Raw genomic sequence first — 288,358 nt, forward strand, 5'->3', positions numbered from 1 at the left:
ACATAATCGACACTTGATCTTGAATTCCTCCCACTGGTCCCACCAATGCTCTTGACCTCCTTGAACTTCTTGCAATCCAATATTATATAGTAATCCTTGGTATACCAAGACGAATTTACAAGAACTTAAATAAATGAAATTACAACTCAAAAATTATTACAAACTTAATAATACATGCCCAAAATAAATTAAAATAAATTAATTAATTTACAATCCCAAAGAAACATAAAAGAAATAAATCCAATCACATTGGTCTTTTATAGTCCATGATCATCCATCATGCATATCACTATTTAACAATTAAATAAAACATACATACTTAAATTAAATTGAATATCTCATATTCAACTTAAAAATCCAGATTTGAATATGATTCAAATAAATTTAAAAATTCAGATTTGAATCTCATTAAAACAAATTTAAAAATTCAGATTTGAATCACATACAAACAACTTTAAAAATTCAGATTTGAATCTCTTTCAAACATTTTTTAAAAAATCAGATTTGAATCACATTCAAACATTTTTTTAAAAAATCAGATCTGAATTTTATTCAATCAATTTTAAAAAATTAGATTTAAATATGATTCAAACAACTTTAAAAATTCAGATTTGAATCACATTCAAACAAATTTTAAAATTCAGATTTGAATCACATTCAAATAATTTTTAAAATTCTAATTTGAATCATAATTTAATTGTGTGACTAAAATTCTAATTAAACAATTTAATTAGACATAGGATGAGATTTTAGATCATACAACAATTGTAAATTAAAAAGCAAACCTTGCGCCACCTTGAAGAAGCTTTGTTGCTGCCACCAATGGTGGCTTCACCATGTGTGCCGCCACACATCCATTGCAACCAGCAATGGATCAATCATCTCATGATACAATTAAATCATATAATCAACAATCTAAATGGCAAATATAGTGGCTCTGATACCAATTGAAGGAACGGAAGCGTGGAAAACACAAGTTTATACCATTGAATTCAAAAATTTTCACCTAGGGTCACATGCATCATGCAAGATTTATTTTTATCTATTTGATTTCAATGATAAACAACATATTAAAACTCTTTTAATATGTTTTTGGATCTATATTTGCCATTTAAGATTTTAAAATTAATCAGATTAATTTTAGAACCCTAGATTAAATCAAGAACGATTACACTAACCTCTTGATGCACTGCAGCGTGTCTGCGCCTTTGAGATTTGTCTTCAGGATACCAGATGTTGTCCCTCTAGCTTGTCCACACCAAGAACACCTATGGCAGCCCTTGAACAGCTTCTAAAGCCTTTTCTGTTAATTAGAAATTCAAGTTCTGCCTTTTAAGAGATTAAAGATGTAAACAGGACACTAGAAACAATTTCTAGTGTTCTTAATTCAAGAGATTGATGGCTAATCTCTTTGAATTGATGAGAGATGAAGAAGAATAGATGAAAAGCCTCAAAGTGGCGTGACAAAGGAGAGGAGTGGCTGCTGGTTTCTTTTTCTTTTCATAACAACACTTAAATAGCTAGGTTAACACATTAAACCCTTGCCACATGTCACCCTTTGGTTAGCTCTAGGTTTAAGTGACCCAATCACATTGTGCCAAGTGTCAAACCTATATTTAATCTTGATTTTAATCATCTTACATGATTAAAAAACATTTGGCAAGATTATATGTAATCCCATATGTCACCATCTCATGATGCCACGTGTCACACTGTGAAATGACCAAAATGCCCCTATGTCTTAATTTTGAGTTCTCAATCCAAAATAATTATTTCTCTTATTCTAATTAATTTATATCAAATATAAATTAATTAATTAATCTCTATTAATTAATTTCTCATTAATTAAATTCATATTTAAACACTTTAAATATAAATTTAATCTATACTACACATCCAATAATCTAGATTTGGTTTCAAGTCATGCTAGGGACTTTGCAATTTAATTGCAAACCAAACCTATTTAATTAATCAATTAAACTCTTTAATTAATTAATTAATTAAATCATATTTAAATAGGTGATAACTTGTGTATGTGTATGACTTACTAGGCTCATCACTAATTGGCAATGAGACATGATATCAACTCTTAATATCATCAGAACTCTTTCTTACCATAAATGATTTCTCTAAATCATTTTATGCACCTCATAGACCATGGTTAACACCTAGCATAGCATGCCATGGTCACCCAATTAGTAATAAGGTTTACCTTAAATGAACCTATAATCATATGTTACCATGCACTAGAATCTTCTCTACAAAATCCCAACTCAAAGTTGAGTCATGGTTTATGTCAAACTCCATTTGCTATGAATATTATGTTCTCTTTTAATTCCAGTTCTTGATTAAAAGATTTTCTCATCGAAACTCTTTCAATAAATCTATCTGTCTCTGCCAGAACATGAAACATCAAGAACAATTAAATGAACATAGATTTTATCTCTATTTACTTAGAGGAACAGATTCATCTTGATCAACACCTACCTCCATATATAACTAGTAGGAGCCAGATGCCCATATACCCATACAGTACAAGTATGAAAGCGATCAAACTCAAACTACCTATATACAAGATAATCATGTTATCTCAGTCTAAAGATTATATGCATCGATATGATTTATGACAAAACATTGACAAGAGTAAACTCCATGTGCTTGTCATAAGTGTCAACAGGTTCGACCTACTTATCATTTATAAGTGCCTATCATGTTTGTTATATGGCATGAGACTCACCATTCCATCTTATTTATATCTCATATAAATAACTTGGGAACAAACATGAATACAATCTTTCTGGATAAGTCATGTACTTATTATGAAATATCCTCGATTGTGAACCTATTTATGATACTTTGTGCTAGAAATATTGTCACTCATATTCTTAACAACTTAAGAATAATATTTCTAACAAAATATCAATGGACCTTTTCTATTACACATAAATATATTATGTAAATGGAAAAGTGAAAATGCCTTTTATTAATAAAAATATGTACAAGATACATACTAAATGATATGCTCTAGGGCATACTACTAACACCATACTGCATCATGACTATTCTATGTCTTCGGAAGTCTCATCACAAAATCTATAGTTATCCGTTCCCTTACAATGTCTCATAGGGTGCCATTTATATGCTAGCTTGACACTTATTATTGTATACAAATTCTGTTAGTGGAAGGTGTTAGTAGTATGTCCTAGAGCATATCATTTAGTATGTATCTTGTACATATTTTTATTAATAAAAGGCTTTTCCACTTTTCTGTTTACATAATATATTTATGTGTAATAGAAAAGGTTCATTGATATTTTGTTAGAAATATTATTCTTAAGTTGTTAAGAATATGCGTGACATTATTTCTAGCACAAAGTATCATAAATAGGTTCACAATCGAGGATACTTCATAATAAGGGCATGACTTATCCAGAAAGATTGTATTCATATTTGTTCCCAAGTTATTTATATGAGATATAAATAAGATGGAATGGTGAGTCTCATACCATATGACAAACATGATAGGTACTTATAAATGATAAGTAGGCCGAACCAGTGACACTTATGACAAGCACATGGAGTTTACTCTTGTCAATGTTTTGTCATAAATCATATCAGTGTATATAATCTTTAGACCTGAGATAGCAAAGTTATCTTGTATATAGGTAGTTTGAGTTTGATACTGCTTTCATACTTATATTGTGTATGGGTATATGGGCATGTGTTGGCTCCTACTAGTTATATATGTAGGTAGGTGTTGATCAAGATCGAATATGTTCCTCTAAGTAAATAGAGATAAAATACTATGTTCATTTAATTGTTCTTGATGTTTCAAGTTCCTGGCCAGGATAGATAGATTTAATTAGAAAAGAGTTTCTGATGAGAAAATCTTTTTAATCAAGAACTGGAATTAAAAGAGAACATAATATTCATAGCAAATGGAGTTTGACATAAACCATGACTCTAGCTTGAGTTGGGATTTTGTAACAGAGAGATTCTAGTGCATGGTAACATATGATTATAGGTTCATTTAAGGTAAACCTTATTACTAATTGGGTGGCCACGGCATGCTATGCTAGGTGTTAACCATGGTCTATGAGGTGCATAAAATGATTTAGAGAAATCGTTTATGGTAAGAAAGAGTTCTGATGATATTAAGAGTTGATATCATGTCTCATTACCAATTAGTGATGAACCTAGTAAGTCACACACATACACAAGTTATCACCTATTTAAATATGATTTAATTAATTAATTAAAGAGTTTAATTGATTAATTAAATAGGTTTGGTTTGCAATTAAATTGCAAAGTCCCTAGCATGACTTGAAACCAAATCTAGATTATTGGATGTATAATATAAGTTAAATTTATATTTAAAGCGTTTAAATATGAATTTAATTAATGAGAGATTAATTAATAGAGATTAATTAATTAATTTATATTTGATATAAATTAATTAGAAGAAGAGAAATAATTATTTTGGGTTGAGAACTCAAAATTAAGACACAGGGGCATTTTGGTCATTTCGCAGTGTGACACATGGCACTATGAGATGGTGACACATCACATAAACTTGCCAAATGTCTTTTAATCATGTAAGATGATTAAAATTAAGATTAAATATAGGTTTGACAATTGGCATAATGTGATTACGTCACTTAAACCTAGAGCTAATCAAAGGGTGACATGTGACAAGAGTTTAATGTGTTAACCTAGCTATATAAGTGTTATTATGAGAAAATAAAACACAACCAGTAGCTGCACTCCTTTGTCACGCCATTTTGAAGCTCTCCCTCTCTTCCTCTTCATCTCTCATCAATTTAAAGAGATTAGCCATCAATCTCTTGAATTAAAAATACTAGAAATTATTTCTAGTGTCCTGTTTATATCTCTAATCTCTTAAAAGGCAGAACTTGAATTTCTAATTAATAGAAAAAGCTTTAGAAGCTATTCAAGGGCTACCATAGGTGTTCTTGGCGTGGACAAGCTAGAGGGACAATATTTGGTGTCCTGGAGATGAATCTCAATTTCGCAAATACGCTGCAGTGCATCAAGAGGTTAGTGTAATCATTCTTGATTTAATCTAGGGTTCTAAAATTAATCTGATTAATTTTTAAATCTTAAATGACAAATACAGATCCAAAAACATATTAAAAGAGTTTTAATATGTTGTTTATCATTGAAATCAAATAGTTAAAAATAAATCTTGCATGATGCATATGACCCTAGGTGAAAATTTTTGAATTCAATGGTATAAACTTGTGTTTTTCACACTTCCGTTCCTTCAATTGGTATCAGAGCCATTATATTTGCCATTTAGATTGTTTATTATATGATTTAATTGTGTGATTTGATCATCAGATGATTGATCCATTGCTGGTTGCAATGGATGTGTGGCGACACACATGTTGAAGCCACCATAGGTGGCGGCAACAAAGCTTCTTCAAGGTGGCGCAAGATTTGCTTTTTAATTTATAATTGTTGTCTGATTTAAAAGCTCATCCTATGTCTAATTAAATTGTTTAATTAGAATTTTAATTACACAATTAAATTATGATTCAAATCAGAATTTTAAAAATTGTTTGAATGTGATTCAAATTTGAATTTTAAAAGTTGTTTGAATGTGATTCAAATATGAATTTTTAAAGTTGTTTGAATCATGTTTAAATCTGATTTTTTAAAGTTGTTTGAATAATATGCAGATCTGAATTTTTAAAAATTGTTTGAATGTGATTCAAATCTGATTTTTTAAAAATTGTTTGAATGTGATTCAAATCTAAATTTTTAAGGTTGCTTGAATGTGATTCAAATCTGAATTTTTAAATTTGTTTGAATGAGATTCAAATCTGAATTTTTAAATTTATTTGAATCATATTCAAATCTGGATTTTTTAAGTTAAATATGAGATATTCAATTTATTTTAAGTATATATGTTTTATTTAATTGTTAAAAAGTGATATGCATGATGGATGATCATAGACTATAAAAGACCAATGTGATTGGATTTATTTCTTTTATGTTTCTTTGGGATTGTAAATTAATTAATTTATTTTAATTTATTTTAGCATGTATTATTAAGTTTGTAATAATTTTTAGGTTGTAATTTCATTTATTTATGTTCTTGTAAATTCGCCTTGGTATGCCAAGGATTACTATGTAATTGGATTGCAAGAAGTTAAAGGAGGTCAAGAGCATTGGTGGGACCAGAGGGAGGAATTCAAGATCAAGTGTTTATTATGTACTCCTTCAGCAACTATTGTAAAATGAATGAATGAATCCCTTATAAAGTCCATGATCATACCATATTTACTACTTATCCATGAATGCATGAGATGTATGGGAATGTATGCAATTATATGATATATGCATGCTAAATGAATAATGTGCAAAGTGAGACCTAAATAGTAATTAGGATGATCATAAAATCTTCCAAACAAATGATTAAGTTGGAAATGCTATAATTAAAGTAATTATAACATAGGCCCTCTATTGGGACAATTATTTTAAGAAATTTTAAATAGTTGCATAAGATGCAATTAATTTAAGAGATTTTCTTGAGAATAATTATTAAGCATGAGATGTTGTAAATACGTAAATGGTTTGGTGGCCAATATTGGATGTACCTGAGGACATTAAAATTATTTGCATAATTACTTGCTCAATGGGATCAACTTAACTAATGCAAGATAAGTCAATAATGGATGTACCTGAGATTTTGAGCATTAGGGGCTAGGTAAAGGATTGAACCTCACATGAGATGTGATGGGCAAAGAGTTGCACAATTATAGTTTATTGTAATTCCAATAATGGATGTACCTGAGGATGATCAATAGAATTATAAGAATTCAATCACCCACTAGAAATCCATCCAACTAGGATTTTCGTTTTCTACTTTGGAAGTGTAGGATTCGCTAAGTTAGTGGGAGGACCAATTTGATTAAAAGACCATAATCATTTTGATTAATTACTTGATAGATTTACTGATTAATCTGGTTATTTTCTGCAGTTAATTTTCTAATTGTAATGAGCACAGAACAACCACCACCATCCAATATCCATGCAAGCATACTTGATCGCAATAGGTTGACAGGACCTAATCTCTCTGATTGGCTAAGAAATTTGAAACTTGTCCTGAACCTTGAACATATAGGATATGTTATAGATTCAAATGTTCCTGGTCCCTTACCTCCAGAGGCCACTCAAGAGAAACATGAAACTTTGGACAAGCGGAAGGAGCATGCTATGAGAGCTAAGTGTTAGATGCTTGCTTCCATGAGTAATGAGTTACAGAAGTAGCATGAGAACATGCAGAGTGCGAGTAAGATCCTCCTTCACCTACAAGAGTTATATAGTGAGCACAGTAGGAATGCTAGGCATGAGATATCTAGGCAGCTGTTCCGCATGAGGATGCCTAAGGGACAGAATGTTGGGGGATCATGTTCACAAGATGATTCGGCTGATTGAGCAGTTGGAACATCTTGACTTCAACATGGATTTCCAATAACATATGGATTTGATCCTTTAGTCCCTTCCTGAGTCTTTTGGGAATTTTGTGACAAATTTCCATATGACTCAATAGGAATGCACCTTAGCTGGTTTACTCAACATGCTGGTTATTGCCCAAAAGAATATGCCGGGCAATAAAGGAAAAGAGGTAGCTTTGATTGTATCTTCTTCTACTGGAAAGTCCAACAAGAAGAAGGGCAATAAGAAAAAGAAACCTCAGATTCCTGGTCCTTCTAAGAAAATAGCTAAACAGAAAGGGAAGACTAAAGCTGATGGAGGCAAAGGAAAGTGTTTCCACTGCCAGAAGGATGGGCACTGGAAAAGGAAAAGGAACTGCCCAGAGTATCTTGCTTCTCTAAATGACAACAAGGATAGACCTTTGGAAGGTATGTCCATATCTTATTATTTAGATTCTGATGATACTCATAGTTCATCTACAGCTTGGGTTTTAGATACTGGTGCCAATTCTCACATTTCTAATGATATGCAGGAACTAGCAAATAGTAGCAGCTTGCGTTCTCAAAATGTTAGAGTCCGGATTAGCAATGGCTCAACTATTGAAGCTTTAGCTATAGGATCTAAATATTTTTACATATTTGGACATGTTTTGTGTTTGGATAAAATTTTATATGTACCTGATGCTTTTAAGAACATCATTTTTATATCTAGTTTGACTAGAAATGGTTATGAATTTCAGTTCACAGATGATGTTTGCAATATTTATTTTGGAAATAAATATGTTGGTTCGGGTTATATGAATGATGGTCTTTATTATTTGGATAATAATGACAAACACAAAATGAATGCAAGTAATCTAAATGAATACAATGCCATAGTGAAAATCAACTCAGGTTCAAAATATATTTGGCACTTAAGGTTATGTCATGTTGCAGAAGATAGGATTGCAAAACTGGAGAAAATGGGGATTCTATCCTCATTGGGCTCTGAGCCTACTCCAACTTGTGAATCTTGCCTTCAGGGAAAAATGACTAGATCACCCTTTGTTGGACAAGGGCTAAGAGCTGAAAATATTTTGGAGCTAATACATAGTGATGTATGTAGTCCATTTGAAAAAATGGCTAGAGGGGGCTTTCATTATTTTATTACCTTTACTGATGATAAATCAAGGTTTAGGTATTTACATTTGATGAAATACAAACATGAATCCTTTGAAAAGTTCAAAGAATTTAAATCTGAAGTAGAAAATCAAACAGGAAAGAGTATTAAAGCTCTTCGATCAGATCGTGGAGGTGAATATTTGAGTACTGAATTTGATGAATACTTGAGAGAGCACGGCATTGTTTCTAGCTGACTCCTCCAGGAACGCCACAACTAAATGGTATATCTGAAAGGAGAAATCGTACCTTATTGGATATGGTATGTAGTATGATGAGCTATACTGATATGCCAATCTCCTTTTGGGGATTTGCATTAGAATCAGCTTTGTATATTCTGAATAGGATTCCATCAAAATCAGTTTCTTCCACACCTTATAAGATATGGCATGGAAGAAAGCCAAGTCTTAAGCATGTTAAGATTTGGGGTTGTCCAGCTTATGTCAAAAAGCTAAACATTGATAAATTGGAAACCAGATCAGAAAAAGGTCGATTTGTTGGATATCCAAAAGATAGTTTTGGATATTATTTTTATTTGCCTACTTCACAAAAGGTTGTGATAAGTAGAGATGCCACATTTCTTGGACAATAGTTTGTTCAAGAAGGTGGCAAAGGAAGGCAAATAAAGTTGGAATTGGAGAATTCTGACCAACCAACAGATCATATGGATATAGATCCATCTAGTCAACCTACACCCATTGATGAAACATCTACAGCTGTTCCTCATACTATGATTATGAGATTTGGCAAATGAATGTCAAAATAGCTTTTCTCAAAGGATACATTGAAGAAAACATTTCATGGAACAACCTAGGGGTTTTGAATCCCAAGATGGTTCTAAGGTATGCAAGCTAAAGCAATCCATTTATGGGTTGAAACAAGCTTCGAGGAGTTGGAACATCCGTTTTGATGAAGCCATTAAATCCTTTGGTTTTATCAAAAATGAGGATGAGCCATGTGTATATAAGAAGGTTAGTGACAGTGATATCACTTTCCTCGTCTTATATGTGGCTGACATACTGTTGATGGGTAATAACACAGGTATGTTGACAACTGCAAAGATATGGTTGTCAAATACATTCTCCATGAAAGACTTAGGGGAGGCAACCTATATTCTTGGGATTCGCATCTATAGAGATAGAGCGAAAAGAATAATTGGTTTATCCCAAAGTCTATACTTGGAAAAGGTGTTAAAGAGGTTTAAGATGCTTGATTCCAAGAGGATTGTTACTAGTGAGACATGGTATCCATTTTTCTAAAGAGATGTTTCCAAAGACACCTGAAGAAAGAGATAAAATAGCCAGGATTCCATATGCTTCAGCTATTGGAAGTTTAATGTATGCAATGTGGTGCATTAGGCCGGATATTGCATATGCTATTAGTTTAACTAGTAGGTATCAATCCAATCCAGGTTTGGAACACTGGATAGCTGTCAAGAATATCCTTAAGTACTTGAGAAGAACTAAGGATTTATTCTTGATCTATGGAGGTGGAGACTTTGTCACACCCTACCCCTCTGTAAGGCATAACATGATCCCGTAGTATACCTAATGAATTACCAACTCTGTCTACTGATAACCCATTAAATACACTACAAGGGATTTTAAAAACTTTTCTTACTTATTTTACAGTGGTGAGCACTATTTACAGGTGTTAAAAACTTTGGTGAACTGAAGTGAAACAACTAACTCATTTGATTTATTTGGAATTTCTGTAAAAATTTTGGCAGAGTGCCATCTGTATTTTGGACAAAACAGCTTCTTGAAAAACTGTAAAAGCACTTCAATAATGTTCCAAATCTCAACTCCAATATATTTCTCAACACAACAATTTATCAACTCAATTCCATAGAAATTTTTCAAAGTCCGAGATAAGGAAATATAATACGACTTTTACAAGTCAAAATTTCATAATTATTTTACAACTTCAAGGTACAATTTGAATTTACAACTGCTCAAAACCAAAAACAAAATGTACATACAAAGGTCATACATTACAAGATAAAATGCAAAATACCGTATACTCATTATACCTGTAATCCTCATTGGATGTATATGCAGCCTAGTCTGCCGCTCTGCCTCTCTACCGCGATAACAATAAAGCTATCACGAGACAATGTCTCGAGTGCACAACATTAACTAAATACAATTTAAATCACAATTCATAAATCATGTAAATAGTGGATACTTAAAACCATAGTCAAATTTAAGACAATAAAGGTCAATAAGAATTTAAACTCCATTTCTCAATATCACAATAGATTTTCATAAGTCGTCATGTTTGAATTCAAAAGACAAGATATGTCAATGAGAGTTTAAATCCATTTCACAATCTCACAATAAACATCAATAAATCACACAGCCTTAATCATGGTCCAAATTTCAATTCGTACCAAAAGCCGATGGCTAATGATGTATTCAATTCGTCCAAAAAGTATATGAATAATGAGAAATAACATGGCTAGATAGCAAAAATATGAGTACTAATACAATTAGTCCTCAACAGTGCACACACCTCAACACTTCAGCCAGAGAGGGAATTCAATTCGTCCCACTAGACAAGCTAATGAGGAATACAATCAATATACATGATAGCTGTGGTTTCAAACCATTTCCAATGCTTTTAAATCAATAAGTATCCATCAATGTCATTCAAACAATTTTTCACGGTTTCAAACCATTCACAATATTTTTCAATCAATAAGTGTCCATCAAACACATTTCCACAATTTAAAACAATAATTACAAATAGTCAATATTTATTTCAATTGAAAATAATTCAAAAGAAACAGTTGTTGTGCACAAACCTCTGATGACTGTCTCCCTGGTCTGGACTCAGTGTTTCTTTCCCTTTTGCTGAGTCCTTATTAACTGAGAAACACAATTTGAAGTGTTTCAGTACCAAATTAAATTGTCTCTGTCGATGGTGTTTGGTAAATAATGCATCAACTCAATTATTCACTTAATCACCTAATATACCGACCCTCGTTGCGTTTTAGGTAATTTAGGTTTTAGTGTCGTTAATATGTCACATTCGATAGGTTTTAGGTTTGGTATGTTTTACCAAAGTCATTTCCTTGTTTAGGGCATTTTAATGTAAATTCTTTGGATTCCGACACTGGTTTGACCTAGCCGACGATCTAGTTCCCTCGGTTTTCGGGTCTCGGTGAAACAACAAACTTGTAGATCTAGGTCTTATGGACCATGTGCAAAATTTTAGGTCAATCCGAGTTAAGTAGACCAAGTTATGGTCATTACACTATTGCTGGTCAAATGGCATCAATTAGGTCATTTTTTGGTCAATTTGGTCAACTTTGGTTCGGCCAGTTTTTGGACCCGAACTTGTGCAAGCTTTTTGACTTTCTTATGGCCATTTCTGGGATTTGGTGTCTTCATAAGACTTGTAGGTATGGGTCTTAACTATTCTTGGTTAAAAGTTCAGGTCAATTGGACCTGTTTTGAGTGAGTTATGGCCTAAACACTCACTGCTGCCCAATTGGTCATTTTTCAGGTCCTAATTGCACCTAATCCGAATTGGTCATTTTCTTAGGTCACCTTGCAAGCAGAATTTTGGTATGGTTTCTCAATGAAAGTTGGCACATTTTGTGCCTAGTTTCACCTCAAATTGGTCTCATACCAATTGAGGTTACACATTTAAGGTTATAGGCTAAAATGTACACTGCCCTCAATATGCCTTTCACACCCCACTTCAAACACACATTTACCTTTGCAATTTGTTTACTTACCTACCAATCTGTTTTGGTACATTACCAAAAGCATTTTCTACATTACATCAACATTACTTTGGGCAGATTACCATTACCCTCAACACACCAATTATAATTCACATTTACAATTTCTAAGTACCATTACATACACACCTAACCATTACAAATTTTACATACACTTTACAATATCAATCTACATACATATCATCAATCCTTCTAGGTCAATATTCTGCCTACACTTCCTTCAATATATACATTTACTCAAGTGTTCCCAAGCTGCCGCAAACCTTCTTCAACATCAAAGTGCCGTCCAACTTACCAATTCCCATCCAAGTGCATAAATCACCATATAAACATGAAGTAATTCACTAGGTTACTAACTCACCATGATCAACATTATTTCTCATCAATTATATGCATAATAAATCACTAAATGCGTGACCCCATGGCTGTCCAAAAATGGCTATCTCAATAACTACTTAAACTTTAAAATTTCCTTCACAAAATTAACACCCATAACATGAACATAAAGTTTAACAAAGGAATTCTCAAAAGTGTAAACTTACCTTTGATTGTAACTTGCTAAACCTTCACCAAACTTCTCAAATTTGGTATCAATATCTTCCTTGTGATGTGTAGACAAAGTTTAATGAAGAACCCTAGGTGATTTGGGGTTGAAATGAGGGGATGGATCAAGCTTTACCCAAAACGGCCATGGAGGTTTTGTGTTCTTCAATTCGGCAATATTGAGAGGACATGAGGAAGATGAGATTTCAGCTGGTTAGTGGACTTACTTCAGCCATATTTATGTTTAATTAAATCCCTAGTGGTCCACTAACTAAATTTAAATCATATTTTAAGCTAACTTTCACTTAATCCCACATTTAACCTTGATTTTAGCTATTTACTTTAGGTACCACCAAATTAATTTTTCATTTCATTTTCTAAGTGTAATATTATTTATTTTTAATGGACATTTATGTCAAAAGACAATTCGGGATGTCAAATGACCATAATGCCCCTGTTCCGATTACATTCCCGATTTTTAGGTAACAATCGTATTTTATGCTTTTTGATTTCTCACTTTTCTTTGTACTAATTATTTAATTTTTCTTTGATCTTTCTAATGATATTTGTTCTTCAATAAGGTTATATTTAAGTCCTAAAAATTTTTTCAAGGGTTCCCCATGATCCGAGAGCTAGTCAACGGTCCACGCCGTGACTTCCCAGTGCGGTCACCCATCGTTAGGTTTCCCGGCTCGTTTAACTTGATTACCTTTCTTTGCTATTATTTTTCTTTTGTTTTTCTTGCATTTTCTTTTCTTGTATTTCATTATTTTATGTCTCCTCCCTCATGTCAAAGTGTAGTTCTAGGCATCCTAGCTTTCCAGACAACACTGGTCACCGGAGTAGTTGAACGCACTACCGAACTTTGGGGTGTTACAATTCTCTCCCCCTTAAAATAAATTTCGTCTCGATATTTTACCTGGCATTAGTCTCTGAACAGCTGTGGGTGCTGTCTCCTCATATCCTCTTCACGTTCCCAAGTAGCTTCCTGGCCTGAATGATGGTTCCACAGCACTTTAACCAGGTGTATCTGTTTGTTCCTCAGCTGCTTCACCTCATATGCCAGAATTTTTATGGGTTCTTCCTCATATGAAAGGTCTGGATTTACTTCAATCTCTTCAACTGATAGTACATGAGATGGGTCAGATCTGTACCTCCTTAACATGGACACATGGAAGACATTGTGTATCCTTGCTAGCTCTGGAGGTAATGCCAACCGATATGCCAAAGGACCCACTCTTTCCAGAACTTCATATGGTTCGATGAAACGAGGACTCAGTTTCCCCTTTCTGCCAAATCTCATAATCCTCTTCCAAGGAGAAACTTTGAGGAATACCTTATCACCCACTGCGTACTCAATATCTCTTCTTTTCATATCAACATAGGACTTCTGACAGTCTGATGCAGCCTTGAGTCTATCTCTAATTAATCTGATCTTTTCCTCTGTCTGCTGAATAATTTATGGCCCAATCATCTTCCTTTCACCTACCTCATCCCAACATAGGGGAGTTCTGCACTTTCTACCATACAAAGCTTCATATGGAGGCATCCCAATGCTTGATTGGTAGCTATTGTTATAAGCAAACTCAATCAAAGGCAAGTGTGTATCCCAACTACCTTCAAATTCAATCACACAAGCCCGTAGCATACCCTCCAATATCTGAATAACCCTCTCAGACTGGCCATGCATGCATGGGTGGAATCTTTGTCTTTGAAGTTCAATCTAGTTCCTAGGGCTCTCTGAAGACTACCCCGAGAATCTAGAAGTGAACCTAGGATCTCTGTCGACACAATTGATACGGCACTCCATGCGGTTTACAATCTCATATATGTACAATCCGCCAATCTTTCCGTGCTATAGTCCATCCGAATCGGTAAAAAGTGAGCGGACTTGGTCAATCATCAACTATAACCCATCTTGCATCATGACTACTCGTGTCCTTGGAAGTCTGTAACAAAATCCATAGTTATTCGTTCCCATTTCCACTGCATCGACAAAGGTCAGAACAAACCGGTTGGAACTTGATGTTCGCCTTTACTTGTCGACAAGTTAGGCATTTGGAAAGCAATTCAGCTATATCTCTCTTCATACCCATCCACCGAATGTTCTTTCAGCCCTCTGTACATTTTAGTTCCACCAGGGTGCATAGCAAATGGAGACTCATGTGCTTCCTTTAAAATGGTTTGTCTTAATTCCACATCACTAGGAACGCACACTCTGCCCTGATGTAGCAATAAACTATCATCTCTCACGGAGAATTCGGGTTTCTTGCCTGTGGACTTCTTTCGGTAGCTTCGATACTTTTCATCACTCTGAGCGACCATTACGATCGATCAATCAACACCGTTGTACATGCCAAGCAACTCTGTCTGTCCCTCATCATCAATCTCTAAAGCGGCATCTTTGTGCTTTCAATTCACATACCATGGACAAAGAAGAAACTCTGAGACTTGCCATAGTCTTGCGACTTAAGGCGTCAGCCACCACATTTGTTTTCCCTGGCTGATAGTCTATTAAGCAATCATAGTCTTTAATGAGTTCTAACCATCTCCTCTGCCTCAAATTCAATTCCTTCAGGTACCTAAGTACTTCAAGCTCTTGTGATCTGTGAAAATGTAGCATTTCTCCCCATACAAATAGTGTCTCGGATCTTGAGCAAAAACAATAGCCGCTAACTCGGATCATGTGTTGGGTAATTCCTCTCATGCGGTTTAATTTGGCGTGATGCATAAGCAATGACATTCCGATCTTGCATCGATGCAGCCTAACCCATTGTGAGAAGCATCACTATAAAGCGTGTATTCTTTACGGAGTAGGTAAAGTGAGAACTGAGCTTGATTAAGCACCTCTTCAACTCATCAAAACTCTGTGACATTTATCACCCACCGAAATTTCACATCTTTCCGGCGGCTTGGTCGGTGGAGAAGATAACATAGAAAACCCCTTCACAAACCGATGGTAATATCCGGCTAAACCCGAGCGTGAATTTACGTGATGTTCTGGCGGCTTCCAATTAAGGATAGCTTCTACCTTCTTTGAGTCTACCTTGATCCCTTCAGGTGACACAACATGTCCCAAAAGGAGATTTCTTTCACCAAAATTCACACTTCGACAATTTGGCGTATAGTTGTTTCTCCCTTAAGGTCTGCAGTACAATCCATGGATATGTCATGCTCCTCTGCATTCCTCGAGTATATCAAAATGTCATCAATAAACACCACCACAAATTGATCAAGATATGGTGCGAAGATAGTGTTCATCGGATCCATAAAAGCGGTGGAGCATTTGTTAACCGAATGGCATTACTAGAAACTCATAGTGGCCATATCGAGTTCAAAGCGCTTTTGGAATACTCTGCTCTTGCACCTTCAATCGATAATAACCAGATCGCAAATCAATTTTGGAGAATACAATTGCACCCTTCAATTGATCAAGCGGATCATCAATGCGAGGCAATGGATATCATTCTTTATTGTCACCTTATTCAACCGCCAGGTAGTCAATGCATAAGCGGAGAGTACCATCCTTCTGATTAACAAACAACACCGTGCTCCCCAAGGTGACACACTAGGGCGGATGAAGCCCTTTTCAAGTAGTTTTTGCAATTGTATCTTCACTCCTTCAACTCTGCTGGTGCCATTACGTATGGCGTTATGGAGATTGGATCCACACGAGCATAACATTAATTTCAAGCGCACTTCTCTTTCCGAGGTAATCACGGCAATTCATCGAAACACATCCGAAAGTCATGTCGTAGGGATGTCCTTCAACGCTGGACTCCCAACTTGGGTGTCTATCACATGTGCCAAGTAGGCTTCACACCCTTTACGATCATTTTTACGGCTAGTGCAATTAAATGATGTTTGATGGCAATAATCGCCTCTCCTTGTATCACCACATCATCATCGAGGAAGGCCAAAAGTGATTGTCTTGACTTCTGATCAATCATGGCATGATGCCTAGCTAACCAATCCATGCCCAAGATGATATCATAATCTCTGAAGGGCATTTCAATGAGATCGGACAGAAAAGTGTGTCCTTGGATCACCAAAGGACAATCTCTATACATTCTATTAACTCTGACTTCCTGTCCTAGTGGACTTATTACTAGCACCTCAAAGTCCATTTTTGTACATGGAACAGCAATGCAATCAATGATGCTAGCACTCACATAAGAATGGGTAGAACCCGGATCAAATAACACAAACACATGCTGGTTAAAAGTTGAGAAGGTACCAGCCACAACATCGATGTCTCGCCTTCCCTCTGTCTCATAGCATAGACTCGATCGAGCACTATCTTGCTCGATTGTTTTATCGTGCCTTGGCCGCCATCGGGTTACCTCTACCCCCGCCTCTACCTCTGCTAGGTGGTTGTGAGCTTCGTGACAGTGGCTCGAATCGACCTTCGCAGAGTAGGAGGTGGTCCAACTCTGCGACTACTGGTGCAGTCCTTGGCAAAGTGTCCTGTGCCTCCACAGTTATAACAGGCTCCAATAGCCTTATAGCATATCCCACCATGATTTTTTCCACAAGTTTCACATTGGCGGGGAGGGTAGGAACCTCTGGTACTCTGCTGACCAGATAGGGGAGGTCTCTGTCCTGAATATCTTCCCCTACCAGATTTCTTGCCACCTCTGCCATGTCCCCCATAGTTTTTCCTCTTCCCAGTATGACCACTGGAACTCTGTTCTACTGACTTTCCCTCGTTCTCTATCTTCTCTAATCTCTTTTTCTCTGGAGCAGTCTCAAACTCAACTCTTTCCAACTCTAGGGCTTAAGAAACAAGTTCAGAGAAGTTAGTGTGTTTGAAGCCGATCACTTGTACTGACATCGGCCTTCAAGCCGCTTCAAACCTCTTGCATCTCTCTCGCTGGTAGCAAGCAAACTTATCGCATAATGGCTCAAAGTGGAAAATTCACTTTCATACTCAGCCACTGATCTGTTCCCCTATTTCAAACTTAGGAACTCTTGCAGCTTCTGGTCTACATAAGCATCAGGGACATATTTCTGCCTGAATTCCCTGAGGAAGTCATTCCATGTTAGCACTGCAGGCTCTACTGCATCGTGGGGAACAGTTTTCCACCAGTCATAAGCATCCCCCTGTAGTAAGGACACTGAGTATTCAAATCTATGCTCTTCTGTACAATGTAGCTTCTTGAACACCCTATCCATCCTCTCTAACCATTGTTCAGCTTCTAGAGAATCTATCGTCCTTAAACTCAGAGCCCCATACTTCATCAATTTATCATATCGCCTTGTAGGAGACGTGGTTGTACCATCGTGTCCAGTATTGGGACTTGAGTAGGTACATTGCCACCATTTGTTGGAACATTGCACCATCTCACGAGCGAATCGAGCAGAAATCTGCAGATCGCAGGCGGTGCAAACAACCACTAACATTATGTAGGCTGGGCATCCTTGCACCTCAGCCTCAATAGATTGATTGACTGAACGATCACCCTCTTCCATATTCAATGCGAGGATTTAAGATCTCCTGAACAAATAACACAAGGAGATTTCCTCCTGTTAGTGCATTTTTATAATGTAATGTACTGCATGTATCAAACAATGATATTGAGCAGTTGTACTATGAAGACAGAACATTCAAGTAACAGGTGAAAACAGAGTTTAAAAACTTTACTCTGATACCACTAAAACATATCACACCCTACCCCTCTGAAAGGCATAACATGATCCCGTAGTATACCTAATGAATTACCAACTCTGTCTACTGATAACCCATTAAATACACTACAAGGGATTTTAAAAACTTTTCTTACTTATTTTACAGTGGTGAGCACTATTTACAGGTGTTAAAAACTTTGGTGAACTGAAGTGAAACAACTAACTCATTTGATTTATTTGGAATTTCTGTAAAAATTTTGGCAGAGTGCCATCTGTATTTTGGACAAAACAGTTCTTCAGAAAACCTGTAAAAAGCACTTCAATAATGTTCCAAATCTCAACTCCAATATATTTCTCAACACAACAATTTATCAACTCAATTCCATAGAAATTTTTCAAAGTCTGAGATAAGGAAATATAATACAGCTTTTACAAGTCAAAACAGCTCATAATTATTTTACAACTTCAAGGTACAATTTGAATTTACAACTGCTCAAAACTAAAACAAAATGTACATACAAAGGTCATACATTACAAGATAAAATGCAAAATATGGTATACTCATTATACTGTAATCCTCATTGGATGTATATGCAAACTAGTCTCACGCCTGCTCTGTCTCTCTACCGCGATAAAGAATAAAGCTATCGCTGAGACAATGTCTCAGTGGTGCACAACATTAACTAAATACAATTTAAATCACAATTCATAAATCATGTAAATAGTGGATACTTAAAACCATAGTCAAATTTAAGACAATAAAGGTCAATAAGAATTTAAACTCCATTTCTCAATATCACAATAGATTTTCATAAGTCAGGTCATGTTTGAATTCAAAAGATGATATGTCAATGAGAGTTTAAATCCATTTCACAATCTCACAATAAACATCAATAAATCACACACAGCTTAATCATGGTCCATAGTTCAATTCGTCCCAAAAGCCGATGGCTAATGAGGTATTCAATTCGTCCCAAAAGTCGATGACTAATGAGGAATAACATGGCTAGCTAGCAAAAATATGAGTACTCATCCAATTCGTCCTCAACAGGCACACACCTCAACACTTCAGCCAGAGAGGGAATTCAATTCGTCCCACTAGACAAGCTAATGAGGAATACAATCAATATACATGATAGCTGTGGTTTCAAACCATTTCCAATGCTTTTAAATCAATAAGTATCCATCAATGTCATTCAAACAATTTTTCACAGTTTCAAACCATTCACAATATTTTTCAATCAATAAGTGTCCATCAAACACATTTCCACAATTTAAAACAATAATATACAAATAGTCAATATTTATTTCAATTGAAAATAATTCAAAAGAAACAGTTGTTGTGCACAAACCTCTGATGACTGTCTCCCTGGTCTGGACTCAGTGTTTCTTTCCCTTTTGCTGAGTCCTTGTTAACTGAGAAACACAATTTGAAGTGTTTCAGTACCAAATTAAATTGTCTCTGTCGATGGTGTTTGGTAAATAATGCACTGAACTCAATTATTCACTTAATCACCTAATATACCGACCCTCGTTGCGTTTTAGGTAATTTAGGTTTTAGTGTCGTTAATATGTCACATTCGATAGGTTTTAGGTTTGGTATGTTTTACCAAAGTCATTTCCTTGTTTAGGGCATTTTAATGTAAATTGCTGGATTCCGGGACACTGGTTTGACCTAGCCGGACGATCTAGTTCCCTCGGTTTTCGGGTCTCGGTCGAAACGACAAACTTGTAGATCTAGGTCTTATGGACCGCGGTGCAAAATTTTAGGTCAATCCGAGTTAAGTAGACCAAGTTATGGTCATTACACTATTGCTGGTCAAATGGCATCAATTAGGTCATTTTTTTGGTCAATTTGGTCAACTTTGGTTCGGCCAGTTTTTGGACCCGAACTTGTGCAAGCTTTTTGACTTTCTTATGGCCATTTCTGGGATTTGGTGTCTTCATAAGACTTGTAGGTATGGGTCTTAACTATTCTTGGTTAAAAGTTCAGGTCAATTGGACCTGTTTTGAGTGAGTTATGGCCTAAACACTCACTGCTGCCCAATTGGTCATTTTTCAGGTCCTAATTGCACCTAATCCGAATTGGTCATTTTCTTAGGTCACCTTGCAAGCAGAATTTTGGTATGGTTTCTCAATGAAAGTTGGCACATTTTGTGCCTAGTTTCACCTCAAATTGGTCTCATACCAATTGAGGTTACACATTTAAGGTTATAGGCTAAAATGTACACTGCCCTCAATATGCCTTTCACACCCCACTTCAAACACACATTTACCTTTGCAATTTGTTTACTTACCTACCAATCTGTTTTGGTACATTACCAAAAGCATTTTCTACATTACATCAACATTACTTTGGGCAGATTACCATTACCCTCAACACACCAATTATAATTCACATTTACAATTTCTAAGTACCATTACATACACACCTAACCATTACAAATTTTACATACACTTTACAATATCAATCTACATACATATCATCAATCCTTCTAGGTCAATATTCTGCCTACACTTCCTTCAATATATACATTTACTCAAGTGTTCCCAAGCTGCCGCAAACCTTCTTCAACATCAAAGTGCCGTCCAACTTACCAATTCCCATCCAAGTGCATAAATCACCATATAAACATGAAGTAATTCACTAGGTTACTAACTCACCATGATCAACATTATTTCTCATCAATTATATGCATAATAAATCACTAAATGCGTGACCCCATGGCTGTCCAAAAATGGCTATCTCAATAACTACTTAAACTTTAAAATTTCCTTCACAAAATTAACACCCATAACATGAACATAAAGTTTAACAAAGGAATTCTCAAAATTGTAAACTTACCTTTGATTGTAACTTGCTAAACCTTCACCAAACTTCTCAAATTTGGTATCAATATCTTCCTTGTGATGTGTAGACAAAGTTTAATGAAGAACCCTAGGTGATTTGGGGTTGAAATGAGGGGATGGATCAAGCTTTACCCAAAACGGCCATGGAGGTTTTTGTGTTCTTCAATTCGGCAATATTGAGAGGACATGAGGAAGATGAGATTTCAGCTGGTTAGTGGACTTACTTCAGCCATATTTATGTTTAATTAAATCCCTAGTGGTCCACTAACTAAATTTAAATCATATTTTAAGCTAACTTTCACTTAATCCCACATTTAACCTTGATTTTAGCTATTTACTTTAGGTACCACCAAATTAATTTTTCATTTCATTTTCTAAGTGTAATATTATTTATTTTTAATGGACATTTATGTCAAAAGACAATTCGGGATGTCAAATGACCATAATGCCCCTGTTCCGATTACATTCCCGATTTTTCGGTAACACCGTATTTTGTCTGTTTTTTGATTTCTCACTTTTCTTTGTACTAATTATTTAATTTTTCTTTGATCTTTCTAATGATATTTGTTCTTCAATAAGGTTCTATTTAAGTCCTAAAAATGTTTTCCAGGGTTCCCCGCAGTCCAGGGCTAGTCAACGGTCCACGCCGTGACTTCCCAGTGCGGTCACCCATCGTTAGGTTTCCCGGCTCGTTTAACTTGATTACCTTTCTTTGCTATTATTTTTCTTTTGTTTTTCTTGCATTTTCTTTTCTTGTATTTCATTATTTTATGTCTCCTCCCTCATGTCAAAGTGTAGTTCTAGGCATCCTAGCTTTCCAGACAACACTGGTCACCGGAGTAGTTGAACGCACTACCGAACTTTGGGGTGTTACAATTCTCTCCCCCTTAAAATAAATTTCGTCTCGATATTTTACCTGGCATTAGTCTCTGAACAGCTGTGGGTGCTGTCTCCTCATATCCTCTTCACGTTCCCAAGTAGCTTCCTGGCCTGAATGATGGTTCCACAAAGACTTTAACCAGTGTATCTGCTTGTTCTCACCGCTTCACCTCATATGCCGTAATTTTTATGGGTTCTTCCTCATATGAAAGGTCCGATTTACTTCAATCTCTTCAACCGATAGTACATGAGATGGGTCGATCTGTACCTCCTTAACATGGACACATGGAAGACATTGTGTATCCTTGCTAGCTCGAGGTAATGCCAACCGATATGCCAAAGGACCCACTCTTTCCAGAACTTCATATGGTTCGATGAAACGAGGACTCAGTTTCCCCTTTCTGCAAAATCTCATAATCCTCTTCCAAGGAGAAACTGTGAGGAATACCTTATCACCCACACAGACTCAATATCTCTTCTTTTCATATCAACATAGGACTTCTCGACACCGATGCAGCCTTGAGTCTATCTCTAATTAACTGATCTTTCCTCTGTCTGCTGAATAATTTATGGCCCAATCATCTTCCTTTCACCTACCTCATCCCAACATAGGGGAGTTCTGCACTTTCTAACATACAAAGCTTCATATGGAGGCATCCCAATGCTTGATTGGTAGCTATTGTTATAAGCAAACTCAATCAAAGGCAAGTGTGTATCCCAACTACCTTCAAATTCAATCACACAAGCCCGTAGCATACCCTCCAATATCCGAATAACCCTCTCGCATCGCCATCTGCTTGTGGGTGGAATCTGTCTTTGAAGTTCAATCTAGTTCCTAGGGCTCTCTGAAGACTGCCCTAGAATCTAGTAGTGAACCTAGGATCTTTGTCTGACACAATTGATACTGCACTCCATGCGCTTTACAATCTCATATATGTACAATCCGCCAATCTTTCCGTGCTATAGTCCATCCGAATCGTAAAAAGTGAGCAGACTTGGTCAATCATCAACTATAACCCATACTGCATCATAACTACTCGTGTCCTTGGAAGTCCTCGTAACAAAATCCATAGTTATTCGCTCCCATTTCCACTCTTGTCTCGACAAAGGTCAGAACAAACCAGTGGAACTTGATGTTCTCGCTTTACTTGTCGACAAGTTAGGCATTTGGAAACGAATTCACTATATCTCTCTTCATACCCATCCACCAAGAATGTTCTTTCAAATTTCTCTGTACATTTTAGTTCCACCAGGGTGCATAGCAAATGGAGACTCATGTGCTTCCTTTAAAATGGTTTGTCTTAATTCCACATCACTAGGAACGCACACTCTGCCCTGATGTAGCAATAAACTATCATCTCTCACAGAGAATTCAGGTTTCTTGCCCGCCGACTTCTTTCAAGAGCTTCGATACTTTTCATCACTCGAGCAGCCATTCGACCGATCAATCAACACCGGCCGTACATGCCAAGCAACTACCGTCTGCCCTCATCATCAATCTCTAAACCGCATGTCAGGCTTTCAATTCACATACCATGGACAAAGAAGAAACTCTGAGACTTGCCATAGTCTTGCGACTTAAGGCGTCAGCCACCACATTTGTTTTCCCTGGCTGATAGTCTATTAAGCAATCATAGTCTTTAATGAGTTCTAACCATCTCCTCTGCCTCAAATTCAATTCCTTCTGGGTACCTAAGTACTTCAAGCTCTTGTGATATGTGAAAATGTAGCATTTCTCCCCATACAAATAGTGTCTCCAGATCTTCAGAGCAAAAACAATAGCTGCTAACTCCAGATCATGTGTTGGGTAATTCCTCTCATGCGGTTTCAAATGGCGTGATGCATAAGCAATGACATTCGATCTTGCATCGACACACCAAACCCATTGTGAGAAGCATCACTATAAATCGTGTATTCTTTACCCCGAGTAGGTAAAGTGAGAACTGAGCTTCGATTAAGCACCTCTTCAACTCATCAAAACTCACGACATTTATCACCCACCAAATTTCACATCTTTCCAAGCGGCTTGGTCAAGGAGAAGATAACATAGAAAACCCTTCACAAACCGATGGTAATATCCAATAAACCTAAAACCGTGAATTTCTCGTGATGTTCCTGGTGGCTTCCAATTAAGGATAGCTTCTACCTTGCCGAGTCTACCTTGATCCCTTCAAATGACACAACATGTCCCAAAAAGGAGATTTCTTTCACCAAAATTCACACTTCGACAATTTGGCGTATAGTGCTTTCTCCCTTAAGGTCTGCAGCATAATCCGCAGATGTCCGTCATGCTCCTCTGCATTCCTCGAGTATATCAAAATGTCATCAATAAACACCACCACAAATTGATCAAGATATGGTCTCAAGATAGTGTTCATCGATCCATAAAAGCGGTGGAGCATTTGTTAACCCGAATGGCATTACTAGAAACTCATAGTGGCCATATCGAGTTCTCAAAGCGCTTTTGGAATACTCGCTCTTGCACCTTCAACTGATAATAACCAGATCGCAAATCAATTTTGGAGAATACAGCTGCACCCTTCAATTGATCAAACAGATCATCAATGCGAGGCAATGGATATCTGTTCTTTATTGTCACCTTATTCAACTGCCGGTAGTCAATGCATAAGCGGAGAGTACCATCCTTCTTCTTAACAAACAACACTGGTGCTCCCCAAGGTGACACACTAGGGCGGATGAAGCCCTTTTCAAGTAGTTTTTGCAATTGTATCTTCAGCTCCTTCAACTCTGCTGGTGCCATTCTGTATGGCGTTATGGAGATTGGATCCACACCAGGCATAACATTAATTTCAAACTGCACTTCTCTTTCCGGAGGTAATCCTGGAAATTCATCAAGAAACACATCTGGAAAGTCATGTACTGTAGGGATGTCCTTCAACGCTGGACTCCCCACTTGGGTGTCTATCACATGTGCCAAGTAGGCTTCACACCCCTTTCTGATCATTTTTCTGGCTAGTGCAGCCGAAATGATGTTTGATGGCAATAATCGCCTCTCCTTGTATCACCACATCATCAGATCGAGGAAGGCCAAAAGTGATTGTCTTCAGCTTACAGTCAATCATGGCATGATGCCTAGCTAACCAATCCATGCCCAAGATGATATCATAATCTCTGAAGGGCATTTCAATGAGATTGGACAGAAAAATGTGTCCTTGGATCACCAAAGGACAATCTCTATACATTCTATTAACTCTGACTTCCTGTCCTAGTGGACTTATTACTAGCACCTCAAAGTCCATTTTTGTACATGGAACAGCAATGCAATCAATGATGCTAGCACTCACATAAGAATGGGTAGAACCCGGATCAAATAACACAAACACATTCTGGTTAAAAGTTGAGAAGGTACCAGCCACAACATCAGATGTCTCTGCCTCTTCCCTCTGTCTCATAGCATAGACTCGATCGAGCACTATCTTGCTCGATTGTTTTATCGTGCCTTGGCCGTCACTGGGTTACCTCTACCCCGCCTACCTCTGCTAGGTGGTTGTGAGCTTCGGTGATAGGGCTCAATCGACCCTTCTGCAGAGTAGGAGGTGGTCCAACTCTGCGACTATCGGTGCAGCCTTGGCAAAGTGTCCTGTGCCTCCACAGCTATAACAGCTCCAATAGCCTTATAGCATATCCCACCATGATTTTTTCCACAAGTTTCACATTGGCGGGAGGGTAGGAACCTCTGTACTCACGACTGGATAGGGAGGTCTCTGTCCGAATATCTTCCCTACCGCATTTCTTGCCACCTCCGCCATGTCCCCATAGTTTTTCCTCTTCCCAAGATGACCACCGGAACTCGTTTCTACCGACTTTCCTCTTTCTCTGCTCTTCTCTTCTCTTTTTCTCCAGAGCAGCCTCAAACTCAACTCTTTCCAACTCTAGGGCTTGAGAAACAAGTTCAGAGAAGTTAGTGTGTTTGAAGCCGATCACTTGTACTCTGATACTGGCCTTCAAGCCAGTTTCAAACCTCTTGCATCTCTCCCTACTGGTAGCAAGCAAACTTACTGCATAATGGCTCAGGCGGGAAAATTCACTTTCATACTCAGCCACTGATCTGTTCCCCTGTTTCAAACTTAGGAACTCTTGCAGCTTCTAGTCTACATAAGCATCAGGGACATATTTCTGCCTGAATTCCCTGAGGAAGTCATTCCATGTTAGCACTGCAGCTCTACTGCATCATGGGGAACAGCTTTTCCACCACCATAAGCATCCTCTGTAGTAAGGACACTGAGTATTCAAATCTATGCTATTCTGTACAATGTAGCTTCTTGAACACCCTATCCATCCTCTCTAACCATTGTTCAGCTTCTAGAGGATCTATCGTCCCTTAAACTCAGAGCCCCATACTTCATCAATTTATCATATCGCCTTGTAGGAGACCGTGGTTGTACCACCGTGTCTCAGATTGGGACTTGAGTAGGTACATTGCCACCATTTGTTGGAACATTGCACCATCTCACGAGCGAATCGAGCAGAAATCGCTGCAGATCGCAGGGCGGTGCAACAACCACTAACATTATGTAGGCCTGGGCATCCCCTTGCACCTCACCTCAATAGATTGATCGATCAACGATCACCCTCTTCCATATTCAATGCGAGGATTTAAGATCTCTGAACAAATAACACAAGGAGATTTCCTCCGTTAGTGCATTTTATAATGTAATGTACGCATGTATCAAACAATGATATTGAGCAGCTTGTACTATGAAGACAGAACATTCAAGTAATGTGAAAACAGAGTTTAAAAACTTTACTCGATACCACTAAAACATATCACACCCTACCCTCCAAAGGCATAACATGATCCCGTAGTATACCTAATGAATTACCAACTCGTCTCATCGATAACCCATTAAATACACTACAAGGGATTTTAAAACTTTTCTTACTTATTTTACATGGTGAGCACTATTTACAGTGTTAAAAACTTTGGTGAATCAAGTGAAACAACTAACTCATTTGATTTATTTGGAATTTCAGAAAATTTTGGCAGAGTGCCATCTGTATTTTGGACAAAATAGTTCTTGAAAACCTCAGAAAGCACTTCAATAATGTTCCAAATCTCAACTCCAATATATTTCTCAACACAACAATTTATCAACTCAATTCCATAGAAATTTTTCAAAGTCCGAGATAAGGAAATATAATACGACTTTTACAAGTCAAAACAAATTTCATAATTATTTTACAACTTCAAGGTACAATTTGAATTTACAACTGCTCAAAACCAAAAACAAAATGTACATACAAAGGTCATACATTACAAGATAAAATGCAAAATACTGGTATACTCATTATACTGTGTAATCCTCATTGGATGTATATGCACTTAGTCCATCGCCTGCTCTGTCTCTCTACTGCGATAAAGAATAAAGCTATCACGAGACAATGTCTCAGTGGTGCACAACATTAACTAAATACAATTTAAATCACAATTCATAAATCATGTAAATAGTGGATACTTAAAACCATAGTCAAATTTAAGACAATAAAGGTCAATAAGAATTTAAACTCCATTTCTCAATATCACAATAGATTTTCATAAGTCAGGTCATGTTTGAATTCAAAAGACAGTATATGTCAATGAGAGTTTAAATCCATTTCACAATCTCACAATAAACATCAATAAATCACACATAGCTTAATCATGGTCCATAGTTCAATTCGTCCCAAAAGCCGATGGCTAATGAGGTATTCAATTCGTCCCAAAAGTAGATGACTAATGAGGAATAACATGGCTAGCTAGCAAAAATATGAGTACTCATCCAATTCGTCCTCAACAGTCACACACCTCAACACTTCAGCCAGAGAGGGAATTCAATTCGTCCCACTAGACAAGCTAATGAGGAATACAATCAATATACATGATAGCTGTGGTTTCAAACCATTTCCAATGCTTTTAAATCAATAAGTATCCATCAATGTCATTCAAACAATTTTTCACAGTTTCAAACCATTCACAATATTTTTCAATCAATAAGTGTCCATCAAACACATTTCCACAATTTAAAACAATAATATACAAATAGTTAATATTTATTTCAATTGAAAATAATTCAAAAGAAACAGTTGTTGTGCACAAACCTCTGATGACTGTCTCCCTGGTCTGGACTCAGTGTTTCTTTCCCTTTTGCTGAGTCCTTATTAACTGAGAAACACAATTTGAAGTGTTTCAGTACCAAATTAAATTGTCTCTGTCGATGGTGTTTGGTAAATAATGCACTGAACTCAATTATTCACTTAATCACCTAATATACCGACCCTCGTTGCGTTTTAGGTAATTTAGGTTTTAGTGTCGTTAATATGTCACATTCGATAGGTTTTAGATTTGGTATGTTTTACCAAAGTCATTTCCTTGTTTAGGGCATTTTAATGTAAATTGCTGGATTCCGGGACACTGGTTTGACCTAGCCGGACGATCTAGTTCCCTCGGTTTTCGGGTCTCGGTCGAAACGACAAACTTGTAGATCTAGGTCTTATGGACCGCGGTGCAAAATTTTAGGTCAATCCGAGTTAAGTAGACCATGTTATGGTCATTACACTATTGCTGGTCAAATGGCATCAATTAGGTCATTTTTTTGGTCAATTTGGTCAACTTTGGTTCGGCCAGTTTTTGGACCCGAACTTGTGCAAGCTTTTTGACTTGCTTATGGTCATTTCTGGGATTTGGTGTCTTCATAAGACTTGTAGGTATGGGTCTTAACTATTCTTGGTTAAAAGTTCAGGTCAATTGGACCTGTTTTGAGTGAGTTATGGCCTAAACACTCACTGCTGCCCAATTGGTCATTTTTCAGGTCCTAATTGCACCTAATCCGAATTGGTCATTTTCTTAGGTCACCTTGCAAGCAGAATTTTGGTATGGTTTCTCAATGAAAGTTGGCACATTTTGTGCCTAGTTTCACCTCAAATTGGTCTCATACCAATTGAGGTTACACATTTAAGGTTATAGGCTAAAATGTACACTGCCCTCAATATGCCTTTCACACCCCACTTCAAACACACATTTACCTTTGCAATTTGTTTACTTACCTACCAATCTGTTTTGGTACATTACCAAAAGCATTTTCTACATTACATCAACATTACTTTGGGCAGATTACCATTACCCTCAACACACCAATTATAATTCACATTTATAATTTCTAAGTACCATTACATACACACCTAACCATTACAAATTTTACATACACTTTACAATATCAATCTACATACATATCATCAATCCTTCTAGGTCAATATTCTGCCTACACTTCCTTCAATATATACATTTACTCAAGTGTTCCCAAGCTGCCGCAAACCTTCTTCAACATCAAAGTGCCGTCCAACTTACCAATTCCCATCCAAGTGCATAAATCACCATATAAACATGAAGTAATTCACTAGGTTACTAACTCACCATGATCAACATTATTTCTCATCAATTATATGCATAATAAATCACTAAATGCGTGACCCCATGGCTGTCCAAAAATGGTTATCTCAATAACTACTTAAACTTTAAAATTTCCTTCACAAAATTAACACCCATAACATGAACATAAAGTTTAACAAAGGAATTCTCAAAAGTGTAAACTTACCTTTGATTGTAACTTGCTAAACCTTCACCAAACTTCTCAAATTTGGTATCAATATCTTCCTTGTGATGTGTAGACAAAGTTTAATGAAGAACCCTAGGTGATTTGGGGTTGAAATGAGGGGATGGATCAAGCTTTACCCAAAACGGCCATGGAGGTTTTTGTGTTCTTCAATTCGGCAATATTAAGAGGACATGAAGAAGATGAGATTTCAGCTGGTTAGTGGACTTACTTCAGCCATATTTATGTTTAATTAAATCCCTAGTGGTCCACTAACTAAATTTAAATCATATTTTAAGCTAACTTTCACTTAATCCCACATTTAACCTTGATTTTAGCTATTTACTTTAGGTACCACCAAATTAATTTTTCATTTCATTTTCTAAGTGTAATATTATTTATTTTTAATGGACATTTATGTCAAAAGACAATTCGGGATGTCAAATGACCATAATGCCCCTGTTCCGGTTACATTCCCGATTTTTCGGTAACACCGTATTTTGTCTGTTTTTCGATTTCTCACTTTTCTTTGTACTAATTATTTAATTTTTCTTTGATCTTTCTAATGATATTTGTTCTTCAATAAGGTTCTATTTAAGTCCTAAAAATTTTTTCCAGGGTTCCCTGCAGTCCAGGGCTAGTCAACGGTCCACGCCGTGACTTCCCAGTGTGGTCACCCATCGTTAGGTTTCCCGGCTCGTTTAACTTGATTACCTTTCTTTGCTATTATTTTTCCTTTGTTTTTCTTGTATTTTCTTTTCTTGTATTTCATTATTTTATGTCTCCTCCCTCATGTCAAAGTGTAGTTCTAGGCATCCTAGCTTTCCGGACAACACTGGTCACCGGAGTAGTTGAACGCACTACCGAACTTTGGGGTGTTACAGACTTGCAATTGGATCGTTATACTGATTCTGATTTCCAATCAGATATCGATGATAGAAAGTCTACATCTGGATATGTGTTCATTTGTAATGGAGGTGCAGTCAGTTGGAAGAATTCCAAATAGAGCACAACTGCAGATTCCACTACAGAGGCTAAGTATATTGCTGCATCAGATGCTGCAAAGGAAGCTGTTTAGATAAAGAAGTTCATGACAGAACTTGCGGTAGTTCCTTCCATTGAGTCAACAGTTCCACTACACTGTGACAACAATGGAGCAGTCATACAAGCTAAGGAACCAAGGTCTCACCAAAAATCCAAACACATAGAAAGGCGCTACCACATTATCAGAGAAATAGTTGGGCGAGGCGATGTAGCCATGCAGAAAATAGCATCAGCTGAAAATCCAGTTGATCCATTCACTAAGCCTATGTCACAGACTTAGCTACACCGACATCTTGAGAAGATAGGTTTAAGATATTGTAATGAATGGCTCTAGTGCTAGTGGGAGATTGTTAGTAGTATGCCCTAGAGCATATCATTTAGTATGTATCTTGTACATATTTTTATTAATAAAAGGCTTTTCCACTTTTCTGTTTACATAATATATTTATGTGTAATAGAAAAGGTACATTGATATTTTGTTAGAAATATTATTCTTAAGTTGTTAAGAATATGAGTGACATTATTTCTAGCACAAAGTATCATAAATAGGTTCATAATCGAGGATACTTCATAATAAGGACATGACTTATCCAGAAAGATTATATTCATGTTTGCTCCCAAGTTATTTATATGAGATATAAATAAGATGGAATGGTGAGTCTCATGCCATATGAGAAATATGATAGGTACTTATAAATGATAAGTAGGTTGAACCAGTGACACTTATGACAAGCACATGGAGTTTACTCTTATCAATGTTTTGTCATAAATCATATCAGTGCATATAATCTTTAGACCTGAGATAGCACAGTTATCTTGTATATAGGTAGTTTGAGTTTGATACTGCTTTTATACTTGTACTATGTATGGGTATATGGGCATGTGTTGGCTCCTACTAGTTATATATGGAGGTAAGTGTTGATCAAGATGGAATCTGTTCCTCTAAGTAAATAGAGATAAAATCCTATGTTCATTTAATTGTTCTTGATGTTTCAAGTTTCTGGCCAGGACAAATAGATTTAATCAGAAAAGAGTTTCTGATGAGAAAATCTTTTTAATCAAGAACTGGAATTAAAAGAGAACATAATATTCATAGCAAATGGAGTTTGACATAAACCATGACTCCAGCTTGAGTTGGGATTTTGTAACAGAGAGATTCTAGTGCATGGTAACATATAATTATAGGTTCATTTAAGGCAAACCTTATTACTAATTGAGTGTCCATGGCATGCTATGCTAGGTGTTAGCCATAGTCTATGAGGTACATAAAATGATTTAGAGAAATTATTTATGGTAAGAAAGAGTTCTGATGATATTAAGAGTTGATATCATGTCTCATTGCCAATTAGTGATGAGCCTAGTAAGTTACACACATACACAAGTAATCGCCTAATTAAATATGATTTAATTAATTAAATAAAGAGTTTAATTGATTAATTAAATAGGTTTGGTTTGCAATTGGATTGCAAAGTCCCTAGCATGACTTGAAACCAAATCTAGATTCTTGGATGTATAATATAAGTTAAATTTATATTTAAAGTGCTTAAATATGAATTTAATTAATGAGAAATTAATTAATAGAGATTAATTAATTAATTTATATTTGATATAAATTAATTAAAAGAAGAGAAATAATTATTTTGGGTTAAGAACTCAAAATTAAGACACAGGGGCATTTTATTCATTTCGTAGTGTGACATGTGGTACTATGAGATAGTGACATGTGGCATTATACATAAGCTTTCCAAATGTCTTTTAATCACGTAAGATGATTAAAATTAAGATTAAATATAGGTTTGACACTTGGCACAATGTGATTGGGTCACTTAAAGCTAGAGCTAATCAAAGGGTGACATGTGGTAAGGGTTTAATGTCTTAACCTAGCTATATAAGTGTTGTTATGAGAAAATAAAATACAACCAGCAGCTACACTCCTTTGTCATGCCATTTTGAAGCTCTCCCTCTCTTCCTCTTCATCTCTCATCAATTCAAAGAGATTAGCCATCAATCTCTTGAATTAAAAATACTAGAAATTGTTTCTAGTGTCCTGTTTACATCTCTAATTCTTAAAAGGCAGATCTTGAATTTCTAATTAATAGAAAAAGCTTTAGAAGCTATTCAAGGGCTGCCATAGGTGTTCTTGGTGTGGACAAGCTAGAGGAACAATATTTGGTATCCTGAAGATGAATCTCAAAGGCGCAAATACGCTGCAGTGCATCAAGAGGTTAGTGTAATCATTCTTGATTTAATCTAGGGTTCTAAAATTAATCTGATTAATTTTAAAATCTTAAATGGCAAATACAGATCCAAAAACATATTAAAAGAGTTTTAATATGTTGTTTATCATTGAAATCAAATAGTTAAAAATAAATCTTGCATGATGCATGTGACCCTAGGTGAAAATTTTTGAATTCAATGGTATAAACTTGTGTTTTTCACGCTTTCGTTCCTTCAGAAGGTATCTGTCCCATCTTCCCTCGGATTCAAGGACACAAGTTCTCAGTATATTTTCGAGGGCTTATTACATTTTATAGGTTATTATTATCATTTCATTTCATTATTTATAAAAACTCAATGAGTTTTAAAATTTACCTGAATCACTTGTTTCGACTGTCCATCCGTCTGAGGATGATAAGTCATACTGATATCTCTAAGCTTATAGCAATTACTGTAGTACAGGTAGTTCACATTAATGTAACCGAGTCACTGACTCTAGCTACATTACAAGTGTAGTCGTTTGATAGGCTAGTTCTGAAGTTTTAAATTTCTTACTAGAATTTTCACATTTATTCTCGTAATAATACTCTATTCGAGCGCAACTGTATCAATTTATAGATTACTTACAAATATTCTTAGTTTATTGTACCACGAGGAAGCACGTAGCTCTACACAATAATCCTATGTCGGTACTATAATCTGCAACTTACAATACAAACATCGAGAACATTACATATTCACTACGTTATAACCTCATGGACTAGGTTTTCTAACATCTTATCTTTCTCGAATCCACTAATATCCTAAATCAATTCTAATTACAATATCCCTTGACAATTATTAACAGTAACATCTTTGCCCTCATCTAGAGCAATTCTATTACTGTAACTTACTTTTAGGTCCTCTTGCCTTACCTTAAGTAGGCTTGCCGTTTAACTTTATAATTTATGGTGTGTTAGAAAATACTTTTCACTCATAAACTCTTCCAGAACTAGTTTCACTTCTTATCACATTCCTTATCTTAAAGGACTAATCACTACTGCATCAAAATTTATCCCCATGTAAAGGAATAATAACAGAACATATAGTTCTAACACTAACATACAACTAAGTAGTGCTGGGATCAAATAATAACTAATTGTTTCTTTCAAAAATTAAGAACTTACCAGCAGCTACATCCGAAGGTTCTGTTCTTTCTCCTTAGCGCATAGTGGACGCTCTGACTGATGCGCTACTATGTTCAGGTTGATTCATTGTGTTATGGTTGTGAGGAGTACCAACTCTATTTTTATCTCGACCTTTACTGACTGTCTGTGAACTTTGGAGAGTAGATCGAGGTGCTCTAGCACAATCTTTAACAAAGTGTCCAAGTTTTCCATAATTGTAGCAGGCTCCAGAGGCCTTACGACAAATACCTCCATGTAGCTTACCACAAACATGGCAGAAACGGGCAGAATAGGAACTTCTAGTTGTTCGACTACTAGATCTTGGTGTTCCCTGCCCTGATGATCTGCCTCTGTCATATCTCTGAGCTTGGGGTTCCTCAAATTCTTTTCTCTTCCCCAAATTACTGTTCGAGCTCTGACCCATATGTTTATCCCTCTTTTCCTTTTCATGTTGCCCTTGTGGGGGTTGGGTTTGTTCTTGAGCTTGAGCTGACAGAGTATCAGCCATTTGTTGAAAGAAAGTGGCCATTTGTTGAAAGAAAGTGGCCATTTGCTAGGTCATTTGTGCAGTAATTTGTACCGGTAAAACTGGTACAGTCAGGCCTTCGACACTTTGTGGGGCTGGGGCTTCAACTTGTAATTCTGCCATCACAGACTATTCTATTATCTCATTCTTCTCTTCCATATCTTTTCACAGGATTTTCTATTCTTGTACAACCAACACAAGGAGATTCCTCTCCATTAGTTCATATTTATGATGTAAATGTAATATATGTATCAAACATTTGAGCAGTTGTAGTTACTGACAAAAAGATTTCAAATTCACAGTTTGAAATTTACTTTAAAACCATTGCTCTGATACCATAAAACATGTCACACCCTACTCCCCTGTAAGATGTAACATGATCCCGTAGTACACCGAATGAATTACCGTACTTCGCCTATCGATAACCCATTAGATATACTACAAGGGATTTTAAAACAATTCTCGTGAAATTTAAATCATCGATTAAAATCAGGTGTTATAAAATTTTTTCAAAATTTCGGCAAAGTGCCGGCTGTATTTTGAGAAAACAGTTCTTCAATCCTGCAAAAGAAAATGCTCCCAACATGTTTTCTCAAATACAACTCCAATAACTTCATTTCAATTCACAATTCAAATCTCAATGAATAATCCATTCATTTTCAAACTAATCTCATCATAAAGAAATATTTCATTGATTATAAGACTCAAAGTTTATATTACAAAACTATTCAAGTAAATGAAATCTCAAATTTACATTTAATTACATACCAAAATGTTTTACAAGAGTTTTTATACAACTGCTCAAATAATTTACATGCATATTATTAGATGCATATATCAAAACTTGTGTACTTGGTTATACCTGGAGCTGATCTAAATGTCTCTTCAAAGAAGTTTACTTAATTGCTCTATGCTCTTTTCACCTGCGACAGCATATAAAGCTATCGCTGAGTGATGAAATCAGTGGTGCACAACTATAATTTAAAATATAGTACAATATACCTTAACAAAAATTACAGCAAATAATTTAGAAATCTGGATATTCATCAAATTCCAAAACTTAAAGTATTCATTGCCAATAATATGAATCTTTTGTATAAAATGACTTTGATCATGAAGTTCAATTTATCAAATCATAACTAACCATTTAGGTAATTTCAACAAAATCAATTATACAAAAATCATAATTGAAATCACAATTCTTTACTATTCAAAAACATTTTGTATCTCAAAAATCATTCTGTATCTCAAAAACCATTATGTATCTCAAAAACCATTCTGTATCTCAAAAATCATTCTATATCTCACTAACTATGCAAGACTAATCCAAAAGGGCCATTTTCGGGGTGATTCTAACTCCCTATGGTCAGGGAGGTCGAATCGAATTCTAACTCCCTATGGTCGGGGAGGTCGAATCATCGTGCACAGTACACATCACAATAATGAAACTTCCGAAAGGGCCATAACAAATAAGAACTTAGATCTAACCTCTAATAAGAGGAGAATCTAAGCCTGTGCATGTACCATGGTAATCAAAACACAACTAACTCCATTGTCTTCTCAACAAATGAGAGAGACGGGTAATAACCTAGTCAAGCATCTATAGTGAGATATGAAACAATATCACAATCCTTTTAGTGAGCGTAAATCACAATACAATTCGATTCAAAGTCCATTCCAATATCCAATAATTTTTATGCTCATCACAATTTAAATCATAAATTTGCATTTTTCCATGCAAATTGCCCATCACAATTCAAAACATATTCTATCACAATTTTCTAAAACATAATTTATTCAATTCACAACAATGCTTGTGACACCCCTTACCCATCTACAGTATATCAGAGCAAAATATGTCACACAGTGTACCGAAATACTCTATTTTATCTCAACCATTTTTATTCTTCCTTAATTTATTTTTATCATAGTTTTGAATATAATTTGTGAAATATAATTCATTTAAGTCATTTATTGAAATTATAATTTATTTGAGGTTCAGTATGCATCTAAGTTAAGAGTTGCAGAGATGAGAATGTTAAGGTGGATGAGTGGCCATACTAGACTAGATAAATTCCGTAATGAAAGTATTAGAGAAAAGGTAGGAGTGGTGCAAATTGAAGATAAGTTGAGAGAAGGGAGATTAAGGTGGTTTGGTCATGTGAAGCATAGACATACGGAGGCTCCAGTTAGACAAGTAGAGCACATTAGGTTAGAGGATAGAAAGAAAAAAAGAGGTAGACCTAAATTGACTTGGAGGAGAGTAGTACAACATGACTTAGAAGTATTACACATTTCTGAGGATTTAACCCAAAATCGTTCAGAGTGGAAAAAGCGAATCCATATAGCCGACCCCAAATTTTTGGGATAAAGGCTTAGTTGAGTTGAGTTGAGATAATTTATTTGAGGTTCCGAAAATTTTATAGAAAATCCGGCAGAGTACCGGCTAAAAATGAAGAAAACAGTTCTTAAGAACCTGTGAAAAACAGTTCCACTAATCATTTCCAATCATTCTCAAACTCTAATAATCATCAAAATCTCAATATTTTTCAACAACATTTCCATTTCTCAATCATTTATTTCCCATGGTATTCATACATAAGCAATTAATAAATGCTCAATATTCCATTCATAAACACAATTTCCATTTATTTACATTAACATCAAAATACATTACATAAGTCTCAATTATACAAGAGAAAATAAAAGTTAGTTACAAAATACCAAAATGAAACCTAGTGTCCTACCAATACACTGAAGATGGTGAGGTGACACGGACACTATGCAGAGCTGTAGGAGGTCTCACCCAGTCTGTGGTCTACTGGGCTCTCGGTCAGTATCTCTAGAACCTACGCGTGGCAAAAGCAACGCGCTAAGCAATAATGCTTAGTGGTGCCAATAATAAAATAAAAAGAAATAACAGAAAGTAAATATGCAGTGAATGTATTGATGTCTCATTGCAAATAAATTTTCGTTGAGTATTTGTAGACTTACTTATTTTGTACTTGTTATATTCATTATTTCATTAAATTTATCCACTTTCATTTTTTATTGCCTAAGTAGCCTATACTGGACGACTGGACTGGATAAATGGGTAAACTGGCACTGGGTATCAAGTACCTCAGGCCGTCACACCATCGGTCACATATGTATCTCCCGATGTGCAACAGAACAGCTAATAAGCTGTAATAACATTAGGCACAAGGCTAAGTCTCAACACAATGTCTGAATGGCTAAATGTAACACCCCAAAGTTCGGTAGTGCGTTCTGCTGTTCCGGTGACCAGTGCTGTCCGGACAGCTAGGATGCCTAGAACTACACTTTGACACGAGGGAGGAGACATAAAATAATGAAATACAAGAAAAGAAAATACAAGAAAAACAAAGGAAAAATAATAGCAAAGAAATGTGATCAAGTTAAGCGAGCCGGGAAACCTAGCGATGGGTGACCGCATCGGGAAGTCACGGCGTGGACCGTTGACTAACCCTGGACTGCGGGGAACCCTGGAAAATATTTTTTGGACATAAATAGACCCTTATTGAAGTATAAATCTCATTAGAAAGATTAAAGAAAAATTAAATAATTAGTACAAAGAAAAGTGAGAAATCGAAAAACAGACAAAATACGATTGTTAGAAAAATCGGAAAGCCACCCGAACAGGGGCATGATGGTCATTTGACATCCCGAATTGTCTTTTGACCTAAATGTCCACTAAAAATAAATAGTATTACACTTAGAAAATGAAATGAAAAATTAATTTGGTGGTACCTAAAATAAATAGTGGAAATCATGGGTTAAATGTGGATTATGGGAAAGTTAACTTAATATATGATTTAATTCTTCTTAGTGGACCACTATAGGATTAATTTAACATGAAATATGGCTGATGTAGGTCCACTAACCATCTGAAATCCCATCTTCCTCAAATCCTCTCAAATGGCCGAATTGAAGAACCCTTGAAAACCTCCATTGACGTTTTCTTTGAGCTTGATTTCCTCTCTCCATTTCAACTCCATTCACTTAGGTTCTTTCATGAAAAATGGTCTACACACCACAAGGAAGATATTAATACCAATTTTGGGAAGTTTGGTGAAGGTTTAGCAAGTTACAAATAAAGGTAAGTTTGCATTTTTGAGAAATCCTTTGTTAAAGTTTTTGTGCATGTTATGGGTATTAGTTTGGTGAAGGAAAATTTTGAGTTTGAAAGGTTATTGTTATTTTCATTTTGGACAGCCATGGGTCACGTTTATGATGAGGTATTTGTGCATATAATTGATGGGAAAGAATGTTAATAATGGTGATTTAGTAACTTAGTGAGTTATTGCATGTTTATATGGTGAATTATGCACTTTGATGGGAATTGGCATATGGTACGGCAATGTGATGTTGATGAATGATTTGTGGCAGCTTGTGGACACTTGAGAAATGGTGTATATTGAAGGAAGAGTGGGCAGAATATTGACCTAGAAGGATTGATGATATGTATGTGAATGAATGTTGTAAAGTGTATGTAAAGTTTGTAATGTTTAGGTGTGGTTGTAATGGTATTTAGAAATTGTAATTGTGAATGATATTTGGTGTGTTGAGGGTGATTGGAATCTGCCCAAAATAATGCTAATGTAATGTAGAAAATGTTTTAGGTAATGTGCCAAAACAGTTTGGTAGGTAAGTAAACAAATGGCAAAGGTAAGTGTGTGTTTGAAGTTGGGGTGTGAAATGCATATTGAGGGCAGTGTATATTTTAGCCTATAACCTTGAATGTGTAACCTCAATTGGTATGAGACCAATTTGAGGTGAAACTAGGCACAAAATGTGCCAACTTTCATTGAGAAACCATGCCAAAATTCTGCTTGCAAGGTGACCTAAAAAAATGACCAATTCGGATTAGGTGCAATTAGGACCTGAAAAATGACCAATTGGGCAGCAGTGAGTGTTTAGGCCATAACTCACTCAAACCAGGTCCAATTGACCTGAAATTTTAACCAAGAATAGTTAAGACCCATACCTACAAGTCTTATGAAGACACCAAAGCCCAGAAATGACCATAAGCAAGTCAAACAACTTGCACAAGTTCGAGTCCAAAAACTGGCCGAACCAAAATTGACCAATTTGACCTAAAATTGACCTAAAATGGTACCACTTGACCAGCAATAGTGTAATGACCATAACTTGGTCTACTCAACTCGGATTGACCTGAAATTTTGCACCGCGTGCAATAAGACCTAGATCTACAAGTTTGTAGTTTCGACCGAGACCCAAAAACCGAGGTAACTAGATCGTCCGGTTAGGTCAAACCAGTGTTCCTGAATCCAGCAATTTGCATTAAAATGCACTAAACAAGGAAATGACTTTGGTAAAACGTACCAAACCTAAAACCCTATCGAATGTGACATATTAACGACACTAAAACCTAATTTACCTAAAACGCAATGAGGGTCAGTATATTAGGTGATTAAGTGAATAATTGAGTTCAGTGCATTATTTACCAAACACCATCGATAGAGACAGTTTAATTTAGTACTGAAACACTTTAAATTGTGTTTCTCAGTTAACAAGGACTCAGGAAAAGGGAAGGAAACACTGAGTCCAGATCAGGGAGACAGTCATCAGAGGTTTGTGCACAACTAGTTTTTAACTGGTTTTGTTTGAATATTTCATATGATTAAATGACATATTTTTCTTATGAATTATGTTTACCAAGCATTGGATTTAATTCAATGATTATCGAGATTGTTATAGTATGTATGAATTTGGCTTTATGAAATGGTATTTCCACAATTATTAAGCATTGTTATGGATTAAATAAATTATGTTTTGGAAAATTTTGATAGAACATGTTTTGAATTGTGCTGGTAATTTTCATGGAAAAATGCAAATTTATGATTTGAATTGTGATGAGCATAAAAATTATTGGATATTGGAATTGAATTTGAATCGAATTATATTGTGATTTATGCTCACTAAAAGGATTGTGATATTGTTTTATATCTCACTATAGATGCTTGACTAGGTTATTACCCGTCTCTCTCATTTGTTGAGAAGACAATGGAGTGAGTTGTGTTTTGATTACCATGGTACGTGCACAGGCTTAGATTTTCCTCTGATTTGAGGTTAGATCTAAGTTTATTTTATCGTTATGGCCCTTGCGGAAGATTCATTATTGTGATGGTACTGTGCACGATGATTCGACCTCCCCGACCATAGGGAGTTAGAATCAGATTCGACCTCCCCGACCATAGGGAGTTAGAATCACATCGAATATGGCCCTTTCGGATTAGTCTTGCATATTAGTGAGATAAAGATTGATTTTTGAGATACAGTATGATTTTTGAGATACAGTATGATTTTTGAGATACAGTATGATTTTTGAGATACAGAATGGCTTTTGAATGGTAAGGAATTGTGATTTCAATTATGGTTTATGTATAATTGATTTTGTTGGAATTACTTAAATGGATAGTCATGATTTGATAAATTGAATTTTGTGCTCCAAGTCATTTATACAAATGATTTACATTATTGGCAATGAATATTTTGAGTTTTGGAATTTGATCGATTCGATTCTCAAATTATTTACTGTAAAATTTGTCAATGTATATTGTACTATGTTTTAAATTATAGTTGTGCACCACTGAGTTCACCACTCAGCGATAGCTTTGTATGCTGTCGCAGGTAAGAAGAGCATAGAGCAGTGATTAAGTTGCTTTGAGGATACATTCAGATCAGCTCCAGGTATATCATAGATATACCCATGTACATAGGTTTTGATGTATGCATGTAATAATATGTATGTAAATTATTTGAGCAGTTGTATAGAAACTCTTGTAAAATATTTTGGTATGTAATTAAATGTAAATTATTGTAAATGTAAATTTGAGATTTCATTTACTTGAATAGTTTTGTATTATATTTCTTGTATCTCAGTCTTTGAAAAATCACTGCGGATTTGAGTTGAGAAATATGTTGGAGTTGAGATTTGCAAATACATATTGAAGTGCTTTTTACAGGTTTTCTGAAGAACTGTTTTATCCAAAATACAGATGGCACTCTGCCAAAATTTTTACAGAAACTCCAATTAAGTCAAATGTGTCAGTTTTATCACTTCAGTTCAAAAAGGTTTTTAACACCTGTAAATAGTGCTCACCACTGTAAAAGAAGTAAGAAAAGTTTTGAAAATCCCTTGTAGTGTATTTAATGGGTTATCAGTAGACGGAGTTGGTAATTCATTAGGTATACTACGGGATCATGTTATGCCTTACAGAGGGGTAGGGTGTGACATGTTTTAGTGGTATCAGAGCAATGGTTTTAAAGTAAATTTTGAACTGTGAATTTGAAATCTTTTTGTCGGTAACTACAACTGCTCAAATGTTTGCTTCATATAGTACATTTACATCATAAATATGAACTAATGGAGAGGAATCTCCTTATGTTGGTTGTACAGGAATAGAGAATCTTGTGGAAAGATATGGAAGAGAAGAATGAGATAGTAGAACAGTCCATGATGGCAGAAGTACAAGTTGAGGCCCCAGCTCCACAAAGTGTCGAAGGCCCGACTGTACCAGTTTTACCGGTACAAATTACTGCACAAATGGCCCAGCAAATGGCCACTTTCTTCCAACAAATGGCTGATAATCACCAAGCCCAAGTACCTACCCAACCCCACAAGGGCAGTGTGAAATGGAAAAGAGGGAGAAACCTATGGGTCAGAGCTCAAGCAGTAATTTGAGAAAGAGAAAAGAATTTGAGGAGCCCCGAGCTCAGGGATATGATAGAGGTGGATCAGTAAGACAGAGACCATCAAGGTCCAGTCGTCGAACAACTAGAAGTTCCTACCCTTCCCGCCAATGTGAAACTTGTAGAAGATATCATGGTGGGATATGCTATAAGACCTCTGGAGCCTGCTACAATTGTGGAAAACTTGGACACTTTGCTAAAAATTGTACTAAACCACCTCGATCTGCTCTCTGGATTTCACAGACTGTCAGTCAGAGTCAAGATAGAAATAGAGTTGGTACTCCTCACCACTATAACACAGTGAATCAACCCGAATATAGTAGCGCACCAGTCCAAGTGTCCACTATGCGCCAAGGAGAAAGAGCAGAAACTTCAGATGTAGCTGCTGGTAAGTTCTTAATTTTTTTTTTAAAGAAACAATTAGATGTTATTGATCCCAGCACTACTTAGTTGTGTGTTAGTGTCAGAACTATATGTTCTGTTGTTATTCCTTTACATGGAAATGAATTTTGATGTATTAGTGACTAGTCCTTTAGGATAATAACTACAATAACAAGTATGGTTGACATTAATTTGGAAGAATTGTTAGCTAAAAGTATTTTCTAACATACCATAAATTATAAAGCTAATTGGCAAGCCTACTTAATGTAAGGCATGAGGACCGAAAAGTAAGTTACAATAATATAATTGCTCTAGATGAGGGAAAAGATGTTACTGTTAGTAATTGTCAAAGGAAATTGTAATCAGAATCGGTTTGGGATATTAGGGGATTCGAGAAAGATAAGATGTTAGAAAACCTAGTTCATGAGGTTATAACGTAGTGACTATATAATGTTCTCGATGTTTGTATTGTAAGCTACAGATTACAGTACCGATACGGGATTATTGTGTAGAGCTACGTACTTCCTCGTGATACAGTAAATTAAGAATAATTGTAAGTAATCTATAAATTGATACAGTTGCACCCGAATAGAGTACTATTACTGGAGATAAATGTGGAAATTTTAGTCATAAATTTAAAACTTCAGAACTAGCCTATCAAACCACTACACTTGTAAGGTAGCTAGAGTCAGTGACTCGGTTACATTAATGTGAATTACCTGTACCACAGTAATTGCTATAAGCTTAGAGATATCAGTACAACGTATCATCCTCAGACATATGGACAATTGAAACAAGTGATTCAGGTAAATTTTAAAACTCATTGAGTTTCTATAAATAATGAAATGAAATGATAATAATAACCTGTAATACGTGATAAGCCCTCGAGAATATACTGAGAACTTGTGTCGTTAAATCCGAGGGGAGATGGGACAGATAAATCCCACTAATAGAATTTGTATACATTAATAAGTGTCAAGCTAGCATACAAGTGGCACCCTATGAAAACATTATAAGGGAATAGATAACTATGGATTTTGTGATGAGACTTCCGAGGACACAGAATAGTCATGATGCAGTATGGGTTATAATTGATAGACTAACCAAGTCTACTCACTTTTTGCCATTCTAAATGGACTATAGTTGGAGAGATTGGCAAGATTTTTACATATATGAAATTGTAAAATTGCATGGAGTGCCAGTATCGATTATATCTTATAGAGATCCTTTGTTCACTTCTAGATTAGGGTAGTCTTCTGAGAGCCCTAGGAACTAGATTGAACTTCAAAGACAAGATTCCACCCACGCATGGATGGCCAACCTGAAAGAGTTATTCAGATATTGGAGGATATGCTACGGGCTTGTGTGATTGAATTTGAAGGTAGTTGGGATACACACTTGCCTTTGATTGAGTTTGCTTATAACAACAGCTACCAATCAAGCATTGGGATGCCTCCATATGAAGCTTTGTATGGCAGAAAGTGCAGAACTCCCTTATGTTGGGATGAAGTAGAGGAAAGAAAGGTGATTGGGCCAGAAATTGTTCAGCAGACATAGGAAAAGATCAAATTGATCAGAGATAGACTCAAGGCTGCGTCAGACCGTCAGAAGTCTTATGTTGATCTGAAGAGAAGAGATATTGGATATGCAGTGGGTGATAAAGTATTCCTCAAAGTTTTTCCTTGGAAGAGGAATGTGAGATTTGGCAAAAAGGGGAAACTGAGTCCTCGTTTCATCGGATCATATGAGGTTTTGGAAAGAGTGGGTCCTTTGGCATACCGGTTGGCATTACCTCCAGAGCTAGCAAGGATACACAGTGTCTTCCATGTGTCCATGTTAAGGAGGTACAGATCAGACCCATCTCATGTACTGTTAGTTGAAGAGATTGAAGTAAATCCAAACCTCTCATATGAGGAAGAACCCATAAGAATTCTGGCTTATGAGGTGAAGCAGCTGAGGAACAAACAGATACCCCTGGTTAAAGTGCTGTGGAACCATCATTCAGGCCAGGAAGCTACTTGGGAACGTGAAGAGGATATGAGGAGACAGCACCCACAGCTGTTCAGAGACTAATGCCAGGTAAAATTTCGAGACGAAATTTATTTAAGGGGGGGAGAATTGTAACACCCCAAAGTTCGGTAGTGCGTTCTGCTGTTCCGGTGACCAGTGCTGTCCGGACAGCTAGGATGCCTAGAACTACACTTTGACACGAGGGAGGAGACATAAAATAATGAAATACAAGAAAAGAAAATACAAGAAAAACAAAGGAAAAATAATAGCAAAGAAATGTGATCAAGTTAAGCGAGCCGGGAAACCTAGCGATGGGTGATCAGACGGAAGTCACGGCGTGGACCGTTGACTAACTCGGATCATGGGAACCCCGAAAACATTTTTTGGACATAAATAGACCCTTATTGAAGTATAAATCTCATTAGAAAGATTAAAGAAAAATTAAATAATTAGTACAAAGAAAAGTGAGAAATCGAAAAACAGACAAAATACGGTGTTACCGAAAAATCGGGAAAGCCACCCGAACAGGGGCATGATGGTCATTTGACATCCCGAATTGTCTTTTGACCTAAATGTCCACTAAAAATAAATAGTATTACACTTAGAAAATGAAATGAAAAATTAATTTGGTGGTACCTAAAATAAATAGTGGAAATCATGGGTTAAATGTGGATTATGGGAAAGTTAACTTAATATATGATTTAATTCTTCTTAGTGGACCACTATAGGATTAATTTAACATGAAATATGGCTGATGTAGGTCCACTAACCATCTGAAATCCCATCTTCCTCAAATCCTCTCAAATGGCCGAATTGAAGAACCCTTGAAAACCTCCATTGACGTTTTCTTTGAGCTTGATTTCCTCTCTCCATTTCAACTCCATTCACTTAGGTTCTTTCATGAAAAATGGTCTACACACCACAAGGAAGATATTAATACCAATTTTGGGAAGTTTGGTGAAGGTTTAGCAAGTTACAAATAAAGGTAAGTTTGCATTTTTGAGAAATCCTTTGTTAAAGTTTTTGTGCATGTTATGGGTATTAGTTTGGTGAAGGAAAATTTTGAGTTTGAAAGGTTATTGTTATTTTCATTTTGGACAGCCATGGGTCACGTTTATGATGAGGTATTTGTGCATATAATTGATGGGAAAGAATGTTAATAATGGTGATTTAGTAACTTAGTGAGTTATTGCATGTTTATATGGTGAATTATGCACTTTGATGGGAATTGGCATATGGTACGGCAATGTGATGTTGATGAATGATTTGTGGCAGCTTGTGGACACTTGAGAAATGGTGTATATTGAAGGAAGAGTGGGCAGAATATTGACCTAGAAGGATTGATGATATGTATGTGAATGAATGTTGTAAAGTGTATGTAAAGTTTGTAATGTTTAGGTGTGGTTGTAATGGTATTTAGAAATTGTAATTGTGAATGATATTTGGTGTGTTGAGGGTGATTGGAATCTGCCCAAAATAATGCTAATGTAATGTAGAAAATGTTTTAGGTAATGTGCCAAAACAGTTTGGTAGGTAAGTAAACAAATGGCAAAGGTAAGTGTGTGTTTGAAGTTGGGGTGTGAAATGCATATTGAGGGCAGTGTATATTTTAGCCTATAACCTTGAATGTGTAACCTCAATTGGTATGAGACCAATTTGAGGTGAAACTAGGCACAAAATGTGCCAACTTTCATTGAGAAACCATGCCAAAATTCTGCTTGCAAGGTGACCTAAAAAAATGACCAATTCGGATTAGGTGCAATTAGGACCTGAAAAATGACCAATTGGGCAGCAGTGAGTGTTTAGGCCATAACTCACTCAAACCAGGTCCAATTGACCTGAAATTTTAACCAAGAATAGTTAAGACCCATACCTACAAGTCTTATGAAGACACCAAAGCCCAGAAATGACCATAAGCAAGTCAAACAACTTGCACAATTTCGGGTCCAAAAACTGGCCGAACCAAAATTGACCAATTTGACCTAAAATTGACCTAAAATGGTACCACTTGACCAGCAATAGTGTAATGACCATAACTTGGTCTACTCAACTCGGATTGACCTGAAATTTTGCACCGCGTGCAATAAGACCTAGATCTACAAGTTTGTAGTTTTGACCGAGACCCGAAAACCGAGGGAACTAGATCGTCCGGTTAGGTCAAACCAGTGTTCCGGAATCCAGCAATTTGCATTAAAATGCACTAAACAAGGAAATGACTTTGGTAAAACGTACCAAACCTAAAACCCTATCGAATGTGACATATTAACGACAATAAAACCTAATTTACCTAAAACGCAATGAGGGTTAGTATATTAGGTGATTAAGTGAATAATTGAGTTCAGTGCATTATTTACCAAACACCATCGATAGAGACAGTTTAATTTAGTACTGAAACACTTCAAATTGTGTTTCTCAGTTAACAAGGACTCAGGAAAAGGGAAGGAAACACTGAGTCCAGATCAGGGAGACAGTCATCAGAGGTTTGTGCACAACTAGTTTTTAACTGGTTTTGTTTGAATATTTCATATGATTAAATGACATATTTTTCTTATGAATTATGTTTACCAAGCATTGGATTTAATTCAATGATTATCGAGATTGTTATAGTATGTATGAATTTGGCTTTATGAAATGGTATTTCCATAATTATTAAGCATTGTTATGGATTAAATAAATTATGTTTTGGAAAATTTTGATAGAACATGTTTTGAATTGTGCTGGTAATTTTCATGGAAAAATGCAAATTTATGATTTGAATTGTGATGAGCATAAATATTATTGGATATTGGAATTGAATTTGAATCGAATTATATTGTGATTTATGCTCACTAAAAGGATTGTGATATTGTTTTATATCTCACTATAGATGCTTGACTAGGTTATTACCCGTCTCTCTCATTTGTTGAGAAGACAATGGAGTGAGTTGTGTTTTGATTACCATGGTACGTGCACAGGCTTAGATTTTCCTCTGATTTGAGGTTAGATCTAAGTTTATTTTATCGTTATGGCCCTTGCGGAAGATTCATTATTGTGATGGTATCAGGCACGATGATTCGACCTCCCCGACCATAGGGAGTTAGAATCTGATTCGACCTCCCCGACCATAGGGAGTTAGAATCACATCGAATATGGCCCTTTCGGATTAGTCTTGCATATTAGTGAGATAAAGATTGATTTTTGAGATACAGTATGATTTTTGAGATACAGTATGATTTTTTAGATACAGAATGGCTTTTGAATGGTAAGGAATTGTGATTTCAATTATGGTTTATGTATAATTGATTTTGTTGGAATTACTTAAATGGATAGTCATGATTTGATAAATTGAATTTTATGCTCCAAGTCATTTATACAAATGATTTACATTATTGGCAATGAATATTTTGAGTTTTGGAATTTGATCAGTATTCAGATTCTCAAATTATTTACTGTAAAATTTGTCAATGTATATTGTACTATGTTTTAAATTATAGTTGTGCACCACTGAGTTCACCACTCAGCGATAGCTTTGTATGCTGTCGCAGGTAAGAAGAGCATAGAGCAGTGATTAAGTTGCTTTGAGGATACATTCAGATCAGCTCCAGGTATATCATAGATATACCCATGTACATAGGTTTTGATGTATGCATGTAATAATATGTATGTAAATTATTTGAGCAGTTGTATAGAAACTCTTGTAAAATATTTTGGTATGTAATTAAATGTAAATTATTGTAAATGTAAATTTGAGATTTCATTTACTTGAATAGTTTTGTATTATATTTCTTGTATCTCAGTCTTTGAAAAATCACTGCGGATTTGAGTTGAGAAATATGTTGGAGTTGAGATTTGCAAATACATATTGAAGTGCTTTTTACAGGTTTTCTGAAGAACTGTTTTATCCAAAATACAGATGGCACTCTGTCAAAATTTTTACAGAAACTCCAATTAAGTCAAATGTGTCAGTTTTATCACTTCAGTTCAAAAAGGTTTTTAACACCTGTAAATAGTGCTCACCACTGTAAAAGAAGTAAGAAAAGTTTTGAAAATCCCTTGTAGTGTATTTAATGGGTTATCAGTAGACGGAGTTGGTAATTCATTAGGTATACTACGGGATCATGTTATGCCTTACAGAGGGGTAGGGTGTGACACTAAAAGCCATGAAATCACAGAATGGCATAATGTCATGTGCAGCACTGCTAACTGAACCCTATTGGCATGCCAAGCTATCCAAACCAATCTTGTTAGGTATACTAGGGCATTTCACACTTTTAAATTTCACAATTTTTGAAATTTAAGTTTTAGTGTTACTATTCCATTCATTGGTCAACAAAAATGTTGACTTTTGCATAGGCAATAGGTACATTGGTTTTAATATCATCAACATACCACATTTTGCATTCAAAATTTGTTGGTATTGGTTGCCAATACTATTTCTAAGCTTAATGTAGTTGGGCAGAATTTTCAGTTTTTACTCATTGTATTTACTGTTCCATTGGTCAATTTTGCAGTGGGAATTTGGCAAAATGATCAACATAAAAGTTATTCCTTATTTTATCTAGTTGAATTTCCTTTTTTGAATCACTCCATTTGGAGTTTTGTAACTCAAGTTATGGTCAAAAAACCACAACTGGCCGGATTGAAATTTTTCTGGACTGACCATATCTACAGTGCAGTGAACAGTTATTTTAACTCACTTGTTGGATAGGTTCTGGTCATAATTTGGGTTAGGTTTCTTCATGAAAGTTGTTGGTCTATATCTCAGCTTGTTTTGGGTAAAATTTCAGGTCAATTGGACCATTCTACACTGATTTATGGCCAAATGACCAAATACTATTCATTTAGTCATTCTGCAGAAACAGACTGCAGGTCACCCAGATTGGGGCAAGCTTTTGGTCCACTTGGTTTGGTCTTATGGGCATGGTTTCTTCACCAAAATTGTGCCACTATGTGTCTAGTTTCATGTCCAATTGGCCAAATATCAATTGAACCTCTACAATTCAAGTTATGGTGCCCAAACCTGCTGGACTCATGTCCAATTCTGCCGGTCACCTAGGGCAGCCACACTAAACCCAAATCCCATCACTAAACACACTTTATTTCTTGTTTACCCATAACCAAATGATCACTAATTGACCATTAAAACTTCCATTTACCATCAATATGGCCAAACCCTAATATAGCTCAAAACCCTAATTTTCAAATATCCATTAATGCACATACATCAATTCAACATATTTAATGATATTTATATCTCATACTCATGTTCAAGACCACCCATATACAACTTAAATTCATTCAAAACTCATCAACACTTCCATCACTAAGGCTGCCAACAAATTTTAAGTGGTCCATACATGGATATGTTCTTTTAATTTCATGAATTTCTAACTAAATCCTTAAACCTAACTTCAAATTTAAAGGAAAAAAATGGAGAGATATAGCACTAACCTTAGTGGCAGAATTTTCTCTTGACCCAACTTAGATTTTTCCCTCACTTTCTTTAGTTTTCTTGGCTGCCAAACACCTTCCCAAGAGATAAGGATAATTTTTAATGAAGAGAACTTAAGGTTTAGTGGTGAGAATTCAAGGTTTGGAAGAGAGAAAATGAAAGGAATTTTAATGGAAGAAGAAAAGGTTCACGGTTGGAAATGGGAAGAAGAAGAAGAAAGCTGGATTTTTCTTTCATTTTTTGCCTATTTTATTGATTTTAAATGGGTTAAGGACATGTGTCACAATATGATTGGTCATTGGGGTTTTAATGACATCATAATGATGTCAAAATTCTCATTTATTCCATTTTCTTTTCTTTTTTTCTTTTCTACTCATTTTCAATTCAATTTTTAGCAATATTTATTCATATTTTATGTATTATAATTATTTACTTAACTGGACAAGTCGGCCAAAAATCATCTCTGAAGACGAAATGACCAAAATGCCCTCCGTTTGGCTTATTGAGCCAAAATTGTCTGTACCGATTGAAAAAAATTTTTAAATATTTTCTTGGGATTCTAATGCCATAGAAACCTCAATGACCCTTCTCTGGAGTCCCAAAAATTATTTTAGGAATTTTTTCCCAGGTCTAGGGCTCCTAGTTGCGAGAACCGCAACTTCCCACTAGGTTACCCATCGCTAGGGCACCGGCTCATTTAACTTGGTTGTATTTTATTTCTAAAATTTTTTTCCTAAATTTTTCTTATTAATATTTGAGTTAATTATGGTTCTTCACTTTAGTTTAAATATTTTCTCGGATGTTCTAGCTGTCCGGACGGACACTGGTCACCGGAACAGTAGAATGTACGGAGTTGCTACAGAGAGGGTGTTATAACTCTTCCCCTCTAATTTAAATTTCGTCCTTGAAATTTACCTGATGCAAATAGTTGAGGAAACTGTTGCCTCATCGTCTCTTCATTTTCCCATGTTGCCTCTTTGGTATTGTGGTGCCTCCAAAGCACTTTCACCAGTGGAATCTGCATATTCCTCAACTCTTTCACTTCCCGAGCCAGGATCCTTATGGGTTCTTCTTCATATGTCAAATCCGGTTGTACTTCAATTTCTTCCATGGAGATGACATGTGAAGGATCTGAGCGGTATCTTATTAGCATAGACACGTGAAACACATTGTGGATCTTGTCCAGCTCTGGTGGAAAAGCTAGCCTGTAGGCTACTGGTCCCATACGTTCAATGACTTCATATGGGCCAATGAACCTAAGGCTCAACTTACCTTTTCTTCCAAACCTCAGTACCTTCTTCCACGGTGACACCTTGAGGAACACTTTGTCGCTAACCGCATATTCTATTTCTTTTCTCTTCAAGTCGGCATAGGATTTCTGTCTATCTGAGGCAACCTTCAGATTGGCTTTGATTAGTTTTACCTTCTTTTCAGTCTGTTTCACCAAGTCTGGGCCTACCAGTTTGTTTTCACCCAATTCAGTCCAGCACACTGGAGTTCTACATTTTCTCCCATACAGTGCTTCATACAGGGCCATTTGGATGCTAGCTTGGTAGCTATTGTTGTATGCAAATTCTGCCAGTGGGAGGTATCTATCCCAACTTCCCTCAAACTCAATGACACAACTTCTCAGCATGTCCTCAAGGACCTGACATATATTTCATGTTATTATTATCATTTTAATTCAATATTTGTATTAATTCAATTGGTTTCAATTGTTTACCTAGATTACTCTTTCTGATTGCCCATCTGTTTAAGGATGGAAAGCTATGCTAAAGTGGAGTTGTGTACCCAAGGATTCATGCAACTTCTTCCAAAATCTCGATGTAAACCTTGGGTCTCGATCAGATATGATGGAAAGTGGAATTCCATGCAATCTAACTATTTCACTGATATACAATTCTGCTAATTTCTCTAGTGAGTAGTCAGTCCTAACTGGCAGAAAGTGTGCTGACTTCGTCAATCTATTTACTATCACCCATACTGCATCATGCTTCTTTTGGGTGAGAGGTAGACCACTTACAAAATCCATGGTGACCCGATCCCATTTCCATTTAGGTATGCATATAGGCTGTAGCAAACTCGATGGAACTTAATGTTCTGCCTTAACTTGCTGACATGTCAAGCATTTAGTCACATAGTCAGCTATGTCCTTCTTCATACCAGGCCACCAATACTGAAGCTTCAGATCATGATACATTTTTGTACTTCCTGGGTGCATAGTATAAACACTAGCATGTGCCTCTTTCAGAATACTGGCTTTCAATTCCCCATTAACTGGTACACATACTCTTCCTTTGTAGTACAGACACCCATCTACTTTCACCTCATAGTTAGTTGCTTTTCCCTCTGACATTTTGCTCATAATAGCCATTAACTTTTCATCTGCCTTTTGCCCATCTAAAATCTGCTGTAGCAGGTTTGGCCTCACTTGCAACTCAGCCAAAATAGCTCCATCTCGAACCAAAGATAGACGGGCATTCAATGATCTCAAAGCTATGACGGATTTTCTGCTCAAAGCATCAGCAACTACATTTGCCTTCCCAGGATGGTAGTCAATTACACAATCATAGTCCTTCAGGAACTCAATCCATCGCCTCTGTCTAAGGTTGAGCTCCTTCTGAGTTGGCAAATATTTTAAACTTTTGTGGTCTGTGTAAATGTAGCACTTTTCACCATATAAATAGTGCCTCCATATCTTCAGTGCGAAGATAACTGCTGCAAGCTCTAGATCATGGGTAGGGTAATTTTGTTCATGTGGCCTTAGCTGTCTGGAAGCATAAGCGACCACCTTCCCCTCTTGCATCAATACATACCCTAACCCATTATGAGAGGCATCACTATAGACCACAAAGTCCTTTCCTGACACTGGCTATGTTAACACTGGTGCCTCTGTCAACATAGCCTTTAACTTCTCAAAACTAGTCTGACACTTGTCATTCCAGTCAAATCTGACATTCTTGTGTAACAACTTGGTCATTGGAGCAGCTATTAAGGAAAATCCCTTCACAAATCTTCTGTAATACCCAACTAGCCCCAAGAAACTTCTGACCTCAGTTGTATTTCTAGGAGGCTTCCATTCCATCACTGCTTCTATTTTCTTGGGATCCACTCTAATCCCATTAGCTGACACTATGTGTCCAAGGAATGCAATCTCATTCAACTAGATGTCACACTTGGACAACTTAGCATACAGTTTTTTTCTCTCAAGGTTTGCAAAAAAATTCTCAAATGCTCATCATGTTCTTCCCTAGTCTTGGAATACACCAAAATATCATCAATAAAGACCACTACGAACTGATCTAGGTATGGATGGAAGATACGGTTCATAAGGTCCATGAATGCTGCTGGTGCATTTGTTAGGCCAAAGGGCATCACCAGAAACTCATAATGCCCATACCGAGTCCTGAATGCAGTCTTTGGCACATCTACATCCTTCACCCTCAACTGATGATACCCTGATCTAAGATCAATTTTAGAAAATACTCCTGCTCCTTACAACTGATCAAACAGATTATCAATTCTAGGCAACGAATATTTGTTCTTCACAGTCACTTTATTCAACTGTCGGTAATCGATGCATAGCCTCAAAGTCCCATCCTTCTTTATCACAAACAGCACTGGAGTTCCCCATGGTGACACACTGGGGCGTATGAACCGCTTATCCAGCAACTCCTATAACTGGATTTTCAGTTCCTTCAATTTTGTGGGTGCCATCCTATAAGGAGCAATAGAGATTGGTGCTGTACCCGACAGTATCTCAATAGAAAATTCAACTTCCCTTTCTGGTGGCAAACCAGGCAATTCTTCAGGGAACACATCTGGGAAGTCTTTTACTGTGGGTATGTCACACGGATCTGGCTTAGCCTGTCACACCCTACCCCTCTGTAAGGCATAACATGATCCTGTAGTATACCTAATGAATTACCAACTTCGCCTACTGATAATTAAATACACTACAAGGGATTTTCAAAAACTTTTCTTACTTCTTTTACAGTGGTGAGCACTATTTATAGGTGTTAAAAACCTTTTTGAACTGAGGTGAATTAACTAACACATTTAGACTATTAGTAATTTCTGAAAAAAAATTTTGGCAGAGTGCCCTCCGTAATTTGGATAAAACAGTTCTTCAAAAACCTGTAAAAAACACTTCAATATTTTTCTCAATCTCAAACTCTAGCATAATTCAACACAACATATTTCTCAACTCAAATCCATAGTAATTTTTTAAAAATTGAGATACAAAAAATATAATACAATTTTTACAAGTCAAAATAACTCATAATTTATTTTACAACTTTAATGTACAATTTTATTTTACAACTGCTCAAAACCAAGAACAATATATACATACAGTGAACATACATTACAGTACAAAATGCAAAATGTGGTATACTCAATATACCCGATGATCTCTCAATGTAGTACTAGCAGCCTAGTCTGCTGCCCTATCAGTCTGTCTACCTGCGACAAAGAATGAAAGCTATCATTGAGTAAAATTTACTCGATGGTGCACAATAACAATTTGAAATGCGATATATAAATCTTTTATTGATTTCACAAATCAAATGATTCACAATTCCATCTCACAATTTACAAAATTCACCTAACACAAATTTGATCAAGTAATTGAATAATACCGTTTTGCAAATCAATAACACAGTTCGATCAAATAACTGAATAATACAATGTTGCCAATCGATAACATAATTTAGGCCATGACACAATTTTTCCACACATGCCGTGTTGTACACCACGACAAGACACACTCACCCCAATAATTGAAATCAATGAGGGAGGAAGCTAGCTGAATAATGAGTACTCATCCACACTCACCTCGGTGGGAAGTCAAAGAGGAGGAACATAATCACACTCACCCTGCATCGATAAGTCAAAGAGGGAGGAATATCACACTCACCCCATAAATGGAGGAGGAACATAATGTAATGTCATGCCAAGTGTGAATCAAAACAATTTCAAATCACAATATTTCATACAAACCATAAATCACATTTTATCTCAAAATTTCCATTTGCAAAGTTGGCAACACAATAAGTTCCAAATAATATTCCCAAAAACAAAGTAATAAAAAATTATTCATAACTCATTTCTCCAAATAAATTTGCTAGTAAAAGCAGTGAATATAAAAGTATTGTGCACGGACACAATTTAAAACAATAACATACAAATAATTATAATTTACTTCAATTGAAAATTTCAAAAGAAATACTTATTGTGCACAAACATAATTTAAAACAATAATGTACAATAGTCATAATTCATTTCAATAGAAAAATTCAAAAGAAATAGCCATTGTGCACAAACACAATTTAAAATAATAACATAGAAATAATCATAATTTATTTCAATTGAAAAATTCAAAAGAAATACTTATTATGCACAAATACAATTTAAAACAATAACATACAATTAATCATAATTTATTTCAATTGAAAAATTCAAAAGAAATAATTATTGTGCACAAACCTCTGATAACTGTCTCTTGGCTCTGACTCAGTGTTTCCTTCCCCTCCCTGAGTCTTTGCAAACTGAGAAACACAATTTGAAGTGTTTCAGTACTCATTTAAACTGTCTCTAACGATAATGCTTGATAATTAATTCACTGAATTCATTTATTCGCTTAGTCAACCTACTATGTCGACCCTTGGTACATTCTAGGTAATTTAGGTTTTAATGTCATTAATATGTCACATTCGATAGTCTTTTAGGGTTGGTATATGTTACCAAATTCATTTCCGTGCATACTGCATTTTCTTGCGATTTGCTGGATTCCGGGATACTAGTTTGACCTAGCCGGACGACCTAGTTCCCTCGGTTTTCGGGTTTTGGTCAAAACTACAAACTTGTAGATCTATGTCTTATTGCATGCAGGGCAAAGTTTCAGATTATTCTGAGTTATGTAGACCAAGTTATGGTCATTTTACTATTGCTGGTCAAATTGCACTAAAATTGGTCATTTTAGGTCACTTTAGGTCATTTTAGGTTCGGCCAGTTTTTGAACCCGAATTTGTGCAAGCTGTTTGACTTGCTTATGGTCATTTCTGGGCTTTGGTGTCTTCATAAGACTTGTAGATATGGGTCTTAACTATTCATGGTTAAAATTTCAGGTCAATTGGACCTGTTTTGAGTGAGTTATAGCCTAAACACTAACTGCTGCCCAAATGGTCAGTTTTCAGGCCTCAATTGCTCTTAATCCGGATTCGGTCATTTTTCAAGCCACCTTGCAAGCAGAATTTTGGCAAGCTTCCTTCATGAAAGTTGACACATTTTGTGCCTAGTTTCACCTTTAATTGGTCTCATACTAATTGGAGCCACACACTTAAAGTTATAGGCCTAAAACACAAACTGCCTTATTACAATTCTTGCATACATATCAAACATCACTTTTAACACTCACCAAACTTAACATTCAAACTAATTCTGGTTGTACCATGACCTAAACATAATTCACAACACATTATAGGTCATTTTGGCAGCTTACAATTATATTCAATGTGCACCAACAAGTGCAGAATTTGCCCAACTCAATTTACAACAATTTAACTCCATAACCAAGCTCATTCACATGTCCAACCTTCACACCACTATACATATATTCAAACTGCCATAACAACCAACACATTTTAACATCATTATTCCATATACCAAGCATGAATTCCAGTATTCTTCAAGGGTTAGCAAACTGCCACAATGGTACACTTACATTCCATTACTTTCCAAGCTTTAAATTTCATTTTACATTTACATATACTAAGTATACAACACCTAAACAATTTCCTACACAATATACATTTAATCAATCATTTAATTCACCATTTACAAGCACAAATAACCTACCTTCAAGGTATTTCCATGGCTGCCAAAATTACACATTCCCATTCAACATCAAACCTCAAAAATTTCTTCATAATTCAAACACCCATAGCATGCTTACAAACTTTAACAAAGCAATATTCAAAAATACAAACTTACCACTTTGGAAATTCTTCAAAACTCCTCCAAAACTTGGTCTTCTTGCTGCCTATCTACTGCCCATTATGTAAGGATCACTTTTAATGGAGAGACTTACAAGAAATTATGGCTTTAAAGTGAAGATTGGAGTTCATGCATGGAGCTTGGAAGCTTTGGCCATGGAGTTCTTCTTGGGAGCAAATCGGCTGCTGTTTGGGAAGGTTGAAGAAGATGACAATCTGTCCAAAAATGAGGATGTAGTGGTCCACTTAGGTGAGTTAGTGGAGCACCATGGGTGATTAAATATTTATTTAATCTTAAATTCCCAATTTCTCACATTAAGCTCCCAATTTTTGCTATTTACTTTAGGTACCACCAATTTAATTTTTCATGACATTTTCCAAGTGTAATATCATGTATTTTTAATGGAAATTTAAGTCAAAAGACAACTCGGGGTGTCAAATGACCACAATGCCCCTGTTCGGGTTGCATTCCCGATTTTTTGGTAATACCGGGTTTTGTCCGTTTTTCGATTTCTCACTTTTCTTTGTACTAATGATTTAATTTTTCTTTAATATTTCTTATGATATTTATACTTCAATAGGTGACTCTTTAAGTCTTAAAAATATTTTTCAGGGTTCCCCGCGGTCCAGGGCTAGTCAACGGTCCACGCCGTGACTTCCCCGTGCGGTCACCCATTGGTAGGATTCTCGGCTCGCTTAACTTGGTTGCATTTCTTTACTATTATTTTTCCTTTTTTTTTGTATTTTCTTTTCTTGTATTTCATTATTTAAAGTCTCCTCACTCATATCGAAGTGTAGTTCTAGGCATTCTAGCTGTCCGGACAACACTGGTCACTGGAGCAGTAGAACGCACTACCGAACTTAGGGGTGTTACATAGCCTGCCTAGTATCCACCACATGTGCTAGGTAGGCTTCACAGCCTTTTCTCATCAGTTTTCTTGCAACTATGGCTGAGATGACATTGGACAAGAAATCTGTCCTTCCCCCCATAACTGAAATCTCATTACCTTCAGGAGTTTTCAAAGAAATCCTCTTCAGTTTACAATCAACCATTGCCTGATGACGTGACAACCAGTCCATTCCCAAAATCACGTCAAACTCATGGAAAGGCAACTCAATCAAGTCTGCCAAAAATTCATACCCCTGAATCCTTAATGGGCAACCCTTGTACACTTTGTTCACTACTACACTGTGGCCTAATGGATTAGTGATCAGAATGTCTTGGTCACTCTCCCTTACTAGTATCCCCCTTTCTACGGGTAGGTTGATGCAGATGTATGAATGAGTGGATCCTGGATCCACCAATGCATGCACAGATGTATCGTAGAGGGAGAACATACCCCTGATGACGTTCGAGGCATCTTGCTCCTCCTGAGCTCTCATGGCATAGGCTCTGGCAGGTGGTCTGCCCTAAGGCCTCTCTGCTGGCTCAGATGCAGGCCTCTGTGATGGTCCCACTGCCTCAGATTTGCCAGATTTCCTACCTCTTTGTGGTATAGGAGCAGGTCTATTTGCTTGTATTGGAGCAGCTGTAGTAGTTCTGCGTGGACAGTTCCTCAACTGATGCTCTGTTGACCCACACCTTAAGCAGGCACCCGTCACTCTCTAACACTCTCCCTTATGCCACTTCAGGCAATGTGGACATGCAGAAGATGCTGGGGCTGGTCCCCTGAACCCCGTCCCTAGAGAGCTACCCACTGATGGTGTGGACTGACCTCTCCTAGGGGTGAACTGTGGCCTGGGCCCCTGAGACTGACCCTGACCTTGTGGTTGACCTGAACTCTGTGTAGGTGGACCTTTGAACTTCTTCCCAGGTGCAGGAGATGAACTAGACTGACCCGGACCCCTCTTCTGCTGTCTCTCCCTTTTAGTGTGCTCACTTATTCTTACTTTTTCAACTTTTATTGCAGCTTCCACTAACTTAGTGAAGTTTGTGATTCCCAAGGCAGTGATCATGATCTTTATATTGTCATTTAATCCCTCTTCAAATCTCTTACACCTTTTAGCTTCATTAGGGACTATCTCCCTCCTGTAGCGGCTCAATCTGACAAATTCCTTTTCATACTCGGCCACTGTCAACTGTCTCTGTCTCAGGTTAATGAATTCCCTTCTTCTCTCTTCTAGGTATACACTACCCACATATTTCTTCTTGAATTCGGAGAGGAAGAAGTCTCAAGTTATTACTTCTGGCTGTACTTCACTGGACACAGTATCCCACCATTCATATGCATCATCTTGCAACAGAGATACAGTAGCTTCTAGATTTTGTTCAGGAGTGTAGTGGAGTTATTTTAAAACTCTGCCTGTTCTGTTCAACCAATTTTCGGCTGCAACAGAATCATCTTCTCTCTTGCCAAAGAAGTCCACTGCTCCAAATTTTCTCAATCTTTCCAAGTGTGATTTCGGTTGTGGAGGTGGTGGTGGTGGTGGCATTACCCCAGCCATTTGCTTGAAGAATTTGGCCATTTGCTGGAACACAGCCTGTGGAGGTGGAGCAGGCTCTGATGGAGCTGGTGGAGCAGGTTCTCCCCTACCCCCAGTCTCAGCTACTGCAGGTGGAGCATGACTCTCCACTTCCTCCTCAACTGCCCTCTGAGATGTGGGGTCCATATCCTAATCAAAATAACAAAGACAAACAGATCTGCATTAGTGTCATCTCGACTCTTACAAATGCAATGCATGGTATGACTCAATCTAGGCCCAGAAACACCTAAACCGTGCTCTGATACCACTAAATGTGACACCCCTTACTCGTCTATAGTATATCCGAGTAAAATATGTCACACAGTGTATCAGAACACTCTATTTTATCTCAACCATTTTTATTCTTCCTTAATTTATTTTTATCATAGTTTTGAATATAATTTGTGAAATATAATTCATTTAAGTCATTTATTAAAATTATAATTTATTTGAGGTTCCGAAAATTTTATAGAAAATCCGGCAGAGTACCGGCTAAAAATGAAGAAAACAGTTCTTCGGAACCTATGAAAAACAATTCCACTAATCATTTCCAATCATTCTCAAACTCCAATAATCATCAAAATCTCAATATTTTTCAACAACATTTCCATTTCTCAATCATTCATTTCCCATGGTATTCATACATAAGTGAAGGAACGGAAGCGTGAAAAACACAAGATTATACCATTGAATTCAAAAATTTTCACCTAGGGTCACATGCACCATGCAAGATTTATTTTTATCTATTTGATTTCAATGATAAACAACATATTAAAACTCTTTTAATATGTTTTTGGATCTGTATTTGCCATTTAAGATTTTAAAATTAATCAGATTAATTTTAGAACCCTAGATTAAATCAAGAACGATTACACTAACCTCTTGATGTGCTGCAGCGTGTCTGCGCCTTTGAGATTCGTCTTCAGGACACCAGATGTTGTCCCTCTAGCTTGTCCACACCAAGAACACCTATGGCAGCCCTTGAACAGCTTCTAAAGCCTTTTCTATTAATTAGAAATTCAAGTTCTGCCTTTTAAGAGATTAGAGATGCAAACAGGACACTAGAAACAATTTCTAGTGTTCTTAATTCAAGAGATTGATGGCTAATCTCTTTGAATTGATGAGAGATGAAGAGAAATAGCTGGAGAGGCTCAAAGTGGCGTGACATATGAGAGGAGAGGCTGCTGGTTGTGTTTTCTTTTCATAACCCCACTTAAATAGCTAGGTTAACACATTAAACCCTAGCCACATGTCACCTTTTGATTAGCTCTAGGTTTAAGTGACCCAATCACATTGTGCCAAGTGTCAAACCTATATTTAATCTTGATTTTAATCATCTTACATGATTAAAAATATTTGGCAAGCTTATGTGTTATGTCATGTGTCACCATCTCATGGTGCCACGTGTCACACTGTGAAATGACCAAAATGCCCCTGTGTCTTAATTTTGAGTTCTTAACCCAAAATAATTATTTTCTTCTTCTAATTAATTTATATCAAATATAAATTAATTAATTAATCTCTATTAATTAATTTCTCATCAATTAAATTCATATTTAAACACTTTAAATATAAATTTAATTTATACTACACATCCAATAATCTAGATTTGGTTTCAAGTCATGCTAGGGACTTTGCAATTTAATTGCAAACCAAATCTATTTAATTAATCAATTAAACTCTTTAATTAATTAATTAAATCATATTTAAATAGGTGATAACTTGTGTATGTGTGTGACTTACTAGGCTCATCACTAATTGGCAATGAGAAATGATATCAACTCTTAATATCATCGAACTCTTTCTTACCATAAATGATTTCTCTAAATCATTTTATGAACCTCATAGACCATGGTTAACACCTAGCATAGCATGCCATGGCCACCCAATTAGTAATAAGGTTTACCTTAAATGAACCTATAATCATATGTTACCATGCACTAGAATCTCTCATTACAAAATCCCAACTCAAGCCGAGTCATGGTTTATGTCAAACTCCATTTGCTATGAATATTATGTTCTCTTTTAATTCCAGTTCTTGATTAAAAGATTTTTCTCATCGTAAACTCTTTCTGAATAAATCTATCTGTCTGGCCAGAACTTGAAACATCAAGAACAATTAAATGAACATAGGATTTTATCTCTATTTACTTAGAGGAACAGATTCCATCTTGATCAACACCTACCTCCATATATAACTAGCAGAGCCAATACATGCCCATATACCCATACATAGTACAAGTATGAAAGATCAAACTCAAACTACCTATATATAAGATAACTGTGCTATCTCGTGTCTAAAGATTATATGCATCGATATGATTTATGACAAAACATTGACAAGAGTAAACTCCATGTGCTTGTCATAAGTGTCACCGGTTCGCCTACTTATCATGTATAAGTGCCTATCATGTTTGTTATATGGCATGAGACTCACCATTCCATCTTATTTATATCTCATATAAATAACTTGGGAACAAACATGAATACAATCTTTCCGGATAAGTCATGTCCTTATTATGAAGTATCCTCGATCGTGAACATATTTATTATACTTTGTGCTAGAAATATTGTCACTCATATTCTTAACAACTTAAGAATAATATTTCTAACAAAATATCAATGGACCTTTTCTATTACACATAAATATATTATGTAAACGGAAAAGTGGAAATGCCTTTTATTAATAAAATTATGTACAAGATACATACTAAATGATATGCTCTAGGGCATACTACTAACAATCTCCCACTAGCACTAGAGCCATTCATTACAATACCTTAGACCCATCTTCTCAAGATGTCACTAACTGAGCTTGTGACAAAGGCTTAGTGAATGGATCACTGAATTTTTCACCGATGTTATTTTTCTGCATGGCTATATCGCCTTTGCCCAACTATATGTCCGATAATGTGGTAGTGCCTTTCTATGTGTTTGGATTTTGGTGAGACCTTAGTTCCTTAGCTCAGATGATCGCTCCATTATTGTCACGCAGTAGTGGAACCGCTGACTCAATGGAAAGAACTACTGTAAGTTCTGGCACGAACTTCTTTATCCAAACGACTTCCTTTGCGATCTCGATGCAAGAATATACTCACCTCAGTGGAATCTGCAATGCGTGCTCGCTTGGAACTCTTCCAACCGATCGCACCTCCATTACAAATGAACACATATCCAGAGGTAGACTTTCTATCATCGATATTTGATTGGAAATCGTAATCGTGATAACCATCCAATTGCAAGTCTCCACCTCCATAAATCAAGAATAAATCCTTAGTTCTTCTCAAGTACTTAAGGATATTCTTGACAACTATCGATGTTCCAAACTGGATTGGATTGATACCGCTAGTCAAACTAATAAAGATATGCGATATCCGCCTAGTACACAACATTGCATACATTAAACTTCCAATAGCCAAGCATATGGAATCCTGGCCATCTTATCTCTTTCTTCGTGTCTTTGGAGACATCTCTTTAGAAAGGTGGATACCATGTCTCACTGGTAACAATCCTCTCTTGGAATCAAGCATGTTAAACCTCTTTAACACCTTTTCCAAGTATAGACTTTGGGATAAACCAATTATTCTTTCGCTCTATCTCTATAGATGCGAATCCCAAGAATATAGGTTGCCTCCCTAAGTCTTTCATGGAGAATGTATTTGACAACCATACCTTTATAGTCGTCAACATACCCGTATCATTACCCATCAACGATGTCATCCACATATAAGACAAGGAAAGTGATAGCACTGTCACTAACCTTCTTATATACACATGGCTCATCCTCATTTTTGATAAAACCAAAAGATTTAATGGCTTCATCAAAACGGATGTTCCAACTCCTCAAGCTTGTTTCAACCCATAAATGGATCGCTTTAGCTTGCATACCTTGGAACCATCTTGGGATTCAAATCCCTTAGGTTGTTCCATGAAAATGTTTTCTTCAATGTATCCATTAAGAAAAGTCGTTTTGACATCCATCCGCCAAATCTCATAATCATAGTATGCACTATTGCTAATAAAATCCTAATTGATTTAAGCATGGCAACAAAGCAGAAAGTCTCCTCATAGTCTATTCCTTGCCTTTGGCGAAACCCTTCGCTACTAGCCTTGCCTTATAGGTCTCTACCTTTCCATCGTAACCAATTTTCTTCTTGAAAACCCATTTGTTTCCTATAGGTACAATACCTTTAGGTGGGTCAACAAGATCCCAAACTTGATTCTTATACATGGAATCAATCGGATTTCATAGCATTAATCCATTTTGAAGAGTCTATATCGGATATAGCTTCTTTATAGGTAAGTGGATCATCTCCATGATCTACTTCTTCATGAGTAGACAACTCTTGTTCTTCATCATGAAGAAAACCATATCTCACCGGTGGGTGAGATACCACAGTTGTTCTACGAGGAACAGTGTAGATGTTTCATCAATGGGTATAGGTTGACTAGATGGATCTATATCCATCCTGATGCTGGTTGGTCGAATTCTCCAATTCTAACTCTATTTGCCTTCCTTTGCCTCCTTCTTGAACAAACATTTGTTCAAGAAATGTGGCATCTCTACTTATCACAACCTTTTGTGAAGTAGGCAAATAAAAATAATATCCAAAACTATCTTTTGGATATCCAACAAATCGACCTTTTACGATCTGGTCTCCAATTTATCGGTGTTGACTTTTTGATATAAAGGGACAACCCCAAATCTTAACATGCTTAAGACTTGGTTTTCTTCCATGCCATATCTCATAAGGTGTGGAAGAAAGCGATTTTGATGGAATCCTATTCGGAATATACAAAGTGATTCTAATGCAAATCCCCAAAGGAGATTGGCATATCGGTATAGCTCATCATACTACGTACCATATCCAATAAGTACGATTTCTCCTTTAGATACACCATTCGGTTGTGGCGTTCTGGAGGAGTCGGTGAGAAACAATGCCATGCTCTCTCAAGTATTCATCAAATTCAGTACTCAAATATTCACCTCCACGATCTGATCGAAGAGCTTTAATATTTTTTCCTGTTTGATTTACTACTTCAGATTTAAATTCCTTAAACTTTTCAAAGGATTCATGTTTGTATTTCGTCATATACAATTACCCAAACCTTGATTTATCATCGATAAAGGTAATAAAATAATGAAAGCCCCCTCTAGCCATTTCTTTAAATGGACCACATACATCACTATGTATTAGCTCCAAAATATTTTCAGCTCTTAGCCCTTGTCCAACAAAGGGTGATCTAGTCATTTTGCCATGAAGGCAAGATTCACAAGTTGGAGTAGGCTCGAGCCCAATGAGGATAGAATCCCCATTTTCTCCAATTTTGCAATCCTATCTTACGCAACATGACCTAACCTTAAGTGCCAAGTATATTTTTGAACTTGAGTTGGTTTTCACCATGGCATTGCTTTCATTTAGATTGCTACACTCTGGCCAGTGGAAACACTTTCTTACTGGCAATGGAAACACTTTCCTGTTGGCAGTGGAAACACTTTCCTTTGCCTCCATCAGCTTTAGTCTTACTTTTCTGTTTAGCTATTTTCTTGGAAGGACCAGGAATCTGAGGTTTCTTTTTCTTATTGCCTTTCTTCTTGTTGGACTTTCCAGAAGAAGAAGATGCAACAAAGCTACCTCTTTTTCTTTATTGCGCATATTCTTTTTGTCAATAACCAGCATGTTGAGTAATTCAGCTAAGGTGCATTCCTGTTTAGTCATATGGAAATTTGTCACAAAATTCCCAAAAGACTCAGGAAGGGACTGAAGGATCAAATCCGTTTGTAGTTGGAAATCCATGTTGAAGTCAAGATGTTCCAACTGCTCAATCAGCCGAATCATCTTGTGGACATGATCCCCAACATTCTGTCCCTCAGACATCCTCATACGGAATAACTGTTTAGATATCTCATACCTATCATTACTGCTGTGCTCACCATACAACTCTTGTAGGTGAAGGAGGATCTCACTAGCACTCTGCATGTTCTCATGTTGCTTCTGTAACTCATTACTCATGGAAGCAAGCATGTAACACTTAGCTCTCATATCATGCTCCTTCCACTTGTCCAAAGTATCATGTTCCTCTTGTGTGGCCTCTGGAGGTAAGGGACCAGGAACATTTGAATATAGAACATATCCTATATGTTCAAGGCTCAGACAAGTTTCAAATTTCTTAGCCAATCGAGATTAGGTCCTGTCAACTGTTGTGATCAAGTATGCTTGCAAGGATATTGGATGGTGGTGGTTGTTTTGTGCTCATTTTTATCGAAAATTAATGCAGAAAATAACCAGATTAATTAGTAAATGTATCATGTAATTAACCAAAATGATTATGGTCTTTTAATCAAATTGGTCCTCCCACTAACTTAGCGAATCCTACACTTCCAAAGTAGAAAACAATCCTAGTTGGATGGATTTCTAGTGGGTGATTGAATTCTTATAATTCTATTGATCATCCTCAGTACATCCATTATTGGAATTACAATAAACTATAAGTGAGCAACTCCTTGCCCATCACATCTCATGTGAGGTTCAATCTTTTACTAGCCCCTAATGCTCAAAATCTCGTGTACATCCAATATTGACTTATCTTGCATTAGTTAAGTTGATCCCATTGAGCCGAGAATTATGCAAATAATTTTAATGTCCTCAGGTACATCCAATATTGGCCACCAAACCATTTACATATTTACAACATCTCATGCTTAACAATTATTCTTAAGAAAATCTCTTAAATTAATTGCATCTCATGCAACTATTTAAAATTTCTTAAAATAATTGCCCCAATGGAGGGCTTATGTTATAATTACTTTAATTATAGCATTTCCAACTTAATCATTTGTTTAGAAGATTTTATAGCCATCCTAATTACTATTAAGGTCTCACTTTGCACATTATCCATTTAGCATGCATATATCATATAATTGCATACATTCCCATACATCTCATGCATTCATGGATAAGCAGTAAATATGGTATGATCATGGACTTTCTAAGGGATTCAATTCGAGCCACCAAGAATTGAATCGTGGCATTCCTAGGTGCATTTCATTTATTCATTTTACAAGAGTTGCTGAAGGAGTACATAATCAACACTTGATATTGAATTCCTCCCACCAATGCTCTTGACCTCCTTGAACTTCTTGCAATCCAATATTACATAGTAATCCTTGGCATACCAAGCGAATTTACAAGAACTTAAATAAATGAAATTACAACCCAAAAATATTACAATACTTAATAATACATGCCCAAAATAAATTAAAATAAATTAATTAATTTACAATCCCAAAGAAACATAAAAGAAATAAATCCAATCACATTGGTCTTTTATAGTCCATGATCATCCATCATGCATATCACTATTTAACAATTAAATAAAACATACATTCTTAAATTAAATTGAATATCTCATATTCAACTTAAAATCCAGATTTGAATATGATTCAAATAAATTTAAAAATTCAGATTTGAATCTCATTCAAACAAATTTAAAAATTCAGATTTAAATCACATTCAAACAACTTCAAAAATTCAGATTTGAATCACATTCAAACATTTTTTAAAAAATCAGATTTGAATCACATTCAAATATTTTTTTAAAAATCAGATCTGAATTTTATTGAATCAATTTTAAAAAATCAGATTTAAATATGATTCAAACAACTTTAAAAATTCAGATTTGAATCTCATTCAAACAACTTTTAAAATTCAGATTTGAATCACATTCAAACATTTTTTAAAATTCTGATTTGAATCATAATTTAATTGTGTGATTAAAACAACTAATTAAACACTTTAATTAGTCAAAGAATAGGCCTTAGATCATACAACAATTGCAGAATTAAAAGCCAAACCTTGAATCACCCATGGAACCATTGTTGCCGCCACCAATGGTGGCTTCTCCATGTGTGACGCCACACCTCTTAATCCAACCAGCAATGAATCAATCATCTTATGATCAAATCACACAATTAAATCATATAATCAACAATCTAAATGGCAAATATAGTGGCTCTGATACCAATTGAAGGAACGGAAGCGTGAAAAACACAAGATTATACCATTGAATTCAAAAATTTTCACCTAGGGTCACATGCACCATGCAAGATTTATTTTTATCTATTTGATTTCAATGATAAACAACATATTAAAACTCTTTTAATATGTTTTTTTTTTTGATCTGTATTTGCCATTTAAGATTTTAAAATTAATCAGATTAATTTTAGAACCCTAGATTAAATCAAGAACGATTACACTAACCTCTTGATGTCTTTGAGTGTCAGCCTTTGAGATCGTCTTGAGACACCAGATGTTGTCCTCTAGCTTGTCCACACCAAGAACACCTATGGCAGCCCTTGAACAGCTTCTAAAGCCTTTTCTATTAATTAGAAATTCAAGTTCTGCCTTTTAAGAGATTAGAGATGCAAACAGGACACTAGAAACAATTTCTAGTGTTCTTAATTCAAGAGATTGATGGCTAATCTCTTTGAATTGATGAGAGATGAAGAGAAATAGCTGGAGAGGCTCAAAGTGGCGTGACATATGAGAGGAGAGGCTGCTGGTTGTGTTTTCTTTCCATAACCCCACTTAAATAGCTAGGTTAACACATTAAACCCTAGCCACATGTCACCTTTTGATTAGCTCTAGGTTTAAGTGACCCAATCACATTGTGCCAAGTGTCAAACCTATATTTAATCTTGATTTTAATCATCTTACATGATTAAAAATATTTGGCAAGCTTATGTGTTATGTCATGTGTCACCATCTCATGGTGCCACGTGTCACACTGTGAAATGACCAAAATGCCCCTGTGTCTTAATTTTGAGTTCTTAACCCAAAATAATTATTTTCTTCTTCTAATTAATTTATATCAAATATAAATTAATTAATTAATCTCTATTAATTAATTTCTCATCAATTAAATTCATATTTAAACACTTTAAATATAAATTTAATTTATACTACACATCCAATAATCTAGATTTGGTTTCAAGTCATGCTAGGGACTTTGCAATTTAATTGCAAACCAAATCTATTTAATTAATCAATTAAACTCTTTAATTAATTAATTAAATCATATTTAAATAGGTGATAACTTGTGTATGTGTGTGACTTACTAGGCTCATCACTAATTGGCAATGAGAAATGATATCAACTTAATATCATCGTAACTCTTTCTTACCATAAATGATTTCTCTAAATCATTTTATGAACCTCATAGACCATGGTTAACACCTAGCATAGCATGCCATGGCCACCAATTAGTAATAAGGTTTACCTTAAATGAACCTATAATCATATGTTACCATGCACTAGAATCTCTGTTACAAAATCCCAACTCAAGTCGAGTCATGGTTTATGTCAAACTCCATTTGCTATGAATATTATGTTCTCTTTTAATTCAGTTCTTGATTAAAAGATTTTTCTCATCGAAACTCTTTTCAATAAATCTATCTGTCTGGCAGAACTTGAAACATCAAGAACAATTAAATGAACATAGATTTTATCTCTATTTACTTAGAGGAACAGATTCCATCTTGATCAACACCTACCTCCATATATAACTAGCAGAGCCAACACATGCCCATATACCCATACATAGTACAAGTATGAAAGCGATCAAACTCAAACTACCTATATACAAGATAATGTGCTATCTCAGTCTAAAGATTATATGCACGATATGATTTATGACAAAACATTGACAAGAGTAAACTCCATGTGCTTGTCATAAGTGTCATCAGTTCGCCTACTTATCATGTATAAGTGCCTATCATGTTTGTTATATGGCATGAGACTCACCATTCCATCTTATTTATATCTCATATAAATAACTTGGGAACAAACATGAATACAATCTTTCTGGATAAGTCATGTCCTTATTATGAAGTATCCTCGATTGTGAACCTATTTATGATACTTTGTGCTAGAAATATTGTCACTCATATTCTTAACAACTTAAGAATAATAGTTCTAACAAAATATCAATGGACCTTTTCTATTACACATAAATATATTATGTAAACGGAAAAGTGGAAATGCCTTTTATTAATAAAATTATGTACAAGATACATACTAAATGATATGCTCTAGGGCATACTACTAACAATAAGCAATTAATAAATACTCAATTTTCCATTCATAAACACAATTTCCATTTATTTACATTAACTACAAAATGTTAGTAGTATGCCCTAGAGCATATCATTTAGTATGTATCTTGTACATATTTTTATTAATAAAAAGGCATTTCTACTTTTTTGTTTACATAATATATTTATGTGTAATAGAAAAGGTCCATTGATATTTTGTTAGAAATATTATTCTTAAGTTGTTAAGAATATGAGTGACAATATTTCTAGCACAAAGTATCATAAATAGGTTCACAATCGAAGATACTTCATAATAAGGACATGACTTATCCAGAAAGATTGTATTCATGTTTGTTCCCAAGTTATTTATATGAGATATAAATAAGATGGAATGGTGAGTCTCATGCCATATAACAAATATGATAGGCACTGATAAATGATAAGTAGGTCGAACCAGTGACACTTATGACAAGCACATGGAGTTTACTCTTGTCAATGTTTTGTCATAAATCATATCAGTGCATATAATCTTTAGACCTGAGATAGCACAGTTATCTTGTATATAGGTAGTTTGAGTTTGATACTTCTTTCATACTTGTACTGTGTATGGGTATATGGGCATGTGTTGGCTCCTACTAGTTATATATGGAGGTAGGTGTTGATCAAGATGGAATCTGTTCCTCTAAGTAAATAGAGTTAAAATCCTATGTTCATTTAATTGTTCTTGATGTTTCAAGTTCCTGGCCAGGACAGATAGATTTATTCAGAAAAGAGTTTCTGATGAGAAAATCTTTTTAATCAAGAACTGGAATTAAAAGAGAACATAATATTCATAGCAAATGGAGTTTGACATAAATCATGACTCCAGCTTGAGTTGGGATTTTGTAACAGAAAGATTCTAGTGCATGGTAACATATGATTATAGGTTCATTTAAGGTAAACCTTATTACTAATTGGGTGGCCATGGCATGCTATGCTAGGTGTTAACCATGGTCTATGAGGTGCATAAAATGATTTAGAGAAATCATTTATGGTAAGAAAGAGTTCTGATGATATTAAGAGTTGATATCATGTCTCATTGCCAATTAGTGATGAGCCTAGTAAGTCACACATATACAAAACTTATCACCTATTTAAATATGATTTAATTAATTAATTAAAGAGTTTAATTGATTAATTAAATAGGTTTGGTTTGCAATTAAATTGCAAAGTCCCTAGCATGACTTGAAACCAAATCTAGATTATTGAATGTATAATATAAGTTAAATTTATATTTAAAGTGTTTAAATATGAATTTAATTAATGAGAGAATAATTAATAGAGATTAATTAATTAATTTATATTTGATATGAATTAATTAGAAGAAGAGAAATAATTATTTTGGGTTGAGAACTCAAAATTAAGACACAGGAGCATTTTGGTCATTTCACAGTGTGACACGTGGCATCATGAGATGGTGACACATGGGATTACACATAAGCTTGCCAAATATTTTTTAATCATGTAAGATGATTAAAATCAAGATTAAATATAGGTTTGACACTCGGCACAATATGATTGGGTCACTTAAACCTAGAGCTAATCAAAGGGTGATATGTGGCAAGGGTTTAATGTGTTAACCTAGCTATTTAAGTGTTGTTATGAAAAAAAAAATAACCGGCAGCCACTCCTCTCCTTTGTCACACCATTTTGAGGCTTTTCATCTATTCTTCTTCATCTCTCATCAATTCAAAGAGATTAGCCATCAATCTCTTGAATTAAGAACACTAGAAATTATTTCTAGTGTGCTGTTTACATCTCTAATATCTAAAAAAGGCAGAACTTGAATTTCTAATTAATAGAAAAAGCTTTAGAAGCTGTTCAAGGGCTGCCATAGGTGTTCTTAGTGTGGACAAGCTAGAGGGACAACATCTGGTGTCCTGAAGATGAATCTCAAAGGCGCAGACACGCTACAGTGCATCAAGAGGTTAGTGTAATCGTTCTTGATTTAATCTAGGGTTCTAAAATTAATCTAATTAATTTTAAAATCTTAAATGGCAAATACAGATCCAAAAACATATTAAAAGAGTTTTAATATGTTGTTTATCATTGAAATCATATAGATAAAAATAAATCTTGCATGATGCATGTGACCCTAGGTGAAAATTTTTGAATTCAATGGTATAAACATGTGTTTTTCACGCTTTCGTTCCTTCAATTGGTATCAGAGCCACTATATTTGCCATTTAGATTGATGTTTATATGATTTAATTGTGTGTTTGATCATGAGATCAAAAGTTCATTGCTGGTTGCAAAGCCAAGGTGGCGGCACAAATGATGAACACCATGGTGCGCATGGTTGATGCACCACAATGGTGTGCAAAGGTAAATGGATGGTGAATGTGCAATTGTTGTATGATCTATGATCCATTTTATGTCTAATTAAATTGTTTAATTATAATTTTTATCAGACAATTAAATTATGATTCAAATCAGAATTTTAAAAATTGTTTGAATGTGATTCAAATATGAATTTTAAAAGTTGTTTGAATGTGATTGAAATCTGAATTTTTAAAGTTGTTTGAATCATATTTAAATCTGATTTTTTAAAATTGATTGAATAAAATTCAGATCTGATTTTTTAAAAAATGTTTGAATGTGATTCAAATCTGATTTTTTAAAAAATGTTTGAATGTGATTCAAATATGAATTTTTAAAGTTGTTTGAATGTGATTCAAATCTGAATTTTTAAATTTGTTTGAATGAGATTCAAATATGAATTTTTAAATTTATTTGAATCATATTCAAATCTAAATTATTAAGTTGAATATGAGATATTCAATTTAATTTAAGTATTTATGTTTTATTTAATTATTAAATAGTAATATGCATGATGGATGATCATGGACTATAAAAGAGCAATGTGATTGGATTTATTTCTTTTATATTTCTTTGGGATTGTAAATTAATTAATTTATTTTAATTTATTTTGGGCATGTATTATTAAGTTTGTAATAATTTTTGGGTTGTAATTTCATTTATTTAAGTTCTTGTAAATTCGCCTTGGTATGCCAAGGATTACTATGTAATATTGGATTACAAAAAGTTCAACGAGGTCAAGAGCATTGGTGGGACCAGTGGGAGGAATTCAAGATCAAGTGTTGATTATATACTCCTTTAGCAACTCTTGTAAAATGAATGAATGAAATGCACCTAGGAATGTCCTGATTCAATTCTTGGTGGCTCAGAAATGAATCCCGTAGAAAGTCCATGATCATACCATATTTACTGCTTATCCATGAATGCATGAGATGTATGGGAATGTATGCAATTATATGATATATGCATGCTAAATGGATAATGTGCAAAGTGAGACCTTAATAGTAATTAGAATGACCATAAAATCTTCCAAACATATGATTAAGTTGGAAATGTTATAATTAAAGTAATTATAACATAAGCCCTCCATTGGGGCAATTATTTTAAGAAATTTTAAATAGTTGCATAAGATGCAATTAATTTAAGAGATTTTCTTAAGAATAATTATTAAGCATGAGATGTTGTAAATATGTAAATGGTTTAGTGGCCAATATTGGATGTACCTGAGGACATTAAAATTATTTACATAATTACTAGCTCAATGGGAACAACTTAACTAATGCAAGATAAATCAATAATGGATGTACCTGAGATTTTGAGCATTAGGGGCTAGATAAAGGATTGAACCTCACATGAGATGTGATGGGCAAAGAGTTGCTCACTTATAGTTTATTGTAATTCCAATAATGGATATACCTGAGGATGATCAATAGAATTATAAGAATTCAATCACCCACTAGAAATCTATCCAACTAGGATTTCTGTTTTCTACTTTGGAAGTGTAGGATTCGCTAAGTTAGTGGGAGGACCAATTTGATTAAAAGACCATAATCATTTTGGTTAATTACATGATACATTTACTAATTAATCTAGTTATTTTCTACAGTTAATTTTTTAATAAAAATGAGCACAAAACAACCACCACCATCCAATATCCTTGTAAGCATACTTGATCGCAATAGGTTGACAGGACCTAATCTGTTTGATTGGCTAAGAAATTTGAAACTTGTGCTGAACCTTGAACATATAAGATATGTTCTAGATTCAAATGTTCCTGGCCCCTTACCTCCAGAGGCCACTCAAGAGGAACATGAAACTTTGGACAAGTGGAAGGAGCATGATATGAGAGCTAAGTGTTACATGCTTGCTTCCATGAGTAATGAGTTACAAAAGCAGCATGATAACATGTTGAGTGCGAGTGAGATCCTCCTTCACCTTCAAGAGTTGTATGGTGAGCACAGCAGGAATGCTAGGTATGTGATATCTAAACAGCTATTCCGTATGAGGATGTTTGAGGGACAGAATGTTAGGGATCATGTCCACAAGATGATTCGGCTGATTGAGCAGTTGGAACATCTTGACTTCAACATGGATTTCCAACTACAAACGGATTTGATCCTTTTGTCCCTTCCTGAGTCTTTTGGGAATTTTGTGATAAATTTCCATATGACTAAATAGGAATGCACCTTAGATGGTTTACTCAACATGCTGGTTATTGCCCAAAAGAATATGTTGGGCAATAAAGGAAAAGAGGTAGCTTTGATTGCATCTTCTTCTGCTGGAAAGTCCAACAAGAAGAAGGGCAATAAGAAAAAGAAACCTCAGATTCCTGGTCCTTCCAAGAAAATAGCTAAACAGAAAAGGAAGACTAAAGCTGATGAAAGCAAAGGAAAGTGTTTCCACTGCCAAAAGGATGGGCACTAGAAAAGGAACTACCCAGAGTATCTTACTTCTCTGAAGGACAAGAAGGATACACCTTTGGAAGGTATGTCCATATCTTGTTATTTAGATTTTGATGATACTCATAGTTCATCTACAGCTTGGGTTTTAGATACTGGTGCCAGTTCTCACATTTCTAATGATATGCAGGAACTAGCAAATAGTAGCAGCTTGCGTTCTCAAGATATTAGAGTCCGGATTGGCAATGGCTCAACTGTTGAAGCTTTAGCTATAGGATCTAAATCTTTTTACATATTTGGACATGTTTTGTGTTTGGATAATATTTTATATGTACTTGATGCTTTTAAGTGTTAGTAGTATACCATAGAGCATATCATTTAGTATGTATCTTGTACATATTTTTATTAATAAAAGGCATTTCCACTTTTCTGTTTACATAATATACTTATATGTAATAGAAAAGGTCCATTGATATTTTGTTAGAAATATTATTCTTAAGTTGTTAAGAATATGAGTGACAATATTTCTAGCACGAAGTATCATAAATAGGTTCACAATCGAGGATACTTCATAATAAGGACATGACTTATCCAGAAAGATTGTATTCATGTTTGTTCCCAAGTTATTTATATGAGATATAAATAAGATGGAATGGTGAGTCTCATGCCATATAACAAACATGATAGGCACTTATAAATGATAAGTAGGCCGAACCAGTGACACTTATGACAAGCACATGGAGTTTACTCTTGTCAATGTTTTGTCATAAATTATATCAGTACATATAATCTTTAGACCTGAGATAGCACAGTTATCTTGTATATAGGTAGTTTGAGTTTGATACTGCTTTCATACTTGTACTGTGTATGGGTATATGGGCATGTGTTGGCTCCTACTAGTTATATATGGAGGTAGGTGTTGATCAAGATGGAATCTGTTCCTCTAAGTAAATAGAGATAAAATCCTATGTTCATTTAATTGTTCTTGATGTTTCAAGTTCCTGGCCAGGATAGATAGATTTATTCAGAAAAGAGTTTCTGATGAGAAAATCTTTTTAATCAAGAACTGGAATTAAAAGAGAACATAATATTCATAGCAAATGGAGTTTGACATAAACCATGACTCCAGCTTGACTTGGGATTTTGTAACAGAGAGATTATAGTGCATGGTAACATATGATTATAGGTTCATTTAAGGTAAACCTTATTACTAATTGGGTGGCCATGGCATGCTATGCTAGGTGTTAACCATGGTCTATGAGGTTCATAAAATGATTTAGAGAAATCATTTATGGTAAGAAAGAGTTCTGATGATATTAAGAGTTGATATCATGTCTCATTGCCAATTAGTGATGAGCCTAGTAAGTCACACACATACACAAGTTATCACCTACTTAAATATGATTTAATTAATTAATTAAAGAGTTTAATTGATTAATTAAATAGGTTTGGTTTACAATTAAATTGCAAAGTCCCTAGCATGACTTGAAACCAAATCTAGATTATTAGATGTATAATATAAGTTAAATTTATATTTAAAGTGTTTAAATATGAATTTAATTAATGAGAAATTAATTAATAGAGATTAATTAATTAATTTATATTTGATATAAATTAATCAGAAGAAGAAAATAATTATTTTGGGTTGAGAACTCAAAATTAAGACACAGGGGCATTTTGGTCATTTTGCAGTGTGACACATGGCACCATGAGATAGTGACACATGGCATAACACATAAGCTTGCCAAATGTTTTTTAATCATGTAAGATGATTAAAATCAAGATTACATATAGGTTTGACACTCGGCACAATGTGATTGTGTCACTTAAACCTAGAGCTAATCAAAGGGTGACATGTGGCAAGGGTTTAATGTGTTAACCTAGCTATTTAAGTGTTGTTATGAGAAAATAAAATACAACCAGCAGCCACACTCCTTTTTCACGCCACTTTGAGGGTTTTTATCTCTTCTTCTTCATCTCTTATCAATTCAAAGAGATTAGCCATCAATCTCTTGAATTAAGAACACTAGGAATTGTTTCTAGTGTCCTGTTTACATCTCCAATCTCTTAAAAGGCAGAACTTGAATTTCTAATTAATAGAAAAGGCTTTAGAAGCTGTTCAAGGGCTGCGATAGGTGTTCTTGGTGTTGACAAGCTAGAGGGACAACATCTGGTGTCCTGAAGACGAATCTCAAAGGCGCAGACACGCTGCAGTGCATCAAGAGGTTAGTGTAATCGTTCTTGATTTAATCTAGGGTTCTAAAATTAATCTGATTAATTTTAAAATCTTAAATGGCAAATACATATCCAAAAACATATTAAAAGAGTTTTAATATGTTATTTATCATTGAAATCAAATAGATAAAAATAAATCTTGCATGATGCATGTGACCCTAGGTGAAAATTTTTGAATTCAATGGAATAAACTTGTGTTTTTCACGCTTCCGTTCCTTCAATTGGTATCAGAGCCATTATAATTGCCATTTAGATTGTTTATTATATGATTTAATTGTGTTATTTGATCATGAGATGATTGATCCATTGCTAGTTGGATCAAGAGGTGTGGCGGCATGCTTGATGAACTCCAACATGGTGCGCATAGCTTTGGAAGATCATGGTGCGCATGGTTGTTATTAAATTCTGCAATTGTTGCATGGTGAAAGGTTCATCATATGACTAATTAAAATGTTTAATTAGGAATTTTAATCACACAATTAAATTATGATTCAAATCAGAATTTTAAAAATTGTTTGAATATGATTCAAATCTGAATTTTAAAAGTTGTTTGAATGTGATTCAAATCTGAATTTTTAAAGTTGTTTGAATCATATTTAAATCTGATTTTTTTAAAATTGATTGAATAAAATTCAAATCTGATTTTTTAAAAAAATGTTTGAATGTGATTCAAATCTGAAATTTTGAAGTTGTTTGAATGTGATTCAAATATGAATATTTAAATTTGTTTGAATGAGATTCAAATCTGAATTTTTAAATTTATTTGAATCATATTCAAATCTGGATTTTTAAGTTGAATATGAGATATTCAATTTAATTTAAGTATGTATGTTTTATTTAATTGTTAAATAGTGATATGCATGATGGATGATCATGGACTATAAAAGACCAATGTGATTGGATTTATTTCTTTTATGTTTCTTTGGGATTGTAAATTAAGTAATTTATTTTAATTTATTTTGGGCATGTATTATTAAGTTTGTAATAATTTTTGGGTTGTAATTTCATTTATTTAAGTTCTTGTAAATTCGCCTTGGTATGCCAAGGATTACTATGTAATATTGAATTGCAAGAAGTTCAAGGAGGTCAAGAGCATTGGTGGGACCAGTGGAAGGAATTCAAGATCAAGTATTGATTATGTACTCCTTCAGCAACTCTTGTAAAATGAATGAATGAAATGCACCTAGGAATGCCCTGATTCAATTCTTGGTGGCTCAGAATTGAATCCCTTAGAAAGTCCATAATCATACCATATTTACTGCTTATCCATGAATGCATGAGATGTATGGAAATGTATGCAATTATATGATATATGCATGCTAAATGGATAATGTGCAAAGTGAGACCTTAATAGTAATTAGAATGACCATAAAATCTTCCAAACAAATGATTAAGTTGGATATGCTATAATTAAAGTAATTATAACATAGGCCCTCCATTGGAGCAATTATTTTAAGAAATTTTAAATAGTTGCATGAGATGCAATTAATTTAAGAGATTTTCTTAAGAATAATTGTTAAGCATGAGATGTTGTAAATATGTAAATGGTTTGGTGGCCAATATTGGATGTACCTGAGGACATTAAAATTATTTACATAATTCTTGGCTCAATGGGATCAACTTAACTAATGCAAGATAAGTCAATAATGGATGTACTGAGATTTTGAGCATTAGGGGCTAGGTAAAGGATTGAACCTCACATGAGATGTGATGGGCAAGGAGTTGCTCACTTATAGTTTATTGTAATTCCAATAATGGATGTACCTGAGGATGATCAATAGAATTATAAGAATTCAATCACCCACTAGAAATCCATCCAACTAGGATTTCCGTTTCCTACTTTGGAAGTGTAGGATTCGCTAAGTTAGTGGGAGGACCGATTTGATTAAAAGACCATAATCATTTTGGTTAATTACATGATACATTTACTAATTAATCTGGTTATTTTCTGCAGTTAATTTTCTGATAAAAATGAGCACAAAACAACCACCACCATCCAATATCCTTGCGAGCATACTTGATCACAATAGGTTGACAGGACCAAATCTATCTGATTGGCTAAGAAATTTGAAGCTTGTCCTGAACCTTGAACATATAGGATATGTTCTAGATTCAAATGTTCCTGGTCCCTTACCTCCAGAGGCCACACAAGAGGAACATGATACTTTGGACAAGTGGAAGGAGCATGATATGAGAGCTAAGTGTTACATGCTTGCTTCCATGAGTAATGAGTTACAGAAGCAACATGAGAACATGCAGAGTGCGAGTGAGATCCTCCTTCACCTACAAGAGTTGTATGGTGAGAACAGCAGGAATGCTAGGTATGAGATATCTAGACAGCTATTCCGTATGAGGATGTCTGAGGGACAGAATGTTGGGGATCATGTCCACAAGATGATTCGGCTGATTGAGCAGTTGGATCATCTTGACTTCAACATGGATTTCCAACTATAGACGGATTTGATACTTCAGTCCCTTCCTGAGTCTTTTGGGAATTTTGTGACAAATTTTCATATGACTAAACAGGAATGCACCTTAGCTGGTTTACTCAACATGCTGGTTATTGCCCAAAAGAATATGCCAGGCAATAAAGGAAAGAGGTAGCTTTGGTTGCATCTTCTTCTGCTAGAAAGTCCAACAAGAAAAAGGGCAATAAGAAAAAGAAACCTCAGATTCCTGGTCCTTCCAAGAAAATAGCTAAACAGAAAAGGAAGACTAAAGCTGATGGAGGCAAAGGAAAGTGTTTCCACTGCCAAAAGGATAGGCACTAGAAAAGGAACTGCCCAGAGTATCTTGCTTCTCTGAAGGACAAGAAGGATACACCTTCGGAAGGTATGTCCATATCTTGTTATTTAGATTCTGATGATACTCATAGTTCATCTACAGCTTGGGTTTTAGATACTGGTGCTGGTTCTCACATTTCTAATGATATGCAGGAACTAACAAACAATAACAGCTTGCGTTCTCAAGATATTAGAGTCCGGATTGGCAATGGCTCAACTGTTGAAGCTTTAGCCATAGGATCTAAATCTTTTTACATGTTTGGACATGTTTTGTGTTTGGATAATATTTTATATGTACCTGATGCTTTTAAGAACATCATTTCTATATCTAGTTTGACTAGAAATGGCAATGAATTTCAGTTCACTGATGATGTTTGCAATATTTATTTTGGAAATAAATATTTTGGTTCGGGTTATATGAATGATGGTCTTTATTATTTGGATAATAATGACAAACACAAATTGAATTCAAGTGATCTAAAAGAATGCAATACCATGGTGAAAACCAACTCAAGTTCAAAATATATTTGGCACTCAAGATTATGTCATATTACATAAGATAGGATTGCAAAATTGGAGAAAATGGGGATTCTATCCTCATTGGGCTCTGAGCCTACTCCAACTTGAGAATCTTGCCTTCAGGGTAAAATGACTAGATCACCCTTTGTTGGACAAGGGCTAAGAGCTGAAAATATTTTGGAGCTAATACATAGTGATGTATGTGGTCCATTTAAAGAAATGGCTAGAGGGGGTTTTCATTATTTTATTACCTTTACTGATGATAAATCAAGGTTTGGGTATTTGTATTTGATGAAATACAAACATGAATCTTTTGAAAAGTTCAAAGAATTTAAATCTGAAGTAGAAAATCAAACAAGAAAGAATATTAAAGCTCTTCGATCAGATCGTGGAGGTGAATATTTGAGTACTGAATTTGATGAATACTTGAGAGAGCATGGCATTGTTTCTCAGCTGACTCCTCCAGGAACGCCACAGCTGAATGGTGTATCTGAAAGGAGAAATCGTACCCTATTGGATATGGTACGTAGTATGATGAGCTATACTGATATGCCAATCTTCTTTTGGGGATTTGCATTAGAATCAGCTTTGTATATTCTGAATAGTATTCCATCAAAATCAGTTTCTTCCACACCTTATGAGATATGGCATGGAAGAAAACCAAGTCTTAAGCATGTTAAGATTTGGGGTTGTCCAGCTTATATCAAAAAGCTAAAAACTGATAAATTGGAGACCAGATCAGAAAAAGGTCGATTTGTTGGATATCCAAAAGATAGTTTTGGATATTATTTTTATTTACTTACTTCATAAAAGGTTGTGATAAGTAGAGATACCACATTTCTTGAACAACAGTTTGTTCAAGAAGGAGGCAAAGGAAGGCAAATAGAGTTAGAATTGGAGAATTCTGACCAACCAACAGATCAGATGGATATAGATCCATCTAGTCAACCAATACCCGTTGATGAAACATCTACAGCTGTTCCTCGTAGAACAACCAGGGTATCTCACCCACCAGTGAGATATGGTTTTCTTCATGAAGAAGAACAAGAGTTGTCTACTCATGAAGAAGTAGATCATGAAGATGATCCACTTACCTATGAAGAAGCTATATCAGATATAGACTCTTCAAAATGGATTGATGCTATGAAATCCGAGATTGATTCCATGTATAAGAATCAAGATTGGGATCTTGTTGACCCACCTGAAGGTATTATACCTATAGGGAACAAATGGGTTTTCAAGAAGAAAATTTTTTCTGATGGAAAGGTAGAGACCTATAAGGCAAGGCTAGTAGCGAAAGGGTTTCGCCAAAGGCAAGGAATCGACTATGAGGAGACTTTCTCACCTGTTGCCATGCTTAAATCAATTAGGATTTTATTAGCAATAGCTGCATACTATGATTATGAGATTTGGCAGATGGATGTCAAAACAGCTTTTCTCAATGGATACATTGAAGAAAACATTTTCATGGAACAACCTAGGAGATTTGAATCCCAAGATGGTTCCAAGGTATGCAAGCTAAAGCGATCCATTTATGGGTTGAAACAAGCTTCGAGGAGTTGGAACATCCGTTTTGATGAAGCCATTAAATCCTTTGGTTTTATCAAAAATGAGGATGAGCCATGTGTATATAAGAAGGTTAGTGACAGTGCTATCACTTTCCTTGTCTTATATGTGGATGACATTTTATTGATGGGTAATGACATAGTTATGTTGTGACTATAAAGGTAAGGTTGTCAAATACATTCTCCATGAAAGACTTAGGGGAGGCAACCTATATTCTTGGAATTCGCATCTATAGAGATAGAGCGAAAAGAATAATTGGTTTATCCCAAAGTCTATACTTGGAAAAGGTGTTAAAGAGGTTTAACATGCTTGATTCTAAGAGAGGATTGTTACCAGTGAGACATGGTATCCATCTTTCTAAAGAGATGTCTCCAAAGACACCTAAAGAAAGAGATAAGATGGCCAGGATTCCATATGCTTCGGCTATTGGAAGTTTAATGTATGCAATGTTGTGTACTAGGCGGATATCGCATATCTTTGTTAGTTTGATTAGCGGTATCAATCCAATCCGAGTTTGGAACATGGATAGTATCAAGAATATTCTTAAGTACTTGAGAAGAACTAAGGATTTATTCTTGATTTATGGAGGTGGAGACTTGCAATTGGATGGTTATCGATTACGATTTCCAATCGGATATCGATGATAGAAAGTCTACCTCTGGATATGTGTTCATTTGTAATGGAGGTGCGATCGGTTGGAAGAGTTCCAAATAGAGCACGATCGCAAATTCCACTACTGAGGTGAGTATATTCTTTGCATCGAATCTTTGCAAAGGAAGTCGTTTGGATAAAGAAGTTCATGTGAGAACTTATAGTAGTTCCTTCCATTGAGTCGGCGGTTCCACTACCGTGACAATAATGGAGCAATCATACTGAGCTAAGGAACCAAGGTCTCACTAGAAATCCAAACACATAGAAAGGCGCTACCACATTATCAGAGAAATAGTTGGGCGAGGCGATGTAACCATGCAGAAAATAGCATCAGCTGAAAATCCAGCTGATTCATTCACTAAGCCTATGTCACAGACTCAGTTAGACCGACATCTTGAGAAGATAGGTCTAAGATATTGTAATGAATGGCTCTAGTGCTAGTGGGAGATTTTTAGTAGTATGCCCTAGAGCATATCATTTAGTATGTATCTTGTACATATTTTTATTAATAAAAGGCATTTCCACTTTTCCGTTTACATAATATATTTATGTGTAATAGAAAAGGTCCATTGATATTTTGTTAGAAATATTATTCTTAAGTTGTTAAGAATATGAGTGACAATATTTCTAGCACGAAGTATCATAAATAGGTTCACAATCGAGGATACTTCATAATAAGGACATGACTTATCCAGAAAGATTGTATTCATGTTTGTTCCTGTGACACCCCTTGCCCGTGTACAGTATACCCGAGTAAGTAATGCCACACGGTGTACCGGCACACTCTAATATTCCTCAATTAATTTATATCATGCTTTTGCATATAATTTATGAAATACAATTTATTTAAGCCATTTATCAAAAGTATTATTCATTTAAGGTTCCGAAAATTTTAAAGAAAATCCAGCGAAGTACCGGCTAAAAATGGAGAAAACCGTTCTTCGAAACCTGTGAAAACACTTCCAAATAATTTTCAAACAAACCCAACTTCAATTCATCAACAGAGTCTCAATATCAAAAACTCAACAATATTTCTCAATTTCAGTTCTCAATAGCCTTTTCATTTCTCAAACATCCATTTCTCAGGGTTCTCATATATATAAATAACAATTAAAAGCTCAAATTACTTCCATACATAACCATAAATCTTTATTATTTACATGAACCTCAAAATACATTACATAATCCCAAATACATATGAGAAAATAAAAATTTAATTACAAAATGACAAAATGACACCTAGTGCCCTACCGATGCACTGCAGGTAGTGAGGTGACACGGACATCGTGCGGTCTGCAGGATGAACTCACCCGATCTGCGGTCTACTGGGCTCACGATCAGGATCTCAGTACCTACGCGTGGCAAAAGCAACGCGCTAAGCAATAATGCTTAGTGGTGCAATAATATAATAAAAGAAAATAGCAAGAAAACGAATATATAGTGAATGTGTATGATTCATTTGTTTAGTATGGTTATATATACATTAATTCAGTAACTTTGTTCACTTTCATTCATTTGGTTGTCCAAGTAACCTACACTAGACGACTGGACTGGATAACGGGTAAACTGGCACTGGGTATCAAGTACCTCGGGCCGTCACACCATCGGTCACATATGCATCTCCCGGTGTGCAACAGAACAGCTAACAAGCTGTAAATATATCAGGCACAAGGCCAAAGCTCAATACAAAGTCAGAATGGCTAAAAGCCATAAAATCACAGAATGGCATATTGCCATGTGCAATACTGCTAACTGAACCCTATTGGCATGCCAAACTATCCAAACCAATCATGTTAGGTATACTAGGGCATTTGAAACTTTTAAATTCTTCAATTTGTGAATTTCAAATTTTTAGTGTCACTATTCATCTTATTGGTCAACAAAAATGTTGACTTTTAGAATAAAAATATGTACATTGACTTTGGCACTCCCAACATACCACATTTGGCATTCCAAACTTGTTGGCATTAAGTATTTATACCATTTCAAAGTTTAAACCAACACAAGCAGAATTTTCAGTTTTTGTGAGTCAATTTCACTGTTCCATTGGACACTGTTGCTGTGGGAATTTGAAGAAATGTAAAACATGAAAGTTGTTCCTTATTTTGTCTAGTTGAATTTCCTTTTTTGAATCACTCCATTTGGAGTTTTGTAGCTCCAGATATGGTCCAAAAACCACAGCTGGCCGGATGTGCATTCTGCAGAAATTACCATATCTACAGTAACATGAACAGTGACTTCCACTGCCATTTGGGTTAGGTTCTGGCCATAATTTGGGGTAGGTTCCTTCATGAAAGTTGTTTGTCTATGTCTTAAATTGTTTCTGTAAAACTTTCAGGTCAATTGACCAAATCTACAGTGAGTTATGGCCAAATGAACAGTTACTGTTCATTTGGTCATTCTGCAGAATCAGTTGCAGGGTATCCGGATTGGGGGCCAAGTTTTGGTCCTCTTGCTTTGGTCTTTTGGGCATGGTTTCTTCAGCAAAAATGTGCCATTATAAGCCTAGTTTCATGTCCAATTGGCCAAACACCAATTGGACCAACACAGCCCAAGTTATGGCAGTGCAAGTGGACTAAATTTTCAGTCCCTCTGCTGCTGTCCTAGGGCAGCCTGCAACTTCACTTTGCAATCCTATTTTTTAGTCCATTTTATGGTCAACATACCTAAAATGGTCACTAATTGACCATTAAAATGTGCTCTAACAATTTCCTAAGCCAAGTCAATTTTTCACTCTTCAAAACCCTAGTTCCATTATAGGTTTTCACAACACCTTAAATACTAGCTCCTTCAATAATCACATGCACACATGGTTTAAACTTGATCTATAGCCCACTTTAAGTCCATCAAAACAATCAAAATAATTCCTTCACAAGGGCTGCCAAAAATTCATAGTATGTATACACATAATTCTTGTTCATTTTAGTTGCAATTCTCACTCAATACAAGTTACAATTCATGAAAATAAGAAGTTTTAAGTGTCTAATGCACTAACCTTGATTAGGGCAGATTTTTCCCCACTCAAAACTTCACTTTCCTTCACTTTCTAGGCTGCCAAACACTTCCCCAAGAGGTGTGGTTAAGTTTTAATGAAGGGGTTTAGGGTTTAGTGGTGGAAACAAAGGAGAAATTGAGCTTGATTGAAAAAAAATCAATGGAGGGAGGAAGATGGATTTCGGCTGCACTTGAGGAGAGAAGGATAGCTGCTGGTTTTTTTGATGAATTTAGTCTTCAATTTGTCTCTTTATTAGTTAGTCAAATGAGGGCTTAATGGTGATTGGTTGGAAATTTTAAATGACATCACATTGATGTCATAAATTGCATATGTTGCATTTTTCTTTTCTTTCCTCCACTATTCATTTTCAATTTAATTTCTAGCAATGTTTCTTCATATTTTATGTCATATTAATTATTTACTCAACTGGACAAGTCGGCCAAAAATCACCTCTGAAGGCGAAATGACCAAAATGCCCTCCGTTTGGCTTAACGGGTCAAAATTGTCTGTACCGATTGAAAAATTTTTCTAAATATTTTCTTGGCATTCTAATGCCATAGGAACCTTAATGACCCTTCTCTGGAGTCCCAAAAATTATTTATAATTTTTCCCCCGGGTCTAGGGCTCCTCGTTGCGAGAACCGCAACTTCCCTCTAGTTACCCATCGCTTGGGCACCGGCTCGTTTAACTTGTTTGTATTTTATTTCTAAAATTTTTACTAAATTTTTCTTATCAATATTTGAGTTAATTATGGTTCATCACTTTAGTTTAAATATTTTTCCGGACATTCTAGCTGTCCGGACCGACACCGGTCACCGGAACAGTAGGATGTACGGAGTAGTTACTGGGAGGGTGTTACAGTTCCCAAGTTATTTATATGAGATATAAATAAGATGGAATGGTGAGTCTCATGCCATATAACAAACATGATAGGCACTTATAAATGATAAGTAGGCCGAACCAGTGACACTTATGACAAGCACATGGAGTTTACTCTTGTCAATGTTTTGTCATAAATCATATCAGTGCATATAATCTTTAGACCTGAGATAGCACAGTTATCTTGTATATAGGTAGTTTGAGTTTGATACTGCTTTCATACTTGTACTGTGTATGGGTATATGGGCATGTGTTGGCTCCTACTAGTTATATATGGAGGTAGGTGTTGATCAAGATGGAATCTGTTCCTCTAAGTAAATAGAGATAAAATCCTATGTTCATTTAATTGTTCTTGATGTTTCAAGTTCTGGCAGACAGATAGATTTATTCGTAAAAGAGTTTCTGATGAGAAAATCTTTTAATCAAGAACTGGAATTAAAAGAGAACATAATATTCATAGCAAATGGAGTTTGACATAAACCATGACTCGGCTTGAGTTGGGATTTTGTAATGTAGAGATTATAGTGCATGGTAACATATGATTATAGGTTCACTTAAGGTAAACCTTATTACTAATTGGGTGGCCATGGCATGCTATGCTAGGTGTTAACCATGGTCTATGAGGTTCATAAAATGATTTAGAGAAATCATTTATGGTAAGAAAGAGTTCTGATAATATTAAGAGTTGATATCATGTCTCATTGCCAATTAGTGATGAGCCTAGTAAGTCACACACATACACAAGTTATCACCTACTTAAATATGATTTAATTAATTAATTAAAGAGTTTAATTGATTAATTAAATAGGTTTGGTTTACAATTAAATTGCAAAGTCCCTAGCATGACTTGAAACCAAATCTAGATTATTAGATGTATAATATAAGTTAAATTTATATTTAAAGTGTTTAAATATGAATTTAATTAATGAGAAATTAATTAATAGAGATTAATTAATTAATTTATATTTGATATAAATTATTTAGAAGAAGAAAATAATAATTTTGGGTTGAGAACTCAAAATTAAGACACAGGGGCATTTTGGTCATTTTGCAGTGTGACACGTGGCACCATGAGATGGTGACACATGGCATAACACATAAGCTTGCCAAATGTTTTTTAATCATGTAAGATGATTAAAATCAAGATTACATATAGGTTTGACACTTGGCACAATGTGATTGGGTCACTTAAACCTAGAGCTAATCAAATGGTGACATGTGGCAAGGGTTTAATGTGTTAACCTAGCTATTTAAGTGTTGTTATGAGAAAATAAAATACAACCAGCAGCCACACTCCTTTATCACGCCACTTTGATGGTTTTTATCTCTTCTTCTTCATCTCTTATCAATTCAAAGAGATTAGCCATCAATCTCTTGAATTAAGAACATTAGGAATTGTTTCTAGTGTCCTGTTTACATCTCCAATCTCTTAAAAGGCAGAACTTGAATTTCTAATTAATAAAAAAGGCTTTAGAAGCTGTTCAAGGGCTGCCATAGGTGTTCTTGGTGTGGACAAGCTAGAGGGACAACATCTGGTGTCCTGAAGACGAATCTCAAAGGCGCAGACACGCTGCAGTGCATCAAGAGGTTAGTGTAATTGTTCTTGATTTAATCTAGGGTTCTAAAATTAATCTGATTAATTTTAAAATCTTAAATGGAAAATACAGATCCAAAAACATATTAAAAGAGTTTTAATATGTTGTTTATCATTGAAATCAAATAGATAAAAATAAATCTTGCATGATGCATGTGACCCTAGGTGAAAATTTTTGAATTTAATGGTATAAACTTGTGTTTTTCACGCTTCCGTTCCTTCATTAAGAACATCATTTCTATATCTAGTTTGACTAGAAATGGTTATGAATTTTAGTTCATAGATGATGTTTGCAATATTTATTTTGGAAACAAATATGTTGGTTCGGGTTATATGAATGATGGTCTTTATTATTTGGATAATAATGACAAACACAAATTGAATGCAAGTGATCTAAAAGAATGTAATGCCATGGTGAAAACCAACTCAATTTCAAAATATATTTGGCACATAAGGTTATGTCATGTTGCAGAAGATAGGATTGCAAAACTGGAGAAAATGGGGATTCTATCCTCATTGGGCTCTGAGCCTACTCCAACTTGTGAATCTTGCCTTCAGGGCAAAATGACTAGGTCACCCTTTGTTGGACAAGGGCAAAGAGCTGAAAATATTTTAGAGCTAATACATAGTGATGTATGTGGTCCATTTAAAGAAATGGCTAGAGGGGGCTTTCATTATTTTATTACCTTTACTGATGATAAATCAAGGTTTGGGTATTTGTATTTGATGAAATACAAACATGAATCTTTTGAAAAGTTCAAAGAATTTAAATCTGAAGTAGAAAATCAAACAGGAAAGAGTATTAAAGCTCTTCGATCAGATCGTGGAGGTGAATATTTGAGTACTGAATTTGATGAATACTTGAGAGAGCATGGCATTGTTTCTCAGTTGACTCCTCTAGGAACGCCACAACTGAATGGTGTATCTGAAAGGAGAAATCACACCCTGTTGGATATGGTCCGTAGTATGATGAGCTATACTGATATGCCAATCATCTTTTGGGGATTTGCATTAGAATCAGCTTTGTATATTCTGAATAGGATTCCATCAAAATCAGTTTCTTCCACACCTTATGAGATATGGCATGGAAGAAAACCAAGTCTTAAGCATGTTAAGATTTGGGGTTGTCCAGCTTATATCAAAAAGCTGAACACTGATAAATTGGAGACCAGATCAGAAAAAGGTCGATTTGTTGGATATCCAAAAGATAGTTTTGGATATTATTTTTATTTGCCTACTTCACAAAAGGTTGTGATAAATAGAGATGCCACATTTCTTGAACAACAATTTGTTCAAGAAGGAGGCAAAGGAAGGCAAATAGAGTTAGAATTGGAGAATTCTGACCAACCAACAGATCAGATGGATATAGATCCATCTAGTCAAACCATACCCATTGATGAAACATCTACAGCTGTTCCTCGTAGAACAACCAGGGTATCTCACCCACCAATGAGATATGGTTTTCTTCATGAAGAAGAACAAGAGTTGTCTACTCATGAAGAAATAGATAATGGAGATGATCCACTTACTTATGAAGAAGCTACATCAGATATAGACTCTTCAAAATGGATTGATGCTATGAAATCCGAGATTGATTCCATGTATAAGAATCAAGTTTGGGATCTTGTTGACCCACCTGAAGGTATTGTACCTATAGGGAACAAATGGGTTTTCAAGAAGAAAATTGGTTCTGATGGAAAGGTAGAGACCTATAAGGCAAGGCTAGTAACAAAAGGGTTTCGCCAAAGGCAAGGAATCGACTATGAGGAGACTTTCTCGCCTATTGCCATGCTTAAATTAATTAGGATTTTATTAGCAATAGCTGCATACTATGATTATGAGATTTGGCAGATGGATGTCAAAACAGCTTTTCTCAATGGATACATTAAAGAAAACATTTTCATAGAACAACCTAGGGGTTTTGAATCCCAAGATGGTTCCAAGGTATGCAAGCTAAAGCGATCCATTTATGGGTTGAAACAAGCTTCGAGGAGCTGGAACATCCATTTTGATGAAGCCATTAAATCCTTTGGTTTTATCAAAAATGAGGATGAGCCATGTGTATATAAGAAGGTTAGTGATAGTGCTATCACTTTCGTTGTCTTATATGTGGATGACATACTGTTGATGGGTAATGACACAGGTATTTTGATGACTATAAAGGTATGGTTGTTAAATACATTCTCCATGAAAAACTTAGGAGAGGCAACCTATATTCTTGGGATTCGCATTTATAGAGATAGAGCGAAAAGAATAATTGGTTTATCTCAAAGTCTATACTTGGAAAAGGTGTTAAAGAGGTTTAACATGCTTGATTCCAAGAGAGGATTGTTATCAGTGAGACATGGTATCCACCTTTCTAAAGAGATGCCTCTAAAGACACCTGAAGAATGAGATAAGATGGCCAGGATTCCATATGCTTTGGCTATTGGAAGTTTAATGTATGCAATGTTGTGTACTAGGCCGGATATCGCATATGCTGTTAGTTTGACTAGCAGGTATCAATCCAATCTAGGTTTGGAACACTGGATAGCTGTCAAGAATATCCTTAAGTACTTGAGAAGAACTAAGGATTTATTCTTGATTTATGGAGGTGGAGACTTACAATTGGATGGTTATACTGATTCTGATTTCCAATCAGATATCGATGATAGAAAGTCTACCTCTGGATATGTGTTCATTTGTAATGGAGGTGCGATCGGTTGGAAGAGTTCCAAGCGAGCACGATCGCAGATTCCACTACAGAGGCTAAGTATATTGTCGCATCAAATGCCGCAAAGGAAGTCGCTTTGGATAAAGAAGTTCGTGACAGAACTTACAGTAGTTCCTTCCATTGAGTCAGCAGTTCCACTACACTGTGACAATAATGGAGCAGTCATACAGGCTAAGGAACCAAGGTCTCACCAAAAATCCAAACGCATAGAAAGGCGCTACCACATTATCACAGAAATAGTTGGGTGAGGCGATGTAGCCATGCAGAAAATAGCATCAGCTGAAAATCCAGCTGATCCATTCACTAAGCCTATGTCACAAACTCAGTTAGACCGACATCTTGAGAAGATAGGTCTAAGATATTGTAATGAATGGCTCTAGTGCTAGTGGGAGATTGTTAGTAGTATGCCCTAGAGCATATCATTTAGTATGTATCTTGTACATATTTTTATTAATAAAAAGGCATTTCTACTTTTCCATTTACATAATATATTTATATGTAATAGAAAAGGTCCATTGATATTTTGTTAGAAATATTATTCTTAAGTTGTTAAGAATATGAGTGACAATATTTCTAGCACAAAGTATCATAAATAGGTTCACAATCGAGGATACTTCATAATAAGGACATGACTTATCCAGAAAGATTGTATTCATGTTTGTTCCCAAGTTATTTAAATGAGATATAAATGAGATGGAATGGTGAGTCTCATGCCATATAACAAATATGATAGGCACTTATAAATGATAAGTAGGCCAAACCAATGACACTTATGACAAGCACATGGAGTTTACTCTTGTCAATGTTTTATCATAAATCATATCAGTGCATATAATCTTTAGACCTGAGATAGCACAGTTATCATGTATATAGGTAGTTTGAGTTTGATACTGCTTTCATACTTGTACTGTGTATGGGTCTATGGGCATGTGTTGGCTCCTACTAGTTATATATGGAGGATGGTGTTGATCAAGATGGAATCTGTTCCTCTAAGTAAATAGAGTTAAAATCCTAAGTTCATTTAATTGTTCTTGATGTTTCAAGTTCCTAGCCAGGAGAGATAGATTTATTCAGAAAAGAGTTTCTGATGAGAAAATCTTTTTAATCAAGAACTGGAATTAAAAGAGAACATAATATCCATAGCAAATGGAGTTTGACATAAACCATGACTCCAGCTTGAGTTGAGATTTTGTAACAGAGAGATTCTAGTGCATGGTAACATATGATTATAGGTTCATTTAAGGTAAACCTTATTACTAATTGGGTGGCCATGGCATGCTATGCTAGGTGTTAACCATGGTCTATGAGGTGCATAAAATAATTTAGAGAAATCATTTATGGTAAGAAAGAGTTCTGATGATATTAAGAGTTGATATCATGTCTCATTGCCAATTAGTGATGAGCCTAGTAAGTCACACACATACACAAGTTATCACCTATTTAAATATGATTTAATTAATTAATTAAAGAGTTTAATTGATTAATTAAATAGGTTTGGTTTGTAATTAAATTGCAAAGTCCCTAGCATGACTTGAAACCAAATCTAGATTATTGGATCTATAATATAAGTTAAATTTATATTTAAAGTGTTTAAATATGAATTTAATTAATGAGAGATTAATTAATAGAGATTAATTAATTAATTTATATTTGATATAAATTAATTAGAAGAAGAGAAATAATTATTTTGGGTTGAGAACTAAAAATTAAGACACAGGGGCATTTTGGTCATTTCACAATGTGACACGTGGCACCATGAGATGGTGACACATGGGATTACACATAAGTTTGCCAAATGTTTTTAATCATGTAAGATGATTAAAATCAAGATTAAATATAGGTTTGACACTTGGCACAATGTGATTGGGTCACTTAAACCTAGAGCTAATCAAAGGGTGACATGTGGCAAAGGTTTAATGTGTTAACCTAGCTATTAAGTGTTGTTATGAAAAGAAAAATAACTAGCAGCCACTCCTCTCCTTTGTCACGTTATTTTGAGGCTTTTCATCTATTCTTCTTCATCTCTCATCAATTCAAAGAGATTAGCCATCAATCTCTTGAATTAAGAACACTAGAAATTGTTTCTAGTGTGCTGTTTACATCTCTAATCTCTTAAAAGGCAGAACTTGAATTTCTAATTAATAGAAAAAGCTTTAGAAGCTGTTCAAGGGCTGCCATAAGTGTTCTTGGTGTGAACAAGCTAGAGGGACAACATCTGGTGTCCTGAAGACGAATCTCAAAGGCACAGACACGCTGCAGTGCATCAAGAGGTTAGTGTAATCCTTCTTAATTTAATCTAGGGTTCTAAAATTAATCTGATTAATTTTAAAATCTTAAATGGCAAATACAGATCCAAAAACATATTAAAAGAGTTTTAATATGTTGTTTATCATTGAAATCATATAGATAAAAATAAATCTTACATGATGCATGTGACCCTAGGTGAAAATTTTTGAATTCAATGGTATAAACATGTGTTTTTCACGCTTCCATTCCTTCACAAAATACATTACATAAGTCTCAATTGCACAAGAGAAAATAAAAGTTAGTTACAAAATACCAAAATGAAACCTAGTGTCTTACCAATGTACTGAAGATGGTGAGGTGACACGGACACTATGCAGAGCTGTAGGAGGTCTCACGCAGTCTGTGGTCTACTGGGCTCTCGGTCAGTATCTCCAGAACCTACGCGTGGCAAAAGCAACGCTCTAAGCAATAATGGTTAGTGGTGCCAATAATAAAATAAAAAGAAATAACATAAAGTAAATATGCAGTGAATGTATTGATGTCTCATTGCAAATAAATTTTCATTGAGTATTTGTAGACTTACTTATTTTGTACTTGTTATATTCATTATTTCATTAAATTTATCCACTTTCATTTTTGGTTGCCCAAGTAACCTATACTGGACAACTGGACTAGATAAATGGGTAAACTAGCACTGGGTATCAAAACAGCTAATAAGCTGTAATAACATTAGGCACAAGGCCAAGTCTCAACACAATGTCAGAATGGCTAAAAGCCATGAAATCATAGAATGGCATAATGCCATGTGCAGTACTGCTAACTGAACCCTATTGGCATGCCAAGCTATCCAAACCAATCTTGTTAGTTATATTAGGGCATTTCACACTTTTAAATTTCATAATTTTTGGAATTTAAGTTTTAGTGTTACTATTCCATTCATTGGTCAACAAAAATGTTGACTTTTGCATAGGCAATAGGTACATTGGTTTTAATATCATCAACATACCACATTTTGCATTCAAAATTTGTTGGTATTGGTTGCCAATACCATTTCTAAGCTTAATGTTAGTTGGGCAGAATTTTCAGTTTTTACTCCTTGTATTTACTGTTCCATTGGTCAATTTTGCAGTGGGAATTTGGCAAAATGATTAACATGAAAGTTGTTCCATATTTTGTCTAGTTGAATTTCCTTTTTTGAATCACTCCATTTGGAGTTTTGTAGCTCAAGTTATGGTCCTAAAACCACAACTGGCCGGATTGAAATTTTTCTGGACTGACCATATCTACGGTGCAATGAATAGTGACTTCAACTCACTTGTTGGATAGGTTCTGGTCATAATTTGGGTTAGATTTCTTCATGAAAGTTGTTGGTCTATATCTCAGCTTATTGTGGGTAAAATTTCAGGTCAATTGGACCATTATACACTGAGTTATGGCCAAATGACCAAACACTGTTTATTTGGTCATTCTACAGAAACAGACTGCAGGTCACCAGGATTGGGGCAAGCTTTTGGTCCACTTGGTTTGATCTTATGGGCATGGTTTCTTCACCGAAATTGTGCCATTATGTTTCTAGTTTCATGTACAATTGGCCAAACACCAATTGAACCTCTACAATTCAAGTTATGGCTGCCCAAACCTGCTAGACTCATGTCCAATTCTGCAGGTCACCTAGGGCAGCCACACTAAACCCAAATCCCATCACTAAACACACTTTATTTCTTGTTTACCCATAACCAAATGGTCACTAATTGACCATTAAAACTTTCATTTACCATCAATATGGCCAAACCCTAATATAGCTCAAAACCCTAATTTTCAAATATCCATTAATGCATATACATCAATTTAACATATTTAATGATATTTATGTCGTATACTCATGTTCAAGACCACCCATATACAACTTAAATTCATTCAAAACTCATCAACACTTCCATCACTAAGGCTGCCAACAAATTTTAAGTGGTCCATACATGGATATGTTCTTTTAATTTCATGAATTTCTAACTAAATCCATATACCTAACTTCAAATTTAAAGGAAAAAAATGGAGAGATATAGCACTAACCTTAGTGGCAGAATTTTCTCTTGACCCAACTTAGATTTTTCCCTCACTTTCTTTAGTTTTCTTGGCTGCCAAACACCTTCCCAAGAGGTAGGGATAATTTTTAATGAAGAGAACTTAAGGTTTAATGGTGAGAATTCAAGGTTTGGAAGAGAGAATGAAAGGAATTTTAATGGAAGAAGAAAAGGTTCACGGATGGAAATGAGAAGAAGAAGAAAGCTGGATTTTTCTTTCATTTTCTGCCCATTTTATTGATTTTAAATGGGTTAAGGACATGTGTCACAATATGATTGGTCATTGGGGTTTTAATGACATCATAATGATGTCAAAATTCTCATTTATTCCATTTTCTTTTCTTTTTTCTTTTCTACTCATTTTCAATTCAATTTTTAGCAATATTTATTCATATTTTATGTTATAATAATTATTTACTTAACTGGAAAAGTCGGCCAAAAATCATCTCTGAAGACGAAATGACCAAAATACCCTCCATTTGGCTTATTGAGCCAAAATTGTCTGTACCGATTGAAAAATTTTTCTAAATATTTTCTTGGCATTCTAATGCCATAGGAACCTCAATGACCCTTCTCTGGAGTCCCAAAAATTATTTTAGGAATTTTTTCCCTGGTCTAGGGCTCCTAGTTGCGAGAACCGCAACTTCCCACTAGGTTACCCATCGCTAGGGCACCGGCTCATTTAAATTGGTTGTATTTTATTTCTAAAATTTTTTTCCTAAATTTTTCTTATTAATATTTGAGTTAATTATGGTTCCTCACTTTAGTTTAAATATTTTTTGGGACGTTCTAGCTGTCCGGACCGACACTGGTCACTGGAACAGTAGAATGTACGAAGTTGCTATAGAGAGGGTGTTACAATGCTTAATACTTATGGAAATACCATTTCACAAGGCTAAATTCATACATACTATAACAATTTCAATAATCACTGAATTAAATCCAATGCTTGTTATACATAATACATAAGAAAAATATGTCATTTAATCATATGAAATATTCAGAACAAAATCAGTTAAAAACTAGTTGTGCACAAACCTCTGATACCTGTCTCTTAGCTCTGACTCAATGTTTCCTTCCCCTTCCCTGAGTCTTTGTTAACTGAAACACACAATTTGAAGTGTTTCAGTACTCATTTAAACTATCTCTAATGATAATGCTTAATAATTAACTTATTAAATTCTATTATTTCCTTAGTCAACCTAAGATGTTGACCCTCGATGAATTCTAGGTGAATTAGGTTTTAATGTTACCAATATGTCACATTTGTAGCCTTTTAGGGTTGGTATATGTTACCAAATTCATTTCTATGTATATTGCGTTTTACTGCAATTTGTCGGATTCTGGTATACTAATTTGACCTAGCCGGACGACCTAGTTCCCTCAGTTTTTGGGTTTCGGTCAAAAGTACAAACTTGTAGATCTATGTCTTATTGCATGCGGGGCAAAATTTCAGGTCATTCTGAATTATGTAGACCAAGTTATGGTCATTTAACTATTGCTGGTCAGAATGTACCAAAATTGGTCACTTTAGGTCATTTTAGGTCACTTTTGGTTCGGCCAGTTTTTGGACCCGAACTTATGCAAGCTATTTGACTTACTTATGGTCATTTCTGGGCTTTGTTGTCTTCATAATACTTGTAGATATATGTCTCAACTATTCATGGTAAAAATTTCCGGTCAATTGGACCTGTTTTGATTGAGTTATGGCCAAAACATTAACTACTGCCCAAATGGTCAATTTTCAGGCCTTAAATGCACTAATCCGGATTTGGTCATTTTTCAAGTTACCTTCCAAGCAGAATTTTGGTAAGCTTCCATCATGAAAGTTGGCACTTTTTGTGCCTAGTTTCACCTCCAATTGGTCTCATACCAATTGGAGCAATACACTTAAGGTTCTAAGCCAAAACACACACTGCCCTATTGCACATTGTCCATCACTCATCAAAGGACACATCTAACACTTACCAAGTTACACATTCATGGCATTTTTATTTTGTACCATAACATAAACACATTTTACTTCACATTATTGGTCATTTTGGCAGCTTGTAATCACACTCAATATGCACCTTATAGTACAAAATTTACTAAGTCCAAATTACACATAATTTAACTACATAACCTAGCTCATTTACATATCCAAACTCAAACCCTCATACAAATACACAAGCTGCCATAACAAGTACCACAATTCAACAATAATATTCCATAAACCAAACCATGAAATAACACATTTAGGTCCACACTTCACATTGCCGAATTATACCTCACTTGAATTAATTTCCAAGCTTCCAAAATCAAGTGTACATTCACATATACTTAGTATACATTACCCAATTTATTCCTTCACATATAAACACTTCATCAACACTTTAATCTACCATTTACATACAAGGATAAACTGTTCTTAAGGAGTTTCCATGGCTGCCAAAAATATACATCTCCCTTAAAACATCAAACTTCAAAAATCCTTCCACAATTCATCTACCCATAATATCCACACAAACTTTAATGAAGCAAGCATCAAAAATACCTACTTACCACTTTAGAGACTCTTCAAAACCTCACTAAAACTTGATCTTCTTGCTGCCTATCTACTGCCCAAGGTGTATGGACAACTTTTAGTGAAGGGAGCTTGAGGTTTCCATGGTTGGATCAAGCTTGCATGGAGCTCCAAGGTGGATGGCAGTGGTGGATTATTCTTCTTCCATTTTCAGCTGATCTTGAGAGGTGAGGAAGAAGATGAATCTGCTATCCTAAATGAAGAGAAATTGGTCCACTTAGGTGAGTTAGTGGAGCACTATGTGTGATTTAATGTTTATTTAATCTTAAATTCCCAATTTCTCACATTAAGCTCTAAATTTTTGTTATTTATATTATTTACCACCAATTTAATTTTTCATGACATTTTCCAAGTGTAATATTATTTATTTTTAATGGATATTTAGGTCAAAAGATAACTCGGGGTGTCAAATGACCACAATGCCCCTGTTCGTGTTGCATTCCCGATTTTTCAATAACACCGAGTTTTGTCGTTTTCTCGATTTCTCACTTTTTTTGTGCTAATTAATTAATTTTTCTTTGATATTTCTAATGGTATTTATACTTCAATAGACATTTATTTAAGTCCTAAAAATATTTTCCAGGGTTCCCCGCGGTCCAGGGCTAGTCAACGGTCCACGCCGCAACTTCCCGGTGCGGTCACCCATCGCTAGGGTTCTCGACTCATTTAACTTGGTTAAATTTCATTGCTATTATTTTTCCTTTGTTTTTCTTGTATTTCATTATTTTATATCTCCTCACTCATATCTAAGTGTAGTTCTAGGCATTCTAACTGTCCGGACAACACTGGTCACCAGAACAGTAGAACGCACTACTGAACATAGAGGTGTTACATGCCAAGTATAGCACCAATCTCCATTGCTCCTTATTGAATAGCACCCACTGAGTTGAAGGAGCTAAAAATCCAGTTGCAGAAGTGAAGGAGCAGAAGCATGACAAACACAAGTTTAGATCATTGAAATTCAAAATTTTTCTTCTAGGGGTCACATGCATCATGCAAGACTTGTTTTTATCTATTTGATTTCAATGATAAACAGCATATTAAAACTCTTTTTATATATTTTTGGATCTACATTTGCCATTTAAGATTTTAGATTTAATAGATTAATTCATTAGAACCCTAGATTAGATCAAGAACAAGTGCACTAACCTGTTTGATGCACTACAGTGTGTTTGGCACCTTTGGGATGCGCCTAGGATGCCAGATGTTGTCCCACTAGCTTGTCCGCACCAAGATCACCAATGTTAGCCCCTTGAACAGCTTCTAAAGCTTTTCCAATCAATTAGAAAATCAAGTTTTGCCTTTTGAAAGATTACATATGTAAGCAGGACACTAGAAACGATTTCTAGTATTTTTAATTCAAGAGATTGTTGGGAAATCTCTTTGAATTGATGAGAGATGAAGAAGATGAAAGGGAGAGGTGCTTTGGAGCGGCACTAATGAAACAAATAGCAGCTAGGTATTTTTCTTTTCATCCTTTCCCTTATATAGCTAGGTCACCACTTAAAACCCTTGCCACATGTCACCTTCTGATTGGCTCTAGATTTAATTGACCCAATCACATTGTGCCAAGTGTTAAACCTATATTTAATCTTGACTTTAATCATCTTACATGATTAAAAGACATATGGCAAACTTATGTGTAGTTCCATGTGTCACCATCTCATGGTGCCACATCACCCTGTGAAATGACCAAAATACCGTTGTGTCTTAATTTTGACATAAAATAATTATTTCTCTTCTTCTAATCAATTTATATCAAATATAAATTAATTAATTAATCTCTATTAATTAATTTCTCATTAATTAAATTCATATTTAAACACTTTTAAATATAAATTTAAATTATATTATGCATCCAATAACCTAGATTTGGTTTTAAGCCATGCTAGGGACTTTGCAATCTAATTGCAAACCAAACCTATTTAATTAATCAATTAAACTCTTTAATTAATTAATTAAATCATATTTAATTTGGTGATTACTTGTTTATGTGTGTGACTTACTAGGCTCATCACTAATTGGCAATGAGACATGATATCAACTCTTAATATCATGAGAACTCTTTCTTACCATAAATGATTTCTCTAAATTATTTTATGCACCTCATAGACCATGGTTAACACCTAGCATAGCATGCTATGGCCACCCAATTAGTATTAAGGTTTACCTTAAATGAACCTATAATCATATGTTACCATGCACTAGAATCTCTCTATTACAAAATCCCAACTCAAGCTGGAGTCATGGTTTATGTCAAACCCCATTTGCTATGAATATTATGTTCTCTTTTAATTCTAGTTCTTGATTAAAAAGATTTTCTCATCAGAAACTCTTTTCTGAATAAATCTATCTGTCCTGGCCAGGAACTTGAAACATCAAGAACAATTAAATGAACATAGGATTTTATCCCTATTTACTTAGAGGAACAGATTCTATCTTGATCAACACCTACCTCCATATATAACTAGTAGGAGCCAACACATGCCCATAAACCCATACATAGTACAAGTATGAAGCAGTATCAAACTCAAACCACCTATATACAAGATAACTGTGCTATCTTAGGTCCAAAGATTATATGCACTGATATGATTTATGACAATACATTGACAAGAGTAAACTCCATGTACTTGTCATAAATGTCACTGGTTCGACCTACTTATCATGTATAAGTGCCTATAATGTTTGTTATATGGCATGAGACTCACCATTCCATCTTATTTACATCTCATATAAATAACTTGGGAACAAACATGATTACAATCTTTCTGGATAAGTCATGTACTTATTGTGAAGTATCCTCAATTGTGAACCTATTTATGATACTTTGTGCTAGAAATACTATCACTCATATTTTTAACAACTTAAGAATAGAATTTCTAACAAAATATCAATGGACCTTTTCTATTACACATAAATATATTATGTAAACGGAAAAGTGAAAATGCCTTTTATTAATAAAAACATGTACAAGATACATACTAAATGATATGCTCTAGGGTATACTACTAACAATCTCTCACTAGCACTAGAGTCATTCATTACAATACCTTAGACCCATCTTCTCAAGATGTCGGTATAACTGTGCTTGTGATAAAGGCTTAGTGAATGGATCAGCTGAATTTTTCTGCTGATGCTATTTTCTGCATGGCTATATCGCCTTGCCTAACTATCTCTCTGATAATGTGATAGCACCTTTCTATGTGTTTGGATTTCTAGTGAGACCGAGGTTCCTTATATCCAAACAGCTTCTTTTGCAGCATTTGATGCAGCAAAATACTCAGCCTCGGTAGTGGAATCTGCAGTCATACCCTGTTTGGAACTGTTCCAACTAACTGCACTTCCATTATAAATGAACATATAGCCAGAGGTAGACTTTCTATTATCGATATCTGATTGGAAATTAGAATCAGTATGATCATCCAATTGCAAGTCACCACCTCCATATATTAAGAATAAATCCTTAGTTCTTCTCATGTACTTAAGGATATTCTTGACAGCTATCCAGCGTTCCAAACCTGGATTGGATTGGTACCTGCTAGTCAAACTAACAGCATATGCGATATCCGGCCTAGTACACAGCATTGCATACTTCAAACTTTCAATAGCCGAAGCATATGGAATCCTAGTCATTTTATCTCTTTCTTCAAGTGTCTTTGGAGACATCTCTTTAGAAAGGTGGATACCATGTCTCACTGGTAACAATCCTTTCTTGGAAACAAGCATGTTAAACCTCTTTAACACCCTTTCCAAGTATAGATTTTGGGATAAACCAATTATTCTTTTCGCTTTATCTCTATAGATGTGAATCCCAAGAATATAAGTTGCCTTCCCTAAGTCTTTCATGGAGAATGTATTTGACAACCATACCTTTATAGTTGTTAACATACCTGTGTCATTACCTATCAACAGAACATTATCCACATATAAGATAAGAAAAGTGACAAGACTATCACTAACCTTCTTATATACACATGGCTCATCCTCATTTTTGATAAAATCAAATGACTTAATGGCTTCATCAAAATGGATGTTCCAACTCCTCGAATCTTATTTTAACCCATAAATGGATCGCTTTAGCTTGCGCACTTTGGAACCATATTGGGATTCAAAACCCCTAGGTTGTTCCATAAAAATGTTTTCTTCAATGTATCCATTGAGAAAAGTTGTTTTGACATCCATCTGCCAAATCTCATAATCATAGTATGCAGCTATTGCTAATAGAATCCTAATTGATTTAAGCATGGCAACAGGCAAGTCTCCTCATAGTCGATTCCCTGCCTTTGGTGAAACCCTTTTGCTACTAGCCTTGCCTTATAGGTCTCTACCTTTCCATCAGAACCAATTTTCTTCTTGAAAACCCATTTGTTCCCTATAGGTACAATACCTTTAGGTGGGTCAACAAGATCCCAAGCTTGATTCTTATACATGGAATCAATCTCGAATTTCACAGTATCAATCCATTTTGAAGAGTCTATATCTGATATAGCTTCTTTATAGATAAGTGGATCATCTCCATGATCTATTTCTTCATGAGTTGACAACTCTTGTTCTTCTTTATGAAGGAAACCATATCTCACTGGTGGGTGAGATACCTTGGTTGTTCTACGAGGAACAGCTGTAGATGTTTCATTAATAGGTGTAGGTTGACTAGATGGATCTATATCCATCTGATCTGTTTGTTTGTCAGAATTCTCCAATTCCAACTCTATTTGCCTTCCTTTGCCTCCTTCTTGAACAAACAGTTGTTCAAGAAATGTGGCATCTCTACTTATCATAACCTTTTGTGATGTGGGAAATAAAAATAATATCCAAAACTATCTTTTGGATATCCAACAAATCAACCCTTTTCTGATCTGATTTCCAATTTATCAGTGTTCAGCTTTTTGATATAAGCTGGACAACCCCAAATCTTAACATGCTTAAGACTTGGTTTTCTTCCATGCCATATCTCATAAGGTGTGGAAGATACTAATTTTATTGGAATCTTATTTAGAATATGCAAAGCTGATTCTAATGCAAATCCCCAAAAGGAGATTGGCATATTAGTATAGCTCATCATCCTACGTACCATATCCAATAGGGTATGATTTCTCCTTTCAGATACACCATTCAGCTGTGGTGTTCCTGGAGGAGTTAATTACGAAACAATGCCATGCTCTCTTAAGTATTCATCAAATTTAGTAGTCAAGTATTCACCTCTACGATCTGATCGAAGAGCTTTAATATTTTTTCCTGTTTGATTTTCTACTTCAGATTTAAATTCTTTGAAATTTTCAAAGGATTCATGTTTGTATTTCATCAAATACAAATACCCAAACCTTGATTTATCATCAGTAAAGGTAATAAAATAATGAAAACCACCTTTAGCCATTTCTTTAAATGGACACCTACATCACTATGTATTAGCTCCCAAATATTTTTAGCTCTTAGTCCTTATCCAACAAAGGGTGATTTAGTCATTTTGCCCTGAAGGTAGGATTCACAAGTTGGAGTAGGTCCAAAACCCAATGAGGATAAAATCCTCATTTTCCCCAGCTTTCCAATCCTATCTTCTGCAACATGGCCTAACCTTAGGTGCCAAATATATTTTGAACTTGAGTTGATTTTCATCAAGGCATTGCATTCTTTTAGATTGCTTGCATTGGATTTGTATTTAACATTATTATCTAGATAATAAAGTCCATCATGCATATAACCTGAACCAACATATTTATTTCCAAAATAAATATTGCAAACATCATTTATGAACTGAAATTCATAACCATCTCTAGTCAAACTAGATATAGAAATGATGTTCTTAAAAGGTATCAGGTATATGCAAAACCTTGTTTAAATACAAAACATGTCTATACATGTATAAAGATTTAGATCCTATGGCTAAAGCTTCAACAGTTGAGCTTTTGCCAACCCGGAGTCTAATATCTCGTTAGTGCAAGCTTCTATTATTGGCTATACTCTGGGCAGTTCCTATTTCTGTGCCCATTATTATGGTAGTGGAAACACTTTCCTTTTGCCTTTGTCAGCTTTGGTCTTTCCCATCTGTTTAGCTTATCTTCTTGGAAGGATTAGGAATCTGAGGTTTCTTTTTCTTATTGCCCTTCTTCTTGTTGGACTTTCCAGCAGAAGAAGATGCAATCAAAGCTACCTCTTTTCCTTTATTGCCCAGCATATTCTTTTGGGCAATAACTAACATGTTGAGTAAACCAGCCAAGGTGCATTTCTGCTTAGTCATATGGAAATTTGTCACAAAATTCCCAAATGACTCAGGAAGGGATTAAAGGATCAAATCCGTCTGCAGTTGGAAATCCATGTTAAAGTTAAGATGTTCCAGTTGCTCAATCAGCCGAATCATCTTATGGACATGATCCCCAACATTCTGTCCCTCAGACATCCTCATGCGAAATAGCTGTCTAGATATCTTATACCTAGCATTCCTGCTGTGCTCACCATACAAATCTTGTAGGTGAAGGAAGATCTCACTCGCACTATGCATGTTCTCATGCTGGTTCTGTAACTTATTTCTCATGGAAGCAAGCATATAACACTTAGCTCTCATATCATGCTCCTTCCACTTGTCTAAAGTTTCATGTTCCTCTTGAGTGGCCTCTGGAGGTAAGGGACCAGGACCATTTGAGTCTATAACATATCCTATATGTTCAAGATTCAGGATAAGTTTTAAATTTTTTAGCCAATTAGACAGATTAGGTCATGTTAAACTATTGTGATTAAGTATGCTTACAAGAATATTGGATGGTGGTGGTTGTTCTGTGCTCATTATTATCAGAAAATTAACTGTAGAAAATAACTAGATTTATTAGTAAATGTATCATGTAATTAACCAAAATGATTATGGTCTTTTAATCAAATTGGTCCTCCTACTAACTTAGTGAATCCTACACTTCCAAAGTAGAAAACAGAAATCCTAGTTGGATGGATTTCTAGTGGGTGATTGAATTCTTAAAATTCTATTGATCATCCTCAGGTACATTCATTATTGGAATTACAATAAACTATAAGTAAGAAACTCCTTACCCACCACATCTCATTTGAGGTTCAATCCTTTACCTAGCCCCTAATGCTCAAAATCTCAGGTACATCCATTATTGACTTATCTTGCATTAGTTAAGTTCATCCCATTGAGCCAGTAATTATGCAAATAATTTTAATGTCCTCAAGCACATCCAATATTGGCCACCAAACCATTTACATATTTGCAACATCTCATGCTTAACAATTATTCTTAAGAAAATCTCTTAAATTAATTGCATCTTATGCAAGTATTTAAAATTTCTTAAAATAATTACCTCAATGGAGAGCCCATATTATAATTACTTTAATTATACCATTTCCAACTTAATCATTTGTTTAGAAGATTTTATGGTCGTCCTAATTACTATTAAGGTCTCACTTTGCACATTATCCATTTAGCATGCATATATCATATACTTACATACATTCCCATACATCTCATGCATTTATGGATAAATAGTAAATATGGTATGATCATGGACTTTCTAATTAAGGGATTCAATTCTGAGCCACCAAGAATTGAATCAGGGCATTCCTAGGTGCATTTCATTCATTCATATTACAAGAGTTGCTAAAAGAGTACATAATCAACATTTGATATTGAATTCCTCCCACTTGTCCTACCAATGCTCTTGAACTCCTTGTTTTTCTTGCAATCCAATTACATAGTAATCCTTAGCATACCAAGGTGAATTTACAAGAACTAAATAAATGAAATTACAACCCAAAATTATTACAACCTTAATAATACATGCCCAAAATAAATTAAAATAAATTAATTAATTTACAACCCAAAGAAACATAGAAGAAATAAATCCAATCACATTGGTCTTTTATAGTCCATGATCATCCATCAAGCATATTACTATTTAATAATTAAATAAACATACATACTTAAATTAAATTGAATATCTCATATTCAACTTAAAAATCCAGATTTGAATATGATTCAAACAAATTTAAAAATTCAGATTTGAATCACATTCAAACAAATTTAAAAATTCAGATTTGAATCATATTCAAACAAATTGAAAAATTCATATTTGAATCACATTCAAACAACTTTAAAAAATCATATTTGAATCACATTCAAACAACCTTTAAAAATTTAGATTTGAATCACATTCAAACAACTTTAAAAATTCAGATTTGAATCATATTCAAACAACTTTTAAAATTCAGATTTGAATCACATTCAAGCAATTTGAAAAATTTTGATTTGAATCAAAATTTAATTGTGTGATTTAAAACTCTAATTAAACAATTTAATTAGACATAAAATAGAAATAATTATGAGCATTAGATCATAGAACAATTGAACAAACATTGCCCAAATAATGCGCACCACAAGAAGTGCCCAAACCATGCGCACATATGGAGTCTTCATCAAGCCGCTACCTTTATCATTGTAACCAGCAATGGATCTATCATCTCATGATCAAACCACACAATTAAATCATATAATCAAGAATCCAAATGGCAAATATAATGACTCTGATACCAATTGACAAAGCGGAAGCATGAAAAACACAAGTTTAGATCATTGAAATTCAAAATTTTTCTTCTAGGGTCACATGCATCATGCAAGACTTATTTTTATCTATTTGATTTTAATGATAAACAGCATATTAAAACTCTTTTTATATATTTTTGGATCTACATTTTCCATATAAGATTTTAGAATTAACAGATTAATTCATTAGAATCCTAGATTAGATCAAGAATAAGTGCACTAACCTGTTTGATGCACTGCAGTGTGTTTGGCACCTTTGGGATGCGCCTAGGACACCAGATGTTGTCCCTCTAACTTATCCACACCATGATCACCAATGGCAACCCTTTGAACAGCTTCTAAAGCTTTTCTAATCAATTAGAAAATCAGGTTTTGCCTTTTGAGAGATTACAAATGTAAATAGGACACTAGAAACAATTTCTAGTATTTTTAATTCAAGAGATTGTTGGGAAATCTTTTTGAATTGATGAGAGATGAAGAAAATGAAAGGGAGAGGTGCTTTGGGGCAGCACCAATGAAACAAATAGTAGCTAGCTAAGTCACCACTTAAAACCCTTATACATGTCACCTTCTTATTGGCTCTAGGTTTAATTAACCCAATCACATTGTGTCAAGTGTTAAACCTATATTTAATATTGACTTTAATCATCTTACATAATTAAAAGACATATGGCAAGCTTATGTGTAGTGCCATGTGTCACCATCTCATGGTGCCACATGTCACCCTGTGAAATGACCAAAATACCGTTGTGTCTTAATTTTGACCCAAAATAATTATTTCTCTTCTTCTAATCAATTTATATCAAATATAAATTAATTAATTAATCTCTATTAATTAATTTCTCATTAATTAAATTCATATTTAAACACTTTAAATATAAATTTAAATTATACTATGCATCCAATAACCTAGATTTGGTTTCAAGCCATGCTAGGGACTTTGCAATCTAATTGCAAACCAAACCTATTTAATTAATCAATTAAACTCTTTAATTAATTAATTAAATCATATTTAATTTGGTGATTACTTGTGTATGCGTGTGACTTACTAGGCTCATCACTAATTGGCAATGAGACATGATATCAACTCTTAATATCATGAGAACTCTTTCTTACCATAAATGATTTCTCTAAATCATTTTATGCACCTCATAGACCATGGTTAACACCGAGCATAGCATGCCATGGCCACTCAATTAGTAATAAGGTTTACCTTAAACAAACCTATAATCATATGTTACCATGCACTAGAATCTCTCTGTTACAAAATCCCAACTCAAGCTGGAGTCATGGTTTATGTCAAACCCCATTTGCTATGAATATTATGTTCTCTTTTAATTCCAGTTCTTGATTAAAAAGATTTTCTCATCAGAAACTCTTTTCTGAATAAATCTATCTATCCTGGCTAGGAAGTTGAAATATCAAGAACAATTAAATGAACATAGGATGTTATCCCTATTTACTTAGAGGAACAGATTCCATCTTGATCAACATCTACCTCCATATATAACTAGTAAGAGCCAACACATGCCCATATACCCATACACAGTACAAGTATGAAAGCAGTGTCAAACTCAAACCACCTATATACAAGATAATTGTGCTATCTCAGGTTTAAAGATTATATGCACTGATATGATTTATGACAATACATTGACAAGAGTAAACTCTATGTGCTTGTCATAAATGTCACTGGTTCGACCTACTTATCATGTATAAGTGCCTATAATGTTTGTTATATGGCATGAGACTCACCATTCCATCTTATTTACATCTCATATAAATAACTTGGGAACAAACATGATTACAATCTTTCTGGATAAGTCATATCCTTATTGTGAAGTATCCTCGATTGTGAACCTATTTATAATACTTTGTGCTAGAAATATTGTCACTCATATTCTTAACAACTTAAGAATAGAATTTCTAACAAAATATCAATGGACCTTTTCTATTACACATAAATATTTTATGTAAACGGAAAAGTGAAAATGCCTTTTATTAATAAAAACATGTACAAGATATATACTAAATGATATGCTCTAGGGCATACTACTAACAAGAAGTTACTGGATAAGGGGTTTATATGCCCCAGTGTGTCACCATGGGGAGCTCCGGTGCTTTTTGTGAAAAAAAAGGATGGGACATTGAGAATATGCATTGATTACCAGTACCTAAATAAAGTGACTATGAAGAATAAGTATCCATTGCCTAGAATTGATGATCTGTTTGATCAACTGAAGGGAGTAGGCATATTCTTCAAAATTAATCTCAGGTCAAGGAATCATCAGCTGAGGGTAGAGGATGCAGACGTGCCTAATACTGCATTCAGGACCCGGTATGGGCACTATGAATTTCTGGTGATGCTGTTTGGTTTGACAAATGCACCAGTAGCTTTAATGGACCTTATGAACTGTATCTTCCATTCATACTTAGATCGGTTTGTAGTGGTCTTCATTGATGATATACTGGTATATTCCAAGAACAGAGAAGTGAAGGAGCGGAAGCATGGAAATTATTAGATTAATTAGTAAATGTGTGCTAATTATTATCAGAAAATTAACTGCAGAAATTAACCAGATTAATTAGTAAATATATCATGTATTTAACCAAAATAATTAAGATCTTTTAATCAAATTGGTCCTCCCACTAACTTAGCGAATCCTACACTTCCAAAGTAGAAAACAGAAATCCTAGTTGGATGGATTTATATTGGGTGATTGAATTCTTATAGTCTTATTGATCATTCTCAGGTACATCCATTATTGGAATTACAATAAACTATAAGTGAGCAACTCCTTGCCCATCACATCTCATATGAGGTTCAATCCTTTACCTAGCCCCTAATCCTCAAAATCTCAGGTACATCCACTATTGACTTATCTTGCATTAGTTAAGTTGATCCCATTGAGCCAGTAAACATGCAAATAATTTTAATGTCCTCAGGTAGATCCAATGTTAGCCACCAAACCATTTACATATTTACAACATCTCATGCTTAGTAATTATTTTTAAGAAAATCTCTTAAATTAATTGTGTAATACCCCTATGTTCGGTAGTGCGTTCTACAGTTCCAGTGACCAGTGCTATCTTGACAGCTAGGATGCCTAGAACTACACTTAAATATTAGTGAGGAGACATAAAATAATGAAATACAAGAAAAGAAAATACAAGAAAAATAAAGGAAAAACAATAGCAATGAAATGTAACCAAGTTAAACAAGCCGAGAACCCTAGCGATGGGTAACTGGACCAGGAAGTTGCGGCATGGACTGTTGACTAGCCCTGGATAGTGGGGAACCCTATGTGACACAAGGACAAAAGACAAAAGTCTGTGCATCAGAAACTGTTCATGTTTACTATTTATGTCTACATATATTAATCGTCTTTTGTTTTATTTACGTACTCTTGACTTGACTAATAGACGTGAAGTAGAACTTTTTAGGCAAGCATTGATTGAGAACGGTACTGATTTATATAATTATCATGTTGAAACTCATAATGAATGGTGTGATTGTAGAGAGCATCAACGTTTATTAAATTTGTTTAATATTATAATTAGATTCTTAGATATATTACTTAATAGTAATAACTTTTAAGACTCTTCTTCTCCTAAGCAAGTAAGTGGTATATAGGCTGGAAACTACTAATCGCTTGAGCCCTTCATTGGTGGAAGGTAGAGCAACCTGTAGCCACAACGCCACGTACTACTGAAATAGTATTGAATGTATAATCCTGAGAGTCCAGTATATAGAAATAGGTTTGAATATAATCAAGCACATAAAGAATCTAGAGTGTCTAAAAATAATTTAGAAATAATATTAGGAGTTGTCTGTCTAGCTATTGTCATAGGAATTTTAATTTTCTGTTTAAAAAGAAAAAATTAATTAAAAGCGATCCTTGCGTCGAAGTGTCCAAATGCTTTCATTGGTATCGAGCCAAGTTAGTGAACAGTTTGGTCAAAAGTTCTAGTGAAACCCCAAGTCGCGTATCCACACCGCTTAGCCGCAAATGTGCATTTTAGGCATTTGGAGTAAGTCGTTGATGATCTAGAACATATGGACAAATTATTCTCTCACACTGTAGCTCTAAAAGCGCTAGATTCGAGTCCGAGGAAAACAAAAAATCAAAAAATAAAAATAAAGAAATATTATTAGTATCTAATATAGACAATGAATTAAATAATTGGAACCTACCTCCTATCTCGTCAAAATTAATATATAAGTCCACAAATAGTTTTAAACTTAGGTCAGATTATATAGTTAAAACCGTAGAACAAGCCACTCCTATCCATGAAGGATTAAGTTCTAGGAGTCTGTTTTCAAAAGAACTCTTAAAAGAGCATCAGAAGACCTATCAATTCCTACACATAGGAATGATACAAGTTGCCTTAAAACCTGCAACTAGATTAGGCTTAAACACCTCAGCCTTAGTCTGTGTCAGAGACAAAAGACACAAGGACTTCAATGAATATATGCACTGATATGATTTATGACAATACATTGACAAGAGTAAACTCTATGTGCTTGTCATAAATGTCACTGGTTCGACCTACTTATCATGAATAAGTGCCTATAATGTTTGTTATATGGCGTGAGACTCACCATTCCATCTTATTTACATCTCATATAAATAACTTGGGAACAAACATAATTACAATCTTTCTGGATAAGTCATATCCTTATTGTGAAGTATCCTCGATTGTGAACCTATTTATAATACTTTGTGCTAGAAATATTGTCACTCATATTCTTAACAACTTAAGAATAGAATTTCTAACAAAATATCAATGGACCTTTTCTATTACACATAAATATTTTATGTAAACGGAAAAGTGAAAATGCCTTTTATTAATAAAAACATGTACAAGATATATACTAAATGATATGCTCTAGGGCATACTACTAACAAGAAGTTACTGGATAAGGGGTTTATATGCCCCAAAGGTGTCACCATGGGGAGCTCCTGTCGCTTTGTGAAAAAAGCATGGGACATTGAGAATATGCATTGATTACCAGTACCTAAATAAAGTGACTATGAAGAATAAGTATCCATTGCCTAGAATTGATGATCTGTTTGATCAACTGAAGGGAGTAGGCATATTCTTCAAAATTAATCTCAGGTCAAGGAATCATCAGCTGAGGGTAGAGGATGCAGACGTGCCTAAGACTGCATTCAGGACCCGGTATGGGCACTATGAATTTCTGGTGATGATGAATGTTATTAAAAATGCACCAGTAGCTTTAATGGACCTTATGAACCATATCTTCCATTCATACTTAGATCGGTTTGTAGTGGTCTTCATTGATGATATACTGGTATATTCCAAGAACAGAGAAGTGAAGGAGCGGAAGCGTGGAAATTATTAGATTAATTAGTAAATGTGTGCTAATTATTATCAGAAAATTAACTGCAGAAATTAACCAGATTAATTAGTAAATATATCATGTATTTAACCAAAATGATTAAGATCTTTTAATCAAATTGGTCCTCCCACTAACTTAGCGAATCCTACACTTCCAAAGTAGAAAACAGAAATCCTAGTTGGATGGATTTATATTGGGTGATTGAATTCTTATAGTCTTATTGATCATTCTCAGGTACATCCATTATTGGAATTACAATAAACTATAAGTGAGCAACTCCTTGCCCATCACATCTCATATGAGGTTCAATCCTTTACCTAGCCCCTAATCCTCAAAATCTCAGGTACATCCACTATTGACTTATCTTGCATTAGTTAAGTTGATCCCATTGAGCCAGTAAACATGCAAATAATTTTAATGTCCTCAGGTAGATCCAATATTAGCCACCAAACCATTTACATATTTACAACATCTCATGCTTAGTAATTATTTTTAAGAAAATCTCTTAAATTAATTGTGTAATACCCCTATGTTCGGTAGTGCGTTCTACAGTTCCAGTGACCAGTGCTATCTTGACAGCTAGGATGCCTAGAACTACACTTAAATATTAGTGAGGAGACATAAAATAATGAAATACAAGAAAAGAAAATACAAGAAAAATAAAGGAAAAACAATAGCAATGAAATGTAACCAAGTTAAACAAGCCGAGAACCCTAGCGATGGGTAACTGCACCAGGAAGTTGCGGCATGGACTGTTGACTAGCCCTGGATAGTGGGGAACCCTATGTGACACAAGGACAAAAGACAAAAGTCTGTGCATCAGAAACTGTTCATGTTTACTATTTATGTCTACATATATTAATCGTCTTTTGTTTTATTTACGTACTCTTGACTTGACTAATAGACGTGAAGTAGAACTTTTTAGGCAAGCATTGATTGAGAACGGTACTGATTTATATAATTATCATGTTGAAACTCATAATGAATGGTGTGATTGTAGAGAGCATCAACGTTTATTAAATTTGTTTAATATTATAATTAGATTCTTAGATATATTACTTAATAGTAATAACTTTTAAGACTCTTCTTCTCCTAAGCAAGTAAGTGGTATATAGGCTGGAAACTACTAATCGCTTGAGCCCTTCATTGGTGGAAGGTAGAGCAACCTGTAGCCACAACGCCACGTACTACTGAAATAGTATTGAATGTATAATCCTGAGAGTCCAGTATATAGAAATAGGTTTGAATATAATCAAGCACATAAAGAATCTAGAGTGTCTAAAAATAATTTAGAAATAATATTAGGAGTTGTCTGTCTAGCTATTGTCATAGGAATTTTAATTTTCTGTTTAAAAAGAAAAAATTAATTAAAAGCGATCCTTGCGTCGAAGTGTCCAGCGTTTTCATTGGTATCAGAGCCAAGTTAGTGAACAGTTTGGTCAAAAGTTCTAGTGAAACCCCAAGTCGCGTATCCGTCAGCCGTTTAGCCGCAGTCAGGCGTTTTAGGCATTTGGAGTAAGTCGTTGACAGTGATCTAGAACATATGGACAAATTATTCTCTCGCTTACCTGGTAGCTCTAAAAGCGCTAGATTCGAGTCCGAGGAAAACAAAAAATCAAAAAATAAAAATAAAGAAATATTATTAGTATCTAATATAGACAATGAATTAAATAATTGGAACCTACCTCCTATCTCGTCAAAATTAATATATAAGTCCACAAATAGTTTTAAACTTAGGTCAGATTATATAGTTAAAACCGTAGAACAAGCCACTCCTATCCATGAAGGATTAAGTTCTAGGAGTCTGTTTTCAAAAGAACTCTTAAAAGAGCATCAGAAGACCTATCAATTCCTACACATAGGAATGATACAAGTTGCCTTAAAACCTGCAACTAGATTAGGCTTAAACACCTCAGCCTTAGTCTGTGTCAGAGACAAAAGACACAAGGACTTCAATGATTATATGCACTGATATGATTTATGACAATACATTGACAAGAGTAAACTCTATGTGCTTGTCATAAATGTCACTGGTTCGACCTACTTATCATGTATAAGTGCCTATAATGTTTGTTATATGGCGTGAGACTCACCATTCCATCTTATTTACATCTCATATAAATAACTTGGGAACAAACATAATTACAATCTTTCTGGATAAGTCATATCCTTATTGTGAAGTATCCTCGATTGTGAACCTATTTATAATACTTTGTGCTAGAAATATTGTCACTCATATTCTTAACAACTTAAGAATAGAATTTCTAACAAAATATCAATGGACCTTTTCTATTACACATAAATATTTTATGTAAACGGAAAAGTGAAAATGCCTTTTATTAATAAAAACATGTACAAGATATATACTAAATGATATGCTCTAGGGCATACTACTAACAAGAAGTTACTGGATAAGGGGTTTATATGCCCCAGTGTGTCACCATGGGGAGCTCCGGTGCTGTTTGTGAAAAAAAAGGATGGGACATTGAGAATATGCATTGATTACCAGTACCTAAATAAAGTGACTATGAAGAATAAGTATCCATTGCCTAGAATTGATGATCTGTTTGATCAACTGAAGGGAGTAGGCATATTCTTCAAAATTAATCTCAGGTCAAGGAATCATCAGCTGAGGGTAGAGGATGCAGACGTGCCTAAGACTGCATTCAGGACCCGGTATGGGCACTATGAATTTCTGGTGATGCTGTTTGGTTTGACAAATGCACCAGTAGCTTTAATGGACCTTATGAACCATATCTTCCATTCATACTTAGATCGGTTTGTAGTGGTCTTCATTGATGATATACTGGTATATTCCAAGAACAGAGAAGTGAAGGAGCGGAAGCGTGGAAATTATTAGATTAATTAGTAAATGTGTGCTAATTATTATCAGAAAATTAACTGCAGAAATTAACCAGATTAATTAGTAAATATATCATGTATTTAACCAAAATGATTAAGATCTTTTAATCAAATTGGTCCTCCCACTAACTTAGCGAATCCTACACTTCCAAAGTAGAAAACAGAAATCCTAGTTGGATGGATTTATATTGGGTGATTGAATTCTTATAGTCTTATTGATCATTCTCAGGTACATCCATTATTGGAATTACAATAAACTATAAGTGAGCAACTCCTTGCCCATCACATCTCATATGAGGTTCAATCCTTTACCTAGCCCCTAATCCTCAAAATCTCAGGTACATCCACTATTGACTTATCTTGCATTAGTTAAGTTGATCCCATTGAGCCAGTAAACATGCAAATAATTTTAATGTCCTCAGGTATATCCAATATTAGCCACCAAACCATTTACATATTTACAACATCTCATGCTTAGTAATTATTTTTAAGAAAATCTCTTAAATTAATTGTGTAATACCCCTATGTTCGGTAGTGCGTTCTACAGTTCCAGTGATCAGTGCTATCTTGACAGCTAGGATGCCTAGAACTACACTTAAATATTAGTGAGGAGACATAAAATAATGAAATACAAGAAAAGAAAATACAAGAAAAATAAAGGAAAAACAATAGCAATGAAATGTAACCAAGTTAAACAAGCCGAGAACCCTAGCGATGGGTAACTGCACCAGGAAGTTGCGGCATGGACTGTTGACTAGCCCTGGATAGTGGGGAACCCTGAAAAATATTTTTAAGACATAATTAAAGACTTATTGAAGTATAAATATCATTAGAAATTTCAAAGAAAAATTAATTAATTAGTACAAAGAAAAATTAATTAATTAGTACAAAGAAAAACGAGAAATCGAGAAAATGACAAAACTCGGTGTTACCGAAAAATTGGGAATACAACACGAACAGGGGCATTGTGGTCATTTGACACCCTGAGTTGTCTTTTGACCTAAATTTCCATTAAAAATAAATGATATTACACTTGGAAAATGTCATGAAAAATTAAATTGTGACACATTATAAGAATAGTGAAAGAAATAGGGGATAAAAACTAAATTATGAAAGTTTAACATTTAAAATTACTTTTAATCCTATTAGTGCTCCACTAACTTCACTTAAGTGGACATGTAATCAACATATAGACAGAATATGCCTTCATCTTCCTCACTTTACAAAACCAGCCGAAAATTTGGTAAAGGAAACCTCCATGGCCGAATTGCATGCAAGCTTCACTCTTCCATCTTCAAGCCATGATCCTTGCATTTTCCTTTACTAAAGTTGTTCTACACAACTTGGGCAGTAGATAGGTAGCAAGAAAGTTAAGTTTTGGTGAGGTTTTGAAGAATTTAAAAGTGGTAAGTATGTATTTCTAATTCTTTTTTCATTAAACTTTGAATGGGTGTTGTGGGTAGTTGATTTGTGGAAGGATTTTTTAAGTTTGATGACTAGTTGATGTGTTCAATTTTCGTAGCCTTGAACTCCATGGGAATATGATTTGTTCTTTCATGTATATAGTGACTAGTGAGGTTGATTGGAGGGCTTACATGTACTAGAGTTTACTTGTCACGTGTGTGCTTGAAATAGACTTTGAAGTAGGGTTGTAAAATGAATATGGAAGTTTGGTGCATATGTACAAATTTGGGCAGCTTTGATGTACTTAGGAGAACATTATTTCATGTGTATCAATATTGATTAATGAGTTAATTAAAGTGTATTATTGATTTTGATCAATTAGGATTAGGTATATAAATGAGGTATGTCATGTGGTTAATTGATGTAATTGGACTTGGAAAATTCTGTATTATAGAGTGTTTGTTGAGAGTGGTTACAAGATACCAAAATGACCAAAAATGTGTTGCTAAATGTGTTAATGTTATGGTACAAATCAGAATTGGCATTGAAAAGTGAACTTGGTAAGCATAGGTTGTGTAATTGGTAAAGGATGAACAAATTGTAATAGGGCAGTGTATGTTTTGGCTTAGAACCTTAAGTGTGTGACTCCAATTGGTATGAGACCAATTGGAGGTGAAACTAGGCACAAAATGTGCCAACTTTCATGAAGGAAGCTTACCAAATTCTTGTCACACCCTACCCCTCTGTAAGGCATAACATGATCCCGTAGTATACCTAATGAATTACCAACTTCGTCTACTGATAACCCATTAAATACACTACAAAGGATTTTAAAAATTTTCTTACTTCACTTTACAGTGGTGAGCATTAGTTATAGGTGTTAAAAACTTTTCGTGAACTGACTTGAAACAGTTAACACATTTAGACTATTAGTAATTTCTGTAAAAATTTTGGCAGAGTGCCATCTGTATTTTGGATAAAATGCTTCTTGAAAACTCAGAAAAGCACTTCAATATATTTCCAAATCTCAACTCCAACATATTTCTCAACACAACATTTTTCTCAACTCAAACCCACAGTGATTTTTCAAAGACTGAGATACAAGAAATATAATACAATTTTTACAAGCCAAAATAACTCATAATTATTTTACAACTTCAATGTACAATTTGAATTTACAACTGCTCAAAACCAAGAACACTATGTACATACAGTGGTCATACATTACAGTACAAAATACAAAATGTGGTATACTCATTATACTCGATAATCTCTCGCTGGATGTACTAGCAGCCTAGTCTGCTGCCCTGTCCGTCTGTCTACCTGCGATAGCAATAAAAAGCTATCGCTGAGACAATGTCTCAGTGGTGCACAACATTAACCAAAAACAACTTTAAATCACAATTCATAAATCATATAAATAGTGGATATTTAAAACCATAGTTAAATTCAAGACAATAAATGTCATAAGGAATTTAACACAATATCACATTAAATCTCAGTAATCAAAACATAGTTAAATCCAAAAGACAGTGAATGTCAATAAGCATTTAAACTCCATTTCACAATTTCACAATACATATCAATAAACCACACACAGCTTAATCATGTTCCAAAGTTCAATTCATCCCAAAAGCCAACGGCTAATGAGGTATTCAATTCATCCCAAAAGTCAATGACTAATGAGGAATAACATAGCTAGCTAGCAAAAATATGAGTACTCATTCGATTCATCCTCAACAGGCACACACCTCAACACTTCAGCCAGAGAGGGAATTCAATTCGTCTCACTAGACAAGCTAGCGAGGAATACAATCAATATACATGATAGCTGTGGTTTTAAATCATTTCCAATGCTTTTCAATCAATAAGTATCCATTAATATTCAAACAATTTTTCACAATTTCAAACCATTTACAATGCTTTTCAAGCAATAAATATTCATTCAAACACATTTCCGCAATTTAAAACCATAACGTACAAATAGTCATAATTCATTTCAATTGAAAAATTCAAAAGAAATAGCTGTTGTGGACAAACCTCTGATAACTGTCTCCTGGTCTTTACTCAGTGTTTCCTTCCCTTTTCCTGTGTCTTTGCTAACTGAGAAACACAATTTGAAGTGTTTCAGCACTAAATTAAACTGTCTCTAACGATAATGTTTGATAAGTAATTCACCGAATTCTAATATTTGCTTAGTCAACCTAATATGTCGACCCTCGATGCATTCTAGATAAATTAGGTTTTAATGTTATTAATATGTCACATTCGATAGTATTTTAGGGTTGGTACATGTTACCAAGTTCATTTCCGTGTATACTGCATTTTCTTGCAATTTGCTGGATTCCGGGATACTAGTTTGACCTAGCCGGACGACCTAGTTCCCTTAGTTTTCGGGTTTCGGTCTAAACTACAAACTTTTAGATCTATGTCTTATGGAACGCGGGGCAAAATTTCAGGTCATTTTGAGTTATGTAGACCAAGTTATGGTCATTTTACTATTGCTGGTTAAATTGCACCAAAATTGGTCATTTTAGGTCACTTTAGGTCATTTTAGGTTCGGCCAGTTTTTGGACCCGAATTTGTACAAGCTGTTTGACTTGCTTATGGTCATTTCTGGGCTTTGGTGTCCCCATAAGACTTGTAGATATGGGTCTTAACTATTCATGGTTAAAATTACAGGTCAATTGGACCTGTTTTGAGTGAGTTATGGCCTAAAAACTAATCTTTGCCCAAATGGTCGGGCCAGCCTTATTTGCACTTAATCCGGATTTGGTCATTTTTCAAGCTACCTTGCAAGCAGAATTTTGGTAAGATTTCTTCATGAAAGTTGGCACATTTTGTGCCTAGTTTCACCTCCAATTGGTCTCATACCAATTGGAGCCACACAATTAAATTTCTAGGCCTAAAACTCAAACTGCCTTATTGCAATTCTTGCATACATATCAAACATCACTTTTAACACTCACCAAACTTAACATTCAAACTAATTCTGGTTGTACCACAACCTAAACATAATTTACAACATATTATAGGTCATTTTGGCAGCTTACAATTACATTCAATGTGCACCAACAAGTGCAGAATTTGTCCAATTCAATTTACAACAATTCAATCACCAATTCATGCTCATTTACATGTCCCACTTCACACCACCATACATACACTCAAACTGCCATAACAACCAACACATTTTAACATCATTATTCCATAAACCAAGCATGAATTCCAGCATTCCTCAAGAGTTAGCAAACTGCCACAATGGTACACTTACATTCCATTACTTTCCAAGCTTTAAATCTCATTTTACATTTACATACACTAAGTATACATTACCCAACAATTTCCTACACAATATACATTTAATCAATCCTTTAATTCACCCTTTTCAAGCACAATTAAACTACCATCAAGGTGCTTCCATGGCTGCCAAAAGCACACATAATCATAACTCACCAAAAACTCAAAATTTCTTCATCAATCATTTTATCTCAAGCTTCCCATAAACTTTACTTAAGAAAGAACATAATTTAAACACTTACCTATTGTTGGGGCTTGTTAAATCTTCACCAAATTTCTTCCTTTTTGTTCCCTATAATCTGCCCAAGAGGTGTGGACCAAGTTTAATGAAGAGAATTTATGGTTTTATGTTGAAAATGGGAGAGAATTAAGCTTTGCATGGAAAATTTTCCATGGAGAATTGGGAGTGACAATCGGCCATTGTTGGAAGCTTGAAGAAAATGAGTTAGTTAGTGGAGAAATCTGCCCATTTAATGGTTATTATAATCCTTAGTGCTCCACTCACCAATTATAAACTATATTATATGTTAAAATGTGTTAATTAGTCAATTTACCCTCCATTTTTTACTATTTACATTAGGTACCCCTAAATTAATTTTTCATTATATTTTCCAAGTGTAATATTATTTATTTTTAATGGGCATTTAGGTCAAAAGACAACTCGAGATGTCAAATGACCACAATGCCCCTGTTCGGGTTGTATTCGCGATTTTTCGGTAACACCGGGTTTTGTCCATTTTTTGATTTCTCACTTTTCTTTGTACTAATTATTTAATTTTTCTTTGATATTTCTAATGATATTTGTATTTCAATAGATGTCTATTTAAGTCCTAAAAATATTTTCCAGGGTTCCCCGCGGTCCAGGGCTAGTCAACGGTCCATGCCGTGACTTCCCGGTGCGGTCACCCATCGCTAGGGTTCTCGGTTCGCTTAACTTGGTTACATTTCTTTGCTATTATTTTTCCTTTGTTTTTCTTGTATTTTCTTTTCTTGTATTTCATTATTTTATGTCTCCTCAATCATAACGAAGTGTAGTTCTAGGCATCCTAGCTGTCCGGTTAACACTGGCCACCGGAACAGTAGTACGCACTACCGAACATAGAGGTGTTACAATTCTCCCCCCCTTAAAATAAATTTCGTCTCGAAATTTTACCTGGCATTAGTCTCTGAACAGCTATGGGTGCTGTCTCCTCATATCCTCTTCACGTTCCCAAGTAGTTTCTTGACCTGAATGATGGTTCCATAGTACTTTAACCAGGTGTATCTGTTTATTCCTCAGCTGCTTCACCTCATAAGCTAGAATTTTTATGGGTTCTTCCTCATATGAGAGGTCTGGATTTACCTCAATCTCTTCAACTGATAGTATCTGAGATGGGTCAGATCTGTACCTCCTTAACATGGACACATGGAAGACATTGTGTATCCTTGCTAACTCTTGAGGTAATGCCAGCCGATATGCCAAAGGAACCACTCTTTCCAGAACCTCATATGGTCTGATGAAACGAGGACTCAGTTTCCCCTTTCTGCTAAATCTCACAATTCTCTTCCAAGGAGAAACTTTGAGGAATACTTTATCACCCACTGCATATTCAATATCTCTTCTCTTCAGATCAACATAGGACTTCTGACGGTCTGATGCAGCCTTGAGTCTATCTTTGATCAATCTGATCTTTTCTTCTGTCTGCTGAACAATTTCTGGCCCAATCATCTTCCTTTCACCTACTTCATCCCAACATAAGGGAGTTCTGCACTTTCTGCCATACAAAGCTTCATATGGAGGCATTCCAATGCTTGATTGGTAGCTGTTGTTATAAGCAAACTCAATCAAAGGCAAGTGTGTATCCCAACTACCTTCAAATTCAATCACACAAGCCCGTAGCATATCCTCCAATATCTGAATAACCCTCTCGGGTGGCCATGCATGCGTGGGTGGAATGCTATGCTGAAGTTCAATCTAGTTCCTAGGGCTCTCTGAAGACTACCCCAGAATCTAGAAGTGAACCTAGGATCTCTATCAGACACAATTGATACTGGCACTCCATGCAGTTTTACAATCTCATATATGTACAATCTAGCCAATCTTTCCAGGCTATAATCCATTTGAACTGGCAAAAAGTGAGCATACTTGGTCAATCTGTCAACTATAACCCATACTGCATCATGACTACTCTGTGTCCTTGGAAGTCCTGTAACAAAATCCATAGTTATTCATTCCCATTTCCACTCTGGTACTGACAAAGGATGTAACAAACAAGCTGGAACTTGATGAGCCTTTACTTGCTGACAAGTTAGGCATTTGGAAACAAATTCAGCTATATCTCTCTTCATACCCATCCACCAGTAATGCTCTTTCAGCCCTCTATACATTTTAGTTCCACCAGGGTGCATAGCAAAAGGAGACTCATGTGCTTCCTTCATAATGATCTGTCTTAATTCCACATCACTAGGAACGCACATTCTGCCCTGATGTAGCAATAAACCATCATCTTTCACAGAAAATTCAGGTTTCTTGCCCTATTGGACTTCTTTCAGTAGCTTCTGATATTTTTCATCACTCTGAGCAGCCATTCTGATCTGATTAATCAACACAGGCTGTACATGCCATGTAACTACTGTCTGTCCCTCATCATCAATCTCTAAACTGGCATGCTGTGCTTTCAATTCATATACCATGGACAAAGGAAAAACTCTGAGACTTGCCATAGTCTTGCGACTTAAGGCATCAGCCACCACATTTGCTTTTCCTGGCTGATAGTCTATTAAGCAATCATAGTCTTTAATGAGTTCTAACCATCTCCTCTGCCTCAAATTCAATTCCTTCTGGATGCCTAAGTACTTCAAGCTCTTGTGATCTGTGTAAATGTAGCATTTCTCCCTATATAAATAGTGTCTCCAGATCTTCAGAGCAAAAACAATAGCTGCTAGCTCCAAATCCTGTGTTGGGTAGTTCCTCTCATGCGGTTTCAGCTAGCGTGATGCATAAGCAATGACATTCCGATCTTGCATCAGTACACAGCCTAACCCATTGTGAGAAGCATCACTATAAACTGTGTATTCTTTACCCGGGGTAGGTAAAGTGAGGACTGGAGCTTCAGTCAAACACCTTTTCAACTCATCAAAACTCTGCTAGCATTTATTAGTCCACTGAAATTTTACATCTTTTTGAAGCAGTTTGGTCAGTGGAGAAGATAACATAGAAAACCCCTTCACAAACCAACGGTAATATCCAGCTAAACCCAAAAAACTGCGAATTTCTGTGATGTTCCTGGGTGGCTTCCAATTAAGGATAGCTTCTACCTTGCTGGAATCTACCTTAATCCCTTCAGCTGACACAACATGTCCCAAAAAGGAGATTTCTTTCAGCCAAAATTCACACTTCGATAATTTGGCGTATAGCTGTTTCTCCCTTAAAGTCTGCAGTACAATCCGCAGATGTCTATCATGCTCCTCTGCATTCCTTGAATATATCAAAATGTCATCAATAAACACCACCACAAATTGATCGAGATATGGTCTGAAGATAGTGTTCATCAGATCCATAAAAGCAGCTGGAGCATTCGTTAACCCGAATGGCATTACTAGAAACTCATAGTGGCCATACCGAGTTCTGAAAGCAGTTTTTGGAATACTCTACTCTTGCACCTTCAACTGATAATAACCAGATCGCAAATCAATTTTGGAGAATACAGCTGCACCCTTTAACTGATCAAACAGATCATCAATGCGAGGCAATGGATATCTGTTCTTTATTGTCACCTTATTCAACTACCGGTAGTCAATGCATAAGCGGAGAGTACCATCCTTCTTCTTAACAAACAACACTGGTGCTCCCCAAGGTGACACACTAGGGTGGATGAAGTCCTTTTCAAGTAATTCTTGCAACTGTATCTTCAACTCCTTCAACTCTGCTGGTGCCATTCTGTATGGCGTTATGGAGATTGGATCCACACCAGGCATAACATTAATTTCAAACTGCACCTCTCTTTCCGGAGGTAATCCTGGCAATTCATCAGGAAACACATCTGGAAAGTCATGTACTGTAGGGATGTCCTTCAATGCTGGACTCCCCACTTGGGTGTCTACCACATGTGCCAAGTAGGCTTCACACCCCTTTTTGATAATTTTTCTGGCTAGTGCAGCCGAAATGATGTTTGATGGCAATAATTGCCTCTCCCCATGTATTACCACATCAGCATCGAGGAGACCAAAAGTGACTGTCTTCAGCCTACAGTCAATCATGGCATGATGCCTAGCTAACCAATCCATGCCCAAGATGATATCATAATCTCTGAAGGGCATTTCAATGAAATCAGACAGAAAAGTGTGTCCTTGGATAACCAAAGGACAATCTCTATACATTCTATTAACCCTGACCTCCTGTCCTAGCGAACTTGTTACTAGCACCTCAAAGTCCATTTGTGTACATGGAACAACAATGCAATCAATGATGCTAGCACTCACATAAGAATGGGTAGAACCCGGATCAAATAACACAAACACATCTTGGTTAAAAGTTGAGAAGGTACCAGCCACAACATCAGATGTCTCAGCCTCTTCCCTCTGTCTCATTGCATAGACTCTGATCGGAGCACTGTCTTGCTCTGAATGTCTCATTGTGCCTTGGCTGCTTGCTGGGCTACCTCTACCCCTGCCTCTACCTCTGCTGGGTGGTTGTGAACTTCTAGTGATAGGGCTCTGAACTGACCCTTCTGCAGTAGTAGGAGGTGGTCCAACTCTGCGACTACTGGTGCAGTCCTTGGCAAAGTGTCCTGTGCCTCCACAGTTATAACAGGCTCCAATCGCCTTATAGCATATCCCACCATGATTTCTTCCACAAGTTTCACATTGGCAGGGAGGGTAGGAACCTCAGTACTCTCTTGACCGGATAGGGAGGCTTCATCACGAATATCTTCCCCTACCAGACTTCTTGCCACCTCTGTTGTGTCCTCCATAGTTCTTCCTCTTTCCAGTAGGACCACTGGAACTCTGTTCTACAGATTTTCCCTCTTTCTCTGTCTTCTCTGATTTCTTTTTCTCAGGAGCAACTTCAAGCTCAATTCTTTCCAACTCTAGGGCTTGAGAAACAAGTTCAGAGAAGTTAGTGTGTTTGAACCCGACTACTTGTAATCTGATACTGGGCTTCAAGCCAGTTTCAAACCTCTTGCATCTCTCCCTGCTGGTAGCAAGTAAACTTACTGCATAATGGCTCGGGCGGGAAAATTCTCTTTCATACTCAACCACTGATCTGCTCCCCTGTTTCAGACTTAGGAACTCTTGTAGCTTCTGGTCTACATAAGCATCAGGGACATATTTTTGTCTGAATTCCCTGAGAAAGTAATTCCATGTTAACACTACAGGTTCTACCAGACTGTGGGGAATGGTTTTCCACCAGTCATAAGCATCCCCCTGTAATAAAGATACTGAGTATTCAAATCTGAGCTCCTTTGTGCAATGCAATTTCTTGAATACCCTATCCATCCTCTCTAACCATTGTTCAGCTTCTAGAGGATCTACTGTCCCCTTAAACTCTGTAGCCCCATACTTCATCAATTTGTCATACTGCCTAGCAGAGAGGCGTGGTTGTACCATCGGTGTATGCAGTATTGGGACTTGAGTAGGCACATTACCGACCATTTGTTGGAACATTGCGACCATCTACTAAGCGGCGAGCAGAAAGCTGCGATGCTGTGAAGTGGTCTTCTTTGAACCATTGACATTATGTAGGCCTGGGGCATCCCCTTGCATCTCAGCCTCAATAGATTGATCGAATGAACGATCACCCTCTTCCATAGTCAATGCGAGGATTTTAGATCTCCTGAACAAATAACACAAGGAGATTTCCTCCCGTTAGTGCATATTTATAATGTAATGTACTGTATGTATCAACAATGATATTGAGCAGTTGTACTATGAAGAAAGAATATTCAAGTAACATGTGAAAACAGAATTTAAAAACTTTGCTCTGATACCACTAAAACATGTCACACCCTACCCCTCTGTAAGGCATAACATGATCCCGTAGTATACCTAATGAATTATCAACTTCGTCTACTGATAACCCATTAAATACACTACAAGGGATTTTAAAACTTTTCTTACTTCACTTTACAGTAGTGAGCATTAGTTACAAGTGTTAAAAACTTTTCGTGAACTGACTTGAAACAGTTAACACATTTAGACTATTAGTAATTTCTGTAAAAATTTTGGCAGAGTGCCATCTGTATTTTAGATAAAACAGCTCTTCAGAAAACCTGTAAAAGCACTTCAATATATTTCCAAATCTCAACTCCAACATATTTCTCAACACAACATTTTTCTCAACTCAAATCCACAGTGATTTTTCAAAGACTGAGATACAAGAAATATAATACAATTTTTACAAGCCAAAATAACTCATAATTATTTTACAACTTCAGTGTACAATTTGAATTTACAACTGCTCAAAACCAAGAACACTATGTACATACAGTGGTCATACATTACAGTACAAAATGCAAAATGTGGTATACTCATTATACTCGATAATCTCTCGCTGGATGTACTAGCAGCCTAGTCTGCTGCCCTATCCATCTGTCTACCTGCGATAGCAATAAAAAGCTATTGCTGAGACAATGTCTCAGTGGTGCACAACATTAACAAAAAACAACTTAAATCACAATTCATAAATCATATAAATAGTGGATACTTAAAACCATAGTAAAATTCAAGACAATAAATGTCATAAGGAATTTAACACAATATCATATTAAATCTCAGTAATCAAAACACAGTTAAATTCAAAAGACAGTGAATGTCAATAAGCATTTAAACTCCATTTCACAATTTCACAATACATATCAATAAACCACACACAGCTTAATCATGTTCCAAAATTCAATTTGTCCCAAAAGCCGATGGCTAATGAGGTATTCAATTCGTCCCAAAAGTCAATGACTAATGAGGAATAACATAGCTAGCTAGCAAAAATATGAGTACTCATTCGATTCGCCCTCAACAGGCACACACCTCAACACTTCAGCCAGAGAGGGAATTCAATTCGTCCCACTAGACAAGCTAGCGAGGAATACAATCAATATACATGATAGCTGTGGTTTCAAATCATTTCCAATGCTTTTCAATCAATAAGTATCCATTAATATCATTTAAACAATTTTTCACAGTTTCAAACCATTTACAATGCTTTTCAAGCAATAAATATTCATTCAAACACATTTCCACAATTTAAAACCATAATGTACAAATAGTCATAATTCATTTCAATTGAAAAATTCAAAATAAATAGCTGTTGTGCACAAACCTCTGATAACTGTCTCCTGGTCTTTACTCAGTGTTTCCTTCCCTTTTCCTGAGTCTTTGCTAACTGAGAAACACAATTTGAAGTGTTTTAGCACTAAATTAAACTGTCTCTAACGATAATGCTTGATAAGTAATTCACTGAATTCTAATATTTGCTTAGTCAACCTAATATGTCGACCCTCGATGCATTCTAGGTAAATTTGGTTTTAATGTTATTAATATACCACATTCGATAGTATTTTAGGGTTGGTACATGTTACCAAGTTCATTTCCGTGTATACTGCATTTTCTTGCAATTTGCTGGATTCCGAGATACAAGTTTGACCTAGCCGGATGACCTAGTTCCTCGGTTTTCGAGTTTCGGTCTAAACTACAAACTTGTAAATCATTTTATCTCAAGCTTCCCATAAACTTTACTTAAGAAAGAACATAATTTAAACACTTACCTATTGTTGGGGCTTGTTAAATCTTCACCAAATTTCTTCCTTTTTGTTCCCTATAATCTGCCCAAGAGGTGTGGACCAAGTTTAATGAAGAGAATTTATGGTTTTATGTTGAAAATGGGAGAGAATTAAGCTTTGCATGGAAAATTTTCCATGGAGAATTGGGAGTGACAATCGGCCATTGTTGGAAGCTTGAAGAAAATGAGTTAGTTAGTGGAGAAATCTGCCCATTTAATGGTTATTATAATCCCTAGTGCTCCACTCACCAATTATAAACTATATTATATGTTTAAATGTGTTAATTAGTCAATTTACCCTCCTTTTTTACTATTTACATTAGGTACCCTTAAATTAATTTTTCATTATATTTTTCAAGTGTAATATTATTTATTTTTTATGGACATTTAGGTCAAAAGATAACTCGGGATGTCAAATGACCACAATGCCCCTGTTGGGGTTGTATTCCCGATTTTTCGGTAACACCGGGTTTTGTCCGTTTTTCGATTTCTCACTTTTCTTTGTACTAATTATTTAATTTTTCTTTGATATTTCTAATGATATTTGTATTTCAATAGGTGTCTATTTAAGTCCTAAAAATATTTTCCAGGGTTCCCCATGGTCCAGGGCTAGTCAACGGTCCATGCCGTGACTTCCCGGTGCGGTCACCCATCGCTAGGGTTCTCGGCTCGCTTAACTTGGTTACATTTCTTTGCTATTATTTTTCCTTTGTTTTTCTTGTATTTTCTTTTCTTGTATTTCATTATTTTATGTCTCCTCAATCATAACGAAGTGTAGTTCTAGGCATCCTAGCTGTCCGGACAACACTGGCCACCGGAACAGTAGTACTCACTACCGAACATAGGGGTGTTACAATTCTGCCTAGAAGGTGACTTGAAAAATGACAAAATCCGGATTAGTGCTTTGAAAACCTGAAAATTGACCATTTGGGCAGCAGTTAGCGTTTTAGCCATAACCTACTCAAAAGAGGTCCAATTGACTTGAAATTTTTACCATGAATAGTAGAGACATATATCTAAAATTCTTTTGAAGATACCAAAGCCCAAAAATGGCCAGAACCAAGCCAAATAGCTTGCACAAGTTCAGGTCCAAAAACTGGCCGAACCAAAAGTGATCTAAAAATGACCTAAACCTACCATTTTGGTGCATTCTGCCCAGCATTGGTCGATTGACCATAACTTGGTCTACACAACTCAGAATGACCAGAAATTTTGCTCCACGTGCAATAAGACATATACGTACAAGTTTATAGTTTTGACCGAAACCCGAAAACCGAGAGAACTAGGTCATCCGGCTAGGTCAAATTAGTATACCGAAATCCGACAAATTGCAATAAAATGCAACATACTTGGAAATGAATTTGGTAACATGTACCAATACTAAAAGGCTACAAATGTGACATATTGGTAACATTAAAACCTAATTTACCTAGAGTGCATCGAGGATCAACATCTTAGGTTGATTAAGGAAATAATAGAATTTAATAAGTTAATTATTAAGCTTTATTCTTAAAAACAGTTTAAATGAGTACTGAAACACTTCAAATTGTGTGTTTCAGTTAGCAAAGACTCAGGCAAGGGGAAGGAAACACTGAGTCAAGGCCAAGAGGCTACACTTCAGAGGTTTGTGCACAATAATTATTTCTTCTGAATTTTTTTCAATTGAAATAAATTATGACTATTTGTATATTATTGTTTTAAATTGTGAAAAATTGTTTGAATGATATTTGATGGATACTTATTGATTGAAAAGCATTGTAAATAGTTTGAAACCACAGTTATCATGTGTATTGATTGAATTACTCGCTAGCTTGTCTAGTGGGACAAATTGACTTTGAATTCCCTCTCTGGCTGAAGTGTTGAGGTGTGTGCTTGTTGAGGATGAGTAGAATGAGCACTCATATTATTGCTAGCTAGCTATGTTATTCCTCATTAGCCATCGGCTATTGGGATGAATTTGTAACACCCCCATTTGCATAGCCTGGTATATTTCACTGTTCCGGTGATCGGTGTTGGTCCTGATAATTAAGGGGATTAGAACCACATCTAAGATAACTAAATAAGCCATAAACACAAATAATTAGCAATTGTCAATTAGTTAAGTATAAATAAGAAAAACATAACAAAAGAAGTTAAATGAGCTGAGAGTCACAGCGATGGGTGACCTTCACGGAAATGCTGGAAGTCGATTTAAACTCAAATTTCAAACAGTAAAATGTGACGCCGCTGTCCTTAGGACCCTTATAAGCACAGTGGAAAAGAGAAAATCATGAAAAATAACTGTTAAGCCAGTCAAATAATTAGGTCAGGGAACCGGAAGAAATATGGAATTAATTGCAAACCGGGATAAACCGGCGAGGGGCAATTTGGTCAATTGACCCCGAGAGCTGACTCCTGACCTAACTGTCAAATAAAATCGCAGAAAAGAAAATTTTAGAATTCAAAATTAAATTAAAGAACTAATAGAAAAATAAAAAGAAAAAAAAACGAAAATGAAAAAGGTGTAGGGAAATGACATCATGCATGACATCATGCATGATGCCATAAATCCCATAATTAATAATTTGATTAAATGGATTTTTGGGTCTTCCATCAGACAAAAGACATAAAGAAAGAAAAGAAAAAAAAATAAAACACAAAGTCTTCTTCTTCAAAACGTCACTTTCCCTCTCCCTCATATCTCCATAGTTAAACCTCCATTAAAGCTTGTCTTCAAGCTTTAAAAACCTTACCAAATCCCAACTTCTTCCATAATCACTCCATAAAACCTTATTCCTTTCCCTTGAGAAAGAAATTTAACAAGAAAGAAAGAAGAAAAGAGGAGAAAAATTGAAGATTGGATATCAAAGTTGAGGTAAGCACATCAAATTGAAAGTATGAGATGAATTGTTGTGTTTTTAGCTTCAATTACTTGTAAATAAACTTAAAATAAAAAAAATATGTGTGAGGGACTAAATTGAAATTCGTCCAACAGGGAGGGGAGAGTGATTTGCATGAGTTTGATTGAGTTAAACATGTTAAAATGCTTGAATGAGTTGAAAGATTGTGTTTATATGCTTTGAATTAGTTAATTACAATGAATTAGTGTGGTTAGGGTTTGAAACCTAGGGTTTTGAGGCAAAATTTTTGGAGAAATTGGTAAATGATATAGTTGACCTAATGTGAAGTGAAAAATAGTCATTTGTGACCAAATGAGGTGTGTTAGAAGTGTTGGAATTAAAAGCCAATTCGGATTGGATAAGGTCATGTGCTGGCAGCATGACTAAAATTTCCTTTGAGGGACCAAAAATGAAATTTTACAAGTCCAATGGATATGGGACCAATTGGGGATGAAAATATGCACTAAATGACACAATTTTCATTTAGGAAGTCTGCCCAAAAAGTGACTAAAACCTAGTGAACAAAGTGACCGAAGTTGAGAAATCGCAGGCTGCACTGCATAACCTGACCAAATGAACAGTGTTTGTTCATTTGGTCATAACTCGAGCTAGGCAGGTCAAAATGACCTGAAATTTTACCAGTGGTTAGATGAGATATAGACCTAAAACTTTCATGCAGAACACCAACCCAAATTATGCAATTAACCCAATCAAATTACTGAGCCAAGTTGGGTTACTGAATCTGCAGACTGCAGATTTGCCATTTGAACTGTAAAGTTTCAATGGCTATAACTCTCTCTAGAAAACTCCGATTTAGGCGATTCTTGAACCGATGGAAATCTAAGACATGGTAGAACATTTCATATGACGAAAATTAGACCAAATTATGAACTTAACTTGATCAAATTACTGAATGAATTTGGATCAACAAATCTGCAGAACCAAATTCTGCAGCATGAACAGTAAACGTAATTTGCTTATAACTTGAGCTACAAAACTCCAATTGGGGTGATTCAAAAAGGAGAATAAACGTGAGACAATAGGGAACATTTTTTATGAAGAAAGTTTTGCCAAATTCCAACAGTAAACTGACCAATGAAACAGTACAATTAGGGATACCAAAACTGAAAATTTGCAATTTTGCCTAAAAGACCTAAGTTTTGAAAAAATGACCAAAACCAACAAGTTTAGTGACCAAAATGTGGTATGTGGGTGAAGTTGGAGTTCCCATACCTATTAAGCCTTAGAAAGTCAACTATTTGACTTGAATACTGTAGTGAATAGTAACTCGAAACACAAAATTTCAAGAACGTCGAGTTAAGCGCGTTAGAGCTAGGTAAAAGTGAAGCTAAATTTATTTTGGATTTATTTTAAGTTCTAGTACTGAAACACTGTAAAATTATATGTTTCAGTTGGAAAGAATACCGAGAAAGAACCCGAGGAACAAAGTCAAGGCCAAGAGGCGACTCGCTTGAGGTTTGCGCACAACTAACTCTTTTGTTATTTTCAATTCCAATTTGATTTGAAATAAATTTATTGTATGATTTATGATTTTGTTGTGTTGAGAATTTTAACTTATTGAATGAAATTTTATAATTTGAATATAAATTTTCTTATGCATTTAAGGATTTATTGCATTGTTTTGAGGATTGTAAATTTTAAGTTTGATGTGTTGCCAACCTTGAGCATGAATTTATGATGATTAAATATGTTGATTTGTAAATACTTTGCAAATAGAAATTGTTTTGAATATGATTTGAAACCACAGTTGACATGACAAAATATATTGTGAATTCTCATTAGCTTGTCTAGGGAGATAACTCCTCCACTTGATGGGGTGAGTTTCTTCCTCTCTGGCTTGCTAGTTGGGGAATGATGTGAATGAGTACTCATATATACTAGCTAGTCTTTATTTCTCCCTTTTAGCCTCGGTTATTGGGAGAATGTGAAATGTCGTGGTGTACAACACGACATCTATTCGAATTTTGGGTCATGGGTTCGACTGTGTGTATTATTGGCAACGCCCTTTAAATTATGCATGTTTTGATAAATTGTGATTGAAATAAATAATTTGTCAATGATTCAAAAAATTTTTCATTGTTGTGGAATTTAAAATAAATGTAAATAAATAGTTACTATTTGATCAAAATATTATTCGAATGAATAATTTGCATGAATGAAAATGTTGATTTCTGAAGGTCATGGATTTTGAAGAATTTAGAAATTTAAAATTTTATTTGTTATGAATTGTCAAGCATAAATTGTATTAAGTTTTAAATTATTAGTTTGTGCACCACTGAGTTCACCACTCAGTGATAGCTTTGTATGTTGTCACAGATATAGAGACTAGAGGAGCAGCCGATTGAGCTGTTGAGGACAGGGGAGCTACCTGCTAGAAGTTATCGAATATAATTTATACCCTGACTGTAAATATTTCTTTTGATGTATATATTGCACATAAATGAATGGACATGTAAAAATGGGTCTTGAGTAGTTTGTATAAAATTTGTATAAAGTTGTAATGTATATTGTAGTTTGAAATTCTCTTAATGTAAATTTTGTAATGATGTGTTTTGTTTCTAATGAAATATAAATGGAACTATTTTATTTAATTTGAATGAAATGGATTGCTAGTATTTTGATGATCATTGGATAGTGTATTTGAAATTTGAAAGTTGATAAATGTGTTGAGAAATTGATTGAGATTGAGTATGAAATTGATGCAGTTGTTGAGAAAAATTTTTAGAAGTGATTTTTACAAGTATTTGAAGAACTGTTTTCTCAAAATACAGAGGGAACTCTGTCAAAATTTTTATAAAGTTTGTTTAAAAATAAAATGGGCCAAAAATATTAACTAATTTTAATTTTAACTAAATGTTTTAAGTACTTATTAGAAAATGCTCGCCACTTATCAAAAGTAAGAAAATTGTTTTAAAATCCCTTGTAGGGTACTTAATGAGTTATCGGTAGGTGAAGTTCGGTAGTTCATTAGGCATTCTACGGGATTATGTTATGCCTTATAGAGGGGTAAGGTGTGACATGTTTTAGTGGTATCAGAGCAAGTTTTTGAAGTACGTTTTAAAATGTGAATTTGTGTCTTTCCTTGTTAGGTACAACTGCTCAATGTCCATAATTGTTACATACCGTGCATTACATCATGAATATAAACTGACGGGGAGAAATCTCCTTGTGTTGGGTGTACAGGAAATAGAAAAAAATCCTGTGAATAGATATGGATAAGAGGGATAAAATTATAGAGTAGTCTGATATAGCTAACGTACAAAGAGAGGCCCCAGTTTCACAAAGCGTTGGGGGTCCAACTGCACCAATCCCTCCTATACAAATTACTGCACAAACGGCCCAGCAGATGGCCATGTTCTTTCAAAGAAATGGTGATAATCATCGACCAGGCCCAAGTACAAACCCAACCCCCTTAAGAGCAAAATGAAAAAGAGAAAAGTGGAAAACCCATCGGTCAAAGTTCGAGTAGTAATTTGGGAAAGAGAAAAGATTTTGAGGGACCCCGAGCTCCTAAGTATGACAGAGGTGGACCTTCAGGGCGGAAGTAATCAAGAACCATTCGTCAAAGAACCAGAAGTTCCTACCCTACCCGTCTCTGTGACGTTTGTGGGAAATTACATGGAGGTGTATGCTATAGGGTCACTGGAGCCTGCTTCAATTGTGGTGGAATTGGACATTTCGCCCGAGATTGTACTAGCACACGTCGAGTTATGCCACATACTACACCAAAGGAATCAGTCCAAGGTTCTGATTTTAGAGGCTCATTAATAGTCAGTAGGGGCAGAGGCAGAAGTAGAGACAACACTTCGGGTAATCCTCGTACAATGGACCAACCTGAGCAGAGGAATACACTAAAAAGAGGGAACACCATGCATCGAGGGGAAGAAGCAGAGACTTCAGATGTAGTTGCCGGTATGTCCTTAACTTGTGAAAGGAATAATTATGTACTATTTGATTCCGGCTCTACTTGTTTATATGCTAATGCTAAAATTATATGTTCAACTGTTATTCCCTTGCATGGAGATAAATTTTAATGTGTTAGTAATTAGTCTTTTAGGATAAGAATTGCGATAATAAGCATGATTGGAATTAATTTTGGAAAAGTTTCTAGTGAGAGACATCTCCTATACTATGATAAATTATAAAGTTAATTAGTAAGCCTAATTAGGTAAGGCAAGAGGACCTAAAAGTAAGTTGTAGTAATATATTTGCCCTAGATGGAAGTAAAGGTATTACTGTTAATGGATGTCAGTAAGTACCATAATCAAAATAAGTTTAAGATATTAGTGGATTTGAAAGAAATAAGACATAGGGAAGTTTGATCTATTGGGATGTATAGTAGTAACTATGCAATATACTTGATGTTTGTGCTGTAAGCTGTAGATTACAGTATTGACTTGAGATTTATTATGTAGAGCTACGTACTACCCAATAATATATAAGGATAAGAATAGTTATAAATGATTTTCGCTCTGGTACAAATATACCAGAATAGAGTTTTATTACTAGAACTGAGTTTGAAAATCCTAATTCGGGATTTAAAACTCTATAATTAGAATATCAAAATATCATGGTTGCAAGGTAGTAAGAGTTAAAGACTCCGTTACCCTAGCATGAATTGCAGTACATCAGGAATTGTTTTGGGACTAGAGATTTTAGCATGGTAAAAATTTAAAAATAACACCTATAGGGCTAAGTCATCCAGTCTCCGATATGGGGTTTATAGTTGTTCTGGTATTGTAATGGATCTTTTGCTCAAAGTTTAGTAAGGAACAGTATTCCATTTGTGTAACGGTAAAACACAAAATATAATTTTGTTTCCCTAAAAGAGACAGGATGCTATGGATGACAATTATAACTTATAAAACAGTTAAGAAATGATATTCTACTGATAACAGTAATTTGATAGGAACTAGTTGGCCAGGTATTCTTTAGGAAGAGCATAATTTTATTGTGCGGATCATAAGGATTAGATTAGAATTCAAGTGGAACTTTTGAATAGCATGGGAAACAGGAGAGTCCGGTAGACTTCCTTCTTAAGATTAAAGAATTGTTTATGGTTAAAAAAAAAAGGTAATGATCACAAACTAGCAGAAAATAAGCTATAGAATATCGGTAGATAAAAGAAAATATAGAAGTAAAAATTAGAATAGTTGGTGCAAATGTAATAAAGAAACATTTTAAATATTAGTTAAAGTATTGACTAGAATGGTCAGAGGACCAAATCAAAGTAATATTGAAGTATAGTGGATTTATTAGGGACGATAAGAGGTACTAAATTACGACTCAACAGCCAAGTTAAGGAAGAAGATAAGATTGAGGAATAAAATAATTAAAGTTAAGTTGTGGAATGAAAGAAGGAAACAAATAGAACATTAAGAAATGAGAAAAACACTAGATGAGGAATTGCCACTAAGGTAAACGACTTACTTAAGATGCGTAACGATATCCCGAACTATTTTATCAAGAAGGAAATAAGTTAAATAAAAGCAAGCAAGATAGTGCAAAATGGCACATAGGCCGTGGTCATAAATGGAAATGGTAAGATAATGGTTATGAACCTATGGCCAAGAAAGAGATAAGCAGTTCATATACGACCAACAAGGTCATTTAAAAAAAAAAGACTATAAAGAAAAATAATTATTAAAACAACAACAAGAAAAGACTAAAATATTCTAAACTAAACTGAAGGTTGCATCAAATGATTAAGAGATTTGATAAGAAAAGAGTAAAACTAAGTTCTCACCCATAGGATCATACGAGGTCCTAGAAAGAGTGGATCCACTAGCACACAGATTTGATTACCTCTAAAATTGAAATGAATTTGAATCTAACTTATGATAGAAGCTCATAAGAAATTTGGCACACGAGGTGAACAATCAATGAGTGAATAGTATTGGTTAAAGTGCTAAGGAACCATCATTCAGGCCAAGAAGCTACTTGGAAGCATGAATAGGATATGAGGAGACAACACCCACAACTGTTCAGAGACTGATACTAGATAAAATTTTGAGGACGAAATTATTTTAAGGGGGGGGGGGGGGAGAATTGTAACACCCCCATTTGCATAGCCTGGTATATTTCACTGTTCCGGTGACCGGTGTCGGTCCGGATAATTAAGGGGATTAGAACCACATCTAAGATAACTAAATAAGCCATAAACACAAATAATTAGCAATTGTCAATTAGTTAAGTATAAATAAGAAAAACATAACATAAGAAGTTAAATGAGCCGAGAGTCACAGCGATGGGTGACCTTCACGGAAACGACTGAGAAGTCGATTTAAACTCAAATTTCGAACCGTAAAATGTGATGCCGCGGTCCTTAGGACCCTTATAAATACAGTGGAAAAGAGAAAATCATGAAAAATAACTGTTAAGCCAGTTAAATAATTAGGTCAGGGAGCCAGAAGAAATATGAAATTAATTACAAACCGGGATGAACCGGCGATGGGCAATTTGGTCAATTGACCCCGAGAGCTGACTCCTGACCTAACTATCAAATAAAATCAGAGAAAAGAAAATTTCGGAATTGAAAATTAAATTAAAGAACTAATAGAAAAAAAAAAGAAAAAAAAAACGAAAATGAAAAAGGTGTAGGGAAATGACATAATGCATGACATCATGCATGATGCCATAAATCTCATAATTAATAATTTGATTAAATGGATTTTTGGGTCTTCCATAAGACAAAAGACATAAAGAAAGAAAAGAAAAAAAAAATAAAACACAAAGTCTTCTTCTTTAAAACGTCACTTTCCCTCTCCCTCATATCTCCATAATTAAACCTCCATTAAAGCTTGTCTTCAAGCTTTAAAACCCTTACCAAATCCCAACTTCTTTCGTAATCACTCCATAAAACCTTATTCCCTTCCCTTGAGAAAGAAATTTAACAAGAAAGAAAGAAGAAAAGAGGAGAAAAATTGAAGATTGGATATCAAAGTTGAGGTAAGCACATCAAATTGAAAGTTTGAGATTAATTGTTGTGTTTTTAGCTTGAATTCCTTGCAAATAAACTTAAAATAAAAAAAAAATATGTGTGAGGGACTAAACTGAAATTCATCTAGCAGGGAGGGGAGAGTGATTTGCATGAGTTTGATTGAGTTAAACTTGTTAAAATGCTTGAATGAGTTGAAAGATTGTGTTTATATGCTTTGAATTAGTTAATTACAATGAATTAGTGTGGATAGGGTTTGAAACCTAGGGTTTTGAGGCAAAAATTTTGGAGAAATTGGTAAATCATATAGTTGACCTAATGTGAAGTGAAAAATGCTCATTTGTGACCAAATGAGGTGTGTTAGAAGTGTTGGAATTAAAAGCCAATTCGGATTGGATAAGGTCATGTGCTGACAGCATGACTAAAATTTCCTTTGAGGAACCAAAAATGAAATTTTACAAGTCCAATGGATATGGGACCAATTGGGGATGAAAATATGCACTAAATGACACAATTTTCATTCAGGAAGTCTACCCAAAAAGTGACTAAAACCTAGTGAACAAAGTGACCGAAGTTGAGAAATCGCAAGCTGCCCTGCATAACCTGACCTAATGAACAGTATTTGTTCATTTAGTCATAACTCGAGCTAGGCAGGTCAAAATGACCTGAAATTTTACCAGTGGTTAGATGAGATATAGACCTAAAACTTTCATGAAGAACACCAACTCAAATTATGCAATTAACCCAATCAAATTACTAAGCCAAGTTGGGTCACTGAATCTACCGACTGCAGATTTGCTATTTGAACAGTAAAGTTTCAATGGCTATAACTCTCTCTAGAAAACTCCGATTTAGGCGATTCTTGAACCGATAGAAACCTAAGACATGGTAGAACATTTCATATGACGAAAATTAGACCAAATTATGAACTTAACCTGATCAAATTACTGAATGAAGTTGGTTCAACAAATCTGCAGAACCAAATTCTGCAGCATGAACAGTAAACATAATTTGCTTATAACTTGAGCTAAAAAAATCCAATTGGGGTGATTCAAAAAGGAGAATAAACTTGAGACAATAGGGAACATTTTTTATGAAGAAAGTTTTGCCAAATTCCAACAGTAAACTAACCAATGAAACAATACAATTAGGGACACCAAAACTGAAAATTTACAATTTTGCCTAAAAGACCTAAGTTTTGAAAAAATGACCAAAACCAACAAGTTTAGTGACCAAAATGTGGTATGTGGGTGAAGTTGGAGTTCCCATACCTATTAAGCCTTAGAAAGTCAACTATTTGACTTGAATACTGTAGTGAATAGTAACCCGAAACACAAAATTTCAAGAACGTCGAGTTAATCGCGTTAGAGCTAGGTAAAAGTGAAGCTAAATTTATTTTGGATTTATTTTAAGTTCTAGTACTGAAACACTGTAAAATTGTATGTTTCAATTGGAAAGAATACCGGGAAAGAACCTGAGGAACCGAGTCAAGGCCATGAGGCGACTCGCTTGAGGTTTGTGCATAATTAACTCTTTTGTTATTTTTCAATTCCAATTTGATTTGAAATAAATTTATTGTATGATTTATGATTTTGTCGTATTGAGAATTTTAACTTATTGAATGAAATTGTATAAATTGTTTTGAGGATTGTAAATTTTAAGTTTGATGTGTTGCCAACCTTGAGCATGAATTTATGATGATTAAATATGTTGATTTGTAAATACTTTGCAAATAGAAATTGTTTTGAATATGATTTGAAACCACAGTTGACATGACAAAATATGTTGTGAATTCTCATTAGCTTGTCTAGTGAGATAACTCCTCCACTTGATGGGGCGAGTTTCTTCCTCTCTAGCTTGCCAGTTGAGGAATGATGTGAATGAGTACTCATATATACTAGCTAGTCTTTGTTTCTCCCTTTTAGCCTCGGTTATTGGGAGAATGTGAAATGTCGTGGTGTACAACACGATATCTATTCGAATTTTGGGTCATGGGTTCGACTGTGTGTTGGCAACACCCTTTAAATTATGCATAATTTGATAAATTGTGATTGAAATAAATAATTTGTCAATGATTCAAAAATTTTTTCATTGTCTTGGAATTTAAAAGAAATGTAAATAAGTAGTTACTATTTGATCAAAATATTATTCGAATGAATAATTTGCATGAATGAAAATGTTGATTTCTGAAGGTCATGGATTTTGAAGAATTTAGAAATTTTAAAATTTTATTTGTTATGAATTGTCAAGCATAAATTGTATTAATTTTTAAATTATTAGTTTGTGCACCACTGAGTTTACCACTCAGCGATAGCTTTGTATGCTATCACAGATATAGAGACTAGAGGAGCAGCAGATTGAGCTGCTGAGGACAGGGGAGCTACCTGCTAGAAGTTATCGGGTATAATTTATACCCTGACTGTAAATATTTCTTTTGATGTATATATTGCACATAAATGAATGGACATGTAAAAATGGGTCTTGAGCAGTTTGTATAAAATTTGTATAAAGTTATAATATATATTGTAGTTTAAAATTCTCTTAATGTAAATTTTGTAATGATGTGTTTTGTTTCTAATGAAATATAAATGGAACTATTTTATTTAATTTGAATGAAATGGATTGCTAGTATTTTGATGATCATTGGATAGTGGATTTGAAATTTGAAAGTTGATAAATGTGTTGAGAAATTGATTGAGATTGAGTTTGAAATTGAAGCAGTTGTTGAGAAAAATTTTTAGAAGTGCTTTTTACAGGTATTTGAAGAACTGTTTTCTCAAAATACAGAGGGAACTCTGTCAAAATTTTTATAAAATTTGCGTAAAAATAAAATGGGCCAAAAATATTAACTAGTTTTAATTTTAACTAAATATTTTAAGTACTTATTAGAAAATGCTCACCACTTATCAAAAGTAAGAAAATTATTTTAAAATCCCTTGTAGGGTACTTAATGAGTTATCGGTAGGTGAAGTTCGGTAGTTCATTAGGTATTCTACGGGATCTTATAGAGGGGTAAGGTGTGACAGAATTTGACTTTGGAACATGATTAAGCTGTGTGTGTGATTTATTGATATTTATTGTGATATTGTGAAATGGAGTTTAAATTCTTATTGACATTCACTATCTTTTTAATTTAACTATAGTTTTAAGTATCCACTATTTATATGACTTATGATTTGTGATTTAAAGTTGCTTTTTGTTAATGTTGTGCACCACTGAGACATTGGCTCAGCGATAGCTTTTCATTGTTGTCGCAGGTAGATAGACTAACAAGGCAGCAGACTAGGCTGCTAGTGCTTCATTGAGAGTTCATAGGGTATATTGAGTATACCATATTTTGCATTTTGTATTGTAATGTATGTTCATTGTATGTATATATTGTTCTTGATTTTGAGCATTTGTAACTTAAAATTGTATATTAAAGTTGTAAAATAAATTGTGAATTATTTTAGCTTGTAAAATTTGTGATATATTTCTTTTATCTTAGCTTTTGAAAACACTGGAAAATTATTGTGGATTTGAGTTGGCAAATGTTGAGAAACTTGTTGTGTGGATTGGATATTGGAGTTTGGGGATTGAACAAAATATTGAAAGTGCTTTTTATAGGTTTTTGAAGAACTGTTTTATTCAAAATACAGATGGCACTCTTCCAAAATTTTTACAGAAATTATTAATACTTCAAATGTGTTATTTGGTTTCACTTCAGTTAAAATTTTTTTTAACACCTATAAATAGTGCTCACCACTGTAAAAAGAAGTAAGAAAAGGTTTAAAATCCCTTGTAGTGTATTTAATGGGTTATCAGTATACGAAGTTGGTAATTCATTAGGTATACTATGGGATCATGTTATGCCTTATGGAGGGGTAGGGTGTGACATGTTTAAGTGGTATCAGAGCTAGTTTTTAAACTCTGTTTTTACCTATAATTTGAATACTCTTTCTTCATAGTGCAACTGCTCAATGTCATTGTTTGATATATACAGTACATTACATTATAAATATGCACTAACAGGAGGAAATCTCCTTGTGTTATTTGTTCAGGAGGTCTAAGATCCTCGAATTGACTATGGAAGAGAGTGATCGTTCAGTTGATCAATCGATAGAGGCTGAGGTACAAGGGGATTCCCCAGCGCTACACAATGTCAGTGGATCAGCAGCACCAGCCCCCTTAGTACCACAGTTTCCTGCTCAGTTCGCTCAGCAGATGGCTACAATGTTCCAACAGATGGTTGATAACATGCCTACTCAAGTCCCACTACAAGTCTCACTACAGACACCAGTGTTACAACCACATTCTTCTGCTAGGCAGTATGACAAATTCATGAAATATGGGGCTACTGAGTTTAAGGGGACAGTAGATCCTCTAGAGGCAGAACAATGGTTAGAAAGAATGAATAGGGTGCTCAAGAAGCTACATTATACAGAGGAGCTTAGATTTGAATATTCAGTGTCTCTGCTACAGCGGTATGCATATGACTAGTGGAAAACCATTCCCCATAGTCTGGTAGAACCTTCCATGCTAACATGGAATGATTTTCTGTAGGAGTTCAGACAAAAATATGTCCTTGATGCTTATGTGGACTAGAAGCTGCAAGAGTTCCTAAGTCTAAAACAGGGGAGTAGATCGGTGGCTGAATATGAAAGGGAATTTTCCTGCCTAAGCCATTATGTATTGAGTCTACTTTCTACTAGTAGGGAGAGATGTAAGAGGTTTGAAACCGGCTTGAAGCCCAGTATCAGATTACAAGTGGTTGGATTCAAACATAACAACTTCTCTGAGCTTATTTCTCAAGCACTAGAATTAGAAAGAATTGAATCTGAAGCGGCCCCTGAGAAAAAGAAATCAGAGAAGACAGAAAAAGAGAAAAAGTCAGTAGAACAGAGTTCCAATGGTCCTACTGGAAAGAGGAAGAACCATGGGGGACGCAACAAAGGTGGTAAATGTTAGTAGTATGCCCTAGAGCATATCATTTAGTATGTATCTTGTACATATTTTTAATAATAAAAGGCATTTCCACTTTTCCGTTTACATAATATATTTATGTGTAATAGAAAAGGTCCATTGATATTTTGTTAGAAATATTATTCTTAAGTTGTTAAGAATATGAGTGACAATATTTCTAGCACAAAGTATCATAAATAGGTTCACAATCGAGGATATTTCATAATAAGTACATGACTTATCCAGAAAGATTGTATTCATGTTTGTTCCCAAGTTATTTATATGAGATATAAATAAGATGGAATGGTGAGTCTCATGCCATATAACAAACATGATAGGCACTTATAAATGATAAGTAGGCCGAACCAGTGACACTTATGACAAGCACATGGAGTTTACTCTTGTCAATGTTTTGTCATAAATCATATCAGTGCATATAATCTTTAGACACGAGATAGCACGATTATCTTGTATATAGGTAGTTTGAGTTTGATCTGCTTTCATACTTGTACTATGTATGGGTATATGGGCATGTATTGGCTCTGCTAGTTATATATGGAGGTAGGTGTTGATCAAGAAGGAATCTGTTCCTCTAAGTAAATAGAGATAAAATCCTATGTTCATTTAATTGTTCTTGATGTTTCAAGTTCTGGCCAGACAGATAGATTTATTCGAGAAAGAGTTTACGATGAGAAAAAATCTTTTAATCAAGAACTGGAATTAAAGAGAACATAATATTCATAGCAAATGGAGTTTGACATAAACCATGACTCGGCTTGAGTTGGGATTTTGTAATGAGAGATTCTAGTGCATGGTAACATATGATTATAGGTTCATTTAAGGTAATTCTTATTACTAATTGGGTGGCCATGGCATGCTATGCTAGGTGTTAACCATGGTCTATGAGGTTCATAAAATGATTTAGAGAAATCATTTATGGTAAGAAAGAGTTCTGATGATATTAAGAGTTGATATCATGTCTCATTGCCAATTAGTGATGAGCCTAGTAAGTCACACACATACACAAGTTATCACCTATTTAAATATGATTTAATTAATTAATTAAAGAGTTTAATTGATTAATTAAATAGGTTTGGTTTGCAATTAAATTGCAAAGTCCCTAGCATGACTTGAAACCAAATCTAGATTATTGGATGTGTAGTATAAATTAAATTTATATTTAAAGTATTTAAATATGAATTTAATTGATGAGAAATTAATTAATAGAGATTAATTAATTAATTTATATTTGATATAAATTAATTAGAAGAAGAAAATAATTATTTTAGGTTAAGAACTCAAAATTAAGACACAGGGGCATTTTGGTCATTTCACGATGTGACACGTGGCACCATGAGATGGTGACACATGGCATAACACATAAGCTTGCCAAATATTTTTAATCATGTAAGATGATTAAAATCAAGATTAAATATAGGTTTGACACTTGGCACAATGTGATTGGGTCACTTAAACCTAGAGCTAATCAAAAGGTGACATGTGGCTAGGGTTTAATGTGTTAACCTAGCTATTTAAGTGTGGTTATGAAAAGAAAACATAACCAGCAGCCTCTCCTCTCATATGTCACGCCACTTTGAGCCTCTCCAGCTATTTCTCTTCATCTCTCATCAATTCAAAGAGATTAGCCATCAATCTCTTGAATTAAGAACACTAGAAATTGTTTCTAGTGTCCTGTTTGCATCTCTAATCTCTTAAAAGGCAGAACTTGAATTTCTAATTAATAGAAAAGGCTTTAGAAGCTGTTCAAGAGCTGCCATAGGTGTTCTTGGTGTGGACAAGCTAGAGGGACAACATCTGGTGTCCTGAAGACAAATCTCAAAGGCGCAGACACGCTGCAGCACATCAAGAGGTTAGTGTAATCGTTCTTGATTTAATCTAGGGTAAAATTAATCTGATTAATTTTAAAATTTTAAATGGCAAATACAGATCCAAAAACATATTAAAAGAGTTTTAATATGTTGTTTATCATTGAAATCAAATAGATAAAAATAAATCTTGCATGGTGCATGTGACCCTAGGTGAAAATTTTTGAATTCAATGGTATAAACTTGTGTTTTTCACTCTTCCGCTCCTTCAATTGGTATCAGAGCCATTATATTTGCCATTTAGATTATTGATTATATAATTTAATTGTGTGTTTGATCATGAGATCAAGAGATTCATTGCTGGTTGGATCATGAGATGTGGCGTCACACATGGAGAAGCCACCATTGGTGGCGGCAACAATGGTTCCATGGGTGATTCAAGGTTTGGCTTTTAATTCTGCAATTGTTGTATGATCTAAGGCCTATTCTTTGACTAATTAAAGTGTTTAATTAGTTGTTTTAATCACACAATTAAATTATGATTCAAATCAGAATTTTAAAAAATGTTTGAATGTGATTCAAATCTGAATTTTAAAAGTTGTTTGAATGAGATTCAAATCTGAATTTTTAAAGTTGTTTGAATCATATTTAAATCTGATTTTTTAAAATTGATTCAATAAAATTCAGATCTGATTTTTTAAAAAATATTTTAATGTGATTCAAATCTGATTTTTTAAAAAATGTTTGAATGTGACTCAAATCTGAATTTTTGAAGTTGTTTGAATGTGATTCAAATCTGAATTTTTAAATTTGTTTGAATGAGATTCAAATCTGAATTTTTAAATTTATTTGAATCATATTCAAATCTGGAATTTTAAGTTGAATATGAGATATTCAATTTAATTTAAGAATGTATGTTTTATTTAATTGTTAAATAGTGATATGCATGATGGATGATCATGGACTATAAAAGACCAATGTGATTGGATTTATTTCTTTTATGTTTCTTTGGGATAGTAAATTAATTAATTTATTTTAATTTATTTTGGGCATGTATTATTAAGTTTGTAATAATTTTTGGGTTGTAATTTCATTTATTTAAGTTCTTGTAAATTCGCCTTGGTATGCCAAGGATTACTATGTAATATTGGATTGCAAGAAGTTCAAGGAGGTCAAGAGCATTGGTGGGACCAGTGGGAGGAATTCAATATCAAGTGTTGATTATGTACTCCTTCAGCAACTCTTGTAAAATGAATGAATGAAATGCACCTAGGAATGCCCAGATTCAATTCTTGGTGGCTCAGAATTGAATCCCTTAGAAAGTCCATGATCATACCATATTTACTGCTTATCCATGAATGCATGAGATGTATGGGAATGTATGCAATTATATGATATATGCATGCTAAATGGATAATGTACAAAGTGAGACCTTAATAGTAATTAGGATGGCTATAAAATCTTCCAAACAAATGATTAAGTTGGAAATGCTATAATTAAAGTAATTATAACATAAGCCCTCCATTGGGGCAATTATTTTAAGAAATTTTAAATAGTTGCATGAGATGCAATTAATTTAAGAGATTTTCTTAAGAATAATTGTTAAGCATGAGATGTTGTAAATATGTAAATGGTTTGGTGGCCAATATTGGATGTACCTGAGGACATTAAAATTATTTGCATAATTCTTGGCTCAATGGGATCAACTTAACTAATGCAAGATAAGTCAATATTGGATGTACTGAGATTTTGAGCATTAGGGGCTAGTAAAGGATTGAACCTCACATGAGATGTGATGGGCAAGGAGTTGCTCACTTATAGTTTATTGTAATTCCAATAATGGATGTACACGAGGATGATCAATAGAATTATAAGAATTCAATCACCCACTAGAAATCCATCCAACTAGGATTTCCGTTTTCTACTTTGGAAGTGTAGGATTCGCTAAGTTAGTGGGAGGACCAATTTGATTAAAAGACCATAATCATTTTGGTTAATTACATGATACATTTACTAATTAATCTGGTTATTTTCTGCGATTAATTTTACGATAAAAATGAGCACAAAACAACCACCACCATCCAATATCCTTGCAAGCATACTTGATCACAACAGTTGTGACAGGACCTAATCATGCGATTGGCTAAGAAATTTGAAACTTGTCTGAACCTTGAACATATAGGATATGTTCTATATTCAAATGTTCTGGTCCCTTACCTCCGGAGGCCACACAAGAGGAACATGATACTTTGGACAAGTGGAAGGAGCATGATATGAGAGCTAAGTGTTACATGCTTGCTTCCATGAGTAATGAGTTCTGAAGCAACATGAGAACATGCAGAGTGCTAGTGAGATCCTCCTTCACCTACAAGAGTTGTATGGTGAGCACAAAGAGAATGCTAGGTATGAGATATCTAAGCAGTTATTCCGTATGAGGATGTCCGAGGGATGAATGTTGGGGATCATGTCCACAAGATGATTCGGTGATTGGCGGTTGGAACATCTTGACTTCAACATGGATTTCCAACTACAAACGGATTTGATCCTTGATCCTTCACGAGTCTTTTGGGAATTTTGTGACAAATTTCCATATGACTAAACAGAAAGCACCTTAGTGAATTACTCAACATGCTGGTTATTGCCCAAAAGAATATGCCAGCAATAAAGGAAAAGAGGTAGCTTTAGTTGCATCTTCTTACCTTTGGAAAGTCCAACAAGAAGAAAGGCAATAAGAAAAAGAAACCTCGATTCCTGGTCCTTCTAAGAAAATAGCTAAGCAGAAAGGAAGACTAAAGTGATGAAGGCAAAGGAAAGTGTTTCCACCGCCAACAGAAAGTGTTTTCATTGCCAATAGGAAAGTGTTTCCATTGCCGATGAAAGTGTTTCCAGCGGCGGTATAGCAATCTAAATGAATGCAATGCCGTGGTGAAAACCAACTCAAGTTCAAAATATATTTGGCACTTAAGGTTATGTCATGTTGTAGAAGATAAGATTGCAAAATTGGAGAAAATGGGGATTCTATCCTCATTGGGCTCTGAGCCTACTCCAACTTGTGAATCTTGCCTTGAGGCAAAATGACTAGATCACCCTTTGTTGGACAGGGCTAAGAGTGAAAATATTTTGGAGCTAATACATAGTGATGTATGTGGTCCATTTAAAGAAATGGCTAGAGGGCTTTCATTATTTTATTACCTTTCTGATGATAAATCAAGGTTTGGGTATTTGTATTTGATGAAATACAAACATGAATCTTTGAAAAGTTCAAAGAATTTAAATCAAGTAGAAAATCAAAGCAGAAATAATATTAAAGCTCTTGATCGGATCGTGGAGGTGAATATTTGAGTCTTGAATTTGATGAATACTTGAGAGAGCATGGCATTGTTTCTCGGTGACTCCTCCGGGAGCATACGGTGAATGGTGTATCTGAAGGAGAAATCGTACCCTATTGGATATGGTACGTAGTATGATGAGCTGTACTGATGTGCCAATCTCCTTTTGGGGATTTGCATTAGAATCAGCTTTATATATTCTGAATAAGATTCCATCAAAGTCAGTCTCTTCCACACCTTATGAGATATGGCATGGAAAAAAATCGAGTCTTAAGCATGTTAAGATTTGGGGTTGTTCAACTTATATTAAAAAGTGAACAACGATAAATTGGAGACCGGATCGTAAAAGGTCGATTTGTTGGATATCCAAAAGATAGTTTTGGATATTATTTTTATTTTCCTACTTCACAAAAGGTTGTGATAAGTAGAGATGCCATATTTCTTGAATAACAGTTTGTTCAAGAAGGAGGCAAAGGAAAGCAAATAGAGTTAGAATTGGAGAATTCTGACCAACCAACAGATCAGATGGATATAGATCCATCTAGTTAACCTATACTCGTTAATGAAACATCTACAGCTGTTCCTCATAGAACAACCAGGGTATCTCACCCACCAGTGAGATATGGTTTTCTTCATGAAGAAGAACAAGAGTTGTCTACTTATGAAGAAGTAGATCATGGAGATGATCCACTTACCTAAGAATAAGCTATATCAGATATAGACTCTTCAAAATGGATTGATGCTATGAAATCTGAGATTGATTCCATGTATAAGAATCAAGTTTGGGATCTTGTTGACCCACCTGAAGGTATTGTACCTATAGGGAACAAATGGGTTTTCAAGAAGAAAATTGGTTTTGATGGAAAGGTAGTGACCTATAAGGCAAGGCTAGTAGCGAAGGGTTTCGCCAAAGGCAAGGAATAGACTATGAGGAGACTTTCTACTTTGTTGCCATGCTTAAATCAATTAGGATTTTATTAGCAATAGCTGCATACTATGATTATGAGATTTGGCAGATGGATGTCAAAATAGCTTTTCTCAATGGATACATTGAAGAAAACATTTTCATAGAACAACCTAGGGGATTTGAATCCCAAGATGGTTCCAAAGTATGCAAGCTAAAGCGATCCATTTATGGGTTGAAACAAGCTTGAGGAGTTGGAACATCCGTTTGATGAAGCCATTAAATCTTTTGGTTTTATCAAAAATGAGGATGAGCCATGTGTATATAAGAAGGTTAGTGACAGTGCTATCACTTTCCTTGTCTTATATGTGGATGATATCGTTGATGGGTAATGATACGGTATGTTGACGACTATAAAGGTATGGTTGTCAAATACATTCTCCATGAAAGACTTAGGGGAGGCAACCTATATTTTTGGGATTCGCATCTATAGAGATAGAGCGAAAAGAATAATTGGTTTATCCCAAAGTCTATACTTGGAAAAGGTGTTAAAGAGGTTTAACATGCTTGATTCCAAGAGAGGATTGTTACTAGTGAGACATGGTATCTACCTTTCTAAAGAGATGTCTCCAAAGACACACGAAGAAAGAGATAAGATGGCAGGATTCCATATGCTTGGCTATTGGAAGTTTAATGTATGCAATGTTGTGTACTAGGCGGATATCGCATATCTTTGTTAGTTTGACTAGCGGTATCAATCCAATCCAGTTTGGAACAACTGGATAGTCACAAGAATATGCTTAAGTACTTGAGAAGAACTAAGGATTTATTCTTGATTTATGGAGGTGGAGACTTGCAATTGGATGGTTATCACGATTACGATTTCCAATCGGATATCGATGATAGAAAGTCTACCTCTGGATATGTGTTCATTTGTAATGGAGGTGCGATCGGTTGGAAGAGTTCCAAAGCGAGCACATTGCGATTCCACTCGAGGTGAGTATATTCTTTGCATCGAATCTTTGCAAAGGAAGCTGTTTGGATAAAGAAGTTCGTGAGAACTTACGATAGTTCCTTCCATTGAGTCGGCGGTTCCATTACCTTTGTGACAACAATGGAGCGATCATCTGAGCTAAGGAACCAAGGTCTCACGAAATCCAAACACATAGAAAGGCGCTACCACATTATCGGAGAAATAGTTGGGCGGCGATGTAGCCATGCAGAAAATAGCATCGGTGAAAATCCGGTGATCCATTCACTAAGCCTATGTCACGGACTCGATTAGACCGACATCTTGAGAAGATAGGTCTAAGATATTGTAATGAATGGCTCTAGTGCTAGTGGGAGATAGTAAGTAGTATGCCCTAGAGCATATCATTTAGTATGTATCTTGTACATATTTTTAATAATAAAAGGCATTTCCACTTTTCCGTTTACATAATATATTTATGTGTAATAGAAAAGGTCCATTGATATTTTGTTAGAAATATTATTCTTAAGTTGTTAAGAATATGAGTGACAATATTTCTAGCACAAAGTATCATAAATAGGTTCACAATCGAGGATACTTCATAATATGGACATGACTTATCCAGAAAGATTGTATTCATGTTTGTTCCCAAGTTATTTATATGAGATATTAATAAGATGGAATGGTGAGTCTCATGCCATATAACAAACATGATAGGCACTTATAAATGATAAGTAGGCGAACCGGTGACACTTATGACAAGCACATGGAGTTTACTCTTGTCAATGTTTTGTCATAAATCATATCGATGCATATAATCTTTAGACACGAGATAGCACATTATCTTGTATATAGGTAGTTTGAGTTTGATCTGCTTTCATACTTGTACTATGTATGGGTATATGGGCATGTGTTGGCTCACGCTAGTTATATATGGAGGTAGGTGTTGATCAAGAAGGAATCTGTTCCTCTAAGTAAATAGAGATAAAATCCTATGTTCATTTAATTGTTCTTGATGTTTCAAGTTCTGGCAGACAGATAGATTTATTGAGAAAGAGTTTACGATGAGAAAAATCTTTTAATCAAGAATGGAATTAAAAGAGAACATAATATTCATAGCAAATGGAGTTTGACATAAACCATGACTCGGCTTGAGTTGGGATTTTATGTAGAGAGATTCTAGTGCATGGTAACATATGATTATAGGTTCATTTAAGGTAATTCTTATTACTAATTGGGTGGCCATGGCATGCTATGCTAGGTGTTAACCATGGTCTACGAGGTTCATAAAATGATTTAGAGAAATCATTTATGGTAAGAAAGAGTTCGATGATATTAAGAGTTGATATCATGTCTCATTGCCAATTAATGATGAGCCTAGTAAGTCACACACATACACAAGTTATCACCTATTTAAATATGATTTAATTAATTAATTAAAGAGTTTAATTGATTAATTAAATAGGTTTGGTTTGCAATTAAATTGCAAAGTCCTAGCATGACTTGAAACCAAATCTAGATTATTGGATGTGTAGTATAAATTAAATTTATATTTAAAGTATTTAAATATGAATTTAATTGATGAGAAATTAATTAATAGAGATTAATTAATTAATTTATATTTGATATAAATTAATTAGAAGAAGAAAATAATTATTTTGGGTTAAGAACTCAAAATTAAGACACGAGGGCATTTTGGTCATTTCACGATTGTGACACGTGGCACCATGAGATGGTGACACATGGCATAACACATAAGCTTGCCAAATGTTTTTAATCATGTAAGATGATTAAAATCAAGATTAAATATAGGTTTGACACTTGGCACAATGTGATTGGGTCACTTAAACCTAGAGCTAATCAAAAGGTGACATGTGGCTAGGGTTTAATGTGTTAACCTAGCTATTTAAGTGTGGTTATGAAAAGAAAACATAACCAGCAGCCTCTCCTCTCATATGTCACGCCACTTTGAGCCTCTCCAGCTATTTCTCTTCATCTCTCATCAATTCAAAGAGATTAGCCATCAATCTCTTGAATTAAGAACACTAGAAATTGTTTCTAGTGTCCTGTTTGCATCTCTAATCTCTTAAAAGGCAGAACTTGAATTTCTAATTAATAGAAAAGGCTTTAGAAGCTGTTCAAGGGCTGCCATAGGTGTTCTTGGTGTGGACAAGCTAGAGGGACAACATCTGGTGTCCTGAAGACAAATCTCAAAGCGCAAAGACACATCAAGAGGTTAGTGTAATCGTTCTTGATTTAATCTAGGGTTCTAAAATTAATCTGATTAATTTTAAAATTTTAAATGGCAAATACAGATCCAAAAACATATTAAAAGAGTTTTAATATGTTGTTTATCATTGAAATCAAATAGATAAAAATAAATCTTGCATGGTGCATGTGACCCTAGGTGAAAATTTTTGAATTCAATGGTATAAACTTGTGTTTTTCACGCTTCCGCTCCTTCAGTAAAAAGTCCGATAGGGGAAGATATTCAGGGTAGAAACCTCCTCTATCTGGTCAGCAGAGTACCAGAAGTTTCTACCCTCCCCGCCAATGTGAAACTTGTGGAAGAAATCATGGTGGGGTGTGTTACAAGGCCATAGGAGCCTGTTATAACTGTGGAGGCATAGGGCACTTTGCCAAAGACTGCACCAGTACTCGTAGAGTTGGGCCACCTCCTACTACTGCAAAAGGGTCAGTTCAGAGTCCTACCACCAGAGGTTCACAACCACCTAGCAGAGGTAGAGGTAGGGGTAGAGGTAATCCAGCAGGCAGCCAAGGCACTGTGAATCAATCAGAGCAAGGCAGTGCTCCAGTCAGAGTCTATGCAATGAGATAGAGAGAAGAGGCTGAGACATCTGATGTTGTGGCTAGTACCTTCTCAACTTTTACTCAAGATGTATTTGTATTATTTGATCCAGGTTCTACCCATTCTTATGTGAGTGCTAGCATCATTGATTGCATTGCTGTTCCATGTACAAAAATGGACTTTGAGGTGCTAGTAACAAGTCCGCTAGGACAAGAGGTCAGGGTTAATAGAATGTATAGGGATTGTCCTTTGGTGATCCAAGGACATACTTTTCTTTCTGATCTCATTGAAATGCTCTTCAGAGATTATGATATCATTTTGGGCATGAATTGGTTAGCCAGGCATCACGCCATGATTGACTTTCCAGATGTGTTTCTTGATGAATTGCCAGGCTTACCTTTAGAGAGAAAAGTGCAGTTTGAAATTAATGTTCTGCCTGGTGTGGATCGAATCTCCATTACACCATACAGAATGGCACCAGCAGAGTTGAAGGAGTTAAAGGTACAGTTGCAAGAACTACTTAAAAAGGGCTTCATCCGCCCTAGTGTGTCACCTTGGGGAGCGCCAGTATTATTTGTTAAGAAGAAAAATGGCACTCTTCGCTCATGTATTGACTACCGGCAGTTGAATAAGGTGACAATAAAGAACAAATATCCATTACCTCGCATTGATGATCTGTTTGATCAATTGAAGGGTGCAGCTGTATTTTCCAAAATTGATTTGTGATTTGGTTATTATCAGTTGAAAGTGCAAGAGCAGAGTATTCCAAAAACTGCTTTCAAAACTCGATATGGCCACTATGAGTTTCTAGTAATGCCATTCGGGTTAACTAATGCTCCAACTGCTTTTATGGATCTGATGAACACTATCTTCATACCATATCTCAACCAGTTTGTGGTGGTGTTTATTGATGATATTTTGATATATTCGAGGAATGCAGAGGAGCATGACAGACATCTGCGAATTGTGCTGTAGACCTTAAGGGAGAAACAGCTATACGCCAAATTGTCGAAATGTGAATTTTGGCTGAAATAAATCTCCTTCTTGGGACATGTTGTGTTAGCTGAAGGGATCAAGGTAGATTCCAGCAAGGCAGAAGCTCTCCTTAATTGGAAGCCACCCAGGAATATCACAGAAATTCGTAGTTTTCTGGGTTTAGCTGGATATTATCGCTAGTTTGTGAAAGGGTTTTATATGTTAGCTTCTCCACTGACTAAGCTGCTTTGAAAAGATGTAAAATTTCAATGGACAAATAAATGCAAGTAGAGTTTTGATGAGTTGAAGAGGTGTTTGACAGAAGCTCTAGTCCTTACTTTACCTACATGGGGTAAAGAGTATACAGTTTATAGTGATGCTTCTCACAATGGATTAGGCTGTGTACTGATGCAAGATCGAAATGTCATTGCTTATGCATCACGCTAGCTGAAACCGCATGAGAGGAATTACCTAACACATGACTTGGAGCTAGCAGCTATTGTTTTTTGCTCTGAAGATCTGGAGACATTATTTGTATGGGGAGAAATGTTACATTTACACAGATCCCAAGAGCTTAAAGTATTTGGGCACCCAGAAGGAATTAAATTTGAGGCAGAGGAGATGGTTAAAACTGATTAAAGACTATGATTGCTTAATAGACTATCAGCCAGGGAAAGCAAATGTGGTGGCTGACGCCTTAAGTCGCAAGACTATGGTAAGTCTCAGAGTTTCTCCTTTGTCCATGGTACATGAGTTGAAAGCACAACATGCTAGTTTGGAGATTGATGATGTAGGACAGACAGTAGTTGCATGGCATGTACAGCCAGTGTTGATTGATTAGATTAGAATGGCTGCTCAGAGTGATGATAAATATCAGAAGCTACTGAAAGAAGTCCAATAAGGTAAGAAACCTGAATTCTCTGTGAGAGATGATGGTTTATTGCTACATCAGGGCAGAATGTGCATTCTTAGTGATGTTGACTTGAGACAGATCATTAGGAAGGAAGCACATGAGTCTCCTTTTGCTATGTACCCTGGTGGAATTAAAATGTACAGAGGGCTAAAAGAGCATTACTGGTGGATGGGTATGAAGAGGGATATAGCTGAATTTGTTTCCAAATGCCTAAATTGTCAGCAAGTGAAGGCAGAACATCAAGTACCAGCAGGTTTGTTACATCCATTGCCAATACCAGAGTGGAAGTGGGAACGGATAACTATGGATTTTGTTATGGGACTTCCAAGGACATAGAATAGTCATGATGCAGTATAGGTTATAGTTGACAGACTGACCAAGTCTGCTCACTTTCTGCCAGTTCGGATGGACTATACCCTGGAAAGATTGGCCAGATTATACATATATGAAATTGTAAAATTGCATGGAGTGCCAGTATCGATTGTATCTGACAGAGATCTTAGGTTCACTTCTAGATTCTAGGGTAGTCTACAGAGAGTCCTAGGAACTAGATTGAATTTCAGCATAGCATTCCACCCACAGTCAGATGGCCAATCTGAGAGGGTAATTCAGATATTGGAGGATATGCTACGGGCTTGTGTGATTGAGTTTGAAGGTAGTTGGGATACACACTTGCCTTTGATTGAGTTTGCATATAACAACAGCTACCATTCAAGCATTGGGATGCCTCCATATGAAGCTTTGTATGGGAAGAAGTGCAGAACTCCCCTATGTTGGGATGAAGTAGGTGAAAGGAAGATGATTGGACCAGAAATTATTCAGCAGATAGAGGAAAAGATCAGATTGATTAGAGATCGACTCAAGGCTGTATCAAACCATCAGAAGTCCTATGTTGATCTGAAGAGAAGAGACATTGAATATGCAGCGGGTGATAAGGTATTCCTCAAAGTTTTTCCTTGGAAGAGAATTATGAGATTTGGCAGAAAGGGGAAATTAAGTCCTCGTTTCATCAGACCATATGAGGTTCTGGAGAGAGTAGGTCCTTTGGCATATCGGCTAGCATTACCTCCAGAGCTAGAAAGGATACATAGTGTCTTCCATGTGTCCATGTTAAGGAGGTACAGATCTGACCCATCTCATGTACTATTAGTTGAAGAGATTGAGGTAAATCCAGACCTCTCATATGAGGAAGAACCTATAGAAATTCTGGCATTTGAGGTGAAGTAGTTGAGGAACAAATAGATACACCTGGTTAAAGTGCTGTGGAACCATCATTCAAGCCAGGAAGCTACTTGGGAACGTGAAGAGGACATGAGGAGACAGCACCCACAGCTGTTTAGAAACTGATGCCAGGTAAAATTTTGAGACAAAATTTTTTTTTTTAGTGGGGGGGGGGGGGGAGAATTGTAACACCCTTATGTTCGGTAGTGCGTTCTACTGTTCCAGTGACCAGTGTTGTCCAGACAACTAGGATGCCTAGAACTACACTTAAATATTAGTGAGGAGACATAAAATAATGAAATACAAGAAAAGAAAATACAAGAAAAATAAAGGAAAAACAATAGCAATGAAATGTAACCAAGTTAAATGAGCCGAGAACCCTAGCGATGCGTGACCACACCAGGAAGTTGCGGCGTGGACCATTGACTAGCCCTGGACTGCAGGGAACCCTGGAAAATATTTTTAAGGCATAATTAAAGACTTATTGAAGTATAAATATCATAAGAAATATAAAAGAAAAATTAATTAATTAGTACAAAGAAAAACGAGAAATCGAGAAAATGATAAAACTCGATGTTACCGAAAAATTAGGAATACAACCCGAACAGGGGCATTGTGGTCATTTGATAGCCCGAGTTGTCTTTCGATCTAAATATCCATTAAAAATAAATGATATTACACTTGGAAAATGTCATGAAAAAAAATTGTGACACATTATAAGAATAGTGAAAGAAATGGGGGATAAAAACTAAATTATGAAAGTTTAACATTTAAAATTACTTTTAATCCTATTAGTGCTCCACTAACTCCACTTAAGTGGACATGTAATCAATATATGGACAGAATATGCCTTCATCTTCCTCATTTTGCAAAACCAGCTGAAAATTTAGTGAAGGAAACCTCCATGGCCGAATTGCATGCAAGCTTCACTCTTCCATCTTCAAGTCAAGATCCTTGCATTTTCCTTCACTAAAGTTGTTCTACACAACTTGGGCAGTAGATAGGCAGCAAGAATGTTAAGTTTTGGTGAGGTTTTGAAAAATTTCAAAAGTGGTAAGTATGTATTTTTAATTCTTGTTTCATTAAACTTTGAATGGGCGTTGTGGGTAGTTGATTTATGGAAGGATTTTTGAAGTTTGATGAGTAGTTAATTTGTTCAATTTTGGCAGCCTTGAACTCCATGGGAATATGATTTGTTCTTTCATGTATATAGTGATTAGTGAGGTTGATTGGAGGGCTTACATGTACTAGAGTTTACTTGTCACGTATGTGCTTGAAATAGACTTTGAAGTAGGGTTGTAAAATGAATATGGAAGTTTGGTGCATATGTACAAATTTGGGCTACTTTGATGTACTTAGGAGAACATTATTTCATGTGTATCAATACTGATTAATGAGTTAATGAAAGTGTTTTGTTGATTTTGATCAATTAGGATTAGGTATATAAATGAGGTATGTCATGTGGTTAATTGATGTAATTGGACTTGGAAAATTCTGTATTATAGAGTGTTTGTTGAGAGTGGTTACAAGCTGCCAAAATGACCAAAAATGTGTTGCTAAATGTGTTAATGTTATGGTACAAATCAGAATTGGCATGGAAAAGTGAACTTGGTAAGCATAGGTTGTGTAATTGGTAAAGGATGAACAAATTGTAATAGGGCAGTGTATGTTTTGGCTTAGAACCTTAAGTGTGTGGCTCCAATTGGTATGAGACCAATTGGAGGTGAAACTAGGCACAAAATGAGCCAACTTTCATGAAGGAAGCTTACCAAAATTCTGCCTAGAAGGTGACTTGAAAAATGACAAAATCCGAATTAGTGCTTTGAAAACTTGAAAATTGACTATTTGGGCAGCAGTTAGTTTTTTGGCCATAACTTACTCAAAACAGGTCTAATTGACCTGAAATTTTTACTCTAAATATTTGAGACATATATCTACAATTCTTATGAAGACACCAAAGCCCAGAAATGGCCAAAACTAAGCCAAATAGCTTGCACAATTTCAGGTCCAAAAACTGGCCGAACCAAAAGTGATCTAAAAATGACCTAAACCTACCATTTTGGTGCATTCTGTCTAGCATTGGTCGATTGACCATAACTTGGTCTACACAACTAAGAATGACCAGAAATTTTGCTCCACGTGCAATAAGACATATACATACAAGTTTGTAATTTTGACCGAAACCCGAAAACCGAGAGAACTAGGTCATCCGGCTAGGTCAAATTAGTATACCGAAATCCGACAAATTGCAATAAAATGCAACATACTTGGAAATGAATTTGGTAACGTGTACCAATACTAAAAGGCTACAAATGTGACATATTGGTAACATTAAAACCTAATTTACCTAGAGTGCATCGAGGATCAACATCTTAGGTTGATTAAGGAAATAATAGAATTCAATAAGTTAATTATTAAGCTTTATTCTTAGAGACAGTTTAAATGAGTACTGAAACACTTCAAATTGTGTGTTTCAGTTAGCAAAGACTCAGGGAAGGGGAATGAAACATTCAGTCAAGGCCAAGAGGCTACACTTCAGAGGTTTGTGCACAACAGTTATTTCTTTGAATTTTTTTCAATTGAAATAAATTATGACTATTTGTATATTATTGTTTTAAATTATGAAAAATTGTTTGAATGATATTTGATGGATACTTATTGATTGAAAAGCATTGTAAATGGTTTGAAACCACATCATGTGTATTGATTGAATTCCTCGCTAGCTTGTTTAGTGGGACGAATTGACTTTGAATTCCCTCTCTGGCTGAAGTGTTGAGGTGCGTGCCTGTTGAGGAAGAATAGAATGAGTACTCATATTATTGCTAGCTAGTTTTGTTATTCCTCATTAGCCATCGGCTCTTGGGATGAATTGGACTTTGGAATATGATTAAGCTATGTGTGATTTATTGATATTTATTGTGATATTGTGAAATGGAGTTTAAATTCTTATTGACATTGACTGTCTTTTGAATTTAACTATGGTTTTAAGTATCCACTATTTATATGACTTATGATTTGTGATTTAAAGTTGCATTTTGTTAATGTTGTGCACCACTGAGACATTGGCTTAGCGACAGCTTTTCATTGCTGTCGCAGGTAAACAGACTGACAGGGCAGCAGACAAAGCTGCTAGTGCTTCATTGAGAGTTCATCGGGTATATTAAGTATACCATATTTTGCATTTTGTATTGTAATGTATGTTCACTGTATGTATGTATTGTTCTTGATTTTGAGCTGTTGTAACTTGAAATTGTAACTTAAAATTGTACATTAAAGTTGTAAAATAAATTATGAATTATTTTGGCTTGTAAAATTTGTGATATATTTCTTTTATCTTAGCTTTTGAAAACACCGGAAAATTATTGTGGATTTGAGTTCGCAAATGTTGAGAAACTTGTTGTATTGATTGGATATTGGAGTTTGGGGATTGAAAAAAATATTAAAAGTGCTTTTTACAGCTTTTTGAAGAACTGTTTTATTCAAAATACAAATGGCACTCTGCCAAAATTTTTACATAAATTATTAATACTTCAAATGTGCTATTTTGTTTCACTTCAGTTAAAAATTTTTTTAACACCTATAAATAGTGCTCACCACTATAAAAAGAAGTAAGAAAAGGTTTAAAATCCCTTGTAGTGTATTTAATGGGTTATCAGTAGACGAAGTTGGTAATTCATTAGATATACTGCGGGATCATGTTATGCCTTACAGAGGGGTAGGGTGTGACAAATTGCATCATATGCAAGTATTTAAAATTTGTTAAAATAATTGCCTCAATGGAGGGCCCATATTATAATTACTTTAATTATACCATTTTCAACTTAATCATTTATTTGGAAGATTTTGTGGTCAACCTAATTACTATTATGGTCTCACTTTGCACATTATTCAATTAGCATGCATATATCATATATTTGCATACATTCCCATACATCTCATGCATTCATGGATAATAGTAAATATGGTATGATCATGGACTTTCTAAGGGATTCAAATCTGAGCCACCAAGAATTGAATCAGGGCATTCTTAGGTGTATTTCATTTATTCATATTACAAGAGTTGCTGAAGGAGTACATAATCAACACTTGATCTTGAATTCCTCCCACTGGTCCCACCAATGCTCTTGACCTTCTTGATCTTTTTGCAATCCAATTACATCATAATGCTTGGCATACCAATGAAATTACAACCCAAAAAATATTACAACCTTTATAATACATGCCCAAAATAAATTAAAATAAATTAATTAATTTACAACCTAAAGAAACATAAAAGAAATAAATCCAATCACATTGGTCTTTTATTGTCCATGATCATCCATCATGCATATCACTATTTAACAATTAAATAAAATATACATACATAAATTAAATTGAATATCTCATATTCAACTTAAAAATCCAAATTTGAATATCATTCAAACAAATTTAAAAATTCAAATTTGAATCACATTCAAACAAATTTAAAAATTTAGATTTGAATTAAAATTTAATTGTGTGATTTAAAACTCCTAATTAAACACTTTAATTAGTCATGGGCCTAATTATGGGCCTTGAAACCAAGCCCACAAATAAGCCCAAACATCCATGTGCATGGTTGAATGCATCAAACCATGTACACCATGGTGTTCTTCATCAAGCCGCTACCTTTGCTTTGCAACCAGCAATGAATCAATCATCTCATGATCAAATCACACAATTAAATCATATAATCAATAATCTAAATGGCAAATATAGTGGCTTTGTGTTAGTAGTATGCCTTAGAGCATATCATTTAGTATGTATCTTGTACATGTTTTATTAATAAAAGGCATTTCACTTTTCTGTTTATATAATATATTTATGTGTAATAGAAAAGGTCCATTGATATTTTGTTAGAAATTCTATTATTAAGATGTTAAGAATATGAGTGATAGTATTTCTAGCACAAAGTATCATAAATTGGTTCATAATCAAGGATACTTCACACAGAACATGACTTATCTAGAAAGATTGTATTCATGTTTGTTCCCAATGTATTTATATGAGATAAAAATAAGATGGAATAGTGAGTCTCATGCTATATAACAAATATGATAGGCACTTATGCATGATAAGTAGGCCAAACCAGTGACATTTATGACAAGCACGTGGAGTTTACTCTTGTCAATGCATTGTCATAAATCATACCAGTGCATATAATCTTTAGACCTGACATAACACAGTTATCTTGTATATAGGCGATTTAAGTTTTATACTGCTTTCATACTTGTACTGTGTATGGGTATATGAGCATGTGTTTGCTCATACTAGCTATATATGGAGGTAGGTGTTGATCAAGATGGAATCTGTTACCCTAAGTAAATAGGGATAAAATCCTATATTTATTTAATTGTTCTTGATGTTTCAAGTTCCTGGCCAGGACAGATAGATTTAATCAGAAAAGAGTTTCTGATGAGAAAAATCTTTTAATTAAGAACTGGAATTAAAAGAGAACATAATATTCATAGCAAATGGGGCTTGACATAAACTATGACTCCAGCTCGAATTGGGATTTTGCAACAGAGAGATTCTAGTGCATGGTAACATATGATTATAGGTTCATTTAAGGTAAATCTTATTACTAATTAGGTGGCCATGGCATGCTATACCAGGTGTTAACCATGGTCTATGAGGTTAATAAAATGATTTAGAGAAATCATTTATGGTAAGAAAGAGTTCTGATGATATTAAGAGTTGATATCATATCTAATTGCCAATTAGTGATGAGCCTAGTGAGTCACACACATACACAAGTAATCACCAAGTAAAATGTGATTTAATTAATTAGCTAAAGAGTTTAATTGATTAATTAAATAGGTTTGGTTTGAAATTAGATTATAAAGTCCCTAGCATGGCTTGAAACCAAATCTAGGTTATTGGATGTATAGTATAAGTTAAATTTATATTTAAAATGTTTAAATATGAATTTAATTATGAGAAATTAATTAATAGAGATTAATTAATTAATTTATATTTGATATAAATTGATTAGAAGAAGAGAAATAATTATTTTGAGTTGAGAACTCAAAATTAAGACACAAGGGTATTTTGGTCATTTCACAGGGTGACATGTGGCACCATGAGATGTTGACATATGGCACTACACATAAGCTTGTTAATTGTCTTTTAATCATGTAAGATGATTAAAGTCAAGATTAAATCTAAGTTTGACACTTGGCACAATGTGATTGGGTCAATTAAACTAAGAGCCAATCAGAAGGTGACATGTGGCAAGAGTTTTAAGTGGTGACCTAGCTATATAAGGGAAAGGATGAAAAGAAAAATAAAAAGCTGATGTTCTTTCATATGTGCTGCCACCCTTGGAGTGCTCTTCCTCTCTTCTTCTTCATCTCTCATCAATTCAAAGAGAATTGCCAACATTCTCTTGAATTAAAATTACTAGAAATCATTTCAAGTGTCCTGTATGCAACTATAGCATCTCTAAAGGCAAAACCTAATTTTCTAATTAATTGGAAAGGCTTGAGAAGCTGTTCAAGGGGCTACCATTGGTGATCTTAGTGTGGACAAGCTAGAGGGATAACATTTGGTGTCCTTGGTGCTTCCCAAATGTTCCAAACACAACTGCAGTGCATCAAAAGGTTAGTGCACTTGTTCTTGATCTAATCTAGGGTTCTAATGAATTAATCTGTTAATTCTAAAATCTTAAATGACAAATTTAGATCCAAAAATATATTAAAAGTGTTTTAATATGCTGATTATCATTGAAATCAAATAGATAAAAATGAATCTTGTATGATGCATGAGACCCTAGAAGAAAAATTTTGAATTCAATGATCTAAACTTATGTTTTTCATGCTTCCACTCCTTCAATTGGTATCAGAGCCACTATATTTGCCATTTAGATTGTTGATTATAAGATTTAATTGTGTGATTTGATTATGAGATGATTAGTTCATTGCTGGTTGCAAAGCAAAAGTGCCGGTATGTTTAATGAACACCATGGTGCACATGCTTGTGGCACCACTATGGTGCACAAGGTATGATGGATATTTAATGTGCAATTATTGTATGATCTAAGGTCCATTTTATGTCTAATTAAATTGTTTAATTAGAAATATAATCTCACAATTAAATTTATTTGAATGTGATTCAAATTTAAATTTTTAAATTTATTTGAATGTCATTCAAATCTGAATTTTTAAATTTGTTTGAATGTGATTCAAATCTGAATTTTTAAATTTGTTTGAATCATATTCAAATTTGAATTTTTAAGTTGAATATGAGATATTCAATTTAATTTAAGTTTTTAAATTTGTTTGAATGTGATTCAAATCTGAATTTTTAAATTTGTTTGAATCATATTCAAATATGGATTTTTAAGTTGAATATGAGATATTCAATTTAATTTAAGTATGTATGTTTTATTTAATTATTAAATAATGATATGCATGATGGATGATCATGGATAATAAAAGACCAATGTGATTGGATTTATTTCTTTTATGTTTCTTTGGGTTGCAAATTTATTAATTTACTTTAATTTATTTTGGGCATGTATCATAAAGGTTATAATATTTTTGGGATTGTAATTTCATTTATTTGATTCTTGTAAATTTGCCTTGGTATGCCAAGGATTACTATGTAATTGGATTGCAAGAAGATCAAGGAGGTCAAGAGCATTGGTGGGACCAGTGGGAGGAATTCAAGATCAAGTGTTGATTATGTACTCCTTCAACAACTCTTGTAATATGAATGAATGAAATGCACCTAGGAATGCCCTGATTCAATTCTTAGTGGCTCAAAATTGAATCCCTTAGAAAGTCCATGATCATACCATATTTATTGTTTATCCATGAATGCAAGAGATGTATGGGATTGTATGCAAGTATATGATATATGCATGCTAAATGGATAATGTGCAAAGTGAGAACATAATAGTAATTAGGACGACCACAAAATCTTCCAAACGAATGATTAAGTTGGAAATGGTATAATTAAAGTAATTATAACATGGGCCCTCCATTGAGGCAATTATTTTAAGAAATTTTAAATACTTGCATATGATGCAATTAATTTAAGAGATTTTCTTAAGAATAATTGTTAAGCATGAGATGTTGTAAATATATAAATGGTTTGGTGGCCAATATTGGATGTACCTAAGGACATTAAAATTATTTGTATAATTACTGGCTCAATGGGATCAACTTAACAAATGCAAGATAAGTCAATAATGGATATACCTGAAATTTTGAGCATTAGGGGCTAGGTAAAGGATTGAACCTCATATGAGATGTGATGGGCAAGGACCTTGACCTCTTTTTTGCTATCTGTCCCTTATATTCTACTCATTTATTCTAACTTTTTTGACCTTCAGTGCGGCTTCCACTAACTTGGAAAACTTTGTAATCCCCAAGGCTGTAATCATTACTTTAATGTTATCATTGAGTCCTTCCTCAAATCTCTTGCATCTCTCGGCCTCATTAGAGACTATTTCCCGCCCATAGTGGCTCAGTCTGAAAAATTCTCTTTCATATTCAGCCACTGTCAGCTGTTTCTGGCGTAGAGTAATAAATTCCCTTCTCTTCTCTTCCAGGTATACACTACCCACATACTTCTTTTCTGAACTTAGTGAGAAAGAAATCCCAAGTTATTTGATCTGGTGGCACCTCAGTAGTCACTGTATCCCACCATTGGTATGCATCATCTTGTAGTAGTGATACAACAGCTTCCAAATTCTGCTCTAGAGTACAATGAAGTTGTTTCAAGACTCTTCCAGTTCTGTCCAACCAGTTTTTAGCTGTGACAGAATCATCTTCCCTTTTGCCTAGAAAATCCACTACTCCGAACTTTCTAAGTTTCTCCATATGAGATTTTTAATGTGGAGGTGGTGGTGGTGGCATAACTCCTGCCATCTGTCTAAAGAACTCATTCATTTGCTGAAATGTGGCTGTTGCATCTGGTACTGGTGGAGCAGGTTCCCTCCTGTCTCCTGGTTCAGTCATAGATGGAGCATGACTCTCCACCTCCTCATCGACCGCTCTCTGCGATGTGGAGTCCATATTCTGATCAAAATAACAAATCAAATGATCTGCATTAGAATCATCTTAATACTTACAATGCAATGCATGATATGCAAACTATCTAGGTCCAGAAATGCCTAAATCGTGCTCTGATACCACTAAATGTAACACCCCTCACCCGTCTACAGTGTAGCTGAGCAAGGCGTGCTACACGGCGTGCCGGAGTACCTAATATGTGATTATCTCATTTTCTGAACTCAATTTGATTTAAGAAGTCTTTATATGATATTCATAACATACTGGTTCTATTTTTATATTTTAATAAAATCAGTGTTTCAAAAATGGTAATAAAAATCCAACAAGGTGCCGTCTGTATTTCGGACAAACTATCCTTCTAAACTTGTTAAAAACAGTTCAATATGATAATCTCAACCTTCTAACTAATTTTCCAGTCTCAAAATTTCATAGTTTCAAAATACAAACCATCATAATTTACATTCATCCAAACACTTTCCATAGGAGTTTAATAAGTACAAATTATTATAAACCTTAAAGTTTTAGAATATACAAAATTACATAACAAAATATCAAAATACAACTGATAGTCATTACATAAGATCCTAAGTCCTACCATGTATGCAGTGTAGTGTAGATGACTTTGGACTCCTGTGCAGATCTGATGTCTCACCCGATCGTAGGTCTGCTGGGCTCCCCAATTGTGTCTCCAATACCTACGCGTAGCAAAAGCAACGCGCTAAGCAATTCTGCTTAGTGGTGCCAAATATAAAGAAATATATACTAAAATAAAATAAATGAATTTTTTATGAATTTATGACATCGATATTCTTTGCAATTGTTAATTCTACTTTTATTTGCGAACCTTTCATTTTTGCTAATTTTGGTGGTGCTGTATGTCAATAAACTGAATTTAGCTATTTGAATTTAATAATGCTTAAATTAACTGCCTGTGTAGCCTATACACTAACCAGACTAGATAAACGGATATACTGGCACTAGGTACCTATTACCGTGGGCCATCACAATATTGGTCATAAAGTGTCTCTCGGTGTGTAAACAGCGTGGCTAAAAAGCCACATAGTCAATTCGGCGATAAGCCAAGTATAATAACACAATCCGTATATCCGTACACTATTAAAGTCACAGTGCAGCATAATATGCCATAAAAATACAGTATGGCATAAAGCCATTTACAGAATAGCTATCAAAATCCTATTGGCATGATAACCTATCCAAACTAGTTAACTAAGCAAACTAGGGCACATTACAAATTAATTGTTTAATTCTTTATTTTTAGAGTTTACTAGTTATTATGTAATTCACAAGTCAATGCAAATATTGACCTTTTTAGATAGCATGGATAAGTTGATTCTAGTATCAACATGTGACAATTTGTAATTCAATATGCTGCCAATATAGTGCAATTTTCCCTTTTCACAAGTTGGCATTTATTGCCAAATTACTTCAAGCTTCATTGTATGCAAATGTCAAATTTTCAGTTTTAGTGTGGTAGATTGGTCTAGCTTAATGTCCTATTTCTCTTAGTTTTTAGCTTTTGGTCAAAGAAGAAAAATTGTAGCTCTATGTCTTATTGAACTTTTGGCACAAATTTCAAGTCATTCTGAGTTTTATAGACCAAGATATGGTCAATTTACTAAAACTGGATGGATTACATCTTTAGTGCAAAATTTGGTCAATTTTAGGTCAAATTTAGTTCTGGCAATTTTGGTACCCTAAATTGGGCAAGCAATTTGACTTGGTTCTGGCAATTTCTGGGCTTTTATGTCTTCATAAGAATTGTAGCTCTATGTCTAAGCTTTAAATGGTAAAAATTTCAAGTTATTTGGACCTGTTTTGAGTGAGTTATGGTCATCTTAGTGACTACTGTTCATATGGTCAAAAATCTAGGCTTGCACTTACCAATTCCGGATTAGGTCATTTTTAAGGCCAGTTTTTAGGCAGAATTTTGGCAACATTGCTGCATGAAAGTTGGCCTATTTTGTGTTTAGTTTCACCTCCCATTGGCCTCATACCAATTGGGGTCACCAATTGTCACTTATGGTTCAATTTACCTACTGCCTTCACAATATAAAATCTGCATACAAAGAATGCTTCCAAATGACACTTCTCCTCCTCTCAAAACTATAAATATACATTCATAACACTTCTATACCATTCATCATATCTCAATCATGTCCATTTGGGTAGAATATACAAGTGTTCCATGTACATTATACAATCCTAATTTGCAAAGTTAAATCCAACATAATATATACATGAAAACACTTGATTATAAAATATAACTCCCAACCATTACTTCACATACACTGCCCTCAATTCATCTTCACCATAATTCATCAAGAAAATTCATAAAACCAAACACTAATTCATGAATTTAAAGGCTGCCAATATTGAACAATACCATAACTCAACAAATTCTTCCATTCTCTTCACCATTCATGTCACACCTTACCCCTCCGTAAGGCATAACATGATCCCGTAGTATACCTAATGAATTACCAAACTTTGCCTACTGATAACTCATTAAATACGCTGCAAGGAATTTTAAACCTTCTCTTATTTCATTTTACAGTGGTGAGCACTTTTGACAGATGTAAAATTTTTTTTATCTGAAGTGAACTAATTAACAAATCTGAAGTAGCAATAATTTCTGTAAAAATTTTGGCAGAGTGCCATCTGTATTTTGAATAAAATAGTTCTTCAAAAACCTATAAAAAAAACACTTCCAATATATCTCTTCAATCCCAAACTCCAATAATAGTTCAACACAATAAATTTTTCAACATTTGTCAACTCAATTCAATATCAATTTTTCCAGTGTTTCCAAAATCTGAGATAGAGAAATATGTCACAATATTTTTACAGGCTAAAATAATTTACAATTTTAGTTTACAACTGCTGAAGACCAAGTACAATATATACATATAGTGCACATACATTACAACAAAAAATACAGAATATGTTATACTCAGTATACCCGGCGGAATCCCAAAATGTGGCACAAGCAGCCTACTCTACTGCTCTGTCTGTCTACCTGCGACAGCAATGAAAAAGCTATCGCTGAGCCAATGTCTCAGTTGTGCACAACATTAAGAAAATGCAATTTAAAACCATAAACCATAAACCATAAATCATATAAACTGTGGATACTTAAAATCATAGTTAAATTCAAAAGACAGTGAATGTTATAAAGAATTAAACTCCATTTCACAATATCACAATAAATCAATAAATCACACACACAGCTTAATCATGATTCCATAGTCCAATTCGTCCCAAAAGCCAATGGCTAGTGAGGAATAACATAGTTAGCTAGCAATTATATGAGTACTCATCCTATTCGTCCTCAACTAACACACACCTCAACACTTCAGTCAGAGAGGGAATTCAAAGCCAATTCGTCCCACTAGATAAGCTAGCGAGGAATTCAATCAATATATATGATAGCTGTGGTTTCAAACCATTTGCAATATTTTTCAAGCAATAAGTATCTATCAAATATCATTCAAACAAATTTCCACAATTTAAACATTAACAGATAAATTGTCATAATTTATTTTAATTGAAAATTCAAAAGAATTAACTGTTGCACATAAACCTCTGAAGAGTAACCTCTTGGCCCTGACTCAGTGTTTCCTTCCCCTTCCTTGAGTCTTTGCTAACTGAAACACACAATTTAAAGTGTTTCAGTACTCATTTAAACTGTCTCTAATAATAAGGTTCAATAATTAATTTTATTTAATACTATTGTTTTTCTTAGTCAACCTATAATGTTGACCCTTAATGCACTCTAGGGGAATAAATTTTAATGTTACTAATACGTCACATTTTATAGTCCTTTAGTATTGATACATGTTACCAAATTCATTTTCAAGTCTATTGCATTTTATTGCAATTTATCGGATTTCGGTATGCTATTTTGACCTAGTCGGATGACCTAGTTTCCTCGATTTTTGGGTTCTGGTCCGACTTACAAACTTGTAGGTCAATGTCTTAGTGAACTTTTACCACAAATTTTAGGTCATTTGGAGTTTACTAGACCAAGTTATGGTCATTTTACTATTGCTGGTCAGATTGCACTAAAATGGCAAACTTAGGTCATTTTTAGGTCATTTTCGGTTCTGGCAGTTTTTATACCCGAAATTTTGCAAGCATTTTGACTTGCTTACGGTTATTTCTGGGTTTTGGTGTCTTCATAAGAGTTGTAGCTTTATGTCTAGACTATCCATGGTATAAATTTTAGGTCAATTAGACCTGTTTTGAGTGAGTTATGGCTAAAACACTGACTACTGTACAAATGATCAATTTTTAGGTTTGCAAAGTCACTAATCCGGATTTGGTCAATTCTTATGTCTCTTTTTGGACAGAATTTAGGTAGGCTTTTTTCATGAAAGTTGGCACATTTTGTGCCTAGTTTCACCTCCAATTAGCATCATACCAATTGGAGTCACACACTTAGGATTATAGGCTCATTTGCACACTGCCCTCTATATGCCTCTTAAACACCAAATCAAACACATATTTACGAACTACATCTTCACTTCCCCAAACTATTCTGCATTTGGCACTAACCATAACAATTCATTACTTTACATTATAAGTCCACTTGGACAGAATATAACAATTTCACAATACACCAAATGTAATCATAATTCACAAAGTCTAAACCCAATAATATATACGCATAAACACCCCTAATTATTACACATAACTTCCATCATCAAATTACACATTTATTCTCTACTCAATCATACACATAAGCTGCCACTTTTAGTACCATAATTCAACAACCTTTTTATGAATTTAAACACTTCAATCTTCATCATGAGGCTTCCAAAATAATACACATACATATCAAACTTCCATTTTCACTTTTCAAGCTTACCATTCAAACTTTATATATGGAAATCAACTTCAATACATTTAAACACTTAAATCAATACCCCAAATCACCAAATACATGAAGAAAACAAGTTAATATATTGAACTACCATGGCTGCCAAATGTAATATCATCCTAACTCACCAAACTTCAACTTTTCTTCCATAAATCCACTCACCACAACACCCACACAAGCTTTAATGAAGAAAGGATGAAGAAATGGACATGTACCTCAAATGGAACCTGTCAAACCTCTTCAAATCTCTCCCTTCTTGCTCCCAAACTGCTGCCGAAGGTGTATAGTACAACTTTAATAAAGAACTCTTAAGGAAATGGTGGCTAAATGAGAAGTGCATGGAGGTTTAAAAGGTGGGCGGCCATGGATGAACCTTGGGAGAGTTTTTGGTTCGGCCAAATGAAGATTAAGTGGAGAAGATGATGAATGTAGAAAGTTAGTGGATATTTCTGTCTACTTATGATATTATATGATGTATAATGGTCCACTAACTTAGCTTAATGATAAATTAATGTTAAACTTTTCATTATTCAAAATCTTACCCCAAAAGTTTCCTTATTTATTATTTATTTAAATTTCATTTTTTTTCATGGGGTTTTCCAACTTTAATGTCACTTATTTTTAATGGAAATTTAGGTCAAAAGGCAACTCAGGGTGTCAAATGACCACAATGCCCCTATTCGGATTGTATTCTCGATTTTTCGGTAACACCGATTTTTGTCGGTTTCTCGATTTCTCGTTTTTCTTTGTACTAATTACTTAATTTTTCTTTGATATTTCTAATATCATTTATACTTCAATAGATGTTTATTTAAGTCTTAAAAATATTTTTCAGGGTTTCCCGCAGTTCAGGGCTAGTCAACGATCCATGCCACAACTTCCCGGTGCGATCACCCATCGCTACGGTTTTCGGCTCGTTTAACTTGGTTACATTTCATTGCTATTATTTTTCCTTTGTTTTTCTTGTATTTCCCTTTCTTGTATTTCGTTATTTTATGTCTTCTCACTAACATTTAAATGTAGTTCTAGGCATCCTAGCTGTTTGGACAGACACTGGTCACCAGAACAGTAGAACGCACTACCAAATATAGGGGTGTTATAATTCAACTCACCTAAACCTAAACATGAAGTTTACTAAAGCAAGGGAGGGGATTTGGACACTTACTTCTTTTGGAGCTTGCTAAAAACTCACTAAATCCCTTTCTTCTTGCTACCAATGGCTTCCTCAAGTTGAATGCATAAGCTTTAATGAAGACACTAGTGAGAAAGGATGGCTAGAACATGATTACAAGGTGGTCATTCCATGGTTGGCTATGGAGTTCTTCCATGGTGAGCTTTGGCTGGTTTGTGGAAGGTTGAAGATGAAGTGGTTTCTGCTATCCCAAGGCTTATATTGCTGCCCCAAGATTCAAGTTAGTAGAGCACTAAGTTCCATTTTAATGTTTAATTATTTAAAGTTTCATAAATTAGATTTTATGCCCCATTTCCTTCACTATTCATATAATGTACTACAATTAAATTTTTCATGACATTTTCAAAGTTTAATACCATTTATTTTTAATGGACATTGAGGTCAAAAGGTAACTCTAGGTGTCAAATGACCAAAATGCCCTGCTTGGGGTTGTATTCTCGATTTTTCGATAACATCGATTTTTGTCTGTTTCTCGATTTTTCATTTTTCTTTATACTAATTTATTAATTTTTCTTTGATATTTCTAGTATCAATTATATTTCAATAAACCTTTAATTATGTCCCAAAATTTAATTTCGAGGGTTCCCCACAGTCCTAGGGTCGGCAATTGCCTTCGCCTTAGCTTCCCAGTGCGGTCACCCATCGCTATGGTACCGGCTCATTTAACTTAGTTTCATTTTCTATCTTTTATTTTTCTTTAATTTTTCTTGTATTTTGTTTTTATTTATTAAAGGAACGGAAGCGTGAAAAATACAAGTTTATGCCATTGAATTCAAAATTTTCACCTAGGGTCACATGTATCATGCAAGATTTATTTTTAACTATTTGATTTCAATGATAAACAACATATTAGAACTCTTTTAATATGTTTTTGGATCTGTATTTTCCATTTAAGATTTTAAAATTAATCAGATTAATTTTAGAACCCTAGATTAAAGCAAGAACAAACACACTAACCTCTTGATGTACTGCAGTGTATTTGCGCCTTTGAGATGCGTCTTCAGGACACCAGATATTATCCCTCTAGCTTGTCCACACCAAGAACACCTATGGCAGCCCTTGAATAGCTTCTAAAGCTTTTTCTATTAATTAGAAAATCAAGTTCTACCTTTTAAAAGATTAGAGATGTAAACAGGACACTAGAAATGATTTCTAGTATTTTTAATTCAAGAGATTGAAGGCTAATCTCTTTGAATTGATGAGAGATGAAGAAGAAGAGATGGAGAGCATCAAAATGGCGTGAAAAAGGAGGAGTGGCTGCTGGTTGTCTTATTTTTAATTCATAACAACACTTATACAGCTAGGTTAACACATTAAACCCTTGCCACATGTCACCCTTTGATTAGCTCTAAGTTTAAGTGACCCAATGTCACACCTTACCCCTCTCTAAGGCATAACATGATCCCGTAGAATACTTAATGAACTACCAAACTTCACCTATCGATAACTCATTAAGTACCCTACAAGGGATTTTAAAACAATTTTCCTACATTTTGGAAGTGGTGAACATTTTAGTGAGAATTAAAACCATTTATTCAAAGCTTAAAGACTAGTAAAAAATTTTGTCCATTTAAATTTTGCCACAAATTTTATAAAAATTTTGACAGAGTTCTGTTTGTTTTTGGAGAAAACCGTTCTTCAAATACCTGAGAAAAACACTCCCAAATATGTTTCACAATTTCCAATCTCTAATAAATCACAACTCCAATCAATTCATTTCAAAACAGTTCCACAATCCAAATCAAATTTATCAACTTAGAATAGTTAATAATTCCATTCACAAAGCATAAAGTAGGAGTTTCATATGTACAAATATTAAATTTACAGAAGAAAGTCCAAAATAATATCATTACAATTTATTTGCAACTGCTCAACTTACATTGATACAAATAACATTTCTATATTTACATCAAGATTATCGACAAGGGTATAAAATAATACCCATACAAAATGATCAGAGTAGTCCTCGATTTAACAGCAACTCACTCTGCTGCTTTCTCCTTGCTCTTATCTGCGACAGCAAAATAAGCTATCGCTGAGTATAAAAATACTCAGTGGTGCAAAATAAAAATTTAAAATGCAATAAATAAATCATTCATTGCCAAACACAATTTAAATGTTTCTCAATCACATTTCACAAATATTAAAGTTCATGATAACATCATTTTGTCAAATAATCTATTAAACACAGTTTAATCAAACAATTTCATAAACACAGCGTTGCCAAAGTCATACACAACTTAAGCAATGGCACAAAATTTCCGATCAATGCCGTGTTGTACACCACGACAAAGCAATCTCAACCCCATTAAGCGAAATCAATGAGGGAGGTGGCTAGCTAGCTAATGAGTACTCATCTGATCTACAACCTCAACTGGCAAGCCAGAGAGGGAGGAAAATAAACGATCTCAACCCCATAAATGGAGGAGGAAATGTGATATTGTCATGCTAAGTGTGAATCCAAAATCAATTTAAAATAATTATTTTCAATAATTTATAAGAGATCCCAAACAATTTTCAAAGTCATTTTTGTAGTCACAAAGTGGCAACACAATTCGTAAATAACACAGTGACTTCATAAAGTACAGCAATTCAAATTTTCAATTGGAAAACAATTACATAAATTTATTGTGCACAAACCTGACTGGAGTCGCCTCTAGGCCTTGACTCAGTCTTTCAGGGCTTCCAAGTCTTTTTCAGCTAAAACACACAATTTCACAGTGTTTCAGTACCATAACTTAGCATAAATCCAAAAATAAATTTCACTTCATTTTAACTAGCTCTATTGCGTTAAATTCGATGTTCTCGAAGTTTTTGTGTTTCGAGTTACTATTCACTACACTATTCAAGTCAAATTGTAGACTTTTTAAGGCTTAATAGGTATGGGAACTCCAACTTCACCCACATACCACATTTTGGTCATTAAACTTGTTGGTTTTGGTCATTTTCTCAAAGCTTAGGTCATTTTGGCAAAATTGCCAATTTTCGCTTTTGGTGCTCCGAAGTTGCACTGCTCCATTGGTCAATCTACTGTTAGAATTTGGTAAAACTTCCTTCATAGAAAATGTTCCTTATTGTCTTAAGTGTATTCTCATTTTTGGATCACCCCAATCGGAGTTTTGTAGCTCAAGTTATAGCCAAAATACAGTTACTATGGTTCATACTGCAACTATGGTTCTGATAGGTTTTTTATCCAACTTTGTTCAATAATTTGATCAAGTTAAGTTCATAAATTGTTCTAACTTTCTCCATATGAAATGTTCTACTATGTCTTAGGTTTCCATCGGTTTAAGAATCACCTAAATCAGAGTTTTCTAGAGAGAGTTATAGCCATTCAAACATTACTACTCAAATGGCAATCCTGCAGTTTTGCAGGTACAGTAACTCAACTTTGCTCAATAATTTGAATGGGTTAATGGCATAATTTGGGTTGGTGTTCTTCATGAAAGTTTTAGATCTATATCTTATCTAATTGCTGGTAAAATTTCAGGTCAATTTGACCCGTCTAGCTCAAATTATGATCAAATGAACAGTTACTATTCATTTGGTTAGTTTGGTGCAGTGGCAACCTGCTCTCATTTCACTTTGGTCAATTGGTTCACCAAGTTCTAGTCAGTTTTTGGCCATGGTTCCTTAATGAAAATTGTGATATTTTATGTCTATTTTCATCTCCAATTGGTGGCATATCAATTGGACTTGTAAAATTCATGTTGTGGTCCTTCAAAGTAGGTTTGGTCATGCTGCCAACAGCATGACCATTCGACCTACGAATTTCACTCCCATTCTAATAATTCCCACACATTTCCTTTGGTCATTATTGACCATTTTTCAGTCCACAATTGGTCAAATATATCATTTATGCATTTCTCCAAAATTTGGTTGACAAACCCTAACATTTAAGCCCTAATCTCACTACTTTGTTGCAATCAATCACACTTAATGGTTTTAATGCTAATCATTCAACTAGGGAAGGTTTCTAACTCATTCAAACCCATTAAATTCATGCAATTCATACTCCCTTCAACCAGGCCGAAATTTCAGCATGGGTGCTTCCCCCATATTTGTTTTATTTAATCAAGTTCTAAGCTCATTTCAAACACTAATTATGCATTTAAAAGGAAAAATAAGGAGTTAACATACTAACCTTAACTTAAAGCTTCAAATCTCTAGCTTTAGCCCTTCTTTCTTCTTATACTCTTCTTCCTAAGTTGAGATTACAAGTTTTAGTGAGGTATTTAAGGGAGTTATGAAGGTTAAGTTAAGAGAATTAAGCTTAAGTGTAAGCTTAAAGGAAGAAAATTCCATGGAGATTCATGGAGGAAGTGGGGCGGCAACCAAGGGAAAGGAAGAAGACAATTCTAATTTTTATTTTATTTTATTTTCTTTAATCTTATCCCCTTTTTGAAGACCAAAAATCCCAAACTAATAAAATAAATTAATTAATCCTTTATGACATCATGCATGATGTCATCACCTTTGACTTTTCCATCTTCTTTCTTTTTTTTTTCTATTTATTTTTTTCTATTAATTCTTTAATTTAATTCTCGATTCCAAAATTTTCTTTTCTCTGATTTTATATGGCAGTTAGGTCAGGAGTCAGCTCTCGGGGTCAATTGACCAAATTGCCCCTCGCCGGTTCATCCCGGTTTGCAAATAATCCAATATTTCTTCCGGCTCCCTGACCTAATTATTTGACTGACTTAACAGTTCTTTTTCGTGATTTTCTCTTTTCCACTATGTTCATAAGGGTCCTAAGGACCGTAGCATCACTTTTTACGGTTCAAAATTTGAGTTTAAAATGACTTCGCAGTCATTCCTGAGGAGGTCACTCATCGCTGTGACTCTCGGCTCGTTTAACCTCTTATGTTCTGTTTTTCTTATTTATAGTTAACTAATTAAACAGTACTAATTATTTGTGTTTATGGCTTCTCAAGTTGTCTTAAGTGTGGCCCTAATCCCATTAATTGTCCGGACCGACACCGGTCACCGGAACAGTGAAATATACCAGGCTATACCAATAGGGGTGTTACACCCAATCACATTGTGCCAAGTGTCAAATCTATATTTAATCTTAATTTTAATCATCTTACATGATTAAAAGACATTTGGAAAGCTTATGTGTAATGTCATGTGTCACCATCTCATGGTGCCACATGTCACCCTGTGAAATGACCAAAATGCCCCTGTGTCTTAATTTTGAGTTCTTAACCCCAAATAATTATTTCTATTCTTCTAATCAATTTATATCAAATATAAATTAATTAATTAATCTCTATTAATTAATTTCTCATTAATTAAATTAATATTTAAACACTTTAAATATAAATTTAACTTATACTATACATCCAATAATCTAGATTTGGTTTCAAGTCATGCTAGGGACTTTGCAATCTAATTGCAAACCAAACCTATTTAATTAATCAATTAAACTCTTTAATTAATTAATTAAATCATATTTAATTAGGTGATAACTTGTGTATATGTGTGACTTACTAGGCTCATCACTAATTGGCAATGAGATTTGATATCAACTCTTAATATCATCAGAACTCTTTCTTACCATAAATGATTTCTCTAAATCATTTTATGCACCTCATAGATCATGGTTAACACCTAGCATAGCATGCCATAGCCACCCAATTAGTAATAAGTTTTACCTTAAATGAACCTATAATCATATGTTACCATGCACTGGAATCTCTCTATTACAAAATCCTAACTCAAGCAGGAATCATGGTTTATGTTTAACTCCATTTGCTATGAATATTATGTTCTCTTTTAATTCCAGTTCTTGATTAAAAAGATTTTCTCATCAGAAACTCTTTTCTGAATAAATCTATCTGTCCTGGCCAATAACTTGAAACATCAAGAACAATTAAATGAACATAGGATTTTATCTCTATTTACTTAGAGGAACAGATTCCATCTTGATTAACACCTACCTCCATATATAACTAGTAGGAGCCAACACATGCCCATATACCCATACACAGTACAAGTATGAAAGCAGTATCAAACTCAAACTACCTATATACAAGATAACTGTGCTATCTCAGGTCTAAAGATTATATGCACTGATATGATTTATGACAAAACATTGACAAGAGTAAACTCCATGTGCTTATCATAAGTGTCACTGGTTCGGCCTACTTATCATTTATAAGTGCCTATCATGTTTGTCATATGGCATGAGACTCACCATTCCATCTTATTTATATCTCATATAAATAACTTGGGAACAAACATGAATACAATCTTTCTGGATAAGTCATGTCCTTATTATGAAGTATCCTTGATTGTGAACCTATTTATGATACTTTGTGCTAGAAATACTGTCACTCATATTCTTCACAACTTAAGAATAATATTTCTAACAAAATATCAATGGACCTTTTCTATTACACATAAATAAAAATATGTACAAGATACATACTAAATGATATGCTCTAGGGCATACTACAAACATTTATTTCATCATTATATGTCTGTTCACTATCATCGAAGTGTAGTTCCAGACATTCTAACTTGCCCGGACTGACATTAGGTCACCGGAGCAACAAAACGTACAGAACACGTATAGTGGGGATGTTACAACAAATGGGTTTTTAAGAAGCAAAATTGATTCTAATAGAAAGGTAAAGACCTATAAAGCAAGGCTAGGAGCGAAAGGGTTTCACCAAAGGCAAGGAATCAACTATGAGGAGATTTTCTCACCTGTTACCATGCTTAAATCAATTAGGATTGTATTAGCAATAGCTGCATACTATGATTATGAGATTTGGTAGATGGATGTCAAAACAGCTTTTCTCAATGGATACATTGAAGAAAACATTTTCATGGAACAATCTAGGGGTTTTGAATCCCAAGATGGTTCCAAAGTGCGTAAGCTAAAGCCATCCATTTATAGGTTAAAACAAACATCGAGGAATTGGAACATCCGTTTTGATGAAGCCATTAAGTCATTTGGTTTTTATCAAAAATGAGGATAAGCCATGCGTATATAAGAAGGTTACTGATAGTGCTATCACTTTCCTTATCTTATATGTGGATGACATTCTGTTGATGGGTAATGACATAGGTACGTTGACAACTGTAAAGGTATGATTGTCAAAACATGTCACACCCAACTCCACTGTAAGATGTAACATGATCCTGTAGTACACCAAATGAATTACTGTACTTTTCCTATCGATAATCCATTAAATATACTACAAGGAATTTTAAAACAATTTTCATGAAATTTAAATCATCGATTAAAATCTGGTCTTATAAATTTTTTTTTCAAAATTTCGGCAAAGTGCCGGTTATATTTTGAGAAAACAGTTCTTCAAAACCTGTAAAGAACACACTCCCAATATGTTTTCTCAAATACAACTTTAATAACTTCATTTGAACCCATAATTCAAATCTCAATAATCAAATCAATCTCCTCATAAAAGAAACATTTCATTGATTACAAGACTCAAAATTAATATTACAAAACTATTCAGATAAATGAAATCCCAAATTTACATTTACAATAATTTACATTTAATTACATACCAAAATATTTTACAAGAGTTTTTATACAACTGCTCAAATAATTTACATACATATTATTACATGCATACATCAAAACCTATGCACATGGGTATACCTATGATATACCTGGAGCTGATCTGAATGTGTCTTCAAAGAAACTAACTCACTGCTCTATGCTCTTCTTACCTACGACAGCATACAAAGCTATTGCTGAGTGGTGAACTCAGTGGTGCACAACTATAATTTAAAACATAGTATAATATACATTGACAAAATTTACAACAAATAATTTCGAAATCTGAATACTCATCAAATTCCAAAACTGAAAATATTCATTGCCAATAATGTAAATCATTGGTATGAAATGACTTTGATCACGAAATTCAATTTATCAAATCATGACTAACCATTTAAGGTAGTTCCAACAAAATCAATTATACATAAATCATAACTGAAATCATAATTCTTTACTATTCAAAAACATTCTGTGTCTCAAAAATCATGTTGTATCTCAAAAACCATGTTGTATCTCAAAAACCGTGTTGTATCTCAAAAATCGTTCTTTATCTCACTAACTATGCAAGACTAATCCGAAAGGGCCATATTCAAAGTGATTCTAACTCCCTATGGTTGGGGAGGTCAAATCAGATTCTAACTCCCTATGGTCGGGGAGGTCGAATCATCGTGCACAGTACACATCACAATAATGAATCTTCCGCAAGGGCCATAACGATAAAAAACTTAGATCTAACCTCAAATCAGAGGAAAATCTAAACCTGTGCACGTACCATGGTAATCAAAACGCAACTAACTCCATTGTCTTCTCAACAAATGAGAGAGACGGGTAATAACCTAGTCAAGCATCTATAATGAGATATAAAACAATATCACAATCCTTTTAGTGAGCATAAATCACAATATAATTCGATTCAAATTCAATTCCAATATCCAATAATTTTTATGCTCATCACAATTGAAATCATAAATTTGCATTTTTCCATGAAAATTACCATCACAATTCAAAACATGTTCCATCACAATTTTCCAAAACATAATTTATTCATTCCATAACAATGCTTAATACTTGTGGAAATACCATTTTACAAAGCTAAATTCATGCATACTATAACAATTTCAATGATCATTGAATTAAATCCAATGCTTGTTAAACATAATACATAAGAAAAATATGTCATTTAATCATATGAAATATTCAAAACAAAATCAGTTAAAAACTACTTGTGCACAAACCTCTGATAATTGTCTCTTGGCTCTGACTCAGTGTTTCCTTCCCCTTCCCTGAGTCTTTGCTAACTTAGAAACATAATTTGAAATGTTTCAGTACTCATTTAAACTGTCTCTAAGAATAAAGCTTAATAATTAACTTATTGAATTCTATTATTTCCTTAGTCAACCTATGATGTTGACCCTCGATGCAGTCTAGGTGAATTAGGTTTTAATGTTACCAATATATCACATTTTATAGCCTTTTTGTATTGGTACATGTTACCAAATTCATTTCCATGTATATTGCGTTTTATTGCAATTTGTCGGATCCCTGTATACTAATTTGACCTACCCGGATGATTTAGTTCCCTCAGCTTTCGGGTTTTGGTCAAAACTACAAACTTGTAGATCTATGTCTTATTGCACGCGGGGCAAAATTTCAGGTCATTCTGAGTTTACTAGACCAATTTATGGTCATTTTACTATTGCTGGTCAGAATGTACCAAAATTGGTCACTTTAGGCATTTTAGGTCATTTTAGATTCGGCCAGTTTTTGGACCCGAACTTGTGTAAGCTGTTTGACTTGCTTATGGTCATTTATGGGCTTTGGTGTCTTCATAATACTTGTAGATATATGTCTTAACTATTCATGGTCAAAATTTCAGGTCAATTGGACCTGTTTTGAGTGAGTTATGGTCAAAATACTAACTGCTGCCCAAATGGTCAATTTTCAGGCCTTAAATGCACTAATCCGGATTTGGTCACTTTTCAAGTTACCTTACAAGCAGAATTTTGGTAAGCTTTCTTTATGAAAGTTGGTACATTTTGTGCCTAGTTTCACCTTCAATTGGTCTCATACCAATTGGAGCCACACACTTAAGGTTCTAGACCCATAACATAAACTGCCCTATTGCATTTGTTCATTACTCATCAAAGGATACTTCCAACACTTACCAAACTATAAATTCATGCCAATTCTAGTTTGTACCCTAACCTAAATACATTTCACAACATATTTTTGGTCATTTTGGCAGCTTATAATCACACTCAACATGCACCATTTAGTACAGAATTTTTCAAGCTCAAATTACAATAATTCAATCACCTAACCTAGCTCATTTACATGTCCAACCTCATACCATCATACATATACCCAAGCTGCCATAACAACTATCACAATTAAACATTAATATTCCATAAACCAAACATGAAATAACATCTTTATGGTTCACCAAACTAGGCTGCCAATTCATACATTACAGTCCATTAATTTCCAAGCTTCCAAATTCAAGTACACATTCACATATACTAAGTATACATCACCCAAATTAATTCATACACACATAAACATTTATTCAACCTTTTAATCTACCATTTACAAGCAAGAATAAACTGCCCTCAAGGAGTTTCCATGGCTGCCAAAAATACACCTCTCCCTTTAAACATCAAACCTGAAAAATCTCTCCATAATTTAAGTACCCATAACATTCTTACTAACTTTAATGAAGCCATAACCCAAAAACTCAAACTTACCACTTTAGAAACTCTTCAAAATATCTCCAAAACTTGGTCTTCTTGTTGCCTATCTACTACCCAATATGTATGGACAATCTTTAATGAAGGAAAGTGGGAAGAAAGGAGCTTAGATCAAGCTTGCATGGAGCTTCAAACCATGCATCAATGGAGTTTTTTCGGGAGCAAATTTCTGCTGGTTCTAAGGTTGAAGTTGAAGATGTGTATTTTGCCCAAGATGATGAGTTAGTGGTCCACTTTGATGGGTGAGTGGAGCACTAAGCTTAAATTAAATATTAGTTTAATATAAGATTTCATTTTCCCACATTAAGCTTCCCATTTTTGCTATTTACATTAGGTACCACTAATTTAATTTTTCATGACATTTTCCAAGTGTAATATCATTTATTTTTAATGGAAATTTAGGTCAAAAGACAACTCAGGGTGTTAAATGACCACAATGCCCCTGTTCAGGTTGCATTCCCAATTTTTCGGTAACACCGGATTTTGTCCGTTTTTCGATTTCTCACTTTTTTTTGTACTAATTATTTAATTTTTCTTTGATATTTCTAATGGCATTTATACTTCAATAGGTGTCTATTTAAGTCCTAAAAAAATATTTTTCAGGGTTCCCCGCGGTCCAGGGCTAGTTAATGATCCACGCCGCGACTTCCCGGTGCGGTCACCCATCGCTAGGGTTCTCGGCTCGCTTAACTTGGTTACATTTCTTTGCTATTATTTTTCCTTTATTTTTCTTGTATTTTCTTTTCTTGTATTTCATTATTTTATGTCTCCTCACTCATATCGAAGTGTAGTTGTCACACCCCGGCTTAGTGGGCCCCAGCTCAAGCCCCTCTATGGGTGGCCATCTTGCCGGCGTACCCCTCTAGAGGCCGACGATGCAACTCAAATCGGTACTGTCCGCTTTGGTGGAGTTCAATCCCTTCGCCCTGCAGAGCTAGGATTCGAACCAATATCACCTCACGGATTTGCTTCGCCTCTTACCAATTGAGCTGCACCCTCCCGGTAACTACTCCGTACATCCTACTGTTCCGGTGACTAGTGTCGGTCCGGACAGCTAGAATGTCAGGAAAAATATTTAAATTAAAGTCAGGAACCATAATTGACTCAAATATTAATAAGAAACACTTAGTAAAAATTTTAGAAATAAAATACAACCAAGTCAAACGAGCCGGTGCCCAAGCGATGGGTAACCGGAGGGAAGTTGCGGTTCTCATAACGAGGAGCCCTAGACCCGGGGGAAAAATTATAAAATAATTTTTGGGACTCCAGAGAAGGGTAATTGAGGTTCCCATGGCATTAGAATGCCAAGAAAATACCTAGAAAAATTTTTCAATCGGTACAGACGATTTTGACCCGTTAAGAAAAACGAAGGGCATTTTGGTCATTTCGCCTTCCGAGGTGATTTTTGGCCGACTTGTCCAGTTGAGTAAATAATTAATATGACATAAAAAATGAAGAAACATTACTAAAAATGAAATTGAAATTGAGTAGTGAAGGAAGAAAAAAGAAAATGAGAAAAATGCTTATTAATGACATCATGAAGATGTCATTTAAAAACTATAACCAATCCTATTTAAACAACTAATTAACCAACAAATAAAAAGGACTAAATAAAGACCAAATTAAAAAAATTTCAGCAGCCACCACTCCCACAAAAGCTACCCGTAGCTCTCAAAAATTCCATAGCCAAACCTCCATTTTCTTCATTTTCAAGCTCTCAAACCTCTCAAACCTCACCCCAAAACCCTAAGTCATCTTCACTAAAATTAATCTACACACCTTAAACAAGTTCTTGGCAGCCAACAAGAGGAAGGAAATTGAAGTTTAGGGCTTTGGAAATTCTGCCCAAACAAGGTTAGTGCACTTATACCCATTAAACTCTTTATTTCCATGATTTTGGACTTGAACTTAGTAAGATTTGTAGTTTAAATGAACAAAAACCTATGGGTATGAACACTTGAATTTCGGCAGCCCTAATAGAGGAATGGTTTTGGATGTTTTTAATGGACTTAGCATGAATTGGAGGTTATATTTAAGCTATATACCTATATAGATGTTGAACTAGGGTGCTAATTGAGATTTATGGGTAAATTGCATTGGATATTAGGGTTTTGAGGCATGAAAAATTGACTTGACTTACTAAACTGTTAAAGAACAATCTAATGGTCAATAAGTGACCATTTGAGGTATGTTGAATACAATTCGGACTGAAAAATGGTATGGCAAAGTCAAGGTATAAACTGCCCTAGGACAGCAGCATAGGGACTGAAAATTCAGTCCCTTTGCACTGCCATAACTTGGGCTGTGTTAGTCCAATTGGTGTTTGGCCAATTGAACATGAAACTAGGCTTATAATGACACATTTTTGCTGAAGAAACCATGCCCAAAAGACCAAAGCAAGAGGACCAAAACTTGGCCCCAATCCGGATACCCTGCACTAAATTCTGCAGAATTGACCAAATGAACAGTAACTGTTCATTTGGCCATAACTCACTGTAGATTTGGTCAATTGGCCTGACATTTTTACAGCAACAAGTTAAGACATATACAAACAACTTTCATGAAGGAACCTACCCCAAATTATGGCCATAACCCATCCAACCAAGTGACTCTAGTTACTGTTCATGCACTGTAGATATGGTAAATCTGCAGATTTGGCAATCCGGCCAGCTTGGGTTTTTGGGCCATATCTAGAGCTACAAAACTCCAAATGGAGTGATTCAAAAAAGGAAATTCAACTAGACAAAATAAGGAACAACTTTCATGTTTTACATTTCTTCAAATTCCAACAGTAACAGTATCCAATGGAACAGTGAAGTTGACTCACCAAAACTGAAAATTCTGCTTGTGTGGGTTTACACTTTGAAATGGTATTAACACTTAATGCCAACAAGTTTTAAACACCAAATGTGGTATGTTGGGAGTGCCAAAGTCAATGTACACATTTTTATTCTAAAAGTCAACATTTTTGTTGACATGATGAATAATGACACCAAAAAAGTTGAAATTCACAAATTGAAGAATTTAAAAGTTTCAAATGCCCTAGTATACCTAACAAGATTGGTTTGGATAGTTTGGCATGCCAATAGGGTTCAGTTAGCAGTACTGCACATGGCAAAAATGCCATTCTGTGATTTCATGGCTTTTAGCCATTCTGACTTTGCATTGAGACTTGGCCTTGTGCCTGATATTATTTACAGCTTGTTAGCCGCTGCACACCGGGAGATGCATATGTGACCGATGGTGTGACGGCCCGAGGTACTAGGTACCCAGTGCCAGTTTACCCATTATCCAGTCCAGTCGTCTAGTGTAGGTTACTTGGGGCAACCAAATGAATGAAATTGAGCAATGTAGAAGAAATAAATGAATGGATATACAAATACATGACAAACAAAACATGCACATGCAATACATATTTATATCTGTTATTTCTTGTTATTATATTATTGCACCACTAAGCATTATTGCTTAGCGCATTGCTTTTACCACGCATAGGTACTGGAGATCCTGATCATGAGCCCAGTAGACCACAGACTGGGTGAGTCCACCCGACAGTTCTGCACCGTGTCCGTGTCACCTCACTACCTGCAGTGCATTGGTAGGGCACTAGGTGTCATTTTGTCATTTTGATATTTTGTAGCAGATTTTTACTTTCTCATATGTATTTGAACTCATGTAATATATTTTGATGTCCATGTAAATAATGAAAGTTATGACTATGAATGCAAAATTTGAGCATGTATTTATTGCTTGTATATGAGAAATGGATGTGGAGAAATGAAAAGCTTATTGAGAATTTGCTATTGAGAAATATTGTTGAGATTTTGGATATTGGAGTTTGAGATGATGGAATAAAAATATTGGAAGTGTTTTTAACAGGTTCCGAAGAACGGTTTTCTCCATTTTTAGCCGGTACTCCGCCGGATTTTCTTTAAAATTTTCGGGACCTTAAATGAATAATACTTTTGATAAATGATTTAAATAAATTGTATTTCATAAATTATATGATTGTATTTCATAGATTATATGCAAAAGCATTGTATAAATTAATTGAGAAATTTTAGAAGGTGCCGGTACACCGTGTGGCATTACTTACTCGGGTATACTGTACATGGGTAAGGGGTGTCACAGTAGTTCTAGACATCCTAGCTGTCCGGACAACATTGGTCACTGGAACAGTAGAACGCACTACAGAACTTAGAGGTGTTACAAATACATTCTCCATGAAAGACTTAACGGAGGCAACCTATATTCTTGGGATTCGCATCTATAGAGATGGAGCGAAAAGAATAATTTTTTTATCCTAAAGTCTATAATTGGAAAAGGTGTTAAAGAGGTTTAACATGCTTGATTCCAAGAGAGGATTGTTACCAGCGAGACATGGTATCCACCTTTCTAAAGAGATGTCTCCAAAGACACCTGAAGAAAGAGATAAAATGGCTAAGATTCCATATGCTTCGGCTATTAGAAGTTTGATGTATGTAATGTTGTGTACTAGGCCGGATATGGCATATGCTGTTAGTTTGACTAGCAGGTATCAATCCATTCCAGGTTTGGAACGCTGGATAGCTATCAAGAATATCCTTAAGTACTTGAGAAGAACTAAGGATTTATTCTTGATATATGGAGGTGGTGACTTGCAATTGGATGGTTATACTAATTCTGATTTCCAATTAGATATCGATGATAGAAAGTCTACCTCTAGGTTTGTGTTCATTTGTAATGGATGTGTAGTTAGTTGGAAGAGTTTCAAACAGAGTACGACTGCTGATTCCACTACAAAAGCCGAGTAGATTGCTGCATTAGATGCTGCAAAAGAGATTATTTGGATGAGGAACCCCGGTCTCACCAGAAATCTAAACACATAGAAAGGCGCTACCACATTATCAGAAAGATAGTTGGGGAAGGCGATGTAGCCATGCAAAAAATAGCATCAGCTGAAAATCTAGCTGATCCATTCACTAAGCCTTTATCACAAGCTCAGTTAGACCGACATCTTGAGAAGATGGGTCTAAGGTATTGTAAAGAATGACTCTAGTGCTAGAGGGAGATTGTTAGTAGTATGCCCTAGAGCATATCATTTAGTATGTATCTTGTACATATTTTATTAATAAAAGGCTTTTTCACTTTTCCATTTGCATAATATATTTATGTGTAATAGAAAAGGTCCATTGATATTTTATTAGAAATTCTATTCTTAAGTTATTAAGAATATGAGTGATAGTATTTCTAGCACAAAGTTGAAGGAGCGGAAGCGTGAAAAACACAAGTTTATACCATTGAATTCAAAATTTTTCACCTAGGGCCACATGCATCATGTAAGATTTATTTTTATCTTTTTGATTTCAATGATGAACAACATATTAAAACTCTTTTAATATGTTTTTGGATCTGTATTTGCCATTTAAGATTTTAAATTAATCAGATTAATTTTAGAACCCTAGATTAAATCAAGAACAAACACACTAACCTCTTGATGCACTACAGTGTATTTGCACCTTTGAGATGTGTCTTCAGGATACCAAATGTTGTCCCTCTAGCTTGTCCGCACCAAGAACACCTATGGCAGCCCTTGAATAGCTTCTAAACCTTTTTCTATTATTTAGAAAATCAAGTTCTGTCTTTTAAGAGATTAAAGTGATAGTAGTATGCCCTAGAGCATATCATTTAGTATGTATCTTGTACATATTTTATTAATAAATGGCATTTCCACTTTTCTGTTTATATAATATATTTATGTGTAATAGAAAAGGTCCATTGATATTTTGTTAGAAATATTATTCTTAAGTTGTTAAGAATATGAGTGACAATATTTCTAGCACAAAGTATCATAAATAGGTTCACAATCGAGGATACTTCATAATAAGGACATGACTTATCCAGAAAGATTGTATTAATGTTTGTTCCCAAGTTATTTATATGAGATATAAATAAGATGGAATGGTGAGTCTCATGCCATATAACAAACATGATAGGCACTTATAAATGATAAGTAGGCCGAACCAGTGACACTTATGACAAGCACATGGAGTTTACTCTTGTCAATGTTTTGTCATAAATCATATCAATGCATATAATCTTTAGACCTGAGATAGCACAGTTATCTTGTATATAGGTAGTTTGAGTTTGATACTGCTTTCATACTTGTACTGTGTATGGGTATATGGGCATATGTTGGCTCCTACTAGTTATATATGGAGGTAGGTGTTGATCAAGATGGAATCTGTTCCTCTAAGTAAATAGAGATAAAATCCTATGTTCATTTAATTGTTCTTGATGTTTCAAGTTCCTGGCTAGGACAGATAGATTTATTCAGAAAAGAGTTTCTGATGAGAAAAATCTTTTTAATCAAGAACTGGAATTAAAAGAGAACATAATATTCATAGCAAATGGAGTTTGACATAAACCATGACTCCAGCTTGAGTTGGGATTTTGTAACAGAGAGATTCTAGTGCATGGTAACATATGATTATAGGTTCATTTAAGGTAAACCTTATTACTAATTGGGTGGTCATGGCATGCTATGCTAGGTGTTAACCATGGTCTATGAGGTTCACAAAATGATTTAGAGAAATCATTTATAGTAAGAAAGAGTTCTGATGATATTAAGAGTTGATATCATGTCTCATTGCCAATTAGTGATGAGCCTAGTAAGTCACACACATACACAAGTTATCACCTATTTAAATATGATTTAATTAATTAATTAAAGAGTTTAATTGATTAATTAAATAGGTTTGGTTTGCAATTAGATTGCAAAGTCCCTAGCATGACTTGAAACCAAATCTAGATTATTGGATGTATAAAATAAGTTAAATTTATATTTAAAGTGTTTAAATATGAATTTAATTAATGAGAAATTAATTAATAGAGATTAATTAATTAATTTATATTTGATATAAATTAATTAGAAGAAGAAAATAATTATTTTGGGTTAAGAACTCAAAATTAAGACACAGGGGCATTTTGGTCATTTCACAGTGTGACACGTGGCACCATGAGATGGTGACACATGGGATTACACATAAGCTTGCCAAATGTTTTTTTTTTAATCATGTAAGATGATTAAAATCAATATTAAATATAGGTTTGACACTTGGCACAATGTGATTGGGTCACTTAAACCTAGAGCTAATAAAAGGGTGACATGTGGCAAGGGTTTAATGTGTTAACCTAGCTATTTAAGTGTGGTTATGAAAAGAAAAAACAACCAGCAGCCTCTCCTCTCCTTTGTCACGCCACTTTGAGGGTTTTCATCTATTCTTCTTCATCTCTCATCAATTCAAAGAGATTAGCCATCAATCTCTTGAATTAAGAACACTAGAAATTGTTTCTAGTGTCCTGTTTACATCTCTAATCTCTTAAAAGGCAGAACTTGAATTTCTAATTAATAGAAAAAGCTTTAGAGGCTGTTCAAGGGCTGCCATAGGTGTTCTTGGTGTGGACAAGCTAGAGGGACAACATCTGGTGTCTTGAAGACGAATCTCAAAGGCGCAGACACGCTGCAGTGCATCAAGAGGTTAGTGTAATCGTTCTTGATTTAATCTAGGGTTCTAAAATTAATCTGATTAATTTTAAAATCTTAAATGGCAAATACAGATCCAAAACATATTAAAAGGGTTTTAATATGTTGTTTATCATTGAAATCAAATAGATAAAAATAAATCTTGCATGGTGCATGTGACCCTAGGTGAAAATTTTTGAATTCAATGGTATAAACTTGTGTTTTTCACGCTTCCGTTCCATCAATTGGTATCAGAGCCACTATATTTGCCATTTAGATTGTTGATTATATAATTTAATCGTGTGTTTGATCATGAGATCAAGAGAATATTGCTGGTTGCAAAGCAAGGTATGGCGGCATGCTTGATGAACTCCAACATGGTGCGCATGGTTGTTATTAAATTCTGCAATTGTTGCATGATGAAAGGTTCATCATATGACTAATTAAAATGTTTAATTAGGACTTTTAATCACACAATTAAATTATGATTCAAATCAGATTTTTAAAAATTGTTTGAATGTGATTCAAATCTGAATTTTAAAAGTTGTTTGAATGTGATTCAAATCTGAATTTTTAAAGTTGTTCTAATCATATTTAAATCTGATTTTTTAAAATTGATTGAATAAAATTCAGATCTGATTTTTTAAAAAATATTTGAATGTGATTCAAATCTGATTTTTTAAAAAATGTTTGAGTGTGATTCAAATCTGAATTTTAAAGTTGTTTGAATGTGATTCAAATATGAATTTTCAAATTTGTTTGAATGAGATTCAAATCTGAATTTTTAAATTTATTTGAATCATATTCAAATCTGGATTTTTAAGTTGAATATGAGATATTCAATTTAATTTAAGTATGTATGTTTTATTTAATTGTTAAATAGTGATATGCATGATGGATGATCATGGACTATAAAAGACCAATGTGATTGGATTTATTTCTTTTATGTTTCTTTGGGATTGTAAATTAAATAATTTATTTTAATTTTTTTTTTGGGTATGTATTATTAAGTTTGTAATAATTTTTGGGTTGTAATTTCATTTATTTAAGTTCTTGTAAATTCGCCTTGGTATGCCAAGGATTACTATGTAATATTGGATTGCAAGAAGTTCAAGGAGGTCAAGAGCATTGGTGGGACCAGTGGGAGGAATTCAATATCAAGTGTTGATTATGTACTCCTTCAGCAACTCTTGTAAAATGAATGAATGAAATGCACCTAGGAATGCCCTAATTCAATTCTTGGTGGCTCAGAATTGAACCCTTAAAAAGTCCATGATCATACCATATTTACTGCTTATCCATGAATGCATGAGATGTATGGGAATGTATGCAATTATATGATATATGCATGCTAAATGGATAATGTGCAAAGTGAGACCTTAATAGTAATAAGGATGGCTATTATTTCTTCCAAACAAATGATTAAGTTGGAAATGCTATAATTAAAGTAATTATAACATAAGCCCTCCATTGGGGCAATTATTTTAAGAAATTTTAAATAGTTGCATGAGATGCAATTAATTTAAGAGATTTTCTTAAGAATAATTGTTAAGCATGAGATGTTGTAAATATGTAAATGGTTTGGTGGCCAATATTGGATGTACCTGACGACATTAAAATTATTTGCATAATTACTGGCTCAATGGGATCAACTTAACTAATGCAAGATAAGTCAGTAATGGATGTACCTGAGATTTTGAGCATTAGGGGCTAGGTAAAGGATTGAACCTCACATGAGATGTGATGGGCAAGGAGTTGCTCACTTATAGTTTATTGTAATTCCAATAATGGATGTACCTGAGGATGATCAATAGAATTATAAGAATTCAATCACCCACTAGAAATCCATCCAACTAGGATTTCCGTTTTCTACTTTGGAAGTGTAGGATTCGCTAAGTTAGTGGGAGGACCAATTTGATTAAAAGACCATAATCATTTTGATTAATTACATGATACATTTACTAATTAATCTGGTTATTTTCTGCAGTTAATTTTCTGATAAAAATGAGCACAAAACAACCACCACCATCAAATATCCTTGCAAGCATACTTGATCACAATAGGTTGACAGGACCTAATCATGCGATTGGCTAAGAAATTTGAAACTTGTCCTGAACCTTGAACATATAGGATATGTTCTAGATTCAAATGTTCTTGGTCCCTTACCTCCAGAGGCCACACAAGAGGAACATGAAACTTTGGACAAGTGGAAGGAGCACGATATGAGAGCTAAGTGTTACATGCTTGCTTCCATGAGTAATGAGTTACAGAAGCAACATGAGAACATACAGAGTGCGAGTGAGATCTTCCTTCACCTACAAGAGTTGTATGGTGAGCACAGCAGGAATGCTAGGTATGAGATATCTAGGCAGCTGTTCCGCATGAGGATGTCTGAGGGACAGAATGTTGGGGATCATGTCCACAAGATAATTCGGATGATTGAGCAGTTGGAACATCTTGACTTTAACATGGATTTCCAACTACAGACGGATTTGATCCTTCAGTCCCTTCCTGAGTCTTTTGGGAATTTTGTGACAAATTTTCATATGACTAGACAGGAATGCACCTTAGCTAGTTTACTCAACATGCTGGTTATTGCCCAAAAGAATATGCCAGGCAATAAAGGAAAAGAGGTAGCTTTGGTTGCATCTTCTTCTACTGGAAAGTCCAACAAGAAGAAGGGCAATAAGAAAAAGAAACCTCAGATTCCTGGTCCTTCTAAGAAAATAGCTAAACAGAAAAGGAAGACTAAAGCTGATGAAGGCAAAGGAAAGTGTTTCCACTGCCAACAGGAAAGTGTTTCCATTGCCAATAGGAAAGTGTTTCCATTGCCAGTAAGAAAGTGTTTCCACCGCCGAGTATAGAAAACTAAATGAATGCAATGCCGTGGTGAAAAACAACTCAAGTTCAAATAATATTTCTCACTTAAGGTTATGTCATGTTGCGTAAGATAGGATTACAAAATTGGAGAAAATGGGAATTCTATCCTTATTGGACTCGAGCCTACTCCAACTTGTGAATCTTGCCTTCAGGCAAAATGACTAGATCACCCTTTGTTGGACAGGCTAAGAGTGAAAATATTTTGGAGCTAATACATAGTGATGTATGTGGTCCATTTAAAGAAATGGCTAGAGGGGGTTTTCATTATTTTATTACCTTTACTGATGATAAATCAAGGTTTGGGTATTTGTATTTGATGAAATACAAACATGAATCTTTTGAAAAGTTCAAAGAATTTAAATCTGAAGTAGAAAATCAAACAGGAAAGAATATTAAAGCTCTTCGATCAGATCGTGGAGGTGAATATTTGAGTACTGAATTTGATGAATACTTGAGAGAGCATGGCATTGTTTCTCAGCTGACTCCTCCAGGAACGCCACAGCTGAATAGTGTATCAGAAAGGAGAAATCGTACCCTATTGGATATGGTACGTAGTATGATGAGCTATACTGATATGCCAATCTTCTTTTGGGGATTTGCATTAGAATTAGCTTTGTATATTCTGAATAGGATTCCATCAAAATCAGTTTCTTCCACACCTTATGAGATATGACACGGAAGAAAACCAAGTCTTAAGCATGTTAAGATTTGGGGTTGTCCAGCTTATATCAAAAAGCTGAACACTGATAAATTGGAGACCAGATCAGAAAAAGGTCGATTTGTTGGATATCCAAAAGATAGTTTTGGATATTATTTTTATTTGCCTACTTCACAAAAGGTTGTGATAAGTAGAGATGCCACATTTCTTGAACAACAGGTTAGAATTGGAGAATTCTGATCAACTAACAGATCAGATGGATATAGATCCATCTAGTCAACCAATACCCGTTGATGAAACATCTACAGCTGTTCCTCGTAGAACAACCAGGGTATCTCACCCACCAGTAAGATATGGTTTTCTTCATGAAGAAGAACAAGAGTTGTCTACTCATGAAGAAGTAGATCGTGGAGATGATCCACTTACCTATGAAGAAGCTATATCAGATATAGACTCTTCAAAATGGATTAATGCTATGAAATCCGAGATTGATTCCATGTATAAGAATCAAGTTTGGGATCTTGTTGACCCACCTGAAGGTATTGTACCTATAGGGAACAAATGGGTTTTCAAGAAGAAAATTGGTTCTGATGGAAAGGTAGAGACCTATAAGGCAAGGCTAGTAGCGAAAGGGTTTCGCCAAAGGCAAGGAATCGACTATGAGGAGACTTTCTCGCCTGTTGCCATGCTTAAATCAATTAGGATTTTACTAGCAATAGCTGCATATTATGATTATGAGATTTAGCTGATGGATGTCAAAACAGCTTTTCTCAATGGATACATTGAAGAAAACATTTTCATGGAACAACCTAGGGGATTTGAATCCCAAGATGGTTCCAAGGTATGCAAGCTAAAGCGATCCATTTATGGGTTGAAACAAGCTTCGAGGAGTTGGAACATCCGTTTTGATGAAGCCATTAAATCCTTTGGTTTTATCAAAAATGAGGATGAGCCACGTGTATATAAGAAGGTTAGTGATAGTGCTATCACTTTCCTTGTCTTATATGTGGATGACATACTGTTGATGGGTAATGACACAGGTATGTTGACGACTATAAAGGTATGGTTGTCAAATATATTCTCCATGAAAGACTTAGGGGAGGCAACTTATATTCTTGGGATTCGCATCTATAGAGATAGAGCGAAAAGAATAATTGGTTTATCCCAAAGTCTATACTTGGAAACGGTGTTAAAGAGGTTTAACATGCTTGATTCCAAGAGAGGATTGTTACCAGTGAGACATGGTATCCATCTTTCTAAAGAGATGTCTCCAAAGACACCTGAAGAAAGAGATAAAGATGGCCAGGATTCCATATGCTTCGGCTATTGGAAGTTTAATGTATGCAATGTTGTGTACTAGGCCGGATATCGCATATGCTGTTGGTTTGACTAGCAGGTATCAATCCAATCCAGGTTTGGAACATCGATAGTCACAAGAATATCCTTAAGTACTTGAGAAGAACTAAGGATTTATTCTTGATTTATGGAGGTGGAGACTTGCAATTGGATGGTTATCTTGATTCGATTTCCAATCGATATTGATGATAGAAAGTCTACCTGGATATGTGTTCATTTGTAATGGAGGTGCGATCGGTTGGAAGAGTTCCAAACAGAGCACGATTGCAGATTCCACTACGTAGGTCGAGTATATTGTCGCATCGATGTCGCAAAGGAAGTCGCTTTGGATAAAGAAGTTCGTGATAGAACTTACAGTAGTTCCTTCCATTGAGTCAGCAGTTCCATTACACTATGACAATAATGGAGCAGTCATACAAGCTAAGGAACTAAGGTCTCACCCAAAATCCAAACACATAGAAAGGCACTACCACATTATCAGAGATATAGTTGGGCAAGGCGATTTAGCCATGCAGAAAATAACATCAGCTAAAAATCCAGCTGATCCATTCACTAAGCCTATGTCACAAACTCAGTTAGACCGACATCTTGAGAAGATAGGTCTAAGATATTGTAATGAATGGCTCTAGTGCTAGTGGGAGATTGTTAGTAGTATGCCCTAGAGCATATCATTTAGTATGTATCTTGTACATATTTTATTAATAAATGGCATTTCCACTTTTCTGTTTATATAATATATTTATGTGTAATAGAAAAGGTCCATTGATATTTTGTTAGAAATATTATTCTTAAGTTGTTAAGAATATGAGTGACAATATTTCTAGCACAAAGTATCATAAATAGGTTCACAATCGAGGATACTTCATAATAAGGACATGACTTATCCAGAAAGATTGTATTAATGTTTGTTCCCAAGTTATTTATATGAGATATAAATAAGATGGAATGGTGAGTCTCATGCCATGTAACAAACATGATAGGCACTTATAAATGATAAGTAGGCCGAACCAGTGACACTTATGACAAGCACATGGAGTTTACTGTTGTCAATGTTTTGTCATAAATCATATCAGTGCATATAATCTTTAGACCTGAGATAGCACAGTTATCTTGTATATAGGTAGTTTGAGTTTGATACTGCTTTCATACTTGTACTGTGTATGGGTATATGGGCATGTGTTGGCTCCTACTAGTTATATATGGAGGTAGGTGTTCATCAAGATGGAATCTGTTCCTCTAAGTAAATAGAGATAAAATCCTATGTTCATTTAATTGTACTTGATGTTTCAAGTTCTGGCCAGACAGATAGATTTATTCGTAAAAGAGTTTCGATGAGAAAAATCTTTTAATCAAGAACTGGAATTAAAAGAGAACATAATATTCATAGCAAATGGAGTTTGACATAAACCATGACTCAAATTGAGTTGGGATTTTGTAACAGAGAGATTCTAGTGCATGGTAACATATGATTATAGGTTCATTTAAGGTAAACCTTATTACTAATTGGGTGGCCATGGCATGCTATGCTAGGTGTTAACCATGGTCTATGAGGTTCACAAAATGATTTAGAGAAATCATTTATAGTAAGAAAGAGTTCTGATGATATTAAGAGTTGATATCATGTCTCATTGCCAATTAGTGATGAGCCTAGTAAGTCACACACATACACAAGTTATCACCTATTTAAATATGATTTAATTAATTAATTAAAGAGTTTAATTGATTAATTAAATAGGTTTGGTTTGCAATTAGATTGCAAAGTCCCTAGCATGACTTGAAACCAAATCTAGATTATTGGATGTATAATATAAGTTAAATTTATATTTAAAGTGTTTAAATATGAATTTAATTAATGAGAAATTAATTAATAGAGATTAATTAATTAATTTATATTTGATATGAATTAATTAGAAGAAGAAAATAATTATTTTGGGTTAAGAACTCAAAATTAAGACACAAGGGCATTTTGGTCATTTCACAGTGTGACACGTGGCACCATGAGATGGTGACACATGGGATTACACATAAGCTTGCCAAATGTTTTTTTTTTAATCATGTAATATGATTAAAATCAATATTAAATATAGGTTTGACACTTGGCACAATGTGATTGGGTCACTTAAACCTAGAGCTAATCAAAGGGTGACATGTGGCAAGGGTTTAATGTGTTAACCTAGCTATTTAAGTGTGGTTATGAAAAGAAAAAACAACCAGCAGCCTCTCCTCTCCTTTGTCACGCCACTTTGAGGGTTTTCATCTATTCTTCTTCATCTCTCATCAATTCAAAGAGATTAGCCATCAATCTTTTGAATTAAGAACACTAGAAATTGTTTCTAGTGTCCTGTTTACATCTCTAATCTCTTAAAAGGCAGAACTTGAATTTCTAATTAATAGAAAAAGCTTTAGAGGCTGTTCAAGGGCTGCCATAGGTGTTCTTGGTGTGGACAAGCTAGAGGGACAACATCTGGTGTCCTGAAGACGAATCTCAAAGGCGCAGACACGCTGCAGTGCATCAAGAGGTTAGTGTAATCGTTCTTGATTTAATCTAGGGTTCTAAAATTAATCTGATTAATTTTAAAATCTTAAATGGCAAATACAGATCCAAAACATATTAAAAGAGTTTTAATATGTTGTTTATCATTGAAATCAAATAGATAAAAATAAATCTTGCATGGTGCATGTGACCCTAGGTGAAAATTTTTGAATTCAATGGTATAAACTTGTGTTTTTCACGCTTCCGTTCCATCATAAAGATGTAAACAGGACACTAGAAATAATTTCTAGTATTTTTAATTCAAGAGATTGCTTGCTAATCTCTTAGAATAGATGAGAGATGAAGAGGAAGAGAAGGGAGACACTTGGGTGGCAGTACCAAGGATGAGGAGCTACTGGTTGTATGTTTTATTTTTTATAACAACACTTATATAGTTAGATCACCACTTAAACCCTTGCCACATGTCACCCTTTAATTGGTTCTAGGTTTAATTGACCCAATCACATTGTGCCAAGTGTCAAACCTATATTTAATCTTAATTTTAATCATCTTACATAATTAAAAGACATTTGGCAAGCTTATGTGTAATGCCATGTGTCACCATCTCATGGTGCCACATGTCACCTTGTGAAATAACCAAAATGCCCCTGTGTCTTAATTTTGAGTTCTTAACCCAAAATAACTATTTCTCTTCTTCTAATCAATTTATATCAAATATAAATGAATTAATTAATCTCTATTAATTAATTTCTCATTAATTAAATTCATATTTAAACACTTTAAATATGAATTTAACTTATACTATACATCCAATAATCTAGATTTAGTTTCAAGTCATGCTAGGGACTTTGCAATCTAATTGCAAACCAACCCTATGTAATTAATCAATTAAACTCTTTAATTAATTAATTAAATCATATTTAATTAGGTGATAACTTATGTATATGTGTGACTTACTAGGCTCATCACTAATTGGCAATGAGATATGATATAAACTCTTAATATCATCAGAACTCTTTCTTACCATAAATGATTTCTCTAAATCATTTTATGCACCTCATAGACCATGGTTAACACCTAGCATAGCATGCCATGGCCACCCAATTAGTAATAAGGTTTACCTTAAATGAACCTATAATCATATGTTACCATGCACTGGAATCTCTTTGTTACAAAATCCCAACTCAAGCTGGTGTCATGGTTTATGTCAAACTCCATTTGCTATGAATATTATGTTCTCTTTTAATTCCAGTTCTTGATTAAAAAGATTTTCTCACCAGAAACTTTTTTCTGATTAAATCTATCTATCCTGGCCAGGAACTTGAAACATCAAGAACAATTAAATGGACATAGGATTTTTTCTCTATTTACTTAGAGGAACAGATTCCATCTTGATCAACACCTACCTCCATATATAACTAACAGGAGCTAACACATGCCCATATACCCATACACAGTACAAGTATGAAAGCAGTATCAAACTCAAACTACCTATATACAAGATAACTGTGCTATCTCAGGTCTAAAGATTATATGCACTGATATGATTTATGACAAAACATTGACAAGAGTAAACCCATGTGCTTGTCATAAGTGTCACTGGTTCTGCCTACTTATCATTTATAAGTGCCTATCATGTTTGTCATATGGCATGAGACTCACCATTCCATCTTATTTATATCTCATATAAATAACTTAGGAATAAACATGAATACAATCTTTCTGGATAAGTCATGTCCTTATTATGAAGTATCATCGATTGTGAACCTATTTATGATACTTTGTACTCGAAATACTGTCACTCATATTCTTAACAACTTAAGAATAGAATTTCTAACAAAATATCAATGGACCTTTTCTATTACACATAAATATCTTATATAAACGAAAAAGTGGAAATGCCTTTTATTAATAAAAACATGTAAAAGATACATACTAAATGATATGCTCTAGGTCATACTACTAACAAAAGTATCATGAATTGGTTCACAATCGAAGATACTTCACATGGGACATGACTTATTGTGACACCCCTTACCCGTCTACAGTATATCCGAGTAAGATATGTCAAACGGTGTGCCGGAACACTCTATTTTATCTCAATCATTTTCGTTCTTCCTTAATTTATTTTTATCATAGTTTTGAATATAATTTATGAAATATAATTCATTTAAGTCATTTATTGAAATTATAATTTATTTGAGGTTCCGAAAATTTTATAGAAAATCCTACAGAAAATTTAAAAATGGAGAAAACAGTTCTTCGGAACCTGTGAAAAACACTTCCAATAATCATTTCCAATCAATCCCAAACTCCATTTCATCAACAAAATCTCAATATGTTTTTCAACAACATTTCCATTTCTCAATCATTCATCTCATATGATAATCATGTAAAAGTCATAAATAAATATTCACTTTTTCATTCACAAACACAATTTACACTATATACATTAATACCAAAATACATTTCATAAGTTTCAATTACATATGAGAAAATAAAAGTTAGTTACAAAATACCAAAATGAAACCTAGTGTCATACCAATGCATTAAAGATGGTGAGGTGACACGGACACTATGCAGAGCTGCAGGAGGTCTCACCCAGTCTGTGGTCTACTGGGCTCTCGGTCAGTATCTCCAAAACCTACGCATGGCAAAAGCAATGCGCTAAGCAATAATGCTTAGTGGTGCCAATAATAAAATAAAAATACATAACAGAAAATAAATATGCAGTGAATGTATTGATATCTCATTGCAAATAAATTTTCGTTGAGTATTTGTAGATTTACTTATTTTGTACTTGTTATATTCATTATTTCATTAAATTTATCCACTTTCATTTTTTGTTGCCCAAGTAACCTATACTGGATGACTGGACTGGATAAATGGGTAAACTGGCACTGGGTATCAAGTACCTCGGGCCGTCACACCATCGGTCACATATGTATCTCCCGGTGTGCAGCGTACCTAATAAGCTGTAATAACATTAGGCACAAGGCCAAGTCTCAACGCAAAGTCAGAATGGCTAAAAGCCATGAAATCACATAATGGCATAATGCCATGTGCAGTACTGCTAACTGAACCCTATTGGCATGCCAAACTATCCAAACCTATCTTGTTAGGTATACTAGGGCATTTGACACTTTTGAGTTTTACAATTTTTGAATTTCAAGTTTTGGTGTTACTATTCCCTTCATTAGTCAAAAAAAATATTGACTTTTGCATAGACAATAGGTACATTGATTTTAATATTCCCAACATACCACATTTTGCATTTAAAATTTGTTGGTATTGGTTACCAATACCATTTCTAAGCTTAAAGTTAATGGAGCAGAATTTTCAGTTTTCATACCTTATCTTTACTATTCCATTAGTTACTGCTGCAGTGAGAATTTGGAAAAATGATAAACATGAAAGTTGTTCCTTATTTTGTCTAGTTGAATTTATTTTTTTGAATCACTCCATTTGGAGTTTTGTAGCTCAAGTTATGGTCCAAAAACCACAACTAGCCGGATTGGAATTTTTCTGGACTGACCATATCTATAGTGCAGTAAATAGTGACTTCAACTCCCTTGTTGGATAGGTTCTGGTCATAATTTGGGGTGGGTTTCTTCATGAAAGTTGTTGGTATATATCTTAGCTTATTTCTGGTAAAAGTTCAGGTCAATTGGGCCATTGTACACTGAGGTATGGCCAAATGAACAATCACTATTTATTTGGTCATTCTGCAGAAACAGGTTACAGGACACCCAGATTGGGGCAAGTTTTTGGTTCACTTGATTTGGTCTTATGGGCATGGTTTCTTCACCAAAGTTGTGCCATTATGTGTCTAGTTTCATGTCCAATTGGCCAAACACCAATTGAACCTCTACAATTCAAGTTATGGCTGCCCAAACCTGCTGGACTCATGTCCAATTCTGCAGGTCACCTAGGGCAGCCACACTAAACCTAAATCCTATCACTAAACACACTTCATTTCTTGTTTACCAATAGCCAAATGGTCAGTAATTGACCATTAAAACTTTAGTTTATGTCCATTTTCATCCACCACCAAAATTAAAATTTAAAACCCTAACCCTAATTGACCAAGCCTCCAATTCATGCATCTTACTCCTAATTTGCTATACTAATCATATAATTTATAAGAGGGGCAGCTAATATGTCACTTTAAACCAAAGAATTCTCCTAACTCTAACTCATGTCAAGGCTGCCAAAATTTCATGGAATATAAACATGCTTCATTAATTCAATTTTTATCAAATTTTCAACTTAACTTAGCTCAAATTCATGATTAGAAAGATGTAAAAGCAAAGAATATGGCACTAACCTTAGTAGGGCATAATTTTCTCTTATTAATTCTTCACTTTCTTTTGTTTTCTTGGCTGCCAAACACTTGCTCAAGATGTAGAGACAAATTTTATAGAAGTGGACTTAGGGTTTTAAGTGAGATTTGGGTGGGTTATAAAGCTTTGGTAAGCTTTCTATGGTGGAATGGGTATGGAGTTTGAGAGCTACGGGTGAGTTTTGTGAAGGTGATGGCTGCTGGATTTTTATGAGCTTTTGCTATATTCTTATCCATATTTTATTAGTTAATTTAAGTGTTGATTAAATATGATTGGTGGGTAAGTGTTTAATGACATCATATGATGTCATAATTGGTATTTTCTTCCTTTTTTTTTTTCTTCTCTTCTCTACCCATTTTCAATTTAATTTTTAGCAATATTTATTCACATTTTATATCATAATAATTATTTACTTAACTGGACAAGTCGGCCAAAAATCACCTCTGAAGGCGAAATGACCAAAATGCCCTCCGTTTGGCTTAATGGGTCAAAATTGTCTGTACTGATTGAAAAATTTTTCTAAATATTTTCTTGGAATTCTAATGCCATAGGAACCTCAATGACCCTTCTCTGGAGTCCCAAAAATTATTTTATGAATTTTTCCCCGGGTCTAGGGCTCCTAGTTGCTAGAACCGCAACTTCCCACTAGGTTACCCATCGCTAGGGCACCGGCTCATTTAACTTGATTGTATTTTATTTCTAAAATTTTTCCTAAATTTTTCTTATTAATATTTGAGTTAATTATGGTTCCTCACTTTAGTTTAAATATTTTTTTTTTCCGAACGTTTTAGCTGTCCAGTCCGACACTGGTCACCGAAACAGTAAAATGTACGGGGTTGCTACAGGGAGGGTGTTACACTTATCCTGAAAGATTGTATTCATGTTTGTTCCTAATGTATTTATATGAGATATAAATGAGATGGAATGGTGAGTCTCATGCCATATAACAAACATGATAGGCACTTATGCATGATAAGTAGGCCGAACTAGTGACATTTATGACAAGCACATAGAGTTTATTCTTGTCAATGCATTATCATCAATCATATCAGTGCATATAACCTTTAGACCTGAGATAGCACAGTTATCATGTATATAGTGGTTTGAGTTTGATACTGCTTTCATACTTGTACAGTGTATGGGTATATGGGCATCTATTGGCTCTTACTAGTTATATATGGAGGCAGGTGTTGATCAAGATGGTATATGTTACCCTAAGTAAATAGGGATAAAATCCTGTGTTTATTTAATTGTTCTTGATGTTTCAAGTTCCTGACTAGGACAGATAGATTTAATTAGAAAAGAGTTTCTGATGAGAAAATCTTTTTAATCAAGAACTGGAATTAAAAGAGAACATAATATTCATAGCAAATGAGGTTTGACATAAACCATGACTCCAGCTCGAATTGGGATTTTATAACCGAGAGATTCTAGTGCATGGTAACATATGATTATAAGTTCATTTAAGGTAAACCTTATTATTGATTGGGTGGCTATGGCATGCTATGCTAGGTGTTAACCATGGTCTATGACATTAATAAAATGATTTAGAGAAATCATTTATGGTAAGAAAGAGTTCTGATGATATTAAGAGTTGATATCATGTCTCATTGCCAATTAGTGATGAGCCTAGTGAGTCACACACATACACAAGTAATCACCAAATTAAATATGATTTAATTAATTAATTAAAGAGTTTAATTGTTTAATTAAATAGGTTTAGCTGGCAATTAGATTGCAAAGTCCCTAACATGGCTTGAAACCAACTCTAGGTTATTAGATGTATAGTATAAGTTAAATTTATATTTAAAGTATTTAAATATGAATTTAATTATGGAAAATTATTTAATAGAGATTAATTAATTAATTTATATTTGATATAAATTGATTAGAAGAAGAGAAGTAATTATTTTGGTTTGAGAACTCAAAATTAAGACACAAGGATATTTTGGTCATTTCATAGGTTGACATGTGGCACCATGAGATGGTGACACATGGCACTACACATAAACTGGCCATTTGTTTTTTAATCATGTAAGATGATCAAAGCCAAGATCAAATATAGGTTTGACACTTGGCACAATGTGATTGGGTCAATTAAACTAAGAGCCAATCAGAAGATGACATGTGGCAAGGTTTTTAAGTGATGACCTAGCTATATAAGGGAAAGGATAAAAGAACAAAATACAATATGATTTTCTCAAAAGAGGTGCCACCTCCTTGTCTTCCTCTTCCACTCTTCTTCTTCATCTCTCATCAATTCAAAGAGAATGACCAACAATCTCTTAAATTAAAATTGCTAGAAATCGTTTTTAGTGTCCTATATGCATCTACAACATTTCTAAAGGCAAAACCTTAATTTCTAATTGATTGGAAAGGCTTGAAAAGCTATTCAAGGGGTTGCCATTGGTGATCTTGGTGTGGAAAAGCTAGAGAGACAACATCTGGTGTTCTAGGCACATCCCAAAGGTGCTAAACACAACTACAGTGCATCAAAAGGTTAGTGCACTTATTCTTGATTTAATCTAAGGTTCTAATGAATTAATATGTTAATTCTAAAATCTTAAATGGCAAATATAGATCCAAAAACATATTAAAAGTGTTTTAATATGCTATTTAACATTGAAATCAAATAGATAAATAATGAATCTTACATTATGCATGAGACCCTAGAAGAAAAATTTTGAATTCAATAATTTAAACTTATGTTTTTCATGCTTCCGCTCCTTCAATTGGTATCAGAGCCACTATATTTGCCATTTAGATTGTTGATTATATGATTTAATTGTGTGATTTGATCAAGAGTTGATTGAATCGTTGCTGGTTGGACCAACAATGTGGCGGCATGATGATGAACACCATTGGTGCGCATGGTTTGGTGCATTCAACCATGCGCATGGCTTTTGGGCTTTAATGTGGGCTTGGTTTCAAGGCCCATAATTAGGTCCATGACTAATTAAATTGTTTAATTAGGAGTTTTTAATCACACAATTAAATTTTGATTCAAATATGAATTTTTAAATTTGTTTGAATGTGATTCAAATCTGAATTTTTAAATTTATTTGAATGTGATTCAAATATGAATTTTTTAAATTTCTTTGAATGTAATTCAAATATGAATTTTTAAATTTGTTTGAATCATATTCAAATCTAGATTTTTAAATTGAATATGAGTTATTCAATTTAATTTAAGTATGTATATTTTATTTAATTGTTAAATAGTGATATGCATGATGGATGATCATGGACAATAAAAGACTAATGTGATTGGATTTATTTCTTTTATGTTTCTTTGGATTGTAAATTAATTAATTTATTTTAATTTATTTTGGGCATGTATTATAAAGGTTGTAATATTTTTGGGTTGTAATTTCATTTATTTGGTTCTTGTAAATTCACCTTGGTATGCCAAGGATTACTATGTAATTGGATTCCAAGAAGATCAAGGAGGTCAAGATCAAGTATTGATTATGTACTCCTTCAGCAACTCTTGTAGCATGAAGAATGAAATGCACCTAGAAATGTCGTGATTCAATTCTTGGTGGCTCAGAATTGAATCCCTTAGAAAGTCCATGATCATACCATATTTATCGTTTATCTATGAATGCATGAGATGCATGGGATTGTATGCAAGTATATGATATATGCATGCTAAATTGATAATGTGCAAAGTGAGACCATAATAGTAATGAGGATGACCACAAAATCTTCTAAACAAATGATTAAGTTCTAAATGGTATAATTAAAGTAATTACAACATGGGCCCTCCATTGAGGCAATTATTTTAAGAAATTTTAAATACTTGCATATGATGTAATAAATTTAACAGATTTTCTCAAGAATAATTGTTAAGCATGAGATGTTATAAATATGTAAATGGTTTGGTGGCCAATAATGGATGTGCCTAAGGACATTAAAATTATTTGCATGTTTACTGGTTTAATGGGATCAACTTAACTAATGCAAGATAAGTCAATAATGGATGTGTCTGAGATTTTGAGCATTAGGGGCTAGGTAAAGGATTGAACCTCACATGAGATGTGATGAGCAAGGAGTTGCTCACTTATAGTTTTTTGTAATTCCAATAATGGATGTGCCTGAGGATGATCAATAAGATTATAAGAATTCAATCACCCACTAGAAATCCATCCAACTAGGATTTTCATTTTCTATTTTGGAAGTGTAGGTTTCGCTAAGTTAGTGGGAGGACCAATTTGATTAAAAGACCATAATCATTTTAGTTAAATACAGATACATTTACTAATTAATCTGGTTATTTTCTGCAATTAATTTTCTGATAATAATGAGCATACCACAACCACCACCATCCAATATCCTTGTAAGCATATTTGATTGCAATAGGTTGACAGGACCTAATCTCTCTGATTGGCTAAGAAATTTGAAACTTGTCCTGAACCTTGAACATATAAGATATGTTCTAGACTCAAATGTACTTGGTCCCTTATCTCCAGAGGCCACTCAAGAGGAACATGAAACTTTGGACAAGTGGAAGGAGCACGATATGAGAGCCAAGTGTTACATGTTTGCTTCTATGAGTAATGAGTTACAGAAGCAGCATGAGAACATGCAGAGTGAGAGTGAGATCCTCATTCACCTACAAGAGTTGTATAGTGAACATTGCAGAAATGCTAAGTATGAGATATCTAGGCAGCTATTTTGCATGAGGATGTTTGAGGGACAGAATGTTGGGGATCATGTCCACAAGATGATTTGGCTAATTGAGCAACTGGAACATCTTGACTTTAACATGGATTTCCAACTGTAGACGGATTTGATCGTTTTGTCCCTACCTGAGTCATATGGAAATCTTGTGACAAATTTCCATATGACTAAACAGGAATGCATCTTGGCTGGTTTACTCAACATGCTGATTATTGCTCAAAAGAATATGCCGGGCAATAAAGGAAAAGAGGTAGCTTTGATTGCATCTTCTTCTGCTGGAAAGTCCAACAAGAAGAAGGGCAATAAGAAAAAGATACCTCAAATTCCTAGTCCTTCCAAGAAGATAGCTAAATAGAAAGGGAAGACTAAAGCTGATGGAGACAAAGGAAAGTGTTTCCACTGCCAGCAGGATGGGCATTGGAAAAGGAACTGCTAAGGGTATCTTGCTTCACTGAAGGACAAGAAGGATATACCTTCGGAAGGTATGTCCATATCTTGTTATTTAGATTCTGATGATACTCAGAGTTTATGTACAGCTTGGGTTTTAGATACTAGTCCAGTTCTCACATTTCTTATGATATGCAGGAACTAGCAAAAACTAGCAGCTTGCGTTCTAGAGACATTAGACTCTGGATTGGCGATGGCTCAAGTGTTAAAGCTTTAGCCATAGGATCTAAATCTTTTTACATGTCTGGACATGTTTTGTGTTTGAATAATATCTTATATGTACCTGATGCTTTTAAGAACATCATTTCGATATCTAGTTTAACTAGAGATGGTTATGAATTTCAGTTCACATATGATATTTGCAATATTTATTTTGGAAATAAATATGTTGGCTTCGGTTATATGCATGATGCTCTTTATTATTTTTATAATAATGACAAACACAAATTGAATGCAAGTAATCTAAATGAATGCAATGCCATGATGAAAATCAACTCAAGTTCCAAATATATTTTGTCACACCTTACCCCTCTATAAGGCATAACATGATCCCATAGAATACCTAATGAACTACCAAACTTCACCTATCGATAACTCATTAAGTACCCTACAAGGGATTTTGTGACACCCCTTACCTGACTACAGTGTAGCCGAGCAAGTTATGCCACTCAGTGTGCCGAGCACTCTATTTTTATCTTAATTAATTTTTTTATCATAATTTTGAATATAACTTGTGAAATATAATTCATTTTAAGCCATTTATCGAAATTATTATTTCTTTGAGGTTCCGGAAATTTTAAAGAAAATCTGGCAGAATACCGGCTAAAAATGGAGAAAACAGTTCTTCGGAACCTGTGAAAAAACACTTCCTATATTCATTTTCCATCATCTCAACTCCATTTATCAAATTCTCAACAATGTTCAATCTTAGTTCTCATTCATCCATCTCATATGATACCATGCATAATTCATATATAAACATTTACTTTTCCATTTACAACCACACTTTTCATTATTTACATGAATATCAAAATACATTACATAAGTTTCAAATACATATGAGAAAATAAAATCAATTACAAAATACCAAAATGACACCTAGCGTCCTACCAATGCACTGCAGACAGTGAGGTGACACAGACACTATGCAGAACTGTGAACTGCCTTACCGAATCTGTGGTCTACTGGTGCTCTGTCCAATCTTCAGTACCTATGCGTTGCAAAAGCGACGCGCTAAGCATAAAGCTTAGTGGTGCAAATAACAAAATAGAAAGAAATAATATGCAATATAAAAATCATAATTTTTTAGCCATTGTATTCATAAGAACTGAATAATTACCAACTTAGTGTTTAGTCGAGGGCTAATTACGTTTTATGATATTAACTTCTTCATACATTTTGTTAATTATTTTCTTCATGATCTTGAGTTTCTTTGTATTCTATCGTAATTATTCCTGATATTTAATTTTCGTATTTTCTTTAACAATCAGTTCATTTACAGTTATACTTTTCCATGCCCAAGTAACCTATACAAATTGACCGGACTGGATAAACGGGTAAACTAGCACTGGGTACCAGGTACCTCGGGCCGTCACACCATCGGTCACAATGTGTCTCCCGGTGTGCAAACAGAATGGCTAATAAGCCATATAAGCAATAAGGCATAAAGCCAAGTAAAACATCATAATCAGTATAGCCATAGGCTATCACATCACAGAATGGCAATGAAGCCATACATCATACGCAGTACTGCTATCAGAACCCTATTGGCATGCCAACCTATCCAAACCAATCACATTAGGCCTACTAGGGCATTTGATACTTTTGAATTCTTCAATTTTTGAATTTCAAGTTTTTATGTCACTATTCACTTCAATAGTCAACAAAAATGTTGACTTTTAGAATAAAAATGTGTACATTGACTTTGGCACTCCCAACATACCACATTTGGTGTTTAAAACTTGTTGGCATTAAGTGTTAATACCATTTCCAAGCATTAAACCAAAGGAGCAGATTTTTCAGTTTTGGTGAGTCAACTTCACTGTTCCATTGGACACTGTTACTGTTGGAATTTGAAGAAATGTAGAACATGAAAGTTGTTCCTTATTTTGTCTAGTTGAATTTCCTTTTTTGAATCACTCCATTTGGAGTTTTGTAGCTCTAGATATGGTCCAAAGACCCAAGCTGGCCGGATTGCCAAATCTGCAGATTTACCATATCTACAGTGCATAAACAGTAACTAGAGTCACTTGGTTGGATGGGTTCTGTCCATAATTTGGGGTAGGTTCCTTCATGAAAGTTGTTTTTCTATGTCTTAACTTGTTGCTGTAAAAATTTCAGGTCAATTGACCAAATCTACAGTGAGTTATGGCTAAATGAACAGTTACTGTTCATTTGGTCATTTCTGCAGGTGCTGTTGCAGGGGATCCGGATTGGGGCCAAGTTTTGGTCCTCTTGCTTTGGTCTTTTGGGCATGGTTTCTTCAGCAAAAATGTGTCATTATAAGCCTAATTTCATTTCCAATTGGCCAAACACCAATTGGACTAGCACAGCCCAAGTTATGGCAGTGCAAAGGGACTGAATTTTCAGTCCCTATGCTGCTGTCCTAGGGTAGCCTGCAACCCCTCTTTGCAACCTTGTTCTTCAGTCCATTTGTTGGTCAAATTACCTAAAATGGTCACTAATTGACCATTAAAATTCTCTCTTATAATTTCCTAAACCAAGTTACATTTTTCTCACAAAACCCTAACTCAAATTCATGTTTTTATACAATATGTCTTAGTTAGCTTTTTAATCATTGTTCTTGTATTTACAAACTTCCAACATAACTTTAATTCACTTCAAACTCATAAAAACACTCCCTCCTATTCCATAATTAGGGCAGCCGAAATTCATGTACACCTTCACAAGAATTTTTGTTCATTTAATTTACATTTTCTCACTAAATTCAAGTTGCTATTTATGAAATGAAAGAGTTTTAAGTATATAGAGCACTAACCTTGTTGTATGCCAATCCAAGCTTGAGAGAACTTCACTTTCCTTCTTCTTCTTGGCTGCCAAGAGCTTGTTTAAGGTGTGGGATTAATTTTTGATGAAGGGACTTATGGGTTTTAGGGTGAGGAAGCATGGAATTTAAAGCTTGAAAGAGCTTTCATGGAGGTGGCTATGGTGGAAACCCTCTCCTTCCTCTCTCTACGTTTTTGGCTGCTGGTTTTTGGTCCATTTGGTCTTCATTTTATGTCTTTTAATGATTTAGTCAAATGGTAGCTTAATGGTGATTGGTGGTGGCTTTTTAATGACATCACCTTATGTCATTATTAAGCCTTTTTCTTCATTTTCTTTTCTTTCCTCCACTACTCATTTTTAATTTAATTTCTAGTAATGTTTATTCATATTTTGAGTCATAATAATTATTTACTTAACTGGACAAGTTGGCCAAAAATCACCTCTGAAGGCGAAATGACCGAAATGCCCTCCGTTTGGCTTAACGGGTCAAAATTGTCTGTACCGATTGACAAATTTTTCTAAATATTTTCTTGGCATTCTAATGCCATAGGAACCTCAATGACCCTTCTCTGGAGTCCCAAAAATTATTTTATAATTTTTCCCCTGGGTCTAGGGCTCCTCGTTGCGAGAACCGCAACTTCCCTTTGGTTACCCATGGCTTGGGCACCGGCTCATTTGACTTATTTGTATTTTATTTTTAAAATTTTTACTAAATTTTTCTCATTAATATTTGAGTTAATTATGGTCCCTCACTTTGATTTGAATATTTTTCCAGACGTTCTAGCTGTCCGGACCGACACCGGTCACCGAACAAGAGATCTTGGAATTGCTACCGGGAGGATGTTACAACTCTTCCCCTCTTATAAAAATTTCGTCCTCGAAATTTACTGGGTGTAGGTATCTAAAACAATTCTTTTACCTTTCTATTGCTCCCTCTGTCTACTTCTTTTATATATATGGTACCATTTAGTCTTTTCGAATCTATCATTATACACTTAGGCATATCAGAAGGGAAGGATACTTTACCTCAAATTCACATTTGGGGCTTCTTGCTCCTCTCCGGCTTGGTGACATTTGGAAGTGGTGTTACTGTTGTACTTGGTCCTTCCACGGCCTCTGTCTGGGTCCGTGGTAAATTCCTCTTAGGACAATCTTTCAGACGATGGTCTGTGGCCCCACATCTATAACAGGCTCCAGTCAATCCCCTACATTCACCTTTATGCCACTTGTTACAATGGCCACATTTTCTTGCTAATCCTGGCGCACTCACTATTAGTGTTTCTGGTTGATCTCTCCTGGGTATAGGCTTGGGTTTAGATCTCCTACTTTGATCATATGTCTGACTTAACTGTTCTCTCGGCCTCTTATTACTAGACTGTCCAAATTTCCTCTTTTGCTGATCACCACTCCTCTTATGTTCCTCTTCGTGAACACAGCTAATATATTTCTTTCTGAACTCTATCAGAAAGAATTTCCAAGTTATGTTTGTTGGTGGCACTACCTTGGTTACGACATCCCACCATCGATATGCACTTCTTGTAACCATCGCACACTCCAAACTCGCTCGTGTGCAATGGAGTCGCTGCAGACTCTTTCGATCCTTTCTAACCAATACTCGTTGAAGAATCATCTTCCTTTCTACCATTGAAATCTCTGACTCCATACTTCCTAATTTTTCCTAGAGGTGATTTACTTTGAGACAATGGTGGAATAACCCAGTCATCTGTCGAAAGAATCCAGTCATCTGCTCAAACAAGGCCTGTTGGGGTTGTACAGGCACCTCTTGCACTGGTGGAGCAGGATCTCCCCGATTTTCAATATTACTACCAGTCGGAATACGGCTTACTACTTCTTCTTCTACTGCTCTCTGCGATTCTGAATCCATACCTTAACCTAAAATAATCAAGAAAACAGATCTGCATTAGTGTCACCTCGACTCTTACAAATGCAATGCATGGTATGGACTCAATCTAGGCCCAGAAACGCCTAAACCGTGCTCTGATACCACTAAATGTGACACCCCTTACCCGACTACAGTGTAGCCGAGCAAGTTATGCCACTCAGTGTGCCGAGCACTCTATTTTTATCTTAATTAATTTTTTATCATAATTTTGAATATAACTTGTGAAATATAATTCATTTTAAGCCATTTATCGAAATTATTATTTCTTTGAGGTTCCGGAAATTTTAAAGAAAATCCGGCAGAATACCGGCTAAAAATGGAGAAAACAGTTCTTCGGAACCTGTGAAAAAACACTTCCTATATTCATTTTCCATCATCTCAACTCCATTTATCAAATTCTCAACAATGTTCAATCTCAGTTCTCATTCATCCATCTCATATGATACCATGCATAATTCATATATAAACATTCACTTTTCCATTTGCAACCACACTTTTCATTATTTACATGAATATCAAAATACATTACATAAGTTTCAAATACATATGAGAAAATAAAATCAATTACAAAATACCAAAATGACATCTAGCGTCCTACCAATGCACTGCAGACAGTGAGGTGACACAGACACTATGCAGAACTGTGAACTGCCTTACCGAATCTGTGGTCTACTGGTGCTCTGTCCAATCTTCAGTACCTACGCGTTGCAAAAGCGACGCGCTAAGCATAAAGCTTAGTGGTGCAAATAATAAAATAGAAAGAAATAATATGCAATATAAAAATCATAATTTCTTAGCCATTGTGTTCATAAGAACTGAATAATTACCAACTTAGTGTTTAGTCGAGGGCTAATTACGTTTTATAATATTAACTTCTTCATGCATTTTGTTAATTATTTTCTTCATGATCTTGAGTTTCTTTGTATTCTATCGTAATCATTCCTGATATTTAATTTTCGTATTTTTTTTAATTATCAGTTCATTTATAGTTATACTTTTCCATGCCCAAGTAACCTATACAAATTGACCGGACTGGATAAACGGGTAAACTAGCACTGGGTACCAGGTACCTCGGGCCGTCACACCATCGGTCACAATGTGTCTCCCAGGTAAAATGTAATGGCTAATAAGCCATATAAGCAATAAGGCATAAAGCCAAGTAAAACATCATAATCGTATAGCCATAGGCTATCACATCACGTAATGGCAATGAAGCCATACATCATACGCAGATCGCTATCGTAACCCTATTGGCATGCCAACCTATCCAAACCAATCACATTAGGCCTACTAGGGCATTTGATACTTTTGAATTCTTCAATTTTTGAATTTCAAGTTTTTATGTCACTATTCACTTCAATAGTCAACAAAAATGTTGACTTTTAGAATAAAAATGTGTACATTGACTTTGGCACTCCCAACATACCACATTTGGTGTTTAAAACTTGTTGGCATTAAGTGTTAATACCATTTCCAAGCATTAAACCAAAGGAGCAGATTTTTCAGTTTTGGTGAGTCAACTTCACTGTTCCATTGGACACTGTTACTGTTGGAATTTGAAGAAATGTAAAGCATGAAAGTTGTTCCTTATTTTGTCTAGTTGAATTTCCTTTTTTGAATCACTCCATTTGGAGTTTTGTAGCTCTAGATATGGTCCAAAGACCCAAGCTGGCCGGATTGCCAAATCTGCAGATTTACCATATCTACAGTGCATGAACAGTAACTAGAGTCATTTGGTTGGATGGGTTCTGGCCATAATTTGGGGTAGGTTCCTTAATGAAAGTTGTTTGTCTATGTCTTAACTTGTTGCTGTAAAAATTTCAGGTCAATTGACCAAATCTACAGTGAGTTATGGCCAAATGAACAGTTACTGTTCATTTGGTCATTTCTACAGGTGGCTTTGCGGGGATCATTATTAGTTTTTTTTTTTTTGTTTTTTTGGTTTTTTGGGGGGTTTTTTTTCAAAAAAAAAAATGAAGCCTAGTTTCATGTCCAATTGGCCAAACACCAATTGGACTAGCACAGCCCAAGTTATGGCAGGCAAAGGGACTGAATTTTTAGTCCCTATGTCATTGCCCTAGGGCAGCCTGCAACCCTCTTTGCAACCTTGTTCTTCAGTCCATTTGTTGGTCAAATTACCTAAAATGGTCACTAATTGACCATTAAAATGCTCTCTTATAATTTCCTAAACCAAGTTACATTTTTCTCACAAAACCCTAACTCAAATTCATGTTTTTATACAATATGTCTTAGTTAGCTTTTTAATCATTGTTCTTGTATTTACAAACTTCCAACATAACTCTAATTCACTTCAAACTCATAAAAACACTCCCTCCTATTCCATAATTAGGGCAGCCAAATTCATGTACACCTTCACAAGAATTTTTGTTCATTTAATTTACATTTTCTCACTAAATTCAAGTTGCTATTTATGAAATGAAAGAGTTTTAAGTATATAGAGCACTAACCTTGTTGTATGCCAATCCAAGCTTGAGAGAACTTCACTTTCCTTCTTCTTCTTGGCTGCCAAGAGCTTGTTTAAGGTGTGGGATTAATTTTTGATGAAGGGACTTATGGGTTTTAGGGTGAGGAAGCATGGAATTTAAAGCTTGAAAGAGCTTTCATGGAGGTGGCTATGGTGGAAACCCTCTCCTTCCTCTCTCTACGTTTTTGGCTGCTGGTTTTTGGTCCATTTGGTCTTCATTTTATGTCTTTTAATGATTTAGTCAAATGGTAGCTTAATGGTGATTGGTGGTGGCTTTTTAATGACATCACCTTATGTCATTATTAAGCCTTTTTCTTCATTTTCTTTTATTTCCTCCACTACTCATTTTTAATTTAATTTCTAGTAATGTTTATTCATATTTTGAGTCATAATAATTATTTACTTAACTGGACAAGTCGGCCAAAAATTACCTCTGAAGGCGAAATGACCAAAATGCCCTCCGTTTGGCTTAACGGGTCAAAATTGTCTGTACCGATTGAAAAATTTTTCTAAATATTTTCTTGGCATTCTAATGCCATAGGAACCTCAATGACCCTTCTCTGGAGTCCCAAAAATTATTTTATAATTTTTCCCTGGGTCTAGGGCTCCTCGTTGCGAGAACCGCAACTTCCCTTTGGTTACCCATGGCTTGGGCACCGGCTCATTTGACTTGTTTGTATTTTATTTCTAAAATTTTTACTAAATTTTTCTCATTAATATTTGAGTTAATTATGGTCCCTCACTTTGATTTGAATATTTTTCCGGACGTTCTAGTCTGACCGACACCATCGGAACAAGAGATCGTATGAATTGCTACCGGGAGGATGTTACAGATTTTAAAACCATTTTCTTACTTTTTGGAAGTGGTGAGCATTTTCTTACATTTAATAGAAGTTTAAAAGTTAGTTAAAATTTTTGTCCATTTTTATTTGTTCGCAAATTTTAGAAAAATTTCGACAGAGTGCCATTTGTATTTTAAAAAAATAGTTCCTCAAAAACCTGTAAAAATACTTCCTATAATTCTTTTCATCAAAATCTATCATTACTACAATACAATCAACACAATTTTTCCCAAATTCCAAAATTCCAAACAATTCTCAATTCAATTTTCATCTAAAATACTAAATAATTCCATTCATTTTTCATTAAAGTAAAAACAATTTACATTCATCAACCCAAAATTTACAATAGAAAATCCAAACTAATATTATTACAAAATCTATACAAGTGCTCATGACCAGTTTATACATGTATATACATTTACATACACCCAAATAATATTACAAACAGGGTATAAAATATACCCGATAAAATTTCAGGGATGTGGCTCCAAGATCTTCAGCAGTTCACTCTGTTGCTCCTCTAGTCTCTATATCTACGACAGCAATAACGGCCATCGCTGAGTACTATGACTCAGTGGTGCATAACATACTAAAATAACATTTTATGCATAATTCAAATCACATTTATTCAAATATGATACTGAACATGAAAAACAGATACAAAACATGATTTATAAATTTTTATTCCAAACAATCTCATTTAAGAAATCTCAAAATGAATTTCATAAAAATACACAGTTATATCATGCCATTTATAACAATATTCATCTCAATAGCCGAAGGCTTATGAGAAATCACAAGGCTAGCTAGCTCAATCTATGGGTACCCATTCAAATTTCTTCCTCTAGTGGCACACACCTCAACACTTCAGCCAGAGAGGGAATCAAAATTCAAAACTATTTCCTCCCACTAGTCATGCTAATGAGGTATTCAAATATATGGTCATGACACTGTGGTTTCAAAACTATCTTAACAATTTATCAAACATTTACTGATAATTAAATCACATATCATCAAATTTACAATAATTTAGATCAAAAGCATAGTGTACATTTCAATCATCACTTTGCAATATAAGCAAACCACAAATCATTTCATGCACTTTGCAAAGGAATTTTAAAGGATATTTATGTTGTGCACAAACCTTATGCGAGTCACCTCTTGGCCTTGACTCTATGCCTCGGGTTCTTTTCCGGTATTCTTTTCGACTGAAACACATAGTTTCACAGTGTTTCAGTATCATAATTTATCATAAGTCCAAAAATAAATTCAAATCTATTTATATCTAACTTTATTATGCTTAACCTGACATTCTTTATAATTTGTATTTCTGGGTTACTATTCATGACACTATTCAAGTCAAATTATTGACTTTCTCATGCTTAATAGATATGGGAATTTTAATTTCACCCACATACCACATTTTGGTTACCTAATTTGTTGGTTTTGGTTGTTTCTTCAAATTTTAAGTCTCTTAAGTGAAATTTCCAAATTTCAGATTTGGTGTCCTATTTTGAATTGTTCCATTGGTCAAGTTACTATGGTAATTTGGCTAAGTTTTCTTCATAGAAGTTGTTTCTTATTGTCTTAAATTTATTTTCCTTTTTGAATCACTCCATTTGGAGTTTTCTAGCCCTAGTTATGGCCATTTGAACATAGCTGGCCAGATTTAGTGTTACCCAGAATTCTGGGCATTTCCTAGATTTTGACAATTTTTGTACATTGATTGCAGGTGAGTTTTGGCATAGGTTATGGTCAAAATTTGGGTTTATTTTCCTCATGAAAGTTGTAGGGCTATGTCTCAACTTTCTATCGGTACAAAATTCAGGTCATTTAGACCTTCCTAGACCAAGTTATGGTCATTTACGTAACTACTATTCATTTGGTCATTTTTGTACAGGTTAGTGTGCCCAATTTCAAATTTGGACTAATTTTTCACTAAGTTATGGTCACTTTTTGGGCATGATTCCTGAATAAAAAATGTGCCATTTTGTGTCTAATTTCATTCTCAATTGGCCTCACATCAATTGGGTTGGTAAATTTTTAGTTTCGGTCCCTGAAAGGGACCTAGGTCAAGCTGCCTACAGACTGACCCTAACCAATCTGAATTGAAACTTGGTTCCAACAATTCATATACACTACAAATGGTCACAATTGACCATTTCTAAACTCAAATAAGGTCAACTACATCAATTAACAAATTCTCAAATTTTTTTCCAATTTTTTTCACATGCTCAAAACCCTAATTACATAAAGTTCAATCTAATGCATTCAAAGTGCACATTCATGATCTTAACCTAATTTACCTCAAATAACCATTCAAACACCTCAAACTCATTCATTTCAAACCCTAAACCTAGCTAGCTGAAATTCTTATTTGGTCCCCCAAGGATAGTTTTTGTTTGATTTTACACAATAACTAAGTTTATTAAAGCATATGTGCATGAATTTTAAAGAAAAACTAAGTGATTGATGACTAACCTCTTTCTTTGAATTTCAAATCTTCAATCTCTATTTTTCCTCCTTCCTTTTCTTGATCAATAACATTCTTAAGTTGGTCTAACAAGTTTTAATGGGAAAATTTGGGGACAAAGTGGGGTTAGGTGGTTGGAAGAAAGCTTGGTTTCAAGCTTTAATGGAGTTTCTTCAATGGTGAAGTGAGGGAGAGGAGCCGGCCACTTGGATAAGGGAAGAAGAGAAGTGATTTTCTTTTTAATTTATGTCATTTATGTCTTTAATTAGCTATTTGACTTAGTCCAAATTTGTAGAAAAATTAAATTAATTATGACATCATAATTGATGTCATCACATGATGTAATAATTTCATTTTCTTTACTTTTTTTTTCCTTTTGCATTTATTTTCCATTAGTTCTTTAATTTAATTCTTGATCCTAAAATTTTCTTTTCTCAAATTTTATTGGATAGTTAGGTCAGGAGTCAGCTCTAGGGGTGAATTGACTAAATTGTCTCTCACTGGTTCAATCCGGTTTGCAAGTTATTCAATATTTCTTTCGGATCCCTGACCTAATTATTTGACCTGCTTAACAACTCTTTTTTATGATTTTCTCTTTTCCACTGTGTTCACAATAAGCCTAAGGACCGCAGTGTCACATTTTTTGGTTCAAAAATTGAGTTTAGACTGACCTCATAGTCATTTCCTGAGAAGGTCACCCATCATTGTGACTCCCGGCTAATTTAAATTCTTGTATTCTGTTTTTCTTATTTATACTTAGCTATTATGCAATTACTAATTATTTGTGTTCAAGGCTTATCTAGGCGTCTTAGATATGGTTCTAATTCTCTTAATTGTCTGAACCGACACCGATCACTGGAATAATGAAATATACCAGGCTATGCAAATAGGGGTGTTACATATTTGCACTTAAGATTAGGTCATGTTGCAGAAGATAGGATTGCAAAACTGGAGAAAATGGGGATTCTATCCTCATTGGATTCTAAACCTACTCCAACTTGTGAATCCTGCCTTCAAGGCAAATTGACTAAATCACCCTTTATCGGACAAGGGCTAAGAGCTGAAAATATTTTGGAGCTAATACATAGTGATGTAAGTGGTCCATTTAAAGAAATAGCTAGAGGCAGTTTTCATTATTTTATTACCTTTACTGATGATAAATCAAGGTTTGGGTTTTTGTATTTGATGAAATACAAACATGAATCCTTTGAAAAGTTCAAAGAATTTAAATCTGAAGTAGAAAATTAAACAGGAAAAAGTATTAAAGCTCTTCGATCAGATTATGGAGGTGAATACTTGAAAGAATATGGCATTGTTTCCCAGCTGACTCCTCCAGGAACACCATAGCTGAATGGTGTATCTAAAAGGAGAAATCGTACCCTATTGGATATGGTACGTAGTATGGTGAGCTATAATGATATACCAATCTCCTTTTGGGGATTTGCATTAGAATCAGCTTTGCATGTTCTGAGTAGCATTCCATCAAAATCAGTATCTTCCACACCTTATGAGATATGGCATGGAAGAAAACCAAGTCTTAAGCATGTTAAGATTTGGGGTTGTCCAGCTTCTATCAAAAAGATGAACATTAATAAATTGGAAACTAGATCAGAAAAGGGTCGATTTGTTGGATATCCAAAAGATAGTTTTGGATATTATTTTTATTTGCTTACATCACAAAAGGTTGTGGTAAGTAGAGATGCCACATTTCTTGAACAATAGTTTGTTTAAGAAGGAGGCAAAGGAAGGTAAATAGAGTTAGAATTGGAGAATTCTGATAAACTAACATATCAGATAGATATAGATCCATCTAGTCAACCTACACCTATTGATGAAATATCTACAGCTGTTCCTTATAGATCAACCAGGGTATCTCATCCACCAGTGAGATATGGTTTCCTTCATAAAGAAGAATAATAGTTGTCTACTCACGAAGAAGTAGATCATGGAGATGATCTACTTACCTATGAAGAAGCTATATCAGATATAGACTCTTCAAAATGGATTGATGCTATGAAATTCGAGATTGATTCAATGTATAAGAATCAAGTTTGGGATCTTGTTGACCCACCTGAAGGTATTGTACCTATAGGGAACAAATGGGTTTTCAAGAAGAAAATTGGTTCTGATGGAAAGGTAGAGACCTCTAAAGCAAGGCTAGTAGCGAAAGAGTTTCGCTAAAGGCAAGGAATCGACTATGAGGAGACTTTCTCGCCTGTTGCCATGCTTAAATCAATTAGGATTCTATTAGCAATAGCTGCATACTATGATTATGAGATTTGGCAGGTGGATGTCAAAACAACTTTTCTCAATGGATATATTGAAGAAAACATTTTCATGGAACAACCTAGGGTTTTTGAATCCCAAGATATTCCAAAGTATGCAAGCTAAAGCGATCCATTTATGGGTTGAAACAAGCTTCGAGGAGTTGGAACATCCATATTGATGAAGCCATTAAATCATTTGGTTTTATCAAAAATGAGGATGAGCCATGTGCATATAAGAAGGTTAGTGATAATGCTATCACTTTCCTTGTCTTATATGTGGATGATATTCTGTTGATGGGTAATGACACAGGTATGTTGACAACTGTAAAGGTATGGTTGTCAAATACATTCTCCATGAAAGGTTTAGGGGGGGCAACCTATATTCTTAGGATTCGCACCTATAGAGATAAAGTGAAAAGAATAATTGGTTTATCCCCAAGTCTATACTTGGAAAAGGTGTTAAAGAGGTTTAACATGCTTGATTCCAAGAGAGGATTGTTAACAGTGAGACATGGTATCCACCTTTCTAAAGAGATTTCTCCAAAGACACCTGAAGAAAGAAATAAAATGGCCAGGATTCCATATGCTTTGGCTATTGAAAGTTTGATGTATGCAATATTGTGTACTAGGCCGGATATCGCATATGTTGTTAGTTTAACTAGCAGGTATCAATCCAATCCAGGTTTGGAATACTGGATAGCTGTCAAGAATATCCTTTAAGTACTTGAGAAGAACTAAGTATTTATTCTTGATATATGGAGGTGGTGACTTGCAATTGGATGGTTATATTGAATTTGATTTCCAATTAGATATCGATGATAGAAAGTCTACCTCTGGATATGTGTTCATTTGTAAAGGAGGTGCTGTTAGTTAGAAGAGTTCCAAACAGAGTATGACTATAGATTCCACTACCGAGGCTGAGTATATTATTGCATCAGATGCTACAAAGGAAGCTGTTTGGATAAAGAAGTTCGTGACAGAACTTGCAGTAGTTCCTTCCATTGAGTCAGCAGTTCCACTTCACTGTGACAACAATGGAGCAGTCATACAGGCTAAGGAACCCCGGTCTCACTAGAAGTCCAAACAAATAGAAAGGCACTACCATATTATCAGAGAAATAGTTGGGCGATGTGATGTAGCCATGCAAAAAATAGCATTAGCTGAAAAATCCAGCTGATCCATTCACTAAGCCTATATCACAAACTCAGCTAGACCGACATCTTGAGAAGATGCGTCTAAGATATTATAATGAATGGCTCTAATGCTGGTGGGAGATTGTTAGTAGTATGCCCTAGAGCATATCATTTAGTGTGTATCTTGTACATGTTTTATTAATAAAAGGCATTTTCACTTTTCGTTTACATAATATATTTATGTGTAATAGAAAAGGTCCATTGATATTTTGTTAGAAATTTTATTCTTAAGTTGTTAAGAATATGAGTGACAATATTTCTAGTACAAAGTATCATAAATTGGTTCATAATCGAGGATACTTCACACAGGACATGACTTATCCAGAAAGATCGTATTCATGTTTGTTCCCAATGTATTTATATGAGATATAAATAAGATGGAATGGTGAGTCTCGTGCCATATAACAAACATGATAGGCACTTTTGCATGATAAGTAGGCCGAACCAATGACATTTATGATAAGCACATAGAGTTTACCCTTGTCAATGCATTATCATAAATCATATCAGTTCATATAATATTTAGACCTGAGATAGCACAGTTATCTTGTATATAGGTGGTTTAAGTTTGATACTGCTTTCACACTTGTACTGTGTATGGGTATATGGGCATGTGTTGGCTTCTACTAGTCATATATGGAGGTAGGTGTTGATCAAGATGGAATCTGTAACCTTAAGTAAATAGGGATAAAATCCTATGTTCATTTAATTGTTCTTGATATTTCAAGTTCCTGGCCAAGACAGATAGAATTAATCAGAAAAAAGTTTATGATGAAAAAATCTTTTTAATCAAGAACTGGAATTAAAAGAAAACATAATATTCATAGCAAATGCGGTTTGACATAAACCATTGCTCCAGCTCAAATTGGGATTTTATAATAGAGAGATTCTAGTGCATGGTAACATATGATTATAGGTTCATTTAAAGTAAACCTTATTACTAGTTGGGTGGTTATGGCATGCTATGCTAAGAGTTGATATCATATTTCATTGCCAATTAGTAATGAGCCTAGTGAGTCACACACATACATAAGTAATCACTAAGTTAAATGTGATTTAATTAATTAGTTAAAGAGTTTAATTGATTAATTAAATAGGTTTGGTTTGCAATTAGATTGCAAAGTCCCTAGCATGACTTGAAACCAAATCTAGGTTATTGGATGTATAGTATAAGTTAAATTTATATTTAAAGTGTTTAAATATGAATTTAATTATGAGAAATTAATTAATAGAGATTAATTAATTAATTTATATTTGATATAAATTGATTAGAAGAAGAAAAATAATTATTTTGGGTTAAGAACTCAAAATTAAGACACAAGGGTATTTTGGTCATTTCACAGGGTGACATGTGGCACCATGAGATGGTGACACATGGCACTACACATAAACTTGCCATTTGCCTTTTAATCATGTAAGATGTTCAAAGTCAAGATTAAATATAGGTTTGACACTTGGCACAATGTGATTGGGTCAATTAAACTAAGAGCCAATCAGAATATGACATGTGGCAAGGGTTTTAAGTGATGACCTTGCTATATAAGGGAAAGGATGAAAGAACAAAATGCAATATGATTTTCTCAAAAGAGGTGCGGCCACCTTGTCTTCCTCTTCCTCTCTTATTCTTCATCTCTTATCAATTCAAAGAGAATGGCCAATAATCTCTTGAATTAAAATTGCTAAAAATCGTTTCTAGTGTCCTATATGCATCTATAACATCTCTAAAGGAAAAACCTTAATTTCTAATTGATTAGAAAGGCTTGAGAAGCTATTCAAGAGGCTGCCATTGGTGATCTTGGTGTGGACAAGCTAGAGGGACAACATCTAGTGTCCTAGGCGCATCCCAAAGGTGGCAAATACAACTACAGTGCATCAAAAGGTTAGTGTACTTGTTCTTGATTTAATCTAGGGTTCTAATGAATTAATCTGTTAATTATAAAATCTTAAATGATAAATATAGATCCAAAGTGTTTTAATATACTGTTTAACATTAAAATCAAATAGATAAATAATGAATCTTGCATGATACATGAGACCCTAGAAGAAAATTTTTGAATTCAATGATTTAAACTTTTGTTTTTCATGTTTATTCTCCGTCATAAACAACTCTTGTTCATCTTCATGAAGAAAACCATATCTCACTGGTAGGTGAGATATCTTAGTTGATCTGCGAGGAATAGCTATAGATGCTTCATCAATAGGTGTAGGTTGACTAGATGGATCTATATCCATCTGCTCTGTTGGTTGGTCAGAATTCTCCAATTCTAACTCTATTTGCCTTCCTTTGCCTCCTTCTTGAACAAACTATTATTCAGGAAATGTGGCATCTCTACTTACCACAACCTTTTGTGATGTAGGCAAATAAAAATAATATCCAAAACTCTCTTTTGGATATCCAACAAATCGACCATTTTCTGATTTAGTTTCTAATTTATCAGTGTTCAGCTTTTTGATATAAGCTGGACAACCTCAAATCTTAGCATGCTTAAGACTTGGTTTTCTTTCTTGCCATATCTCATAAGGTGTTGAAGATACTGATTTTGATGGAATCCTTTTCAGAATATGCAAAGCTGATTCTAATGCAAATCCCCAAAAAGGAGACTGGCATAACAGTATAGCTCATCATACTGTGTACCATATCTAATAGGGTAAGATTTCTCCTTTTAGATACACCATTCAGCTGTGGCATTCCTGGAGGAGTTAGCTAGGAAACAATGCCATGCTCTTTCAAGTATTCATTAAATTCAGTACTTAAGTATTCATCTCCACAATCTGATTAAAGAGTTTTAATACTTTTTCCTGTTTGATTTTCTACTTCAGATTTAAATTCTTTGAACCTTTCAAAGGATTTATGTTTGTATTTCATCAAATACAAATACCCAAAACTTGATTTATCATCAGTAAAAATAATAAAGTAATGAAAACCACCTCTAACCATTTCCTTAAATGGACCACATACATCACTATGTATTAGTTCCAAAATATTTTTAGCTCTTAGTCCTTGTCCAACAAAGGGTGATCTAGTCATTTTGCCCTAAAGGCAGGATTCATAAGTTTGAGTAGGCTCAGAACCCAATGAGGATAAAATTCTCATTTTCTCCAGTTTTGCAATCCAATCTTCTGCAACATGACCTAATCTTAAGTGCCAAATATATTTTGAACTTGAGTTGATTTTTACCATGGCATTGCATTCTTTTAGATTGCTCGCATTAGACTTGTATCTAACATTATTATCTAAATAATAAAGTCCATTATGCATATAACCTGAACCAATATATTTATTTCCAAAATAAATATTGTAAACATCATATATGAACTGAAATTCATAACCATCTCTAGTCAAACTAGATATAGAAATGATGTTCTTAAAAGCATCAGGTACATGCAAAACCTTATTTAAATACAAAACATGTCCACACATATATAAAGATTTATATCCTATGGCTAAAGCTTCAATAGTTGAACCATTGCCAACCTGGAGTCTAATATCTCGTTACTGCAAGCTGCTACTACTTGCTATACTCTGGGCAGTTCCTATTCCAGTGCCCATCCTTCTGGCAGTGGAAACACTTTCCCTTGCCTCTGTCAGCTTTTGTTTTTGTTTTCCGTTTGGCTATCTTCTTGGAAGATCCTGGAACTTGAGGTTTCTTTTTCTTATTGCCATTCTTCTTATTGGAATTTCCAGCAGAGGAAGATGCATCAAAGTTACCTCTTTTCCATTATTGCCTGACATATTCTTTTGGGCAATAACTAGCATGTTAAGTAAACCAGCCAAGGTGTATTCCTGTTTAGTCATATAAAAATTTGTCACAAAATTCCCTAATGACTCAAGTAGGGACTGAAGGCTCAAATCCGTCTACAGTTGGAAATCCATGTTAAAATCAAGATGTTCCAGCTGCTCAATAAGCCGAATCATCTTGTGGACATGATCCCCAACATTCTGTCCCTCAGACATCCTCATTCGAAATAGCTGCCTAGATATCTCATACCTGGCATTCTTGCTATGCTCATCATACAACCCTTGTAGGTGAAGGAGGATCTCACTTGCACTCTGCATGTTATCATGTTGCTTCCGTAACTCATTACTCATAGAAGCAAACATGTAACACTTAGCCCTCATATCATGCGCCTTCCACTTGTCCAAAGTTTCATGTTTCTCTTGAGTGGACTCTAGAGGTAAGGGACCAGGAACTTGTGAGTCTAGAACATATCCTCTATGTTCAAGGTTCAGGACAAGTTTCAAATTTCTTAGCCAAACAGAAAGATTAGGTCCTGTCAACCTATTGTGATCAAGTATGCTCGCAAGTATATTAGATTGTGGTGGTTGTGGTGTGCTCATTATTATCCGAAAATTAACTACAGAAAATAACCAGATTAATTAGCAAATGTATCATGTATTTAACCAAAATGATTATGGTCTTTTAATCAAATTGATCCTCTCACTAACTTAGCAAATCCTACACTTCTAAAGTAGAAAAAAGAAATCCTAGTTGGATGGATTTCTAGTGGGTGATTGAATTCTTATAGTCTTATTGATCATCCTTAGGCACATCCATCATTAGAATTACAATAAACTGTAAGTGAGCAACTCCTTGCCCATCACATCTCATGTGAGGTTCAATCATTTAACTAGCCCTTAATGCTCAAAATCTCAGGCACATCTATTATTGACTTATCTTGCATTAGTTAAGTTGATCCCATTGAGCCAGTAAACATGCAAATAATTTTAATGTCCTCAGGCAAATCCATTATTGGCCACCAAACCATTTACATATTTACAACATCTCATGCTTAACAATTATTCTCAAGAAAATCTCTTAAATTAATTGCATCATATGCAAGTATTTAAAATTTCTTAAAATAATTACCTCAATGGAGGGCCCATGATATAATTACCTTTAATTATATCATTTCCAACTTAATCATTTGTTTGGAAGATTTTGTGGTCAGCCTAATTACTATTATGGTCTCACTTTGCACATTATCCAATTAGCATGCATATATCATATACTTGCGTACATTCCCATACATCTCATGCATTCATGGATAGACATATAAATATGGTATGATCATGGACTTTCTAAGGGATTCAATCCTGAGCCACCAAGAATTGAATCAGGGCATTCCTAGGTGCATTTCTTTCATTCATATTACAAGAGTTGCTGAAGGAGTACATGATCAATACTTGATCTTGAATTCCTCCCACTAGTCCCACCAATGCTCTTGACCTCTTTGATCTTCTTGCAATCCATTACATTGTAATCCTTGGCATACCAAGGCGAATTTACAAGAACATGGACTTTAAAGTCCTCAAATAAATGAAATTATAACCCAAAAATATTACAACGTTTATGATACATGCCATTAAAATTAAATTAATTAATTTACAACCCAAAGAAAAATAAAAGAAATAAATCAAATCACATTGATTTTTTATTGTCCATGATCATTTATCATGCATATCACCATTTAATAATTAAATAAAGCATACATACTAAGATTAAATTGAATATCTCACATTCAACTAAAAAATACAGATTTAAATATCATTCAAACAACTTTAAAAATTCATATTTGAATCACATTCAAATAAATTTAAAAATTCAGATTTGAATCACATTCAAACAAATTTAAAAATTCAGATTTGAATCACATTCAAACAAATTTAATTGTGTGATTATAATTCCTAATTAAACAATTTAATTAGTCATAGGCATAATTATGGGCATCAAAGCATACAACGATTGCACAATTGAAGTCCAATACAATGCGCAACATGATGGTGCTCAAACCATGCGCACCAAGGAGCACAACCAAGCATGCCGCTAGCCTTTTCTTTGCAACCAGCAATGAATTAATCATCTTATGATCAAATCACACAATTAAATCATATATTAAACAATCTAAATGGCAAATATAATGGCTCTAATACCAATTGAAGGAGCGAAAGCATGAAAATTATTATATTAGAACATTGAATTCAAAATTTTTCTTCTAGGGTCTCATGCATCATGCAAGATTCATTATATACTTAATTGATTTCAATGTTCAATTGCATATTAAAATCCTTTTAATATGTATTAGGATCTACATTTGCCATTTAAGATTTTTTGAATTAACAGATTAATTCATTAGAATCCTAGATTAATTCAAGAATATGTGCACTAATCTTTTGATGCACTGTAGATGTGTTTGGTACCTTTGTGAAACACCTAGGACCCCAAATGTTGTCCCTCTAGTTTGTCCACACCAAAATCACCAATGGCAGCCCCTTGAATAGCTTCTCAAGCCTTGCTAACCAATTAGAAATTAAAGATTTGCCTTTAGAGAGGTTGTAGATGTATATAGGACACTAGAAATAATTTTTAACAATTTTAATTCAAGAGAATATGGGCAATACTCTTTGAATTGATGAGATAAGAAGAAGAAGAGAGGAGAGGAGCTTAATGGGTGGCGGCACCTTTTAGAAAAAATCAAAATATTTTTATTCTTTCATAACATCACATTATATAATTAGGTCATTACTTAAAACCCTTGCCACATGTCATCTTCTGATTGAATCTTAATTTTAATTGACCTAATCACATTAAGTCAAGTGTCAAAGCCAGGTTTAATCTTGACTTTGATCATCTTGCATGATAGGAAGACAATGACAAACCATGATGCCATGTGTCACCATTTCATAGTGCCACATGTCATCTTGTGAAATGACCAAATTACCCTTGTGCTGTAATTTTGGGTTCTCAACCCAAAATAATTATTTCTCCTCTTCTAATCAATTTATATGAAATATAAATTAATTAATTAATCCCCATTAATTAATTTTTTACAATTAAATTCATATTTAAACACTTGAAATATAAATTTAACTTATACTATACATCCAATAACCTAGATTTGATTTCAAGCCATACTAGGGACTTTGCAATCTAATTACAAACAAAACCTATTTAATTAATCAATTAAACTCTTTAACTAATTAATTAAATCACATTTAACTTTGGTGATTACTTTTGTGTGTGTGTGACTCACTAGGCTCATCACTAATTAACAATGAGATATGATATTAACTCTTAATATTATAAGAACTCTTTCTTACCATAAATGATTTCTCTAAATCATTTTAGGCACTTCATAGACCATGGTTAACACCTAGTATAGTATGCTATGACCACCCAATTAGTAATAAAGAATACCTTAAATGAACCTTTAATCATATGTTACCATGCATTAGAATCTCTCTGTTACAAAATTCTAATCCTAGCTGGAGTCATGGTTTATGTCAAACCCCATTTGCTATGAATATTATATTCTTTTTTAATTCTAATTCTTGATTAAAAAGATTTTCTCATCAGAAACTCTTTTCAGATTAAATCTGTCTGTCCTGGCCAGGAACTTGAAACATCAAGAATAATTAAATGAATATAGGATTTTATCCCTATTTACCTATGGTAACAGATTCTATCTTGATCAACACCTACCTCCATATATAACTAGTAGGAGCCAACACATGCCCATATACCCATACACAGTACAAATATGAAAGCAGTATCAAACTCAAACCACCTATATATAAGATAACTGTGTTATCTCAGGTCTAAAGATTATATGCACTGATATGATTTATGACAATGCATTGACAAGAATAAACTCCACGTGCTTGTCATAAGTGTTAGTAGTATGCCCTAGAGCATATCATTTAGTATGTATCTTGTACATATTTTATTAATAAATGGCATTTCCACTTTTCTGTTTATATAATATATTTATGTGTAATAGAAAAGGTCCATTGATATTTTGTTAGAAATATTATTCTTAAGTTGTTAAGAATATGAGTGACAATATTTCTAGCACAAAGTATCATAAATAGGTTCACAATCGAGGATACTTCATAATAAGGACATGACTTATCCAGAAAGATTGTATTCATGTTTGTTCCCAAGTTATTTATATGAGATATAAATAAGATGGAATGGTGAGTCTCATGCCATATAACAAACATGATAGGCACTTATAAATGATAAGTAGGCCGAACCAGTGACACTTATGACAAGCACATGGAGTTTACTCTTGTCAATGTTTTGTCATAAATCATATCAGTGCATATAATCTTTAGACCTAAGATAACACAGTTATCTTGTATATAGGTAGTTTGAGTTTGATACTGCTTTCATACTTGTACTGTGTATGGGTATATGGGCATGTGTTGGCTCCTACTAGTTATATATGGAGGTAGGTGTTGATCAAGATGGAATATGTTCCTCTAAGTAAATAAAGATAAAATCCTATGTTCATTTAATTGTTCTTGATGTTTCAAGTTCCTGGCCAGGACAGATAGATTTATTCAGAAAAGAGTTTCTGATGAGAAAATCTTTTTAATCAAGAACTGGAATTAAAAGAGAACATAATATTCATAGCAAATGGAGTTTGACATAAACCATGACCCCAGCTTGAGTTGGGATTTTGTAACAGAGAGATTCTAGTGCGTGGTAACATATGATTATAGGTTCATTTAAGGTAAACCTTATTACTAATTGGGTGGCCATGGCATGCTATGCTAGGTGTTAACCATGGTCTATGAGGTTCATAAAATGATTTGGAGAAATCATTTATGGTAAGAAAGAGTTCTGATGATATTAAGAGTTGATATCATGTCTCATTGCCAATTAGTGATGAGCCTAGTGAGTCACACACATACACAAGTTATCACCTATTTAAATATGATTTAATTAATTAATTAAAGAGTTTAATTGATTAATTAAATAGATTTGGTTTGCAATTAAATTGCAAAGTCCCTAGCATGACTTGAAACCAAATCTAGATTACTGGATGTGTAGTATAAATTAAATTTACATTTAAAGTGTTTAAATATGAATTTAATTGATGAGAAATTAATTAATAGAGATTAATTAATTAATTTATATTTGATATAAATTAATTAGAAGAAGAAAATAATTATTTTGGGTTAAGAACTCAAATTAAGACACAGGGGCATTTTGGTCATTTCACAGTGTGACACGTGGCACCATGAGATGGTGACACATGGCATAACACATAAGCTTGCCAAATGTTTTTTAATCATGTAAGATGATTAAAATCAAGATTAAATATAGGTTTGACACTTGGCACAATTTGATTGGGTCACTTAAACCTAGAGCTAATCAAAAGGTGACATGTGGCAAGGGTTTAATGTGTTAACCTAGCTATTTAAGTGTGGTTATGAAAAGAAAACATAACCAGCAGCCTCTCCTCTCAATTGTCACGCCACTTTGAGCCTCTCCAGCTATTTCTCTTCATCTCTCATCAATTCAAAGAGATTAGCCATCAATCTCTTGAATTAAGAACACTAGAAATTGTTTCTAGTGTCCTGTTTACATCTCTAATCTCTTAAAAGGCAGAACTTGAATTTCTAATTAATAGAAAAGGCTTTAGAAGCTGTTCAAGGGCTACCATAGGTGTTCTTGGTGTGGACAAGCTAGAGGGACAACATCTGGTGTCCTGAAGACGAATCTCAAAGGCGCAGACACGCTGCAGCACATCAAGAGGTTAGTGTAATCGTTCTTGATTTAATCTAGGGTTCTAAAATTAATCTGATTAATTTTAAAAATCTTAAATGGCAAATACAGATCCAAAAACATATTAAAAGAGTTGTAATATGTTGTTTATCATTGAAATCAAATAGATAAAAATAAATCTTGCATGGTGCATGTGACCCTAGGTGAAAATTTTTGAATTCAATGGTATAATCTTGTGTTTTTCACGCCTGCCTTCAATTGGTATCAGAGCCACTATATTTGCCATTTAGATTGTTGATTATATAATTTAATTGTGTGTTTGATCATGAGATCAAGAGATTCATTGCTGGTTGGATCATGAGATGTGGCGTCACACATGGTGAAGCCACCATTGGTGGCGGCAACAATGGTTCCTTGGGTGGTTCAAGGTTTGGCTTTTAATTTTGCAATTGTTGTATGATCTAAGGCCTATTCTTTGACTAATTAAAGTGTTTAATTAGTTGTTTTAATTACACAATTAAATTATGATTCAAATCAGAATTTTAAAAATTGTTTGAATGTGATTCAAATCTGAATTTTAAAAGTTGTTTGAATGTGATTCAAATCTGAATTTTTAAAGTTGTTTGAATCATATTTAAATCTGATTTTTTAAAATTGATTCAATAAAATTCAGATCTGATTTTTTAAAAAATATTTGAATGTGATTCAAATCTGATTTTTTTAAAAATGTTTGAATGTGATTCAAATCTGAATTTTTGAAGTTGTTTGAATGTGATTCAAATCTGAATTTTTAAATTTGTTTGAATGAGATTCAAATCTGAATTTTTAAATTTATTTGAATCATATTCAAATCTCGATTTTTAAGTTGAATATGAGATATTCAATTTAATTTAAGTATGTATGTTTTATTTAATTGTTAAATAGTGATATGCATGATGGATGATCATGGACTATAAAAGACCAATGTGATTGGATTTATTTCTTTTATGTTTCTTTGGGATTGTAAATTAATTAATTTATTTTAATTTATTTTGGGCATGTATTATTAAGTTTGTAATAATTTTTGGGTTGTAATTTTATTTATTTAAGTTCTTGTAAATTCGCCTTGGTATGCCAAGGATTACTATGTAATATTGGATTGCAAGAAGTTCAAGGAGGTCAAAAGCATTGGTGGGACCAAAGGGGAGGAATTCAAGATCAAGTGTTGATTATGTACTCCTTCAGCAACTCTTGTAAAATGAATGAATGAAATGCACCTAGGAATGCCCTGATTCAATTCTTGGTGGCTCAGAATTGAATCCTTTAGAAAGTCCATGATCATACCATATTTACTGCTTATCCATGAATGCATGAGATGTATGGGAATGTATGCAATTATATGATATATGCATGCTAAATGGATAATGTGCAAAGTGAGACCTTAATAGTAAATAGAATGACCATAAAATCTTCCAAATAAATGATTAAGTTGGAAATGCTATAATTAAAGTAATTATAACATAGGCCCTCCATTGGGGCAATTATTTTAAGAAATTTTAAATAGTTGCATAAGATGCAATTTATTTCAGAGATTTTCTTAAGAATAATTGTTAAGCATGAGATGTTGTAAATATGTAAATGGTTTGGTGGCCAATATTGGATGTACCTGAGGACATTAAAATTATTTACATAATTACTGGCTCAATGGGATCAACTTAACTAATGCAAGATAAGTCAATAATGGATGTACCTTAGATTTTCAGCATTAGGGGCTAGGTAAAGGATTGAACCTCACATGAGATGTGATGGGCAAGGAGTTGCTCACTTATAGTTTATTGTAATTCCAATAATGGATGTACCTGAGGATGATCAATAGAATTATAAGAATTCAATCACCCACTAGAAATCCATCCAACTAGGATTTCCGTTTTCTACTTTGGAAGTGTAGGATTCGCTAAGTTAGTGGGAGGACCAATTTGATTAAAAGACCATAATCATTTTGGTTAATTACATGATACATTTACTAATTAATCTGGTTATTTTCTGCAGTTAATTTTCTGATAAAAATGAGCACAAAACAACCACCACCATCCAATATCCTTGCAAGCATACTTGATCACAATAGGTTGACAGGACCTAATTTGTCTGATTGGCTAAGAGATTTGAAACTTGTCCTGAACCTTGAACATATAGGATATGTTCTAGATTCAAATGTTCCTGGTCCCTTACCTCCAGAGGCCACACAAGAGGAACATGAAACTTTGGACAAGTGGAAGGAGCATGATATGAGAGCTAAGTGTTACGTGCTTGCTTCTATGAGTAATGAGTTACAGAAGCAACATGAGAACATGCAGAGTGTGAGTGAGATCCTCCTTCACCTACAAGAGTTGTATGGTGAGCACAAGAGAATGCTAGGTATGAGATATCTAGACAGCTATTCCGTATGAGGATGTCCGAGGGATGTAATGTTGGGGATCATGTCCACAAGATGATTTGGTGATTGAGCAGCTTGGAACATCTTGACTTCAACATGGATTTCCAACTACAAACGGATTTGATCCTTCATCCCTTCCCCGAGTCTTTTGGGAATTTTGTGACAAATTTCCATATGACTAAACAGAATGCACCTTAGCCGAATTACTCAACATGTCGGTTATTGCCCAAAAGAATATGCTGTGCAATAAAGGAAAAGAGGTAGCTTTGTTGCATCTTCTTCTCACTGGAAAGTCCAACAAGAAGAAGGGCAATAGGAAAAAGAAACCTCAGATTCTGGTCCTTCCAAGAAAATAGCTAAACAGAAAAGGAAGACTAAAGTCGATGGTGGCAAAGGAAAGTGTTTCCACCGCCAAAAGGATGGGCACCGAAAAGGAACCGCCTGCAGTATCTTGCTTCTCTGAAGGACAAGAAGGATACACCTTCGGAAGGTATGTCCATATCTTGTTATTTAGATTCGATGATACTCATAGTTCATCTACACTTGGGTTTTAGATATCGTGCGCTTCACATTTCTAATGATATGCGTGAACTAGCAAACAAGAGCGACTTGTGTTCTCAAGATATTAGAGTCCGGATTGGCAATGGCTTAATCAAGCTGAAGCTTTAGCCATAGGATCCAAATCTTTTTACATGTTTGGACATGTTTTGTGTTTGGATAATATTTTATATGTACCTGATGCTTTTAAGAACATCATTTCTATATCTAGTTTGACTAGAAATGGCTATGAATTTTAGTTCACTGATGATGTTTGCAATATTTATTTTGGAAATAAATATGTTGGTTCGGGTTATATGAATAATGGTCTTTATTATTTTGATAATAATGACAAACACAAATTGAATGTAAGTGATCTAAAAGAATGCAATGCCATGGTGAAAACCAACTCAAGTTCAAAATATATTTGGCACTTAAGGTTATGTCATGTTGCAGAAGATAGGATTACAAAATTGGAGAAAATGGGAATTCTATCCTTATTGGACTCTGAGCCTACTCCAACTTGTGAATCTTGCCTTCAGGGCAAAATGACTAGATCACCCTTTGTTGGACAGGGGCTAAGAGCTGAAAATATTTTGGAGCTAATACATAGTGATGTATGTGGTCCATTTAAAGAAATGGCTAGAGGGGGTTTTCATTATTTTATTACCTTTACTGATGATAAATCAAGGTTTGGGTATTTGTATTTGATGAAATACAAACATGAATCTTTTGAAAAGTTCAAAGAATTTAAATCTGAAGTAGAAAATCAAACAGGAAAGAATATTAAAGCTCTTCGATCAGATCGTGGAGGTGAATATTTGAGTACTGAATTTGATGAATACTTGAGAGAGCATGGCATTGTTTCTCAGCTGACTCCTCCAGGAACGCCACAGCTAAATGGTGTATCTGAAAGGAGAAATCATACCCTATTGGATATGGTACGTAGTATGATGAGCTATACTGATATGCCAATCTCCTTTTGGGGATTTGCATTAGAATCAGCTTTGTATATTCTGAATAGGATTCCATCAAAATCACTTTCTTCCACACCTTATGAGATATGGCATGGAAGAAAACCAAGTCTTAAGCATGTTAAGATTTGGGGTTGTCCAACTTATATCAAAAGTCAACACCGATAAATTGGAGACCGGATCGTAAAAGGTCGATTTGTTGGATATCCAAAAGATAGTTTTGGATATTATTTTTATTTGCCTACTTCACAAAAGGTTGTGATAAGTAGAGATGCCACATTTCTTGAACAACAGTTTGTTCAAGAAGGAGGCAAAGGAAGGCAAATAGAGTTAGAATTGGAGAATTCTGACCAACCAATGCATCGATGGATATAGATCCATCTAGTCAACCTATACCCATTGATGAAACATCTACAATTGTTCCTCGTAGAACAACTGTGGTATCTCACCCACCAGTGAGATATGGTTTTCTTCATGAAGAAGAACAAGAGTTGTCTACTCATGAAGAAGTAGATCATGGAGATGATCCACTTACCTATGAAGAAGCTATATCAGATATAGACTCTTCAAAATGGATTGATGCTATGAAATCCGAGATTGATTCCATGTATAAGAATCAAGTTTGGGATCTTGTTGACCCACCTGAAGGTATTGTACCTATAGGGAACAAATGGGTTTTCAAGAAGAAAATTGGTTCTAATGGAAAGGTAGAGACCTATAAGGCAAGGCTAGTAGCGAAAGGGTTTCGCCAAAGGCAAGGAATAGACTATGAGTAGACTTTCTATTTTTTTGCCATGATTAATTCTATTAGGATTTTATTAGCAATAGCTGCATACTATGATTATGAGATTTGGCGGATGGATGTCAAAGCGACTTTTCTCAATGGATACATTGAAGAAAACATTTTCATGGAACAACCTAAGGGATTTGAATCCCAAGATGGTTCCAAGGTATGCAAGCTAAAGCGATCCATTTATGGGTTGAAACAAGCTTCGAGGAGTTGGAACATCCGTTTTGATGAAGCCATTAAATCCTTTGGTTTTATCAAAAATGAGGATGAGCCATGTGTATATAAGAAGGTTAGTGACAGTGCTATCACTTTCCTTGTCTTATATGTGTATGACATACTGTTGATGGGTAATGACACAGGTATGTTGACGACTATAAAGGTATGGTTGTCAAATACATTCTCCATGAAAGACTTAGGGGAGGCAACCTATATTCTTGGGATTCGCATCTATAGAGATAGAGCGAAAAGAATAGTTGGTTTATCCCAAAGTCTGTACTTGGAAAAGGTGTTAAAGAGGTTTAACATGCTTGATTCCAAGAGAGGATTGTTACTAGTGAGACAAGGTATCCATCTTTCTAAAGAGATGTCTCCAAAGACACCTGAAGAAAGAGATAAGATGGCCAAGATTCCATGTGCTTCGACTATTGGAAGTTTAATGTATGCAATGTTGTGTACTAGGCCGGATATCGCATATGCTATTAGTTTGACTAGCAGGTATCAATCCAATCCAGGTTTGGAACATCGATAGTATCAAGAATATTCTTAAGTACTTGAGAAGAACTAAGGATTTATTCTTGATTTATGGAGTGGAGACTTGCAATTGGATGGTTATACCGATTCGATTTCCAATCGGATATCGATGATAGAAAGTCTACCTCTGGATATGTGTTCATTTGTAATGGAGGTGCAAACAGTTGGAAGAGTTCCAAACATAGCACGAATGCAGATTCCACTACAGAGGTCGAGTATATTCTTTGCATCGATCTTTGCAAAGGAAGTCGTTGGATAAAAAGTTCATGTGAGAACTTACAGAGTTCCTTCCATTGAGTCAGCGGTTCCATTACACCGTGACAACAATGGAGTAGTCATCTGAGCTAAGGAACTAAGGTCTCACCCAAAATCCAAACACATAGAAAGGCACTACCACATTATCAGAGATATAGTTGGGCAAGGCGATGTAGCCATGCAGAAAATAGCATCAGCTGAAAATCCAGCTGATCCATTCACTAAGCCTATGTCACCGACTCAGTTAGACCGACATCTTGAGAAGATAGGTCTAAGATATTGTAATGAATGGCTCTAGTGCTAGTGGGAGATTGTTAGTAGTATGCCCTAGAGCATATCATTTAGTATGTATCTTGTACATATTTTATTAATAAATGGCATTTCCACTTTTATGTTTATATAATATATTTATGTTTAATAGAAAAGGTCCATTGATATTTTGTTAGAAATATTATTCTTAAGTTGTTAAGAATATGAGTGACAATATTTCTAGCACAAAGTATCATAAATAGGTTCACAATCGAGGATACTTCATAATAAGGACATGACTTATCCAGAAAGATTGTATTCATGTTTGTTCCCAAGTTATTTATATGAGATATAAATAAGATGGAATGATGAGTCTCATGCCATATAACAAACATGATAGGCACTTATAAATGATAAGTAGGCCGAACCAGTGACACTTATGACAAGCACATGGAGTTTACTCTTGTCAATGTTTTGTCATAAATCATATCGATGCATATAATCTTTAGACTTGAGATAGCATGTTATCTTGTATATAGGTAGTTTGAGTTTGATACTGCTTTCATACTTGTACTGTGTATGGGTATATGGGCATGTGTTGGCTCCTACTAGTTATATATGGAGGTAGGTGTTGATCAAGATGGAATCTGTTCCTCTAAGTAAATAAAGATAAAATCCTATGTTCATTTAATTGTTCTTGATGTTTCAAGTTCTGGCAGACAGATAGATTTATTTAGAAAAGAGTTTCTGATGAGAAAATCTTTTTAATCAAGAATTGGAATTAAAAGAGAACATAATATTCATAGCAAATGGAGTTTGACATAAACCATGACCCCAGCTTGAGTTGGGATTTTGTAACAGAGAGATTCTAGTGCGTGGTAACATATGATTACAGGTTCATTTAAGGTAAACCTTATTACTAATTGGATGGCCATGGCATGCTATGCTAGGTGTTAACCATGGTCTATGAGGTTCATAAAATGAGTTAGAGAAATCATTTATGGTAAGAAAGAGTTCTGATGATATTAAGAGTTGATATCATGTCTCATTGCCAATTAGTGATGAGCCTAGTAAGTCACACACATACACAAGTTATCACCTATTTAAATATGATTTAATTAATTAATTAAAGAGTTTAATTAATTAATTAAATAGATTTTGTTTACAATTAAATTGTAAAGTCCCTAGCATGACTTGAAACCAAATCTAGATTATTGGATGTGTAGTATAAATTAAATTTATATTTAAAGTGTTTAAATATGAATTTAATTGATGAGAAATTAATTAATAGAGATTAATTTATTAATTTATATTTGATATAAATTAATTAGAAGAAGAAAATAATTATTTTGGGTCAAGAACTCAAAATTAAGACACAGGGGCATTTTGGTCATTTCACAGTGTGACACGTGGCACCATGAGATGGTGACACATGGCATAACACATAAGCTTGCCAAATGTTTTTTAATCATGTAAGATGATTAAAATCAAGATTAAATATAGGTTTGACACTTGGCACAATGTGATTGGGTCACTTAAACCTAGAGCTAATCAAAAGGTGACATGTGGCTAGGGTTTAATGTGTTAACCTAGCTATTTAAGTGTGGTTATGAAAAGAAAACATAACCAGTAGCCTCTCCACTCAATTGTCACGCCACTTTGAGCCTCTCCAGCTATTTCTCTTCATCTCTCATCAATTCAAAGAGATTAGCCATCAATCTCTTGAATTAAGAACACTAGAAATTGTTTCTAGTGTCCTGTTTACATCTCTAATCTCTTAAAAGGTAGAACTTGAATTTCTAATTAATAGAAAAGGCTTTAGAAGCTGTTCAAGGGCTGCCATAGGTGTTCTTGGTGTGGACAAGCTAGAGGGACAACATCTAGTGTCCTGAAGACGAATCTCAAAGGCGTAGACACGCTGCAGCACATCAAGAGGTTAGTGTAATCGTTATTGATTTAATCTAGGGTTCTAAAATTAATCTGATTAATTTTAAAAATCTTAAATGGCAAATACAGATCCAAAAACATATTAAAAGAGTTTTAATATGTTGTTTATCATTGAAATCAAATAGATAAAAATAAATCTTGCATGGTGCATGTGACCTTAGGTGAAAATTTTTGAATTCAATGGTATAATCTTGTGTTTTTCACGCTTCCGTTCCTTCAATAAGTGTCACTAGTTTGGCCTACTTATCATGTATAAGTGCCTACCGTGTTTATTTTATGGCATGAGACTCACCATTCCATCTTATTTACATCTCATATAAATAACTTGGGAACAAACATGATTACAATTTTTTTGGATAAGTCATGTCCTGTATGAAGTATCCTCAATTGTGAACCAATTTATGATACTTTGTGCTAGAAATACTGTCAGTCATATTCTTAAAAACCTAAGAATATAATTTTTAATAAAATATTAGTGGACCTTTTCTATTACACATAAATACATTATGTAAACGAAAAAGTGAAATTGCCTTTTATTAATAAAATATGTACTAGATACATACTAAATGATATGCTATAGGGCATACTACTAACAAGAAGAACATGATGAGCATTTGAGGATTGTTCTGCAAACTCTGAGAGAGAAGAAGCTGTACGCTAAGTTATCGAAGTATGACTTCTGGTTGAGTGAGATCTCCTTTCTTGGACACATAGTATTAGCTGATGAGATTAGAGTGGATCCTAAGAAAATTGAAGTAGTGATGGAATGGAAGCCTTTCAAAAATGCAACTGAGGTCAGAAACTTCTTGATGCTAGCTAGTTACTACAGAAAGTTTGTGAAGGGGTTTTCTCTGATAGCTGCTCCACTGACCAAGTTGCTACATAAAAATATCAAATTTGACTAGAATAACAAGTGTCAAACCAGTTTTGAGAGGTTGAAGGCTATGTTGACAGAGGCACCAGTGTTAACACAGCTAGTTTCGAGAAAAGACTGCAACACCCTCACTTTAAATAGCCCGTACATTCTATTGTTCCGGTGATCAATGTTTGTCCAGACAGCTAGAATATTTGAAACTATATTTAAACTAGAGTAAAGAGTCATAAATAACTCAAATAGTGACAAGAAAAATTAAGAAAAAATTTAAGCAATGAAATGCACTAAGGTTAAATGAGCTGGTACTCCGGTGATGGATAACCTAACGGGAAGCGACTGTAAAGATAGTTGCCGACCTTAAACTCGTGGGGAAACCCTGTGAAATAATTTTTGGACTCCAGTGAAGAGTTATTGAGCTTTAGATGGCAATAGAATGCCAAGAAAATGCTAAGAAAATCTTCTAAATCGGTACAAATAATTTTGGCTCATTAAGCAAAACGAAGGGCATTTTGGTCATTTAACCTCCAGAGATGATTTTTGACCAACTTGTCCATTCAAGTAAGTGAGGTACATGACATAAAATGTGAATAAATAATGAAGAAAAAAATTAATTAAAAATAAGTAAAAGAGAGAAAAGAAAAATGAAATAAATGAAAATAAAAATCAACTTTTATGACATCATGCATAATGCAATTAAAACATTTTTAACCAATCAAAATTAGACAAGCCAAGTAGAAAAGATAAAAAGGAAATAAATAAAATTAAAACAAGCTTCATCTTCCTCATTTCACTCCCTTGGCTGAAATTCACTAGCCTAAGCCATCCTCCATTAAAGTCTCTTCAAGCTTCAAATTTCCACCCTTTTCTACCATATTTTCCCATCTTCCAAACACAAAAATTTATCCTAGAACCTTGCTTAACACTTTGAAAGCAAAAAGAAGAAGAGAAATTGAAGTTGTGAGAGTTTGAAAATTTACATAAGAGAGGTATTTGCCAATTTGTTTTTAATTCTTAAACCTTACTTGAATTCTTGTTAAGATGTATAGAAATATGAAATGAAATGATGAAATATGTGTATGGAAAGTGTTTATTGGTTTTACAACCCTGCAAGTGCATGGATCACTAAGAAGTAATAAAGTAGTGAGTAGAGTATCGTCCCACGAGGAATGTGATTAGTAAGTACCAATCTACACAGTAATTTTGGCTATCTAGGCTGTTAAATATAATGAGGGAATGAAAGTTGTTTATTTTAAATACTAGAATGATAAACTTAAAATGAAATAATCTATGGATGATTATCTTATTTATTTACTGGATTGAGAATCGTTTTCCTTGATGGAAATTAATCCTAAGGTATTCTAAGTCCTCTCTCAAGACACCTAGGGTGTATTTTAATTAACTTAAACCCAAATTTCGTGGCGATCAAATTAATTAAAACCCTTCAAGGTATTTGACCAATTTTGAAATTCCACAAAGGTAATCAACCTATGTCTAGGTCAAAATTCCTAGGTTCAAAATCTTGATTTTCTAATATTAATCTTCACCTTTTAGTCCTTCAATTAACATCTATAATCAATACTAAGTGGTACCAACACATAACATGCATTAACTTCATAGAAATTAAATCAAGAAACAATTCTTGAATCTAATAAATAAAACTTAATGTTTATCCATAATAATGATTACAAGGTTACTCTTCCAATTCCAGAATATGAAAACTACTCACTTATGGTGAGTTCAACAAGCATAATAAAAATGAAGTAAAGAAAAATAAAAATCCATTTAAGGAAATGGAATGAAAGAATCGAAGAGGGTTTGCAGCTTTGATTTTGTGGAACTTCGACTGAAAAACTCCTCCTTGATACTAATAATCTTCTCCTCAAGATGGCTGAAGAGAATGCAGAAGCGAGTACTCTTTTGAAACTCCTAAAAAGCTCTATAAAAAGATTGATCTCCCTTTCTTGATATTTTCTGCTTCTATTTATAATAGCTGTTCTAAGGTTAGGTCATTTTGAGTCCAAAAAGCCTTAGGAGTCTGTTTTGAATGCGTAAACAAAAGTGGAAATTCGGATTAGGAAACTGGCTGCCGCATGATACACGGCCCGTGTGTCACTACACGGCCCTGGGCCGTGTAACTTACTGGAGCGGAATGGTGGAGTGTTGCATTGGCACAGAGGTTTACACAGGTCTGCATTAGCTACATGGGCCTAGTTACATGACCTATGTACTTTTTTTTCTCAGAAAATTCTTCAAGCTTATGCCCCGCAGAAACTTACACGGGTCCCTACAGATTACACGGGTGCAATTACACGACCCGTGTACTTTTGTTTCTCCATTGGCTCTTTGCTTTTCATCTGGCAGAAAGTTACACGGGTCTATGGCTTTGTTTACACTACTCGTGTAAGGTGTATCAGCAGCTTTTCTCAATCCTTTGGCCTTTCCAAGTTTCCTTCCAGACTCCTATGCCCTGGGGCTTCACCCAAACACCTGAAATGATGCAGAAAACATGGAATTAAGAGCTTGACAATAAAAATTACAAAAACTAATGAAATCAACTACTATGCATGAGATTACTTACCTAAATGCTATGAAATAGTATACAAATGTACTTAAAAACATCTATACAATTCAAGTGTATCAAATGCCCCCAAACTCAAACTTTTGCTTGTCCTCAAGAAAAACAAGACTTTGTTTTAAAATGCACTTTAGGGAAAAACTCAGGAATATAACCAACAATTCGATAAGCGCATAATTGAACTCCTCCAATCCTTCATACCATTTACCCTCTTTCAAGGCATAAGTGTTCTAATAGCTGCTTGTTTGGATCTTTACAACCTTTCATGGTGTTTCGACTAGTTATTCCTCTGTGCAAGGCTATTAATAAGTCACAAATAACTTATTTTATCAGGATAAATTTGAGAAACACTTACTCCTCTAAATTTACCTCTATTATGGATAATTGTAGTGAGTTTAATTTAATTCCAACTCCATAGGCATATCTCGATTCTCTATCTCCACTAATGCAGCATATACTTTTCAAAAGATCAAAAGGTCTTTAAAAGGGTTGTGTAATGGGGCTACAGGGATAATGACTTGGTTATCAATGAAAGGTTTTTGGGGAATGCAAATATGAGGGTAGCATGTGTGAATAAAATATCAAATATACGAAGTTTATTCTATTGATTTTGTATGGAGAGGAAGGGCTTTTGGTTTCTTATAATGCCTAGCGTGCTTCCATGATACTTATCTTGGGACTCTTTTTCCCTTTTGCTCTTTTTTTCTCTCTCTCTCTCTTTTTTTTTTTTTATGTGTATGTCCCTTTGTCCTCTCCCCCAAACTCATTGCTTTTGCTGAGTTAGGAAGGCAGATTTTTCTTTGGTTTCAATTTCACTCTAGCACTCTTTCTCGAGTTCTTCATCCTCTCTCCATTTTCCTTTTTGCACTTAATATACTTTTTACTTATGCATTTAGCTTCCTAAAAAAGGTAGGTATGTGTTTAGGCTAGGGACTAGGTCAATAATTATGGGTAAACAAGGAAAATTAGGTAAAAATATAGACTCAAGTTGGGTGCAAGGGACATATTATAACTAAGGGTGGCTAAGGCTTCATTTGGCTATATCAAAGAATGCCTTAATCATTTCTTCGTCAAGCATATGCTAGGATTTCACCTTGATAGGTCCAAGAGATATGTTCTAGAGCTGGTGAGGCATTTTCAAGTTTGTTTATATTTCAAGATATTTCTCCTAGCTTCATAAGTTTGATGTGAAAAATTAATAGTTATGAAGGGGTTTAACTAGTCTAGTTCCACTAAAGAGATTAGGTTTTTTCACAGACAACATGTTAAAATCCCTTTTTGCCTATCCAGATACGTTCATTCCTCCATCCCATGGAGTCCAATTATTAGCTTACTAGAAATTGGTTATAGTTCTAAGTTTCACAATTCAAAGTTCAAAATTCAAAAATATTTTCAATATTTTTTTGAAATTTAGATACACAAGAATAATATAGCTGAAATTAAGCAATGTAATGATATGCAAGACTTGAAATGCACTTGTACCCCCCTAAAGTCGAATCGAACATTGTCCTCAATATCAACATAATATGCAAAATTAGAGAAAATTGTACAAAAATAATAAGAAAGCATATTACGTATTAAGCATGGAAAGGTTGGACAAAAAGCAAATAAAAGAGACCTATGATTGCAGTTTAGGACTAACGTGTGTAAGATTTTACAATAAAGAACCTATCCTATAGTCCTAGCTCTAAAAGGTCTTTGATAGGGATGATGGCAACGATGGCTCCTCTTCATCCAGCCTCTCCATTAGTATGTCCAACTTATTGTGGGCTTCCTGGAGGTTGTCCTCGATTGCTTGCATCCTATTATTGATGGTGGTCTCCATATGCTGTAGGTAAGCGAGGACCGAGTCTGTGGGTGGTGGTGTGTTTGGAGGCACTCGAGTGGGGGACTCATGAAAGAATGGCTCTTGGGCTTCCACCTGTGGCTGTGAGGTCTTGCCAGGTCCTTCTTGTGCTTCGTCTCTCCGAGGGATGGCATTCCTTTTGGCATAAAGCAGGTGGTAGGAGTTGCTAACTTTTTTACATATCCCCATGGATATGTAGATGGTTTGATTAATTTTTGATGTTCCGCTGACGCAGCACAGCCTGTGATGTCTTAGGAACGAATCTGAAGTGGAGGGCAATAGTTGTGATGAGGCCACTAAGCACGATGTGCCTTGTGAGCCGGTGATAGAGGTAGTGAAGATGGTTGTAGAAAAAGAAACCAGTGCTACAGCGCTGCCCGGTGACCATACACCATAAGAAAAAGAGCTCGTTAGCGTTTACCATGCCAAGGCTATCACCACGGCCCATGATGGTGTGGGCGATTTACCGATGCATGTAACATATGGCTAGATTGGTGATAGCTAAGGATTTAGACTTGTCAGAGTTATAAGGCTCCGCGTTCGGGGCAATGGAATGCTAGAAGTCAATGTTGTTATAGAGCATGCAGTTTCGAGGGATCTCTTAGTGGCTGGTGCTGTCGAACCGAAGATGGCATAAAACTCATCTACATTCATTACCCGATCGACACCAAGGAGGCAAAATTCATTTTGCCTCTATCTTCCCTATCGGTGGGCCATAAGGTGGACTTAAAACTGCACAAAAACTCCAGTGTGGTGTGCCGGTATGCAGTGAATTGGAGTTGGGCAAACCTTATCCACCTTATGCTATTGAGGAGTCCGTTGATCTTGTCTTGCAGCCTGATTTGCTCCAGTAGCACGAAATCCATGTATTTTGTAGAGCTAATTTTTTGGATGTGAAGCCGGGTGCACATGGCCTTGTGGGCATCGTCACGGAATCCCCAAGGAATGGAGATTTCGGGTTGTGGAGCTGCTCATGGCTGGGGTTGTGTTGGGGCTAGTTAAGAGGGTTGTGGTTGAGGAGGGGTTAGTTGAGGAGAGGCTGCCCTTGTTCTTGGGCATTGGGGTGTCGGTTGAGGGAGAGAAGGTGAGGATTCTCCTCCTTGCCTCGAGCAAGACCCCATTGTTCGTGCAGATCATTTTGTAGGAGCCATTGATCAGTTTTGGGAAAGAGAAAACTAGGGTTTGGTGAAGGGAGAAGAGATTTGAGAGATTTTCATAGGCTAGGAGGGGTGGAGAGGAAGGGTTTTTGCATAGGGAGTGGTTTAAGGAAGAGAGGAGCATTTAAAGGGTCATTGTGACCTTTCATTTTGTGAGTTTCATGCCACAAGAATTGGTCTGTGATGAGATACATGGGTCGTGTATCACTATAGGGGTCATGTATCACTACACGGGTCCCGATATTTAAGGCCATGTAATTTTCTACCCAAAATTTTATCACTTCTGCTGAGTTTCACGGGCCGTGTTGTAACACCCCTCACCTGTCTGCAATATAGCCGAGCAAGGCGTGCTACATAGCGTGCCAGAACACCTAGTCTGTGATTATTTCATTTTCTAAACTCAATTTGATTTTAAGAAGTCTTTTATATAATATTCATATCATGTTGATACTATTTTCATACTTTGATAAAATCAGTGTTTCAAAAATGGTAATAAAAATTTGGCAAGATACCGTCTGTATTTCGGATAAACTGTCATTTTAAACCTGTTAAAAATAGTTCAATATGATAATATCAAAATCTCAACTATTTCACACTTTCGATTTCTCAGTAAAGTCAATAGACTTTCACAGTCGTTAAAAAGTTCCATAATACAATCCATAATAATTTAAATATATCCAGAAAATCTCCATGTTATTTGATATGTACAAAATATTACAAACTTTAGAGCTTTCATAATATTACAAAATACAGGCCCGAATTTCAAAAATACAACAGAAGTACAAAATACAAGATATCCTAAGTCCTACCATGTATGCAATACAGTGCAGATGACTCTGGACTCCTGTGCAGATCTGATGTCTCAACTGGTCGTAGGTCTGCTGGACTCCCCAGCTGTGTGTCCAATACCTACGTGTTACAAAAGCAACGCACTAAGCAATTTTGCTTAGTAGTGCCAAATATAAAGAAATATACACTAAAATAAAGTAAATGAATTTATGACATCGATATTCTTTACAATTGCTAATTCTACTTTTATTTGCTAACATTTCAATATTTGCTTTTTTTATTTTTTTAGTGCTGTATGTCAGTAGACTGGATTTAACTATATTAATTTAATAATACTTGAATTATCGCTTATAGCTTATATACCGGATCGATAAACGGATATACTGGCACTGGGTACCTAGTACTTCAGGCCGTCACACCATTGGTCACAAAGTGTCTCCCGGTGTGCAACAGTGTGGCTAAAATCCATATAGTCAATCTGGCGATAAGCCAAGTATAAATATACAATATGTATAGCCATAGGCTATTAAAGTCACAGTGCGACATAATATGCAGTAAAAATACAGTATGGCATAGAGTCATTTATAGAACAGCTGTCAGAATCCTATTGGCATGCCAACCTATCAAAACTAGTCAACTAGGCAAACTAGGGCACATTATAAATTAATTGTGTAATTCTTCAATTTTTAGAGTTTACTAGCTATTATGTAATTCATAAGTCAATGCATATGTTGACCTTTTTGGTACTATGGATAAGTTGTTTCTGGCATCAACATGTCACAAATTGTAATTCAATATGTTGCCAATAGAGTGCAATTTACCATTTTTACAAGTTGGCATTCATTGCCAAATTGCTTCAAGCATCATTTTATGTAAATGTCAAATTCTCAATTTTTGTGTGCTAGATTGGTCTAGCTGAAAGTCCTATTTCTCTTGGTTTTTAGCTTCTGGTCAAAGAAGAAAAATTATAACTCTATGTCTTATTGCACTCAGGGCAAAATTTCAGGTCATTCTGAGTTGTATAGACCAAGATATGGTCAATTTACTAAAGCTGGATAGATTGCACCTTTAGTGCAAAATTTGGTCACTTTTAGGTCACTTTTAGTTCTAGCAGTTTTGGTACCCAAGCTTGTGTAAGCTATTTGATTTAGTTCTGATCATTTTTGGGCTTTAGTGTCTTCATAGGAATTGTATATCTATGTCTAAGCTATCCATGGTAAAAGTTTCAGGTCAATTGGACCTGTTTTGAGTGAGTTATGGTTATCCTAATGATTACTGTTCATATGGTCATAAATCTGGGCTGCAAGGTTGCCATTCCAGATTTGGTCATTTTTAAGGTTAGTTTCTAGGCAGAATATTGGCAACATTTCTACATGAAAGTTGGCCTATTTGGTGTCTATTTTCACCCTCCATTGGGTTCATACCAATTGGGTTCATAGTTTGGCACTTATGACCTAATTTATGTACTGTCATCAATACACAAACTGCATTTAAACATCACACTTCCAATTTTGACAATCCTCCTCCTTCCAATACTTCAATATTCAATCAATGGCACTTCTATATATATTTTACACAATTCCAGCAAACATTTTTGGTAGAACACTCAAGTGCTTAATGCACACAATACACCATTCAAGTTCAACATTCACTTCCACCAAAATTCAACATATCTCAATATCAATGTTACACATACACTTCTATATACTCATACTTCAATATCAATTACACATGCTGCTCACAAGTTAACACTATCATATTTCATTAATAAACTTCATATTCACACACACAAATTCATGATATTATAGGCTGTCAAACATGGCAGTTTGCCAAAGCATCAAGGTCCCATTTCAAACCCTTAATTCAAGCACCAACATGCACATACTTAGATTTTAACTTACTACATCTTCCATTTGAGTTAATCAACCATAATTTTCATCCATTAGAGGTAAGAAAAACTCAAATACAACAAATATTCATGGTTTCCAAAAATGGACAATTACATATCTCACTATTCTCTTCATTTCTCTTTACCAAAATACTCACCTCAACCTAAACACAAGGTTTACTAAAGCAAGGGAGAGGTTTTGGACACTTACACTTTTGGAGCTTCCTTTAAACTTCACCAAATCTTGTTTTCCTTGTTGCTAATATCTTCACCAAGTTGAGTAGGCAAGCTTTAATGAAAGAACCAAGTGGAAAGGGTGGCTTGATCAATGGTGCATGGTGATGGAGGGAGTTCAGCCATGGTGGACTTTCATGGAGGTTCAATTCAGCCAAAGCTTTAAAGGTTGAAGTTGAAGATGATAATGAGTGCAATCTTCTGTCCCAAGGCTTGTTTTGGTGTCCCAATATTCAAGTTAGTGGAGCACTAAGCAATAGTTTAATAGTTAATTAGTTAAAGTTTTCTTATTTGCTCATTTATCTCAATTCTTTTACTATTTACATATTGTATCTCATTTTAATTTTTCATGACATTTCCTAAGTGCAATATCATTTATTTTCAATGGAATTTGAGGCCAAAAGGCAACCCTTGGTGTCAAATGACCAAAATGCCCCACTTCGGGTTATATTCCCGATTTTTTGGTAACACCGATTTTTGTCTATTTCTCGATTTTTCATTTTTCTTTGTACTAATTTATTAATTTATCTTTGATATTTCTAGTATCAATTACATTTCAATAAACCTTTACTTACATCCTAAAATTTAATTCTGAGGGTTCACCGCAGTCTTGGGGTCGGCAACGGCCTTCCCGGTGCGGTCATCCATCGCTGTGATGCTGGCTCGTTTAACTTAGCTTCATTTTCTCTCTTTCATTTTTTTTTTATTTTTCTTGCATTCTCTTTTCATTTATTTCATTATTATATGTCTATTCACTATCACCGAAGTGTAATTCCAGACATCCTGACTTGCCTGGACTGATATTTGGCTACTAAAGCAATAGAACATATAGAATACGTAAAGGGAGGATGTGTTAGTAGTATGCCCTAGAGCATATCATTTAGTATGTATCTTGTACATAATTTTATTAATAAAAGGCATTTCCACTTTTCCGTTTACATAATATATTTATGTGTAATAGAAAAGGTCCATTGATATTTTGTTAGAAATATTATTCTTAAGTTGTTAAGAATATGAGTGACAATATTTCTAGCACAAAGTATCATAAATAGGTTCACAATCGAGGATACTTCATAATAAGGACATGACTTATCCAGAAAGATTGTATTCATGTTTGTTCCCAAGTTATTTATATGAGATATAAATAAGATGGAATGGTGAGTCTCATGCCATATAACAAACATGATAGGCACTTATACATGATAAGTAGGCCGAACCAGTGACACTTATGACAAGCACATGGAGTTTACTCTTGTCAATGTTTTGTCATAAATCATATCGATGCATATAATCTTTAGACTGAGATAGCACAGATTATCGTGTATATAGGTAGTTTGAGTTTGAAACTGCTTTCATACTTGTACTATGTATGGGTATATGGGCATGTGTTGGCTCCTGCTAGTTATATATGGAGGTAGGTGTTGATCAAGATGGAATCTGTTCCTCTAAGTAAATAGAGATAAAATCCTATGTTCATTTAATTATTCTTGATGTTTCAAGTTCCTGGCCAGGACAGATAGATTTATTCAGAAAAGAGTTTCTGATGAGAAAAATCTTTTAATCAAGAACTGGAATTAAAAGAGAACATAATATTCATAGCAAATGGAGTTTGACATAAACCATGACTCCAGCTTGAGTTGGGATTTTGTAACAGAGAGATTCTAGTGCATGGTAACATATGATTATAGGTTCATTTAAGGTAAACCTTATTACTAATTGGGTGGCCATGGCATGCTATGCTAGGTGTTAACCATGGTCTATGAGGTTCATAAAATGATTTAGAGAAATCATTTATGGTAAGAAAGAGTTCTGATGATATTAAGAGTTGATATCATTTCTCATTGCCAATTAGTGATGAGCCTAGTAAGTCACACACATACACAAGTTATCACCTATTTAAATATGATTTAATTAATTAATTAAAGAGTTTAATTGATTAATTAAATAGATTTGGTTTGCAATTAAATTGCAAAGTCCCTAGCATGACTTGAAACCAAATCTAGATTATTGGATGTGTAGTATAAATTAAATTTATATTTAAAGTGTTTAAATATGAATTTAATTGATGAGAAATTAATTAATAGAGATTAATTAATTAATTTATATTTGATATAAATTAATTAGAAGAAGAAAATAATTATTTTGGGTTAAGAACTCAAAATTAAGACACAGGGCATTTTGGTCATTTCATTGTGACACGTGGCACCATGAGATGGTGACACATGACATAACACATAAGCTTGCCAAATATTTTTAATCATGTAAGATGATTAAAATCAAGATTAAATATAGGTTTGACACTTGGCACAATGTGATTGGGTCACTTAAACCTAGAGCTAATCAAAAGGTGACATGTGGCTAGGGTTTAATGTGTTAACCTAGCTATTTAAGTGGGGTTATGAAAAGAAAACACAACCAGCAGCCCCTCCTCTCATATGTCACGCCACTTTGAGCCTCTCCAGCTATTTCTCTTCATCTCTCATCAATTCAAAGAGATTAGCCATCAATCTCTTGAATTAAGAACACTAGAAATTGTTTCTAGTGTCCTGCTTGCATCTCTAATCTCTTAAAAGGCAGAACTTGAATTTCTAATTAATAGAAAAGGCTTTAGAAGCTGTTCAAGGGCTGCCATAGGTGTTCTTGGTGTGGACAAGCTAGAGGGACAACATCCGTGTCCTCAAGACGATCTCAAAGGCGCAGACACACGCTGCAGACATCAAGAGCTTAGAGTAATCTTTCTTGATTTAATCTACCTTTCTAAAATTAAACTGATTAATTTTAAAATCTTAAATGGCAAATACAGATCCAAAAACATATTAAAAGAGTTTTAATATGTTGTTTATCATTGAAATCAAATAGATAAAAATAAATCTTGCATGGTGCATGTGACCCTAGGTGAAAATTTTTGAATTCAATGGTATACTCTGGTGTGTTTCACGCCTGCCTTCAATTGGTATCAGAGCCACTATATTTGCCATTTAGATTGTTGATTATATGATTTAATTGTGTGATTTGATCATAAGATGATTGATTCATTGCTGGTTGGATTAAGAGGTGTGGCGTCACACATGGAGAAGCCACCATTGGTGGCGGCAACAATGGTTCCATGGGTGATTCAAGGTTTGCTTTTAATTCTGCAATTGTTGTATGATCTAAGGCCTATTCTTTGACTAATTAAAGTGTTTAATTAGTTGTTTTAATCACACAATTAAATTATGATTCAAATCAGAATTTTAAAAAATGTTTGAATGTGATTCAAATCTGAATTTTAAAAGTTGTTTGAATGAGATTCAAATCTGAATTTTTAAAGTTGTTTGAATCATATTTAAATCTGATTTTTTAAAATTGATTCAATAAAATTCAGATCTGATTTTTAAAAAAATATTTGAATGTGATTCAAATCTGATTTTTTAAAAAATGTTTGAATGTGATTCAAATCTGAATTTTTGAAGTTGTTTGAATGTGATTTAAATCTAAATTTTTAAATTTGTTTGAATGAGATTCAAATCTGAATTTTTAAATTTATTTGAATCATATTCAAATCTGGAATTTTATGTTGAATATGAGATATTCAATTTAATTTAAGAATGTATGTTTTATTTAATTGTTAAATAGTGATATGCATGATGGATGATCATGGACTATAAAAGACCAATGTGATTGGATTTATTTCTTTTATGTTTCTTTGGGATTGTAAATTAATTAATTTATTTTAATTTATTTTGGGCATGTATTATTAAGTATTGTAATATTTTTGGGTTGTAATTTCATTTATTTAAGTTCTTGTAAATTCGCCTTGGTATGCCAAGGATTACTATGTAATATTGGATTGCAAGAAGTTCAAGGAGGTCAAGAGCATTGGTGGGACCAGTGGGAGGAATTCAATATCAAGTGTTGATTATGTACTCCTTTAGCAACTCTTGTAAAATGAATAAATGAAATGCACCTAGGAATGCCCTGATTCAATTCTTGGTGGCTCAGAATTGAATCCCTTAGAAAGTCCATGATCATACCATATTTACTGCTTATCCATGAATGCATGAGATGTATGGGAATGTATGCAATTATATGATATATGCATGCTAAATGGATAATGTGCAAAGTGAGACCTTAATAGTAATTAGGATGGCTATAAAATCTTCCAAACAAATGATTAAGTTGGAAATGCTATAATTAAAGTAATTATAACATAAGCCCTCCATTGGGGCAATTATTTTAAGAAATTTTAAATAGTTGCATGAGATGCAATTAATTTAAGAGATTTTCTTAAGAATAATTGTTAAGCATGAGATGTTGTAAATATGTAAATGGTTTGGTGGCCAATATTGGATGTACCTGAGGACATTAAAATTATTTGCATAATTACTGGCTCAATGGGATCAACTTAACTAATGCAAGATAAGTCAATATTGGATGTACCTGAGATTTTGAGCATTAGGGGCTAGTAAAAGGATTGAACCTCACATGAGATGTGATGGGCAAGGAGTTGCTCACTTATAGTTTATTGTAATTCCAATAATGGATGTACCTGAGGATGATCAATAGAATTATAAGAATTCAATCACCCACTAGAAATCCATCCAACTAGGATTTCCGTTTTCTACTTTAGAAGTGTAGGATTCGCTAAGTTAGTGGGAGGACCAATTTGATTAAAAGACCATAATCATTTTGGTTAATTACATGATACATTTACTAATTAATCTGGTTATTTTCTGCAGTTAATTTTCTGATAAAAATGAGCACAAAACAACCACCACCATCCAATATCCTTGCAAGCATACTTGATCACAACAGGTTGACAGGACCTAATCTGCCTGATTGGCTAAGAAATTTGAAACTTGTCCTGAACCTTGAACATATAGGATATGTTCTATATTCAAATGTTCCTGGTCCCTTACCTCCAGAGGCCACACAAGAGGAACATGATACTTTGGACAAGTGGAAGGAGCATGATATGAGAGCTAAGTGTTACATGCTTGCTTCCATGAGTAATGAGTTACAGAAGCAACATGAGAACATGCAGAGTGCTAGTGAGATCCTCCTTCACCTACAAGAGTTGTATGGTGAGCACAGCAGGAATGCTAGGTATGAGATATCTAAGCTTATTCCGTATGAGGATGTCTAAGGGATGTAATGTTGGGGATCATGTCCACAAGATGATTCGGTGATTGAGCAGTTGGAACATCTTGACTTCAACATGGATTTCCAACTACAAACGGATTTGATCCTTGATCCCTTCCCGAGTCTTTTGGGAATTTTGTGACAAATTTCCATATGACTAAACAGAATGCACCTTAGTGAATTACTCAACATGCTGGTTATTGCCCAAAAGAATATGCCAGCAATAAAGAAAAAGAGGTAGCTTTGGTTGCATCTTCTTCACTGGAAAGTCCAACAAGAAGAAAGGCAATAAGAAAAAGAAACCTCATTCTGGTCCTTCCAAGAAAATAGCTAAACAGAAAAGTAAGACTAAAGTGATGGAGGCAAAGGAAAGTGTTTCCACTGCCAACAGGAAAGTGTTTCCATTGCCAGTAAGAAAGTGTTTCCACTGGCCAGAGTGTAGCAATCTAAATGAAAGTAATGCCATGGTGAAAACCAACTCAAGTTCAAAAATATACTTGGCACTTAAGGTTAGGTCATGTTGCAGAAGATAGGATTGCAAAATTGGAGAAAATGGGGATTCTATCCTCATTGGGCTCTGAGCCTACTCCAACTTGTGAATCTTGCCTTGTGGCAAATGACTAGATCACCCTTTGTTGGACAAGGGCTAAGAGTGAAAATATTTTGGAGCTAATACATAGTGATGTATGTGGTCCATTTAAAGAAATGGCTAGAGGGGCTTTCATTATTTTATTACCTTTCTTTATGATGATAAATCAAGGTTTGGGTATTTGTATTTGATGAAATACAAACATGAATCCTTTGAAAAGTTTAAGGAATTTAAATCAAGTAGTAAATCAAACAGAAAAAATATTAAAGCTCTTCGATCGATCGTGGAGGTGAATATTTGAGTCTTGAATTTGATGAATACTTGAGAGAGCATGGCATTGTTTCTTAGTGACTCCTCCAGAACGCCACAACTAAATGGTGTATCTAAAGGAGAAATCGTACTTATTGGATATGGTACGTAGTATGATGAGCTATACCGATATGCCAATCTCCTTTTGGGGATTTGCATTAGAATCACTTTGTATATTCGAATAGGATTCCATCAAAATCAGTTTCTTCCACACCTTATGAGATATGGCATGGAAGAAAACCAAGTCTTAAGCATGTTAAGATTTGGGGTTGTCCAAATTATATCAAAAGTCAACACCGATAAATTGGAGACCAGATCGTAAAAGGTCAATTTGTTGGATATCCAAAAGATAGTTTTGGATATTATTTTTATTTGCCTACTTCACAAAAGGTTGTGATAAGTAGAGATGCCACATTTCTTGAACAAGTTTGTTCAAGAAGGAGGCAAAGGAAGGCAAATAGAGTTAGAATTGGAGAATTCGACCAACCAATCAGATCGATGGATATAGATCCATCTAGTCAACCTATACCCATTGATGAAACATCTACACTGTTCCTCGTAGAACAACTGTGGTATCTCACCCACCAGTGAGATATGGTTTTCTTCATGAAGAAGAACAAGAGTTGTCTACTCATGAAGAAGTAGATCATGGAGATGATCCACTTACCTATAAAGAAGCTATATCAGATATAGACTCTTCAAAATGGATTGATGCTATGAAATCCGAGATTGATTCCATGTATAAGAATCAAGTTTGGGATCTTGTTGACCCACCTAAAGGTATTGTACCTATAGGAAACAAATGGGTTTTCAAGAAGAAAATTGGTTCTGATGGAAAGGTAGAGACCTATAAGGCAAGGCTAGTAGCGAAAGGGTTTCGCCAAAGGCAAGGAATAGACTATGAGGAGACTTTCTCACTTTGTTGCCATGCTTAAATCAATTAGGATTTTATTAGCAATAGCTGCATACTATGATTATGAGATTTGGCGGATGGATGTCAAAGCGACTTTTCTTAATGGATACATTGAAGAAAACATTTTCATGGAACAACCTAAGGGATTTGAATCCCAAGATGGTTCCAAGGTATGCAAGCTAAAGCGATCCATTTATGGGTTGAAACAAGCTTCGAGGAGTTGGAACATCCGTTTTGATGAAGCCATTAAATCTTTTGGTTTTATCAAAAATGAGGATGAGCCATGTGTATATAAGAAAGTTAGTGACAGTGCTATCACTTTCCTTGTCTTATATGTGGATGACATCTTGTTGATGGGTAATGATACAGTATGTTGACGACTATAAAGGTATGGTTGTCAAATACATTCTCCATGAAAGACTTAGGGAGGCAACCTATATTCTTGGGATTCGCATCTATAGAGATAGAGCGAAAAGAATAATTGGTTTATCCCAAAGTCTATACTTGGAAAAGGTGTTAAAGAGGTTTAACATGCTTGATTCCAAGAGAGGATTGTTACCAGTGAGACATGGTATCCACCTTTCTCACGAGATGTCTCCAAAGACACCAAGAAAGAGATAAGATGGCCGATTCCATATGCTTCGGCTATTGGAAGTTTAATGTATGCAATGTTGTGTACTAGGCCTGATATCGCATATGCCGTTAGTTTGACTAGCGGTATCAATCCAATCCGTGTTTGGAACATCGATAGTCACAAGAATATCCTTAAGTACTTGAAAAGAACTAAGGATTTATTCTTGATTTATGGAGGTGGAGACTTGCAATTGGATGGTTATACCGATTCGATTTCCAATCGATATCGATGATAGAAAGTCTACCTCTGGATATGTGTTCATTTGTAATGGAGGTGCGATCGGTTGGAAGAGTTCCAAACAGAGCACGATTGCAGATTCCACTCATCGAGGTCGAGTATATTGTTGCATCGATGTCGCAAAGGAAGTCGCTTGGATAAAGAAGTTCGTGATGTAACTTACGAGTTCTTTCCATTGAGTCGCAGCCCACTACACCGTGACAATAATGGAGCATCATACTGAGCTAAGGAACTAAGGTCTCACCAAAATCCAAACACATAGAAAGGCACTACCACATTATCAGACATATAGTTGGGCAAAGGCGATATAGCCATGCAAAAAATAACATCAGCTGAAAAATTCAGCTAATCCATTCACTAAGCCTTTGTCACAAGCTCGCTTAGACCGACATCTTGAGAAGATGGGTCTAAGGTATTGTAATGAATGGCTCTAGTGCTAGTGGGAGATTGTTAGTAGTATGCCCTAGAGCATATCATTTAGTATGTATCTTGTACATAATTTTATTAATAAAAGGCATTTCCACTTTTCCGTTTACATAATATATTTATGTGTAATAGAAAAGGTCCATTGATATTTTGTTAGAAATATTATTCTTAAGTTGTTAAGAATATGAGTGACAATATTTCTAGCACAAAGTATCATAAATAGGTTCACAATCGAGGATACTTCATAATAAGGACATGACTTATCCGTAAAGATTGTATTCATGTTTGTTCCCAAGTTATTTATATGAGATATAAATAAGATGGAATGGTGAGTCTCATGCCATATAACAAACATGATAGGCACTTATACATGATAAGTAGGCCGAACCAGTGACACTTATGACAAGCACATGGAGTTTACTCTTGTCAATGTTTTGTCATAAATCATATCAGTGCATATAATCTTTAGACCTGAGATAGCACAGCTTATCTTGTATATAGGTAGTTTGAGTTTGATATCGCTTTCATACTTGTACTATGTATGGGTATATGGGCATGTGTTGGCTCGCTAGTTATATATGGAGGTAGGTGTTGATCAAGATGGAATCTATTCCTCTAAGTAAATAGAGATAAAATCCTATGTTCATTTAATTGTTCTTGATGTTTCAAGTTCTGGCCAGACAGATAGATTTATTCGTAAAAGAGTTTCGATGAGAAAATCTTTTAATCAAGAACTGGAATTAAAAGAGAACATAATATTCATAGCAAATGGAGTTTGACATAAACCATGACTCGGCTTGAGTTGGGATTTTGTAACAGAGATTCTAGTGCATGGTAACATATGATTATAGGTTCATTTAAGGTAAACCTTATTACTAATTGGGTGGCCATGGCATGCTATGCTAGGTGTTAACCATGGTCTATGAGGTTCATAAAATGATTTAGAGAAATCATTTATGGTAAGAAAGAGTTCTGATGATATTAAGAGTTGATATCATTTCTCATTGCCAATTAGTGATGAGCCTAGTAAGTCACACACATACACAAGTTATCACCTATTTAAATATGATTTAATTAATTAATTAAAGAGTTTAATTGATTAATTAAATAGATTTGGTTTGCAATTAAATTGCAAAGTCCCTAGCATGACTTGAAACCAAATCTAGATTATTGGATGTGTAGTATAAATTAAATTTATATTTAAAGTGTTTAAATATGAATTTAATTGATGAGAAATTAATTAATAGAGATTAATTAATTAATTTATATTTGATATGAATTAATTAGAAGAAGAAAATAATTATTTTGGGTTAAGAACTCAAAATTAAGACACAGGGGCATTTTGGTCATTTCACAGTGTGACACGTGGCACCATGAGATGGTGACACATGACATAACACATAAGCTTGCCAAATATTTTTAATCATGTAAGATGATTAAAATCAAGATTAAATATAGGTTTGACACTTGGCACAATGTGATTGGGTCACTTAAACCTAGAGCTAATCAAAAGGTGACATGTGGCTAGGGTTTAATGTGTTAACCTAGCTATTTAAGTGGGGTTATTAAAAGAAAACACAACCAGCAGCCTCTCCTCTCATATGTCACGCCACTTTGAGCCTCTCCAGCTATTTCTCTTCATCTCTCATCAATTCAAAGAGATTAGCCATCAATCTCTTGAATTAAGAACACTAGAAATTGTTTCTAGTGTCCTGTTTGCATCTCTAATCTCTTAAAAGGCAGAACTTGAATTTCTAATTAATAGAAAAGGCTTTAGAAGCTGTTCAAGGGCTGCCATAGGTGTTCTTGGTGTGGACAAGCTAGAGGGACAACATCTGGTCTCCTGAAGATGAATCTCAAAGGCGCAGACACGCTGCAGCACATCAAGAGGTTAGTGTAATCGTTCTTGATTTAATCTAGGGTTCTAAAATTAATCTGATTAATTTTAAAATCTTAAATGGCAAATACAGATCCAAAAACATATTAAAAGAGTTTTAATATGTTGTTTATCATTGAAATCAAATAGATAAAAATAAATCTTGCATGGTGCATGTGACCCTAGGTGAAAATTTTTGAATTCAATGGTATAATCTTGTGTTTTTCACGCTTCCGTTCCTTCAGGATGTTATAACTCTTCCCCTCTAAATAAAAATTTCGTCCTCGAAATTTACTTGATGTGAAGTGCTGAGGGAATTGTTGCCTCATTGTCTCCTCGCTCTCCCATGTTGCCTCTTCCGTGTTGTGGTGTCTCCATAGGATTTTCACTAGTGGAATTGTCTTGTTTCTGAGATGTTGCCTCTTCCGTGTTGTGGTGTCTCCATAGAATTTTCACTAGTGGAATTGTCTTGTTTCTGAGCTCTTTTACCTCTCGTGCCAAGATTTTAATTGGTTCTTCATATATCAAGTTAGGTTGTACCACAATTTCTTCTGCTTAGATGACATGTGAAGAATCTGATTTGTATCTTCTGAGCATCGAGACATGGAACACATTATGTATCTTGTCAAGCTCAGGTGGTAAGGCTAATCGGTAGGCTACTGGTCCCACACGTTTCATAACTTCATATGGGCCAATGAACCTAGGGCTTAATTTTCCCTTTTTTCTGAATCTCAACACTTTCTTCTATGGTGATACTTTGAGAAATACCTTCTCGCCAACTTCATACTCGATGTCCTTTCTCCTTAAGTCAGCATAAGATTTCTGTGGGTCTGAGCCAACTTTCAAATGGCCTTTATCAATTTCATCTTTTCCTCTGTCTGTTTTGTCAGGTCGGGCCCCACTAGCTTATCTTCACCCAATTCAGTCCAACATACAGGTGTTCTGCATTTTCTCCCATACAGTGCTTTATAGGGTGCCATTTGTATACTAGCTTGATAGCTATTGTTGTATGCAAATTCTGCTAGTGGAAGGTATCTGTCCCAACTTCCCTCAAACTCAATAACACAACTGCTCAGCATATCCTCGAGGACGTATTACGTATATTCAGTTATTACTATCATTATTATCAGTTTATTGTTTGCAATAACTCAATGAGTTTCAAAATTTACCTGGATTATTCTTTCTGACTATCCGTCTGAGGATGAAAAGCCGTACTAAAATGGAGTTGCGTGCCCAAGGATTCTTGTAATTTCTTCCAAAATCTAGATGTAAATCTCGGGTCTCTATCAGATATAATGGAAAGTGGAATTCCATGTAGTCTGACTATCTCACTGATATACAATTCTGCTAGCTTTTCCAATGAGTAGTCAGTTCTGACTGGCAGAAAATGTGCTGATTTGGTCAACCTATCCACAATCACCCATGCTGCATCATGCTTCTTCTGAGTGAGAGGTAGACCACTAATAAAGTCTATAGTGACTCGGTCCCATTTCCATTCAGGTATGTTTATGGGCTGTAACAAACCTGATGGGACTTGATGTTCTGCTTTGACTTGCTGACATGTCAAGCATCTAGTTACATAGTCAGCTATGTCCTTCTTCATACCCGGCCACCAGTATCGAAGTTTCAGGTCATGGTACATTTTTATGCTTCCTGCGTGCATAGTATACACACTGTTATGTGCTTCTTTCAGAATACTGGTTTTTAGCTCTTTATCATCTGGTACACATACTCTTTCTTTACAGTACATGCACCCATTTTCTTTCACTTCATATTCAGTTTCCTTTCCCTCAGTGATTTTGCCCATAATAGCTATTAATTTCTCATCTGTCTTCTGCCCATCTTGTATCTACTGTAACAGATTCGTCTTTAATTGCAACTCAGCCAAAATAACTCCGTCATGAGTTAAGGACAGTTGGGCATTCAGAGATCTTAATGCTACAATAGATTTTCTGCTTAAAGCATCAGCGACTGCATTTGCCTTCCCAGGGTGATAGTCAATCACACAATCATAATCTTTCAGGAATTCAATCTATCGCCTCTGTCTCAAATTAAGTTCCTTTTGGGTTAGCAGATACTTCAGACTCTTATGGTTTGTGTATATGCAGCATTTTTCTCCATACAAGTAATGCCTCCATATCTTCAATGCAAAGATAATTGCTGCTAACTCTAAATCATGAGTAGGGTAATTCTTTTCATGTGGGCTTAACTGCCTGGAAGCATATGCAACTGCCTTCCCTTCTTGCATGAGTACACACCCTCACCCATTATGTGAGGCATCACTGTAGACTACAAAGTCTTTTCCTAACACTGGCTGTGTTAACACTAGTGCCTCTGTCAACATAGCCTTCAGTCTCTCAAAACTGGTTTGACACTTGTCATTTCAGTCAAATTTCATATTCTTGTGTAGTAATTTAGTCATTGGAGCAACTATCAGGGAAAATCCCTTTACAAATCTTCTACAATATCAAGCTAACCCCAAGAAACTTCTAATCTCAGTTGTATTTCTAGGAGGCTTCCATTCCATCACTGCTTCAATCTTCTTGGGATCCACTCTAATCCCTTCAGCTGATACTACATGTCCAAGGAATGCAATCTCATTCAACTAAAACTCACACTTAGACAATTTGGCGTACAGTTTCTTCTCTTTCAGAGTCTGCAGAATAATTCTCAAATGTTCATCATGTTTATCTTTATCCTTGGAATACACCAGGATGTCATCAATAAAGACCACTACAAACCGATCTAAGTATGGATGGAAGATACGGTTCATAAGGTCCATGAATACTGCTGGAGTGTTTGTTAACCCAAATGGCATCACCAGGAATTCATAATGCCCATACCAGGTTCTAAATGCAGTCTTAGGCACATCTGCATCCTTAACCCTTAGCTGATGATACCCCAATCTGAGATCAATCTTAGAAAACACACCGGCTCCCTTCAACTGATCAAACAGATCGTCAATTCTAGGTAACAGATACTTGTTCTTCACTGTTACTTTGTTTAACTGCCGATAGTCAACACATAACCTCAGTGTCCCATCTTTCTTCTTAACAAACAGTACCGGAGCTCCCCACGGTGATACATTGCGGCGTATGAACCCCTTGTCTAGTAATTTTTATAGCTGGATTTTTAACTCTTTCAATTCAGCAGATGCCATCCTATATGGAGCAATTGAAATCGGAGCTGTACCCGACATAATCTCAATAGCAAATTCAACTTCCCTTTTTGGTGGCAAATTAGGCAATTCCTCAGGAAATACCTCAGAGAAATCCCTTATTGTGGGTATGTCAGATAAGTTAAGTTTAGCCTGCCTAGTGTTAACCACGTGTGCCAGATAGGCTTCACACCCTTTTCTCAACCATCTCCTTACAACTGTAACTGAGATGAAATTGGACAAGAAATCTGTCCTTTCACCCACAACTGTTATTTCTTCATTCTCAGTAGTTTTCAGAGAGATTCTCTTCAATTTACAATCTACTATTGCATGATGATGGGATAACCAGTCCATTCCCAAAATCACATCAAACTCATGAAAAGGTAGTTCAATTAAGTCTGCTGAGAACTCTTTCCCTTGAACCTTCAATGGATAGCCCTTATACACCTTGTTTACTACCACACTGTGGCCTAGCGGATTTGTGACTAGGATGTCTTGGTCACTTTCCTCTACTGGTATTCTCCTTTCTACGAGCAGCTTGATACAAATATTGAATGAGTAGATCCAGAATCCACTAATGCATGCACAGAAGTATTATAGAGGAGGAACGTACCCTTGATGACATCTGGAGCATCCTGTTCCTCCTATGCCCTTATAGAGTAGGCTCTGGCTGGTTTTCTGCCTTCTGCTCTCTCCACAGATTCTGACACCGGTTTCTGTGAAGTACCGGCTACCTCAACCTTACCTGGCTTTCTACCCCTTGGATCTGGAGGGGCAGGCCTATCAGTTGATACCGGAGTGGATGTAGCAGTTCTAGGAGGACAATCTCGGACTAGTTGGTCTGTAGATCCATACCATAAACAAACAGCTATCATCCTCCAACATTCACCCTTATGCCATTTTTGGCAATGTGGGCAAGCAACAGATACTGTTGGGGCTGGTCCCCTGAATCCTGTCCCTGGAGAGCTAGCCATCGAAGGTGTAGACTGGCCTTTCGTCGGTGCAAACTGAGATTTGGGCCTCTGTGACTGACCCTGACTTGGTGCTTTACTGAAACTCTGAGTAGGTGAACCTCTGAATTTCTTACTAGGGGCAAAAGATGTACTGGTTTGACCCTGACCTCTTTTCTGCTGTCTGTCCCTTCTGTTCTGCTCATTCATTCTAACTTTTTCAACCTTTAGTGCAGCTTCCACTAACTTAGCAAACTCTGTAATCCCCAAGGCTGTAATCATTACTTTAATGTTATCATTAAGTCCTTCCTCAAATCTCTTGCATCTCTCTGCCTCATTAGGGACTATTTTCCACCCATAGTGGCTCAGTCTGACAAATTCTCTTTCATATTCAGCCACTGTCAGCTGTCTCTGGCATAGGGTAATAAACTCCCTTCTCTTTTCTTCCAGGTATACACTGCTCACATACTTCTTTCTGAACTCAGTGAGAAAGAAATCCCAAGTTATCTGTTATGGTGGCACCTCATTAGTTACTGTATCCCTACCATTGGTATGCATCATCTTATAGCAGTGATACAACAGCTTTCAAATTCTGCTCTGGAGTACAATGAAGTTGTTTCAAGACTCTTTTAGTTCTGTCCAACCAGTTTTCAGCTGTGACAGAATCATCTTCCCTTTTGCCCAGAAAATCCACGGCTCCAAACTTCTTGAGTCTCTCCATATGAGATTTTTGATGTGGAGGTGGAGGCGGCGGTGGTGGTGGTAGCATAACTCCTGCCATCTGTCTAAAGAACTCAGCCACTTGCTGAAATGTGGCTGTTGCATTTGGAATTGGTGGAGCAGGTTCCCTCCTGTCTCCTGGTTTAGTCATAGATGGAGCATCACTTTCCACTTCCTCATCGACCGCTCTCTGTGATGTGGAGTCCATATCCTGATCAAAATAACAAAACAAATCAAAAGATCTGCATTAGAGTCATTTTAACACTTACAATGCAATGCATGATATGCAATCTATCTAGGTCTAGAAACGCCTAAACCGTGCTCTGATACCACTAAATGTAACACCCCTCACCCATCTACAGTATAGCCGAGCAAGGCATGCTACACGGCGTACCAAAACACCTAGTCCGTGACAATTTTTTTTCCTGAACTCAATTTGATTTTAAGAAGTCTTTTATGTAGTATTCATATCATGCTGATACTATTTTCATACATTGATAAAATCAGTGTTTCAAAAATTGTAATAAAAATTTGGCAAGGTGTCGTCTATATTTCAGATAAACCATCGTTTTCAAACCAGTTAAAAACAATTCAATATGATAATATCAAAATCTCAACTATTTCACAGTTTCGATTTATCAGTAAAGTCAATAGACTTTCACAGTCATTAAAAAGTTCCATAATACAATCCATAATAATTTAAATATATCCAGAAAATTTCCATGTTATTTGATATGTACAAAATATTACAAACTTTGGAGCTTTCATAATATTACAAAATACAGGGCCAAATTTCAAAAATACAACAAAGTACAAAATACAAGATATCCTAAGTCCTACCATGTATGCAATGCAGTGTAGATGACTTTGGATTCATGTGCAGATCTAATGTCTTAACCAGTCGTAGGTCTGCTGGGCTCCCCAGCTGTGTGTACAATACCTACGTGTTACAAAAGTAATGCGCTAAGCAATTTTGCTTAGTGGTGCCACATATAAAGAAATACATACTAAAATAAAGTAAATGAATTTATAACATCAATATTCTTTATAATTGCTGATTCTACTTTTATTTACTAACATTTCAATATTTGCTTTTTTTTTTTTTTGTGCTGTATGTCAGTAGACTGGATTTAGCTATTTGAATTTAATAGTACTTGAATTACTGCCCGTGTAGCCTATATACTGATTAGACTGGATAAACGGATATACTGGTACTGGGTACCTAGTACCTCGGGCCGTTACACTATCGGTCACAAATTGTCTCCCGGTGTGCAACAGTGTGGCTAAAAAGCCATATAATCAATCTAGCGATAAGCCAAGTATAAATACACAATATGTATAGCCGTTGGCTATTAAAGTCACAGTGCGGCATAATATGCCGTAAAAATATAGTATGGCATAAAGCCATTTATAGAACAGCTGTCAGAATCTTATTGGCATACCAACCTATCCAAACTAGTCAACTAGGCAAACTAGGGCACATTATAAATTAATTGTGTAATTCTTCAATTTTTAGAGTTTACTAGCTATTATGTAATTCATAAGTCAATGCATATGTTGAATTTTTTGGTACTATGGATAAGTTGTTTCTGGCATCAACATATCACAAATTGTAATTCAACATGCTGCCAATATAGTGCAATTTACCATTTTTACAAGTTGGCATTCATTGCCAAATTGCTTCAAGCATCATTGTATGTAAATGTCAAATTCTCAATTTTTGTGTGCTAGATTGGTCTAGCTTAAAGTCCTATTTCTTTTCATTTTTAGCTTCTGGTCAAAGAAGAAAAATTGTAGCTCTTTGTCTTATTGCACTCAGGGCAAAATTGCAAGTCATTCTGAGTTGTATAGACCAATATATGGTCAATTTACTAAAGCTGAACAGATTGCACCTTTAGTACAAAATTTCATCAATTTTAAGTCACTTTTAGTTCTAGCAGTTTTGGTACCCAAACTTGTGCAAGCTATTTGACTTGGTTCTGGTCATTTCTGGGCTTTGTTGTCTTCATAAGAATTGTATCTCTATGTCTAGGCTATCCATGGTAAAAATTTCAGGTCAATTGAACCTGTTTTGAGTGAGTTATGGTCATCCTAATGATTACTATTCATATAGTCAAAAATCTGGGTTGTAAGGTTGCCATTCCGAATTTGGTCATTTTTAAGGTCAGTTTCTAGGCAAAATTTTGGTAACATTTCTGCATGAAAGTTGGCCTATTTGGTGTCTATTTTCACCCTTTATTGGCCTTATACCAATTAGGTTTACAGTTTGGCACTTATGACCTAATTTAGGTACTGCCATCAATACACAACCTGCATTTAAACATCACACTTTCAATTTTGACAATCCTCCTCCTTCCAAAACTTCAATATTCAATCAATGGCACTTCTATATGTTGTACACAATTCTAGTAAACATTTTTGTAGAACACTCAAGTGCTCAATGCACACAATGCACCATTCAAGTTCAACATTCACTTCCACCAAAATTCAACATATCTCAATATCAATATTACACATACACTTTCATATACTCATACCTCAATATCAATTACACATGCTTCCCACAATTTAACACTATCATATTTCATTAATAAACTTCATATTTACACACACAAATTCATGATATTATAGGCTGCCAAACATGGCAGTTTGCCGAAGCATCAAGGTCCCATTTCAAACCCTTAATTCAAGCACTAACATACACATACTTAGATTTTAACTTACTACGTCTTCCATTTGAGTTAATCAACTATAATTTCCATCCATTAGAGGTAAGAAAAACTCAAATACAACAAATATTCATGGCTGCCAAAAATGGACAATTACATATCTCACTATTCTCTTCATTTTTCTTCACCAAAATACTCACCTCAACCTAAACACAAGGTTTACTAAAGCAAGGGAGAGGTTTTGGACACTTACACTTTTGGAGCTTCCTTTAAACTTCACCAAATCTTGTTTTTCTTGTTGCCAATATCTTCACCAAGTTGAGTAGGCAAGCTTTAATGAAAGAACCAAGTGAAAAGGATGGCTTGATCAATGGTCCATGGTGATGGAGGGAGTTCAGCCATGGTGGACTTCCATGGAGGTTCAATTCGGCCAAAGCTTTAAAGGTTGAAGTTGAAGATGATAATGAGTGCAATCTTTGTCCCAAGGCTTGTTTTGGTGTCCTAATATTCAAGTTAGTGGAGCACTAAGCAATAGTTTAATGGTTAATTAGTTAAAGTTTCCTTATTTGCTCATTTATCTCAATTCTTTTACTATTTACATATTGTATCCCATTTTAATTTTTCATGGCATTTTCTAAGTGCAATATCATTTATTTTTAATGGACATTGAGGTCAAAAGGCAACTCTTGGTGTCAAATGACCAAAATGCCCCACTTTGGGTTATATTTCTAATTTTTCGGTAACACCGATTTTTGTCTGTTTCTCGATTTTTCATTTTTCTTTGCACTAATTTATTAATTTTTCTTTGATATTTCTAGTGTCAATTACATTTCAATAAACCTTTACTTACATCCCAAAATTTAATTCTGAAGGTTCTCCGCGGTCTTGGGATCGCCAACGGCCTTCCCGGTGCCATCACCCATCGCTGCAGTGCCGGCTCGTTTAACTTAGCTTCATTTTCTCTCTTTCATTTTTCTTTGATTTTTCTTGTATTTTCTTTTTATTTATTTCATCATTTTATGTCTGTTCACTATCACCGAAGTGTAGTTCCAGATATCCTGTCTTGCCTAGACTGATATTTGGCCATTGGAGCAATGAATGTACATAATACGTACAGGAAGGATGTTACACATGTAATTTCGTTCGGGGACCCATGTAACTTACTGCCCAAAATTTTATTACTCATGCTAAGATGGACGGGCTATGTAAATTGGCTCAAGGACCTATGTCACTTACTGTTCTCCAAGTTACCTTGTTGACGATATCACACGGACCATGCAATTTGCCTGGGAGACCTGTGTAACTTCCTGTATCCTTTTTTCTGGTTGCAGAATGTTACACGAGGTGTGTAAATTATTACACAGGCCGTGTAATTTTCTGGCTCTTCTTTTTCTCTCATATTTTAAGTTCTTGATTCACACTAGAGAATTCCTATTTATACGAATGAGATGAATGCAAAGATTAAGTGCATGGTTACTTCTCTGATTGTGTTCAAATTCCTCTAGTGTGGAGTTGACTTGACGTTTCCTCTCCTTTCTTATTCTCTTCTCCCCCTTACTTTTCTGGATTTGAGATTTTTTGGGTTCCTACAAAAGAAATTGTGAAAAAATATTAACAAAATTAAAATAAGAAAGAAAGAAAGAAAAATTAGAAATTTTGGGTTGCTTCCCAAAAAGCGCTTGTTTATAGTCATTAGCTTGACTCAACCTTCGTTCTATCACGGTCTGTCCGGAGGATGGTCGAGAGTGCAGTTGACTCCCTTTTCTATGAGTTCTCTTTGAAAGTAAGGCTTTAGCCTCTGCCCATTAACTTTAAATGATCCTGAGGTTTTGCTCCACACTTCTACTGCTCCATGTGGGAATACTTGAGTGACCTTAAAAGGTCCAAACCATCTTGATTTTAGCTTCCCTGGAAAGAGTTTCAATTTAGAGATAAATAAATGGACAAGGTCTCCTTCTTTTATTTCTTTCCTTGCTAGGCACCTGTCATGCCATTTTTTCGTTTTATCTTTGAAGATTTTGGCATTTTCGTATACATCCTGTCAAATTTCTTCCAACTCATTTAGTTGTAGGAGCCTTTTTTCACCAGCAGGTTTGAGGTCAAAGTTTAGGATCTGAATTGCCCAGTAAGCTTTATGCTCAAGTTCGATAGGGAGATGGCATGATTTTCCATAAACTAGTCGAAAGGGTGCTGTGCCAATTAGGGATTTATATGCAGTGCGGTATGCCCACAGTGCATCATCTAACTTTATGCACCAGTCCTTCTTAGATCAGTTTACAGTTTCTCTAGAATCCGCTTCAGTTCCTTATTTGAGATTTCTACTTGGCTGTTGATTTGAGGATGATAAGGTGTGGCCACGTTGTGAGTCGCTCCATACTTTTTCAATAGTGTTTTGAATTGTTGGTTGTAGAAGTGACTTCCTCCATCACTGATTATTGCTCGTGGTGTGCCAAATCTTGTGAAGATATTCTTCTTAAGAAACCTTATGACCACTCTAGCATCGTTGGTTGGTGTGGCTATTGCTTCTACCCATTTTGACACATAATCAACATCAACTAGAATATACTTGTTTCCATGGGAAGAGGGGAATGGACCCATGAAGTCTATCCCCCATACATCAAATAATTCTACCTCAAGTATACCATGCAGTGGCGTTTCATTCCTTTTTGAGTGTTACCTGTTCTTTGGCATTGATCACAAGCTAGCATGAAGGATCTCACATCCTTGAACAAATTAGGCCAGTAGAATCCAGCTTGCAAAATTTTAGCTGCTATTTTTGTGGTACCAAAGTGTCCTCCATATAGTAATGAATGGCAGTGCTGGAGGATGCTCTCCATATCCTTCTCTGGTATGCATCTTCTTATTAGTCCATCATTGCATCTCTTATATAGAAGAAGTTCCTCCCATGTGTAGTATCTCACATCATGTAGGAATTTCTTCCTTTGCTGGTAAGACATATTGAGTGGCAAAACCCTGCATACAAGGAAATTAACAAAGTCAGCATACCATGGAGCTTGGGAGAGTGCTAGTAATTGCTCATTAGGGAATGAATCATTGATTGGCAAATCTTCAATATTCCCTATGTCTTCCAGTTTCAGTCTGGAGAGGTGGTCAACTACTATATTTTCGAATCCCTTTTTGTCCTTAATTTCAAAGTCAAATTCTTACAGGAGTAAAATCCACCGAATCATCCTTGGTTTTGCCTCTTTCTTGTTCAAAAGGTACCAGATGGCAGCATGATCTATGAATACAATGACTTTTGACCAAATTAAGTAGGATCTGAATTTGTCCATTGCAAACACCGCTGCTAGGAATTCCTTCTCTGTGATGGCATAATTTATTTGTGCATCATCAAGTGTTTTGCTGGCTTAGTAAATGGCATAGAGTTTTTTTATCTTTTCTTTGCCCTCCAACTGCAAAATCACTCGCATCGCACATCACCTTGAATGGTAGCTCCCAATCTGCCCAATATGGTGGCTGCATTATTAGTGCTAAGATCAGGGCTTCTTTTATCCTGTTAAAATAAACAAGGTAATTGTCATCAAAATCAAAAGGAACATCTTGACTTAACAGGTTGGTAAGTGGCTTAGCTATTTTGGAAAAATCTTTAATGAATCTTCTATAGAACCCTGCATGTCCCAAAAAGCTTCACACTCCCTTAACTGATGTTGGTGGTGGCATGTTTTCAGTGATCTCAATTTTTACCTTATCAACCTCAATTCCTCTTTCTGATATCAAATGTCCCAGAACTATGCCTTCCCTTAACATGAAGCGGCATTTTTCCCAATTTAGGACTAGGTTTGATTCTTCACATCTTTGCAACACCTTAGATAAATTAGCTAGGAAATCATCAAAAGTAATTCCATAGACAGAAAAATCATCCATAAAAATTTCCATGATATTTTCAATATAATAAAAAAAAATAGCCATCATGCATCTTTGGAAAGTGGCAGGGGCATTGCAAAGACCAAAAGGCATTCTCCTATATGCAAAGGTTCCATAAGGGCAAGCGAATGTGGTCTTTTCTTGGTCTTCTGAGTGAATAGGAATTTAAAAGAATCCCGAGTACCCATCTAGTTAACAGAAGTAAGAGTGTTTCACTAACCTCTCTAACATTTGTTCAATGAAAGGGAGAAAAAAATGGTCTTTTCTGGTGGCATTGTTCAATTTCCTATAATCTATGCACATTTGCCAACTAGTGACTACCCTAGTAGGGATCAGTTCATTGTTTGCATTTTGAATAACAATTGTCCCACCCTTCTTAGGAACTACATGTACTGGACTAACCCATTTACTATCAGAAATTGGGTATATGATACCTACATCTAATAGTTTCAAAATTTCTTTCTTGACTACTTCTTTCATGTTTGGGCTAAGTCTTCTTTGGTGCTCGATAGTGGGTTTACTGTTTTCTTCCATAGGTATCCTATGCATGCAAATCGAGGGGTTAATCCCTTTCAGGTCTTCTATTTTATACCCTATGGCCTTGTTATAGGTCCTAAGTTCTCTTAGCAATTTTTCCTTTTCCATCTTAGATAGGCTAGCATTGATTATAGAAGGATATTTAGAGTTTGAGTCCAGAAATGCATACCTTAGTGAGGAAGGGAGAGGTTTAAGCTCTACTTGTTCAGTGGTACTCTCTAGTTTACTTTTAGTTTGTTCCTCCTTCAACTTCTCCATCTCGAAAGCTTGAGGGGTGGATGAGCTATTAACTATTGTGCATAAGCTGCTATTTTTGTGTGTGTGGTTGTGCACAATGCATGCTTCAAGAGGATCTTTAGGATGTATCTTATGAAATTCCTCTTCAACTTGTTTGTCAATTATGTCAACCTTGAAGCATTCATCAGGTTCGAATTTGTGCTTCATTGTGTTGAACAAGTTAAATTCCACTTTTTCTTCTCCTACCTTAAGGGTTAGTCACCCATTTTTGACGTCTTTGATTGCTCCGGTGGTTGCCAAGAATGGTCTTTCCAAGATGATAGGGATCTGAACATCTTCTTCCATCTTAAGGACAACAAAGTCTACTGGAATGAAGAATTTGCCTACTTTGATGGGGATGTTCTCAAGTATGCCCACAGGGTATTTAACAGATTGATCAGCCAATTGTAGTGAAATTATCGTGGGCTTCAGTTCTCTGATCTCTAGCTTTTGGGATATTGATAGAGGCATTAAACTCGCACTTGCCCCAAGATCACAGAGGGCCTTGTTTATTTTCTTGTTGCCAATGAGGCAGGGTATGGAGAAGTTTCCTAGATCTTTCAACTTTGGAGGCAGTTTGTTTTACAGTATAGCATTGCATTCCTCTGTTAGAGCAATTATCTCATAGTATTCTAGTTTTCTTTTCTTTGACAAAATTTTCTTAAGAAATTTTGCATAGGATGGCATCTGAGAGAGTGCTTCAGTGAAGGGAATATTGATATAAAGTTTGTGTAAAACTTCTAAAAACTTCCCAAACTGCTTGTCCAATTTGGCTTTTGAAATCTTTGAGGAAAGGTAAGGGAGGCTGTTATGACTCTGGTAACTTCTTTTTCTTCCCTGCTTCCTCTTTCTGATCTTTCTTGGCTTCTTCCTCCTTTTTCTCTGCTTGGCTTTCAAATTTTTCTGAGGTTTCCTCTATCGGTTCTTCCTTTGGTTGTACTAGAGTTCTCCCACCCCTCAATTTAACTCCCTCACAATGCTCCCTTGGGTTCATCTCTGGTTGACTAGGCAGTTTACTAGCAGCCTTACTTGAAGAACTTGCTTGCTGAGCAATTTGATTCTCTAGCATCTTGTTATGGGTAGCAAGTTGGTCCATTCTGGAAGTCAGCTATTTAATCAATTCATTCTATTGTTATTGAGCCGCTAGGAAACCTTCCATCATGGATTCCATGGTCATCTTCGGTTCAGGTTGCTAAGGTTGAGGAGGCGAAGGTGGCTGTGCAAAGTTTGGCCTCTGTTCTGAAATCTAGGGGATGCTGGTGGTTTATACCCCTGTTGTTTATTTAGTGGATGATTCTGTTGGTTTCACCATGAGAAATTTGGGTGGTTCCTCCATCTAGGGTTATAAGTATTTGAATATGGATTGTTGGGCTGCCTCTGGTTGAAGTTTCTCAGGTTATTGAGATGGTTCATTTGTTCTATGGAGGGTTCATTGAAGCTATTGAATTCTGAGGTCTTGTATTGTAACACCCTCCCTGTAGCAACTCCGTATATTCTACTGTTTCGGTGACCAGTGTCGGACCGGACAGCTAGAACGTCTGAAAAAATATTTAAACTAAAGTGAGGAACCATAATTAACTCAAATATTAATAAGAAAAATTTAGGAAAGATTTTAGAAATAAAATACAACTAAGTTGAATGAGCCGGTGCCCTAGCGATGGGTAACCCAGTGGGAAGTTGCGGTTCTCATAACTAGGAGACCTAAACTTAAGGGAAAATTCATAAAATAGTTTTTGGGACTCCGGAGAAGAGTCATTGAGGTTTCTATGGCATTAGAATGCCAAGAAAATACATTGAAAATTTTTTCAATCGGTACAGACAATTTTGGCCCGTTGAGCCAAACGGAGGGCATTTTGATCATTTCGCCTTCAGAGGTGATTTTTGGCCGACTTGTCCAGTTAAGTAAATCATTATTATAATATAAAATGTGAATAAATAATGCTAAAAATTAAATTGAAAATGAGTAGAGAAGAGAAGAAAAAAAATGGAAGAAAATACCAATTATGACATCATATGATGTCATTAAACACTTACCCACCAATCATATTTAATCAACACTTAAATTAATTAATAAAATGTGGATAAGAATACAGCAAAAACTCATAAAATCCAGCAGCCATCACCTTCTCGTATCCCTTAAACTCCATAACCATTCCACCATTGAAAGCTTACCAAAGCTTTATAACCCACCCAAATCTCACTTAAAACCCTAAGTCCACTTCAATAAAATTTGTCTCTACATCTTAAGCAAGTGTTTGGCTGCCAAGAAAGCCAAAGAAAGTGAAGGAATTTTGAGTGGAAAAATTCTGCTCACAAGGTTAGTGTCCAAACTCTTACTACTTTTACTTAATTCATGCTTAATGCCATGAGATAAGTAGAAAATGTAAGAAAAAACAAAATAAAAATTATGTGTATTTATTTCCTAGAATTTTGGCAGCTTAGGGTTGATGAGTTTGCTTGAAGTAAAGTAGTTCATAGGCTGCCCTTGGTATTAAATGATTAATTGAACCAAATTGTGTAAGTGAAATACAAGTTTAGGCATGTATGAACATGGAAAATATGGATAATTAACAACAATAGGGTTTGCTCATGTAATGATGAAAGTGAGTTTTAATGGTCAATTAGTGACCATTTGGTTATTGGTAAACAAGAAATGAAGTGTGTTTAGTGATGGGATTTAGGTTTAGTGTGGCTGCCCTAGGTGACCTGCAGAATTGGACATGAGTCCAGCTGGTTTGGGCAGCCATAACTTGAATTTTAGAGGTTCAATTGTTGTTTGTCCAATTGGACATGAAAATAGACACATAATGGCACAACTTTGGTGAAGAAATCATGCCCATAAGACCAAACCAAGTGGACCAAAAGCTTGCTCCAATCCGGGTGACCTGCAGTCTGTTTCTGCAGAATGACCAAATGAACAGTATTTGGTCATTTGGCCATAACTTAGTGTAGAATGGTCCAATTGACCTGAAATTTTACCAGAAATAATTTGAGATATAGACCAACAACTTTCATGAAGAAACCTAACCCAAATTATGACCATAACCTATCCAACAAGTGAGTTGAAGGTACTGTTCACTGCACTGTAGATATGGTCAGTCCAGAAAAATTTCAATCCGGCCAGTTGTGGTTTTTAGACCATAACTTGAGCTAAAAAACTCTAAATAGAGTGATTCAACAAAGGAAATTCAACTAGACAAAATAAGGAACAACTTTTATGTTGATCAGTTTGCCAAATTCCCACTGCAAAATTGACTAATGGAACAGTAAATACAAGGCATAAAAACTGAAAATTCTGCCCAACTAACATTAAGCTTAAAAATGGTATTGGTAACCAATACCAACAAATTTTGAATGTAAAATGTGGTATGTTGATGAGATTAAAACCAATGTACCTATTGCCTATGCAAAAGTCAACATTTTTATTGACCAATGAATGGAATAGTAACACTAAAACTTAAATTCCAAAAATTGTGAAACTTAAAAGTGTGAAATGCCCTAGTATACCTAACAAGATTTGTTTGGATAGCTTGGCATGCCAATAGGGTTCAGTTAGCAGTACTGCACATGGCATTATGCCATTCTGTGATCTCATGGCTTTTAGCCATTCTGACATTGCGTTGAGACTTGGCCTTGTGCCTAATGTTATTACAGCCTATTAGCTGTTCTGTTGCACACCGGGAGATACATATGTGACCGATGGTGTGACGGCACGAGGTACTTGATACCCAGTGCCAGTTTACCCGTTTATCCGATCCGATCGTCAAGATAGGTTACTTGGGCAACCAAAAATGAAAGTGGATAAATTTAATGAAATAATGAATATAACAAGTACAAAATAAGTAAGTCTACAAATACTCAACGAAAATTTATTTGCAATGAGACATCAATACATTCACTGCATATTTATTTTCTGTTATTTCTTTTTATTTTATTATTGGCACCACTAAGCATTATTGCTTAGCGCGTTGCTTTTGCCATGCGTGAGTTCCGCGATCTTGAGCCAAGAGACTAGACCACGGTGGGTGAGACCTCCTGTAGCTCTGTATAGTGTCCGTGTCACCTCACCATCTTCAGTGCATTGGTAGGACACTAGGTTTCATTTTGGTATTTTGTAACTAACTTTTATTTTCTCTTGTGTAATTAAGACTTATGTAATGTATTTTGATGTTAATGTAAATAAATGGAAATTTTGTTTATGAATGGAAAATTGAGTATTTATTTATTGCTTATGTATGAATACCATGAGAAATGAATGATTGAGAAATGGAAATGTTGTTGAAAAATATTGAAATTTTGATGATTATTGGAGTTTGAGAATGATTGGAAATGATTAGTGGAAGTGTTTTTCACAGGTTCCAAAGAACTGTTTTCTTCATTTTTAACCGATACTCTGCCGGATTTTCTATAAAATTTTCGGAACCTCAAATAAATTATAATTTCAATAAATGACTTAAATGAATTATATTTCACAAATTATATTCAAAACTATGATAAAAATAAATTAAGGAAGAATAAAAATGGTTGAGATAAAATAGAGTGTTCCGGTACACTATGTGACATATTTTACTCGGATATACTGTAGATGGGTAAGGGGTGTCACATTTAGTGGTATCAAAGCACGGTTTAGGTGTTTCTGGGCCTAGATTGAGTCCATACCATGCATTGCATTTGTAAGAGTCGAGGTGACACTAATACAGATCTGTATGTCTTTGTTATTTTGATTAGGATATGGACCCCACATCTCAGAGGGCAGTTGAGGAGGAAGTGGAGAGTCATGCTCCACCTGCAGTAGCTGAGACTGGGGGTAGGGGAGAACCTACTCCACCAGCTCTATCAGAGCCTGCTCAACCTCCACAGGCCGTGTTCCAGCAAATGGCTGAATTTTTCAAACAAATGGCTGGGGTAATGCCACCACCACCACCACCACCTCCACAACCGAAATCACACCTGGAAAGATTGAGAAAATTTGGAGCAGTGGACTTCTTTGGCAAGAGAGAAGATGATTCTATTGCAGCTGAAAATTGGTTGAACAGAACAGGAAGGGTTTTAAAAAAACTCCACTGCACTCCTAAACAAAATCTATAAGCTGCTATATCTCTGTTGTAAGATGATGCATATGAATGGTGGGATACGGTGTCCAGTGAAGTGCAACCAGAAGTAATAACTTGGGACTTCTTCCTCTCCGAATTCAAGAAGAAATATGTGGGTAGTGTATACCTAGAAGAGAGAAGAAGGGAATTCATTAACCTGAGGCAGAGACAGTTGACAGTGGCCGAGTATGAAAAGGAATTTGTCAGATTGAGCCGCTATGGAAGGGAGATAGTCCCTAATGAGGCCGAAAGGTGTAAGAGATTTGAAAAGGGATTAAATGACAACATAAAGATCATGATTACTACCCTGGGAATCACCGACTTCACCAAGTTAGTGGCAGTTGCAATAAAAGTTGAAAAGGTTAGAATAAGTGAGCAGACCAGAAGAGAGAGACAGCAGAAGAGGGGCACGGGTCAGTCTAGTTCATCTCCTGCACCTGGGAAGAAGTTCAAAGGTCCACCTGTATAGAGTTCAGGTCAACCACAAGATCAGGGTCAGTTTCAGGGGCCTAGGCCATAGTTCACCCCTAGGAGAAGTCAGTCCACACCATCAATGGGCAGCTCTCCAGGGAAGGGGTTTAGGGGACCAGCCCCAGCATCTTCTGCATGTCCATATTGTCTGAAATGGCATAAGGCGGAGTGTTGGAGAGTGACTGGTGCCTGCTTAAGGTGTGGGTCAACAGAGCATCAGTTGAGGAACTGTCCACGTAAAATTACTACAGCTGCTCTAACACAAGCAGACAGACCTGCTCCTGCACCACAAAGGGGTAGGAAATCTGGCAAATCTGAGGCAGTGGGACCATCACAGAGGCCTGCATCTGAGCCAGCAGAGAGGCTTGAGGGCAAACCACCTGCCAGAGCCTATTCCATGAGAGCTCAGGAGGAGCAAGATGAAGGAACGGAAGCGTGAAAAACACAAGTTTATACCATTGAATTCAAAAATTTTCACCTAGGGTCACATGCATCATGCAAGATTTATTTTTATCTATTTGATTTCAATGATAAACAACATATTAAAACTCTTTTAATATGTTTTTGGATCTGTATTTGCCATTTAAGATTTTAAAATTAATCAGATTAATTTTAGAACCCTAGATTAAATCAAGAACGATTTCACTAACCTCTTGATGCACTGCAGCGTGTCTGCGCCTTTGAGATTCGTCTTTAGGACACCAGATGTTATCCCTCTAGCTTGTCCACACCAAGAACACCTATGGCAGCCCTTGAACAGCTTCTAAAGCTTTTTCTATTAATTAGAAATTCAAGTTCTGCCTTTTAAGAGATTAGAGATGTAAACAGGACACTAGAAACAATTTCTAGCGTTCTTAATTCAAGAGATTGATGGCTAATCTCTTTGAATTGATGAGAGATGAAGAAGAATAGATGAAAAGCCTCAAAGTGTCTTGACAAAGGAGAGGAGTGGCTGCTGGTTGCTTTTCTTTTTCATAACAACACTTAAATAGCTAGGTTAACACATTAAACCCTTGCCACATGTCACCCTTTGATTAGCTCTAGGTTTAAGTGACCCAATCACATTGTGCCAAGTGTCAAACCTATATTTAATCTTGATTTTAATCATCTTACATGATTAAAAAACATTTGGCAAGTTTATGTGTAATCCCATGTGTCACTATCTCATGGTGCCACGTGTCACACTGTGAAATGACCAAAATGCCCCTGTGTCTTAATTTTGAGTTCTTAGTCCAAAATAATTATTTTTTTTCTTCTTCTAATTTATATCAAATATAAATTAATTAATTAATCTCTATTAATTAATTTCTCATTAATTAAATTCATATTTAAACACTTTAAATATAAATTTAACTTATACTATACATCCAATAATCTAGATTTAGTTTCAAGTCATGCTAGGGACTTTGCAATTTAATTGCAAACCAAACCTATTTAATTAATCAATTAAACTCTTTAATTAATTAATTAAATCATATTTAAATAGGTGATAACTTTTGTATGTGTGTGACTTACTAGGCTCATCACTAATTGGCAATGAGACATGATATTAACTCTTAATATCATCAGAACTCTTTCTTACCATAAATGATTTCTCTAAATCATTTTATGAACCTCATAGACCATGGTTAACACCTAGCATAGCATGCCATGGCCACCCAATTAGTAATAAGGTTTACCTTAAATGAACTTATAATCATATGTTACCATGCACTAGAATCTCTCTAGTACAAAATCCCAACTCAAGCTGGAGTCATGGTTTATGTCAAACTCCATTTGCTATGAATATTATGTTCTCTTTTAATTCTAGTTCTTCATTAAAAAGATTTTCTCATCAGAAACTCTTTTCTGAATAAATCTATCTCTGTCTGGCCAGAACTTGAAACATCAAGAACAATTAAATGAACATAGGATTTTATCTCTATTTACTTAGAGGAATAGATTCCATCTTGATCAACACCTACCTCCATATATAACTAGTAGGAGCCAACACATGCCCATATACCCATACATAGTACAAGTATGAAAGCAGTATCAAACTCAAACTACCTATATACAAGATAACTGTGCTATCTCAGGTCTAAAGACTATATGCACTGATATGATTTATGACAAAACATTGACAAGAGTAAACTCCATGTGCTTGTCATAAGTGTCACTGGTTCGGCCTACTTATCATTTATAAGTGCCTATCATGTTTGTCATATGGCATGAGACTCACCATTCCATCTTATTTATATCTCATATAAACAACTTGGTAACAAACATGAATACAATCTTTCTGGATAAGTCATGTCCTTATTATGAAGTATCCTCGATTGTGAACCTATTTATGATACTTTGTGCTAGAAATATTGTCACTCATATTCTTAACAACTTAAGAATAATATTTCTAACAAAATATCAATGGACCTTTTCTATTACACATAAATATATTATGTAAACGGAAAAGTGGAAATGCCTTCTATTAATAAAAATATGTTCAAGATACATACTGAATGATATGCTTTATGGCATACTACTAACAATCTCCCACTAGCACTAGAGCCATTCATTACAATATCTTAGACCTATCTTCTCAAGATGTCGATCTAACTGAGTCTGTGACATAGGCTTAGTGAATGGATCACCGATTTTCACTAATGCTATTTTCTCGCATGGCTACATCGCCTTGCCCAACTATTTCTCTGATAATTTGGTAGCGACTTTCTATGTGTTTGGATTTACGGTGAGACCTTGGTTCCTTAGCTGTATGGTCTGCTCCATTATTGTCACGATGTAGTGGGCTATGACTCAATGGAAGGAACTCTGTAAGTTCTCACGAACTTCTTTATCCAAACAGACTTCCTTTGCAAGACATCGATGCGAGAATATACTCAGCCTCTGTAGTGGAATCTGCGATGCGTGCTCTGTTTGGAACTCTTCCAACTGACTGCACCTCCATTACAAATGAACACATATCCAGAGGTAGACTTTCTATCATCGATATCTGATTGAAAATCAGAATCAGTATAACCATCCAATTGCAAGTCTCCACCTCCATAAATCAAGAATAAATCCTTAGTTATTCTCAAGTACTTAAGGATATTCTTGACAGCTATCCAGTGTTCCAAACCTGGATTGGATTGATACCTGCTAGTCAAACTAACAGCATATGCGATATCCGGCCTAGTACACAACATTACATACATTAAACTTCCAAGAGCCGAAGCATATGGAATCCTGGCCATCTTATCTCTTTCTTCAGGTGTCTTTGGAGACATCTCTTTAGAAAGGTGGATACCATGTCTCACTGGTAACAATCCTCTCTTGGAATCAAGCATGTTAAACCTCTTTAACACCTTTTCCAAGTATAGACTTTGGGATAAACCAATTATTCTTTTCGCTCTATCTCTATAGATGCGAATCCTAAGAATATAGGTTGCCTCCCCTAAGTCTTTCATGGAGAATGTATTTGACAACCATACCTTTATAGTCGTCAACATACCTGTGTCATTACCCATCAACAATATGTCATCCACATATAAGACAAGGAAAGTGATAGCACTGTCACTAACCTTCTTATATACACATGGCTCATCCTCATTTTTGATAAAACCAAAGGATTTAATGGCTTCATCAAAACGGATGTTCCAACTCCTCGAAGCTTGTTTCAACCCATAAATGGATCGCTTTAGCTTGCATACCTTGGAACCATCTTGGGATTCAAAACCCCTAGGTTGTTCCATGAAAATGTTTTCTTCAATGTATCCATTAAGAAAAGCTGTTTTGACATCCATTTGCCAAATCTCATAATCATAGTATGCAGCTATTGCTAATAGAATCCTAATTGATTTAAGCATGGAAACAGGCGAGAAAGTCTCCTCATAGTCGATTCCTTGCCTTTGGCGAAACCCTTTCGCTACTAGCCTTGCCTTATAGGTCTCTACCTTTCCATCAGAACCAATTTTCTTCTTGAAAACCCATTTGTTCCCTATAGGTACAATACCTTCAGGTGGGTCAATAATATCCCAAACTTGATTCTTATACATGGAATCAATCTCGGATTTCATAGCATTAATCCATTTTGAAGAGTCTATATCTGATATAGCTTCTTCATAAGTAAGTGGATCATCTCCATGATCTACTTCTTCATGAGTAGACAACTCTTATTCTTCTTCATGAAGAAAACCATATCTCACTGGTGGGTGAGATACCCTGGTTGTTCTACGAGGAACAGCTGTAGATGTTTCATCAACGGGTATAGGTTGACTAGATGGATATATATCCATCTGATCTGTTGGTTGGTCAGAATTCTCCAATTCTAACTCTATTTGCCTTCCTTTGCCTCTTTCTTGAACAAACTGTTGTTCAAGAAATGTGGCATCTCTACTTATCACAACCTTTTGTGAAGTAGGCAAATAAAAATAATATCCAAAACTATCTTTTGGATATCCAACAAATCGACCTTTTTCTGATCTGGTCTCCAATTTATCAGTGTTAAGCTTTTTGATATAAGCTAGACAACCCCAAATCTTAACATGCTTAAAACTTGGTTTTCTTCCATGCCATATCTCATAAGGTGTGGAAGAAACTGATTTTGATGGAATCCTATTCAGAATATACAAAGTCGATTCTAATGCAAATCCCCAAAAGAAGATTGGCATATCAGTATAACTCATCATACTACGTACCATATCCAATAAGATATGATTTCTCCTTTCAGATACACCATCCAGTTGTGGTGTTCCTAGAGGAGTCAACTGAGAAACAATGCCATGCTCTCTCAAGTATTCATCAAATTCAATACTCAAATATTCACCTCCACGATCTGATCAAAGAGCTTTAATACTCTTTCCTGTTTGATTTTCTACTTCAGATTTAAATTCTTTGAACTTTTCAAAAGATTCATGTTTGTATTTCATCTAATACAAGTACCCAAACCTTGATTTATCATCAGTAAAGGTAATAAAATAATGAAAACCTCCTCTAGCCATTTCTTTAAATGGACCACATACATCACTATGTATTAGCTCCAAAATATTTTCAGCTCTTAGCCCTTGTCCAACAAAGGGTGATCTAGTCATTTTACCCTGAAGGCAAGATTCACAAGTTGGAGTAGGCTCAGAGCCCAATGAGGATAGAATCCCCATTTTCTCCAGTTTTACAATCCTATCTTCTGCAACATAACATAACCTTAAGTGCCAAATATATTTTGAACTTGAGTTGGTTTTCACCATGGCATTGTATTCTTTTAGATCACTTGCATTCAATTTGTATTTGTCATTATTATCCAAATAATAAAGACCATCATTCATATAACCCGAACCAACATATTTATTTCCAAAATAAATATTGTAAACATCATCTGTAAATTAAAATTCATAGCCATTTCTAGTCAAACAAGATATAGAAATGATGTTCTTAAAAGCATCAGGTATATATAAAATATTATCCAAACACAAAACATGTCCAAACATGTAAAAAGATTTAGATCCTATGGCTAAAGCTTCAACAGTTGAGCCATTGCCAATCCGGACTCTAATATCTTGAGAACGCTAGCTGCTACTGTTTGCTAGTTCCTGCATATCATTAGAAATGTGAGAACTGGCACCAGTATCTAAAAACCAAGCTATAGATGAACTATGAGTATCATCAGAATCTAAATAACAAGATATGGACATACCTTCCGAAGGTGTATCCTTCTTGTCCTTCAGAGAAGCAAGATACTCTGGGCAGTTCCTTCTCCAGTGCCCATCCTTTTGGCAGTGGAAACGCTTTCCTTTGCCTCCATCAGCTTTAGTCTTCCTTTTCTGTTTAGCTATTTTCTTGGAAGGACTAGGAATCTGAGGTTTCTTTTTCTTATTGCCCTTCTTCTTGTTGGACTTTCCAGTAGAAGAAGATGCAATCAAAGCTACCTCTTTTCCTTTATTGCCCGGCATATTCTTTTGGGCAATAACCAGCATATTGAGTAAACCAACTAAGGTGCATTCCTGTTTAGTCATATGGAAATTTGTCACAAAATTCCCAAAAGACTTAGGAAGGGACTGAAGGATCAAATCCTTCTGTAGTTGGAAATCCATGTTGCAGTGAAGATGTTCCAACTGCTCAATCAGTCGAATCATCTTGTGGACATGATCCCCAACATTCTGTCCCTCAGACATCCTCATATGGAATAGCTGTCTAGATATCTCATACCTAGCATTCCTGCTGTGCTCACCATACAACTCTTGTAGGTGAAGGAGGATCTCACTCACACTCTGCATGTTCTCATGTTGCTTCTGTAACTCATTACTCATGGAAGCAAGCATGTAACACTTAGCTCTCATATCATGCTCCTTCCACTTGTCCAAAGTTTCATGTTCCTCTTGTGTGGCCTCTGGAGGTAAGGGACCAGGAACATTTGAATCTAGAACATATCCTATATGTTCAAGGTTCAGGACAAGTTTCAAATTTCTTAACCAATCAGACAGATTAGGTCCTGTCAACCTATTGTGATCAAGTATGCTTGCAAGGATATTGGATGGTGGTGGTTGTTTTGTGCTCATTATTGTCAGAAAATTAATTATAGAAAATAACTAGATTAATTAGTAAATGTATCAAGCAATTAACCAAAATGATTATGGTCTTTTAATCAAATTGGTCCTCCCACTAACTTAGCGAATCCTACACTTCCAAAGTAGAAAACGGAAATCCTAGTTGGATGGATTTCCAGTGGGTGATTGAATTCTTATAATTCTATTGATCATCCTCAGGTACATCCGTTATTGGAATTACAATAAACTATAAGTGAGCAACTCCTTGCCCATCACATCTCATGAGAGGTTCAATCCTTTACCTAGCCCCTAATGCTCAAAATCTCAGGTACATCCATTATTGACTTATCTTGCATTAGTTAAGTTGATCCCATTGAGCCAGTAATTATGTAAATAATTTTAATGTCCTCAGGTACATCCAATATTGGCCACCAAACCATTTACATATTTACAACATCTCATGCTTAACAATTATTCTTAAGAAAATCTCTTAAATTAATTGCATCTTATGCAACTTTTTAAAATTTCTAAAAAAAATTACCCCAATGGAGGGCCTATGTTATAATTACTTTAATTATAGCATTTCCAACTTAATCATTTGTTTGGAAGATTTTATGGTCATTCTAATTACTATTAAGGTCTCACTTTGCACATTATCCATTTAGCATGCATATATCATATAATTGCATTCATTCCCATACATCTCATGCATTCATGGATAAGCAGTAAATATGGTATGATCATGGACTTTCTAAGGGATTCAATTCTGAGCCACCAAGAATTGAATCAGGGCATTCCTAGGTGCATTTCATTCATTCATTCATTTTACAAGAGTTGCTGAAGGAGTACATAATCAACACTTGATCTTGAATTCTTCCCACTGGTCCCACCAATGCTCTTGACCTCCTTGAACTTCTTGCAATCTAATATTACATGGTAATCCTTGGCATACCAAGGTGAATTTACAAGAACTTAAATAAATGAAATTACAACCCAAAAATTATTACAAACTTAATAATACATGCCTAAAATAAATTAAAATAAATTAATTAATTTACAATCCCAAAGAAACATAAAAGAAATAAATCCAATCACATTGGTCTTTTATAGTCCATGATCATCCATCATGCATATCACTATTTAACAATTAAATAAAACATACATACTTAAATTAAATTGAATATCTCATATTCAACTTAAAAAACCAGATTTGAATGTGATTCAAATAAATTTAAAAATTCAGATTTGAATCTCATTCAAACAAATTTAAAAATTCAGATTTGAATCACATTTAAACAACTTTAAAAATTCAGATTTGAATCACATTCAAACATTTTTTAAAAAAAATCAGATCTGAATTTTATTCAATCAATTTTAAGAAATCAGATTTAAATATGATTCAAACAACTTTAAAAATTCAGATTTGAATCACATTCAAACAACTTTTAAAATTCAGATTTGAATCACATTCAAACAATTTTTAAAATTTTGATTTGAATCATAATTTAATTCTGTGATTAAAATTACTAATTAAACACTTTAATTAGTCAAAGAATAGGCCTTAGATCATACAATAATTGTAGAGTTAAAAGCCAAACCTTGAACCACCCATGGTAGCCAAACCATGCGCACCATTGATGGTGTTTTTTTTAAATATGCCGCCACCTTGCTTTGCAACCAGCAATGATCTTTTGATCTCATGATCAAACACACAATTAAATCATATAATCAACAATCTAAATGGCAAATATAGTGGCTCTGATACCAATTGAAGGAACGGAAGCGTGAAAAACACAAGTTTATACCATTGAATTCAAAAATTTTCACCTAGGGTCACATGCAGCATATAAGATTTATTTTTATCTATTTGATTTCAATGATAAACAACATATTAAAACTCTTTTAATATGTTTTTGGATCTGTATTTGCCATTTAAGATTTTAAAATTAATCAGATTAATTTTAGAACCCTAGATTAAATCAAGAACGATTACACTAACTTCTTGATGCAATCGCAATGCGGTTCTGCGCCTTTGAGATTCGTCTTCAGGATACCAGATGTTGTCCCTCTAGCTTGTCCACACCAAGAACACCTATGGCAGCCCTTGAACAGCTTCTAAAGCTTTTTCTATTAATTAGAAATTCAAGTTCTGCCTTTTAAGAGATTAGAGATGTAAACAGGACACTAAAAACAATTTCTAGCGTTCATAATTCAAGAGATTGATGGCTAATCTCTTTGAATTGATGAGAGATGAAGAAGAATAGATGAAAAGCCTCAAAGTGGCATGACAAAGGAGAGGAGTGGCTGCTGGTTGCTTTTCTTTTTCATAACAACACTTAAATAGCTAGGTTAACACATTAAACCCTTACCACATGTCACCCTTTGATTAGCTCTAGGTTTAAGTGACCCAATCACATTGTGCCAAGTGTCAAACCTATATTTAATCTTGATTTAATCATCTTACATGATTAAAAAACATTTGGCAAGTTTATGTGTAATCCCATGTGTCACCATCTCATGATGCCACGTGTCACACTGTGAAATGACCAAAATGCCCCTGTGTTTTAATTTTGAGTTCTCAACCCAAAATAATTATTTCTCTTCTTCTAATTAATTTATATCAAATATAAATTAATTAATTAATCTCTATTAATTAATTTCTCATTAATTAAATTCATATTTAAATACTTTAAATATAAATTTAACTTGTACTATACATCCAATAATCTAGATTTGGTTTCAAGTCATGCTAGGGACTTTGCAATTTGATTGCAAACCAAACCTATTTAATTAATCAATTAAACTCTTTAATTAATTACTTAAATCATATTTAAATTGGTGATAACTTGTGTATGTGTGACATACTAGGCTCATCACTAATTGGCAATGAGACATGATATCAACTCTTAATATCATCAGAACTCTTTCTTACCATAAATGATTTCTCTAAATTTTTTTATAAACCTCAGACCATGGTTAACACCTAGCATAGCATGCCATGGCCACCCAATTAGTAATAAGGTTTACCATAAATGAACTTATAATCATATGTTACCATGGACTAGAATCTCTCTGTTACAAAATCCCAACTCAAGCTAGAGTCATGGTTTATGTCAAACTCCATTTGCTATGAATATTATGTTCTTTTTTAATTTTAGTTCTTGATTAAAAAGATTTTCTCATCAGAAACTCTTTTCTGAATAAATTTATCTGTCCTGGCCAAGAACTTGAAACATCAAGAACAATTAAATGAACATAGGATTTTATCTCTATTTACTTAGAGGAACAGATTTCATGTTGATCAACACCTACCTCCAAATATAACTAGTAGGAGCCAACACATGCCCATATACCCATACATAGTACAAGTATGAAAGCAGTATCAAACTCAAACTACCTATATACAAGATAACTGTGCTATCTCAGGTCTAAAGATTATATGCACTGATATGATTTATGACAAAACATTGACAAGAGTAAACTCCATGTGCTTGTCATAAGTGTCACTGGTTCGGCCTACTTATCATTTATAAGTGCCTATCATGTTTGTCATATGGCATGAGACTCACCATTCCATCTTATTTATATCTGATATAAATACCTTGGTAACAAACATGATTATAATCTTTCTGGATAAGTCATGTCCTTATTATGAAGTATCCTCGATTGTGAACTTATTTATGATACTTTGTGCTAGAAATATTGTCACTCATATTCTTAACAACTTAAGAATAATATTTCTAACAAAATATCAATGGACCTTTTCTATTACACATAAATATATTATGTAAACGAAAAAGTGGAAATGCCTTTTATTAATAAAAATATGTACAAGATACATACTAAATGATATGCTCTATGGCATACTACTAACACAAGATGCCTCGGACGTCATCAGGGGTACGTTCTCCCTCTACAATGCATCTGTGAATGCATTGGTGGATCCAGGATCCACTCATTCATACATCTGCATCAACCTACCCGTAAAAAGGGGGATACTAGTAGGGGAGAGTGACCAAGACATTATGGTCACTAATCCATTGGGCCATAGTGTAGTGGTGAACAATGTGTCTAAGGGTTACCCGTTAAGGATTCAGGGGTATGAATTCTTGGCAGACTTGATTGAATTGCCTTTCCATGAGTTTGAAGTGATTTTGGGAATGGACTGGTTGTCACGTCATCAAGCAATGGTTGATTGTAAGTTGAAGAGGATCTCATTGAAAACTCCTAAGGGTAATGAGATTACAGTTGTGGGGGAAAGGACAGATTTCTTGTCCAATGTCATCTCAGCCACTATTGCAAGAAAACTGATGAGAAAAGGCTGTGAAGCCTACCTAGCACATGTGGTGGATACTAGGCAGGCTAAGCCAGATCTGTGTGACATACCCACAGTAAAAGACTTCCCATATGTGTTTCTTGAAGAATTGCCTGGTTTGCCACTAGAAAGGGAAGTTGAATTTGCTATTGAGATACTGCCGGGTACAGCACCAATCTCTATTGCTCCTTATAGGATGGCGCCCACAGAATTGAAGGAACTGAAAATCTAGTTACAGGAGTTACTGGATAAGGGGTCATACGCCCCAGTGCTATTTGTAAAGAAGAAAGATAGGACTTGGAGGTTATGCATCGATTACCGGCAGTTGAATAAAGTAACAATGAAGAATAAGTATCTGTTGCCTATAATTGATGATCTGTTTGATCAGTTGAAGGGAGTAGGAATATTTTCGAAAATTAATCTCAGATCAGGGTATCATTAGTTGAGGGTGAAGAATGCAGATGTGCCAAAGACTGCATTCAAGACCCAGTATGGGCATTATGAGTTCCTAGTGATGCCCTTTGGCCTAATAAATGCACCAGTGGCATTCATGGACCTTATGAACCGTGTCTTCCATCCATACCTAGATCAGTTCGTAATGGTCTTTATTGATGATATTTTGGTGTATTCCAAGACCAGGGAAGAGCATGATGAACATTTGAGGATTGTTTTACAAACCCTGAGAGAAAAGAAGCTGTATGCTAAGTTGTCAAAGTGTGACTTCTGGTTAAATGAAATTGCATTCCTTGGACACATAGTGTCAGCCGATGGGATTAGAGTGGATCCCAAGAAAATAGAAGCAATGATGGAATGGAAGCCTCCCAGGAATACAACTGAGGTCAGAAGTTTCCTGGGGCTAGCTGGATATTACAGAAGATTTGTGAAGGAATTTCCTTAATAACTGCTCCAATGACTAAGTCGTTACACAAGAATGTCAGATTTGACTGGAATGACAAGTGTCAGACTAGTTTTGAGAAGTTGAAGGCTATGTTGACAGAGGCACCAGTGTTAACACAGCCAGTGTCAGGAAAGGACTTTGTGGTCTACAGTGATGCCTCTCATAATGGGTTAGGGTGTGTATTGATGCAAGAGGGGAAGGTGGTCGCTTATGCTTCCAGACAGCTAAGGCCACATGAACAGAATTGCCCTACCCATGATCTAGAGCTTGCAGTAATTATCTTCGCACTGAAGATATGGAGGCACTACTTATATGGTGAAAAGTGCTATATTTACACAGACCATAAGTCTAAAATATTTGCCAACTCAGAAGGAGCTCAACCTTAGACAGAGGCGATGGATTGAGTTCCTGAAGGACTATGATTGTGTAATTGACTACCATCTTGGGAAGGCAAATGTAGTTGCTGATGCTTTGAGCAGAAAATCTATCACAGCTTTGAGATCATTGAATGCCCGTCTATCTTTGGTTCGAGATGGAGCTATTTTGGCTAAGTTACAAGTGAGGCCAAACCTGCTACAGCAAATTTTAGATGGGCAAAAAGCAAATGAAAAGTTAATGGCTATTATGAGCAAAATCTCAGAGGGAAAAGCAAATGACTATGAGGTGAAAGCAAATGGGTGTCTGTACTACAAATGAAGAGTATGTGTACCATATAATGGGGAATTGAAAGCCAGTATTCTGAAAGAGGCACATGCCAGTGTTTATGCTATACACCCAGGAAGTACAAAAATGTATCATGATCTAAAGCTTCATTATTGTTGGCCTGGTATGAAGAAGGATATAGCTGACTATATGACTAAATGCTTGACATGTCAGCAAGTCAAGGCAGAACATTAAGCTCCATCGGGTTTGCTACAGCCTATACGCATACCTGAATGGAAATGGGATCGGGTCACCATAGATTTTGTAAGTGGTCTACCTCTCACCCAAAAGAAGCATGATGCAGTATGGGTGATAGTAGATAGATTGATGAAGTCAGCACACTTTCTGCCAGTTAGGACTAACTACTCATTGGAGAAGTTAGCAGAATTGTATATCAATGAGATAGTTAGACTGCATGAAATTTCACTTTCCATCATATCTGATCAAGACCCAAGGTTTACATCGAGATTTTGGAAGAAGTTGCATGAATCCTTGGGTACACAACTCCACTTTAGCACAGCTTTCCATCCTCAAACGGATGGACAATCAGAAAGAGTAATCCAGGTCTTTGAGGATATACTGAGGAGTTGTGTCATTGAGTTTGAGGGAAGTTGGGATAGATACCTTCCATTGGCAGAATTTGCATACAACAATAGCTACCAAGCTAGCATCCAAATGGCCCCGTATGAAGCACTGTATGGGAGAAAATGTAGAACTCCAGTGTGCTTGACTGAATTGGGCGAAGACAAACTGGTAGGCCCAGACTTGGTGAAACAGACTGAAGAGAAGGTAAAACTAATCAAAGCCAATCTGAAGGTTGCCTCAGATAGACAGAAATCTTATGCCGACCTGAAGAGAAAAGAAATAGAGTATGCGGTTGGCGACAAAGTGTTTCTCAAGGTGTCACCGTGGAAGAAGGAGTTGTGTCATTGTATGGATTGAGTTCCTGAAGGACTATGATTGTGTAATTGACTACCATCTTGGGAAGGCAAATGTAGTTGCTGATGCTTTGAGCAGAAAATCTATCACAGCTTTGAGATCATTGAATGCCCGTCTATCTTTGGTTCGAGATGGAGCTATTTTGGCTAAGTTACAAGTGAGGCCAAACCTGCTACAGCAAATTTTAGATGGGCAAAAAGCAGATGAAAAGTTAATGGCTATTATGAGCAAAATCTCAGAGGGAAAAGCAAATGACTATGAGGTGAAAGCAAATGGGTGTCTGTACTACAAATGAAGAGTATGTGTACCATATAATGGGGAATTGAAAGCCAGTATTCTGAAAGAGGCACATGCCAGTGTTTATGCTATACACCCAGGAAGTACAAAAATGTATCATGATCTGAAGCTTCATTATTGTTGGCCTGGTATGAAGAAGGATATAGCTGACTATATGACTAAATGCTTGACATGTCAGCAAGTCAAGGCAAAACATTAAGTTCCATCGGGTTTGCTACAGCCTATACGCATACCTGAATGGAAATGGGATCGGGTCACCATAGATTTTGTAAGTGGTCTACCTCTCACCCAAAAGAAGCATGATGCAGTATGGGTGATAGTAGATAGATTGATGAAGTCAGCACACTTTCTGCCAGTTAGGACTAACTACTCATTGGAGAAGTTAGCAGAATTGTATATCAATGAGATAGTTAGACTGCATGAAATTTCACTTTCCATCATATCTGATCAAGACCCAAGGTTTACATCGAGATTTTGGAAGAAGTTGCATGAATCCTTGGGTACACAGCTCCACTTTAGCACAGCTTTCCATCCTCAAACGGATGGACAATCAGAAAGAGTAATCCAGGTCTTTGAGGATATACTGAGGAGTTGTGTCATTGAGTTTGAGGGAAGTTGGGATAGATACCTTCCATTGGCAGAATTTGCATACAACAATAGCTACCAAGCTAGCATCCAAATGGCCCCGTATGAAGCACTGTATGGGAGAAAATGTAGAACTCCAGTGTGCTTGACTGAATTGGGCGAAGACAAACTGGTAGGCCCAGACTTGGTGAAACAGACTGAAGAGAAGGTAAAACTAATCAAAGCCAATCTGAAGGTTGCCTCAGATAGACAGAAATCTTATGCCGACCTGAAGAGAAAAGAAATAGAGTATGCGGTTGGCGACAAAGTGTTTCTCAAGGTGTCACCGTGGAAGAAGGTACTGAGGTTTGGAAGAAAAGGTAAGTTAAGCCCTAGGTTCATTGGCCCATATGAAGTCATTGAACATGTGGGTCCAGTGGCCTATAGGGTAGCTTTACCACCAGAGCTGGACATGGTCCACAATGTGTTCCACGTGTCTATGCTAAGAAGATACTGCTCAGATCCTTCACATGTCATCTCCATGGAAGAAATTGAAGTACAATCAGATTTGACATATGAAGAAGAACCCATACGGATCCTGGCTCGGGAAGTGAAAGAGTTGAGAAATAAGCAGATTCCACTGGTGAAAGTGCTTTGGAGGCACCACAACACCGAGGAGGCAACTTGGGAAAGTGAAGAGACGATGAGGCAATAGTTTCCTCAACTGTTTGCATCAGGTAAATTTCAAGGACGAAATTTAAATTAGAGGGGAAGAGTTGTAACACCCTCCCTGTAGCAACTCCGTACATTCTACTGTTCTGTTGACCAGTGTCGGACCGGATAGCTAGAACGTCTGAAAAAATATTTAAACTAAAGTGAGGAACCATAATTAACTCAAATATTAATAAGAAAAATTTAGGAAAAATTTTAGAAATAAAATAAAACTAAGTTGAATGAGCAGGTGCCCTAGCGATGGGTAACCCAGTGAGAAGTTGCAGTTCTTTGAATAACAATTGTTTGCATTTTGAATAACAATTGTCCCACCCTTCTTAGGAAC

This window comes from Hevea brasiliensis, chromosome 17 (assembly GCF_030052815.1).
Source record: "Hevea brasiliensis isolate MT/VB/25A 57/8 chromosome 17, ASM3005281v1, whole genome shotgun sequence".
NCBI lineage: Eukaryota > Viridiplantae > Streptophyta > Magnoliopsida > Malpighiales > Euphorbiaceae > Hevea > Hevea brasiliensis.